Consider the following 287075-nt stretch of genomic DNA (forward strand, 5'->3'; position numbering starts at 1 on the left):
CCCACATCATCTCATTTGCATCTAAATCTCCCCCCACCAAGTTAAAATCTGCCTCCTGGCTGCCGGTCAAGTGGCGCATTTAATATATAATTCTTATTCTGTCCTTCGGAGCCTTGCATTCTTCTGCTTTTCACTATATACTGCAGTGATCCCCAACCAGTGGCACGGGAGCAACATGTTGCTCCCCAACCCCTTGGATGTTGCTCTCCGTGGCTTCAAAGCAAGTGATTATTTTTAAATTCCTGGCTTGGTGGCAAGTTGCATACAACCAGATGCAGTGCCAAACAGAACCACCTATAGACTGTCAACCCACATATGGGGCTACCAAATATCTAATTGTAGCTCTTGTTTGTTACCCCCAGGAACTTTTTTCATCCTTGTGTTGCTCCCTAACTCTTTTTAAAACTGAATGTTGCTCATCGGTAAAAAAGGTTGGGGACCCCTGATATACTGTATCAGCTCCCATATCCCCATACCATACACTCCCTTCCAGGACTTCCTCTGGAATGCTCTACTGTCTTGCATCAAGAAAGCCACCACACTAACACTTTTCTAAGCTCCTTAAAATCATCTTCTATTGCACTTTGCTAATATTTCCTTGCAGCAGCACACTCAACTTATGCACCTCCTTTTTATTTCTGTTAGTTTCCTTTTTCTAATAGATTGTAAGCTTTTCGGTTCAGGGACCTAATTTCAAACGTGTTTTGAAACACCTAAGCACTTAAGCATAGATCTGTTTATTTTTGCTGTACAATTGTTAATAAATATACTCCTGCTTGTGTTTATGCCTGTGTACATTGGTGGTGCTACATACATAAATACATTCTTATATATACAGATTTTAACAGCTACACAGGTAATACAATGATTATTAAGGTCATTAAGGGCAGTGATCGAAATACAGTTACGTGCACAAGCAGCATGTTTTGTTTCCACTATGCAGGGTTTTTCTCCAGAAATCCAGCATCATTGCAGTCGCAAGGCGTGTTGTGTCAAAATTAATGCACTGCACAATCATCTCATATAAAAAATAGGATGCAACTGTGCAGAAGTCCATCTGGTTTTCAGCGTAGGAGTGACATTTGGGCCTGATTCTTTAGGAGCAAGTGTGCTGTGCCTATTGCACTTTGGGAGAACACACAGGAGTTGAACCTATAATTGGGCAATGAACCCAAATACTGAGCGTCATCCTTTTTTTAAATTGGTGCCAAAGTGTAATGTGATTACATCATGCATTCATGTGTGCCGGTGTTCCATCACTAAAAAACCACATGGCACCTACAGCCATCTTGCATGACATGCAGCCAGGAAGATGTGCGCCTACCAGTGCTCGTCACAGTACCCAGTCCCACATAGGGGCCACAGGACTACCATTGCCAGGCTTGTGAGGAAACTGTTTATAAAAGTCACAAATGAGATGAGAAGCATGGACTTTACTGTGCTTTACCCAAGAAAACTCCTCTGGACCAAAGCCTTTCCAAAGTATTAGAATTGTAGTGTGTAGAGTAAAGAATTATTTCCACCTCATACTCTTGTTTTCCATCCACAATAATAGGAGCAGGTGGTTGGTGTCCAAAGGAAAATTGGTTGGAATACATCAGGAATCTGCATCCCAGGGGGCAGTTGAAGGCAAATGGCCAAAGGATTTATAATCTTGATAATAGGGAAGGGGCCAATGAATTTAGGTCCCAGTATGGGAGCGAGAATCCTGAGATGAGAAGTTGAACTATTGGATGATGGACATGCCAAATAAATCAGGTATCCCAAAGAGAGGGTGTCCAATTACGAAGCATATACCATTGAACCTCAATTTAAATGGAACTTAACCCCTGCTTTGATCACGCAAAAACCTTTATTTCCCCACAGCCAACACATGAAAATTCTTTTAAAATGTACATACCCCATAAAAACAAAGCGGCAATGGTAGAAGGAGGGGCCCCTCCATGTTGTATTAATCACCTCAAAAGGACATGTAAACCCCACACACACAAAAATTTAATCAGTGAACAGCCTCTTTGAAATCTTTCAATACCTGCTACACTGGTTGTCCAGAGGTTAATGGTAAGGCGGCAACATCTCCTTATATTCCTTCTCCTCCTATAACCCACTCAGCCCCCTCCCTCGGGAATTTGCTTTGACTTCTGGCTTGTGGGCATGCTCAGTTGTTCTAAGCTCAGATTACTAAACACGCCCCCAGTCTAGCAGCCAGTAAAGAGATGGCATTGCTGGTTCCCATAGAAGCTCAGCTCTAGCTGTCTGCTTCATTTTTTTTCTCCTGAGCTCAGCTTTACCTACAGTGCTCAAACAAAGCAGAATCAGAGACAGTTGTGCCTGTATTCTTGATGAAATATATGCTGAATAAGGGTCTGTGTGTGTGCTGTTTGCATATTTAAATGTAACTGATTTTGTATCAGAGGAAAAATGGCCACCGGGTGAAAGCTGCTATTTGCTTTAGGAAAATGTGATGGTGCTAGCAAGTGGAGGGGATATATGCAGTACTAATGGTGACATTTGGGTGGGGGAGACGTGCCCAACTTATATTATCAGGAATCACGGTAGTCTGATGATATTAGCCTCTCCTGCGCTTCCCACTGGACCAGAACACTGAAAGTGATAACAGGAACAGGCCCAGTTTAAGAATAGCAGTAGTGCCGTATAGATGTAGAGGATGAGGTCTTGTCTCTAGTGGAAACTGCAACAAGGCACTTAGCTGCAAGAATTGTCATGGAACAGGCCGAGGTCAACCAGAAATCAGAGTCCGAGAGTCAAAGCAAGGGATAATCGAAGAGAAAACCAGGAGCAAGCCGAATCAGAAACCAGAAGATTAATCAGGAGAATGCAGAAAACGCTCGGTGACAAATTGCAAGCAAAAAGATCACTTCGCACTGTTTGCAGGCCTCAATGCCCTTAAATACGGACCGCGCATGCGCGCAGCGTCAGTCGCGACGCGCGCACGGTGTACGCATAGTTGCGCGTCCGCGCGCGCCTGTTCCGCCGTGAGCCCGTGTGCGCCACCTCCACGGTCGCGCATCTGATCTGGCACATACCCTGCGCCGTGACAGATGCGCCCCTGTGTGGGACGCCACAGCACGGGAGTGCTGACATATATACATTGAAGGCAAATGTACATGGCTTTACATGTCCTTTAATAAGCGATGGAATACCCAAATGGATCATTGTGCTGCATACGGCACCAGCAAAATGTCAACAGACAGACCAGGACCAGAAAAGCCAGTGTCTTCAAAGGAAGGGGCCCCCAACCTTCAGGACTTCCACCAAACTCCTCGACCACCGTTTCGCTCTTGAGAAAGCTATAGTTATAGCGAAATGGTCGTTGAGGTGTTTTGCGGCAAGTCCTGAAGGTTGGGGGCCCCTTCTTTCCCTTTTCTAGTCCATCTGTTGGTATTTTGCTGGCGCCATGTGCAGCACAATGATCTATTTGGATATTCTGTATCAGTTCCAAACAAACCCACATGTGGGACTGCATGGTGGCTACCTAAGTCCCATTTAAATTCAGGTTCAATAATCCTGAGATGAATTTTCTTAGTAGAGAGCCAAACCTTGTCACCCAGAGAGTATGGAGGAGCTGATTTGCGTTTCCCATCAACATTGGTTTTCTGTACAAGGGTGCAAATTTGCCTTGGTAGCACTCCAAATAGCAGATATGTGGCCTACTATATCAGCAGCAGCGAGGACCTCAGGCAGAAGAACATCCTGGGGAAAAGGTAAGGCATGTTGACCATGAAAACAAAGAAAAAGAAACTTTCCTGTAGACGCATGGGTGGCATTGTTATAGGCAAATTCAGCCCAAGGAAGTAGATCAGATCAGTCATCTTGACAGAGGGAAACATGGCATCTCATAAATTGTTCCAAAGCTTGATTAACTCTTTCGGCAGCATCATTAGACTGAGGATGGTATGCATAAGGAAATTGATGGCTAACCCTAAGAGACTTACAGAGAGAGTGCCAGAATTTAGGAACAAATTGAGAACCTGTCAGAGACAGTTTACACTGGAAAGCGATGGAGATGTAATATATGTTGAACAAATAGCTAGGAAAGTTCCATAGCAGATGGAAAATTGTGTAAAGGGACAAAGTGCCATCTTGCTGAAGCGGTCAGTAACCACCCAAATTACAGTACTGCCACGAGAGGGATGTAATTCAATGATAAAGTCCATAGCTAAATGCGTCCAGGGTCGAGAGGGAACTGGTAAGGGTTGCAGAAGACCACAAGGTAAAGAGTGACTAGACTTAGAGATGGTACAAATGGTATAGGAAGCAACAAAGTCTTTGACGTCTTTCTATTTGGATGGCCACCATACAAGACGATTTAACAAATCTATGGTCTTCTTTACTTCAGGATGACTGGCTTGTTTAGAACAGTGTGTCAGTTGTAGAACAGAGAGATCGAGATCAGAAGGAACATAAGGCATGCCAATGGGAGTATCTGAAGAAGCAGTAGACTAAGCAGACTAAGGCGAACTGTGGAAACAGAGAAGCGATAATCCGACTAGATGGAATAATCGGGCAGACTAAGGCGAACTGTGGAAGCAGAGAAGAAATAATCCGAATAGGAAAAATTATCGCGTTGTGGAGATGGTCTTTAGGGAGGAAACTTCTAGAGAAAGAGTCTGCTTTTCTATTCTTGGAACCAGGACAATAAGTGATAAAATTAAAGGATATAAAGAAGAGTGCCCACCAAGTCTGCCCAGGATTCAATCTGGCTCAAAAAGCTTGGCTATACTTCTTATTGTCAGTATAAATGACACCACTCTTCCAAGGCTAACTTCTCAGCAAGTAACTCTCAGTTCCCAATAGCATAATTTTGTTCTGAAGAGGAGAATTTCTCAGAGAATTAAGCACAAGGATGTAGTTTCCCATCTAGCACCTGTCTTTGGGACAAAATTGCTCATGCGCCAATATCAGATGCATTTACTTCAATAAAGAAGGATTGATGAGGTCAGGATGTCTGAGGACTGGGGCCAAAGCAAAAGAGTCTTGCAATTCTTTAAAGACTTCCAAAGCCTGTGGGGAACAGACATTTGGTTTTCCACCTTTATAGATAGGAGCCAGGATAGGTGCTATGCGAGAAGAGATCCCTTTGAATTATCTGTAGTAATTGGCAAAGCCCATAAGTCTCTGTATGGCCTTGTTGCTGGTAGGGAGAGGCCAATCTTATATTGCAGAGATTTTGGCAAATTCATCTCAAACCCTTCCTCAGAGATGATATAACTGAGGAAGGGAAGCTTGGGGACTTCTAAAACACATTTCTCCAGCTTGGCATAAAGATAATTTTTGAGAGAGAACTTCTCCCACCTGGACTCTATGGCTGATTAAATCCATGGAAAACATGAGAATATTGTCCAGATAGACAACCACATATTGACCCAGAAGATCCTTGAAGATGTCATTAACGAACACTTGGAAGACAGCCGGGCATTGCAGAGCCTAAAGGGCATAACCAGATATGCCCATCTGTGCTGTTAAAGGCTGTCTTCCACTCCCTCTCGTATACCGATAAAGTTTTAGGCCCCATGGAGATCCAATATGGTGAAGACCGTAGTCCAGTGATCCCCAACCAGTGGCTCATGAGCAACATGTTGCTCTCAGTGCCCCCAAAGCAGGTAGTTGATTTTGAATTCCTGACTTGGTGGCAAGTTTTGGTTCAATAAAAACAAGATTTAGTACCAAATAAAGCTTCCAGTAAACTGATCGTGTGCATTGGGGCTACCTAATAGCCAATATAACCAATTTCCTTTTTCCTCTTCTTAGTAACATAGTAAGTTGGGTTGTAAAAAGACATATGTCCATCACGTTCAACCATAATGCCTATATATAACCTGCCTAACTACTAGTTGATCCAGAGGAAGGCAAAAAACCCCATCTGAAGCCTCTCTAATTTGCCGCAGAGGGGAAAAAAATCCTTCCTGACTCCAAGATGGCAATCGGACCAGTCCCTGGATCAACTTGTACTAAGAGCTATCTCCCATAACCCTGTATTCCCTCACTTGCTAAGAATCCATCCAGCCCCTTCTTAAAGCTATATAGTGTATCAGCCAGCACAACAGATTCGGGGAGGGAATTCCACAACTTCACAGCTCTCACAGTAAAAAATCCTTTCCGAATATTTAAATGGAACCTCCCTTCTTCTAAACGGAGTGGGTGCCCTCGTGTCCATTGGAAGGACCTACTGGTAAATAAAACATTAGAAAGTTTATTATATGATCCCCTTATATATTTATACATAGTTATCATGTCACCTCTTAAGCGCCTCTTCTCCAGTGTACAGACCCAACTTGGCCAGTCTTTCTTCATAACTGAGACTTTCCATACCCTTTACTAACTTAGTTGCCCTTGTCTGGACCCTCTCTAACTCAATAATGTCACATTTGAGCCCTGGAGACCAAAACTGGACAGCATATTCTAGATGGGGCCTTACCAGCGCTCTGTAAAGGGGAAGAATAACGCCCTCCTCCCGTGAATCTATACCCCTTTTAATACAGCTCAAAACCTTGTTTGCCCTTGCAGCTGCTGCTTGGCATTGCTTGCTACAGCCAAGTTTATTATCTACAAGGACTCCAAGGTCCTTCTCCATTATGGATTTGCCTAGTGCAGTCCCATTAAGGGTATAAGTGGCTTGCATATTTTTACATCCCAGGTGCATGACCTTACATTTATCCACATTAAATCTCATCTGCCACTTAGCCGCCCAGATTGCCAGTTGGCCAAGATCCTGCTGTAAGGATGCCACATCCTGGATAGAATTGACTGGTCTGCAGAGTTTTGTGTCATCTGCAAACACTGATACATTACTTATAATACCCTCTCCCAAGTCATTTATGAACAAATTAAACAAAAGTGGACCCAGTACAGAACCCTGAGGGACCCCACTGAGAACCTTATTCCAAGTAGAGAATGTACCATTAACAACCACCCTCTGTACCCGATCCTGTAGCCAGTTTTCAATCCATGTGCAAATGACTTCACTAAGACCAATAGACCTTAGTTTAGAAAGCAGTCGTTTGTGGGGAACGGTATCAAATGCTTTGGCAAAATCCAAATAGATTATATCTACTGCATCCCCACTGTCCCACTTGATAAGGTGAATAACGTTTCAGCCATGTTTGCAGCATTACTCTGATTGGTAAGAGTTCTGGCTGTTACTGCACCTCCAGATTACTCTGCTAACAAGGATACCATTTTGCCCAAGTTTGAGGTGTACCTAGTTTTAGATTCTTAAGTGAACACAGCTACTGTATCTCTAAGTTAGCTGTCCTGCATGTTGAAGATTTGATCCTTTTAAGGAAGTCTTAAGAAAAGATTTATAGCAGTAGCTGCACAATTCTGACTAGTAGTTGCTAACTAACATAGAATGTGCCAGCAAGACTGATCTATCATTGTAGCAACTCTTGCAGAAGTCAAGCTCGCAGGGGAGTTCTTTTTAGCAACTGCTATAGATCTGGTGAGGCTAACAGCTAGATCTACTGTCAGTTCTGATCAGTCAATGCAGCTTCAAAAGTTGTTTGATACAAGGTGTCCTTATGGCTTAGCATATGTTAGAGAGACAACACAAAAAAGTAAAGGATTGCATAAAACAACGCAAATTGAATATTCCTTGTGACTATACACATTTGCCTATCCCTGCATATTTTGCAGAAGCCACAGATACTGTCACTCAATTAAGCTATCAGGTAATAGGCAGTATAAAACTTTTGAGATGGGGTAGAGATCGGGTATTCCAATTAAAGCAAATAGAAATGAAATGAATACAACAACTTGGTACACTTTTTTTTGAGGATTCAACTGGCAATATACTCCTATGTTTAAATATGATTGATCTGCTATATGTGCTTATTGTGTAATTTAACAATTATTTTTCTTGTTTCTTTTTAGAATACTATAGCTCCTGCGCTGGGAATTTAATGGTGTTCTAAATAAACAGACATTTTGGCCCAGGGTTGAACATATACAGTATCTTGTAAGTATTACAGAATGTAAAATATAATCGGCAAAATTATACGCACTAAAGATCTTTTATTTACATGGGCATTTGTTTTTTATTCACATGGATCCTATTTCAAATGTGATATTCTTTATTTAAACACTATAGACACTATAGCGTGAAATGTATTTATATAAAATCGGATGCTTCACTTCAACAGGGGTTTTCTGGGATTTGTGCCTCAATTTGGCAGGTGGGATCTTGCATTTGTACCCCTCCCTTTAATGGTGTTTTTAGATGGTGTGCCAGCTTGAAAAGGGCTGGTTAAGCCTGAAATTAGGGATGCACCGAACCCAGTTTTTCTGATTCGGCCGGACAGTGGATTCAGGCGAATCCGAACCCTGCCGAAAAAGGCCAAATCCTGGGCAAAAAATGATTAACTTTAACCATTTCAGAGTGCTACTAGAGTGTTCTTCTATTTAAGACAGAGTTCCTCACATGGGGGGCAGAGCATACAGATGTCAGAGAGGCTTCTGTTATTGTGCCCTTCCAGGTTCTGGTAGTGGAACAAAGGTTAAAATTCTTCTTCAGAACCTGGGCAGTCAGGTGCAGCAACAATTGGATTATACAGACTGGAATTCAAGAGAAGACTACCACAAAGATATTTCCGATTCTGAATTTCTACAGATATTACCAGATATTAGGGTAATATAAAGTATGTAAACACTATTTCAACAGTATCATTGGTCCCAGCACCAAGAACAGAGAGATTCAGCAAAATATCAGGGAGGTTTTTGTATTTATCACTAGAGATGATGATCAAGAGTCATCAAGAGCGGGACCTCTTACAAAACCTCACAGAACCAACAGTGCAACAGGTCATGAAGATTTTAGGGTTTTTGAAGTCATATATCAGTCTAGTTCATTGGCACTATAGACCCTTAGAGATGTGGTTCTTAATCAAGTAGGGCAGAGTTTCAGTCTTCACCAGAAATTCAAACTTCCATTCTTTATTTATCAGAAGTTGCTTTGGTGGAAAGGTCCGAATGTCTAGTTCAGGTGTTGTCGAATGAGGAGACCTCAGAGGAAAAATGAAACCGTTTCATCTCAAGATTGGGATGCTCATTTTCTTTTACGCTGAGCTGAAGGTTTCTGTAGCCACCTGGATCTATCATCAAACATTATGGACATGACAGCTTTCTGGCAGGCTATCCAGAAGTTTGACAATTTCTTTAGGGGTCATTCTCTGTTATACAGGCTGGACAATAGCACAGTAATTTAGTTCATAAAGAACCAAGGAGGGACCAAATGTAAGTGTCTGCTAGAGGAAATGCAGCCACCTATGTGGACAAAATTTTGTCATTTGTTTACCCTCCTGCAAAGTAAAACATCTACGCAGATTTTCTGTGCCGGGCCTATTTAGACCCAGGAAAATGGGAATTGAGCTCTGCAAATGTCCAGCTGGTACCTCATTTCTGGGGAATCCAGTAGATAATTCTGTCTGCCACCATTTGTAACCAGAAAGTGAGCAGATTCAGACTGATATATCAGATGAAGGAAGCAAGTAGTGGATGCCCTACCAGCACCTTGAAATTTCAGACTGGCCTGTGCCTTTCCCCAGATACCTCTATGACAGTAAGTATGAAAGAATTTCAATCAATCCTTCTTTGAACATCATAGTATCATTTGCAAAACTGCAGTGAAACAGGTTTTTGAATACTTTTTGTAAAATCCAGATCCATTTTTCAAGGGCTGAAACTTAATTTCTCAGGGAAATGAGTTGCCCACTCATCTACAACCATGATTAGTTCTGTACTGCATAGCAGTATACAAAAGTTGTAAGATTATTTGGTGGGAAAAACTTTATTCGCTAAAATATTGCAAGTGCATAAAAGATCAGCCCAATGCCCTTAGGGGCTGAATTTTCACATTTTGTTAATATAATAAATAAGCCTTCTTGTGTCTGCAGCCTCGATTTTACTGTTCTTTTAAAATCCCCCATTGATATGACTTGCCTCAACCTTGCAACCCTAAAGCTTAAAAAACTAAAGCTTAACTACAGAAGTATGGCAGAAATGTTGTACTTTATGTTTTGGGCTTCTGTATCAGCCAATCATTATTGGGGTGCAGCCAATCCCTGGCAAAGAGCCTGTAACTAATGGAAAAAGACCAGTTTTCCAAAAACCCAAATCCCTCCTCCCTACAGCAATTTCAATTTACAAAAATATCTACCTAAGATCCCACTTACTACCTTGTGTTGCTCACCTATTTTATTTTTAATTGTTTTAAAGGAATTCCCCTGTTCCTTTAACTTTGTCATTGGTACCAATGTGTTCTATGGCTCCTGGGTCCTCACTAACCCCTTCCAGTAATCTGCCACCCACTTTACTACATGCTGAACCTTAGCACTGGGTAAGTGCACCTTCCTGATAACTGAATCCCATATATATATACAACCTCCCTTTCCTTTCAATCACTCATTTCCCCTCCTGTTCTAGAGTAGATGCCCACCAGGGTGCTCTGACAGTCAGCTAGTTCCATGCAGGCTACACCACAGCTGGCCTCCCCAAGCATCTTCACCCAAACTGCTTGTGGACAAGCTGTGGTCTATCCACGCTGGCCTTCCAACCTCTACTTCATTGTTTAACCGTAACAAATCTGTCTCTCTCATTTACCTTAACATCCCCATCTTCTTGATTTAAACTTTTTAAAATACATTCATTATTTTTGAGAAGACATAAAAAAACTCTTTGTATAAGTAGTTTACCTTTAAACACTACAGTGTTAAATGTGCCCTAATTGCTTGATAACCAGAGGAATTTAATTTTTGTTTAATAACATCCACTAATGTTTTTTTTAATTTTTCACTGCAGTTATATTTGCACAAAGGCTTGTTTTTGGTGACTCCTGGCAAAAATCTGCAAAACTGATTATCCTATTTATAAGCATTTTTTAGCTTGAAATTTAAAATACAGTTAATAATATTTAAAATAGAGCAAGCAACCAGATAGCAAAATTCATTATAAATTTGTTTACATTTTGCATCTATCCATAGCTAAAATTATAGCTTCCATCAGGGTTTAAAGCGGCCACAAAATGCAAAACATGTCACTTATATTGATCTGCTTCATCTGTTTTATTCTTATAAGAATAATGATGTTATAATAATAATGATGTTTGCCTATTGTTCTTTTTCGCCATCCACTGTCGAGATCTGAACAGTGACTGAACAGTCAGGTATCTGCACTACTCATTATGTTTGCTGATTTCTCTTAGGACAATGGCTCATGTGCCACCTTCATTTTCCGAAATAGCCAGAAGTTGTGTTTACATGTGGCTTTGTGACCTCGAGTTATACAGGCATGGGATCCATTATCCAGAAACTCATTATCCTTAAAGCTCTGAATTACAGGAAGGTCATGTCCTACAGACATAATTTTAATCAAAAATATTTTAAAATATTTACCTTTTCATTGTAATAATAAAACAGAACCTTTTACTTGAACCCAACTAAGATATAATTAATCCTTATTGGTGGCAAAACAATTCTATTGGGTTTGTTTAATGTTTACTAGACTTTAGTATGGAGATCCAAAGTATAGAAGGATCCCTTATTCAAAAACAACAGGTCCTGAGTATTCTGGAAAACAGATCGCATACATGAACAAAAATATTCTTATTTCTTTAGGTAAAAATAAACTTGGAATAAGGATGTACTGTACTTTGCCATTAGAAAAATACTAAGGGGCGTATTTATTATGCTGTGTAAAACGAATTCGCCGAAAAAATGGAGTAAAAAGCTGTGTAAAATAAATGGAAAAGATCGCAGTCTGAACGCCAGATATTACGCCGTTATTTTCCATAAGTTCCGGTGGAAGAAAAAACACTTAAAAGGTTGCGCCAATTTTACGCCGTTTTTACACGGCGAAGCCTGGCGATGTGTGGCGAATTTTCTTGGCACAGCAAAATAAATATGCCCCTAAATGTGTCTTGCTTTGTACTTGAGCAGAACAGAAAATTGCATGAAATCAATATCTATATATGCGTATATAAATTCATATATATATATATATAAATCTCTTCACACTTTAAAGCAGGATAAGCTATTGATTGGTTGAAAAAACTTGATGATAATATCAAAAAGCATAGAGAGGCACTAATTACCTTCAAGAAAAACAAACTCAGCACTGTAAGGAGGGATTAGCAGGACCGACGGGTATATGGGTGATTATTGGGCTTGTCGGACTACAAACAAAAACCTTGACCTAGAACCAGGTTTTCTAGGAAGCTTTCCTCTTTGAGCACCATTGACAGCTCTGGACAGTCCTCTGACTCTGACTTGACTACCTCTATTGAAACTAGCACCCCCTCTTTTTTAGGGGTGGCCACAAGATCTCAGGGAACAAGACGAGACACAGAAACAGACGGCCGAGGAGGGGGGGCACTATTCCCAGACAAAACCCCCCCAGACCACCGCACAGCCAGGTGACAAGGAAACGGTAATTTTTAATCTGTCCAAGCATAATCTGACCAAACAAAAGATGTCTGTATTAACCAAGGGAAGGCCCTTTGTTCCAACGCACCATGCTGATCCTTACCCAGGATGTCTTTAAGTTTACACGTATTTTAAAACTCAAGGATCACTTTAAACATGCTGATAACGCACCGGTCAGTTTATTTAAACTATCCCGTAAATTGCGTGGTCGTAAGATAGCAGGGGTGGTACTTTAAACTCGGGAATGTCAGGGTACGTCCTTTGCAAAAGGGGCCAGTGTTTGTAAATGATCTAGTGTATTTTATGCATACCTGGGTGGTAGGTATGTACAAATGGTATTCTAGTGAATTTCCTACCACCATGGGCTTTTTCTTGAATAATAGTTTTACGGTCCAAATCCCTCCCATAAGACCCCTCCTTGTTTAGTAACTCGGATGGGTATCCTCTTTGTGCAAACTTGGATGTCATCTCATCCAATCGTGTAGTCACTTTCTCTCCATCTGACACTATACGTTTAACCCAAAGAAATTGGGACCTGGGAAAAGAGGAAACATTAGCCCTAGGGTGTGCGCTATCAAATCTCAGTAGATTATTACGGTCCGTTGATTTTACAAACAGATCCATGAGTAATTGCCCTTCCTGGTTATATACAGTGGTATCTAAGAAGGTAACCAATTCAGTGCTTTATGTGAGGGTAAACCCAATAGATGGAACACAGGTATCTAAAAAATCTTTAAACAGCAGGAGTGAGCCAACGTCACCCCCCCATATTACCAACAAATCATCAATATAGCGCCACCATTTCACACAGTGGCACTGGAACAAACATAAATAAATGTTGGCATAGGAGGGGGCAACGTTTGACCTCATCACGGTCCCCTGCAACTGGAGGAAAAAAGTGTCCTGGAATAAAAAATAGTTTTTACTTAAGACCACAGAAAGTAATTCCATAAAGAAATCAGTTTGCATTGGACTGTAATCGAAGTGTTCCAAAACATCCTGAACTGCCCTCATCCCTAAATCATGTGGGATGGAGGTATACAAACTGTTAACATCGAAGGCTGCCAGCACAATCTCACCTGCACCTAACTCCAGCTGATGTATATTATGTAAAAAATGAGAGGTACCCTTAATGTATGATTCCCCACAGGACACAAAAGGTGCCAATACCTTATCCAAAAAGGTTGCTAAAGGGGCAAAAATAAAATTCACCCCTGCCACAATGGGACGCCCTGGAGGAGATTGTAAATTTTTATGCACTTTGGGTAATGTGTAGAATACTGGTACACTGGGAAACTCCTGTATTAAATAATCCTTCAGATCCTCACTCACTACACCTCTTGCCTGATATTGAGACAAAATGCCTAAAATACAATCCATATATTCTTTACTGGGGTCCCTATCTAATCGCCTGTAGGTATTACCATCACCAAGTTGACCAAGGATCTCCTACACATATTACTCATTGTCTAGAATAACTAAAGCACCCCCCATGTCTGCAGGTTCATAAACCACAGATTTATCCTGCATCAGGGAATCCTAAGGCTTTACGTTCCACATTGCACATGTTATTAGTGTATCGCATTGCCCTCAAACCTGCTGGGTCCTGCACTAAATTTTGAATATCCCTGGGCACTAAACAGATAGAAAGATGTAGGGGGCAAATACCGGCTCCTTTTGGATAAGCCAAATTGTTTTAAAGACAATGCACCCAGTTGTGCCATTTCTTTAGTATCTTTATCTTTCAAAGTCAGAAAGTACCTTCCGTGATATATTAATCACTAACGATGTTGGGGCTTATGCTTCCGTCTGTTGGGAGCCTGTGCCTGGCATGCTCTCACTGCTGCTGCGATGTTTACCTCGGCGTGTCCTTGCTCCCTGCTGTCCGTGTGAGCGTGCTCCTCCCCTAAAAAAGAGGAACTCGAGGAAGCTGTAAGGGGCTTGAGAAAGGTCCTAATGAGGACCGAAACGTCGGTTTTTAAAAACAATATGTTTTCAATAAATTTTTGACAAAGTATTGAAGGGTGTGCCGGCTACGGACGATTATTTTTTATATATACAGGTATATATATATATATATATATATATATATATATATATACACACAGTATATATACATTTCAACCACATAAATAGATAACCACAGGAAACTGGAAGGGAGTGTCTAACAAGTCATGACAATTAATGTAGGAGTTTCCTTTATGCACGAGCATGAAAACAACCTGTGCATAAAACAATTTATAGGAGCAAACTGCAAGCATGAAATCACATGATTAAACAGCATGAAAGAGGTTCTCTACTCAAGAAATGCATAAGCCAACTAGCACATTTACATTCCACAAAATGTGTCCAAGCAAATAAAATGCTGAATTGAAAGGTTATTTTCTTTAAAGTTCCTCATGTTTTGTAACTGTGGATCTATGAGTCAAAAATGATGGGTATCTTATTTCTCTTCAAACACTCAATTAAGGTTTCAGTGTGGTTGTAATATAAAATCAAATGTTAAATAAAATACTCTACCGGATAACATGATTTCCTGATTGGCATAATGTCAGCACATTAAAGCATGCCAACAGGTTTCTTTCATTCTGTATATAAATATGAAAGAAAAAGCTGTTCTTTAGCTACCATATAAAAACAGGGCTAGAATCCAGTTTTCGTTAAAGTAAGCCATGCAAATAGAAAACACAAAAATTTGCTGTGTTTATGTATTTGTGAAATACAAATTTAATGTTAAAAACTTTAACTAATAAACCTATTAATGCAACTGTTCTAAATGCAGATATGGATATATGATTTTATGTAATATTGTTGATTGCTTCACAACAATACATAACTTAATGTACAGGTATGGGACCCGTTATCCAGAATGCTTGGGACTTGGGGTTTTCCGGATAAGGGGTCTTCCCTTAATTCGGATCTCCTACCTTAAGTCTGCTAATAAAATTATTTAAGCAGTAATTTAACCCAATATAATTCCAGAGAAAAAGGAAATTATTTTTAAAGATGTGAATTATTTGATTAAAATGGAGTCTCTCGGAGATGGCCTTTCCGTAATTTGGAACTTTCTGGATAATGGACCCTTGCACCCTTTTTAATTTATCCTTGTCTTATTCAGCATCGCTGTATTCATAAGTGATGGTTGGGGGTGAATTGGGAGCAAATTAAACTGGCCTGGCACAGATCACAAGGCTATCCTGTGTCCTTTAGTGCTGTGCTCTGCCCCTAATGTCAGAGCTTCAATCCAGCGCTAGGTACAGAGCATAGTCAGAGCCTTGACATGATTGTTTAAAAATTAAGCATTAAGGAGCATGCTTTTGCAGTTGCATCCAGGCTCTCTGTAAAATGGCCCTGCTAGGGTCCAGAAGAAGTATTCCTCATTGCATTATATACCACTAGAAATACAAAGAATGTGCCTTTAAAAGCTTTTGTTCTGTTTTACAGAAAATTTTCCCAAAAACCTTGGTAGAAACATCATCCATCCTATTTTCTGATATGGCAATTCATTTATGGAGGAGGCAGGGCTGACAGAATATAATGGGTATTACATGGCTGAGTACAACTGGTACCTTTAGATGTGGCAGTAATTAGGTGTATGTGCTATAAGACTATAAGTGCTATAAGTATATTCTCTCTAATATCACTGAAGAGAGTTATGCCTTTTAGGCCTTTACTTGCAATACTAGATCAGTTGTTTATTTATTACATTGTGGGGGTTGCCACATACAGCGCACTCTACAAATATTAAAGGATCGCATAAGGGAACATCATTCAACTATTGAGAAACAAGATCATAAATCACCAGTTAGTAGACATTTTGCATATTGTAACATGGGGAATACAGACTATTTGAAGGTGCAAGGTTATTGAACCAATCAGACAAGGCAACACAATGAATCTTAAAAATCATAGAGAAGCTTTTTGGATTTTCAAACTGGAAACTAAGATTCCTTAGAGTTTAAATAAGAGAAGGGACATTAATTGTCTCATATAATTGATATGTATTGCTGCTCTGTTTGAGTGTTGCTCTATACCTCTATGGGTCAGTGTAATGAATAATTGCTCATTTGTTTAAATTTAGGGGGTATGCAATATACTAGTAACTTTTATTTGCTAAATTATGCCATAGGGATTTCCTAAATGAATAGCTCTAATGTTTTAAACATATGTGATAGTATTAGAAGATAGCATGTTAAGATTGTTGGTAAGACATTTACACAATTTTGCTGTAAAAGCTGAAGACATGATGTAATATATTGATGTTTAGGGGTCATCCATTATTCTTAGTGCGGTATGCCCATTCTCAGAAATTATACACTCTCTGTTTATTGGTTTTGATTTATTGGTTTAACTTGTCACGGGTTTGTACATTTTTGTATTTATTACTATGTCATTGGTTTTGAATTATTCTTATGAGCAAGGACCAGGATGATCTGAAACATGTCAACTGATGTTTACCTGACCTTTGCATACATTTTAATAGCCAAAATAAAGCATGAAGTTTTACAAGACTTTCTGGAGATGCAACTCGTTATTTGCTTTCTTGACATGAATCTAAAGAACCAGCATTCCAATACTGAGACGCCACAGGAAGTGTATGGGAGCGAGGTTTGTATAGACGGCGTGGCTTGATTGGATTTTGCTATAAAGATCGGATAAAACTGTCAAATTATTGCAAGGTTCGTGTACACCCGATGATCATACATCTAGCAATCTTTCATCCAAAAGGAATCATCAAAAAATTCACCATCAGATTCCTATCTTCTTTACTTTCAATTAAACACTATCACTTGAAATGGTTGTTTCTATTGATAGACAAATCATACTTTTAAATGATCGTTTCACGATAAGCTTTTAAAAATCTACACATGTATGGCCACCTTAACTATGCAACTATGTAACTGCAGGCATCAGTACACCAAAAAGGATACAATTCATGTACACACTGACTAAAAAGAACAGCTCTGCAAACTTTCAAATGTTTTATCAACTGAGATGCTATTTTAACTATCTCTTTGCTCTTGTTGGTCATCCCTTTTTCAGTAGTGAAAACAGTTCTTATTGGCCCTATTTCAAATAGTTGTTTGGTGTCAGCTCAATTTGGAGATTGATTTCTCAAGGTGACATATATGGCTATATTTTGTTTGTCTCCAGAAAAGGAAAGGAAATAAATTAATTAAAGGGATTCCATCAGGAAAAATCTTTTTTTTTTTAAACACATCAGTTAATAGCTGTCCTCTTTCTTAATCCTGTACTTAAATCTATTTTTCAAAAGAGCAAACTGATATTTTTCTTTTCTTTACTTTACTTTATTCTCTTTACCAGGCACCCTCAGCCTTGTAACTTCTGCACTCATAAACTTCAGTCTCTCTTTACTGCTGCACTGCAAGTTTGAGTAATGTCTCCCCCTACTCAGGGTCAGACTGGGAGGTGCAGGGCCCACGGGGGCTTCCACCCAGGGGCCAACCACCACCCAAGGTGCCTCTGCTGTGTACCCGCACCCCCCACAGGAGCTCCTGCCGCACCACCCTAACCCCCCACAGGGGCCCCCGCCCAAAGTCCTCCCCTGAAAACTTACTTTTAACGCATATGGGGAGAGGCATTGCCAGAAGGGGGAGCAGTGAAGGGATCGTTCCAGTCTGACCCTGCCCCTACTCCTTTCCCCCCCTCCCACCTATGCGCGCACACAGGGGGGATGGGGGGGTTGTTGTATAAGAACCAGAAGGTTTATTAGTCAGGTCCCTTCTCTGATTAGAGTAGTTTAGAGCCCCAGGTTCCAGTGCCCGTTAGAGTCAGTCACCCCTGCTTAGTTGGTGGCCCACTTCTACCCAAGAGGAAAACCAGGACTTAATACTGGACACTGTAATCCCTGGGAACACTGGATAGATTTCCATCAATGGATTATAAATCTAATGTACTGGATTTAATGGATATCACACCTTGGATTACAGACAACTGTGCACCAACATAAAGTGTACACAACAAGCAGGCCTGAACTCTTAGGTAAATGAGGTGCACTCAGGGAGGAAAATAGGAGTAAAAAACTGAAAAGATAAAAAACTATTATCGAGATGCCTTTTTGAGCTTACACATTTATTAAAAATAAGCTATTCATATGGCTTTGTTAACTTTAAAAATCATGTAATTTTGTTGACAAGTATAATTCAATAATTAATAATAATTATTCTTATATCATTCTGGAAAAAAAATAATTTACTCATTCAGACCATGGTACAACTCATACTGACTGCCAGAGTTGCTAGGTAACTAAAACTCTAGTCTTTTCTAAAAATCAGGTTCTGCAGAAACACTACTTCTTTATTATTTTTCTTAATGAGAAACATTAAGCATTGGGTGCAATATTTTTATGTACCTCATCAGAATGAAACAAACGTATTATTATTATTATTATTATTATTAATGACCACCAATTAAATGGACTTCTACATGGACATATTTTTTTTTGGAATTGGCATTGACAGCAACTGTAACATATGGCTAGAGAGCTAAAATGCTAATGTGTAATAGCCTATTGCTAATCACATGGCACACAAGCCCTTACTTATTCTGACACCAGGTTCAAAATGAAAATTTGTAGACCAGGGGTAATCCTGGCCCCTGTGACACCTAAGATGGCTTTCCAATGCCGCCCCACTCGCCCCCCATTGCTAGTGCAGAAAGTGCAATTGTGGCTTTTTGCCATCCCTGGTAAGCAAATGGACACTGATGCCTAAGGCAAAAATCTCAACTTGCCTTTTGGCAGCAGCACCCCTGCTAAAGACCCAGGGACCAAGAAATGTTACAGTCTTCTCTGTATAATTTTACAATAATTATTTAATATTATTTGGCACCCAAGCATTTAGTATCTAAGATTTTTTATCTAAACACTAAAGTATGTGGATTTATGTATTATGGAAAGAGATATGCAGGCATATTCCTTCTTGCTTATATACCTGATATACAGTAGATCTGCTAAAGGTGAATTTCTGGAGCATTTTACTAAGTATGGTAACCTAGCAACTTAAATTGCAGGCTGGATTTTATACTACAGCTTCCAGAGTAACCCTTTAAATGCTATAAATCTTTGACCCACATATCAAAGATTTAAATATTAATTCATATTTATATTAATTAATATTTAATTATATAGCTTTCAAAGGTGTTTTTGGAAATTGTGTCCATGCCCTCAGAGGCATGTGATTTCCAGCAGACAGTTAGGTGTCCTTATCTGTTCTTACTTTAAGAAATGTAATGGAAGTCAGTTCTCCTGTAGGTTTTTTGACCAGCTGACTTGCAACAGAGCCCAGGGGTTTTAAGAATGTAAACAGCCATATACTGCTTTTAATTGCAATGAAATTTACAAATGTATAAAAAATGTCAAATAAAAAAAATATATAAAAAAGTGTATAAAAAATGCTACATAAAAAAAACAAAACAGTTAGTAATATTTACACAGAAACATACTAGGGGTCATTTGCAAATGCAAGTGCAGTATGAAAAGTGCAATTTCAGATACAAAATATCACCCATAATCCAGTGTTTTCCTACAGTTCCAGCTAAATTGCAGGCACATACCAAGTTGCCTTCACAACAGTTGCTCAGAATGCATCAAAATAAAAGCAGCTGAGCTTCCATTTTGACAGAAATCAGGTGCAAGTTGCTTGTAGCATGTTGTGATCGGGGGGTTGCATTACTTTCAGAACATGCATTCAACACAGGGTTGGTATTTGCTGGGGTCAGGCCAATGTCTGGTGTGCCCTTTGACAAAATATGCTATGGAAAAACCTGAAGATACCGCCAGGCCTAGGTTGGTGGTAGTTCCAGGGTTAGCCAGTGTCAACAGGCGCAGTTGTGCACCATTCACAAGAAGACGCAGAATGGATACATTGGCAGAAGTGTGTTTGGACCTTAAAGAATTGCATTAATAAGCACTCTTTTTTCATCCATTTAAAGGCACTCGCCCTTGGTGACCCCTGCTTAAAGGAGAAGGAAAGGTAAAAACTCAGTAAGCTTTATGAGAAAGGCCTATGTAAATACAGCCATAAGCACTCACAGAAACGCTGCACTGACTTTGACTCTGTCAAAAGAAACAGGATTTGTTGTCTTGGTTGTCGCCAGAGACAAGCAGCTCACTCCTGCTCCCCCCTCCCTCAAGAATGCTAAGAACTCCCTCCCCCCCTTAGGAATGTGTGATCTGAGCCAATCAGCAGGAAGCTTCCTCATAGTCTTACAAACTGAACATGTACACCGGTCTTGGTCTTGATGCAGGAGCATGGCATTATGGGACCTTTCTGTACAGAGCTCAGTATTTTCTTTTCCTATGAGGCTTCTGATCATCTGAAGGGGAGCAATATGGGGAGACTTAAGGGCACTATTGAGAGAACTAAAGGTATGCCTGCAGCTTGAGATTAACTCTTTATTAGCATTTCCTTCTCCTTTAATAAAAATGTTATATAAGATTTTGTGGGCTTAAAGGAGAATGCAAGTCAAAATTTAAAAAGCATACTGCCCAATAGTCCTCCTATTGTTTAGTAAAAACGCTCACCTAATCAAATATTTACTCAGTCACACTTACTTCACATTTTCTAGAATAGGCAGCCATCTCTAAAAAGGTATTCTCCCTTCCTTTCCTCTCCTTCTTCATACTGCACGTGTGTTTCATTCCCCCCCCCCCTCTGGCAGATCCGCTTCTGATTGGCTGGTGGGCATGTGTAGCTCAGAACAGGAGACAGGATCAAGTTACACACATGCTCAGAGAATAGGAAGGCTGCCGCTGGCAGCCTACAGGAAGGACAGAGAGATTTCAGTGATGTCACTGTAGTCTTCACACTGCTGTAGGCTGCCAGCACCATATCTCAGAGAAACAAGCAGGGATCTGGGAATTTAGATATGCAGTAAGTACTTAAAAAGAATGCCTTTAGACTTACTTTTAATTTATATTAACCTTTCATTGTCCTTTAAGCTCTCAGAGATAGAAAGCACTCTAGACTATAACTAACCTAATTACCTGCTACCACTCACCCCTTAGTTCATAACATGCATGTAGAAATATATTGCAAATATAAATCCAAGAGTCTGACCACACTACCATGTTAATTAATGGCACTTAAAGGAAAAGTAACACTAAAAATTTTTAAGTAAAAAATCTATTCTACCCTGCCACAATAATTGCCCTATCCTGCAAACCATTTATTATTTTGAATGCTTTATTAGAAAATACCTGTTAAAACTTAGCTTACGGTCATTTGAAAAAAGGAGATAAGGCGATGCATGGGAAGCATCCACTATGCGACGATCGATTGATCGATCCTAGCCTTCCTTCTGTATAGAAAGGAGTCAGGCTAGGCTCCATCAATCGACTGCCGCATAGTGGATGCTTCCCCTGCATCGCTGTATCACCTTTTTTCAAATGACCGGAAGCCAAGTTTTAACAAGTATTTTCTAATAAAGCATTCAAATTAATAAATAGTTTGCAGGATAGGGCAATTATTGGGGCAGGGTAGAATAGATTTTTTACTTAAAAATTTTTAGTGCTATTTTTCCTTTAAGAAGAAAAGTATAGTTCAGTGTTTGACATAAAAAATGATGCTACAGTTTAATAAATGTTTGTTTAGCCTGGGAGGACAGCACTGCACACCACAAAGCAGGTCTTACTCACAGAATACAGTGAGATTTACATTACCAATTCTGTCTTACTAGCTTTTTTCACTGCAGCAAATGCAACAGTGATTATTCTACTGCTGCCTTTTCCTGTAATATTTAGGACTTACATGATAAAGTGCTTTACAGGAGAGACAAACACAAGCAATCCCCATTGCAATGCAGCTTGCAGTAATTAACCTCTCTGTGTTCTGCCCTGAATTTCATTGCCATTTCATTACCAGACTTTATTACCAGACTTCACTGACCCAGTTTGAAGCTTTCAAAATATCTGTAACTGAAATGCAAACTCCTACAGATGAAATAGCCACCTTCTACACCTAGCCACTATGGCCAAACAAAACTGTTCATCAAGCAACTAAATTTATTCAGTCAGTTTATTGTATTTATTGTAGTTGTATTTATTGTAGTTGTATTTATTGTAGTCGGCGCGTAGGAAATGTTGCAGAAATGATTATATTCTTTATTTTGCCCAAATACCTTGTAAGGAAGTTAATCTAAAATAACTTGTTACAATGCCATTAATAAGTAAGTATTTGATAAAAAGTTTGATAAAGATCCCTATAAATTGACCAATGACCATATCTCACTTGTGGAGGCCATATTTTTTGGCCCCAATAAACTGCTGGCTTGTTCAAAAGTGGGATAGATGACGTGATGCAGAATGGTATGAGAATATAAGCAATTGTAGTACAGGTATAGAACCCATTATCCAGAATGCTCGGGACCAAGGGTATTCCGGATAAGGGGTCTTTCCGTAATTTGGATCTCAACACCTTAAGTCTACTAAAAAATCAATAAAACATTAATTAAACCCAATAGGATTGTTTTGCATCCAATAAGGATTATTTATATCTTAGTTGGAATCAATTCCAAGGTACCGTTTTATTTCTACATAGAAAAAGGAAATCAGTTTTACAATTCTGAATTATTTGATTATAATGGAGTCTATGGGAGACGGGCTTTCCGTAATTCGGAGCTTTCTGGATAATGGGTTTCCGGATAAGGGGTCTGATACCTGTAGTATGTATAGTTATTGATTCCCTAGATATTGTTGGTTCTACAGAAGGATGAATGACATCAATGTTTACATATCTCTCTAAACCTGTTATGATGTATAGGGTTCTCACTCCAAATGCATTAAAATCAATGGACATTTTCTCATTCCAAATTGAAGTCAATGGGCAAAAAACTGAATTTTTGCCGCCAAAATTTAGACATGGGAAAATTTTGGTGCAAATTCACTAACATTTTTGCAGCTCGCAAAAATGCAAATTTCTCTGCCAGGCAAAAAAATTCCCTCATCCCTATACATTTTTCAGAGGCATGTATATACATATAGATGATGAAAAAAGGTAAATGCATACATATTTGTGCAGATTAAAAATCTTACAATCAATGTATTTCTACTACATATTGCAAAACATATTGTAAAAAAAAAAAAAAAATCAGTATACTGTAATAAATAATTTTTAGTCTACTTTTAATATTATCTGGGCTGGAACTAGGGGTAGGCAGAAGAGGCAGCTGCCTAGGGCCCAATGATTGGGGGCCAAAATGCGGAATTTCGCAGCTAGTCCATGCCTAGTGACAAAATTTGGTCATCACTAAAAATAGGAAGCAGTTTACTTTTATATATTATTTTATGCAGTTATTATTATAATATATCCATATGTTGAAGGAAAAGCGTACTCGCATGTGTTAGTTTGCTAAAATAGATTATTTATTGCAATGTCAACATTTGGGCTGTTACACCAGCCATTCTTATGGTCAAATAAAAATACAAACACATCCCAAAGCAACACCTAGTGGAGGGAAAAACAATGATGATGTTAGTGTGACACCACAATGCTTTCATGCATTAGCTCATGTCAATTCCAGTGGCATGTGAATGATGTCTGTGCCTAGTCTTTAGGCGCAGGGCACTTAGGGAACCCTGGAGCTACTGCCTGGTCAGGAGGTGATGGTAGTTCCAAGGTTCACACAACACAGTGCATCAATATGCAGCAGTATTCAATTTGAAATGGAAGGCAAGAAGGACTGATCACCACTGAGCACAACTATACGGAACCACATAGAGTGCATTTAGATGAAGCTTTAATGAAAGTGGTTTTAGATGCAACTCACCTTTTTTAAGAAAGTCTAGTATCACAACCAAAATATGGTATTGCATGAAATTAGTCTTTTTAACCAAAATAAGACCTGGGAACACAACTAATCTGTGTATTACACATCTGTAAAGAGGAAATTGCATAGCTCCTACTATAGTCATGTCATAAAGGCCCCCTTTGCCCAAATGTTTTTCCAAACAATTTCTAAAAAAAAAAAAATTTTAAGGGCATAGTTTTCTTTGAAAAAGTTTTTTGTAGTTAGTCATATTGCAGTCTGGATGCTCTAAAAATAATTTTATCAAAAATGCATAATGTAAATGTTCAATAAGAGAATTTTAGAAATAAGCTTCCACTGAAAATGCTGAATTTATTGTGAAACATCTGCTTAATTACTTTTTCTGTCACAGCATAAACTACAGCCATTTCAGGAAAATTGGTGCTCTATTGCTTATTACTGAATATATTTTTAATCCTCAGATTCTAGCCTAACCTACATCTGTACAAGTAGACATAATAATAATATTTTGCATGTGCCATGAGGTTGAGCCCTTCATAGCTAATGATGCTGTTTGTAGATACTCAGACAGGTCAGGAGAAGTGTATTTGATGCAAATGATGGGAAAGTTCCTGGAGCTCTGCTAGCTATAAGCATATCCCTGTTTAAACAGCCACACACATTCCTCTAAAGTCGAATGCACAGAAGGAGCTCCCAAGGGAGCCAGCCCCAAGTTGTCAAATAAGTCTTCTACGTAGTTCCCAGCTTAAGAATTTCCTGCCAGGATGTGGGATCCTCCTTCCTTCCATGCATTTCCCTTGCTCTTTCCTCTCCTTTTTCTTTATTGTCTTTTCCTCTTTTGTCTGGTCAGGGCCATGGTATGATCTTTTAGAAAAAATAACAAATTGCAGTTCCTTTAGCATTTTTCAGGCATGGGAATTTAGCTCACAAATTCTGCCTTAAATAGCACAAGCAGAATCTGATGAAATTCATACCAGGATGCCACAAATCCTAACTGCCATGTCCAGAATACAAAAGTATACCTCTATTATCTGCTCTTTGCATTAAACATGCCCTGAGGAAAATGTGGTTACTGTAGTTACAGCAAACATGGAAAAAATAGGCCTAATAACATTAGTATAATGTTATTCTGCACTGAATTCTTCCAAAGCAAATAGTAATTTACAAACCCAAGGAACGGTTAAAAAACGGTTAAAACAACTAACGTCAAATTATTGGTATTTTTTAGTGTGCCCCGTCTACATACAGAGGATGTATGTAGTGACAACACATAGGTGACCCCTGGAAACTCCACAACTTTTGTGCCATTCAGAATGTACAATCTAGGGAGCAAAAAAAAAGAGGGAAAAAAAGGTGGGGGCCAGTTTTTTTGCAGGCCTAATTTCACTCTCATTAAAGTCACTACCTGATGAAAACTAGAGGATGCCTCACTCTAGGGCCAACACATTACCAAACAAGTCCAGTTGCTTTAGATTTATTTATACTAGATATGCTATGTAAACCAGTGGCGTAGCGTGGGCTTTCGTCGCCTGGGGCCGACCGGAAATTTGCCGCCCCTCTATTTAGTTATTCTTAAAAAAAATAGACAAAATAAAAAAAGCAGCATTAAATTTTTTTTTTTTTGATTGAATTTGAAATGCGGTGCGCATGTCATAATTGGCAAAAGTGGATTCAGCTGTGCGTCCGTGGCTGCCCATGGTGGCAGGGCCGCCATCAGAAATCACGGGGCCCCTCCCATCAGTACAGGACACACAGACATAAAAAGTATTAGGGTCACCCTACCACAGTGCCCCCTAACGCTATTCTGGCCACGGTCCCCCCATATAACTGCCCCATAGACAGTACCCCCATACACAGTGCCCCCAATTGCCCCATACACAGTGCCCCCCACACACATTGCCTCCAATTGCCCATAGAAAGTGCCCCAATTTCCCCATAGACAGTGCCTCCAATTGCCCCATACACAGTGTCCCCATAGACAGCCCCCTCCACACAGTGCCCCCAATTGCCCTTAGACAGTGCCCCCAATAGGAAGTGCCCCCATACACAGTGCCCCAATTTCCCCATACACAGTTCCCCCATAGACAGTACCCCCCAAAGACCTTGCCCCCCCACAGAAAGTGCCCCCATACACAGTGCCCCAATTGCCCCATACACAGTTCCCCCAATAGAAAGTGCCCCCATACACAGTGCCCCCATAAACAGTGCCCCCAATTGCCCCATACAAAGTGCCCCCAATAGGAAGTGCCCCCATACACAGTGCCCCAATTGCCCCATACACAGTGTCCCCATAGACAATACCCCCCAAAGACCTTGCCCCCCAATAGAAAGTGCCCTCATACACAGAGCCCCAATTGCCCCATACACAGTGCCCCCAATAGGAAGTGCCCCCATACACAATACCCCACAAAGACCTGGCCCCCCCCATGGAAAGTGCCCCAATTTCCCCATAGACAGTAGCCCCCACACAGTGCCCCCAATTTCCCCCATAGTACATACCCCCAACAGACCATCGGCGGCGGCTCCTTCTCTCTTACAGGCAACAGGTGCTTCTATAAGGTTGCGCCTCGTCGCTGACGTGTGACGTCATACGCAGGGGCGCAACCTTATAAAAGCGCCTGTCGCCTGTAAGAGAGAAGGAGCCGCCGCCGCCCCTTCTGATACGCCGCCCGGGGCCATGGCCCCCTCGGCACCCCCCTCGCTACGCCACTGATGTAAACTGTGCCTTTTATCTCTTTTCCAGCTTGAATGGCTGCCCCATGGCTACAGAGCTGCTTATTTATATAAACTATACTGGCCATTCTGAAGCAAACACACAACTTTTACCAGTGCAGGGCTATAGTACATTATCTTTTAAATACAGTACTTTAAAATTACTTTCTCATAGTTTACTTGTTCCATTCCCATTATGAGGTTAGTGTACATCTCTGCACTCTTTGCAGCTCATTAATATAGTAATGTAAAGTGTGAAACAGATGGTTAGTTAAGTATAATATGCATCTTCTACATATTATCTAGCTTTATACAACACGTGTTGTTTAAAGTGTCCTCTCCACAGCATCTGCAAGGTGTGCAGGCTGCTGGCAAGTGTTACTACCAAAACAATACTTGATTTTAGTTCTGTAAAGACTGTGTTTCGACCTTCTGTTACACCAATCCATTTTCTGGAAGTATCTGTATTGTAAGGGACTAAGAATAACACTCCAGCAGCATTTTTTGGTGCTGCTGGAGTGTTCTTCTTACAATGTTCTTAAAGCCTGCACCCAATGCTTTAAAAATGGTATTGTGTGTAAGTGTAGCATAGTCACCTATTATTGTATTGTGAGGGAATGGAAGGTCAGATCTTAGCTGGGTAGTTAGAAGTTATTATAGAGCAACTGACACAATTCTGTCTGAAACAGAAGAAACCATGCGTCTTACACCAGCTGTTTTAGACATGCTGTAATGTTTCAGGGACATGCAGGAGAGTAACTTATCCTCCTCAGTTCCTCAGAAAAATTATTTCTGCACCAGCCCCATTGTGTATGGGACCCACAGTTTCCCATGCCTATGCAACTGATGGTGTGGGTGAGGACTGGGGAATGTGAAATGAATATGGTTCCTTACTGGGCACAGGCATGGGGTATGCATCACGTTTGCTATGTCATTGGTTCCACAAGCAATGAAAAGCAGGGCGGGATTTGTCTTCAGGGCGCCCCTAGGCTGCCCCCGTTGATCGCGAACGAGCGAACAACCAACCCCCCCGCGAGCGCGCATGTGTATACATTTAAAGTCCCATATGGAGCAGTGGGGAGAAGTTCCCACTGCTCCGTATGGATGAAAACTTTAAAAATTCCGTTGCGGCGGGGCGGCATGCCGCCCCTACATTTCTGCCGCCCTAGGCCCGGGGCTTTGTGGCCTCTCCACAAATCCGGGTCTGATGAAAAGTGTAGAGGCAATTTACTTTAAGTCAAAATGTCTTTATTACATCAGCTGTGTTTTTACCCAATGGCATGACTTATATATATATATATATATATATATATATGGTTTGTCCCAGAAGAAGAACACATTTAGGGGCAGATTTACTAATCCACGAATCCGAATCCCGAAAGGGAAAAAATCGTATTGGAAATGAAAATTTTGCGACTTTTTCATTGCCGTCGGCACTTTATCGTATTTTGCTCGACTTTTTCATCGCCGTCGCAATTTTTTTGTATTGAGCCATATTAAACGGCGGAAAAACCAATCCGATTTTTTCGCGATGGCAACAAAAAAGTCGCAGAAAATATACGAAAAAGTCGCGTCGGCAACGAAAAAGTCACGACGCCGACAAAAAAGTTGCAAAAATACCAATCATTACGAAAAAACGCGTTCGGACACTTTCGGTCCGTTCGTGGATTAGTAAATCTGCCCCTTAGTGTTTGAAACGTTGGATTAATAAAGATTGTTTGCTCTTTTTTAAGTCCCTGTGCGTGTGGCACTCTGTTCTTCATTTATATATAAATGTACTAAGTTTTTGAGCAGTCATGATATTATATTAATTGGTTGATGCAATACAAATGTTCCTGCAATATAATAAAATACAGTCTATATTAGCTATGAAATATTTAGCAAGAGCCACAACCTTTACTCATTATTTGATCTGACAGCCTATTAACTAGATTGGTATTCTTATATAGCACACAAGTGTAGCCTCCTTGGGGCCTTAGACTCCATTATCACATTATATGCATTTACTGTGGATAATGTGTTCAGGGACCAGGTGCTTGCTATGCCACCCCTGCTACATGTTCAAGTAATTATCTTGTATTTTCCTGGAATGATACAAAGGACTTCACCAGAAATACACACCAGCATGATCAGAATGACAAAGTCTGCATTGTGACTGGAAAGGATGGCTTTTCCACCAGTATCATTCAAATAAGATATTTTATGCCTCAATACATGCAATACAGAGTAACTCTTAACACAAATTATATGGTAACATCAAGCAGTTGGTGGAAATTTCAAGTTTTACAAATAAGCTAGAAATATACAGTATAGAGCTCTTAAAACTCACACAATTAATGCTATGGCAATCTTTTACTATTACTGTTTCTTAGCAGGCAAGTGCTACAGCTCATAGTTTTTAAACCTAGGGGTAGATTTACTAAGACACGAACGCTCCGAGCGTATTTTCGCCAAATTTTTCGTCACTTGTGCAACTTTTTCGTGAGCTTGCGCGAAAAAATCTGAAAGGTTTTCCCGCTGTTTAGAATCGTTATGTACTAAAATTTTGTGACTTTCGAATCGACAATACAATATTATCGTGACTAATACGATTTTTTCGTAAGCATTATCATGATATTTGCGATCTTCAAAAATTTTCAGATCCAATCTGAATTTATCCCATATGGGATTCGGACTTGTGATTTCATGAATCTGCCACCTAGTGTAGTTTCCAAATGTTAAGTACCAGAGGTTCTTATGGTAAAATGTAAGCAATTAAAAGTTGCTGGGGGGTGCCTAACATTTGACCCCCCCCCCCCAATGATTTTTACCTTTCCTTCCTTAAATACCTCCCATGGGCCAATGATTGGGGGATAAGCCAATAAGCCAAGTGATAGGTCCTTCACCTCCCTCTCACTTCCCTTCAGTTGTTGAAAAGTGTACCTTACTTAATGTACTTTATATTCTATACAGTACACAATTTCAGTTCCTTTATGGATCTCACCAGTTAGCATTGTTCAGGAGTAGCGTCCTACTTTTTAATAACTTTGTGGTATTACTAACAGATACTACTTTTTCTACCCCAGCAAATTTGCTACTTACATTGATTACATTAATTCTGGTTGTTCTCTCTATCTATATTATTATTTTGCTTCTGGAGCATCTGATAAATATGCTAGCCTCCTCACGGTTGCATTCCTAAGCATATTATTTAAACATTAAAGAAACCCAGTCGGATTGTTTTGCCTCCGATAAAGATTAATGATATCTTAGTTGGTATCAAGTACAAGGTACTGTTTTATTATTACAGAGAAAAAGGAAATCAATATTAAAAATTTGAATTGTTGATTAAAATGGACATGGCCTTCCCATAATGCAGAGCTTTCTAGATAACAGATTTCTGGGTAATGTATCCTATACCTCTAAATACAAGCCATAGGCAGCATATATTACAGGAAACTAAAGTTTTAGTCTGTGCGTACATAAGGGAATTGTTTTGATAAAACAATCTGAATTCACAGCTTGAAATGTAAAATGTCTTCACATTATACGATACATTGTCTCCGAAAATGTTTAAGCAAATGGTTGTTTAAGCAAATGGCTCAGGACCAGAACTAGGGGTAGGCAGAGCAGGCACCTGCCTAGGGTGCAACGATGGGGGGGCCCAAGACAGGTACCTCTCCTGCCTACTCCTTGGCATTGCCCCCGCCACCTGTCATTACATTGGCTCCCCAGAGACAGAACTGTGTGAGCATGCGCACATGCAAGGTGGGGGGAGGTGCAGTGGCAAAGGGGGCCAACCAGGTTGCCTAGGGCGCCCAGTTGGCTTGGCCCGCCCCTGCTCCAGTTTTGCTTGTGATATGCAGGGCCACCATCGGAAATCACGGGGCCTTTCACAACAAAATTTTCTGGGCCCCCCTCCACCCACGCCCTGCCCCCCAATGGCCCCTCCCATTAGTAAAAAGGACACACAGAAATTGGTAGCCAGGGCCCCCTAAAACAGTGATAGCCCGGGCCCCCTTAAAACATTAGTAGCCAGCATCTCCCCAGCATTCTTCAGTTAACCCCCCTCCATTCTCCTCCCCCTCAGCATCCTCCAGCTCCCCCCAGTGTCCTTCCCACTATCCTCCAGCTCCCACCCCCCCAAGCATCCTCCGGCTCCCCCCCTGGTCCCACCAGCATTCTCCAGCTCCCACCCAGTGACTTCCTGCAGTTCCCCCCCCTTGATATGTGCCCCAGCTCCCCCCAGCATCTGCACAGCTCCCCCAGCATCCTCCAGCTCCAGCCCCACCCACCAGCGACTTCCTCCAGCTCCCCCCCACCAGCAACTTCCTCCAGCTCCCTCCCCACCAGCGACTTCCTCCAGCTCCCTCTCCACCACCGACTTCCTCCAGCCCCCCCCAGCAACTTCCTCCAGCTCCCCCCCAACAGAAGCCGACTCCCTGCGGCTTCCTCCAGCTCCCCAACCAGCGACTTCCTCTGGCCCCGTCCTCTTGATCTGTGCCTGGCTCCCCGCTGCATCTGCACCTTTTATATGGTTGCGCTTCATGCGTGCGGACGCACAGGGCGCAACCAATCAAATTTCCGCTGGCCACCAATGACAGGGCCCATAGTTCTTTAAAGGGGGCCCAAGCTAAAAAAAAAAAACTGTATCATGGCCGGGCCCCCTTTAAAGCGAAGATATCGTCCGGGCCCGGGACAACATTCCCCCCCTGATGGCGGCCCTGGTGATATGTTATTAGTTTCTCTATCAGCAAGGCTTCACATACACAGATTAGAATTGCTCTCATGATAAACTATAACAAAAACAAAACCAATCTGTAATTTGCAAAAAGTACATCTGGAACAAAATCTGGAAATGAGGTCTGTAAAATGTGAAGATAAACTTTTCTCCTCAAATTGAATTGGGCTGAAATCTAACTGTTTATCACATGAAAACTGTATTAAAGTCTATGAGAAAAAACTGGACCTTAAATCAGGGGAAAGTTTTCTCTCCTCAAATTGAATCTCACCTATAAGTTTTCAAGTGTTAAACCATAAGATGTTTTCTCATTGATTTTATTCATAAAACATAAAATACTTTAAGGTTTTCACGTATGGGCACAGGAAAAAAAAATCTGCTGCTGCTGCTGCTGCTGCACATTGGCTCCTGCCTCTCTGTGCGTTCCCAGAAAGCTTCTTCTCTGTCAGGCATGCACAAAAGGCTCTCCTTTTCAACTACCTGTAGTCGAAGAGATGAGGAGAGCTAAACAGGAAGCAGGAGGGGGCTTTACACTGTACCAGGAAGAAGACGAAAGGAGCTGGTGATTTCAAATCAATTTCAAGTCAGAAACCAGATCAGACTGAATGCAGGGGACTAAGGTATGTTATTCTGGGGGTTGCTTAGAGTCATTTTAAAGATAGAAAAATAATGGTTTACTTCTTCTTTAAGGGCAGGCCCTGGACAGGCAATCTGTGTTTTTTGGCAAATGTCAAAGGCACTGCTGTAAGATGCCACAGTCACTATTTTTGGACTGGTGGGGGCTATGTCAGCCTCTGTGTACTAAAAATTCCAGGGCTTAGTTTGAATCCAAAACCAGACCTGGTTAAGGGCTCTGCTTGTCAAACACAATATAACCATAAACCATCTACACAAAATAAATAAAGACACACCACTCCAAAAAACTTAAAAAAATAACATCATGGCCTTTATTGTAACTGAAAAATGTGGGACCCACTACAATGCATATAAATATTAACATCATCACAGCCCTTTAAAAACCTTTCACCTGTTAGACCCATGTTTTTCTTGACCTGGGGATTGCTCACACAGTGCCCATAATTACAGGGGCCCTCCAGTGGTTGCCCCACAGATGAGCTTCACCTATCTTGTTTTCACTGGCCTTATGGAAGAAAATCATGGGCAAGTGTACTTCCAGTGGTTGCCCTTAATGACCCTATGGGCCTGCTAATTCCAGTGTAAACAAACACTTCCAACCCAAAACAGAATGGAGGGAACACTCAGGCAATGTCCCCACTCAAGCCATTACCTCTGAAAGAAATAATTTACCATATTAGACAAGTGCACTAAATGCCTCTTTTAGAAGTTCAGGAAGTCTGAGACCTTGTTTACACAGTGTTGTGCTCCAGTAAAAGACCAAGTTGTTTGCTAACTAAAGGTGGCCCTAAACAGGCAGATTTAAGCTATGCATAAAGTATCAGTCTGGTGGTTGAGGTAACTTTTTTCTTATCTGCTAAGGGAACTCCTAGCTTGTGTTGATCCCCAAGCTTTTTTACTTGTGAGCCACTCTCAGAAAAAGGTTGGACTAGGCCACCGGGAAAAAACCTGGTGGGCATCGGCGGCCCAGACCTGACTACTGTTGGTATTCCCCGGCCACCGGTGTCCCTTCCCTGATGTGTTTCACTTACGTGCACTCAGGGGAGTACATTGGGCGGGTATCAGTGGGGAGGTTAGGGGGCGCGCAGTGGCCCTGCACCCCCCAGTCTGACCCTGGTAAAAAGTGTTGGTGAGCCACACAAGCATGAAAAAAGGGAATTTTCTGAATGAAGTTTCCAAGTATTACCCATGTTTCTACAGCAGCACTCCAGTTTCTTCCCAATTCCCATGACCAATCAGCAGGTTGTTTGATCCTGTTGAGTCTGACCCTAATGTCTAAAGGTGGCCATGAACCTTAGGCTGATGGTCATTGGAGCAAGTTAGTCACCCGCGATATAACTCTGCTACCATGGGCGACTAACCGCTTCAAAATGCCTGTATTTTCCTCCTGCAGGCAACTTCACGCTACTTCAGAAAGCTGAAACAATGTGTAGGCCTTTCCACCTATGACTCCTACTGTTGCTGGTGGACAGGAATTTTGGAGCAGTTGGTTGCCTGTGGTAGCAGAGATCTATCCCGGATGACTAACTTGCTCCATGGGCCAGCGGCCTAAAGTGCATGGCCACATTTAGACATTAGGGTCAGTTTCATAAGGATCAAATAACATGCTGGAAATAAACTGGAGTGCTGTAGAAATATGAGTACTACATGGAAACTCCAGATCTATTGCAGACGACTAACTTGCTCTGTGGGCCACCACAAATCTGCTTGTTTGGCAAGGTCGCCAAATTAATGGGTCTTTGCTTGATATGGTCATCTTGTGCTGGACTATATTAGGCTGATCCGATTGTTTAGCCCTCAGGCCTAACAACTGGATCATAAAAGGTGGCAATTCAAGCTAGATCAGAGAGAGAGGATCACATTAACAAGCCAATACCTGTTCCTGCCCAGCTTTGGCCAGGTATCTATCGGATAGCTCAACTGACAGGAGGGCCCATACATCCTGTCTGAAAGAGCTTAAAGGAGAAGGAAAGGTAAAAACTAAGTAAGCTTTATCAGAAAGGTCTACGTAAATACAGCCATAAGCACTGACAGAAATGCTGCACTAAGTTCTCTGTCAAAAGAAACAGGATTTCTTGTCTCTTTGGTTTCCTGTGCCAGAGTCTGCGCAGCTCTCCCCTCTCTCCTGCTCCCCCCTCCCTCAAGAATGCTAATAACCCCCCCCCCCTTTAGGAACGTGTGATCTAAGACAATCAGCAGGAAGCTTCCACATAGCCTTACTAACTGAGCATGTACACTGGTCTTGGTGCAGGAGCGTGGCATTATGGGAATTTTCTTTACAGAGCTCAGCGTTTTTTTCCTATGAAGCTTCTGATCATCTGAACGGGAGAAATATGGGGAGACTTAAGGGCACTATTGAGAAAACTGAAGGTATGCCTGCAGCTTGAGCTTTATTAGTCTTTCCTTTAACTGTGCATAGTCCCCTTTACGATGTGACCTTAATAGGAAGAGTCAGTAACATAACTAACCTTTGCTCCCCACCCCCTCCAGATGCAATTTATTTTACCAGTGTGCAAAGAAAGCTGCTTTATTTATCCTTTTAGTTGTGTTTTTTTAATTATTTGTCTCACTAGTTTCTCTTTTCCCATGTTTTAAATGTTTTCTTTGTATTGTTTTTGTTAGTTTTTAGGGTTTATCTACTTTTAAAGCAACCCCATTCCAGGAAAGCCAACCTCCTCCTTCAAAAAAGAAAAAAAGCCAAAGGGATAGTAGAAAGGCCTGCCACTGATATTAGTAGTTGATGAGGATAAGTGGGACCCTAGCAACCCTAGCTGTAGAAACTCTTGATTATATAAAAAGACAAAAGTAGTTGAAACCCCATATTAGAAAATAACATTCCATTTCATGCTAAATGGTGAATTTTGCCATCTCCCCTGCCATTCCCCCCTGACATCCTCCCCTAAACGCATCAGGGGAGGACACCAGCAACCGGGGGAGCAGTAACAGGGATCGGGTCTGGGCTGCCAGGGCCCACAGGGTTTTTTCCCGGTATCCCGGCGGCCCAGTCTGACCATGAAGGTAGTGCCCCCCCCCCAAACTTTGGGTTTGTGTGGTTCACTGGCAGAATAAAAGGGGTAAGCTCCCCAGCCAAAAATGTTAGTGTGTGCAGTCTTCATTTCCTAGTTTATGTAAAATACTTATGTTGCCACCTGGCTGCTATTTCACCAGCTTAGAACCAAATATGATACTTAAAGGACATGGAAAGGCAAAGTCACTTGGGGGTGCCGAAATGTTAGGCACCCCCAAGTGACTTTAATCGCCTACCTTTTACCCCGGGCTGGTGCCCCTGTTGGGAGAGAACAGCACCAGCCCGGGGTAGCTGCCAGCGCTTCCTCATTCCTGTCTCGCTGCGTGCGCAGTAGAGTGAAAAGCCGAACTTTAACAGAGAAGTCGGCTTTTCACTCTACTGCGCATGTGCCTACCACATAATCACAGCTAAACCAAGCAGGATGGAGGAATCGCATCGCCCCAGGTAACCCAGGCTGGTGCTGTTTTGTCCTAACAGGGGCACCAGCCCGGGGTACAAGGTAGGCGATTAAAGTCACTTGGGGGTGCCTAACATTTCGGCACCCCCAAGTGACTTTGCCTTTCCACGTCCTTTAAGTATCATATTTGGTTCTAAGCTGGTGAAATAGCAGCCAGGTGGCAACATAAGTATTTTACATAAACTAGGAAATGAAGACTGCACACACTAACATTTTTGGCTGGGGAGCTTACCCCTTTTATTCTGCCAGTGAACCACACAAACCCAAAGTTTGGGGGGGGGGGCACTAACTTCATGGTCAGACTGGGCCGCCGGGATACCGGGAAAAACCCCCCAAGTGACTTTGCCTTTCCTTGTCCTTTAAGGGTTGATTCACTAAAGTGCGATAACGCTTATCGCATGGTTTTTTGCATTAAAATTGAAGCGCAAAAAAAACCTGCGTGATTCTCTAAAGTATTATCGAATGCGTTAAGTTGCATATCACGTGCGTTAAATAGTGTGCAACCGAATTCGTTCATTTTAACGCATTGTGTTAATTTGTGCGCAGAATTAATACTAACGCATGATTCACAAACACTTAGACGCGCTAAATATTGCATTAGTCTGTGTGAAAATTAACACCTACTTGGGGCAGGCTGTAATTATAGAAAAGTACAGTTCATGAGCTTTTGGCAACACAATAAGGACTTTGCAGTGTGATTTATGCAAGTATGTGTTGGCCCTAGAGTGATGCAGCCTCCAGTTTGCAGGGAAATGGTCATTTTCATTAAAGTAGTTTTACGAACGTAATGACGTGTATGGCTAATATGGCGTGTGTTTTTTCGCACACAGTGACAATTTGTGCGTGCTGCACTAATTAGCGCGTGTTGCGTCAAATACCGCACAAAAATATTCGCGACTTAACGCAAACAGCATCGCGTCTAAATTACCGCAAGTATCTTTTTAGAGAATCATGCGTTAAGATGAGAAATATTAGAGACAATAAAATTTTTAGCGCATGCTATAAATAGCACTCGTTTTAACGCACCTTAGTGAATTAGTCCTTTAATACCAATGCTATTAATATGGAAGATAGATTAATAGTAAGATCAGTTTTTCCAGTCACTATGCGTTTCCAGAAGAGGTGGCAACCCTGTGACCATTTCCATTAATTAGTCTGTGGTGTAGTCATATACACAGAGTACAGAGTACTAGTCGTCTGTAATAACAGCTGACTGAAGTGGGCAATATCAGGCAAAGAATATGATTAGTATGTTATCAGTTAGCCCCAGACACACGCTGCATTATTCTGCTCACATACACGGTGTTGCTATGTGCCTGCAGCGCCAGTTCCCTCCTCTCACACGGACGCGCTGGGGGATCCGATGACGTCACTGGCTGAGCACTCCTCTCCTCTCTTCCTCCTTGTAAGTTGGCTTCTGGGAAGCGGTGCCAGGAATAACCCTGTGTGTGCAGAGAACAGGAAGACTTCCTCGCTAAAGACAGGCCTTTTATTTACTTACTCAGAGTGAGAGAGAGGTGCCTCCAGCTGCTCGTCATACCTTCTCATAACACCTTGCTGTTTTGCGGAGGTCGGCAGTCTCACAAGGATCCACCTTGGAAAATGATTCATACATCAAAATGGTGAAAGGGAAATAAAAATATATGCTGACCCTGGCAAAGCGTTACACCAAGCGGCATTTGGAAGGACGCCTCTAAATTATACTGACAGCTCGAAGGGTCTCCGGGGGCTTCCCAGCTGGTCGTCTGCAGCACAAGGGCACAGGGCAGGACGGTCTGATGAGCCCCGCATACCAGGAATCCTGCGTTCGCTGGCATTGAGTTTCATCTAACGCCTGCACCTGCTACCAGTCCCACCTTATCTCCCTGTTTCCGTAGGAAGCTGCTTGGTGAGCACAGGAATACCCCCTGCCCAAACTGCTGCCCCCTCTCTGCATCTTCCTAGTGTACTCGTAAAGCCTCTGGCACCAAAGGTTTCGTAATCCCTGTTGTAGGATTAATCAGGTGCACTGTCTCCAATACTGTTTTGAACAGTCCTGACCAGGATTATCCTCTCAGCCACCCTCATTTCCCGCATTTTATCGCATTTCTGTTGTAATGCCAGCAGCCCTACCCTCTTCCATAGAATCGCATCACTGCTGGAATCAGTGAACGTGTGTGTGTGTGCTTTCCTTTGCACTCTCCTATCTACAGTCTGCACCCGGGATCCCCTCAGAACACCGCCCCTTTTCATCAGAGCCAGCTGCCTCCTCCTCCTCCTCCTGTGAACTCTCCCTTACCCTCTCCCCGTGTGCCTGCCCAAGCGCACTCATACACCATGCACTCTTATAGATCATGCACAGCAGCACGCTGACAGCCTTCACTTTCCTGCTCCCCACCTTCACTGCACCCATGCCTGCCCAGAGATCGGATGCCCTCTGAGTTGGATCCCCCCCTCTCCCTTTCTCCCCTGACACTGTCAGTTTCAGCAGATCTAATACTGGCAGCAAGCGAAAAAGAGCAACTTGTTACACTTGTATCGGTTTGTATTGGCGTTGTTGCCGTTTTGGAGAGACTGACAGAAAAGCAGAGGAAGAGGCTCTTTCAGGAAGGAAAGTGGAAAGGATCTGCTTGTTTTACATGTAATTGGTGTTACAGTTATTATCGGATTGATTTTTGTGTTGGACTGAGAGCTTCGGATCCGGTGAGTCACTGCAGTCTTCTTTCTCATCCATTTGCATGTAAAATTCGAGTCTGATTGAACTTCTTGTGTTTGGAATCTATTTCAAACTTGCACCCCCTTCTCTAGCCTCCTAAATTGGGGGAGGGAGGGCGGTGGTAAGATTTCCCAATCAATCTCACGACTTGCGTGAAAGGTGAACTATACTCAACGACACCCTGCAAACAACCACCCTCTACTGGCAGGGGAACATCATATGCTTTCCAGAAGCCACTACCTTCTATGACAGGAACATGACCTAGTAATTATAGGGGTGACAGACAATTAAGTGTGGCCGCAGTTCTGCTATAAGGCATACTAGTGGTTTCATTTGCTCAAACACCGTTTTGTTAGCCCACTGCTAGAATTATAATGTACATTTCTTTCCCAACCACTGATGCATATTTGACAGAATGTCATTCTTGTCATTAAAATTTGGTACAAGGCATGGATTCACCACCATCTGCCCTTTAATCCAAATTTTTTAAATCCCCAGGGAACAATTTGCCTCCCTAGATTACACATAGTAATCTAATGAGGACTGTTATTATCATGGGTGTTATTATATGGTTCTGGTAGGATGTTTAGTTTTGGGCCTCTACACTACCACAGTGAAAATGTTGTTTATTTTCACCCTGGGCTTGTAAACAATGGGTTAAAGCAGCTGTTCATGAACCCAAATGACAGGCATTTTCTGTATGAGTCAGGTTCTCATTTACATGAGCTAATGTGGCTATCATAATGTAACTGAGGCTCTCCAATTGTGACTTATGTCTCTATGCCATTATGACCTCCAACCACCTGTGAAAATGTTAAGGTTATAGACCCTTCTATTTCTGCCTGCCCAAATATCACTAACTAAGCTATACAGTATGATATGAAGTATCATATTTTATATTCATATTAATCATATTTAATTTATGTTGAGGTAAGCCATGTTATTATATTTCACAGCACAGCATGATCATTTCATTAAACACTATGACAATTGTTTAGTCACACACAAAAATCTTTCTTACTCCTTCCACTGCTTACCATACAAATTGAAGGAGGTGTTTTATTTAGCTTCTGTTGGTTGGGAAATGTGGGGAATACCCAGCTTGTAAATGTATGCAGATTAGGGGGAGGTTTGCGTAATATCCAAAGGAATTTACATGACTGCTAATGACAGGCAGTAAGGGAGAGGGGGGCAAAGATCAGCAACTGCCTAAGCTGAGTCTATTTAAGGTTTTTTTTAGTCTGTCCATTGGCAGGGAATGAATATTATATCTTGCCTTTGAGATGTGTTTGTAGTCTTCTCCTGGACACAGGAATACTCATGTATTTATTATGTTTATTTATTTCATAAGGGACAGGGTTATAGCCAGTCTGATTTGCACTGTTGACATACCCTGCTTTTTTCTTGAGTGCCTGGGTCTGTGAAAGTTCCATTCGCTATGTGAACAACATGGCTGGATGAGCATTTTAACTAGGCCTTTTGGTTAAAAATGCTATTGGCACTGCACATTCATATGTTTATTTTGTATGTGGGCACGTTTTTTCTCTCAGCCTGACATTGCATTTCTTACTAATGCATAGTTAGCTAAAAGTATATTCTGTTTACCTATATGTGACATTATTTTATTTAATGTACTTAATGTTGCTTTACTTTATTTCATTCATAAATTAGTAATCCACCTTAAATTGTTGATTGGATCTGCGAACAGTAATTATATATAGTGTAATAAGGCTATTTGCAGTGATAAAAATATTTTCAGTACATTTTAGAATACAGATAAGAGAGTTCCTCATAACAAGTAACATAAATGCATTTTTGTGATTATTTCAGGCATATAGAGATTAAAAACTGTACCTTCCATGAAGAGCTTGTAGTCAGTTCTCTATTATGTACTTTGCATACATTTTAACATGCATATCTCACAGTACATTTCATTACCACATATTTGTTGTGAACATGTTGTAAAAACAAAATAAGGGTCACTTTGCATTGTAATCGATGGATTTAAGACAGCAGAAAACTGGCTTTTTTACAATTTCCTATTTAATCAGCTACATGTTAGTTAGAAACATCATAACTTCAATCAACTTCGCACAATAATACATTATTTTAATTAGACTATATCCATAACTGAATTGTGCTTATTAACTAAAAGGCATTTGTAGAAATCTACTGCTTGTCTGTGTTACTGTGTGTGCCTGTATCTTCAGATGCTTGTGTGTTCGCTGGAGTGGGTGGAACGTTGGCCCGTTCCGGGAATGTTCCATGACGTGTAATAGTCAGAGGAAGGGGGTTAAGAAGGGGCTCTGCCTGCCATCAAACCAGATGTTCTCCCTCTCCTTCTGCCTCTTCTGTATTTGCAAAACATTGCCCTGCAGGGAGGGAATAACAATCTCTTTATTTTCTCTCTTATAATTATACAGCTCTAATATTATCAGTTATAGCTGTCCACTAAGCTGTAATACGGGCTTTCTCCCATGACAGGCTAGAAAGCCGAGCACAGAGTTTGTTATGCTTTGTCCCAGAGGGATTTCCTATCTGCTGCTAGGAGAGAAGTGCTGTCCTTGCTTGCTCAGGGGATCCTCCTCCAATTTGATGAATAAGTGGAAAATACCAGACTGTTTGGCTTGTTTTTTTTCCACATTTTTTCAACTTTTTCTGGACTAAGGAATACATACGCTAAAAGTAACAGTTCTCTGTTTCATGAAAGGTTTTTTGGCAGTCAAGACATAATTTCTAAAAGTATTTTTACTTAATTTATTATATGTGATGTATATATATATATATATATATATATGTGTGTGTGTGTGTGTGTAAACATTTATGTTTTAAACAAATATGGGGTTCCTGAGAGGCTTAAATATTTTTCTTATTTATTTAGTATTTTAGCGTTCGGTTTTCAATTTCTGGACCCATTATTTTGGTTTATACTAGTATTAATTTTGTGTTTTGTTTCTTCAAAATTCAATAGTTTTCTTAATGTTCAGAATCAAGCTGAGTTCACGTGGCAAGACAGGGAATAGAGTAGGTTCCTCTCTACAATTAGAAAACCAAAACACAATCTTTCTAATTTACTAGCAGATGTAAAGGCTGTTGGGCAGTTCTGTAGATGGCGGTCACTGCTTCAACTTTCCTCTACATGTTGTTATTTGTGGGTTTTGACATTGTTGCCAACGCATGCTGCTATTTTGTGCATGAGCCTAAGAACTCAACAGTGCCTTCCGATGAAGCAGATCAGATCCCTCTACAGAGGGTTACTATGAATGCTTGCCCAGAACTGTGCGTTGTGCACATTCATAAATTATTATATTAAAGGTCCTGCTGCACCTTTTTGAACTCTGCTGGAAAGGGGGTAAGTACAGGGATCAAATGCACCTTTGGTCTGGACGGTCTCCCTACCTTGCACATCATGGATAGGTAGGGGTGGGAGGTGAACCCCCTCCTATGTACCTCTTCCCACCTGCTCATCATGAATACAGTTCTGTTAAACTATGTTCATAGGGTGACCTTAGGTCGTGCATCCGCAAATGGAGTGCATATTTGATGCATTTAAACATGGAAATAAAACCCATTGTCTTGCAGCTAGTCCTGAACTATAACATGCAGTCAGAAACATGTGTAGGTTGTGGTTTATTGCCGATAAACCAAAGTTATTTTTAAGAATTAGTAGGTGATTCCTAACTCATCACCTTTGTCCCTGGCACCTACTAATATTTAGATAATCACTGATACTGCTGTCCGTGCAATTTGGAGGAAATTGCAGATGATCTCTAACATTACACATCTGTCCACCTCTACTTCCTGTAAGTAATGGAGATTTTGTTTTAATGTCTTTATTTGCACCAAAAAGATACAGACAAATTAGAATGAAACATGCCAATAAGAAATGTTATTTTTGCAGATTCAGTTTGCGATGCAAGGATCTAGCAATTTATACATGTTATTTAAGGCCCAAATAAATTGTGAACAATAGATAAATGAATTTTATATCCAACATTATTCAGGGAAAGCTAAAGGGCACTGGCATCCTATGTTATATGAATTAGAGAGAGTCCAAAGTAGGGCAACAAAAATACTAGTAGTATTTTTACAGTGAGAGCTATGAAGTTGTGGAATTCTCTCCCGGAATCAGTTTTACCGACAGATGTATTATATAGTTTCAAGAAGGAGTTAGATGGCTTTTTAGGAAATACAGGGTTACTCAAAATATCCCTCAGTACATATTCCATCCAAGGACTGGCCCCTTTGCCATCTTGGAGTCAAGAAGGAATTTTTCCCCCCTGAGGAAAATTGGAGAAGCTTCAGTTTTTGCCTTCCTCTGGAACAGCTAGCAGTTAGGCAGGTTTTAAAATAGACTTTAAACCCTATGGACGTCTCTTTTTCAACCTATGTTACTATGTTAAGGTGAAGACAAGTAGGTACTGGAATTCTAAGAACATCTTATACATTTAACAGAAATGGTTACTGGCGCCCCAGTCACCCACATGTGCCGCCTTCTTCTCCTAACCGTTATAACTCTCTAAAGGCCATTTGCTCCTTTACTCCCCTTTTACCTGCTGTTGACACCCTCTACAAACTTCAAATTTTCCCTACCCTCTTGGTTCCTATGTTTCATTATGGCGCTTGCTTTTCTGCTGGCCCCTGCCTTAAAGACGTAAATCTGTATTCCCTCACTTGCTAAAAAGCCATCCAACCTCTTCTTGAAGCTATCTAATGTATCAGCCAGTACGACTGATTCAGGGAGGGAATTCCACAACTTCAAAGCTCTCACAGTAAAAAATCCTTTCCAAATATTTAAACAGAATCTCCTTTCTACTAAACGGAGTGGGTGCCATTGTGTCAGTTGGAAGGTCCTACTGGTAAATAAAGCATTAGAGAGGTTATTATATGATCCCCTTATATATTTATACATAGTTATCATATCACCTATATATTTATACATAGTTATCAAGCACCTCTTCTCCACTATAAACAAACCTAACTTGGCCAGTCTTCCTCATAACTGAGACTTTCCATACCCTGTACCAGCTAAGCTGCCCTTCTCTGGACCTCTCTAATTCAATAATGTCCCATTTGAGCACTGGAGATCAAAACTGAACAGCATATTCTAGATGGGGTCTTAAACAGCACTCTGTAAAGGGGAAGAATAACACCCTCCTCTTGTGAATCTATGCCCCTTTTAATACAACTCAAAACAGTGTTTACCCCTGCAGCTGCTGCCTGGCATTACTTGCTGCAGCCGAGTTTATTATCTACAAGGACTCCAAGGTCCTTCTCCATTATGAATTTGCCTAGTGCAGTCCCATTAAAGGTACAAGTAGCTTGCATATTTTTACATCCCTGGTGCATGACCTTACATTTATCCACATTAAATCTCATCTGCCACTTAGCTGCCCAGATTGCCAGTTGGTCAAGATCCTGCTGCAAGGATGCTATAAGGAAATGACTGGGCTGCAGAGTTTTGTGTCATCTGCAAACACTGATACATTACTTATAATACCCTCCCCTTATTTTATAACAAGTTAAACAAAAGTGGACCCAGTACAGAACCCTGAGGGACCCCACTAAGAACCTTACTCCAAGTAGAGAATGTACCATTAACAACCACCCTCTGTACTCGTAGCCAGTTTCCTATCCATGTTCAAATGACTTCACTAAGACCAATAGACCTAAGTTTAGAATGCAGTCATTTGTGGGGAACAGTACCAAATGGTTTGGCAAATCCAATAAGGATCACATCAACTGCACCCCCTGTCCAGCTTCTTACTAACCTCATCATAAATAGCAATTAAATTTGTCTGCCATGACCTGTCCTTCATAAATCAGCCATGCTGATTACTGCTCATAATGCCATTCTCCAGAACATGGAAGGCCCATCAAGCAGTTAAGGCCCCTTGGACTGACTCGGCAGCTTACGAAACGAGCGGGCTGGCCGACCGATATCTGGCCTGAAATTGGGCAGAGATCGATCGGCCAGGTTAAAAGATTGTCGGATCGGGGGCCGCATCGGCTCGTTGATGCGGTCCCCGAACCGACTTCCCCATTGCCGCCTACATAATCCGGTCGTTTGGCCCCAGGGCCAAACGATCAGATTATTATTTTTTTTTAACTTCAAGCTTCCAGATATCCCCCACCCGTAGGTAATCTTATATCTCATTTGTGTTGAAAAAATGACTAGTTCTTAACAGAATATAAAAAGTTTCTCTAACTTACCAAGTACCTGTATATGATTAGATAAAATAATTTCTTTATGCCTGATATAAAAATGAATTTACTGGATATTTTAGGATTCTGTGAGAAGTAATTTTAACAACTATTCTTGATGAGGCTCTACTCTTCTTATAGATTCACAGTGAAATCATGCAACTACTGCATCATACTTTTTGACAGTTTGGCTACAGGGGTTTGTGTCCTGTTAAAATCTTTGGTATTCCTTCTAAGCAAAGAGCTGACCATACATGCATTGATGTAATTGTACGAAACTACGTTTTGTATAATTTTCAAGCCATGTGGGGCTCTGTTATCGCCTCTATAATTTTCGTACCATCAGTTGTTTAGTCTGGCAGGTTAAAAAATTAATGTCAGCTAAAGATAAAATCTGTGCATGTATTGCGTTACTGACAATATCCTTGGGTGACCTGCAATGCAGTTCCAGGACATCACCTTAGTACATTTGTTGTCTGGCAATTATTTTATGTTCAGAACATCCTCCAATTTGTTACTTTAGGACTTTATCCTACAATTCCAAAATCAATGATATTTTGAGATATGTAATGCTATCTTTGCAGAATAAACCTGTGGCATTGTTTTAATGAGTATGTATAGAAGTGCACTGAACATAAAATTGGTTATATTGTAACCTTTGTGATCATGGTTTTTTCCCCTCTAACGCTAAAAGTATATTTCCACATCTTATATTTTCTAAAAGGGCTGCTTTAGAAAATTCATTGCCATTTAGCATGATGTTGTAATGGGCATCAGCAGGAAATTTTCCAGCAGGGACAAAGCTGATAACCAAAAGAATTACTTTAGCATGTAATTGTTTTCTTGGACTAAGTATATGCTAAGTCTATTAGCTGTTAATTTCATATATGAGGAGTTTTGAAGGAATTTCATTTTTTTGGCAAAGAATCTGGTAAATAGTGGTACTGTCAGAGTGTCTAAATAATAAAATACTGCCTAACACGTTAATTCATGAGATTTTTAACCTGCCTAACTGCTAGTTGATCCAGAGGAAGGCAAAAAAAAACATCTGAAGCCTCTCTAAGTTGCTACAAAGGGGAAAAAATTCCTTCCTGACCTTACATTTATTCACATTAAATCTCATCTGCCATTTAGCCACCCAGATTGCTAGTTTGTCAAGATCCTGATGCAAAGATTTTATTGGTCTGCAGAGTTTTGTGTCATCTGCAAACACTGAAACATTCCTTATAATACACTTCCCTAAGTCATTAATAAACAAATTAAACAAAAGTGGACCCAGTACAGAACCCTGAGGGACCCCACTAAGAACCCTACTCCAAGTAAAGAATGTACTATTAACAACCACCCTCTGTACCTGATCCTGTAGCCAGTTTCCTATCCATGTGCAAATTACTTCACTAAGACCAATAGACCTTAGTTTAGAAAGCAGTTGTACAAATAATAGTTTAGAATAGAAACAGACAGCAGAACTTGCTATAAAGACTTTCAGTTAGCAGGAAAACATTCTACAGATTCAAAGCTTAAAAACCAAAATAATCCAAACTGACAGTATAGAACATTGGATAAGTAAAGAGAAGTAGGGCAATAAAAGTTATTCTTACTGCACCACCAATGATTACCAAACATGTAAATCACTGAAGCAACAGACTTAAATGTGCAACATTAAACAGGTAAGGTCCTCATTAAGTACAGGTATGGGATCCCTTATCCGGAAACCCATTATCCAGAAAGCTCCGAATTACGGAAAGCCCGTCTCCCATAGACTTAATTTTATTTAAATAATTTAGAATTTTAAAACTGATTTCCTTTTTCCCTGTAGTAATAAAACCTTGTAATTGATCCCAACTAAGATATAAATAATCCTTATTGGATGCAAAACAATCCTATTGGGTTTAATTGATGTTTTATTTATTTTTTAGTAGACTTTAGGTATGGAGATCCAAATTACGGAAAGACCCCTTATCCGGAATACCCTTGGTCCCGAGTATTCTGGATAATGGGTCCTATACCTGTACTAAAAAATATATATGTATTTATAAATAAATATATGTACAAGTCCAAAGTACAGCACTCAGCAGGTCTTGATAAAAGGCCTAATGGCATATTTTTCTTCACAACATGTGACAAGGGAGAGGTCACTGGTTTGCTATATCATCTATCTATCTATCTATCTATCATCAATCTATCTAGAAGTCTATAGCAGATATATAGTTAGTTATAGATATATAGTGATTGGCCATTCTATGTATTACATATAGTCATACCACATTTAAAAATGTTGGAGTACATAGAGAACATCAGTACAACATATACATCAAGAAGTTATTTAAATTTCAACACCCTGTATATACAGTAAACCTTTATTAAGTGCACAGTCTCATAAGCAAAATGTGATTTATCCAAATTGGAACCAATATGAGGTCCAGAAATCTACAATATGGGTTATATGAAAAAAAGGCAATAATAGCAACTGTTGGGCCTGATTTGGACCATTTTGGTGAGGGCCTCCTATATCCTGGCCTATATCTGGCCTCCATGCATTTTGTAAAAATGGACCCACAAGAGAGCATTGGCAAGAATTTCATGACTCAAGCCATGCACAGACTTTATTATTAGTGATTCCCTGGTGTAGGTTTTTTTTTTTATTTTGTTCAAATAATTCAAAAAACTTGCTTATATTTTTCGTAGGACAAACTTCATTGACTTCTTCATTAGCTCACATTTGCAGCAACAATTTGAATTTAAACACTGATAAATCAGCCCCTGTGTGTCAGTTTTCTATCGCTGTAGTTGGCTGTTGGGAATAGTATGTGTGTGTGTGTGTGTATATATAATATATATATATATATATACTGTATATAAACACTCCAGGGTCTTTGCTTAAAAATTTGACTTTCATTTTTTGGCGTTACTGTTCCTTTAAACTATTGACTATCCATTCCCTTCACATATACAAGTATTTCTAGTCCTGCAATTTTTTTTTACTTAATTAGTTATCAGTGAGAGTTAGGCTAGGTTCACAGTGGGCATTGTGTTCCCTGTAACAGAGGAACACGACGCAGTGGAACTGCCGCACCTTAACTGTGCGTTACAAATCCCTTAAAAGGATACTGCCATGGGAAAACATATTTTTTTCAAAACACATCAGTTTATAGAGCTTCTCCAGCAGAATCCTGCATTGAAGTCCAAACAGATTTTGTAATATTAAATTTTGAAATTTGGCTACATGTGGCTAGCCATATTCTTCATTTCCCAGGGTTCTACAGCCTGTGCTCTGATATAAGCTTCAGTCACACTTTACTGCTGAGCTGCAAGTTGTTCCACACCTCAAGAAGGATATTAATGAGCTAAGAGAGTACAGAGACATGCAACTAAACTGGTAAAGGGGATGTAAGAGTTAAACTATGAGGTTAGACTATCATGATTGGGTTGTTTTCTCTGAAAAAAAAAAAAAAGGCGCTTGCGAGGGGACATACTCTTTACAAGTATGTTAGAGGGATTATGACAAATAGGAGATAGGCCACCCCTTTATATTAGAGTAACAGAACTTTCATTTGAAGCAGCGTAAACAACTCAAATTTTTAAAGATTTCCATACCTTATATGAAAGTTTACGGAGCATCACACTCTGTTCACAGGTAGCCATGCTCCACACATATTTCATGCAGTCCCAGATACAACAACAAAAGCAGATTGCATTTCATTTTTTATTCTCAAACAAATACACACAGACAGGACAGAGTTACAAAATCAGTTGCAAGGTCACAGTTTCCTAAAGTTGACTGCAGATTCATGCTCTAAAATGTGTTTAATTGTTGAAGAATTCCAGGAGTTGTAGTACAGAAACATCTTGGGACCTCTTAAGAAACAGAGCTTTACTCAAACATGAAGCAGTTCCTTCACAGATAGTTAAGTGGCATACTATTGTTTTAAAGTGACAAGTCATGTGGCTGTTTTTAGGGTTAAGGCATTCATAGCTAAAGGTGGCCATACACGAGGCGATTTCGCTCGTTGTGCGATGAACGATTATATCGACAAACGATCGTATGGCGATCGAGTTCCCATACGATATGCCATCCACGGGCAACGATAATTCCGGAAAGATTTCGTCGCATCATTATCGTAAAATACGTACGATCGTACATCTACGTACGATCGAATGTCTTTGACTTCCGCTGCTGGCAATCGTGACATGCGCAGAGAACAATCGTTGAAAGACAAATGTCTGACACTCACACCAACTGGCAGATTTTATCGTTAAACTACCAAAATTTTTAAACCTGGCCGATCGATTTTGGGGACGATAATGTCGGCTCGTTTAGTGGGCCGACGATCGTTCGTTCACCACCAACTATACGATAACTTAACGATTCCATCGGATCGTTCGGGAATCGGTCGTTTGTAAGTAAAAAATCGGTCCGTGTATGGCCACCTTAAGACTTGACTGGTTTGTATAACTATTTAAACAGTATTACATTGTTAGTAGAACGTAAGCTGGGATATTATTTGTGGCATGAGCTGTATGAGTAAATCACCAAAGAACCATTGTGGCTAATTTATAAAATAGGTGGTGAACCATCTTTATGCTTGTGGCTCAGACAAAGACCTTAAATCAGAATTGTTGTACAAAAGTAAATCTCTTTGTATGTGTGTGTTTTGTTTTTTTTTTATTTCTATTCAAAAGTCATCCGTAGGGAATTTCATGCTGGGCTGTTGAATATAACACACTGTTGTGGCTGATTTGGACTTGACTGAAATTCTTAAAGGAGGGCTATAGCTTAAATAAAGAAGTAAAACAGAAATGTTGTACATTATGTTTTGGCTACTGTAGCAGCCCAAGGCAACCACAGCCATTTAGCAGTGTTGATCTGTGCCTCTAAAGGCTTCCCGGTAAATCCTCATCTTGTTTCCTGCTGATTCATTGCACATGCTCTGTACTGCTGTCGGTTACTGAGCTTAGGGCCCAATGCACAATATAATATGCAGTTAGCATCAGAATTTAATAATATGTGTTTATATGATTGACAAACCTCATTTTTTGCTTGAAAGCTTAGCTTCTCAAGTACTGTTTAAAGATGGTGAGCTCCTATGACAACTTTGAATGACAGAAACATTACTACTACAAGGATGCTAAACCTCTAGGCTGGTGAAATAAGTTCATTATATAAATTATGGTATTTCTAGCCATATTATTTTTTTAGTTTTCCTTTAAGGGCAAAATATTTTCAAAATCTATATACGGTAGCTTTCAAATGGGGGTCACTGCTCCCAGCAGCCAAAAACTGTTTGTATTGTTATTCCTAGTTTTTATACCTTATTTTTCAACTTTGGTCCTCTCCTGTTCATATACAGTATCAGTCCCTCTTTCAAACCACTACCTGGTAATTTGGTTACTAGCAACCAGATAACTTATTGAACTCCAAACTGGAGTGATGCTGAACAAAAAGTAAAAGTACAAAAAATAAAAAACAAAGACCAACTGCAAATTGTCTCAGAATATTACTCTCTACATTATACTAAAAGCTAACTAAAAGGTGGAAAACCTCTTAAATGGAGACAAAACAATCTTTTTTTTGTTTTTTTGTTAGTAGACTTAAGGTATGGTGATCTAAATTATAGCACAATCTGTTATTAGGAAAACCCTAGCATTATGGATAACAGGTCCCATACATGTATAATAAAGCAGAGCATAGAGACCTAACCAACCATGTTGGGTCAAAGGATAGGAAATCCCACTTTAAATGCTTATATCCATATACAGGTATAGGCATATGTCCTCCAGAAAGCTCTGAATTATGGGTAGACCCATCATTTTCCCCTAGACTCCATTTTAAGCAAATAATTACATTTTTTTAAATCCCAACTATAATATAATGTATCTATATTTAAGGCAAAAAAAATCCTGTTGGGTTTATTTAATGTTTAAGTGTTTTTAAAGGCAGACTTAAGGTATGGAAATCCAAATTACAGGTCCCATACCTTTATAATTAATAGGGGTCGCAAAGCCTGTTCCACCTGTTTTCAGAAAATGGTTTTAAAACACCCCAGTGCTCAATTTACTTGCTTAAACTTTTGGAAGTTTTTTCAGCAGATTTTATTTAAATGTTATTTTACTATTATAAATATGCCACTGAGTAACATGAATAAAGTTGTGAGTAAGTGGAAACATGATTTAGTTTAGTTTTTGAGAATACACAGTCATTTTTACAGATGCATCAAAAGCTTTTTTCCCGTTTGATGTGACTCCGTGTACTTTCTTGTCATAAACATTCTGTCTGTGCATTAACTAGATAGCATTATAGCAGAGCATAGCTAATAAAATTGTCACTTGCAAAAGAGAGATGCCATAACAGAGTAGAGTAGCAGAGAAAGAGAATTTGCAATTATTATTATTATTATTTTTTTTTTTAAGAAACTAAACCGTAGTGGTGCTTTTTATTTTGAAAGCTAAATGTAACTTATGAAAATATTCCCTTATGACATTATAACACACAGAGATTATTATACATTAAAGGCATTCACACCATTATAATGTCCATAAATAATGGGAGTTATGCTTTTCCCATCTAACTAGGATGTCACCTGAGCTTCTAATGACCAAAAGCTATTCAGTGACTTTCTAGGGCATTGCAGTTTATAATAGGGTAAGCATCATCTATGATTCTCTTAGGACAGATAAATGGTTCCTATATAATAACCAGTGTTTTATGAGGGAAAATATTCATTGTTTACTTCTTGTTTTACCCTTAACTGAAAAGTATTTCCTTCTGTGACATATGAAGTAAAAATAATATCAAAGAAAAAAAGTATTTCAGGAATCCTTGGTTTAAGCTAACATAATACTGTTGTTTAGCTTTGCCAATGATCTGAAATAAACAAAGTAAAGTAAAAGATAAAGATAATGAAAAGAATTTTTAGCTATGGATACAGAAGTTTGCTGTTTTTTCCCCTGGTTTTCTTAGACATTACATACCAACACTACCTATTATAAAGTGACGCACATACCGTAAAAACCCCAAGTTGTCCAACCAGTTCAGCCTGAAGGCACTCTTTAAAGCCAGGGCCTTAAAAATGAATAGAAAATTTTAAAACAAAGCTAGTTTTGTAAACCTTTCACCAATCTTTAACATAACTTAAGAAGTACTTCGTAAAACAAAAACCTGGTACACACTAATTTTTATCCACTCTTCATATTATCTTCCAACTGCCACTCCACGTAGAGGTGGAGCATATGGCATAAGAATTAACTGTACCTCTGAGAAGGTGTTAAACAAAAGTGCAGGTTAGTTTCCACTTATTGTCAAGGAAGTGATAGAAGTGGATATTGGTAGGCTTTTGTAACCTGGAAGAGTCTGTGATCACAAAAGGACCTTTTTTTCACTTGTGAAATATGAAGTTGGGAGATTTTCTATCTATTATTTTATTGTTTGCTATCGGGGTTTCTTTGCGTCAATGATATAGCTGTGCAGATATTAAATAACTGGCAGCAAAGATAAATAGAATGTGTTACAACATTTCTGCCTATAATATCACACTATTTCCCTTGTCATTATTTTATTACCATGTACATACAGTGGCTTGCAAAAGTATTCGGCCCCCTTGAACTTTTCCACATTTTGTCACATTACAGCCACAAACATGAATCAATTTTATTGGAATTCACGTGAAAGACCAATACAAAGTGGTGTACACGTGAGAAGTGGAAAGAAAACCATACATGATTCCAAACATTTTTTACAAATAAATAACTGCAAAGTGGGGTGTATGTAATTATTCAGCCCCCTGAGTCAATACTTTGTAGAACCACCTTTTGCTGCAATTACAGCTGCCAGTCTTTTAGGGTATGTCTCTACCAGCTTTGCACATCTAGAGACTGAAATCCTTGCCGATTCTTCTTTGCAAAACAGCTCCAGCTCAGTCAGATTAGATGGACAGCGTTTGTGAACAGCAGTTTTCAGATCTTGCCACAAATTCTCGATTGGATTTAGATCTGGACTTTGACTGGGCCATTCTAACAGATGGAGATGTTTTGTTTTAAACCATTCCATTGTTGCCCTGGCTTTATGTTTAGGGTCGTTGTCCTGCTGGGAGGTGAACCTCCGCCCCAGTCTCAAGTCTTTTGCAGACTCCAAGAGGTTTTCTTCCAAGATTGCCCTGTATTTGGCTTCATCCATCTTCCCATCAACTCTGACCAGCTTCCCTGTCCCTGCTGAAGAGAAGCACCCCCAGAGCATGATGCTGCCACCACCATATTTGACAGTGGGGATGGTGTGTTCAGAGTGATTTGCAGTGTTAGTTTTCCGCCACACATAGCGTTTTGCATTTTGGCCAAAAAGTTCCATTTTGGTCTCATCTGACCAGAGCACCTTCTTCCACATGTTTGCTGTGTCCCCCACATGGCTTGTGGCAAACTGCAAACAGGACTTCTTATGGTTTTCTGTTAACAATGGCTTTCTTCTTGCCACTCTTCCATAAAAGCCAACTTTGTGCAGTGCACGACTAATAGTTGTCCTATGGACAGATTCCCCCACCTGTAGATCTCTGCAGCTCGTTCAGAGTCACCATGGGCCTCTTGGCTGCATTTCTGATCAGCGCTCTCCTTGTTCGGCCTGTGAGTTTAGGTGGACCGCCTTGTCTTGGTAGGTTTACAGTTGTGCCATACTCCTTCCATTTCTGAATAATCGCTTGAACAGTGCTCCATTGGATGTTCAAGGCTTTGGAAATCTTTTTGTAGCCTAAGCCTTCTTTAAATTTCTCAATAACTTTATCCCTGACCTGTCTGATGTGTTCTTTGGACTTCATGGTGTTGTTGCTCCCAATATTCTCTTAGACAACCTCTGAGGCCGTCACAGAGCAGCTGTATTTGTACCGACATTAGATTACACACAGGTGCACTCTATTTAGTCATTAGCACTCATCAGGCAATGTCTATGGGCAACTGACTGCACTCAGACCAAAGGGGGCTGAATAATTACGCACACCCCACTTATTTATTTGTAAAAAATGTTTGGAATCATGTATGATTTTCGTTCCACTTCTCACGTGTACACCACTTTGTATTGGTCTTTCACGTGGAATTCCAATAAAATTGATTCATGTTTGTGGCTTTAATGTGACAAAATGTGGAAAAGTTCAAGGGGGCCGAATACTTTTGAAAGCCACTGTATAGCTTACTTAAAGGTTATCTCTAAAGAGGACACAAACTGAAATCCATGATCCCTATTAAAATATATGCCTGTTTCCAATATGCTTTTATTAAAAATTCAGCACCATTTTTAATAAAAAAAAATTGTCTTTATTTACATTGCATTGCTTCTTCTCCCTTATTCCTAATGCAGATATACTAGCAGTTGAAAGCCGCAGAACTGAAAGAATCCGTAGCACTCTGAAATCCCTATCGCAGGAAAGCATCATGCATGTCTGTTACTTGCTTGAAATAGGTAGGAGTCTCAGAAACCGTCACGCATGATGTTTTCTTGTGCTCTGGGACTAGGAGCACCGCTGGTCAGCTGGTGGCTGCTTGTAAATATAACATTTTTAAATAAAGAATATTTTTTAATGGGGAATGCATTGGGGATTTGAGTTTTCATTCTTCGACATGTAAAGGATATCCGTGTTTATAAATGGGAAAATTGTCAATCTAATTTTATTGGCTGCATCATATGTGTCACAAGAAAGGTGTCTGACTAGCCCACCAGGTAAACACCCAGTGGGCCCTCTTGCTTCTAACTATTTAGCCTGTTTTATGGCCATTCCCTATTTCTGTATGGGAACAAGAAAGCTTGATAGATGGAAGAATAGAGTATAGTATGTAGAGAAAAGAGACAAGGATAATAAAGCGTTTGATGGAGGAGGGGAGGAATTAAAGTTTCAAGACTGGACCCATGGTTCAGGGTTTTCTGGTGGGCCCCTGCCATCTCAGTCTGACACTGCACAAGATCCATGATGTTTTTTACTTTACTGGATTGTTTACTGGATTGCTTAGTAAGCCCCAAAAAACCTACACTGTAAATTGTATAAAAGTAGATTAAAGAACTTTTTTAGGGTACATTTACTAAAGAGACTTATTGATCTCAATAACTGAAAAACATGAATGGAATGGCAACATTACAACTGAATAGGGTTGCCACCTAGCCATTACTTTGGCAATCTAGTTGGTAAAACTCTTGCCAAGGCTGTCACGAAAAGCACTCAGTCTCTGTAAAAATGTCAGTTGAAGATCATCCATCAATCCATCGCTGTGCTCCTGTGTCCTATGCATGCCATGTAGCAATGCGTCTATCGCACATTACTTTATAGTCTTTGCGCAAATGCAGTTTGTCCGTACAGGTATAGGATCTCTTATCTGGAAACCTGTTATCCAGAAAGTTCCAAATTACAGAAAGGCCTTCTCCCATAGACTCCATTATAAGCAAATAATTCTAATTTTTAAAAATTATTTCCTTTTTCTTTGTAACAATAAAAGAGTATCTTGTACTTGATCCAAACTAAGATAATTAATCCTTAAAGGGGATTTTAGGCACCCCCAAGTGACTTTAATTGCTTACCTTTTCCCCCGGCTGGTGCCCCTGTTAGGAGAAAACTTCGGCTTCTCACTCTACTGCGCATGCGCGCGAAGAAAGAGGAGATGTTCGCAGCTACCCTGTGCTGGTGTGGTTCTCTCCTAACAGGGGCACCAGCCCGGGGTTAAAAGGTAATGATTAAAGTCACTTGGGGTACCTAACATTTTGGCACACCCAAGTGACTTAGCCTTTCCTTCTCCATTAATGGAGGCAAAACAAGCCTATTGGGTTTATTCAATATTTAAATGATTTTTAGTAGACTTATTTTATGGAGTTATGGAGATCCAAAGTACAGAATGATCCCTTATCTGGAAAACCCCAGGTCCCGAGCATTCTGGATAACAGGTCCCTTACCTGTATTTTAAAATCTATGAATGTGCACATTGTTTTGCGCATGTGTGAAAACCTAATATATATAAGGATAATGGGTTTATTGAAAGTTCTTACCCCAAAAAAAAGATCAATGTCAAAACTTAAAGTCTAAACTTTAAAAAATTTCCAGCTGTATTCCTTAATAGAGAGGCAAGGAAGCAGGAAGTGCTACAGTTGCATTATATAGTCTGCAATTTCAATTATGAAATGCTCAGACATGTTCTTTCAAAATGAATATGGACATTGAATGGAATCCAAGGTTGTGTTTAGCAGACAAGAAAATTTTGGTGTGTAATGATTTTGTGATGATGAAGGATGATGTTGATTTATAGAGCTGTAAAAGAATTATAATATGGTACAAAAAGACCAAGATCAAGAAATTTCTCTGTATGCTCTTTGTGCTTTTTCCCTCTGTAAAATGAGTATTAGGTGATAAGCGAACCTGTCCTTTTTTTTGCCAAAAAATTTGCAAACCAGCAAAAATGATGCACGTCAAAAAAATTTGTTTGTGCAAACTAATTTGTCCACAGTGAATTTTGCGCCTGTTTTGCGAAACAATGCCTGGTAGTTGCACTAGAACTGATTCACATCAATAATCTCTTTTTCTTAACGTTAAATTTTCAGCTATCTTGTATAAAAAATGCAACTATAAACCCCAATACTGTTTCTTGTAAAATCTAAAAATAAAAGGCCATATTGTAATTTCAGTTGACTAAAAACTGCTTTTTACAATGTTCAATATATTCAGTGCTCTTCTTTCTGTGTAGAAGAATAGCCAACAATCTGGTGAGCATAGTCAACATTATGATCATTTTTTTGCACTCCCCTTTGTTTTTTTTGTAAGTTTCTTTTTGGTGTGGCACGGAACATCCTCATACTGAAAGCCTTTTATTTATTTTTTCAGGTTTCAGTGTTACTATGCTGACGTCAGCTTTTCATTAGCCCAAGGCTGAGTCAATTTACACTTCCAAGTACTTTGAGTTACACATAAGTATGGTACATGCCTCCTACAGCACACCTTGGGTGCTTTCACACACCTTGTTTCCAAGTTCTTGCCTGCTGACATCAGCGTGTGAAGCTTTGCCTGTCAAAGGATGAGAGAAACGAGAAAACCTACTAATAGCTTGTTAAAAGTTTATTTTCACTTAACAAGGTGCAGTAGAATTGCAGTGCATTAGTCTCCAATTTCCATTCTAAAACATTCAATCATGGTTAAATTCTTGTGCAATGAATACAGTATATGAACATTGAATTCAGTACTAGGGCTTTATTAGGAAACAAGGATAGACAAGCTGGTGTCCACCGATGATGTGATGAGGAGCAATATTGGATATCCATGGAACTGTAAAAGTGATGTTTACATTTGTCTGTTATGCACTAGTTTTGTTTAAGAAAAGGTAAAAACTAAGTAAGCTTTATCAGAAAGGTCTATGTAAATACAGCCTTAAGCACTCACAGAAAAGCTTCACTGAGTCTTTTATCAAATGAAACACAGGATTTATTGTCTTATTTTTAGTAAACATGTTCTTTCGGTATCTGACTTCCTCTCTCAGAAAAATCCTTCATTCCTTGGGGCCAGAGTCTGCGCAGCTCTCTCCTTTTTCCCTTCTCCTGCTAAGAATTCATAAAACTCACTCCCCCACCCTTATGAATGTGTAATATGAGCTATCAGCCTCTAGATCTACAGCAGGAAGCTATGAACCCAAGCTAAAATGGCAGCTGCAATCTTAAACAAACAGAGAAAGCGTTTAGGGCTCTTTACTCAGGTGTGATAAAGAATTCTGCAGAATAAATATAGTGTTCTAGGTGGCACTAATGGGGCAAATCTATTGGCAGTAAAATGCCAAAATGACTTTCCTTCACATCTAATGTAAAAAGGCTACTTTTGCACCAGGCAGGAGTACAGGAGTAGGTGAATACAATCACTCGGGGATGCCTAACATTTTGGCACCCCCCCAGAGATTTTACCTTTTCTTCTCCTTTAAGCCAAAAGCCTGCCAGGGCCATTGAAGAATGCAGAAATGGAAGACAATGGCTTTGTGGTGCATGCTCAAAAGTACCCAGCACAGTTTTCTGTCAACAGGAGCCTTTTCACCAAATCTCTGTATTTCTTCTGTAAATAAGGCGCCAGGACTAGATGGGTGCATCCTTGGGTACTTAGAGAGCTTCGTTCAGTTTAAGCCAGAGCTTTCTTTCTGATTTTCTCAGACTCAGACGCTTAGAGAAGCTTAGAAAGGGTTGAACTTGATGGACGTGTGTCTAAGCTGCTGTGGCACTATGTAGGCTTATTCCCAACATCTTTAGTGTGCAACAGTTTTGTTTTTATAATACAGGTATGGGATCCCTTATCTGGAAACTCGTTATCCAGAAAGTTTAGAATTACGGAAAGAATCTCCCATAGACTCCATTATAAGCAAATAATTCCAATTTTTAAAAAAGGATATCCTTTTTCTCTGAAATAATTAAACAGTACCTTGTACTTGATCCCAACTAAGATATAATTAATCCTAACTGGAGGCAAAACAATCCTATTGGTTTTATTCAACATTTAAATGAGTTTTAGCAAATTTAAATTATAGAGATCCAAATTACAAAATGATCTCTTATCCAGAAAATCCCAGGTCCTGAGCATTCTGGATAACAGGTCCCATACCTGTACCTGAAACAGGTCTGCATTGTGCTAAGTTGTGAAACATTCTGAAAATGAAATCTCTTGTCCTAAACATTTGTACATAGCAGACAGATACGTGTTATTTATATTTATTATTAAAAGAAAATCTTTGGACATTTCTCTACTTTTCAATTTAAAGGATGCATCGCCATAATTCCTCTTTATAGTTAATATTTCCATCACACCAGTGAAGTAATGTGTTGAAAAGTTGCCCTGACTTGTTTAACATATACATATTAACAGTTTACATATTTCATTCTGGGTTTCTTTCGCCTATTAGAATACAAATATTCAATAAACTGGTTCTCTGACTAATTTCAGTATTTACTAGATGAATTATCAGATATCAAACTGGGTAATCCTGAAGAGTTCCCTTTATGTGTGTGTGTGTAGAAGGCGGTGAACTTGACATCTGAGCGCTGTTTGTCTTTGCACATGGAACCATTTTGTAGTAAAACATTTTTCTGAGCTTTATTGCAGGTGTTTGCGTTCCCAAATAGATGTCACCCTTTTTGGACAAAAATACTGGTCTTGCTATTAATAAGAATATTGGCATTAAGCATTTTCCCCAGTCAGGCCAGTAAAATACCAGCCAGGTGGCAACCCTACTTCCCATGCTGTTTATAGAATTGACACATTTTCCTAGTGCTTTAGAGAAATTATTCATCATTTACATCAGTCCCTGTCCCAGAGGGTCTTACACTCTAAGGTACCTATCGCATTCACAAACACTATGGTCAATTTGGTCAGAAGGCAATTAACTTAGCTGTATGAGAGATTTGCTGATGACTTGCATATGGCTGGTTCGCACTCTTTTGGACCTTCTCATGGCCAGTGGAAAGAAGATGTGTCTTATTCAAATGCCATTCAGCTAAAACATATGCAGCTGAATAACACCTTATTATTATTAATAATAATAATAATAATAAAATATATATATATATATATATATATATCTGATTGTGGGTATTTTGTGGTTCCCTAGAATTGTCTATTCAAGTTAGTAATCTGAGGTGTGTCATGGATAGTTACATAGTTACATAGGGTTGAAAAAAGACCATTGTCCATCAAGTTCAACCCATCCGAGTAAACCCAGCACACAACCTATACTAACCAATCTATACACTCACATACATAAACTATATATATACAACCAGTAATACTAACTGTAGATATTAGTATCACAATAGCCTTGGATATTCTGCTTGTTCAAAAACTCATCCAGGCCCCTCTTAAAGGCATTAACAGAGTCTGCCATTACCACATCACTAGGAAGGGCATTCCACAGCCTCACTGCCCTCACCGTGAAAAACCACCTACGCTGCTTCAAATGGAAGCTCTGTTCCTCTAATCTATAGGGGTGACCTCTGGTGCGCTGATTGTTTTTATGGGAAAAAAGAACATCCCCCAACTGCCTATAATCCCCTCTAATGTACTTGTACAGAGTAATCATGTCCCCTCGCAAGCGCCTCTTTTCCAGAGAAAACAACCCCAACCTCGACAGTCTAACCTCATAGCTTAAATCTTCCATCCCCTTTACCAGTTTAGTTGCACGTCTCTGCACTCTCTCCAGCTCATTAATATCCTTCTTAAGGACTGGAGCCCAAAACTGCACTGCATACTCAAGGTGAGGCCTTACCAGGGACCTATAAAGCGGCAAAAATATGTTCTCATCCCTTGAGTCAATGCCCTTTTTTATACAAGACAGCACTTTATTTGCTGTAGTAGCCACAGAATGACACTGCCTGGAATTAGACAACTTGTGATCTACAAAAACCCCTAGATCCTTCTCCATTAAGGATGCCCCCAACACACTACCATTCAGTAGATAGTTTGCGTTTATATTATTCCTACCAAAGTGCATAACTTTGCACTTGTCAACATTGAACCTCATTTTCCAGTTTGCTGCCCAGTTTTCCAATTTTGTCAAATCGCTCTGCAAAGCGGCAGCATCCTGCATGGAACTTATAGTTTTGCACAATTTAGTGTCATCAGCAAAAATAGAAACAATACTCTCTATGCCCACCTCCAGGTCATTAATAAACAAGTTAAAAAGCAAAGGACCAAGGACTGACCCCTGCGGTACTCCACTAACCACACTGGCCCAATTAGAAAATGTTCCATTTACCACCACTCTTTGTACTCTATCCTTCAGCCAGTTTTCTATCCAATTACAAATATTATGTTCTAGGCCAATATTCCTCAATTTGATCATTAACCTTCTGTGCGGTACTGTATCAAACGCTTTAGCAAAATCTAAGTAGATGACATCAACTGCCATTCCAGCATCAAGGTTCCTGCTCACCTCCTCATAAAAGGCAACTAAATTAGTCTGGCAAGATCTGTTACGCATAAAACCATGCTGGCACAAACTAATAGTATTGTGAACTGCAATGTATTCAACTATCCTATCCCTTATTACCCCTTCCAGAAGCTTTCCTACTACTGATGTCAGACTAACAGGCCTATAGTTTTCAGGCTGAGAACGAGATCCCTTTTTAAATAACGGCACCACATTAGCAATCCGCCAGTCTCTCGGCACCATGCCAAACCTCAACGAATCCTGAAAAATTATGTGAAGAGGCTTGGCAATCACAGCGCTCAGCTCATTTAATACCCTGGGATGAATCCCATCCGGTCCTGGACCTTTGTTTACCTTTACATGTTCAAGTCTCTTTTGAATTTCCTCCTGAGTGACCCATGCGCCAGTAGCTAAATTACTAGCACTGGGTATATTAAAAGGGAAGCCTTCATTATCTGGCTCCTCAGATGTATAGACAGATGAAAAATAAGAGTTCAAAATTTCAGCTTTTTCCCCGTTCTCATCAACCAACGTACCTCCCCGTGATAATAAAGTTCCCACCCCTTCTTGCTTCATTTTTTTACTATTCACATAATTAAAAAATAATTTTGGATTCTTTTTACTCCTAGCTGCAATATCCCTTTCCATCTCTATTTTAGCTTGCCTGATAGCTTTTTTACATGCTTTATTTGCTTCCTTGTACCTGATGAAAGTTTCCGCTGTCCCAGCTAACTTGAATGCTTTAAAAGCACGTTTTTTATTACCAACCTCGACCTTAACTCTTTTATTCAGCCATAAGGGTTTTGCTTTGCGATGCCTCTCCTTGCTTACAAGGGGAATGAATCCGTTTATATGTAATGTTAGAAATAATGTGAGAAAACTTCAATAACTTCAACTGGAAAAACGAAGCACAGCATTTGTTTTTCAGCCAGCGATTTCCATTACTGCTGGTGAGAAAGCATTTGGGGAGATTAATCATCCATGGTAACCCAATGCACAAAAATGCCTACTATTGAAGTCATTTTATCTGTGTATTTGAATAACCTGGTGTGTCTGGCTGTTTTCTCAGTAGAAAGTATGCTGATTTGCTGTGATCATACTATTTTGTTGTTTGTTTGTGACTCATATTGCCCAGAAGTTATACTTTATTAGACTTCACTTTATCACTTCTCTGTTATCTTTTCTTTTGAAAATCTTTTGTTGAAACTTTGGCACACATTTTTACTATATACATTTTTACAAGATTACACACAAAAAAGAGAACAAGGAAACCAGTCATTACTGTAATTGGAGATATCCTTTTAATACCTTTCACTCCTTGTGAAATTGCTGTTTGTCAAACAGTTCAGATGAGTCAGGCTTAGATCATAAACTGGTTTTTCACAGACTTGCACCATTTATAAGATAAAGCTAAATTATTATTTCATCTCCAACAGACAGTAGCAACAGTAAGTCTGGTAATATCTCTCTTCAGAAACATTGTAATTAGCAGCTTGGTTTCTAAATACAAATGCAGCTATTTTTAATATTCTAAGAAAAGAAAAGTGACACATTTGTTTTTGCATACTGTCAGAGGATTCATGGTCACTTCTTTTAGTGTGAAACGGTCTGAAAGCCTCCCACTTGATGACCATTTGACAAGCAATGGGATGTTGTTCACAGATCTAAAAAGCCAAGAGGCAATAGACTTTCTTTTAGACGGCTTTAGTTTTTGTAATTAACAAATATACACCCACATCATGTGTTTGTAAGAATAGTTTTTGTTAACTTTAAAGGGAGTTATGTTAAAGGGTAGTCAAACATTTGCCCCAGTCCTGCAACCCCTGTCAGTTACTTTCTTACAGTTTTGTAACTAAACTGAGTGAAAACATGATGCTATGAGTTAATGGAGCAAAGCAAACTTTACCCATGCTACTGCAAAAGTCTCCGGGCGGTGGGGGAAGAGAAAAGTTTGGCGCAATGTCAAGTACTCCATAGCAGCCAATCAGATGTTTGTTTCCAAACTGGTGACCAAAAATGCTATGCTGATGATTTCGGATTTGGAACCAGATTCAATTCAATATCTCCTTATTCAATTTCAGATATTTTTCCTTAGAGTTAGATGCAATTCAATGAGAAAAACGTATCTTACTGTTTATTACATGAAAACTCTATTAAAGTCTATAACTCTATCTTGCCCATAAATTACAATTTAGTTCCCTCAAACTGGATTTCACCAATAAGTTTTCACATGACAAATTATAAGATAACATTTTCTCATGGAATTTAATTTGTCCCTTTATTTCATATCCATCCTTGGTCCATAGGAAACCATCTAAATTGTGTTTTTGTTATCAGTGACACTGTTCCATTATTACAACTGAAGCACATAACTTTTCTTTGCTCATATAATGAAAATGTTTGTATTAATTTTCCTCTTTAGCCATTCTGGGTTAGTGAACAGTTTCTCTTGTAGAATAATTTGTGGGACCTCTATATGTACAGGTATGGGATCTGTTATCCAGAATTCTCAGACCTGGGGTTTTCTGAATAAGGGATCTTTCCGTAATTTGGATCTCCATACATTGAGTCTGCTAAAAATTATTTAAATAAAACTGTTTTATTATTACAGAGAAAAAGAGAAAATAAATTTTAAAAATTAGAATTATTTGCTTAGAATGGAGTCTATGGGAGATTGCCTTTACGTAATTCGAATCTTTCTGGATAATGGGTTTCCGGATAAGGGATCCCATACCTGTATATGGTTTTGGGACTTTTTACCTGTCTTTGCCTCCTTTATCAGAGTGTTCTTACATGTAAAGCATTGGTATTCTTTAAAACCTTTCTCTTACTCAGTTGTTCACATGCATTTTGTCGTACTCATTACCTGATATCTACAGCCAAGAAAAACAAGGCAATGGAAAGCAATCAAAATCAACAATTAAACTCCACGTGAAACTGCCTTCATGTCTTAACACATATTAAGAAAATTGGAATATTTCATTAAAGAACAGTATTTAGCACACTGGGTAAACTATGTAATTGCTGCTAGTATAGAGTTGGCATGAAAATCTATTGTATGATGTTTTAGTGTACGTTTTGTGTTTCTTGCTAAGTAAACTAAGATTACGACCCTGTGTCAACTAGGGTCTACAAATACACTAATGGGAATCAGAATGACCATGAATTAAAGTCAAAATATGCAAAAATATGTTTTACAGAGGACAAAAGAATAGAATATATTAAAGTGGCAATATACCCCTTGTTCAACATGGGTTCACTAAATATGGCTTTTGCTGATAAATGATTTGTCCTCTTCAGCTCAAAAACAAAACATAGAGTTTTTTTTGCGATTGAAACAATAGATAAAAAGTATGTTCAAGTCTTCATCATCAATGGTACGAGATTAGTGCATAGATCCCACATTGCAGTTATTGACCCCTCTTCATATTATGCATGTCAGTGCTGTCAGAATTTAAGAGGTACATGTGCTTTGTTTTGAAAATGGAGCAGTGTAAGCACTTATATTAGAGGGGTTGTTGCACGCAAGTGCAGAGTTTCACATATGAGCCTTTAACTTCTCTGTAGTCTGTCTAAAGGGAGCATGTTGTGGTGTTTGGGGTGCTCCTCCTACAGTTTCACTTGAATCTTCCTTTTTTTCCTTTATCTTTTTGTTGTTGTTTTATACCAGTTGATTGTACACTGTTTAGTGCATAGTTCTGCAGGATATGTGAACAACAACTTTCTGCAGAGTTGTACTGCTGTGTTCTGTAAAGGTTGGGAGTTCGTTCAAAAAGTCACAGTTAAATACCTTGCCTTTAAATATGTATATATAACTTTATTTATAAAGCGCTACAAGGATATGCAGTGCTGTACAATTTTACAATATACAATATTACACAGAGGGAGGACAAGTATTATAATAAATACAGTAAGTAAGAATAAATACACATAGATTAAGGGGGAGATTTATCAATATTCGAGTTTAGTTTTTTTTCAAGATTCGAGTTAATTTGCGTTAAAAAAAACTCATAGTTACATAGTTACATAGGGTTGAAAAAAGACCATTGTCCATCAAGTTCAACCCATCCGAGTAAACCCAGCACACAACCTATACTAACCAATCTATACACTCACATACATAAACTATATATATACAACCAGTAATACTAACTGTAGATATTAGTATCACAATAGCCTTGGATATTCTGCTTGTTCAAAAACTCATCCAGGCCCCTCTTAAAGGCATTAACAGAGTCTGCCATTACCACATCACTAGGAAGGGCATTCCACAGCCTCACTGCCCTCACCGTGAAAAACCACCTACGCTGCTTCAAATGGAAGCTCTGTTCCTCTAATCTATAGGGGTGACCTCTGGTGCGCTGATTGTTTTTATGGGAAAAAAGAACATCCCCCAACTGCCTATAATCCCCTCTAATGTACTTGTACAGAGTAATCATGTCCCCTCGCAAGCGCCTCTTTTCCAGAGAAAACAACCCCAACCTCGACAGTCTAACCTCATAGCTTAAATCTTCCATCCCCTTTACCAGTTTAGTTGCACGTCTCTGCACTCTCTCCAGCTCATTAATATCCTTCTTAAGGATTGGAGCCCAAAACTGCACTGCATACTCAAGGTGAGGCCTTACCAGGGACCTATAAAGCGGCAAAAATATGTCCTCATCCCTTGAGTCAACTCATTCAAGTTATGGTTCAAAAACGCGAATGTCTGGTATTTATTAATTGCAGAAAACTTGAATGTAGAAATTCAGCATCTATAGAAGTCAGTGGGAGTTGGCCTAGGCAAAGTCAAGCCATATTTTCAAACTCAAATTTTTCAAGTTTGTAAACTTAAAAAAATTTGAGGTATTCAAGTTTTAATTGAAAATATTTTCTTATTAATAAATTAGCGCACATTCGATAATACAACTTTATTCATTTGAGAAAAACAACTCAAATTCACAAACCCGAGAGCTTACAATCTAATTCAGAAGGTGTGGTATGAGACACATTAGGAAGGAGGTCCCTGCCCCGTAGAGCATACAGTCTAAATTTTAAGGCCTATGCCTGATGTATGTACACACGGTGCTGTTAATTGAGTTTATATAATTTAAGCAAGGCAGATATGTTTGAACACACAATGAACATGCGCTTATAATGGTCTGCTGTTTTGTAGATGCAGCCAAATGCAAATGAACATTGCATACACCAATTATTTGTAGTATTTTGACTTGTGTACTATGAATGCCGTTCTCCTTTTCAGACACGTCCTAATTATTGAGTGTCCTAATACCCCACTTATCCTTGGTCTTCCGTGGCTCAGACTACACAATCCTACTATCAATTGGGCCACCGGTGATCTCACTGCTTGGGGTTCCTCCTGCCGTTCTAAGTGTTTGCCAGCTCCCGTCGTGCCACTCCATGTCTCATCCGTCATGCCAGACCCTTCTCCTTTGCCTAAATGCTATGATAGCTTCCGTGATGTCTTCGAGAAAAAGAATGCTGAGACTCTCCCTCCACATAGGCCTTATGATTGCCCTGTTGAACTGATCCCTGGCACTATGCCTCCGAGGGGCAGAACGTATCCATTATCTGTCCCGGAAACTCAGGCCATGAAGGAATATATCCAGGAGAATCTCTCCAGGGGCTTCATCAGGAAATCCAGTTCTCCTGCGGGCGCTGGCTTTTTCTTCGTCCAAAAGAAGGATGGGAGTCTCAGACCATGCATCGACTACCAGGGTCGATCACTGTCAAAAACCGTTATCCACTCCCCTTAATTCCTGAGCTCTTTGACAGATTAAAAGACGCAAAGGTTTTCTCCAAACTTGATCTGCGAGGTGCTTACAACCTGATCCGCATCCGCCAGGGGGATGAGTGGAAAACTGCATTTAATACCTGTGATGGCCACTATGAGTATCTCGTCATGCCCTTTGGCCTATGCAATGCTCCTGCTGTCTTCCAAGACTTCATCAATGACATCTTTCGTGATATGCTGCAATCCTGTGTCGTGGTTTACCTCGATGACATCCTGGTGTTCTCTTCTTCATGGTCGGAACACATTCCTCAAGTCAAATCTGTGCTTCAACGTCTCAGAGAGAATAATCTCTACGCTAAACTGGAAAAGTGCGAGTTCCATAAGTCTAAGATTTCCTTGCTTGGGTATATTGTCTCTTCCTCTGGTTTTGAGATGGATCCTGCCAAGGTTTCTGCAGTGACTGAGTGGCCTACCCCTGTAGGCCTAAAAGCCATTCAACGTTTTTTAGGCTTTGCCAACTTCTACAGAAGGTTTATAAGAAATTTTTCCCAGATCGTTGCTCCCATCACTGCCCTCACTCGTAAGGACTCCAAGTCACTTTGGTCTCCTGTGGCCCAGAAGGCCTTTGCATCTCTAAAGTCGGCTTTTGTCTCTGCTCCGGTTCTGATCCATCCGGATACTTCACTGCCGTTCACCTTGGAGGTTGACGCCTCTGATACTGGGGTAGGTGCTATTTTATCCCAGCGAGTGGGTTTCCAAGGCCCTCTTCACCCCTGTGCCTTTTTTTCCCGGAAGTTATCATCCGCCGTGAGAAATTACGATATTGGCAACCGTGAACTATTGGCCATTAAGCTAGCTTTGGAGGAATGGCGTCATCTCCTAGAAGGTGCTTCTCAGCCAGTCACAATTCTTACTGACCATAAGAACCTAGAATATATTTCCTCCGCTAAGAGACTGAATCCACGACAAGCCAGATGGGCGTTATTCTTTTCGAGGTTTAACTTCTTTATTTCTTACAGACTTGGCTCCAAGAATGTCAAAGCTGATGCTCTTTCCAGATCCCTGTCTCCAGAAGTGTCTCCTTCAGTTCCCCCTTGTTCTATTATTCCCCCTGACCGAGTGGTGGCCCCGGTATCCTTAGCACTGCCGGCTACTGAAGCTACACCAGTGTGCCCACCTGGTAAGACTTTCGTCCCTCAGGCTAAAATTTCTCAAATTCTCTGGTGGGGTCATTCCTCTAAGATTGCAGGCCACCCAGGGGTTAAAAAGACACTTGATCTAATTTCCAGATACTTCTGGTGGCCTTCCCTTGTTAAGGATGTTTACCAGTTTGTTTCCGCATGTTCTGTCTGTGCCCAGCAGAAGATTCCTTGGTGTCTCCCCTGTGGCCTTCTTCATCCACTGCCTGTTCCAAGCCAACCCTGGACAGATATATCAATGGACTTCATTGTAGATTTACCTAGATCGGCAGAGTTTACTACTATCCTGGTAGTTGTAGATCGATTTTCCAAAATGGCCCACTTCATTCCTCTAAGGAAGCTCCCGTCTGCAGTTCTCCTGGCAAGTATCTTTATAAAGGAGATTTTCCGACTCCATGGTTTCCCGTCATCTATTGTATCTGATCGTGGGGTTCAATTTGTCTCCCGCTTTTGGCGGGCCTTTTGCAAATTGTTAGGAATTGGACTAAATTTTTCTTCTGCATACCATCCTCAGAGTAATGGTCAAACTGAAAGAACCAACCAAGTCCTCGAGCAGTTTCTTCGCTGTTTTATTTCGCAAAACCATGACAACTGGGCCGAACTTCTCCCTTGGGCTGAATTCGCTCATAATAATCTCCAGCATGAAGCCTTAGGTTCCTCTCCGTTTGCTTGTGTTTATGGACGGATTCCTCTGTCCCTACCTCCTTCTGTACTCAAGGTGGATGTGCCCGCTGCTGAGGCTGTCGTTCATGACTTCAAGTCCGTTTGGTCATCTGCTCATCAAGCTCTGGTAAAAGCATCTCTCCGTCAAAAGACGGCAGCAGATAAACGTCGTAGACCTGCCCCTTGTTTCGCAGTTGGAGATTCCGTCTGGCTGTCTTCTAAGAATATCAAGCTTCGTGTTCCTTGTCCTAAGTTAGGTCCTCGTTATATTGGTCCTTTCAAAGTCAAGGAGGTCATCAATCCAGTTTGTATCAAGCTCGAGCTCCCTCCCAGTATGAATATTTCGAACTCCTTCCATGTCTCCCTCCTCAAGCCTGTGGTTTGTAATGCCTTTTCTTCTACCTCTCCTTCTCCTACTCCGGTTTTGGTTGATGGGCGTCAAGAATTTGAGGTCCAGGAGATTGTAGATTCCCGCAAGATTAGAGGTAACATTCAATACCTTATTCACTGGAGGGGGTTTGGTCTTGAGGAGAGATGTTGGGTGGCAGCTAAGGATACTCATGCTCCGCGATTGGTAAAGCTGTTCCACAAAAAGTTTCCCGGGAAACCTTGGGAGCCCCCAGTGGGTGCTCCTGAGAGGGGGGGTACTGTGAGGAGTGCCGGGAGACCGGCGCGCGTTCTTACCTTCAGGCGCGCCGGTCCCCGGTCTCCCCCTGTACAGCGCGCTCCTGCGCGCACCTCTCCTCGGCGCGTCCCGACGCGCAATGGCAAGGGGCGCGCATGCGCAATAGCTTTAGGTTCTCTGGGCGCTGCGCGATGACGTCAGCGGACGCGATGACGTCACTATGGCGCCAAATTCAAACCTTAAAAGCGGTTCTTTGCTTGTTTTCCTTACCCAAGCTGGTCCTTATTTCCTGGTGCCTTGCTAAGCTGTATTACATCTGATTCTCTGGTTTTTGACTTCCTGCCTGACTTTTGACTACGATCCTTGCCGCCTGCCACTGACCTTTGCCTGACTTTCTACTACGATCCTTGCCGCCTGCCACTGACCCTTGCCTGACCACGACTCCGATTTCATCTTTACCCTTGGTACCGCGTTGAATAACCTTGGCCGTAAGTAGGATCCCTGCCTCTCCCGCCGCAGAAAGTCCGGGGCCCCAAAAGGGCGTCGGTGAACACCGGGGTCGGCAGGGCTCTCCTGCCTACCTAAGGGGTTATTCTGGGCAGTTACTGGGCTCCTAAGCATACAGACTGTAACATATGGTAATCCAAATTAGGAAAGAACCCTTATCCAGAAAATCCAAGGTCCCAAGCATTCTGGATAATAGACCCTGTACCTGTATAACGGTTATTTGGAAAGGTTTTTTTCTTCTGAATAAAAAGCTATATATAGCATATAGTTACAATTCTCAGTGTCAGTGTGAGTGTAATTTTATAGAAAAATACTTTGATACATAAGTTTAATGAGAATATGTATATATGTGTTGTATCTCTTTTCTACCGTGTTACAGTCTGCATTAGTGTGGAACATTGAAATAGTTATCCTTTTTATTCCAAAAGTATACTTCTCTTCTGCAGCTTCCACTGCTTTTCAGAGACATGTTTGAACCAACACAACCGTTTTTGCAAAAAATAAGCAGTTGTATTTTTTATTAATGTTGATATCTGGGATTGTTAAAATAAATGTACAAACCAGCTTCATATGCTACATATCTGGCATTATGAGCCAGTAATGCCAAGTAAGTGAGAATGCTGTTTTAACCACAGGGTCATTCTTTTCCCTTATATGGCACGCACTATCTTTTGTAAGTTTGTTATGTGAAAGGAAAGCCATGTCGTTTGGCAGTCATAGGAATAATAAAATGCAATATTGGCCTTAGATTCAGTGCACCACATCTTTCACAGTTAATTTCTGTGTGTGGAATGTACTTTTTACGGTATTCCTTGCCAAATATTAATACTTGGGCACAGGGTGAAGTATGTCACATGTCTAAGGCTTTAGTTATTTGCTTTAAGGTACCATCGTACTATAATGGACTCATATTTTTTGTAATTTAGGTTTAATATACAGTCTCTGTAATGCCCATAATATATATATTCAGATAAGTGGCTCATTATAAAGAATGCAAAATGGAGGGTGTCCAGACACTTCCAGTTCAACTCCCAGTGCCCTTAACAGCTGCATTTTGACTTCCTAGATGCACAATACTAAAAGTTATGAGGCATAGTCCATAGTTTAGGTTTTTTGCAGTTTATTATGTGCTATAATCTAAACAAGACGTAAGTTATGGCCTCCAGGAATCATCTCACCATCAGCCTTGCCACTTCGGTTGCCTTCAAGTATACATTAAACTTACTAATCTGTGTTAACTATCAGAGGGAGACGAAGTTGAGCTAAATCTATTGTACAATACAATAGATTGAGAAGAAAAGACCTACAGTTTAAAGGGGGCAATGCAAAACTTTAGATGCAAAGTGTAAGGATTATGGGTGGTGTGTTGATTTGGGACATGGCTTTTAGGGTATAAAAAGGGAGCCAGGCAAATATTTGGGTTTTCGTTTTTGTCATTTGTTGATGGGGCAGTCATAGCTCTGGTCCCAGTTATAATCTAGGATGCATTATATTTAACAAAAGATAAGTTCTGTGATCTTTGTGTAGACCCAAAGGATATTCATGTATGGGGCGATCTTTGCATGAATGGAAGAACACTGTGAAAGGGAAAATAAATATTGTTTAGGGTAATGTCCCACAAAGAGATTAGTTGCCTGCAATATATCTCTGTTACTGCAGATGACTAATCTCTTTAAAATGCCTTTCCACTTGCAATAAAGAGAATCGCCGGTGAAAAGGCATACGCATCACTTTGGTTTTCCAAAGTTGTGCAAAGTTTCTGCCTGCAGGCAACTTTAAGAGTTAATGTGGCACATTTGGACACATAGATCTTCCCTTCTGGAGGGTGACAGTTGCCAGAGGCTGATACAGAACCCCACATCAAAATGTGCTGCATTTCTATCTTACTTCTTTGTTCTCTGTGTATTGCTTTTGGAATTTTTGGGAACATTTGTATATTATTTTTTTTTCTCTTTAATTTATGATATGATGTAGTTTATGATATGATTTTCTCTGGATTCCTGTTTCTACAGTTGTTCAGGTTATAGCAGTACCTGAAAACTTTTTGTATATTTTAAGAGTACAAGAGTACAAAACTACAATGGAGTATGATACAGCCATGAGTATCAGTCATGTGAGCTACACTCAAATGTAAAAAGAGTTGGAGAGGAACACACACATAAATGTTCCTTGGGTGCCATTACCTACAATCTCACTGGATAAACTACAGGTATGGGACCTGTTATCCAGAATGCTTGGGACCTGGGGTTTTCCGGATAAGGGATCTTTCCGTAACTTGTCTGCTAATAAATCATTTAAATATTGAATAAACCCAATAGAATTGTTTTATATAATTATATTGTAATTATATCTTAGTTGGGATTTAGTACAAGGTACAGTTTTATTATTACAGGGAAAAAGGCAATCATTTTTATAAATTAGAATTATTTGCTTATAATGGAGTCTATGGGAGATGGCCTTTCCGTAATTCTGAACTCTCTGAATAACAGGTTACCGCATAAGGGATCCCACACCTGTATGTCACTCTAAAAAGAGGGTCACGTAAAAAGTATAAATACAATGGTGTGAAAAACTATTTGCCCCCTTCCTGATTTCTTATTCTTTTGCATGTTTGTCACACTTAAATGTTTCTGCTCATCAAAAACCGTTAACTATTAGTCAAAGATAACATAATTGAACACAAAATGCAGTTTTTAAATGAAGGTTTACGTTATTAAGGGAGATAAAAAACTCCAAATCTACATGGCCCTGTGTGAAAAAGTGATTGCCCCCCTTGTTAAAAAATAACTTAACTGTGGTTTATCACACCTGAGTTCAATTTCTGTAGTCACCCCCAGGCCTGATTACTGCCACACCTGTTTCAATCAAGAAATCACTTAAATAGGAGCTACCTGACACAGAGAAGTAGGCCAAAAGCACCTCAAAAGCTAGACATCATGCCAAGATCCAAAGAAATTCAGGAACAAATGAGAACAAAAGTAATTGAGATCTATCAGTCTGGTAAAGGTTATAAAGCCATTTCTAAAGCTTTGGGACTCCAGCGAACCACAGTGAGAGCCATTATCCACAAATGGCAAAAACATGGAACAGTGGTGAACCTTCCCAGGAGTTGCCGGCCGACCAAAATTACCCCAAGAGCGCAGAGACAACTCATCCGAGAGGCCACAAAAGACCCCAGGACAACATCTAAAGAACTGCAGGCTTACTTGCCTCAATTAAGGTCAGTGTTCGCGACTCCACCATAAGAAAGAGACTGGGCAAAAACGGCCTGCATGGCAGATTTCCAAGGCGCAAACCACTTTTAAGCAAAAAGAACATTATGGCTCGTCTCAATTTTGCTAAAAAACATCTCAATGATTGCCAAGACTTTTGGGAAAATACCTTGTGGACCGACGAGACAAAAGTTGAACTTTTTGGAAGGTGCGTGTCCCGTTACATCTGGCGTAAAAGTAACACAGCATTTCAGAAAAAGAACATCATACCAACAATAAAATATGGTGGTGGTAGTGTGATGGTCTGGGGTTGTTTTGCTGCTTCAGGACCTGGAAGGCTTGCTGTGATAGATGTAACCATGAATTCTACTGTCTACCAAAAAATCCTGAAGGAGAATGTCTGGCCATCTGTTCGTCAACTCAAGCTGAATCGATCTTGGGTGCTGCAGCAGGACAATGACCCAAAACACACCAGCAAATCCACCTCTGAATGGCTGAAGAAAAACAAAATGAAGACTTTGCAGTGGCCTAGTCAAAGTCCTGACCTGAATCCTATTGAGATGTTGTGGCATGACCTTAAAAAGGCGGTTCATGCTAGAAAACCCTCAAATAAAGCTGAATTACAACAATTCTGCAAAGATGAGTGGGCCAAAATTCCTCCAGAGCGCTGTAAAAGACTCGTTGCAAGTTATCGCAAACGCTTGATTGCAGTTATTGCTGCTAAGGGTGGCCCAACCAGTTATTAGGTTCAGGGGGCAATTACTTTTTCACACAGTGCCATGTAGGTTTGGATTTTTTTTCTCCCTAAATAATAAAAACCCTCATTTAAAAACTGCATTTTGTGTTTACTTGTGTTATCTTTGACTAATAATTAAATGTGTTTGATGATCAGAAACATTTTGTGTGACAAACATGCAAAAGAATAAGAAATCAGGAAGGAGGCAAATAGTTTTTCACACCACTGTACATATTCATATTTAAAGTTAAAGATTAAAGCATCCCAAATTATGTCTCGGCTGCCTATATACAGTTTGTCAGGTTCTGAAAATTATACTGGACATTACAGAAGGTACTATTAAGATTTGTCTATATATTCCGATGTGAAACATCACATAAGGTATTTTTCATTTCATGCTCTTTAATTATAATAAGATATTAAAGAGAACAAATTTTGAGTGAATATTTATATTAATTTTTTTTTTTCTGTTAAAGGAAAAGGAAAGTCATTTTGCCATTTTACTGCCAATAGATTCACCACATTAGTGCCACCTAGAACAATATATTTATTCTGCAGAACGCATTGCCGTACCTGAGTAAACAGCTCTAAATGCTCCCTACATTTGCTTAAGTCAGCAGCTGCCATTTAAATAGCTTCCTGCTGCAGCTCTAGCCTTTATAGTTCAGATCACACATTCCTAAGGGAGGGAGTTTTTAGCATTCTTGTGGGAGGGGGGAGCAGGAGAGAGGAGAGAGCTGCACAGACTCAGGAATTAAGGATGAGGAAGTCAGACACCCAAACAACATGTTTACAAAAAAGGAGACACAAATCCTGTGTTTCTTTTGATCGAGGACTCAGTGCAGCTTTTCTGTGAATGCTTATGCTGTATTTACATAGACCTTTCTTGTAAAGCTTACTTAGTTTTTACCTTTCCTTCTCTTTTAAATGCGGTAACCTGTAGCAAAAACATGATTGCTTTTAAATAGGTGGTTGGCTACTACTGTTTGATTTTCTACCTGCTAATTGGCTACAATGGGTTACTGCACCTTTTGGCTACTATTTGTTACTGCCCCTGGACAAACTTGTCTTTTATAACATAATCCCAATAGTCAGCAAAATAGAGTAAAACCATGTAACCATAAATCCAAAGTCTAATCTTTAGTCCTTTCCAGGTATACAGGAGGGCATGGGCTGTGAATTATGTTGGTGCAAATATTCAATCACTTGCTCCATATCTGCTGCTAAACGTCTGTTCACAGTAGCCTTCAGCTGTATGATTTTGGCAGCAACACAGTTATTATGAGCAGGTATACTTAACAGATGCTTAGAGAGCAAACGAGCACAATTCCACATCAGTTACAATAGATACATAACCACATTATCAAATCTAATGACATTCCTGAATCAGGCATTAATAGAATCTGCCATTACAACATAATAATCCACACCTCCCTGACCTCACTGTTAAGAACCATTTTTGCTGCTTCAAATAAAAGTTCATTTACTCAGGTCTAAAGGGGTGGCCTCTGATATTCTTTTTTGGAGGAAAAAGATCCATTGCTGTCTGTCTGTAATGTCCTCTAATGTAATTAACCTTTGTTCCAGAGAAAACAACCCCAACTTGACAGTCTTTCCTTGTAGTTATTGTTTCATCCCTTGTACCAGTTTAGTTGATACTAGACCTTCCTAAGGACTAGGGCCCAAAACTGCACTGACAGTGGCAGTAGTAAGTATGGTAAAGCTTACGGCATACAGGGTGTATTCTCCAGGAAGCATATAACACTGTGGGCAACTATCAAGCTATAAACCATAGCCGCAAGGGGGCCCACAATTCACACAAAATCATGATTGACCTGATGCGGGTGACACCAATTTGAGGGTGGCGGTGGGCCAGAATATCTTTTTTTTTTTTTTTTTTTGCAGAACAGCCCAGGTGCTCCAGGTTACACCACTGACCTGAAATCTCCACATCCATCTTCTTTTTACTTGACCGTGCTGGTATTGTTTCTCTTTAGCCTGGAAAGCTCAAGTACAAGTCCTATCATGAACTTGGGAGAAATGGGAGGAGGCAGCAACAGTTTTGAACTGAAATACACCATCAGAGTATATACCCCTTGTGTCATAGCACTAACTTTGTCCTAGGCCCAAATAAAACTAGTGCCATTTACTATGCAGTGATACAAACTCTCACAACTAAAGACCATCATAGTAAATCTCTGGTCAACTGACTAAATCTGAATGCAGCATTTAACATTTAGGCAGAGACTGCTGACAGATAGTACATTTGATTTGTCAACCTGAGTCAAACAAAAAGCTTAGGTGGCACACAAAAGATCTTTAATGGGTTTTGCAGTGCTAAACGAAGCCTAGCATTTTTCTGTTCCAGGATCTTCCCTGTCTCGTCAGATATAACAAACAAAAAAGTAAAATATTTTTCCTTACAATAGTCTACTTACTGTTCCCCCTACTAGTAAAAAAAATCTTGCTGAGTTTGGCTATATGTGCCATATCATTGCTTATAGCAAACTGCAAAGCACTGCAAAAATATAGCAACTCAAGCAGTTCATATTCCTCTAATAACTTTTCAGGGTTGTATTTCAATTGATTAACTTTATTGCCAGCTGGGACAATTGCACATTTATTTTTATCTGTGTCTAGCTAACATAAGCAAGTTTTTATGAAAATTGTAGAATGTTTTATGTGTATGGTCTGATTTGTAAGTAGCCTATACCCCATTGCGTCACTTTGCACGGTGCATTTAAGGTTACTATATATCTGTATAGGGTTGCCACCTGTCCGGTTTTGACCTGGACAGCCCTCAGTCAGGCCAGTCACCAATTGCTATATCATAGCTCCATCCCTGTGGTGTCACGGCTCTGCCTCCTCCCCCCTGTAAAGTTATGGCCCCACTTCTTCCCCACCCTTTTCGCATCACCCTCGCCCCCTGCCTGGCTAAGAAAGCCAGCAGAGGTGGCAACCCTAATCTGCAGTATAAATTCACTTGCAGAACTGCAAACATAATGCCTGTCACAGTTTTGGAGAAGGAAAAGGTAACAATCACTGGAGGGTGACATGTTAGGCACCCCCCAGTGACTTTTATTGCTTTATGTTTTACCGCGGGCTGGTACTCCTGTAAGAAGAAAATCACACCAACTGGGGAAAGCTGCAAGCGAGTGTTTCCTCTTCATTCTTCTGCCTTCCAAATCCCGGGGGCCTGTGTATGTGCAGAAGAATGAAAAAGGCAACTTTTTTTTATTAAAGTTTGTTTTTTCACTCTACTACGCATGTGCGAAGACAGAAGGAGGAAGAGGAGACACTCCGGCCTATTTTCAGCATAATTTCAGTGACTTACAGCATTGCAAAATACTTGGCCAACATCTTATCCTCATTGGTAGGCAAAACAGTGCATCATATTCAGAAAGCAAAAGAGTATGTCATCAAGATTCAAAGAGTTAAACTATAGGCAGAAGAAATTATCATATAATATGATGTCACTTCACTGTTCACATGTATACCACCACAGAGGCAACTGAAACTGTAAGAAATCAATTGCAGCAGAATGAAGCTCAGTCCTAACCAAGTATGTATGTTGATACAAGGACCAATTTTACAGACTGGCTCTGCAGTGGTTTCTCCAGTTTCTCCCACTGTAGCCAGCTTGTACATGGAGGTAGTGAAAAGGAGGGCCTTACTTAACATTCAAGGGAACTACACCAAGTCACTGGTTCGTGTATGTAGATGACACTTGGGTTAAAATCAGATCCAATAACGTGGTGGACTTTACGGAACACATTAACTCAGTGGACAGTAACCTCAAGTTCACAAGGGAAGATGTCCATAAGAAAAGACTTGGCCTTTTGGACTGTTTGATATCCATCCAAGAGGGGGGTAACTTGAAAACAGAAGTATACAGGAAACTCACTCATACAGATCAATATCTGTTGTTCGATTCCCACCATTCACTGGAACACAAATTGGGTGTCATTAGAACGCTACACCACAGGGCAGAAAGTGTGACAACTAATACAAGGACAAGGATCACAAACATCTCAGAGGAGCACTGAAAGCTTGTGGCTACCCAGATTGGGTATTTGTCAAAGCAACAGGAACACCAAAAGAAATAACCATCCTGAGACACAGAGTAGGCATCCCATATGTAGCAGGAGTGCCAGAGAAACTGGATTTTCAACAAACACATCTCTGCGTTTTTCAAACCTAGCAACACTCTGAGACAAAAATGATTACACCTGAAAGATCAACCAAAGGAAAAACAAAGCAATGTGGTATACACAGTCTGGTTTAGCGAGGAGTGCACAGACCTATACATTGGGGAGATGAAGCAACTGCTCACCAAGCAAATGTCTCAGCATAGGAGGACAAACTCAACAGGGCAGCTGTTTTTCTACACCTAAAAGACAAGGGACAGTCCTTTGAAGAGAGCAATGTCCAAATTTTGGACAAAGAAGACCACTGGTTGAACAAGGTGTAAAAGAGGCTATTCATGTTAAGGTGGAAAAACCTTACAACACCACCTGTCTGCTACATACAATGCTGTTCTTACATCTGTACCCTACCGGTTTCAGAACACTTCACATATCCATACATGCAACTCTTGCAAGCAACACCTGTTGCATAATACTTTGCTAATCCTAGGACACTAACTCCACAGCATTCACACCCCTGTGAGTTTCAGATGTCACCAGTGATGGCTCAGGGGTTCTAGCCACCTGAGGTGGACAAGTTGATCCCGCTCCACCTGCATTTAACGTTTTTTGCATCAGAAGGGGGAGAGGGGGGCACATTGCTAGTGCAGAGAGCGCTATTGCTCTAGAAGAGCTGAAATTCCAATTTAAAAATCTGTATTTTAGATCAAGTTACCAGGAGCGGCTTTTTGCCACCCTGGTAACTTGCTAGGTGCTGCTGCCTGAGGCGAGTGTCTTAACTCGCATCATGGCAGCAGTGCACCTGGGTGTCACCACTCTGAAGAGTTACAATGTGCCATTGTGATTAGATTAGTGTAAGAGTTTATATGCCAAGGACTTCCCAAACCAGTCATTTGAACTGAAGAAGTCGCTTGGATGAGTAGTGAAATGTCTTGAATGATTCCTTAGCAGGTCCAATTGACCTGGATAAATAAACTTCTTCATAGTCGTAGTGCTTTAGTACATTATCAGTGAAAGCTTCTGATTTGTAAAATTCTAATGTCTTGTTTATGTATGTGCTTGACAAAGTACATGTGTGTGTGTTTTACTTAGCATATCTAAGTCTGGATTTGTGTGTCTGGATTTGACCTGACCCGGATCTCTCTGTGTGCCTGCCTAAAGACTTCTGTAGTATTGTGCTTGCTAAGTGTGTCAGACCATGTGTACCTGTGTATGTAAGTATGTCTGTTAAAATTGCCTTTTTTTGGGAATGCCTTCATAAGCCTCTATAGGGCTGATTCACTAAGGTGCGTTAAAACGAGCGCTATTTATGGCATGTGTTAAAAATTTTATTGTGTCTTTTTTTCTCGCGTTTCAATGCATGATTCACTAAAAGGATACTTGCGCTAATTTAGACGCGATGCTGTTTGCGTTATTTATGTCGCGAAGACTATTTTCATGCGGTATTTGACGCAACGCACTCTAATTAACGCAGCGTGCACAAACTTTTGCCACGTGCGAAAAACCGCACGCCATATTAGCCATACACGCCATGACCATTTCCCTGCAAACTGGATGCTACATCACTCTAGGGCCAACAAATACTTGAATAAATCACACTGCAAAGTCCATATTGTGTTGCCAAAAGCTCATGAATGTACTTTTCTATCATTACCACCTGCCCCAAGTAGGTATTAATTTTCGCGCAGACTAATGCGATATTTAGTGCGTCTAAGTGTTTGTGAATCATGCGTTAGTATTATTTCTGCGTGAGAATTAACGCAATGTGTTAAAATTAACGCATTCGGTTGCACGCTGTTTAACGCACGGGATATGCGACTTAATGCATGCAATAACGCTTTAGTGAATCAACCCTTATGTGTCTGCCTTTGCATGTCTGAGTCTGTTTATATACCTGCCTGAGTATGAGTCCCTCATTGATTACAGCTAATGTATACTGCTGGGACCTGAATTGTATTTATTCTCCTGTGTGTTCTAAGATATAATCATTAGAATTGTCACTGTATCTATCTAGTCATAGTTTCTAATGGAATTATTAATGGAACTAGCACAATTTTTATTTGGGAAGGTATTTATTTGTTTGTGTTTCCTGAAGTATTAAAAAGGAAATGCCACTTTATTATTATTCCATGTGTTATGGTATATTCTTTATTGAATTGGAAAAATGTTTACAGTGCCTTGTATTCTGGGTAATATCACAGACAATTTACATGATATTGGCACTGCATTATAACTATATTCTGTGGCATTATGTATGAGATTGACACTGCAATGTATGTGCTTGGATGAATTATTGCACCATTTGACCTCCCAAAATCAAAAAATCGCCTCTGCCTATGCATGCACCACTTCTGGATCTCTGAGCATTACTCCAGCAAATGATACAGGATTTTTTCTCCAGCAAATAATGCAGATGTGTGCATCTTAAGTTAATGCCAGTCAGTGCCTGTCAGTGCAGAAACATGAGCGAGTGGATGCCAACAGATAGGCTGAAAAACAGCCATGTGTTTTGTCACTAGTGTACATACATGTGTCTGTGCACTACTATTTTGTACAGCATTATTATAAATGCATTTTTGAGGAATTTTTCCAGTGGGAAGTCTAGGTTGTCTATGATAGGGGTTTATGGACCTTTTCTGGATATCAAGTTTGGTTGTATCTTTAAAAGTTTATCTGCATTATTTAAAGTACAGGTATGGGATCTATTATTCAGAAACCCGTTTTTCAGAAAGCTCTGAATAACAGGAATGTCATCTTCTGTAGACTCTCGTTTTAATCTAAAATGTTTATATTGTCTTTTTTTTTTCTCTGTTATATTAAAACGGTACCTTGTAATTGATCCCAAATAAGATATAATCAATCTTCCATAGGCCATCTTCCATAGACTCCCATTTTAATCAAAAATGTTTTAGAATTGTCTTTTTTTTTCTGTGTAATGTTAAAAACATGCATCTACAGTGGCTTGCAAAAGTATTCGGCCCCCTTGAACTTTTCCACATTTTGTCACATTACAGCCACAAACATGAATCAATTTTATTGGAATTCCACGTGAAAGACCAATACAAAGTGGTGTACATGTGAGAAGTGGAACGAAAATCATACATGATTCTAAACATTTTTTACAAATAAATAAGTGGGGTGTGCGTAATTATTCAGCCCCCTTTGGTCTGAGTGCAGTCAGTTGCCCATAGACATTGCCTGATGAGTGCTAATGACTAAATAGAGTGCACCTGTGTGTAATCTAATGTCAGTACAAATACAGTTGCTCTGTGACGGCCTCAGAGGTTGTCTAAGAGAATATTGGGAGCAACAACACCATGAAGTCCAAAGAACACACCAGACAGGTCAGGGATAACGCTATTGAGAAATTTAAAGCAGGCTTAGGCTACAAAAAAATTTCCAAAGCCTTGAACATCCCACGGAGCACTGTTCAAGCGATCATTCAGAAATGGAAGGAGTATGGCACAACTGTAAACCTACCAAGACAAGGCCGTCCACCTAAACTCACAGGCCGAACAAGGAGATCGCTGATCAGAAATGCAGCCAAGAGGCCCATGGTGACTCTGGGGGAGCTGCAGAGATCTACAGCTCAGGTGGGGTAATCTGTCCATAGGACAACTATTAGTCGTGCACTGCACAAAGTTGGCTTTTATGGAAGAGTGGCAAGAAGAAAGCCATTGTTAACAGAAAACCATAAGAAGTTCCGTTTGCAGTTTGCCACAAGCCATGTGGGGGACACAGCAATGGAATGGTTTAAAACCAAACATATCCATGTGTTAGAATGGCCCAGTCAAAGTCCAGATCTAAATCCAATCGAGAATCTGTGGCAAGATCTGAAAACTGCTGTTCACAAACGCTGTCCATCTAATCTGACTGAGCTGGAGCTGTTTTGCAAAGAAGAATGGGCAAGGATTTCAGTCTCTAGATGTGCAAAGCTGGTAGAGACAAACCCTAAAAGCCTGGCAGCAAAAGGTGCTTCTACAAAGTATTGACTCAGGGGGTTGAATAATTACGCACACCCCACTTTGCAGTTATTTATTTGTAAAAAATGTTTGGAATCATGTATGATTTTCATTCCACTTCTCACGTGTACACCACTTTGTATTGGTCTTTCACGTGGAATTCCAATAAAATTGATTCATGTTTGTGGCTGTAATGTGACAAAATGTGGAAAAGTTCAAGGGGACCGAATACTTTTGCAAGCCACTGTATATAATCATCAAGGTAATGCATATGCAATGAAATGAGAACAGTGAAATAACAGTTTTAGTAAATGTCCACTGTCACTTTAAGAACACTGAGTGTGCACACTATGGGTCCTATGATTAAGTGCACTTGCGCACGAAATGCACGAGGTGCATTGTTTTAAAGGAATTAATAAAATTGAGTTTTAACTGACAACTGATGGTTTGGCATGTGATTTGAAGCTGTTTTTTCATGGTTAATTACACCTTCAAGCTACAGGTTCGGAGCTGCTAGCACCCAGACCACCTTTTGACAGTGGTGAGTTTTGTGTCATTTGGGACTTTCTCTGACTTATTTAATTTCGCTTACTGGCTGAAACCAGGGATATACCCAGGGTTTCCTATACACCCGGTTCAACACTACACTTGGGTACGATTCCACTTAATTAATTGTCAGTATGGCTTACATACCGGTGGATTAGCTAGTCATAATTTATTAGTTTGAAACTTGGATTTGGGATGAGCCTAACAAGCTTCCTTATTGTATATTTGGTCCTGTACAGGTTAACTGCTTGTATGAGAGTAGTGTAAGCAGAGTTATGTGTTGCAACACCAAACTGAAGCACCCCAGGGCGTGTCAATGCAAGATCTCACCAACTCCCAGTGACGGTGAAAGGAGAATAAATCCTGTGAGGCAGAGGATGGGAAGCAGTCTGGCAGCTTTAATTCACACAGAGCTTGAAATGCTGAAGTAAAGCAAGGCTTCTTGGTATCCTGAGGAGATCCACTGCAGGTGTTAGGGAGGTTGATGGGTAATCCCAGATCCAGATCCAGTGTACACGCTGTCAGCTCACTACAGGGCTAACTACAGTTTCAATAGCTCAGGCCGGCTGCACTAGTCCCATTCACTATATCGCTAAATGGGAATGGTTATCTAACTACCTGCACTCTGATTACAGGGTTCCCTATATGGGTTATTGTTCTACAGATGGAACCGCTATCTTCCTACTTGTACATATCCACAGGAACTCTCACTGGAAAGATTAAGAAATCCCGGGCTTGCTCTCAGTAGAGTCCATACTTTCCTTTTACTCTTTTTCATATCTTTTTGGCTTCAAAACCTCTATTAGGAGGGTAACAAGGTCAGAAGCAAATCCCTCCTGCTGAGTGGGCTAGGCTGTGACTGAGAACTGGCCCTTTGCAGTATAGTCAACAGCCATGTTTTTGGTTGTCCCAGATTTAAAGTCACAGGGTTATGTATTCGGGGAAAGTGTAAGTTCCTACACAAACAATCCTATTGACTTTATTAAATGTTTGCATGATTTTTTTAGTAGATTTAAAGTAAGGTGATTCAAATTATGGAAACACCCCTTTCCTGGAAATCCACAGGTCCTGAGCATTCTGGTTAACAGGTCCCACACCTGTATCTTTACAGATCAGTTATACATTTGCTATAACTGGTCATTTATAAGGGGTAAGTCACCAAAGAGCTGTTAATGGAGTATCTATTTTTGTTGTCTATATGATACATTACTATGATACATTATTTTATTCAATTCTGCTGTGACATCAAAATAGTTAAGCATGTTAGAAAGGCTTTGATCATCTTCATGTAAAAAGAGAGGCAATTTGTTAATTTGTACTGGGGCTTTTTGCCAAAGATGATTATAAATGATAGACTCTAGTTTTAGTGAAAAAATATTTTGGGGGTTTAATAGATATGGTTTGGAGCAAATACAATATCCAGGGATGTATATTTATATAACATTGGGGCATCAACTATCATGGCTGAGCCAGTAAAACCATACCTCCCAACATTTGAAAAACGAAAAGAGGGACAAAAAGATTTGGCGCATGCAGCACGGCAATATTTGACCACACCCACTTTTGTGACCACACCCCAATTACCACGCCCCATTAAAAAAATACTCCTTTTATATAGTTGAAATGGCGGGATCAGATGCAAATGTGCTATACCCTCATACTGTACTACCTAAGGAAAACAACCTCATACTGTACTATCTAAGGAAAACAATATAGCAACTCCTACATATAAAATACAAATATAGAGAGAAGGCAGTCAGTTATAAGTGAGTTATAACTATGTACGAGTTTTGCCCCTTGTGCAGTGGCGACAGGCCCTTTTATAAGGTTGCGCCCCATGCGTATTGACATCACACGTACGCATGGGGCGCAACCTTATAAAAGGGCCTGTCGCCGCCGTACAAGGAGCAGCATAACAAGCAGAGCAGCAGAAGATGCCAGAGCGCTGGCTCCAGCCAACAACAGTACCTTGTACTGGGTAATAGTGACAATAATATTATTTAATTTTGATGTTTAATGCAAAAAACAAATATACACTGGGGCAAAAAAGACCCTGAATTTTAGAAATTAAATCATTACTGTTTTCAATTTATTCCATTAGGAAGTAAATGTAGAAGTGTTAAGAACAACCCTATGTGGATTAATTCGGAGGTAAAGAAGTTAATAGTGAAAAAAGGAAAGCATTTCAGAATTATAAGTCAGAGGGGACAGAAGCTGCGTTTAATGTATTTAAACAAGTGTTGTAAAACAGCAATCCGGAAGGCAAAGATAGAATATGAGGAGTGCATTGCGGCAGAGGCCAAGACTAACCCCAATAATAATTAATAATATAATATAAAACTTTATTTACCTGTAGGCCCCTCCAACTGACACAAGGGCACCCACTCCGATTAAAAGGAAGGAGGTTTTGTTTAAATAGTCAGAAAGGATTTTTTACTGTCAGAGCTGTGAAGTTGTGGAATTCCCTCCCTGAACCAGCCATACTGGCTGATTTATTAGTTAGCTTCAAGAAGGGGATGGATGGCTTTTTAGCAAGTGTGGGAATACAGGGTTGTGGGCAATAGCTCTTAGTACAAGTTGATCCAGGGACTGGTCCGCTTGCCATCTTGGAGGGAGGAAGGAATTTTTTCCCCTCTGCGGCAAATTAGAGAGGCTTCAGATGGGTTTTTTTGCCTTCCTCTGGATCAACTAGCAGTTAGGTAGGTTATATATGGGCTTTAAGGTTGAACATATGTATTTTTTTCAACCTAACTTACTATGTTACTATGTTGTACCTTGATTACCTTAAACCTTATTAGTGGCAAAACAATCCTATTGGGTTTATTTAATGTTTAAAGGATTTTTAGTATTAAAGGAGACATTTTATATAAAGTTCATATTCAGTTATAATATTCATCCTCCCTCAAAATGTGAAATGATGCAGAAAGAAAGATGTTTTGAAAGCATTTTACCTCCTAAAACTGCCATTATATGAGAGCTGCAGAGACAACCACTCAAGTCTGAAGCCAGAGCCAAATGAGACTTGGGAGTGTCCTTCAGTCTCCCACAGGAACTGGTCACAGCACTGACTGACAGGCTTTACTCAGCAGAAGCAGGGAAAACCCCTCCCTCCTTCTGTGTCTCTCTGCTTGTGCTGCTGTGACATCGCTAAGCCCCGCCCACTCTATGAATATTCACTTCACTTTAAGTAGGTGAGGTGGTGTCATTGAAGTCTATCTGGGCTGGCAGCTCTGAGCCTATACTGAGGAGTCTAAACCGGAAGCTGGCATAAGGTCTGGGTAGAGCACAGGTTTCAAGCAGTTATGGACATATTTGAACCCAAAGGTATTAAAATAAAAGCACTTCCTTCTATTTTACAGTTTTTTACATGGTTTAGTGCATTGTAAAAATTTATGCTATATATCCCCTTTAAGGTATTGAGATCCAAATTATGGAAAAATCCTTTATCTGGAAAACCCCAAGTACCAAGCATTCTGAATAGTGAGCTGTTTAACTCTTTGCACTGCATTTGATGATGGTCATAGTAGTACATTTCATAACATAGATTTGAGATTGGTTGTTGTTTTTTAGGCTTAATCTCTAGTGCTCAGCTTTCCTATGTGGCCAAATGACTGCCACAGAGGAAGACTTTTCTTCATCATATGAAGTAGCTCCATTTAGGTTGAATGGATTTAAAATCTATAGATACTTATTTGAGGCCACTGACATCACAGTAAATAAATTAGTGTTCTTCTACCTAACATATGATGCAATGGTATTGCTAAAAAAGGGTTTACAAACTGGTAAACCCAAGGTACAGGGCCTTTAACTGTTATCTAGAAGGACTGACACGAATCAATGATATCAAGCAATTGTTAGTTTAGTTAACCACCACAAAGCTTCAATAAGTGCCCCAGGTGTACAGTAAGATATATATATATATATATATATATATATATATATATATATATATATACACTGTAGAGAAGACCAGCACAACTGCGATCATGCTCAAACAAATACACAATTTTTTCAATTGCATAAACAACCAGTGTGACATTTCCATCCCAGTTGGGACCTTTCTCAACAAGACCAGATATATAAATACCTAAGAAAAACATCACAGTAGGAAATTGAGACAACAGGATATTGTGATGTCTTTCATGGGTATATATATCTGGTCTTCTTACAGGCATGGTTGCCTTGAAAAAGGTCCCAGTTGTCATGTTGGCTGTTCATGCTATAATAATAATACATAATTTTATAACTTCATTAGCGCTTTATTTGAGCCTCAAAATCAAACTTTCCATTTAGAGATACTTTGGCACTTACCATGCTAAGCAAACTCACGTCACACCATTACTGGACTGAAACTATCTTTCACTGTAGTAAAACAGAGGAGCTTTTGTGTGTTATGCTGTTTGAAAAAAATGACATAAGGGTCTTGAATCTTGAATCTGACCACATATGTTTTTCACTGCTCAGAAGACCACAAACTTGTTATTTCATTATTTTACTTGTTAAAATACATTATGACTTCTAAGAGGACACAAACACACTGCAGCCTATACAAGAAAGTCTTTACTGTGCCACAAAATACATTATGACTTCTAAGAGGACATAAACACACTGCAGCCTATACAAGGAAGTCGTTCTGCGCTACACTCTTGATGTGCTTGTAGTGCACATATTTAAAGTTTTAAACCTTCCATGGCAAACCAGTGCTGAGATTGTGGTTGAAAAATTGAACTTTTGTCTTTTGTTTACCTTTATGTTTTTCTTTCAGACTCCCATACCAACATCACTTTTTTCAGGGTTTATCTTAAAATACAGGTATGGGATGCTTTATCCGGAAACCCGGTATCCAGAAAGTTCCGAATTACGGAAAGGCTGTAGACTCCATTATAAGCAAATAATTCTAATTTTAAAAAATTATTTCCTTTTCTCTGTAATAATAAAACAGTACTTTGTACTTGATCACAACTAAGATATAATTAATCCTTATTGGAGGCAAAACAATCCTATTGGGTTTATTCAATATTAAATCTCCAGATTTAAGTTATGGAGATCCCTAATCCGGAAATCCCCAGGTCCCGAGCATTCTAGATAACAGGTTCCATACCTGTACTGGCAAGTCAAGCAATATTAATCACTGCAGCTCTTGCCAAATAAGCTCCAACAATCAGCCCTCCTTTAAAATAATAACACTTTTTAGTCATGTTATCCAAATCTTTAGGGAATAATTTTGGCCAGCATTTTTGTCCCTAAGTGGAATATGATATTATTTGCTTAATTATCTCAAGAATTTGACCAATAAATAAGCATTTTTTAAAATAATTTGTGTCCCTAGTTCTTTAACTTTAGTTTCTCATTTGCATAAACATTGATTCTTATGCTGAGTATCTGGTTTTCAAAAGATGGTGGCAAAATGAAAAATATGTTTTTATTAAATTACATTTTTATGTATAAAAAGAGTTTTATATTTTAGAGTTTTACAATAGTGGTTATAATTCTTGCTGTTTAAGAACATGTTAAAATCTTTGGGGGAAAATGAATAGCCTATTGATATATAGGGGCACATTTAGGAATACGCGAGCCTTGGTTCCCAAACTCACACGTGGGAGTTGTGTTTTTTTTTCTTCTCCAACCAAAAAATAAAAAGCTTGACAGGTTTTTGGTGCCGAGCTTTTTATTTTTTGGTCGGGGAAAGGAAAAACCCTGCGATGAGAACTACCACATGGTTTTGGGATATGAATGCTCGAGCCCGAAGGCTCCTTCATACATGTTTCCCATAAAGTGTGGTAGAGCATGCTACTCAGATTTAATGACTGTAATGCAAGGACTGTAATATAAAATGTCCTGTATAAAGCAGCAAATACTAAACCAGAGTAAACAAGGAGGGTTGTGCAAAGAGCATATTTTTCCCTTTTGTATTATTATAAGGCCTGTTTATGTGTGTATTTTGTTCTATTGCTTCTTATACTGTGATCAAAAAGCACAAGGTGCATTTACATAGATTGCACTGTTGCAGTCATTGTCAGGGCCATGTTTGCATTATGGGATTAAGCTGTGTTGACTTTTCCCTCCCTCTGAATTCATATTTGCTTTCTGCCAAGCAAACCCTTGCTTGCAATAGTCAAATGAAAGATTAAAAAAGAATGTAGAACAGGTAAATCATTTAAAATATTATGTTAAAGCCAAGGGGCTACAAGCAAATATAAGCAAATTTCTGCAAATATTTGAATAATTTAAAAAAAAAAAACTGTCACCTTTAGTTGCCCAATGTTTTTAAATGAAAGTGTTCAATTTGTGGTATGTTTGGGATCCAAAACTAAGTCCCATTATGTTTTTAGAGTGCTTGTCAATAGTACAGTTCCAGAAAAAATGGAAGTATTCTGTGATGGAATTTGTGTGAAATTACATGTTACATCAGAAGGTTCAGGTCATTTTAGCAAATAAAAATGCCCAATTTTTATTAAATGATAAGATATAACATAACAGTTTATTTTATGGATAAACAAAAACTCACGCAAACTAAAAATAAACAAATCAGCATCAGTATGGGACATTGTTAAAGCAAAAATCACAAATCACAAGTAGTGATGACCAAAAATTTTTGGCCAGGTTTCGCCATGAAAAACAGTTGTGTGGCTTGGAAAAAAATTATTGTTAATAAAAAAAACCCATTGACATCAATGCATTTCACAAAGTTTTGCCGTTTTGCAAGTTTTTTGGCAGAGCAAAACAGAACAGATTCACTCCTTTTCTACAAAACAGAAAAATTCACAACAAGGAATTGAAGTCAATGGGGGACAATTTATTTTTACCATGCATCATTTTTATCTTTAACCAAACAACTCTGGGTGTTTTTGGGGCAAAACCTGCTCATCACTAATTACAAGGAATAAACACATTCAGAGCCAGGCAATATAGCACTTTAAACTTCTGCAGTGTTCTCAGCGCTTCAAAAGCATTTTTTAATCGCAAATTAACAATTGTGTTTGACACTATTATCCGTCAGTTATAATGTGCTAATGTGTTTGACATCTCTCTGCATAGATTTTTCATCAAAGATATTCGTTCCTGATTCAGTGGAGCTTACAACTTGAATTACCTATTACTTTAACATAAACATGCTAAGGTCAGTTTCAGGAGGAGCCCATTAACCTAATCAGAGCTCCCAGATAAAACCTATGCAGCTAGTGTCCTTGACAATATAAAACCCAGAATCTGAGGCCAGCAAAGCAATAATACTGAGGGTCATTTGTAAACAATGGGAAAATTTGCACCTGAGCATTAACCCATTGCAACCAATCAATGTTTTGCTTTCATTGTTCTACCTGTGGGTTCAAGCTTTTCGTCTAAATGAAAACTTTTCCCGACCATGCATTTTTTGGTCTGAGAAAAAGTTATTTAGCTTTCTTTCTAAACCCTAGTCTGCTGATCAGCTGATTAATGCTTTGTGAGTGATGCAAGATAAGATTTACAGAAATAGGTTTCCTCTTTTTCTGGGAACATGTGTAAAGATGTTGATGAGATTTTTATATATATATATATATATATATATACACATATATACAAACTCTTAAAGGAAAACAATACCCTCCTGAATGAATACTTAAAAAATGCATAGTTGATATTTTATTATATAGAATCTTACCAAACTGGAATATATATATCCCTTAAATAAATATTGCCCTTTTACATCTTTTACCTTGAGTCACCATATTGTGATGCTCTGTGTGCACCCTCAGTGGTCACCTGACCAGAAATAATACAGCTATAACTGTAACAGTAAAAAGGTTTGAGAGTGAAAGATAGAACATTGTCCATTAACTGGCTTATGTGGCCTAGCATGTGTGCCCTTGGTTTGTTTGTGTGCACCGTAAATGGTATGATACCAGAGGGCGGCTCTTAAAGGAGAAGGAAAGGCTAATAAAGAGTGCATCTCAAGCTGCAGGCATACCTTCAGTTCTCTCAATAGTGCCTTAAGTCTCCCCATATTTCTCCCATTCAGATGATCAGCCTCATAGGAAATAAAAACCGCTGAGCTCTGTAAAGAGTACCTATAATGCCTCGTTTCTGTACCAAGACCAGTGTACATGCTCAGTTTGTAAGACTATGAGGAGGCTTCCTGCTGATTGGCTTAGATCACACATTCCTATGGGGGGGGGGGTTGGAGCAGGAGAGAGGAGAGAACTGCACAGGAAAACAAAGAGACAACAAATCCTGTTTCTTTTGACAGCATTACTGTAAGTGCTTATGGCTGTATTTACATAGACTGTTCTGACAAAGCTTATTTAGTTTTTACCTATCCTTCTCCTTTAATACTTAAAATTACAGTTTTCTATTGTCATGATGTGGGGGGTGGTTTAAAACAGACTGAATGCATAGCTTAAAAAAACTCCATGGAGGAGCAGGTTAAAAATTGTTTTACTTGATGTCATAGGCTGGTAGACAGTTTTAAAAAAATGCCTACTTAAGGGTTGTTTCTATCAAAATGACCAGTAGTAGATATTAGAGTCAAGAGTGTACTGTTTTTTGTTTTATACATTATTAAAAAGTACTTTACAATTGTTTTGATTTTTAATTACATCACTGTTTTGTCTATGTACTATATAAATTAATCTAAAATATTGATAGGTCCACATATGTTAAAAATTTTTAAAAAAAACAACTTTACATGGCATGTACCCCTATAAATAGTTCTTTAGTAGAATACATATTCTTTTTTGGTTAATGCATTTTTTGTTGTATGTGCATATGCAGTGAAAATTAAACATGGTTTTATTTACACATAAACAGGTCATTTTACTCTTTATAGTCAGTGTGGGAAGGTTGAGTGAGAATCATTAACCTATATAAGCAAACTTTGTTTGTCCTTCCTGGATCACAGAGGGGAGAGACATAGGGATATGTAGGAGTAGGGGTAGAGGTTTAAACTGACGTTTCATTACTCGTCCGAGCAGCTTCTTCAGTTCAACTGGCTGGTATGGGAAGTCCTCAGCATATAAACTCTTCCACTAATCCAATTACAATGGCACGTTGTACTGTAACTCTTCAGAGAGGTGACACAGAAACTCACAGAGGTGGGAATGCTGTGGAGTTACTTTGATAGGATTACCATTGTATCATGCAACTGCAGATGTCAGAACAGCAATTGTATGTAGCAAATAGATGGTGTTAAAGGCCTCTGCCTCTGTTTAGGGATGGTTTCTCTACTTAAACATGAATAGCCTCTTTTACACCTGGTTCAAACCAGTGGCCTTCTGTGTCCAAAATTTAGACATTGCTATTTTCAAAGGAGTGTCCCTTGTCTTTTTAGTTGTAGAAATACAGCTAAGTCTTGCCCTGTAGAGTTTGCCCTCCTATGCTGAGCCATTCGTTTGGAGAGGTGTTGCTTTGTCTCCCCATTGTATAGGTCTGTGCACTCTTTGCTACACTGGACTACGTATACCATCCATCTGTCTGCTTACTTGTAAAATATTTAAGTTTTTTAAAATTCAGCAGTATTCAGAGCACATTTGTTTCAGACCATAATTATATTGATATTGCCTCATGGAATGCAATACTATCCATTCTGTTTCAGTATCTAGTTATGGATTTTAAAACTCCATAAAAAGAAATATGTGAAACAGGTTTGTAAAACTGCAAAAATACTGATCACTTCTTCCAAACTTTCTGTTTTATTTGACTAAGAGCGGGTGACTACTAGGGAATGTCTTTTTATTGAGAACAATACTGACATTATCTGTGGGATTGTTATTGCTTCCTACATGGTGCAATGACTGGAAAATACCTAACCTGTTACATAACTTAATGTAAACAGATGGGAAATCACACAGCTAATTTTAAATGTAAGCTTTGTATCACTCCAGTAAAGATTAGCTGTAAGACCTGGGGGCTGATTTACTAACCCACGAATCCGACCCGAATTGGAAAAGTTCCGACTTGAAAACGAACATTTTGCGACTTTTTCGTATGTTTTGCGATTTTTTCGGATGCTGTACGAATTTTTCGTTACCAATACGATTTTTGCGTAAAAACGCAAGTTTTTCGTATCCATTACGAAAGTTGCGTAAAAAGTTGCGCATTTTTCGTAGCGTTAAAACTTACGCGAAAAATGCGCAACTTTTCGCGTAAGTTTTAACGCTACGAAAAATGCGCAACTTTTCGCGTAAGTTTTAACGCTACGAAAAATGCGCAACTTTTTACGCAACTTTCGTAATGGATAGGAAAACTCGCGTTTTTACGCAAAAATCGTATTGGTAACGAAAAATTCGTAAAGAATCCGAAAAAATCGCAAAACATACGAAAAAATCGCAAAATACCGATCATTACGAAAAAAACGCAATCGGACTCCATTCGACCCGTTCGTGGGTAAGTAAATCAGCCCCCTAGTGTTTATACATGATGTCAGCCATTTTTTATGATCAGTTTCAGCAATTGTTATCAATTCTCATTAATCATTGTCTTTTGGCATTATGCTAACTAACATATTATTTTAAAACTATTTTTAGGCAGTTTTTCCCTTTCATCTCAAACATATAAATTTGAGTGGTGGTGGAATCAGATTTGAAATTGGTGGTGCTTTTGAGTGAAGTCGTTAATAAATACAAATGCTTTCTACGTATATATACAGGGGCTAAAACTGAGCTTCTCACTTTGGAGTGTTAGGGTGTGCGAGGAAGGTCTCCAAGTTGTCTAGAACTGAGGTTACACATTCTAGGTAATTCTGTCAGTAATATGCTCTACTAGGTTTTGCACAGGCTCCACCCACCTCAGCTGTAAGGGCCAGGAAATATTTCTTGTAGATTGTAAGCTCTTGCAAGCCGGGCCCTCTGATCCTATTGTTACTCTGTATACCCTTATTTGTTAAACTTTTTAAAGTGATACTGACACTAAAAACGGCCCTTCACAATATCAATGCACATACAAAGTTACATATAGGTCATGTTGATAATTTTTTTCTGATAGGGCTGCTTTTGTAAGTAATTGTTACTTGAAGTTCCTAAACCTGACTGTTTTGCCAACCTGACTGTCCCTTCCCAACCTCTCAGTTATAGTTTCTAATGCTAACAAACTACTGAAGCACAAATATGGCAACCCCCACATAGTTAAACTTTGGGGATAAGTTAGGTAATGTAAAAGCATCAGGCAGGCTTTTATGGCAAATCTATAAATAGCATGCAAAGACAATGTTATGTTTGATGTAAAACAAGGGTTAATTTCTGATGTTAGTATCTCTTTAAGATGCCTGTTTGTTTAAATTTATTGTGAAGCACTGCGTAATTTACTGGCGCTACATAAATAAATGATGATGAAGAAGACAATACTTTAATTTTTCACTTTGTGTAGTGACTTTTGTGAAAAAGAAAACAGGCTTACATAATATCTGTACTAATATCTATCCTCCTTCCATATATGTAAGAAACAAAATGTACATTTCAGAGGTCATAAGAACAGATATTTGCTGTTAACTGAAAAGTTATTTATAAGGCAAGAACAAAGTGCAAGGTCTAACTTAACTGCTTATAATAAAACATGCTACATTTGTGAGCATGCTTGAAAATGTGTTGTGTATAAGGACATAAAATGTATTTCTTGTCTTTAAAATGTGTAATTTTCCATCCAGTCCACAGACTCCCCCTATGCCCCTTCTGGCTATATTAGCAAAAAATGGTGCTAATAAGCATTACATTGTTTATCCATGGGGTGCACCTTATGAGTAAAACAAGGGTGCCAGGTCCAAAATCTGTTGTCACAAGGTTCAGTATTTTTTTACATGGAAACTATAGCTTATTACATTCATCTATAAGAGAAACTACATTGCTTAAATGAACAGCAAACATTACTCAAGTTGTTTTCTGTGAAAAATCTAAATGCCATAAGCAATCAGGAGTATAATTTAATGGAGCTATTTGAGGTCTACTGGTTATCAGCTTAAGGTCTTCTGGTAGATAACAAGCAACTTTATTTGACACTCCTGTAAATAGGACCCATTAGCCAGAATGCTCAGGACCAAGGCTATTCCGGATAAGGGGTCTTTCCGTAATTTGGATCCCCATACCTTAAGTCTACTAAAAAATCAATAAAACATTAATTAAACCTAATAGGATTGTTTTGCATCCAATAAGGATTATTTATATCTTAGTTGGGATCAATTACAAGGTATTGTTTTATTAGTAGAGAGAAAAAGGAAATCAGTTTTAAAATTCTGAATTATCTGATTAAAATGGAGTCTATGGGAGACGGGCTTTCCGTAATTCGAAGCTTTGTGGGTAATGAGTTTCCGTATAAGGGATCCCATACCTGTAGAAGCTTGAGACTAAATTTTGAACTATTAGATGTTAATGTTACTGGGCGATAACTTTTTGACTATGCATCTCACAGTCTAAGAGCACTAAGGGTATTTTTAATTCAGTATATTTTAACAGGTTTTTTTTTTTTTTTTTTTAAATCTGTATTTTTAGCTGAATCCAAAAAATCATGTATATAGTCTATTCATTAGTCACAACAGGCCCAGAAAAGTAAATGCTGACATGGTCCACTATGGCCAGAAAATTCTCAAGTGTGCTAGGGCTTTTCTGGTGAGAAAACACCTCATGACTTATCTTTAAGCTAAATGGATCCTGCTAAAAAATGAATATTAATACTATTAATTAATACTAATTAATACTAATATTAATACTATATTAATATTATGATTAATCGAAAGAGGAAAAAGTGACTTCTAGGCGTGTCCAGATTTTAATGCTGTGATAAGAACAAAGAGTATGTCTCCTTTATCTGTAATACTGGATAAGAAAATTCTCAGAATGCTGAGCTGATAGCAATTCTTGGAACCCTGCACATGCAACACCTGTTCACCTATTTTAAATTCTCATGTAATTTTAGTAAATCTGCCTCATGGTCACATAAGTCTGAGGGCAGTCTCTCTAATACATATGCTAAATTGCAATTATGATTTGGAATGCAAACTAGAATTGTGTTTTCTGCTCAAATTAATGCTTTAAAAAAATGAGATTCGGCTTCTAAAGTTACCAGGGGTGGGTTTTTGCCCCTCTGGTAAATTGTTGATTGAGGCAAGGTTTTCACATTGCCTAACTGGCTGAAGTGCCCATTTTTAGAATGCATTAGAAGCTGCAGTTGAATGCTGCAAATAACATTAGGATTTGATTCAACCCTGCCATTTACCTATAGCAAACAATAATATCTTTTTCAGTTTATAGTAAATTGTAGTAGTCTTAGTAAAGCTGAGTGCTGATTTGTTGCTAAAGTGAACTGCAATATATAGCATCTGTGTTGCTCATGTGCTCAGCTACGTAGGGTCTACTTTTAGCTAAGTTATGATTTTACTGTCTATCACCTCGTCTTTTACACTGCCATGGAAACTATAACTTCATTCCATTTCTCAGAAAAAGAGCCCATAATGATGATCTAATAGAGCTGTTTATGGACAATCATGAGCTGCTAGAATTTATTGGTCAACATTTCCTGGTAGATCATGATTTATGACTGATTTATCATTGATTGATAACTCTTTTTTGTCGCCTCATTTTAAAAAGTTTCCTCACATGTCTTTTAATGAATGCAAGAAGGTGAGATACACCAACAGCATGGGTTAAGACAGAAACATATATAAAGTGAGAACAAATATATACAGCGGCCCGATGGGGACAACCTTTTATACTGGGATGAAACTGCAAAGACGGATTGCTTGAGTAGCCACACTCAAAAGCTCCAGTATGCTGGGGGGAAAAATAGTGGCGGGATGTCATCCCACTGCATTCTACCTCGAGGTCTACCAGAAACTTTAAAGTGATCTACTGGTAGACCGCAATCTACCTTTTGGGCACCCCTGCCTTAGTCTGATAACGGTTGGGCACATTTACTTTTGTTAGCTTGTTAAAACAACAAAAGCATCAATTTTCTGCTAAGCACCAAGTTTTGGTACCATAATGTTGTTAAATTATCATGGTGACTAAAGGTTTAATAGCTAGAAAGGATTGGCTAGATAATTATGTTATCAGTGAGAAAAATTTATGATCACATCCATGGAACTGGGCAAAGTGAAGAAACCCAGTAAATAACAAGGCATACTGGAAACATTGTAACTGAGGCTGGTAAAAGGCTTTTCCCTAGGCTCACTCCATGTCAGTACTTACATGCTCCCATCAGAAGGACCCTCCTGAAACCTTTAGACCCCACCCACCTACCGGCATCTTTTTGGTCCTTCTGCTTTTGCTCCCACTGGAAGCAAAACATTTTTTTTAACCTTAGTAAAGCATTGGGACTGCCCATAAGGTGTCCAAAGAACAGGGTTTCTGGTCCATGGGACATTTTTTGTTCCCTAGCACATTACTTCATATCATGGAGTCTTTTGGATTTCGGCTCCTGGATCAAGTAGGGCACTGCTTTTTTTAGTGGCTTTTCTGTGTTGCCATCATAGCATTTGGTGGCAAGTGCTTGTTGCATCCATGTGCCCTCCTTACCTACCCAAAAGGCATCCAGTGATATTGGTGTATATGGACCCTATACTCTTTTACTTTTATGGATGGGAGAGGAAGGTGGCAGTTAGCTTATGGTCAGACAGTAAGGAGGCATAACTAGTTAGGGGCCTGAACATTACTGCCCCCTGTTGCTTTTTCTCTGTTCCCAATGCAGGGAATATATGTTTCTGTCATTTGAGGAAAGGTTCATGGCTAGCTACCTCCCTCAAAAGACTTACTTTCCCAAGGCTAATGTATTAGAAAAATATTTTTCTATAAGCCTTTCAACTAGAAACGGCTGCAGACTTGGGCTCTTGCAGGAGGCACACCAATTATCCAGTTTGCCTCTGGGTGACCTCAGCAGTTGCTTTTGGTTACCTATCTGTGTGGACATCAGCTAAATATGATCAGGTGATTCTCCTGACTGTGCTGGATGATTCTGCCCACTATCTAACTCATCAGCCCAGAATGTTTCAGAAGCCTTCGGTAAGTGCAGAGCTGTCAGCCTAACTAGTGGGGGACTCTAAGGGAGTGAAGTCACGTGCATGAGCAAAATCACAGCTAAAGACACAAATGATTCGAATGACATCAGCAAACACTTATTGCACATGTGTGCCCGGAATTCTGCACAGAACTTCAGGAGGTTTCAGAAAAATCGGGAGAATGCTGCGAGGGAACGGGAGACCGGGGAAAAGCCTCCGAAATCTGGTAATTCCCAAACAAATAAGGTGGGGTTGACAGCTCTGTAAATGCTGCTGTTAATAGTATGCTCGGCCTGTCTTTCTGGGATATGAACATGGTGTCCTGCAATATGATGACTTTTCAAGGGCTGGATTACAACTTGAATGAATAAGCAGCAGATAGGGTATGTGTTCCTATTCAGTTCTGCAGCGTGCTGAGCTCTAGCTAATTAGTTGCTCACCTAAAGCCAGTAGTCCTAATGGATATAAGAAACTGGACTTGCAGGCAATGTGTACCTATGCTGACCTGCAGTTTGCTGAGTTCTGGTTAATTGGTTGCTCACCTGAAACCAGTAGCCCTATCAGAATGTCTAAGGCTAATGCTACACGTAGTGTGTGGAGCGTATTTTCAGCATGCCAAAAAACACTTGTCGAGAATACACTCCATGCGCTCAAAAATGCCCCTACCTGTGCCTGCACCCGAATGAATGAAAATACGCTCGGGTGCAGGCACATGTAGCTGATATCCACCGAAAATATAAAGTCTCTCGTTTTTTTTGGCGGATATCGCCTACATGTCTCTCCACCCGAGTGTATTCCATTCATTCGGGTGCAGACACAAGGTAGGCTGAATTTACAGTAGCGGGGCGTGTTCTCGGCAAGTGTTTTTTGGCTTGCCGAGAATACGCCCACATGGCATTAGCCTAACTACATATTTCCACCAAATGCCATGCCCCTAGGTTAAAGTATTGCTTATTCAATTAAGTAAACAAATATTTTTCATATGGCAGTATTTCTTCCGGCAGCAGGTATATTTCATCAAGGCTCACACTTGCCTGGTATACACAGCAGCCTGTAGGTTGGATTGATGGTGTTTATTATATACCATGTGTGGGGACCTAGATGGTAAAATTATTCAGGCCCAGCAGCCTCATATTTACAAGTTGCTGTTTACTCCAATAAATGGCTTCTCAGGGCCCTGAGATAGCATAATAATCTGCTATAATATAGAGCACATACAATCTCCCATCTACAGGGCAGGGACTTTTTATCCTCTTGTCTCTTTGACTCTTAACTTATTGCAACTGTACCTTGTATTTATTGTTATACTTTGTATTTATCTGTTATTATTTTAATAACCCCCTGTTTGTTTTACTCTATTCTACTGTACAGCGCTGTGTACATAAGTAGTGCTCAATATATAAAGATATACATACATACATACATACATATTGTTTAGCACATACTAGAATTGTGGCTCCACCTCCTGTATGTGGGTTCAAAAGGATCTTTTTCTTTGTTGCTCTAAAATGGTTAGGAGTTTACAGTCATCTGAAGAATGCACAAGTATTCCTATAGTTATCCTCAGGAAGAATATTGCATACCTTCAGAATGAATGCTTAACCACTGGTTAACTGTGACATGTGTAAAGTGTCCTATCAAAGATCCTTACCAAACTGGAATTTACATGTACTGTATGTGTAAATGCATGGATATGTTTATTTATATGCGTATATGGATTTTACACTTCTTCTCAAAGCACCATATTGGGATATTATGTGTATTTTCTCACTGTTAACATTTGAAGTGTTGCAGGTTTTAATTGAGAAAGGACACTGCTCTATTAATTCTTGGCTGAGATAACCCTACATTTTGGTGTGCCCTTTTTTTTTTTTACAGGGTTATCTATTACGCAATCTACTATTAAGCTTATTTTTATGATACAGTGTATGGACCATTTTTATCTGGTTTGAGTTCTGCTGTATCTGGGGGGTATAGTTCCAATTTTGGGTTTGGTTCAGGGTGAAGACACACAGGGTGACTAATCCGCACAATGGAAATTTGCACGTGATTTGTCGCAGCGACACGATTATACTCTTATGAGTGAAAAGTCGCGACTGGGTTAATTAAATGTCGCAGCAACTAATTGCCCCGTGTGTCTTCGCCCTAAGGCATTTTTTTTTTGCTGGAGAGTCTACATTTCCCTATTTTTACTAATGGGTAAGTGTCAGGTAGATATGTTTTTGTGATATTGAGGACTTTCTTATGGTTTGGGGCCAATGCCCATACAGAAATCAGGTCACTCTGGAAGTTTTAAGGGTTGTCCTAGATAAGGCCCAATTGCATGCCCAGTATGGTAGTCTGTTTATTTGTCTGTTGTATGCCCAATTTTCTGGTTATTGGGTATCCAGGATACAGGGCTGCTTGTTTGTGCATACCAGATAGGTAGTGGGTGGTGACTTTTGCCTCCTCTTACAGTATATGTCAGTGCTCTCCTGAGCCACCAGCAATAGTGAAATCTGCTTCCTTTGCTGCTACACACCTGCGCGTTTTTTGTTTTTTACCTTTTTTTATTGCCTCTGGCTATTATGGCTTCAAGCTTAGTCACTTGAGGGCTGATTCACTAAAGTGCGTTAAAACGTGCGCTATTTATAGCGTGCAATAAAAATTTTATTGCGTCTAAATTTTCGCCACTTAACGCACAATTCACTATAAGCATATGTGCGCTAATAGTCGCCGCATATAAATAGTAGCATATAAATAGTAGCCACATGTAAATAGTAGCATATAAATAGTAGCCACATATAAATAGTGCATATAAATAGTAGCATATAAATAGTAGCCACATAAATAGTAGCATATAAATAGTAGCCGCATATAAATAGTAGCATATAAATATTTATATGCGGCTACTATTTATATGCACTATTTATATGTGGCTACTATTTATATGTGGCTACTATTTATATGCACTATTTATATGCTACTATTTATATGCGGCTACTATTTATATGCATTATTTCTATGTGGCTACTATTTATATGTGGCTACTATTTATATGCTACTATTTATATGCACTATTTATATGTGGCTACTATTTATATGCTACTATTTATATGTGGCTACTATTTATATGCTACTATTTATATGCACTATTTATATGTGGCTACTATTTATATGCTACTATTTATATGCTACTATTTATATGCACTATTTATATGTGGCTACTATTTATATGCGGCAAACTGGAGGCTACATCACTCTAGGGCCAACACAGACATGAATAAATAACACTGCAAAGTCCATATTGTATTGCCAAAAGCTCATTAACTGTACTTTTCTATAATTACCGCCTGCCTCAAGTAGGTGTTAATTTTCGCATAGTCTAATGCGATATTTAGTGCGTCTAAGTGTTTGTGAATCATGCGTTCGTATTCTTTTCTGCGCGCTAATTAACACATGCGTTAACATTACTGCATGTGGTTGCGCGCAAATTAACGCATGCGATAATACTGTAGTGAATCGCGCGCTAATTGTTCCCTACATTGTGTGTTGTTTCACTTACTCTAGCTGTCCATGTTGTTTCTGTTACATGGTCACAGGGCTCTCCATCTAGGTAACTTCCTAGATAGTGCACTCATGTGTTCCCCCTTAGCTTGTAGAGTTTTATATTATGTTGTTGATCTGTAGAGTTAGGGATTTCTCTTGTGAAGCTCAGCCACTCCTAGACTGGGGTTAAGGATACATTCTGATTTCAAGTATACTTGGGGGCTGATTTACTAAGACACGAATTCCGACCGAATTGGAAAAATTCCGATTGGAAAACGAGCATTTTGCGACTTTTTCGTATTTTTTGCGATTTTTTCGGCGCCTTTACGACTTTTCGGAAATTATTGCGACTTTTTCGTTACCAATACGATTTGCGCAAAAAAACGCGAGTTTTTCGTAGCCATTCCGAAAGTTGCGATTTTTTCGTAGCGTTAAAACTTGCGCGAAAAGTTGCGCTTTTTTCGTAGCGTTAAAACTTAAAAGGCGCGACGTTTTGCGCAAGTTTTAACGCTACGAAAAAATCGCAACTTTCGGAATGGCTACGAAAAACTTGTGTTTTTCCGCAAAAATCGTATTGGTAACGAAAAAGTCGCGATAATTTTCCGAAAAAAATCGCAAAATACTGATCATTACGAAAAAAACGCAATCGGACGCATTCGGCCCATTCGTGAGTAAGTAAATGGGCCCCTTAGTCTTCTGACCCAATAAAGAAAGGCCATTCTGGCATTTACTGGAGTATCCAGGTCCAGTCCTAGAACCAGCCTGCAGGGCGCCTGATTTCTCTACATGCAAATATGTTATAATATGCTGTATGATGACATTTCGTGTATAACTCTGAGCATCTGCCTAGGTGCTACAGCCTGGCCCCATGGCTCATGTAATTACCTTTTGAGCATCATTGGTGTTATTTTATTTTGGATCTAGAAACCTGTATGGGTAACCAGGAATACCTTTCTGATAAGGTGACTATGTTCTGTTATCCAACAATGTCATCCAACAATTCTTGTTCCATCATTTGTGGCTCTGGGTTCTACTAGGCTTATCTTTTCTGAATATGAAGCTGGTACTGGTGTTTTCCATTGTTTGTTGGTTCCCCTTGCACAGGATCCTACACCATGTAAGTGCTTCTCACCCCAGGTGCCCTGTTCCTAGGGACCAAGGGACCATTGTTGATGCCTCATGTGTACCGCACAGTGCCCTGTGGAAATAACCAAAGGGTCATATACCTATACAAAGCCTTTTTTGGGGTTCTTACTCCTTCTAAGTGTTTCTTACAAGTGTCTCGCAATCTTTATGTAAAGGATTTATAGCTGATCACTTTTGTAGTCCTAAGAGTGGAAGGGAGGGTGACACGGAGAATGTTGTACATATACACACAGCATCAGAGGGTGCAGGTTTGTTTTTTACCTGCAAAAGTTAATTGTAGATAAAACTCTTTGGCTTCTTGATACATGTGGCGGATTGAAAATAATTGCACATATAATGCTGATTATATAGCCAAATTTAGTTGTGAAGAGAGAAAGTATATTTTAAATAATGTATATTAAAAAAATGTACTTCTTCTTGTTTATTTTTAGTAATCAAGCATTTCTCCTCTTCCAGCTGGCTGGATACTACCTGTATATCTGAAGATGGCTACAGGAGATTTTTGTTAAATAACTGCAAGAAAAAGACTCCAAATATACTGAAAATCAAATCGGTATTTAGAACTGTAAGTACATAATTTTTAAAGTCATTTGTAGACACAGTTTAAAATAAAACATAAAAATATTGTAAGTTGCCCGCGAATTGCCCAGAGAATTGTGTGTATATATATATGTATATACAGGTATGGGATCTGTGATCCGGAAACACATTATCCAGAAAGCTCCGAATTACGAAATTTTCTCTGTAATAATAAAACTTGTACTTGATTCCAACTAAGAAAAAATTCATCCTTATAGGAAGCAAAACAAGCCTATTGGGTTTATTTAATCTTTAAGTAATATTTTAGTAGACTTAAGGCTGATAGCAAGCACATGTAGCAAAGTCTTGCGTTTTTATGCGTAATTCGGCTACATATGCCTGCACCCAAGCGTATCTCATTCATCTGGGCGCAGTGACATGTAGGAAGTGCTTTTTCGCTTGCTGAAAATCTCCGCCCTATGGCTCTTCTGTCATCAGCCTAAGGTATGGAGATCCAAATGATGGAAAGATCCCTTATGCGGAAAACTATAATAATGGGTTCCATACCTGTATGTGTATATGTGTGTATGTATATGTATATATATATATATATATACTGTCATGTGAAAAATTAGGACCCTATGAAAGCCTGTGTGTTTTTGTAACATTCTTGTACATGATCAGCACATCATTACTCCGCATTTTGACTATTTTGCTATTAGGCTTGCCCTATTTAAACCTCAGACATTTAGTTTGGTGTGCTCCCGACTATTGAGGTGAGAAGGAACAACGTGGTGAGATCAAAAATGCTGTAGAAGAACAAGATTGTAGCAGCTTATAAATCTGGTAAGGGATTTAAAAAGATCTCAAAAGAATTTTAAATCAGCCATTCCACTGTCCAGAAAATAGTCTACTATACTAGAATTTTTTTTACCAGACATGGATCTTCGGCAAATTCCTGTGTTTCGCCATCTGCAGATTTTTTCGTGAAATGGCCGCAAAAAATCACTGCAGACAAAATTTGCAATGCATCAAAAAATATAGTTTTATTTATTTTTATAATACAGGAATATATATCAGAAACATATGTAGTTTTACACACAAAAATACAACTGATTTGAAAAGCCCTATGTGTCCCGACACCAGTATCAATTACTGCCCTACCAAATGATCAAAGCACCACTACAGAAATCAGCATACTTTAGATCAGTGCTGTCCAACTTCTGCGGTGCCAAGGGCCGGAATTTCTCTCGCATACATGGTGGAGGGCCACTAATGGAAGCCAGTTTTGACCACTCCCCCTTTAAACCACACCCACTTCAAACCACACCCATTTCATCACTATGGTGGTAGTGCAGCAAAAACCCAAATGCTTCATCCTCACTCACACCATCATTCATATGTGAAAGAATTATATTATGTCATATTAAGACGTACCCTTAAATCCATATGCCTCCTCCTCCCCTGTGGATAGCACAGCAACCCCTGCATATAATTACACACCTTAGGGACCATTTCATTGCTATTTCCACCTGATAACAAACTCCCAAAACAAACCCCTGCCAGGTTCACCTCCTACAGGCAGCATAGGGTAGGCAGAGTATGGCACACACAGGCCATATGCTGCCTGTGTGTGCCATACTCTGCCTGCCCTATGCTGCCTGTGTGTGCCATACTCTGCCTGCCCTATGCTTCCTGTGTGTGCCATACTCTGCCTGCCCTATGCTTCCTGTGTATGCCATACTCTGCCTGCCCTATGCTTCCTGTGTATGCCATACTCTACCTGCCCTATGCTGCCTGTGTGTGCCATACTCTGCCTGCCCTATGCTTCCTGTGTGTGCCATACTCTGCCTGCCCTATGCTGCCTGTGTGTGCCATACTCTGCCTGCCCTATGATGCCTGTGTGTGCCATACTCTGCCCTATGCTGCCTGTGAGTGCCATACTCAGCCCTACCCTGCCTGTGTGTGCCATGCTCTGCCTGCCCTACCCTGCCTGTGTGTGCCATATCCTCCCTGACCTATGCTGCCTGTGTGTGCCATACCCTCCCTGCCCTGTCCTGCCTATGTGCCATACTCTGCCTACCCTATGCTGCCTACACACAGGCAGCATAGACCAGGCTGTACATAAAATGTCTGAGGTGTGAACAGGAGAACAATATGGGTGATTACAGCCTGAGGTGTGAACACTGCAGGGGGTGAACAATGCAGAGATTAGAAGGTGTGAACAGTACAGGGATTACATTTTTAAACAATACAGAGGGATTACAGCCTGAATCTGAGGTGAGAACCATGCAGGGAGCCAGTTAAGATCAGTACTGATACCATTTAAAGCTTACACAAAGGTAAGCCATCAAAGCAGCCAGACAGGTGGGGGGCCACACAGAGGGGGGCCGCGGGCCACCAGTTGGACAGCACTGCATTAGATTATCCAAGAAAGTTTTCTAACAATAGGTTTACCCCAGGAAATAATTTATTTTTTTTAAAAGTAGTACACATTCTGACAAATGTGTATTGCAGCTATTGCAAAATCAAAACACTTACTGCATTTTATGTAGGGCAAAGCCATAATAAAGTAGGACAAATTAAAAAATGCATTAGTGTGACTTTCTACACCAATATACCAGCCATAAAGCTTTGCTAAATTTAGCATTTTTCATGAAGTATGTGAAAATTACTGCAAAGCTTGCATTTTGCAGCATCATATTGTCCACGTATTATTGGGTCCAACACTTAAGCATTACAAATATAAATGCCAGGGGTCCACTGAGGAGTTTAATGCCTTGTATTCATTAGCTTACCAAAGTAACTGTCATGTAGAGACACAAAAATCAAACCAATACATAGATTTTGTCATGAAATTCACTTTAGCTACTACAAAATCCCTACATTTACTGCATTTTATGTGTAAAAAAAAGCCATATATTTCACAAAAGTACACATCCTGCCAAATTACCAAGCCGCAAAGCTTTGCTAAAAAACTTTTTTTTACAGCATTGTATCTCCCACTTGTTAATCATAAATTTGAACACCAATATGCATAGCATTAAGCTAGTACTATGTAAAGATCACAAATGGAAATAGTGCATATGAAGTTTTGTGGCTGACACTCTGGCTGCTGTAAAATAAGTACTCTTTATGCATATTACCGGTATGTATTTAAAGACCTCCAAACTGTATGAATACCCCACCTAGAAAACCATATATAGTTTTGAACAGTACACAATGTCAAATCCAAAATTGGTTAACATGTGTTCTATTTTAAACTGTAAAACTGCAAAGCTGCACTAAACATTATACTGTATGCCCTATGTATTCCAATATACCTATGTGGACCCAGGCAATATCAAGTAAAAACAATGCAGAATGAATAACATCACACAAAATCCAATAAAATCACATAAAACAAAATTCTCCCAGGCAAAAAACCAATCATTCCCCTGAGGGCAACAATGAAAATCATGAAATCATGCCTGCTACAGGAAAGCATTGGATGGGATAAGCATTTTCTCCATCAACATTTTTTAGCTGCTGGAGAAAATGTGTGACATTAGCCTTAACTTGCTGACAGAAATGCTTTTTATTAGAGCTTGTATTTATAAAGCTGTTTTGTATGAAGTAAATTATCCTGTGTGTCATTTGTGCATGGAACAATGCTTCACATCAATTAAATGATAGAGGATATTATTATATACCTATATATGTAACCTTCAGTTTTAATGCTCCAAAATATTAACTGCCAATGTAGGCCAGAATACACTGCTTGCATAAAGACTTACTTAAGTGGATGATTTATTAAATACTGAACTAGGGAATCCTGTAGGTTTCCTGGCAGTTAAATATTTATCCATTTATCAAAATCTTTATGATTACAAACATTTTCCTGAAAGTCAGGAAAGCATTTTTATCAAAATTGTTTCTTGTGTCAATGCAGCATAATGGGCCCGATTCACTAAAGTCCAAATAAGGAGTGCTATTTATAGCATGCGTTAAAAATCTTATCACTTCTTATTTTTCGCTCGATTCACTAAAAGGACACTTGTCATAATTAAGAAGCGATGTTCTTGGCGTTATTTATCTTACGATGACATATTTTAATGAAAAAAACTATGCGATAAGCGTTATAGGGGGCGATTCACTAAAGGTCAATAACGCTTATCGCATTGTTTTTTTCATTAAAAAGCATGCGATAATTAAGTACTGATTCATCAAAGTCATTTCGCATGTGTTAATCCGCATATCGCATGCACAAAAAAAACGCATTGCGTTAATTAGCGAATAGAAATAGTACTAACGCATGATTCACAAACACATATGAAGCGTTAAACATGCAAAATATCGCTTTAATCTGTGTGAATATTAACCCTACTTGGGGCAGGCGGTACTTAAAGAAAATTGCGGTTCGTGAGCTATTGGCAACACAACATGGAGTTTGCAGTCGTATTTTTTCAAGTATATGTTGGCCCTAGAGTGATGCATCCTCCAGTTTTCAGGGAAATTGTGGTTTTCAGAAAGTAATGGTTACGTGCGTAATATATTGCGCTCTGCATAAAATATTGCGCGCTGCGTAATATCTTGTGCGCTGCGCAATATATTGCTTGAAAATATGTCATCGTAAGATAAATAACGCCAAGAACATCGCTTCTTAATTATGACAAGTGTCCTTTTAGTGAATCGAGTGAAAAATAAGAAGTGATAAGATTTTTAACGCATGCTATAAATAGCACTCCTTATTTCGGACTTTAGTGAATCGGGCCCAATGTGTTTATCAACTTTGCTGAACACCATTCTTCTCTATAGGGGTATAGTGCTGATTGTGTTACCCCCTTCTGAATCCTGCCTTGTTTTCTGCACTGGAATAATTCTGATAAATTCTGATAGTCAGAGAAAAAAAAGTTCATTTTCACTCAAATATTTCTTCAAATAGCAATATTGTCACTATTTCTTCAATTAATAATAGAGCTCAATAGGTCTAAATGAACTTTGCCTTAGTTTGCATCTGTTGTAACAGGGAGCAACCCATTATATATAGGGTTTATTTGGGAATTGGTATTTTGGTATATCAGCTTTTCCTCTGTTTGGTTGAACCAGGAAGTGGAAATCAGAAACTAAAAATGATTTTATTTTCTTCTTCGATGAAAGGAATAGCAAAAACCATATATTTCTTATTTAGCTAAAAGCATTTTCAGCACATTTTCATTTAGTTCATGTTTAAAATAGTGTATACTGCCCCTCAACAAAAATCATTGTCATGATTTAGTCATATTTGTATTTTTAACAGTTATCAGACTTAAATTGTGGCTATCAACACACCTGTGTATTGAAAAAATGTCTTATACAGAATAGAACTACTACTGCCAAGTGAAATAAATTTTGATAGGACAATATAAATCAATAGATTATAACAAAAATGTTTTTTTTTTGGTGCCTCAACTATCTTAAAATTAAACTAACTGTTTAAACTAACTTGTAGTTAGGTAGGTTATATATAGGCATTATGGTTGAACGTGATGGACGTACGTCTTTTTTCAACCCAACTTACTATGTTACTATGTCACTAAATCCTTTTTCTTCTCACACCCCTTCATAAGGATTCCCATTGCTTTTTTCTCTTTCTCATTCTGCTACAATAATTGGAATACAGTAATACTGTGGGCTGTCTGTATAATTTTGCTTTTCCGTGAGGTAAATCATTTAAATACTCCATACATTTCGAATGTGGGGCTGTGACATATGATGCTAATAAAGTTGCACATAGATCCTTCATATATATTTTCAAAAAATGTGGTGGCAACCCTGAAATATGCTTGTTCTTCTTGCAGAGCCTTGCAAATTATTGAGCCAGGTTGGACACACTTGGAGGTCATTTAGAAAGATTGGGCAAATTTGCACCTGGGCCTGGGCAGTAACCTACTTTTTCATCCAGCTGCCGTTAGACAAATGAAAGCAAATATCTAATAGGTTGCCATGGGTTACTGGCCGAGTGCAAATTTGCCCAGTCTTTATAAATTGCCCACACTATATTTAAATATAATTCTTTTAAGGTATGTTTAACTAAACAGAAAGGATTTATTTTTATTTCACATTTTGTAAGACTTACCTCCATATGTAATAAAAGGCATTAAGTTTGCCCAGGAGCAGTAACCCATAGCAAGCAATATGATGTTTGCTATTAAACAGGTGACTAGTAAATGCTACCAGCTAATTGGTTGCTATGGGCTTCTGCTCTTGGACAAACTTAGCACCTTTTATTACAGAACCCATTTAATATATATTCTGCTTAGTAAAACATTTTAAGCATTTCAGGTTTAAACATTTTTTTCAATGCTAGAGCATTCGATTTAGTGCAGAAAACAAGGTTGGAAACCTTAATCATTACTTTTAACTGGATTGGGAATTAATTCAGAGGGGTGCACTGCAGTTTAGTTCTAACCCCATATCCGCATTGATAGTCCTAACTCCCATATCTGCATGTCAAGAAAGTTTTGTAAATCTGCTAGAGTTCAAATTCTTGAAATCCTTTAGGATTCTCCAGTTCAAATTTTAGTAAAATAACCCTATATGGCCCATTTTAGACACATGCAGACTAATACTTAACAGTTAAATTACAGGAGTGTCATGGAAACAAAATAAGTTTGTACAGTGTGCTTCTGCATGACTATTTATAAACATTTGTTCTCTTCAATGCTTGGTTAACTGCCACCTATGCTACAATAGACTCAAAAGAAGCATTGTTTTTAAGCCCTTTCCAGAAATCTTGCTGTTCTTTGCCATTAACAAAAACATTAGGAACACTCCCTCAGGTCCTCTAGATAATACTGAAATTTTGGAGGTCACTAAAGCTGGCGTTACATGGTAAGGTCAGCTTCTTTGGCAAGGTCCCCAAGTGAGTTGATGATCTGATTTCTGAATGATTCATACTGCAGTGGATTAATGTATATTTTCATATATATTTAACCTTATTAAGAACTGGAAGGACCTGACCAAACTTTGGACCTCACAGAGAGGGCTTAAACCGAAAGAAGTGGTGTTCTACTTGATTGACTTGCCTATCAATGTGATTATATGTAGTATTTTAGTAAAAGAAAATCTTCATACAAATGATTTTTTGACTCATTAAACTGGATTGCTTAACAGTTTCTCAGGAACAGTAAACCTATGTATCATAAACTACACTGTCTGATCTCATTCTGCACGTACTCTGTTCACCCCCCAACCCCAGCTTTATGCATGTATATTAGCATGATCTCTAACGGCTCTCTAAGGGCAGTGACACATGCAGAGATTAGTCGCCGTGTGACAAATCTTCGTTGTCGCGGGCGACTGATCTCCCCACAACTCCATCACACCAGCTAGAATGTAAATCGACGGTGGGATGGCATACGCGGCGCCGCAAGTTGCCTTGAGCAGAAACTTCAGACATTCTAGCCGGTGGGATGGCATTGCGGGGAGATTAGTCGCCCGCGACAACGAAGATTTGTCGCACAACGACTAATCTCCTCGTGTGCCACTGCCCTAAAGCAATCCAGTGGTGAATTATTTCATCATACTATGTGGTTTGCAAACTTGTAATTTGAAACCCTCTTTTGGCTGGATCTTATAACTTCATGTTACAAGGAATACATGGGAAAAACCCACTCAGCTGCTCTTTATTGATGTTCTGTTTAAAGGAGAATGCAAGTCAAAATTTAAAAAGCATACTGCCCAATAGTCCTCCTATTGTTTAGTAAAAACGCCACACTTTTGGCTCACCTAATCAAATATTTACTCAGTCACACTTACTTCACATTTTCTAGAATAGGCAGCCATCTCTATAAAGGTATTCTCCCTTCCTTTCCCTCCTTGCTTCATACTGCACATGTGTTTCATTCCCTCCCCACTCCCCTCTGGCAGATCCGCTTCTGATTGGCTGGTGGGCATGTGTAGCTCAGAACAGGAGACAGGATCAAGTTACACACATGCTCAGAGAATAGGAAGGCTGCCGCTGGCAGCCTACAGGAAGGGAAGAGAGATTTCAGTGATGTCACTGTAGTCTTCACACTGCTGTAGGCTGCCAGCACCATATCTTAGAGAAGCAAGCAGGGATCTGGTAATTTAGATATGCAGTTAGTACTTAAAAAGAATGCCTTTAGACTTAAGGAATAGAGATTTGACAATTTAAAGGGGCAGTATGCCCCATTGTTCAACATGAGTTCTATGCATAAGGCTTGTACAGAACATATTTTTGCCTATTTTGATCACAAATATGTATAGTTTTTGTTATTTCTTGAGCTCAAGATGACAATCTGGGAAATTAAAGCTACTCCATGTTTAGTCCTTGCAAGGTAGATAATTAGATTACCATTATACAATTTCCTCCTTGTGACTGCGGAGAGTGGGATGAAAAACAATGTTTATTAGTTTCCTAATAATCACGTGGGCTCTCAAATATTACTATTTTTAGGGTGCTCTGCTCAGAGTAATCGTGCAAAGCCTGTTTGATCATTATGGGTTGGGTTGATTTTAGAGTCTATGTTAAATTCTGCAGACAAAGCACCCAGTTTCTCCGCATGCGCATTTTATAAACATACGAAAACTGTGTAGTGCATGGCTATAACATGTATTTTTTTTATTAAATGATTTTTGTTATGTGAATGGCAGTTTGCTGTTCCTGACTGATATCTATCTGCCATGGATTTTACTTTGTTTAGGATTGGGCATGTTGTAAAATATTATCTGTCAGTGTACCACATGTGGAATTGTATAGTGCACCAGCACTTCAGGAAGTGAAGGGGAGCCGATCTGTTCTGAAGGCTAAACACTTGTCTGAACCGTTGGAACACTAGATGGTCATGTGCTGTATTGCCCCTTGTATGGTATCTGTTTGACATAGGGCCAAGTACAAAGATCCATATATGACCTTAGGTTAAGATATTTCCCTTAAATGTATTGTCTGGTTTCAGAAATTAAAACACTAACGTATAAACCTACATAGAATATGCAGACCACTGTTCAAGCTGCCCTCAGCCTCTAATAGTTAATAGGAAAAATGCAATTTCAGCTGTTTTTTCTTCTAAGATTTTCTTATTGTCATCATATTGAAAGCATTTTTCTGATTTGCTTAACACAGCGTTCATTGTAAACCTGGACAGAGAGGAAAGCTGCCCTGTGGTAGATATTTTATTAACATATTTATCTTGGACAACAGGGGAATACTGTGAAACCCCTGCAGATTAAATTATCTCTTAAATCCACAGATGGTACGGAAAGGGAGTGCACGCGTAAACCACTTGTGACAAATAAACAAATACATTTTAGACTCATGGGTGGTAATCAAGTAAAGATGGAATTTTAAGATCACTCTTCTGCTGGTCACTTGAGTTCTATTTATTGCTTTGGGGAATCTAACATATTATCGTTCATGCAAAACAACAGGGAGGAAATTACTTGTTCGGAAAATACATAGTCAGAAATAATAGGCTGCTGCATGCTTTGAAATGTAGACTCCTCCTGTGACTGTATCTAGAATTAGAATTATTTTGCTTTTTTTCAATTAAAAATATAAATGTAAAATGTTTTGAACTATAGATGTAACATACCTAATTGCAGCACCTACTGGTAAAAGGCACCATGTCGTTTGCAGAATTTGCTCAAATCCAAATTATGCTACTAAATTTTATGTTAGCCTACTGAGTTACCATCTGGCTGGTGTTTCCCATGTCTTGCTAGTAATACCAGCCCAAGCTTAAGCTGGTATTACAAACATATTAGTTATTGTGTAGCTTATACATTCAACATTGTTCTGCCCAGGTCTGCACCCTATTTGCCCTAATCCCCACTCCCAGCCATCCCAGTATTTTAAACCTGTCCCTTACCCAATTTTGCTACTTGCATTACCCCCCCCCCCCCACCACCACTTATGTCAATACCCTATCCCATCCCCTTATGCTCAGACTGGAATTTTAATTTTCAGAAGATGGCAAATATATGTTGTACATCATCTGTAGTACATACTATGCATACTTCCCAACTATTTTCGCGGGACTGTCCCTCTGACCAACCTGCTTTCTTACTGAAAAGTCCCTTATTTCCCTTTGATCTCCTGCATTGCTGCAAAAAAAGATACAAACTGAATTAAAAGTAGCTTTTGGCAGAGTACCCAGAAATCTTAACAAGCTCACCTGCACTTAGAAACATTGTTTCTCGCTTTTAATTAAATAAGTGGGCTTTTGGCAGAGAGCACAGAAAGGTAAAAAGCACCCCCCTGCACTGACATACAATTGTAACTAATAAGCTAAACAGGGGTAACTGAGACTTGCAGCTTAAAGGGCAATTTCACCTTTTTAGCAAAACTGTAATAACACATAAAACAGGACCCCAAACCCCCCGCCCCCCCAGAAATGTGTTCAAACTTTAAATAACCTGCCAAATGTAGTCAATTGGGAGTGGCATTTTGGGGTGTGGTCACAAATACGGACATGGTCAAAAAATTTGTCCCTCTCTCTATTTTCAAAATGTTGGGAGGGTATGTACTATGTTTGTGTGCTCACTTTTAAAACTTTTGTTGTTGACTAAAGATGTTTATAGACTTTTTTAGCTTTACACTTACAATGGAGCTTTTGCAAGACTTCATAGAATTGTTAGGGTTCTGTCTTCACTGCCTGGTGGGAAATCTCCTCTCCCATGGAGGATGAAGCGCTGACAATATCTGCCCCTTCATATTAGCTGGAATTGCCAAATGTAAAACACATTATATGGTGGTCCTGGGTAATTTCCTGAAAATGCAGGGGGGAAAGTGATTTCCAACCGGAGTGATAAAGCACCCAGAGCCATTACTGTAGCAATGCTTAAGAGCAATACATTCTACACAAAAATTAGTGGATCTTAAAAAGATACTGACACCAGAAATTATACTTTTTTTTTTAAAAACTGCCATAACACTGTCTTTGCATGTTTTTTATAACTTTGACATAAAAGTATTTGTTCAATGATTTTACATTACCTATCTGGTCCCCCATGTTCCTCTATGAGGGGGCTGCCATATTTGTGCAGCAGGAGTCGGTTAGCATTAGAAGCTGAGGAGGCTGAAAAGGGACAGTCAGGTTGGCAAAACTGTCAAGTATAGGGAACTTCAAAAAACAATTACTTACAAAAGCAGCAGTATCAGCAAAAAATGATCAACATGACCTATAGGTAACATTTTAGGTGTCAGCATCACTGTAATCTATAAAAAAGTCAAAGCACATTGGCATTTACATATCATTAAATATTGCCTTTTTTACATCTTTTGTTTGCAACATTATTATCGATCTTCTACTTTGTCAGTAAATGCCTGACAGGAAAAAATACAGGTTCTAACTGTAACAGAAGTAAGTTTGGCTTTCATCATTGGCTGATGTGACCTAGCATGTATGCATGCCCTTGATTTTTATTTGATCACAGTGGCTATTATGAGCCAGAGGAATGAACATTAGGGTTTAAAGGAGAAGGAAAGGTAAAAAATAAGTAAGCTTTATCGGAAAGGTCTATGTAAAGAAACACAGGATTTCTTGTCTCTTTTTTTTTGTAAACATGATGTTCCAGTGTCTGACCTTCTCTCTCAGAAACATCCTTAATTCCCGTGACCAGAGTCTGCGCAGTTCTCTTTTCTCTCCCCTCTCCTGCTCCCCTTCCAACTAGAATGCTAAGGATTCCCTCCCCCCTCCCTTAGGAATGTGTGATCTGAGCTATAACAGCTAGACTGCAGGAAGGAAGCTACTTAAAATGGCAGCTGTTATCTTAAGGAAATGGAGAAAGCTTCTAAAGCTGTTAACTCAGGTATAGTAATTGTTTCTGCAAAATAAATATTGTATTCTAGGTGCCATTAATGTGGCAAATCTATTGGCAGTAAAATGCCAAAATGACTTTCCTTCTCCTTTAAAATTGCCGTTTTCAATATGGGATTATCCAAGACATATATAATTAGAAAAATATACTTTTCATGAAAAATGTTTTTTTAGTATGAAACTGTTTTAATTATGGGTGTGTTCTGTTATTTATTTATAAAGAAACATGTATTGTTCAGTGGTATATTTCCCTTATAAAGAAAAAGTACATTCTGCTTTACCACAAATCAAAAAGGCAGCTGTCCTGGGTGCTGAACAGTAGACTTTGATGACTTTTGTAGTAGGAATACTACATAGAATAGAATAGAGCAGCACTTGAATCTAATGTTTTACAGGTTGACTTTCAGTGTTGTGGTCATTTGCTAAGTAATGTAATCATTACCCAAGTAAGTGGAGTTTTCATTTTAACTGCTACATACTATTTAGTGCACAAATAATAAGAAACAAAATGCTTTTCCAACACAAAGTCCTATTCTTATTGCTTAAGCTTTAGTTGAACACATCAATATATGTTAATATTTATGTATTACTACTTTACCGTGTTCCAAATTATTATGCAAATGATATTTTTCTCATTTACCAAAATAATTGATGTAAATAACAGCATAATTCTCATGTTATCAACTATTAACGAAAAACTTACAATGCACTGTTCCAAATTATTACGCACAGTAAGTTTCAAAACACTTTATAGGTTATAAAGAACTGAAAATTTGTTGTCATTTGTTGTGTTTGCAGCATATTTACTGAAATCAAAAGCTATTTCAATCAAACTTTTAACAACATTTAAAAGGAGAAGGAAAGGCTAAGTCACTTGGGGGTGCCAAATGTTAGGCACCCCCAAGTGACTTTAATCGCTTACCTTGTACCCCGGGCTGGTGCCCCTGTTAGGAGAAAACAGCACCAGCCTGGGGTACCTGCGAGCGAGCGCTTCCTCCTTCCTGCTTCGTTTTGCCGGGACGCCACGACCGGCGCATGCGCAGTAGAGTGAAAAGCCGACTTCTCTGTTAAAGTTCGGCTTTTTCACTCTACTGCGCATGCACGCGGACACGAAAAGGAAGAAGGAACTGCTGCAGCTACCCCGGGCTGGTGCTGTTCTGCGAACAGGGGCACCAGCCCGGGGTAAAAGGTAGGCAATTTAAGTCACTTGGGGGTGCCTAACATTTTGGCACCCCCAAGTGACTTTGCCTTTCCTTCTCCTTTAACTTTTTAAACATTTTAACAGGTCACGTTACATTTTAACATAGGACCCCTTATTTGATAGCAGTTTCACAAGTCTTGCATCCATTGAACTTGTGAGTTTTTTTAAAGTTTCTGCTTGAATTTGTTTGCAAGATGTCATAATAGCCTCCCAGAGCTGCTGTTTGGATGTAAACTGCCTCCCACCCTCAAAGATCTTTTGCTTGAGGATGCTCCAAAGGTTCTCAATAGGATTGAGGTCAGGGGAGGAAGGAGGCCACACCATGACTTTCTCTCCTTTTATCCCCATAGCAGCCATTGATACAGAGGTATTCTTTGCAGCATGAGATGATGCATTGTCATGCATGAAGATGGTTTTATTACAGAAAGCATAGTTCTTCCTTCTGTACCAGGGAAGAAAGTGGTCACTCAGAAACTTCACATACTTTGCAGAGGTCATCTTTACACCTTCGGGGACCCTAAAGGGGCCGACCAGCTCTCTTCCCATGATTCCGGCCCAAAACATGACTCCACCACTTCCTTTCTGACGTTGCAGCCTTGTTTGAAGACGGTGGCCTTCCACCAACCAGCCACTACTCCATCCATCTGAACCATCCAGGGTTGCACAGCACTCATAAGTGGACAGGACTGTTTGAAAATTAGTCTTCATGTATTTCTCTGCCCAATGCAGCCATTTCTGCTTGTGAGCATTGGTTAGTGGTGGCCAGATAGAATATTTATTCACAGTTGCAAGACTCTGGAGGACTCTACACCTAATTTGGAACAGGGCGTAGATTATCAGGCACCAGGTGTAATTTCAAGTGTAATTTTAGTTGGTATAACCCACTCTGCAAACAGATCCTAAGCTATAACATATATGAATGTAACAACTCCTTACACGTACAGAAATAATTTCATATTGTACATTCATTCTAAGCCTTTGATAAACATGTTTAGACAGAAAATAAGTATCATTATCAGACTTTACTCCTAAATTCTGAAAATGGACAGACTGTTGTTTTTTTTATCTGAGATAAGGGATTTTTTTTTTTTTTTTTACTAGCATTCCTTTTGGCATCGAGCACTGTTTAGCTCCATGGCAACTAGAAGGACATTTGCCTTGACAAGCACTAGTGAAGGTATATGAAAGGGTAGTGTACAGTGTCCTTCTCAGCAAAGAACAATACACGTCAGAATACTGCCCACACTTACTTTACTGCTATTAAAAATGCATTTCCTGCAGTACATATAAATGTGACAAGAAGTCTCTTCAGGAGCATTAAGAATAATTTTAATTTTGTCTTGCACCCAAATAGCATACAGTGCTTATTTTAGGGTCAATAAATGCCACTGTTGCAATGGTATTCTATCTTACTGAGTTAATCTATAATTAATTGAGTTTCTTTATTAACCCAATAGGAAGGATCCTATTGTTATGTGGGTTTGTGGGCAGCTTTATTGAAGGGCTATATATGGGAACGTGAAAAGAAATAAGGTTTAGGGTTGATCTTTTCATTATATTTTGTTGTAACACAATTAAGCTTTTCAACAAAAAAATTATTAAACTTGCCTTTATGTTAAGAGAAGGAAAACTACTTGGGCATTTTATTGCCAACAGAATAGTCACAATAGTGCAACCTAGAATGCTATATTTATTTGCAGAATGCTTTATCATTCCTGAGCAGCCCTAGAAACACCCTCTGTTTGATATAGCAGCAGCCATTTAACTTGGTCTGACTTCACTTCCAGGCAGCAGAGTGTAGGCAGGGAACAGCTCTCAGCTCAGATTATACCAGAAGGGGGAGGGGGAGAGAGGAGAAAGGAATAAACTGAGCAGACTTGTGCCGTGCCCTGAAGAATTTTTCTGAAGGATGTCTGACGCAGAAGATCATGTATACAAAATAGAAGGAAAGAAATGTGTTTCTTTTCACTGAGAGCAGCAGTTCTATAAGTGTTTATGGCTGTATTTACATAGACCTTCCACAACATAAAACAGATCTGGGACCTAAATAGCATTTCATGGGAATTTATCTGTAAAGACCCATGTAACTGAGTTTAGGTAACCATTTTCCACACTGCAAAAGGAAATAAATGGCATGTAAGGAGAAATTATATGATCGATTTGGCCAGTTACTTAGGCCTGTGACTACATCAGAAAGTCCAGGTTCTGATGCTCCAGAAATTAGTGGTAAACAAACATTTAAATATCAGTATAACAGGCTTCATTCTTTAGGGTGTTTTGTAATACTATCTTTGATCTTAATCCTTTAGCGTGTAGGTGCTACTGATACAATACAATTCCCTGAATGACTGCTAGCTGAAGTAGATGTTTGACTTATAATCTTATGTTTGCCAAAACTACCTTATAAAGAGGTTGTTTCCTTCCTGAAGGGAAAAACCAGGCATTTGCTAGTTTTTCATTCAGAACTTTATACACATACGGGATCAGTTATCTGAAAACCTGTTATCGAGAAATTATGTGAAGTTCATCTCCCACAAATTATATTTTATTCTGTTAATTCAACATTTTTAAACATATTGGCTTTTTCTCCATAAAAATAAAGCAGTGCCTTATAGTTGCTTCCAACTTGATTGTATTTATTGAATGCTTAAATGATTTTTTTTTTATAAGACTTAAAGTATAGAGATATATATGGCGAAAAGACCCCTTATCTGAAAACCCCAGTACCTGAGCATTCTGGATAAAAAAATCCCATACTTGTACTACTAAACTACAAATACCCTTAGAGGACCTACACTTATACTTAGGCCATATGCAACGCCCTACGTTGTCAGAGCAGGTCTCTTAGCACTCAGCAGTGTAAGACATCACAATGACAGAGGTAGAATCAGCTATTGGGTTTTTTCCCTGGGTAAAACACCAGGCATAGATGGCTTAGTGATAGTACTGCAAACAACACATAAAGAAACTAGCACCTGTCTAAGCTCAGCAACACAATGGGGTTATACAAAGGATGTAATATCCCCAGATCAGATGGCATTTACCTAACACCTCTATTGCACATGATAACTATGGGAACCGAGTTGTTCTTATCCTTAATAATCAAAGGATCCACTTCAAGACACTTGAAATAATAAGCAGGACCAAACCAATTTCCAGCCACTCCTTCCTCCAGACATAATACTCATTTGTCCAGGTTAACCTAATTGTGACTTATCACTAGATAAGTTATACTTCTGAGTATAAGGGCATGGTCATGTGGGGAGGGTTGTCAGCCTGCGGATGAGCACAGTCTGACAATCTTCCCCTACACTTAAAATACTTCTAGCATTGAATCCACTTAGGTGCAGGCACACGCAGCCGATATCCACCAACAAATGCCAAGTCTCCAATTTGTTGGCAAATAACGGCTGCATGTGCCTGAGAGATCTGTGCTGATCACAAGCTTTATTTATATCTTCCTACTGGAGAAAATTTTCATGGTTTAATACATCACCTAGGGAATCAAGTGGCCAGGGAAAGGGTAGAATATAGTTAACATCTATTAAAAGCCACATCTATAGTGATGCCATCTGTTCTTTCCATTCCCCTCTATATTAAGCTCTTTTTCTTTGCAATCCCCACATTGTAGGCAAAACTGCTCACTTTTAGAGAAATTCCCATAATTCACCATAGTTTCACCAAGACTGAATGACATGCACAAAATGCAATTTACTAAACTTTGTTAGTGCACCTTCAAGTTCTCTAGAAGGAGTACTCACCACTGTGATTGTACAGCATAAATACGCACCACTCAGGGCAAGTTCTTATTACTGAACACTGCTGTGAGCTGATCGGTGTGTGTTTCACTCCTGCCAATGCCTACTTCTTGTGTCCTGCTGCCTCCTGCCAGCACACGAGAGTCTTGAACAGGCTCGCGTCTAGGGGGAGGTGGATGCTGAATGTGCATTTCCCTTTGCAGAACCATTTTTATGATGTCACTATAACTGAAATGGCGACCGTGGCGGAGAGGGAATAGCACCAACTTTGAAAGTGGCGACATTTTAAAAAGTAAATTCGGCAAACAGGTACAGGCAAAGGCCCTCTATAATATACTATTTAATGCAGTTGAAGCCTTTCCTTGTCCTCTTAAGATTGCATGATAAGGCAGTGAACTTTAACTTATGGGCCTTGACCACTGTTCTGTCAGTCTCCATTTTTTAGTACAGTAAAAGTTATTACAATAAATGAAATAGTTGATTGTACCCCAATTTGCCGTGAGGCTTAATCCCACTCTAGGGTCTCAAAGAAAAAAAGTTTAAAAACACTGCGGTATACTTATAACACCTTTAACTGTGAAATTTCTCTTACTAAACTAAACTTATAATTATAACAAAAAGAGTTAGCGCTCAATATCCACCCAGTGAGATAAAAAATACATTTATATTTATTAAAAGAAAATTCTTTTATGTTACAATTCAGTAGTGATACAATTGAGTAATAAATAGTTCGCACACACTATACAAAAACGTCAAGTTTCATTAGTGACACAGTTAAACATAATTAAATCACCCACACTCTTAGAAATGTCTAGTAAATTCTATATGTAGGAGATACATACACCAAACATAAATTTATTAGTTGCCAGGGATACCCCACGTATTACCTACGAACAATATACCTTAGATAAAATTCCTATGGACAATAATCAATCTAATACATTTTAAAAAACAAAATTCCATTCACCTAGTACAAATATCTAGTATAGAAAATTCAAAATTGAAAAAATTAAAAACACAAAGGAGAGGGAACCAGATTTTCAGACCTCAGTTTACAGCTTGAGGGGAAAAATATGGTAGGGAAAAAATTCTAAGGTTCCCAAATATCCCCTAATTACCACCTCGGTTTGTAATATACAAGCAACCAAGCCTCAGGTGGTCGGAACAGGGGAAATTAAACTGAATTAGTACATAGTAAACACCATGTACCCCCGTATTCAGATAAAATTTATAATACCCAACAGGCATAAACTGAGAGAACTAGCCCCGGAGGCTTAATACAGTGACAACCCAATTTAGTTAAAAGTAAAAGTACAAGCGTCCCGGCCGGGAACTTCCTTTACACATAGAGAGGTACTCACGCTGACAGTAACGGCTAGTGTGCTGTTCGTTTCCCTCTAGTGACGTCACCAACAGGCGCCAATTCAGTCACTATGGGTCCTCTCTAGGTACAAGTCGACGCGTTTCGCGCTCCGCGCTTCCTCATGGACTAACAACCCTCCATGGGCTGGTCTCTCTCTTTATACCCGACTGTGCTAACCAGCAATGTTAATTTAACCCATTAGGATCACCCCAAATTCTAACTTCTTAATCATAATAAGGATTATTACTACTTGATGTCCTAATTATTTTATATCAATCTGTTTTAACCCTACAGACTAATTAAATTAAATCAAAAACAAAACATAAATTAAAAAAAAAAAGGGGGGAAAGGGAGGGAAAAATTTGGTCATAAAACCAATTCCCTACGTCCTATTCCTGCTAAATAAGGTTACTAGACCTATCCTTATATTGAGACCTACAATACACTGCAGTGTATTGTAGGTCTCAATATAAGGATTAGATTATAAGGGATTAGTTTATGGAGGAAGGCAGCTAATAATAATCACTTCTGATAAGTTTTCACTATAGAGTATTTGTAACTCACTCAGTACACTTTTTTTTTCTTCTCCTTTTCTCCTGGGTCCAAGTGTAGACCTTTTAACATATCAACCTTTCGAGCGCGGATAAGGTTTAATTGTGTAAACTAAACTTCTACCAGTTTGTTGTGATCAGTACCAGCAATACTCATTTTAAAAGAAGTAAAGTTGTTGCAAGGTTTCACTTTGGACAAGTTTATAATTTGTTTTGCTCCACTCAAAAGGCTGACACTAATACAGACCATATTGCATACAAATATAGTAGGACAACAGCAGTTTTGCTATCATTTTTAGTTCTAGTATATTGGAGAGAGCAGTACATACATAAAAGCATTCCTGGGTATATTTTGCTGGGATGTAGAGGCTTAGTTTGTATGCACTTGTGTGCTCTTACTTACATGTAATACTGTAATAATAATAATAATGCCAATATACATGGATATACATAGTGATTACTTTAGTACAGTTCTGTCCAACTGGCGGCTCGTGGCTCCCCTCTGTGTGCCCCCCCATCTGTGTGACTGCTTACTTTTTTGTAAGCTATAAATGGTATCAGTATAAATAATGTATTGTTAAAACCTCAGACTCAAGCTGTAAGCCCTGTATTGTTCACACCTCAGATCTATGCTGCCTATGTGTGGCATGCTCTGCCTTCTCTGTTCCCCCTGTGTGTTTCATACTCTGCCTGCCCTATGTCCCCTGTGTGTGCCATATTCTGCCTGCCCTGCTCTACCCTGCTAGTATGTGCCATACTCTGCCTGCCCTATGCTGCTTGTGGGAGGTGAACCTGGAGGGGAATTGTTTGTTAACTTTTGGAAACAGTTATTAGGGGGTCCCTAAGGTGTATAATTATGTGCTGGGACTTACTGTGCTATCCACATGGGACAAGAGGCATATGGATTTAAGAGTCTGGTGTAATATAACTTAATAAACACACATGAGTGATGTGTGATATCCCTGCACTGAGCACCAACCTTTAGTCTTTTTGGTGTGCTACGACCATTAATGGAAATGTGGTCTTAAAAATGTTTGTGTTAATATAGGTGTGAATTGGATATGGTTTAAAAAAAAGGGTGTGGCCAAAACAGACTTTCACTATCGGCCCTCCACCACGTAGGCCAGAAAAATTCCAGCCCTCAGTACCACAGAAGTTGGACAGCATTGCTTTAGCACAAAATCATGGCAAAAATAAACTTTAAACAACATGAGATATATATGTACAGTATATACATACATACAGGTATGGGATTCGTTATCCAGAATGCTTGGGACCCGGAGTTTTCTGATAAGGGGTCTTTCCGTAATTTGGATCTCCTACCTTAACCCTTTTACTGCCAGCCATTTTGGTCAAAGCGGAACTTGTATTGCCAGACAGTTTTTGAACATTTTGCACTGTTTCACTTTAGGGCCTTTCCTCGGGGGGACTTATAGTTTACCCAGAAAAACAATATATCGTTTTTTTCAGAACAACCTAAGCTTTCACAATATGGTAGAATTTTTGTGTAATTCCAATTCTGTAACAAGATATAGGCTTCTAAATGTCTAAAAATGCAAAAAAAATCAAATTTTCCATAATATAATCACACATACTAGAAACAAAAATTATTTTATGCACGAATATACAACTGATTTGGAAAGTCCCATGTCTCCTGAACGTGCCAATACCAAATATATATAGTTTTATGGAGATTTCTCACTTGTATAGGTCAAAAACTCCCAGCAGTACACTACCACATTTCCAAAGCACTGCTCCAGAAAGCTGCATACTTTAGATTTCAAGGCCAAAAATTCCACTAACAGACGGTTTATCCCATAAAATTGTACATTTTTGGAAAGAACAGATTCTGGGGAATACAGAATAGGCACAACTGTCTGTCTACTCCAAACTATCAAGTCGCAATGCTTTCCTAAATTTATTGGTTTTTATCAAAATTTGTGATTTTTTTTAAAAATTGCTTCAAAGCTTCCAGTCTATAGTATCTTATCTCCTACAGGTCATAAAGTAACCAAATAAAACACCCTAAATATGAATGCCAGGGGTCCACTGAACAGTTTGATGCCCAATATGTATAGGTTTACTTAAGTATTTGGCATGTAGGGGCCCCAATGTGAACAAAGTTAGTAAAAAGTACACTCACCCCAGAAAGTCATATATTTTTGGAAAGTACACATTCCCCCGAATCTAAAATGGGTACCTGTGTCTTGCTACTCCAAAGTACCAAGCCGCACAGCTTTTCTAAAGTTAGCAATTTTGATGACATTTCCAAAAATCCCCTCAAAGCTTCCACTTTGCAGCATCTTATCTCCCACATAGCATTAGGTACCAAGATAAAACACCCTAAATATGAACGCCAGGGGTCCACTGAACAGTTTGAGGCCCAATATGTATAGGTTTACCTAAGTATTTGGCATGTAGGGGCCCCAATGGGAACATACCCCCATATGATCTATCATTTCAGCTCCTGCAAAATCAACACATTTACATTCTTTATGTGGGATAATGCTACAAAAAAAAGTACACTTACCCCAGAAAGCCATATATTTTTGGAAAGTACACATTCTGACAAATCCAACAAGGGTAAACATTTCTTCTTGCTTCAAAGTACCTTGGTAAAGCTTTCCTAAGTTTGCAGATTTATATGACATTTCGAAAATCGCATAAAAATGTTGCAATTTGCCGCATTTATCTCTCACAATTTCTTGATAAAGATCAGATAAAGACAAATCACCCCAAATAGGAACACCTATGGTCTACTGAACAGTTTGCTGCCCAATATGCATAGATATACCAAAGTCTGCGGTATGTACTGAACCCAAAATGAAAATAGCGCAAGGGTAAAGCGTTCTTTCTACACCAAAGTACCAATCTGCAGAGCTTTCCTAAAGTTATTGGTTTTTATGACATTTCAGAAAATCGCCTAAAAATGTTGCAATTTGCCGCATTTATCTCACACAATTTCTTGTGTACAAAGACAAATCACCCCAAATAGGAACACCTATGGCCTACTGAACAGTTTGATGCCCAATATGCATAGATATACCAAAGTCTGCGGTATGTACTGACCCCAAAACGAAAATAGCGCATACGGATTTCTCGCCTGCCAACTCAGCTTTTGCACACAGAAACCCCTGACAGCGTATTATGTGCAGTAACCCCCCCCTAACTATACAGAGACCCCCAGAAAACCATATATTTTTGGAAAGTACACACTCTGATGAATTCAAAATAGGCAAAGTTATTTTTGTACACCAAAGTAACACCTGGCAAAGCTACGCTAAAAACAGATTAGGAACACTTATACAGGGATAAAATGCGATAAAACCACAAAAATTGTGCAAATCAGTGAAACAACAAAATAAGTCACACAACAGCGTAATTAGTGGTCAGAATATCTGATCCAATAGTCACGCTGTCAAAATAAACAGTTTTTAGGTAAAAGAAACTAAAAACAAAGTGGTAAAATGAAAAACAAAAAAAACCCCAAAGTGTTTGTGTATACATGTGTGATAGTGTGTATATGAGTGTAAATAAGTGTATAAAAGTGTGAAAAATGAAAAAAAAAACAAAAAAAATGCTAAAATGTATGCTGTAAGTGTGTGTAAATGTATGTAAGTGTGTGTGTATAAGTGTGTAAATGCAAGAATAAAAAAAAAGTCCTTACCTGTCCTGAAGACCCGATCGCTCTTCTTCAGTTGGGCCGGCGCTGGGGGGGGAAGGAGGAAGCAGCAGACGCGATGCGATCGTGTCTGCTGCTTCCTGGAGGGTCCTGTGACCCGATCGATCGCAGGACCCTCATGACAGCCCCCCTGGCACATTGCCCAGGGGGGCTGTCATTGTTAGAAGCTCTCTGCAGCGGCAGCACATGCCGCCGCTGCAGAGAGCAGCGCTTAAATGCCAACGACGTATGGGACACGTCGTTGGCATTTAAGCCCTTTTACTGCCACGACTTATCCCATACGTCGTTGGCTGAAAAAGAGTTAAGGGGCGTGAAAAACTTTCTGACTTTAAACCTTCTGTGCATGTTTTTGGAAGATTCCCATAGGACTCAATGGTACTCTGCAGCTCCAACCTGACCCAAAGAAAGTCACGATACCGAAGACTGAATGAATTCCCGAAACTTTCATAATCGTTTCGATTTTGTTGCACAAATTGTCTAAAGTACAAAAAAGTTGTGCAAATTAAGGGAAAAATTGCAGAAAATACACACAATTCTAAAATGTGGAAAAAAAATACAAATTTTTAGTATTTTTTTTAGTATTTTTTATACATTGATAAATGGACTCCTAAGTCTACCAAAAAAATTATTTAAACAGTAATTAAATTAAATTGGTTTTAGGAGGCGAGGTGCCCATCCAGGGCATCCATTTTTTTTTTCGTTTTGCATAAAATAGAAGTATGCAATAGCCAATTGTGCATGGTCTCATGGTATCAGTGCATCTAAGACCCTAAGGAGACAAGTAGTGGGTCATAGCACCATAGGAAAATATGATATTTTTTTAAACATCATTTTTTACTATAATGTTCCTTTTAACCAAAAGCTACTTTTTTGTTTGAAATGATTACTCTTTTTACACTTAACACATTACAATATCAGGATATATTTTTAATTTTGTCAGGATATGTGCACATAATATGCACTTATTATAAAAAGCATAAAAATGGAGTGTGCTAGTGGCCTAAAGATTAAATAATGTAAAAGCCTTCCAAGCTGTAACACTGTAGCGCAAATCCTGATCCACATCCTAAAGAGTCAGATGAACAGTTCAAGTTTGTTCACTAAAACAAGTAACTCACTGTTCTTTGGAGTTTGATGTTCTGCTACTGGATGTCACCTGGATCTCTGACAAAAACCAGAAGTTGCCGCCAGTGCTAGAAAACTCCCTGTGATGGAATCATTTCTGATACTGAGTTTAAACAGAATGGTCTCTTTAAAACTGGAAACAATATAATTTCATTTCTCTGTCTATCTGTTATTTATGACAAATATAGGGTAATAATGTCATTCCTATATTTAAAAAGGGAGTAAGATCACAGCCTGGCAATTATAGGCCAGTAAGTTTTACACCTGTGGCCGGCAAGTTATTTGAAGGCTTGTTAAGGGATCACATTCAAAATTATGTTCTGGAGAATGGCATTATGAGCAGGAATCAGCATGGCTTTATGAAGGACAGGTCATGACAGACCAATTTTATTGCTTTTTATGATGAGGTAAGTAAGAAGCTGGACAATGGGGGTGCAGTAGATGTGATCTACTGTGGATTTTGTCAAAGCATTTGATGCCGTTCCCCATAAACGACTGCACATGGATGGAAAACTGGCAACAGGATCTGGTACAGAGGGTGGTGGTTAGTGGTGCATTCTCTACTTGTCGTAAGGTTCTCAATGGGGTCCCTCAGGGTTCTGTACAGGATCCACATTTGTTTAACTTGTTCATAAATGACTTAGGGGAGGGTATTATAAGCAATGCATCAGTGTTTGCAGATGACACAAAACTCTGTAGACCAGTCAATTCTATCCAGGATGTGGCATCCTTGCAGCAAGATCTTGACAAACTGGTAATCTGGGCGGGCTAAGTGGCAGATGAGATTTAATGTGGATAAATGTAAGGTCATGCACCTGCGATGTAAAAATATACAAGCCACTTATACCCTTAATGGGACTGCACTAGGCAAATCCGTAATGGAGAAAGACCTTGGAGTCCTTGTAGATAATAAACTTGGCTGTAGCAATCAATGCCAGGCAGCAGCTGCAAGGGAAAACAAGGTTTTGAGTTGTATTAAAAGGGGCATAGATTCACGGGAGAAGGGTGTTATTCTTCCCCTTCACAGAGTGCTGGTAAGACCCCATCTAGAATATGCTGTTCAGTTTGGGTCTCCAGTGCTCAAATGGGACATTATTGAATTAGAGAGATTCCGGAGAAGGGCAACTAAGCTGGTAAAGGGTATGGAAAGTCTCAATTATAAAGAAAGACTGGCCAAGTTAGGGTTGTTTACACTGGAGAAGAGGGCCTTAAGAGGTAACATGATAACTATGTATAAATATACAGTTGTGTTCAAAATTATTCAACCCCCACTGAAATTGAGTGTTTTGGCCAGTTTGACATTGATTTTGATCATTTCAGTCATCTTGTTTACAATTAAATCAAAGAGGCACTTGTAACTCAGACAAATATAACATAATATTTATAATGAAATAACCACAAATGTCTTTTCTGTGCTCACATAATTATCAGTTTTATTCAACCCCCAACTGACAATCATTCTTAGTACTTAGTACAACATCCTTTTCCAGTTATAACAGCTTTTAAACATGAAGCATAGCTTGACACAAGTGTCTTGCAGCGATCTACGGGTATCTTAGCCCATTCTTCATGGGCAAAAGCCTCCAGTTCAGTCACATTCTTAGGCTTGCGCGCTGCAACTGCTTTCTTTAAGTCCCACCAGAGGTTCTCAATCGGATTTAAGTCTGGTGACTGCGATGGCCACTCCAAAATGTTCCAGCCTTTAATCTGCAACCATGCTCTAGTGGACTTGGAGGTGTGCTTGGGATCATTGTCCTGTTGAAAGGTCCAACGTCTCCCAAGCCTCAGGTTTGTGACGGACTGCATCACATTTTCTTCCAATATCTCCTGGTACTGAAGAGAATTCATGGTACCTTGCACTCGCTGAAGCTTCCCTGTACCTGCAGAAGCAAAACAGCCCCAAAGCATGATTGACCCCCCGCCATGCTTCACAGCAGGCAAGGGGTTCTTTTCTTCATAGGCCTTGTTCTTCCTCCTCCAAACATAGCGTTGATCCATGGGCCCAAACAGTTCTAATTTTGTTTCATCAGTCCACAGAACACTATCCCAAAACTTTTGTGGTTTGTCCACATGACTTTTGGCATACTGCAGTCGACTCTTCTTATTCTTTGGAGACAGCAAGGGGGTGCGCCTGGGAGTTCTGGCATGGAGGCCTTCATTACGCAGTGTGCACCTTATTGTCTGAGCTGAAACTTCAGTACCCGCATCTGACAAATCTTTTTTCAGTTCCTCAACAGTCACAGGGGGACTTCTCTCCACTTTGCGCTTCAGGTAGCGCACAGCAGTCGAAGTCAGCATCTTCTTTCTGCCACGACCAGGTAGCGTTTCAACAGTGCCCTTTGCCTTGAATTTGCGAATGATGCTTCCTATGGTGTCTCTTGGTATGTTTAACATCTTTGCAATCTTCCTGTGAAGAGAAATCACCTCTTCTCTTGTCTTCCTGGACCATTCTCTTGACTTCACCATGTTTGTAAACACACCAGTAAATGTCTAGAAGGAGCTGAGTATCACAGTCATTTTAAATCTGCCTAATTGGTGCTTATTATGCTTGATTGCTGCTCGTTGACATCCACAGGTGTTTTCAATACCTGATCGAAAACACTTGAATGAACCTCTGTTCTTAAGAGTGGTAGTCTTTAAGGGGTTGAATAATTGTGTCAATGAAGAAATCACACAAAAAAACATTTAATACTGTATTACAAAAACAATTGATGTCATTTTAGTTGCATTTGGTTCTTTAAAAAGTCCTTGTAAGATTTCATTCTGAACACAATTACAAATGTACACTGAATTCCCTAAAACCCTTTACAGCATTGGGGGTTGAATAATTTTGAAAACAACTGTATAAGGGGATCATATATTAACCTCTCTAATCCTTTATTTTCCAGTAGGTCCTTCCAACTGACACAAGGGCACCCACTCAGTTTAAAAGAAGGGAGGTTCCGTTTAAATATTCAGAAAGGATTTTTAACTGTGAGCGCTGTGAAGTTGTGGAATTCCCTCCCTAAACCAGTCATACTGGCTGATTTATTAGTTAGCTTCAAGAAGGGATTGGATGGCTTTTTGGGAGATAGCTCTTAGTACAAGTTGATCCAGGAACTGGTCTGATTGCCATCTTGGAGTCAGGAAGGAATTTTTTCCCCCTCTGCGGCAAATTAGAGATGCTTCAGTTGGGGTTTTTTTTGCCTTCCTCTGGATCAACTGGCAGTTAGGCAGGTTATAAAGGCAGGCATTATGGTTGAACTTAATGGACGTATGTCTTTTTTCAACCTAACTTAATATGTTACCATGCAGTCTATACTCCTTTTATCAGATTGATGTCTCCATGGCACCCAGATATTTGCACCATTGTATCTGACTTCAATCAGATTGTAAGATGGGTAATCTTTTAAATATATGTAAATATAAATTTTAAACAAATGTGATTTTATAAAAATTGCAGTGGTTTTTTATTTGTTAATGTAAGATAAGCTAATGTAAGCTATGTAAACTAGCATGTATTAGTTCTCTTTGTTCTGACCAATGTAGCAAAAGTTGACAGTCCTGCAGATAAACAGGTCTTGGCATCTGCTACATTGTTTCACTAGTTAATACCAGAAGGGAAATAGGGGAGCACACACCAGGATAGCCCACTAAAGTAAGTTAATTCGTGCTACTACGCTGAGCTGCCCCCGATTGGGCCAAAAATCCAGCAAAAATTGATAGAGAAGCGGAGCACAGAAAAACTTGGGAATAAAAACATAAATTTATTTCATCATTTAAAAACAGGTCAGAGCATATTCACCCCTTTAGCTTAACGCGTTTCGTGGTAACACCACTTCCTCAGAAGCCCAAATTGTGGCACCCTCCATTAGAGTTTAAATAGATAGAACACACACCCATTCTTAATTGGCAACTCACTGTTAACCCTGAAGTGTGAAAAGCAAGCACATATATGTCCATAGACGTGATGAAAACCTTATATATATAAAAACATATGAAGAGCACCCAGCCGGGGTGCTTATCAATTATAAAAAACTGTACCCTCCAAAACACACATCATTTAGGTAAGCTTAGGTGTTATATAAATAATGATAATAGTAGTAATAATAATAGTAACAATAGATCATAAAAGTCACATGTATTAAATATTGTTACAAGTTGTTTCTAAGTTGTATGTATATGATTATATGTCCAATTGTCAGACCACAATACTAAATTAAAAGTATACATATAAACATATTGCTTCCAAAAATATTAATCAATTGAATAGCGGTGTAGTCACATGATTATCAGTAGAAACAGGATAATTCCCATTCTCTATTGAGGCCCCCATATTGCTCTGTTGTTTTCAACCGATATATCCAAAAGACCTCTCTCTCTGAAAGTTTCTTATCTACATCACCTCCCCTAACACTTATACTAGGTCTATCAATAATCTGAAAGGTCACATGATTACTACTTTCATGTTTCTCTATTAGATGTTTTGCTATCGCTGATCTTGTGTCCTTTCTCTCTACGGCTGATAAGTGTTCCAGAATCCTAGTTCCAACCTTACGAATGGTTTTCCCCACATATTGAGCACCACACTCACATGTGGCTAGGTAAATGACCCCTTTGGATTGGCAGTTGAAATATTGGGGAATGGTGAAAGTATGTCCTGTATATGTACAACTGAATTGCTTGGAGATTCTCACTACCCCACACGCCTTACATTTTTTCCTGCCACATTTGTAAGTGCCCTTATGGCGTAACCATGCAGCTTCCGAGTCATTATCTCTCGTGGAATATAAACTCCTAGATACCCAGGAGGCCACATTCCTAGCTCTCCTGAATGTAAATCTAGGGGTTTTATCCAGAGCTTTCTGCAACACCGGATCCTGCATTAATATGCCCCAATATTTAGTAATACTCCTTTGGATATCGTGGGCCCCGCGGCCAAATGTAGTACAAAACCTGAGTTTCCCATGGGATCCCCCTTTACGCGCCCCATCAGTAACAGTGGGGTGTAATAAACTCATCCTATCCGTGGCCACAGCTCTATCGTAGGCTAATTTGATCACCTCCGTACTATATCCCCGTTGGGCAAACCTATCCCATAATTGCATGGCCTGTTGCTGAAAGGCATCCCAAGAGGAACAGATGCGTTAAATCTATGTGCCAAGTCCGTGGCACCAAATAACCAAAAGACATCCAGACATTTTCCACACTTCATCCATTTTATCCTCACCCTGAATCAGAAACTTTGTACAGAAGATAAGTAACAATAAGTTCTTCAATCAGTATTTTAAGTATATCCAAAAATGAAACACAGCACACCAGCCACCCAAGAAAAGATAATAAACTATGACGTACCATACATAGTTGTGGCTGCTCAAGTTATTATTAAAAAAAAATGTTTGATTTTCATGAGTAACCTGGATCCTGTGGACATGGGTTAAAATAGCTTCTTTAGGAATGGAACAATTTGACCTGTGATAAATAAACCCATACATCCTACCATCTTTCCTTAATGAATACAGTTGTGACTACTGCTTGTGTTTCTGTAAACTGGTCAGCAAGGCTGCACATATGACACAAACCTAAAGGAATGCAGGTGAGTACCAGTGTACCTGTATTAATGCAATCAATTGTAACTAAAGGTATCAGCTTTCTTGAAGGCTCCAAAGAGAACAAGGTGTGAACAGCATTGCACAGGTTGAATATGACACTGATGTTGAGTATGCTTTTCCTGTTTACAGTAACTAATCCTACAGAACCAGTTCAGTAAGTTGATTTCAAATTTCTTACCAGGAAGTAGCATAACACAGTATTCTCACCCTTTGTGTGCCAGAAAGGACAGTACAAAATATTTCTAGAGCCAAAGCTTAAATAAAAGCCAGCAATTCAATGGCCTTTATGTGGTTTTCCACAATTTATGCTGCATTTACTTTGTGTAAATGTGTGTTTATAATGTGCGACCCTTTTAGACAGAAATCTGTGCTTTTCACATTTTTGAATATAATATTAATGTTCCACGATGAACAGCATAGTAACACAGGTTAAAAAAGACACTTGTCCATCGAGTTAAAGCCTTTATGTCTATATAAAATGTGCCTAGCTAATAGTTGATCAAAAAAGCACAAAGCCTCTGAAACCTCTCCATTTTGACTCATAGGAGAAAAATTTCTTCCTGACTCCAAGATGACAGTGGAACCAGTCCCTGGTTGTACTAAGGCCTATTTTTTAGTAGCCCTGTTTCCTCACTTGCTAAAAAGGGCATCTAACCCTTTTTTTAGGCTATCTAGTTAAAAGATAGAGTAATAGATTAAGGGAGACAATTATACAACTTTACAGCTCTCACTGTAAAAAATATGTTTCCATAATATTAAGATGGAACCTCCTAATTTTCTGTTCTTATATCTTTTGTACAGTTTGTATCTACTGCAGATAGGGCTTAGACAGTACCAGTGACAACTGGTCTGAAGAAGAATTTTTTTTGCTCGTAGTTTTAACAATTTCCATACAGCAATATACATTCAAATATTTACATCAGGTCAAGTAATCCATAACAAATAAAGCTAGCAAAAAAAAAAAAAAAAACAGTTACCATTTACTAGTAACCTTTGTTTGAAAGCAAAGTTGGCTGTTGTCGATTACCAGGCCTGGTACAAAATTTGGGCCTTTTTACAGCTTGGATTTCTCCCCATTCATTAAGGCAGTGACTTTGAAAATTACATGGGGCTCATATGTGGGCCTTGCAGACACAAATGATTTCATGTTGGTAAGAAAGCAAATTTTAATTAAAGAAACATACCCACATTTTCCTTTGTGGCTTCAGCTAACCAAAGAATGACAATCTGCAGCACCCCAGCTGTCTCTCCATCACTGCACTTTAACGAGAATGACTGAGGAACTGCTGTATGTGATTATCAGTGCCTATGTTTTGCAGATATAAGTGCCTGCAGTAACAAGATGTGATTCCTGTTGTATTGATAGTTTTGTCTTCATAAAACATCACAGCAGGACAGTTGGTCAGTAATTGTTCTTGTGGCTTTACCTCTGTCTACTATTAGTTGGCTAGCAGGTTTGAATTGACTTTATATGCAAAAAATTATATTTACCATAAAGTATTTAAAATTAGTTTTTGATTGTCTGGCCCAGGGTGTAACCAACATGCTTTCAAAATTAAGCAAATGTTTAGTGTTTAACAGCTATTCTTTTGTTCTGTCTTGGTCATTCTGTTTAATCATTGGAATCATGCTGGGTTTTGTATCAGTATTTCTTGTTGCATTAGAACATATCATATACATATAAATGTAATTCTTCAGAAATTTGCTTTTGAACAGACACCTGTTTGTGTCTGATGAGTTTTTTCTGTTTTATAAATGTTTGAATGATTGAAGACATTTTTAAGCCATTGATTTTTGTTTTGATTACAGTACATTTACAATATGTATGCATAGCATCATTCACTAAACTGTTTTTAGTAACAATATTTGTATGTAAATTTGGGAAATTGCATTTCTGCCTTCTCTTTTTAACATTCACATAAGTCAGTATAACTGTCTGCAGACTGCTTGCCACTTGATTGCAGTAGGGGTGTCTGAGGACAGGTTTGATAAGCGCCACTGCAGACTGACAGAGCATGTGCAGAACACAGAATAGGAATGCATTTCAAAATTGCTGGGCTATAAAAAACTACTGGTTTTATTTTTAGCTAGACAAGAGAGGCAAAAAGAGCATTTGTTTGTAGCTTCATAGGCACAGACTTTACTGCATGCATTACAAGAAGGATTTATGGATATATTTGTTTTATCCTCAGATCTTGTGCAGTCATTTTCTCACAAATAAATCGCAACCAGTAGGTACAGAGTATTAGGTGTGGCAATAAAGCTGTTGCACTCTGCAGTGCATGACACTGGTATTTTCTGGACATCTGTTATATAATAAGAGATTATACAGAGCTTCAAAATAAACCCCCAAAGCTATGGGTATAATATTGAATACAGACGTTTAGGGCCAGAGCAAGCAAAAGTAAAAATGCGAGAGAATGCACCTAAAAATCCACCTAAAAAAGGGAGAGAATGCAAAGTCTCGCATTTTTATGCCGGTTTCGGCTACATGTGCCTGCACCCGAGCATATTCAATTCAATTGGGTGCAGGCACAGGTAGGAGCGTATGGCATATTTTTTCGGCAAGCGTTTTTCGGCATACCGAAAATATACGCCTTACGCATGGTGTGGCATTAGCCAGTCCAGTCCTTTTTCTATATGACAAGAAGGACTATTATTTTAGTCTGTATGAGATGAGGAGATATAGAAGAGCTATTCAACCTACATAAACAGAGAATATGTTAAAATAAATTTGTCTGGTAGCTGCATAACATACCTAAATATGATCATTCTAATTATTGGTTGATTGTGGACTAATAGCACAACCAGGTAGTAAATGGTTTTGAAAAACTTTGCAAATTATTCACCTTTTTAACTTAACTGTTTGGTATATGTATGTAATGTCTGTTATGCATTTACATTAAAATAGCTTTACAGGGGTCTGAAATACCATTGGTTTATGTCTAAATCGCAGAATCATAACCTAGATTTTAATTCAGGAAGCCTTGGGTTCAATTCCTGTGTCAGTAACCTGTAATCTTGATCAAGTTACTTTCTGCCTCAAGCACCAGTTAGCTCCAATCTGACAGAGTGATGTTTAAGATTTCTAATCATGGGGATTAGAATATAAAATGCTTTGCAATCTGGAAGCTGTACTGTGTCTGGGAAAACTTATTAGGGAACCCTTTCCACACCTTTTAATGTATCGATGAAAAAAATGGATCCCAAACCTGTAAAATAATACTGGGGGAAGTGTAACCTGCTGCTGCCAATGCATAAATGTTCTTTGTTTGCCCCTTAAAGCATTTCTATACATAGGCCGAGAAAAACTGCGATTAGTGATGAGCGAATCTGTCCTGTTTTACTTTGCCGAAAATTCACGAAATGAGAAAAATCCAAGAAATGCGAATTTCTTGTTGCGTGCGTCTTTCCTTTGCCACGACCATGACTTTTTTTTGACGTGCCGATTTTTTGCTGAAGTTTCGCGAAACAATGTATCAATGGCGAAATGCGGAAATTCCCTGTTGGCAGTTTATCAGCCTATGTATGGAGTGCTTATATGGGCCTGCCTGACTAATTTCTGTCTGAAAATCCAGTCGGGATGAGGAATGCATTGGTGCGTTGATGTGGCCTTTGTCCTGGATTGCCTATATCCCCATGCCCAGATTTGTGGAGCTGCTACAAAGGCCCTGGTGCCCAGCAGCCCGTCAAATTTGCTCACATACAGAGCGTCCCGCACAGAAAACCACAGCATGTCCCATTCCCAGTGCGCGAAAAGGAGTAATGTGATGCACATGCACTCAATCCTAAGAAATGGGGGGGCGGAGAATGAGGGCGCCCTCTGTGCACTCTGAACAGAAATCCGGCACTGTAAATGCCGGTTTAGCCCGGGCCAAAACTGTCAATTCAATTCCATATCCGCTACCTCAAAGATCTGCTCATTTGGCGACAGATTAACACTTGCAAAATAGACACCTGTGATAATTTCATGTGTTTTTCACCTGTTGTACACTTGTTGTATGCTCTGTTACTAAATGTCATATAAACAGTTTATTATACAGGTATGGGACTTGTTATCCAGAATGCTCAGGACCTGGGGTTTTCCGGATAAGGGGTCTTTCCATAATTCGGATCTCCTACCTTAAGTCTACTTAAAAAATTATTTAAACAGTAATTAAACCCAATAGGATTGTTTTGCCTCCAATAAGGATTAATTATATCTTAGTTGGGATCAAGTACAAGGTACAGTTTTATTATTACAGAGAAAAAGAAAACCATTTTTAAAAATGTAAATTATTTGATTATAATGGAGTCTATGGGAGATGGGCTTTTTCTGGATAACAGGTTTCTGGATAAGGGATCCCTTAGCTGTATGTCACTCTAAAAAGAGGGTTGCGTAAAAAGCCAAAACAGACAGCAGTTTAAACGTTTTCTAGGTTTATAAAATTTAAAGTTCATAGACTTTATAAAGTGACATTTGTTAAAATCATATACAGTTGTTTCTAGTTGTTAAGCCTATACCTGCACATACTAGAAAAGAATGTTGAAGTCTAGAAGGAATTAAGAAAATTACTGAATTTGGCATGAGTATTTTCTCAACTTCGTTTACTATGTACTGTAACACTCTGTTTTCTACCTTCTGAACAACTGTGACAGGCTCCTGTTTAATTCCTGCTCTGCAATATTTGTGTAAATAATATTGGTGTAAAAGCAGGTGCCTGCACTAAACAGCAAAATACTGTTGTGTGTGCATTGCCATAAGACAGCTCCAGTGCTATAGTAAGGAGATCTAAATGTGTCTGTTGAAGAATCCCTTTGGGGGCCCTGTAGCTATTTTTAAGCCTGGATATGCGTCATCAGTGGGTATTTTCTCTAGTGACTCTAGCTGACATCAGTAGGTCTCCTCCTGCACCCTGTATCAGTGAGTGACTTGTGATTGATGGAAGTCACGGCTGCTGTTTAGATTTTTTTTTATTGTTGCATGGGAAAGAATAACAGGAATTTCTAGTCTGTTGCATTTTTTGAATGGCTGGAGACACAAGGTTGCTGTGCAGAAAAATGCAGGTAGTACTGATTCACTGTTATGCGAGGGTGGTTTTGGGGATAGGCAGAGGGAGAGACCAAATGAAAGAAGGGGATATCCGCTGCCTGGTTTGTTTGAAAACCTTTTTTTATCTCTACCCTTCTGATTAGTGGTGAAAGGAAAACAAACCTTGTGCTTGCTTCCCTTGTCACTAATGCAGGAGGCTTGGGAGCACAGCAACTGCCAGTGTGACCTTGGGTAAGTCACTTTCTCTGCTTTCTCTGTATTTTAGAGATTAACTGTTTAATTGTAAGCTCTTTGGGGTATCTCATATAATATCTGTGTCAAATTATATTTATTTTAGACTTGTGTGACAGTGTGTAAAAATAACTCTGATTTAGACTTTTTTAAATTTATAGTGGATTTTGATTTAAACATAAACATTGGTATACCTGCCTTTATGCACTGTACTAGTCCTGCAACACCTTGCTTGCTGGTCCCTAATAATCAGGCAGTTAATATATGGTAAGAGGGTGTAAAACACTCAGTGAATTCATTGTAACTTGTGTAATGTTGTTACTGAAAGGGCAAAGGTAGAGAAATTCTCACTGGGCTTAGCTGACTCTGCCCTTTATTATACTGTAATGCCTTGCACACCTCTCTCACATGGCACTGTGTGTTGAACAGAAGTTATACTTTGTACTGTGATTCATAGCTCTCCTGAGAGATGACACACACAGTTTTACCAGTAATTGCAAACTGAAAGACTTTTTGAGAAATCCTTGTACATTAATGAACCTGGTACATTGGAACCTGGTTTGTCTTTGTGTATGGGTAGGTAGTACTATATAAGGGATGTCTAACTGCAACTCTCTAGCAGATGATGAACTATAACTCCCATCATTCTGTGGTTCAGCTAAGAGAGTGACAGATTTAACGTTATGATGTATTATATGAAACATGATTACTAGTTTGCTGCTGTTCAATATTTGTTGTACTACTGCATCAAACATTCTCTGTGGGGTAAAATATATTTTTGCCACTATGCCTGAATGTTATCAGAGCATTATCATGCTATAGCAATACTGTAGCATATTTATCTATATAAAATGTAAATTACAACATAATTCTGATACCACAGAAATACTAGAGCATTGTTCTACCATCACTTTTTGTATAATATGACAATTGGTAACATTGTTATTACTCAAAGGAGTTTCATATTTCCTATTTTTGCATAGAGAAAAAATTTAATTCTAAGAGGGTTCTAAACATTGCTGCACTGCACTGCTCAACCACACTTTACTCTGTGCTGCAGTTGCACGAATATAAATCACAAAATAATTTAACACATTATCAGGGTTAAGTCATGCTGGAAGCTGTAGTCCAACAACATTGGGGTTGTAGTCTTAGAGCAATATCGCAGAAAACATTTCCCCAGTTCTGCACAGCCAGAAACTGCATTATATACAGTACAAAGTAATCCTTCAATGAGAATCGCTCTGATCTGTGTAAATTTTGGGACATGTTTTTGTTCCTGCAATTGGAGTAAGAAGCAATAAACAAGTTTATATCCCAGTACTGGGACAAATGTGTTCTTTTATCCCCATGTTTAATTACAGTGTAGAACAGGGGTGGACAAACTACGGCCCGCTGGCCTTTTTAATCCGGCCCACCAACACGGGCCCCTTGATTGGTTGCGCCCGTGCGTGCGCATGACATCACTGCGCACAGGGCGCAACCATATAAAAGGAAGCCGAGGGGGGGGGGGACAGAAGTCAGGTGATGGAGGAGCTTGAGGATGCTGGGAAATGGTGCTTGAGGATGCTGGGAAATGGAGCTTGAGGATGCTGGGGGGAGCTGGAGGATGCTGTGGGGGAGCTGCAGGAAGCTGGGGTGTGGAGCTGGAGGATGCTGGGGAGTGGAGCTGGAGGATGCTGGGGGAGAGCTGAGAGGCCCCAGGATTTCTGATGGCAGCCCTGGGCGTAATGCTGGCCTGGCCCAGCTGTAAGTGAATGTGACCCCTGAGCCAAAAAGTTTGCCCACCCCTGGTGTAGAATAATAATAAAAATGACGCAAGGTGCATTAAAACAAGCGCTATTTATAGCATGCAAAATTTTATTGCGTCTAATTTTTCGCGTCTGAACGCACAATTCACTGAAAGGATACTTGCGTTAATTTAGACGCAATGCTGTTTGCAATATCTAAGTCGCGAAGACTATTTTTGTGCGATATTTGATGCAACGCACGGTAATTAAAGCAGCGCGCACAAATTGTCACCACGTGCGAAAATACACACACCATATTAGCCATACATGCCATTACTTTTCTGAAAATGCCCATTTCCCTGCAAACTGGAGGCTACATCACTCTAGCGCCAACGCATACTTGCATAAATCACACTGCAAAGTCCATATTGTGTTGCCAAAAGCTCATGAACTGTACTTTTCTATAATTACCGCCTGCCCCAAGTAGGTGTTAATTTTAGCGAAAATTTTTAGCGTCAGTTTTAACGCAAAAATCCATCCGATAACGCTTAGCGCACTTTAGTGAATCAACCCTTTAATCTCTTTATCTAAGAAAGCAGCAAAATCACTGACATTGTGCTGGTAATTAGCATCCTCATTGGTAGAATTTCCATTGGTGAATTTTCTTGCATGCGCAATTACTTATTTTGTCAACTTCTACAGAAAACTAGGGGATGCAGTGGGACAACCTTATGGTTGGGTTTAAGAACCCCTTTAATTGCAGATTTTAATTACTGCTAACAAATTCTCTTCCCCAGTTCCGCTTAGTATAAGGGGTACTCCAGCCCTCTGGCGTTCTCCCTGTATATTCATTCTTTAGGAGACCTCACTTGTTTGATTTTAAATATCACTTATTCACAGATGACATCCAGATATACTTTGACACCCCATTCACTAACCACTGACGTTCAGACCTCGATAGCTTAGGCTGCGGGCACACAAGTAGATTGTGATTCTCCTCTCCCCATTGGCAATAATAGAAACATATGCAGCAATTCATTTTTATGGAGTCACCTGAAGTTTTCTCGCTAGGCAACATTGGGTGGCTTTAGGGAAAAATTAAGCAGCTCAAATGCTTTCCCACCAGCGATTTAGATTATTGCAGGTGGAAGGAGATTAGTCCAAACCAAATCTCCAAACCTTGTGCAACTTTTTCCCTTTAATTTATGCCTGTATGTTACTCACCCACTCACTTAGACTGTAAGGGGTGTATTCTGTAAGGGGCCAATCAGATGCTGTGCTTTGGTTTTCTAACTGTTAAAATCTAATTGCTGATTGGTTGCCTAGGGCAACATCACTGGTAATGCTTCACTCTACACTCTTCACTTTACACAGCATGGATAAATATACTGTACCCCTAAGCTTTAGGGGCAGGGATCTTCTTTCTGCTGTTTTTCTGTGTGGCACTTAAACTCGGTGTATTTATTATTATTTGATGAATTTATTATAATACTTGTCCTTCCTGTGTGTACTTTTGTTCTCTGTAAAATTGTACAGTGTTGCATATCTTTGTAGCACTTTATAAATAAAGTTATAATTACATACAAATAACTTTAATGTATACTGAAAAGTTGCTTACAAATATATTTTATTGTATGAAAAGAACATTTTATGGGTGCAGACCCCTTTAATCCTGACAAATGTAGTAACCGATAAGATAAAAAAAAAACAAATGAATCTGGTCTGTGTACTGAGCATAGCTTTGTTAAAGAATAATTCAATATTTCTTATAAAAAAAATGCAGCAGTTTAAGATCTTCCAATATATGACTACACTATCTTTTAAAAAACATTAATTCATTACAAGTTATATTATTTTATTTCACCAACCAATTGAACTGGCACACTGGGTAACATGTGGCATTTGTCAAACAAAAACTACAAATCTTCCTCCCTTTAAAGTGAATAGGAATCACAGCAATCTCATCTGAACCTATTTAGCCAGCTCTGCATTTTTACGCAAAATGAGCCTGTCACTAGACAGAATTCTCTGAATTCCCATTCAGTTTAAGTGAAGGAAAAGGAGTGTTTTGCCTCCTCTCTTGGAGCTGTAAATTATTTGGTAAGGACAGGGCAACAGATCTTCTTGTGGGTCACTGTGATGATTTTATGAATTGTGGGTGAGACTGCTCTGATCAAAGCAAATTTGCAACATTACTCTATGTTTTTATTTTTACCCAGACAAAAAGATCAGCACACCAGAGGGCCAGAGGGCCATCCCTTTAGATTAGAGAAAAAGAATTTTCATTTGAAGCAGCGTAGGTGGGATTTTACAGCAAGGGCAGTGAGGTTGTGGAATACCCTTGCGATGTTGTAATTCTTTTAATGCATTTAACAATGCATTGGATGATGTCTTAAAGAAGCATAATATCCAAGGCTATTGTGATACTAAAATCTACAATTAGTATTGATGTTGGTATATTATAGTTTATGTATATAAGTGTATAGGTAGGTCGGTATGGGTCTATGTGTTTGCTTGGAAGGGTTTAACTTGCTGGACTTTGTTTTTTTTTCCAACCATTAACTATGTAACTATGAGGCAACTACTGACACAAGGGCTAATTTTTTTCAGTAGTATCTTCCATTGGATTATCTATATAGACTCCTCTCTCGTAGAAAGAGAATACTTTAATATACAGAAAACTCTTGACTGAAAACCCATGAAGTTCGAAATCTGCAACATACAGCATAATCATGGACCTGATTGTGTGAGATTGCACTTGTACCTTAAGTATTGGATACAATTTTGCTAATTTTTTTTCCAGCTATTGGTGCTTGTTTCTTAAGGGGCTGCACTTATTAATGCTGGCCACTCTGCAAATCCTATAACTGCCACCACTGTGAGGTGAAGGTAGCTCCAGGGTTTCCCAGTGTCAGTTGGTGCATTTGCGTAAAAATCACAACAGAAGGCAGGATGGACAGAGCAGCGCGAAGTACTATGCTATGCAGATGGTCAAGGAGTGGCTTTGGACACAAGTGCAGCTAATGATTGGTGTTGATTTCCGCAATAACTGTGTTTTCGCTAACCGCAACTATGCGTTATGACTGAGCCTTTTTTTTCCCAAAGGGGCTAGCTTAGAGCTGCAAAAAGAATAGATTGGAATAGTTCCCGAGTATTCACTATTGCACTGATTTTACAAACGTAATTAGTGTCATTTCGGCCACCCCCCTCCTTTGTTTTCAGTATTAGAAATAAAATGTCTAGGTGTTGGTATTCAACTGAATATAACATCTGAATATATCTTGGTGTCTGGGTTCAGAAATTACAGTAAGCTACTCCAGGGGAGCTCTGTATGAGCATGTGCCGTTTGTAGTCAGTTCGGCACACTGTATATAAAGTTACATAGTTACAAAGGGTTGAAAAAAGACCAGAGTCCATCAAGTTCAACCCCAGCACACACAAACCTACACTGACCTATCTATAAAATCACATACATAAATCATATATGCCAACATCAATACTAACTGTAGATTTTAGTATCCTAATAGCCTATGCTTGCGCTGATTCTTTATATGGGAAAAAAGAACACACCTATTTGTAATCCCCTTTAATGTACTTGTATAGAGTTTACCTGCATGTCTCTGCACTCTCTCTAGCTCATTAATATCCTTTTTATGGACTGGAACCCAAAACTGCACTGCATACTCAAGGTGAGGCCTTACCAGGGACCTATAAAGAGGCAAAATTATGTTTTCATCCCTTAAGTCAATGCCCCCACTTTTTTTTTTTTTTTATATACAAGACAGCACTTTATTTGCTTTAGTAGCCACTGAATGACACTGTCTGGAATTAGACAAAAATCCCCAGAACACTACCATTTAGGGGCCAATTCACTAAGGTACGAATCCGAAACAAGAAATCTGATCATTTCTGATGATTGAAAATGTCCCGAAAAATTATTTTCATTTCAATACGAACATTTCATACTTATGATCCGAAAGTTCCGAAATGTTCTTACTGAAACAATTGTAAATGGTGCAAAACCCGTTCTGACTTCGAAACTTCAATGCGTGATTTGGGAAGCTTTACATACGACTCAATGTTACTCTGCAGCTCCTACCTGGTCAAAAGGAAGTCACAATACTGAAGCTTAAATAAATTCTGAAACCTTTGTACAAATTGTTGCACATTTTGTCGCAAAGTATGAAAAAGCCACGGAAATTAACGAAAAAGTAGCGTAAAATATGTACAGTTCTAAATGTTAGAAAAATATAAATTATTTCTATTCGTAATCAATTGTACATTGATAAATGGGCCCCTTGGTGTATAACTTGCATTTATATTATTTCTACCACAGTGCATAACATTTTCCATTTTTCTGCCCAGTTTTCCAATTTTGTGAAATCGCTTTGCAAAGTGGCAGTATCCTGCATGGATCGTATAGTTTTGCACAATTTAGTATCATCTGCAAAAATAGAAACAGTACTTTCTATATTCACCTCCAGGTCATTAATAAACAAGGTAAAAAGCAAAGGACCAAGGACAGACCCCTGCAGTATTCCACTATCAACACTGACCCAATTGGAAAATGTTGCATTTACCTCCACTTTTTGTAATCTATCCTTCAGCCAGTTTTATCAGTACTATCCCAACTAAGAAATAACAACTGATTTTTTGTAGACTTAAAGGAGAAATAAACGCTAAAAATTAATATGACTAAAATGCTATATTTTATATACTGTACTTACTGCACCAGCCTAAAGTGTCAGCATCTAAATAGCATTAATGATCCAGGCCTATAAAAGTGTCACAGGAGTTCCCTATAGTGGAAAGTGTCTACGACACTCACATGCTCAGTGTGCTCTGAGCAGCTGTTGAGAAGCTAAATGTAGGTGTTGTTGCAAATGATCAAGCAGAAAATGAGGCAGGCCTGTAATACAAGCTGATGCTACAGGGCTGATTAAAAAAAATCAGGCATTTATATTTTCTATATACAGTATATTGTACATCAGTCCCTAAGATAGGTAAAAAAGCATGTGCAGTGAATCAGCAGAAAAGAGAATGGGGAACTACTGAGGGGCACCTTTGGAGGCACAGATCTTCACTGCTAAAGGGCTGTGGTTGCTTTGGGCTGGTATAGAAGCCCAGAACATAATGTACAGTACAACATTTCTACCCTACTAGTTTGGCTTAAGTTCTCCTTTAAGGTATGGAGATCCAAATTACGGAAAGACCCTGTATTTGGCAAACCCCACGTACCAAGCATTCTGGATAACCGGTCCTATGCCTGTATTACACTAAAGAAATATGTATTTAGTTTTGACTAGTTCTTTGTTGCATTTCCTTAATATATCTTTACCCGTAGGAAGATATTTTCAACTGTGACACAATAACGAACAATATGCCATACAGTATATGCTGAATTATAATACATTTGTTTTTACTAACTCAGAGGCCATTATTTAGAAAACATTACATCAGAAACATGAGTAGTACAACATTGTCAGCATAGGAGGTGGAATAAGTAAGATTTATGAAGGTTAGCCACGCCAAAGTGAGATCAACTAATATATATCCCTTTATAATTCTTTCTATTTAGGAACTGCAGGTAGCCACCCCAATCGAACCTGTCACCGTCCTCCTCTGATTGTCATTAAGAGTGATTAATTCCAGTCAAGAATGATCATTTACAAACACAAGTTCAAAATGTTAAAACTGAGTGCATGCTGATCCTATTCAGTCAGTGGGAAGTCCCGTTCCCAATAGCATTAATGTAAATTCCCAGTGGGAAAATCACCTTGTGAGCCATGCCTTACGAAACAACTTCAAGCTGCGTCATAAAGCACATGCAACACATATGTATTCCCGTCGGCGATTTACATAATTACTGGTGGGAAGGGAACTTCAAAAGTTTGGTCACTCGTTTGAGAGAAGACCAAGCTAGGCGTCAAAAGGACCCCTGTGTCATTACTTTATTGACTTGATGACCCCTGCTTTAGGGAGACATGAGAAGGAGAAAAGAGAAATGGTCAAAAATGAAAACTGAAAAAGCTTGTATTTATTGTGTTTGGAACATAACAACCTCTTCATAGCAAATGACTTTTCAATTTCTATTCATTAAAAATAAAAACAATGAGATGTAACTAAAGCAAAATGTTTTAATAAATGCCCTATTGCAAAACATTACACTATGTGGTTAGTATCGAAAGAATATTTTTAAGGTAAGAGAAAATAGTAACAGAAAGCAAAGTGTTTTTTAGTGTGTTTCCTGCAGATCTCTCTTAGTATGGTGTTTCAGACCTTAACTCCAAAACTGCAACTGATTCACAGTATATGTCTCTTTACTGTCCATAATACCCTTACTGACATTCCCAGTTTTAAATACCAGCAATATACAGGAACACTCACCCCACTACCCCATCAGCTAATGAGGACCAAATTACAAGCAAACTGTATAAATAATGCCCTTTGGCAAAAAGCATGACATAAGCAATCCTGTAAGAATTTACAAATTCATACAGTTACTTTAAGCATCAATTCTCAGAATTCTGGAATGGCTTCAGGTACAGTAGCTTAGTCTGCGGTCTAAGTATTTTGGCACAACATTCTCAATGATAATGAGAGAACAGATTTGCTATAATACATTTTAGCATTTAACCCTTCTTTTTGGACACATTGATGATAATGTTTATTAGCTGTGATATGTGTCTTTCCAAAGTCTAAGTGACTTGTATAGTAGCATGGAATTATATTTAGTTAGAATAATTTTGCAGCCAAGCAGGGGCATTTAAAGGCCTGCTCTTGCCTGAGACAGGAAGAGAGTTCATTTATGTGTTTCACACTAAAAAAGATGTATTTCTAGTTACACAAATGAAAATTTGGGTACTGCCACTAGGGGTGGATTCTCGGCCTATGGATAAATGTGGACGAGAATCCACCCCTACACTCTAAAAGTCTTACTGATGTGCCTGCACCCGGAGACACTGCATCAGCTTGGGTGCATACGTAAGCAGTTCGCACTGAAATTTGCCTTATGTGCTTGCACCTGGGCTGAAGCAATGGTTCCAAGTTCGGACACATCAGTAAGATTTTTAGGGGCCAATTCACTAAAGGTCGATAACGCTTATTGCATACTTTTTTGCGTTAAAAAGCATGCAATAAATAAGTACCGATTCGTCAACGTAATATCGCATGCGTTAAAAAGCTCATTATCACAAAGCGTTATTTTTATCGCATTGCGGTAATTATCACATAGAAATAATACAAACGCATGATTCACAAACACATATGAAACGTTAAACACGTAAAATGTGGCGATAATTACTGTGAAACTTAACACCTCCCAGGAGTAGGCGTTACTGAACAAAATTGCAGCTGGTGATTGTCTGTGGTGACAAGATGGAGTTTGCAGTCGGATTTTTTTTAAGTATGTGTTGGCCCTAGAGTGATGCATGCTTGTGTTTTCAGGGAAAGAGTAATTTTCAGAACAGTAGTTTTCAAAAATTAAATGCTACGTAGATAATAGCGTGTGCTAATATAAGTGCGGCGGAAATTATCGTGCATGCGTTAAAATATTGCTTAAAATCGCTCATCGCCATATAAATAATGCCAAGAACACCGCTTCTTAATTCAGACAAATGTCTTTTTAGAGAATCAATCATTAACTTGCAAAAAATTAGAAGTGGTAATATTTTTAACCCATGCTATAAATAGCACTCGTTTTTTAGTGAATCAGCCCTTTACTGAATCAGCCCCCTAGAGTGTAGGGGCAGATTCTTCCCGTGTAGCAAATGTGGCAATGGTGGCATCTATAAATGTAATGTGGATGCTGCAAATGTGTTTACTTTTGTCGAAAACAGTTTGTAATGAAAGTATTGTAGTCTTGAAAACAGTGTGTTTCTTTAATGCTTGTATGGGTCACAGTGCAAATGTATGGGATTGGACTCACGATTGTTCCACTCTGCGTTCCACCGCAGGGAAGCGCAGGCCGGAATGCATTCCTTTCTAACCTATGTGCCTATACACACACAGGCGCAAGTTAGCGCTTAACACAGATGGAATGCAACATGCTGTGTCCGACCTGTGTTCAGCGCCTACATGTGCCTGTGTGAGTACAGACACATAGGGTAAAACAGAATCCGTTCCTTACTGCGCTTCCCTGCAGAGGAACGCACTTCAGGGAAACACAGAAAAGAATGCTTATGAGTGTGAGCCCTTCGAGCAATAATTTCCCCCATAATTGCAACATAATTGTGCCCACTTTCTGTTTTTGCGCCTGTAGTAGTTGCACACAATACTTTAAAACTGCAGCAATTACACTTATGTTTTTACACAAAATACGTGTAAGTTTGATCTAACATTTTCAGAGTATTGCATCACTTGCAATTGCATCAGAGCATTCGTTAAAAACTGGATTTGCACCAAATTATATGGCTACATGGAGGTATACCTGTACATGGAGGTATACCTGGGAGCCGGCACCTCTAATACAGGTGGGGGGAATAGTGCTAGGAAGGGAAGGCAGGCTATAGTTGTAGGGGATTCAATTATTAGAAAGGTGGATAGGGTAATTTGTCGCAAAGACCCTACATGCCGAACTGTGTGTTGCTTGCCTGGTGCTAGGGTTCGGCATGTGGTGGAACGAGTGGACAGATTGTTGGGAGGGGCTGGGGAAGACCCGGCGGTCTTGGTACACATAGGTACCAATGACAAAGTTAGAGGAGGGGGGGAAGTCCTCAAGAACGATTTTAAAAAGCTAGGTGCGAAGTTGAGGGCGAGGACTTCCAAGGTAATTTTCTCAGAGATATTACCTGTGCCACGAGCAACATTAAGAAGGCAGCGGGAGCTTAGGGAGATTAATGCGTGGCTGAGAGATTGGTGCAGGGAGGAGGGCTTTGGGTTTCTCCAGAACTGGGCTGATTTCTCAATCGGCTACAAGCTCTTTGCCAGGGATGGGCTGCACCTCAATGATGATGGGGCAGCTGCTTTGGGGGAAAAGATGGCTAGAGGGTTGGAGGAGATTTTAAACTAGGAGTGGGGGGGGAGGGTGCAGCGGGAAATTCTGTGGTAGACAGGATAGATGAGGTAGTGGGCATAGTAAGGGAAATTGGGGAGGAGACTTGCTTCGGGATACTGATAATGGCAGGGAGGCCCATAAGTTGTTTACACGTCATTCTCACGCCGGAACCAGTATTAAATGTATGTTTACCAATGCAGGGAGTCTGACTAGTAAAATGGGAGAGCTGGAGTTACTGGCGTTGGAGCGGAAATATGATGTGATTGGTGTTGCTGAAACTTGGTTGAATGAGTCTCATGACTGGGCAGTTAATATTGGGGGGTATACATTGTTTCGGAGGGACAGGGGCAATAGAAAAGGAGGAGGAGTGTGTCTGTTCATTAAGCACGACTTAAAAGCAAATATTAAGGAGGAAGTGATGGGGTTAACAGAGGGAGCTGAATCCTTATGGGTTGAGCTTCTCACAGATAGTAAAGAATCTACCAAACTAATTGTAGGGGTATGCTATAGACCCCCTAATGTAAGCGAAGAGGAGGAGGCCCAGCTCCTGTTGCAAATAGAAAAGGCTGCTAGTTTGGGGCAAGTGATAATAATGGGGGATTTTAATTACCCTGATATTGACTGGGGCAATAGTACTGCCAGGACAGTAAATGGGAACAAGTTTATAAACTTGCTGCACGACAACTTTATGTCACAGGTTGTTGAGGAGCCAACCAGGAACCATGCTATACTAGATCTAGTGATCTCTAATGACCCAGAACGTATAGCAAATGTGCAAGTGGTTGAACCCCTGGGTAATAGTGACCATAATGTTATTTCATTTGATGTTTGGTGCAGGAAACAAATTTACACGGGGGCAACAAAGACACTGAATTTTAGGAAGGCAAATTTTAGCTCCTTAAGGGCAGCGCTTCAGGGCATAGATTGGGGCATTATGTTTTCTGATAAAAATACAGAGCAGAAATGGTTGTCATTTAAAATGATATTAAATCATTACTGTTCTCAATTCATTCCATTAATAAGAAAAAGTAGAAGTGTTAAGAATCACCCTATGTGGCTTAACTCTGAGGTAAAGAAGTTAATAGGGAAAAAAGGAAAGCTTTTAAGAAATATAAGTCAGAGGGGACAGTAGCTGCGTTTAATGATTATAAACACTATAACAAGTGTTGTAAAACAGCAATCCGGAAGGCAAAGATAGAAAATGAGGAGCGCATCGCGGCCGAGGCCAAGACTAACCCCAAAAAGTTTTTTAAGTATATTAACAGTAAAAAGATGCAGGTTGAGGGTGTGGCCCCATTGAGTTATAATAACAATATGGTTACAGCGGATACAGAAAAGGCAGATGTGCTTAACCAGTTCTTTTCTTCTGTGTATACAGTAGAGGAGCCAGTGGGCCAAGTCCCACCCAATAGCTTCACTGTTGCCTCAGCTCCAACTACACAGTGGTTGGCACAGGATATGGTGCTTAAAGGGTTACACACGATAAATGTAAACAAGGCACCGGGTCCAGATGGAATACACCCTCGGGTACTGAGAGAGCTAGGGGCAGAATTGCAGTGGCCCTTGTTTCTGATATTCTCAGACTCACTCTCATCAGGTATGGTACCTAGGGATTGGAAGAAGGCGAATGTCACTCCCATATTTAAAAAGGGAGTAAGATCTCAGCCTGGCAATTATAGGCCTGTAAGTTTGACATCCGTGGTGGGCAAGTTATTTGAAGGCTTGTTAAGGGATCACATTCAAAATTATGTAGTGGAGAATGGCATTATGAGCAGTAATCAGCATGGCTTTATGAAGGACAGGTCATGTCAGACCAATTTAATTGCTTTTTATGATGAGGTAAGTAAGAAGCTGGACAGTGGGGATGCAGTAGATATAATCTATTTGGATTTTGCCAAAGCATTTGATACCGTTCCCCACAAACGACTGCTTTCTAAGCTAAGGTCTATTGGTCTTAGTGAAGTCGTTTGCACATGGATAGAAAACTGGCTACAGGATCGGGTACAGAGGGTGGTTGTTAATGGTACATTCTCTACTTGGAGTAAGGTTCTCAGTGGGGTCCCTCAGGGTTCTGTACTGGGTCCACTTTTGTTTAATTTGTTCATAAATGACTTAGGGGAGGGTATTATGAGTAATGTATCAGTGTTTGCAGATGACACAAAACTCTGCAGACCAGTCAATTCTATCCAGGATGTGACATCCCTGCAGCAGGATCTTGACCAACTGGCAATCTGGGCAGCTAAGTGGCAGATGAGATTTAATGTGGATAAATGTAAGGTCATGCACCTGGGATGTAAAAATATGCAAGCCCCGTATACCCTTAATGGGACTGCACTAGGCAAATCCATAATGGAGAAGGACCTTGGAGTCCTTGTAGATAATAAACTTGGCTGTAGCAAGCAATGCCAGGCAGCAGCTGCAAGGGCAAACAAGGTTTTGAGCTGTATTAAAAGGGGTATAGATTCACGGGAGGAGGGGGTTATCCTTCCCCTTTACAGAGCGCTGGTAAGGCCCCATCTAGAATATGCTGTTCAGTTTTGGTCTCCAGTGCTCAAACGGGACATTATTGAGTTAGAGAGGGTCCAGAGAAGGGCAACTAAGCTGGTAAAGGGTATGGAAAGTCTCAGTTATGAAGAAAGACTGGCCAAGTTGGGTCTGTTTACACTGGAGAAGAGGCGCTTAAGAGGTGACATGATAACTATGTATAAATATATAAAGGGATCATATAATAACCTCTCTAATGTTTTATTTACCAGTAGGTCCTTCCAACGGACACGAGGGCACCCACTCCGTTTAGAAGAAGGGAGGTTCCATTTAAACATTCGGAAAGGATTTTTTACAGTGAGAGCTGTGAGGTTCTGGAATTCCCTCCCCGAATCAGTCGTGCTGGCTGATACATTATATAGCTTTAAGAAGGGGCTGGATGGATTCTTAGCAAGTGAGGGAATACACGGTTATGGGAGATAGCTCTTAGTACAAGTTGATCCAGGGACTGGTCCGATTGCCATCTTGGAGTCAGGAAGGAATTTTTTCCCCTCTGAGGCAAATTAGAGAGGTTTCAGATGGGGTTTTTTGCCTTCCTCTGGATCAACTTGTAGTTAGGCAGGTTAGGTATAGGCATTATGGTTGAACTTGATGGACGTATGTCTTTTTTCAACCCAACTTACTATGTTACTATGTTACTATGTTTTACTTTTCCTGTTTCCTTTATAGCATAAGCTCTATCTTGCTTTATGGAAGGTGGTATAGATTAATACTCTGGATCAGAGCCCTATCCCACAAGAGAAACTATGAATTAACCTTTATCTTAAGGGTGATGAAACACAGGGTGTATTGTCATTCCTGGGAAAATCTCTCCCACGGGTGACAAAGCACCTGAAAATACCTTGTTGTTAGGAACTGCTGTAGGTAAAACTTATCAATCATCTTATTGAAATTTTGCGACTCCACTCCATGTGTGTGTGCATATAGGCCAACTCTGCACCTCTCAGTGTACTTACACCACAGGATGGATGCAAAAGGAAACAGCCTGATGTGGCATTAAGCTAGCCATACACGTACCGATAATATCGTACAAAACCTTGTTTCGTATGATATTCGGTGCGTGTATGGCAAGTCGGCGAGTCGACCGATATCGCAGGAAGCTGCTGATATCGGTCGACTCGCCGATCGGGCCAGTTAAAAGATTTTGATCAGGCACCATAGAAGGCGCCTGACCAAAATCTGCCTTCATCGCTGAATCGGCAGAAGGAGGTAGAAATCCTATTGTTTCTACCTCCTTATCTGCCTGTTTCAGCCCTGAAGGTCACTGGCGGATCTGACGATCTTTCGTGCTGCGATGGTTGCACGAAAGATCGCAGATCGCCACGTGTGTGGCCACCTTTAGCCTAACTGTCCACAGCCTGGACATTTTGCCTCATAAAGAGCACCAAACTGCTCTCTGCAGCTCAGCCATTCATTTTTAGGGAATGATCAGGCTGGAAAGGGCCTGTACCAAAGATTTCAGGCATTCTTTATTCAAATGAATGGTCAATGCAGGAGGCAGCTTGTGGAAATTTTCAGTGCTATATAAACATCTGGAAGCTTTAAAAAAAAAAAAAAAAAAAAAAAAAAAGATTTATAGGTTTATTATTTATATATGCAGTTTCAAAGATATTTCAGTGTTCAATTCAATGCAGATCATTTAGCTCTGCTGCAGGCTTTAGTCCCACAGTCCCAAGGATGTGAATATATTTTTTCAAAAAACTCAATGCATCAGCTGTATAAATGATGCCAAATGCCTCTGACAATGGTAGATGGTTTTAGGAATCTCTTCCTTTCATATAAATTAATAAAGGGATGTGCGCACAGCAGGACTGGAAAATCCAAGGTATATTGCTTACAAGAGTTCCACATTCCTTGCAAGCATGCTTTGACCCACACTGCATATCTTCAGCATCTGCTTTAAACTGCAGGCCTTTCAGATCCAGCAGAAAGAATTGCTGTTTGTGTGAATGGTGGCAAAAGATATTATGTGTTTCCAGGCTTGTTTTGTTTATAGTGCGTCATTTTTTTGTCCAAGGAAAGTTTTTTTTTGTTTTTTTTTTGCAGTATGTATTTAGATATGTGGAAAGGGATCTATGCTTTCTTTACACAGTGACTAAAAATTAATTTTCTCACATTTTCCACAAGTAGTCAGTAGGTCACGTTAAATTTTAGGGGGTGATTTATCAATGCTCAATTTTTTTTGACAATTCCAGTTTTTTAGAACTAAAAATTGCACAATTTGAGTTGTGGTTAAAAAAAACGTGAATGTCTGGTATTTATTAAGTGCCGAAAACTTGTATATAAAACTTTGCCACCTAAAAGCTTGAGAGTTTAACAGAAGTCAATGGGAGTTGTCCTAGGCAAAGTAAAGCTATATTTTCAAGTTTATTGACTTTGTAAACGTAAAAAATTTGAGGTGTTCAAGTTTTTTTTTAATTTGGACGTGTTTTCCTTAATAATAAATAAGCAAGCATTTGATAAATGAGTTTATTCGATTTAGAAAAACAAACTTGAATTCAACTTGAAAATTGATAACTAAGCCCATTAGTGTGATGTAGAGAATGGCATTATGAGGCAGTTTGAAGTTCATATATGCCAAAACCTGCTGCTTTTTCTTCCGCAATATTGCCAAGATATGCCCCTTCCTTTCACAAGTAACAGCTAAAACACTAATCCATACCCTTATCCTTTCCCGCTTAGATTACTACAGTCTCCTACTAACCGGCCCCCCAGACTCCCACCTCTCTCCCCTGCAATCAATCTTAAACTCTGCTGCCAGGATCCTCCTACTCTCTCCTAAGAGAGAACCTGCTCAGCCTCACTTAAGCTCTCTGGCATCGCTGCCTGTTAAGCAAAGGATTGTTTACAAAATCCTTCTGCTAACATTAAAAGCCCTTCACTCCTCTGCTCCTCACTACATTTCTTCACTGGTCTCCCTGCATGTTCCTGGTCATCTTCTCCGCTCCTCTCAGAGCCTCCGTCTTTTTACACCATCCACACCCACTGCGCTTTCTCGTCTTAAACCTTTCCACCTCGCTGCTCCTTACCTCTGGAACTCTATCCCTGAATCTCTCCATAGGGAACACTCACCCACTATCTTTAAGATTAAACTCAGATGCTACCTTCTCGAGCACTAAAACATTATTTTGCCCAGTCCTGCACTTAAGGGCAAATGCCCATACCTTGTGCACTCTTACCTTCCAATTTGTGCCTGTATGTTAACCAACAACTTAGTCTGTAAGTTCTAAGGGGCAGGGACCTCCTTCCTACTGTGTCTCTTACCACATGGCACTTATTCCCTGTGTATTTATACTTATGTATTGTATTTCTTATAACACTTGTCCCCCCTGTGTGTAATTCTGTATATTGTAAGATTGTACAGCGCTGGGTACCCTTGTGGCGCTTTATAAATAAAATTATACATACATACATATTACATAGTAAGTTAGGTTAAAAAAAGACACACGTCTATGAAGTTCAACCTATTATGTCTATATAAAACCTGCCTAACTACTAGTTGATCCAGAGGAAGACAAAAAACCCTTTCCAGTTTGTTTCAGAGGGGAAAAAATACTTCCTTACGTCATGATGGCAATAGGACCAGTCCCTGGATCAACTTGTACTAAGAGCTGTTTTCATTAACCCTATATTTCCTCACTTGCTAAAAAAACATCCAACCCCTTTTTGAAGCTATATAATGTATGTGTCAGTACATCTGATTCAGGGAGAGAAATCTACAGAACAACTTCACAGCTCTCACTGTATCTGAATTTAGAAATACACATTATATTACACAGTGTAGCATAGAGTTAATGTGGTAATGTGTTGTGTATTCTAACTCCACTTACTCTACAGCCCCCAGTGTAACAAAGTTATTTAAGAAATGGTATTTAGATTTGCTGGGAACTTGAGTGCTTTATTTATAATATAGGGAATAATGTACCTGTTGTAATTTAGAGGATATCATAAGATGAGTTCCATGACCATATAAAAGCACTAGACCGAAGGCCAAGTGCTTTTAAACAGGTCATAGAACTACAAGGTAAATTGTAATATTCTCATGTTTTTCAACAGAGGGGTACTTTATTTATTATAATACACAAATTTCAGTCATGTGGCAGAAATTACATCACTAAGATTATAGCAGATGACATCACTAATCAATGTTTATAAGGATATAATTAACAGGATATTCATGTCTTTTGGGCATTATAATTTTATGAATACTTGCCTTATCTTCGACTCTTTCTTTTTCTTTTTCTCTCTCCCTTTCTCTATGTATATAGAACAGATCTAATAAGTAGGTACAGTAGATTATGGAAATATTGCAAGTGATTGAAGGAGAAGGAAAGGTAAAAACTAAGTAAGTTTTATCAGAAAGGTCTATGTAAATACAGCCATAAGCGCTCACAGAAATGCTGCTATATCAAAAGAAACACAAGATTTCTTGTCTCCTTTTCTCCTGTGCCAGAGTCTGCACTGCTCTCTTCCCTCTCCTGCTCCCCCATCAAGATTGCTAAGAACCCTCCCCCCACCTTAGGAATGTGTGATCTGAGCCATACAGCAGTAAGTTTCCTCATAGTCTTACAAAGTGTGCATATACAGGGGTCTTGGTGCAGGAGCGTGGCATTATGGCAATTTTGTTTACAGAGCTCAGCATTTTTTTTTCGCTATGAGGCATCTGATCATCTGAACAGGTGAAATATGGGGAGACTGAAGGGCACTATTGAGAGAACTGAAGGTATGCCTGTAGCTTGAGATTAACACTTTATTACCCTTTCCTTCTCCTTAAAACTTTTGTACTGCTTGCCAAGTTATTCACAAAGAAGAATGATTACTCTATATCAGATATAGTGGAGAGGCTTCTGTCAGCCTCTACAAAGTTTGTATTGTTACAGGACTGTTTATTTGAATGGCATTTTTGAATAAGGGCACACTGTATGTCCATGTGTAAGATGAATAAATAGTTTTGCATGCCTCATCATGTTTCTAATGTGCACCAACTTCCTGGGTTTTTTAAGGTAATAACGATTCCAAACTTTGCATATACCAGTGTGAAGTGCCATATTAGAATGGTGCTTTAAAATACTAGCTCGTTAGATATCCTGAGAATATAGTGTTTGTCTAGTTTGAAAGTAAGGGTGTTCCATGAAAATTAAAAAATATATTCTTGTTTTTTGAAGTCAAATAACACAAAGAAAGAAATGTACTGATTGGGCAGCTATGCGGCCAGAAGGATTTTAGCTACAGCCACTCACTAGTTAGGTAGCAAATGTAGTAATATAAATGCAGCAGTCTCCCAACTTCCTATGTGCCTGTATAATACTTCATAATTTATATTTTCCACCAGTAAAAATCTTTAAAAGCTTTGTGTTTAGGGATATACTGTATATATATTAAGTGTTTTATTGTACCAAGCAATTTTCCCCCTAACAGTACCTCTTGCAAGCTTAAAAATGCATGTTAAAAGTAGAAGAGGATATCCGATACCTTACAGTTTTTAAAGCCAATAGTGGTTTGCTGTTATTCCCCACTATATTTTCACATATAAGAAAGCAACAGGAATGTCAAGAATTGCTCTGCCTCTAGCGAACTAAATCCACCATTGTACAAATGTGAATATTTGTTATATACCAATTCAGGACACTTTAATAAATTAAGAAAATGAAAAAATTTACATTTTCCCAATTACCACCAAAAGGTTAAAGCCAACATTAGCCTTTTCACCTGCAATAAAGTTTTGATGAAAAGTTTCTTCCAAATTGCTGACCCCTTATTTTAATCAACTCAAAAATACTTCATCATAACCATTTTTCTTGTTTTCATATTTGCTTCAAGAAAAAACACGTCACTGTTGTGTTTTATTAATTGCTTTCTCTCACATAATTAGAAAGCCCTCATCCCAACACCACATGAAGTGCTTTCTTTGATACATGCAGGACAGTCAGGCTTCATACTACCTTAAGAGTTAAAAAATTTGTAGTTAAATATATCTATTTGTTTATATACAATACACAAGAACTATGGATATCCTGTATATTATATCCTTATAAATGGTAGTTAGTTATAATTAGTACTTAGTGATGTAATTTGTATTACGTGGCTCATTGAAATGTGTGTATTGTAAAAAAAAAAAAAAATGTACCTCTGTTGTTAAATGTTATCTTAAAGTTCCATGACCTGTATAAAAGCCCTTTGCCTTGTGTCCGTATATAGCCATAGAATGCCTCAGTGACTTCTCATTTACTCATATTGTTCAGTTGAACACAACAACTGAAAGCATTAAGTTCAACACACAGAGGTGTAATATTGATCTGTTTAAATATATAAATATGCAACATCTGGACAAATATCTAGATAAAGTTTGGGTATTGTACCGTTAATATAGTCCATATCTGAAAATCAGGACTGTGATGGACCTATGTACTCATGTGAAAAGAAGATATTTAGCATTCAGTATTAATTGTTCTAAAGAGGATAATAAATTTACTTGAATCAAGTCACATTAATGGAGGCAAGAGCCATGTATATTGATTGGTTCAACATTGAAATGCTGCAGTTATCAGTGCTACATTTCACAGGGGAAAATTGAGGGTAAGACAGGGTTTAGAGCAGGGGTGCCCAGACTTTGTCACCGAGTGATCTACTCTTACCGCCTGGCCACCATGATAAGATCTACTGTAATAAAAATAGCACGTCATCTATTGTGCGGCGCATGCCGCAAAAAAAAGTATCACTCTGCTGTCAGAAAAAAAGTAAAATAAGTTCAGCATGTAATAAACCCAGTCATGATTACAATGTTAGAAGCAGATCCCACCACTGAACAGGCCAACACCTTCCACTGCCTTCATCCTCATGCACTGAGCAGCAAAATTTGTACAGACAGCTTGCCAATGAGAAATGCCATGTTCTGCTATGCACTGAAGTGACTGGTACCCTTGAACAAAAGTGTATAGTTCAGCTGGATCCATGTATGAACCTGCATAGGTGCAACTTTCAATAAAAAAACAAACAAACTGGCATCCGACTTACAAGGCAGAAAAACTGCTCAAAAAGTGCTTTTATTGCATTTATTCTTGCTTCTTCATTTTTTTTCATTGTATTGTAGTGATGTGCAGTAGTGAAAGCTTGTACTCCAATGCTCCACAACCATACACACACACTTACAAGCCTACTTGCTGGGTAGATGAGATACTGACAGCGCTATTGCCTGTGCTGTGCATGCATGCTGTGCTAGCACTAGCAGCTGTCAGTATCTCATCTACCCGCCAAGTAGGCTTATAAGTGTGTGTGTATGGTTGTGGAGCATTGAAGTACAAGCTTCTCACTTCTAATTAGCATGCAGTGCAACAAGCCAGTGTTAGCCTGTTCAGTGTTTGTGGGTCAACTAGCATTATAAACAAGACTGGGTTTATCAAAAGCTGAATTCATTTTACATCAGGGCATGGGTAGGCCGTGAAGGTTGCACTGTTACTTACTGTGTATAGCGCACTTTCCCTCTCTGCTCACTTTCCCTCTCTGCTCACTTTCCCTCTCTGCTCACTTTCTTTCTAGACGCGCTTTCCTCTTGGCGTGACATACGCATTCCCCAGATGCGATGAAGTAAGTGCGCATTCCCTTCAGATGTGCCGTACGTATGTATTCTCCTCTGCACGTCCTCAAGGATAAAGGAGAACGCGCTCTTAAAGGAGCATGTGAAAAAATATTATGCAGCTCGCGATCTACCAGAACTTTAACTGGGATCGACTGGTAGACCGTGATCAATGTATTGGCTACCCCTGTATTGGCTAAATAGTGGTGGATCGCCCATGTTTTTACACTTTAAACTCTATATAGTACCACAAACTGGTTCAGCTGCCAAACTCCTCCTCTCTCTGTACCTACTCTTTGTGCAAGCCAGGATATCCCTTTTTTCAGGTCCTTCTTTGTGGCCTCAATACAGGAGGCACACAAATTTATGACATCAGTGGGCCATGGGGCACTGTAGAAAAAAAAAGTGTTTTACAAACTTTTCCTCACTTTCATAAAAAAAAGCCCTTTAATTAATGTGAATAATTTTCTTAAGTACAGAAAGACGTTTGTTCAGAGTATCTTGTGGAACTTATAAAAGCTTTGTACTTTATACAGAATTGTTTGTTGGTCCAGTAAAATTTCACCCTCTTTGACCAAAGAGTAAGGAAATTACTACTCTGAGCTAAACGGCTTTGTTCCATTCCTTCTCCTCGCCTTAAATGAGCAATTCAAATGGACAATGATCAGTCACAATTTATAAATATTAGTACCATCTTAAAATCCTAGCAGCTCTATAAATAAATATATAGATGAAGGTTTCTATGTGAGACCGAAACGTTGAGTAATAAACCTTTCTATTTTTGCATTTACATTTTGCTCACAATTCTTTAAATCCTAGGAGTGCTGTCCTTGGTTCCAGTGCATTTTTTTGTACTAGCACCCAGGTTTTGTTGCTGCAAATGGTGTGCACCCTATGGACTATTTTATATATACTGTATGTATATATATATATATATATATACGTGACATGCTCGTTGAAAATGACCCTGTAAAATCAGAAGGTAACCAGGTCTTGGATGCCCAATGATAAACCAAGCTGTTTCCGCTGCCCAAATTGCAAATCATGTAGATTTATGACCTCAGGGGATATATCGTTTTTTACACCCCCACAAAGGAAAAAGGTTTTCTATTAAACATCATATCACATGTTCTACCATTCATGTGATTTATTTAATTACATGCCCATGCGGTCTTTCGTATGTCGGTAAAACCGATTTAACCCTTAGGATCAGGATGGATGGGCCCCGCTCAGCTATAAGCACTGCATTTAGGGATGGGAAAACTTCCAAGCCAGTTGCTAAACATTTCCTTGAGCTAGGGCATAGGCTACCTATTTTTAAATACACAGCCATTGACCATATCCCCCCCACTTAAACGTGGGACTGTGCTAAAATACTACTCCAGAGAGAAGTCTTCTGGATTAAAAAATTAAATACATTGTCACCATATGGTCTGAATGAACAATGTTCATTTTCATGTTTTTTAAACCAGAGAAAAAAAGAATGTTTACATAAGGATGTTTTCTTAGCAACGTGGTCATACTTGGTGGAAGATTGGCTATAATGTGTTTTGCCTCTTTCCCTTTTAAGTTAACATTTATTCCACACCTGTGGTGGCAGGCCTTTCCTCTGTTGATCAGGTGGGTGGGTCTCTACTTATTTTATTTAGATCAACCTTTCTGTCCTCACCCGGGACCTTTATCAAGATACAAAATGAGCAAACAAACAGTGTTTAAAAAGACTCATCCACCAATTAACCATCACCAAACCACCCCCTCTCTTTACAACTGAGACTGGATTTGTATTTACTGTGCCTGCGGGCTCTGTTTAAAGAACCCGTTAATGTTGACTGCTGGTAACCCCTCTGCCTAAAATGATCGAAAGTCTCCTGTAGTTGAACTTCACAAGCTAGGAGGATGAAAACTAGTAGAGTATAACAGTGTATTTCTGTGTGTGGATTTTCTAAACAGTTTAAATCCCAGAGAATTATTTTTTTTTTTAAATTTCCTCATCCAAAAACTGGATACATTGCTCGTTGTGGGAAATCGTGAATTTCACTGGGCTATCCAAACTGTTAAGATCATCCACCATATTAAGCAACCCTGTTTCATTACCTCTCCAAACAATCAGTACATCATCGATGTAGTGGAGGTATAAAAACAGTGAGTCTTTGTATTTGGGGATAATGTGTTACTGTTCGGAATGGGCCATGTAACAATTGGCATACGAAGGAGCCATTGATGCCCCCATTGACATGCCTTCCTTCTGTAAATAAAATAGTTAATGCAAACCGCCTTCAAAAAGGACCAGGACCTATAGGGCCAATTGGAAAGGCACTCTAGGGATATTCATAAGAGCAGTAAGGACCCACAAAGTGAGCCCAAAGGAATTTCACATGTCGCTCAAGTATGCCGAACCAGATGTACTGTATGTAAAACGGTAACATCACCAGCCCCCGCTCCTACATAGATTTGTAGCCCATATTCAGATAGTGACAGTTGGCATGTCCCCATGTCCCCTGGTTTACTCCATTAGAATATATATTACAAACACTGATGTATATGGTTCAGCAGAAGTGGATAGTTCAATAGCCACCTGGTGCGAGCCTGTCATGTAATATGGTCCTAGATTAGGGGTTACAGGTAGACTTGTCAATACCCATTAACTGTGTGTCTCCAAAAAAAATAGAATAAAGAAAAATCAAAATGAAAAATCAAAATGGAAAGTAAAAGTAGAAATGACATGCAACTAAGTCTCATAAAATAAATCATGCAAGCACAACCCGTCCAAGCACAGCAGCCATGTATAGAACGACTGGTAACATGAATTTGTTAAATATAACAATAGGTTTTTTAGGGTTGAGCCAAAACCTCACAAGGTGAGGTGACAGAAGACCTTATGTACAGCATCCATGTAAGAATAAAAAGAATTCAAATCATACTAGCAGAGGGTATATATATTATGTGCCCACCGTATAGGCGGTTTGCATTAACTAGAACTGGACACGTAAGAGTTGTAGTTGCAGCCGAACGTGCTCTCCACCACTCCGTGTAGCCCGTTGGCATCACTTGTTGCACTTCATCTCCCGCAGATCGCCAGGGACCGATGCAGGACCCTTGCACTCCTCACTGTCTGCCAGCCGAACCTAGATACTTGTGTTGGTTGCCTATTGGGCACATCTAACTTGCACTCCTGGTGCCAGCCGGGGTGCATTGTATACATGGTAACTAGGCAAAAGTGCGCCCTACGCTCCCTACAACTCGGCACGGCAATTGAACACGCCCGACGAGCTTCCGCAACATTTGACTGGGCATTGCCTCCGTGGGCGATATGTTCTGCTCCACATGATGATCATATTTACACACTGTAGTTCATCACTTAGCACAGTGAAATGCTTGCTATCTGACTGTGAACATTCTCTGTATAGTTTTTTTGCAACATTTTTTGTAACAGTTTTGCAACATATGTCTTTTGCAACATGTATCAATTTGCCTACTAGCTACATGATTTTAAACTTAACCTTGTTTTCTAGCACTGCACTCCATTCTGTTTGCCTGTATGTGTTGACATTTGAATTTACCTTGCTCTGGTGGGTGTGGGGCTTGTTTACACTGGTTGCCATGGTAACCAGGGCCGTTTTTTTTTTTTTTTGTGCCATTTTGTGTGGTGGGGGTATTTACTGTGGGTGTTGGGATATGGTCTGTTGGTTTGTCCCTGAGGAAGAGCACAGATTGTGCTCGAAACGTTGGAATTTTTTCAATAAAACCACTTTTTCTTTTGTATCAAGTCCCTATGTGTGCGGCACTCTTTCAGCCAAGGCTGTTCAGGCTGTTCATGCATTTTTAATACACAATTGATTGTTTTTGGAATATAACTCGGTGTTGCTGGTCTTTTTTGGATATTTAAATTATTTACCTTGCACCCGAGCTAAGAGCTGAAGCAGAGTGCCACCCTGGGTTCGCTATATATATATATATATATATATATATATATATAAATTTAAAGCTCTTACTTTCTAGGTAGAGAACTATTCAGATACATGTCTTCATGATAACATGAACCTCCATCTTTAAGAGGACTTTTACAAATTTTAGAGCTTACTGTGTGTAGGAGTCAAAGAACAAGTTGTTCCTTTTCATTCTGCTGTGGCTGTTTGGTATATTTCTGGCTCTTCCAGTGGGATTTCATTGCACATTAATGGACTTTTTTTTTCACCGAAATGTATGTTTATTCCCTACTCATAAAACTTTTATCCAACCTCACACTACGTTGTGTTTTTTACCTTACCACATATGTGGTTGTTTAATGTATATAATGAAGCCGTCTTATATTGTTTAAGTACACCCTCGTCAGAAAACATTTGTGGTTGTCATTCTGCCAAGCAAATTCCATTTGGTTGCTTAAGCTACTAAAGGAATGAGCCTTTTTAACTTCAGATGTAAAAGCTATTACATTTCCATTCAACTGATGGACTGACAGAGACTTTAAAAAAATTAAGACTTGCTGAGCCGCTGTTTAGGAATGAAAATTATGTAGTGATTTTAGATCAGTGTTAGAAATTTCTCGCCCCTGAGAAGACATTTATTTATGTCAGTGACTGAGCAACATCCTGTCTGCCCCACAGTTCATACATCACTGTTTGCCCTTACAAGTGTGCTTGTGTTTAGAGATTACACCCCCTCCTTTTTTTTTTTTTTTAAATCCTTAAACATCCTTTTTTTAATATGACATTGTCATTGCTTCATACCATTGCTGTTGATTTCATTAAATGTTTGTAGGATCCAGATATGTTGTAATTGATTTTGCATAAATCATTTATGTTATGGATTGATTAGCACCTTACAATTACATTCATGCCACAAATCCAGGGAACCAGGGCCACAAATGTTTTTATAATGCACTTAATCACATGTTTAATGTGCGTTGACCAACAATATACAAAATCAACGGATGCTCATTACTATTATTATCATTTATAGGTCAGACTCATTTCTAAAATGATTTTACGGAGATTATTCATCATTCACTCCAGTCCTTGCCCCAGTGGAGCTAACAATCTAAGGTCCCTATCATACATAGTAAGGGTCAGTTTTGCAGACTTTCCTGACCCCAGTGCTGCTGCCTACTGAGCCTCCATGGCTTTTTTTTTGTAATGAAAGCTTTTATAAAATATCCTTATCCAAGTAAAAAGAAAAAACAAATTTAAACAAGATACAAGTTTAAAGAAAAATCTATAGTCTGTACTAAGCCTGTACTATTTCTTCTGTAAATGAACAGGATGCAGAAACTTTGCAGCATGCTTGCTGACCTTCATCTGCACTGCTAAATTATGCAACACATTACTCTGACTGCTTGGCATCTGGCCACACATGTTATATTAGGTAGAATGCACATAACAAACTTTCCTAATTCTTAACTCTCCCAGAGCTTGCATTTCTATTCAGCATGCCGATTAGTTGATTAGTGAAAGTAGAACAAGGTCCAGGGAACGATAATCGAGTTCACAGATTTGAAACTGATGCTAATGAGCAGATTAGTATCTCACTGACAAGTTTCATCTTTCTCAGGAAGTCACTTGAGGACGTTGCTCACATCATGAATTATCGAAATATTTGCATAAATGTCTTTAAATAGTTAAGGCAGCAGGCAATTTAGTCAAACTTGGCAGCTTACTCTTTCTGTTTACACAAACATTTTCTAGTATTTGGGACTTATGGTGCATTGGCAGATAATATTTTCTAACCTGCCTGATTCTCAAAAAAACTGTTATCCATAGTACGTGGATATCAGTAAGGTTCAGCAGGTCACCACACCCCTACCAATAATTGTACAAAGTTTTGTTCAATATTGTTGGCACATGTATGGCTAGTTTACAGATTGCTTAAACTGTAAACATTATACTTGATACTTGATCCTCATAGATCACTGATACTGGTTTAAGACATCCAAAAATATGCATTCGTTATCTCATTAAAGGTTGTTTTTCTGGACCTTTGTGATATACTTAGTTAGGATCATTTATCAACACTGGGCATTGCTCATGGGCAGTAACTTATAGCAACCAATCAGTGATTGTTTTTTTCAGTCTGCTGCTGGTAGAACAATGAATGCAACTGCCCATGGGAAGATTTGCTCTGTGTTAATAAACGACCCCCATTTTTTGCCTATGATGGGTTGTATTTCCTTTTGGAGCTGTAAATTGACTACTTTTATTTGATCCAACGCAATTTTAATAATTATTTACAAAAAAGGGACAAAGAAAGTGGATTAACTCTCAATCTTCCACCTTTTAGTTTTAAGCAAGATCCTAAAATTAAGCAAACAATGTAGGAGACCAGATTAACAACATAAATGTAAATTATGCAGATAAATGTACTGTTTTGTACACATGTGAAATAAAAACTTTGGTCACCCAGCTCTCTGGGAAATATAATATAGACCCTTTACAGAAAATACATTTTACAAGTAACTTGTTGTAAAAGAGTTGTTGGTCTTTACTCCTTCATCTGAAACACTATATTGTATTTTATCCTTGCATAAATGTAGACCAGCACTCACCTCTCAAAGTTGTTCCAAATCACACAAGTTAGTGGGTGCTGTCTTATAATAGCCATGATGTCATGTCCTCCTTCTGGCTTTGCTGAATGTGCTTGCACATCTCTAACACATTCCTCTTCATCAGAGTGATGAAACTTATCTGGTGTTCACAATAATCTGGTTTGCAACCATAGCAAAGACTTAGTAAGGACATCACATCTTGATGGAAATGAGAAGCAATATCCTTGCTAAATTGTCATCATGTTCGCAAACCAGATTATTGTGGAATGTAATAGTAATATCTGTGCACCCCGTTATTGTTTCCTATTGGAGGGGTTAGAAAAGGCAAGAAAGGGGGCAAAAGGGGTCAGTAATAATACTTGTGTCATGTGACCCAGGCATCACTAGAAGGAAAAATCAATAGAACAGAGATAGCATGTTAAGTGCTTAGGAGCTTAAAAAATGCTTGCACTCACCCTGTATGATTTACAAAATCAGTGGAAATGGGTTGCTATCTTACAAGGCAGCATTTCACAGATAGGCTTTCTGCAGCAAGAGCTGCATACTTTAGATAATGATATCTGTATAACACATCCATTACATTGGAGAAATATAAATTTTTAGCTTTCATTGTCCCTTAATAATCTTAGGTTGTGTGCCATATAATCTAGAGGAATACACCTTCTGTAAGTGTCTGTCTATCTACATTTCAGAGTGAATGCATTTTTAATGTTATAGTAGCATTGTTCACTGGCTAAAGGGCTCTCTGCAGTCATAAAATATTTCAGTTCCTTTTGTTCTGTGCCCAGTGTAGTCTAAAGACGCCTTATTGAAAACAACTAAATCCTTGTTATACAAGATAAAAATGAGTTAAAATTTCTTCAGATTTATCTTTTCTTCTTGTTAATTAGCACTTTCTGTGTTCCAGTATAAAAAAGTAAACTAAATACTATTGCTGGTAATGCTCAACGGTACTAATTAGACGTTATGAGCCAGTTGACAGAAGGAATCCACCTGCTGCGGAGCACAAGGAAGTATTGCGTTGTTACTGTATGTGGCCTTTTGCCATCTTTGCAGTGTTGTGCACCCAAAGTCTGCTGGACTGCTGACCTGTCATCGACTCTGCGAGTGAGGTCAGGTAAACCAGGAACTCAACATAACGCCTATTGTGTTTGTGCCACTGTTAGCTGATTGTACATCAGAAAATGTAAATGAAGGACAAACATGCAACCCAATGGCAGATAAAATTATTGTTTCCCCTTTTTTTCTACAGGCAAATAAGTATCTAGCACCTACTTTTAATTTCTTTCTTAGCAACCAACTTTTCAAACCTAGGTTTATCTTAGAGATTATCTTTAATAATTTATTTTGCCCGTTCTTCACAGATGCAAAGTACAGACGCGCTCTTCATGAGAAAATAAATATTGTTATTGCAGATTAAAATACAGGGTGTCAGAAAAAATTAAATCCTTAACTGTTTGAACAAATATTAAGACTGTGGGAGCCGTGAATGCAAGTTGTGATGCAAGGGAGCAGCATGGCAACACTTACTTCATTATGAATTAATATTTCCCTCATGTCCCATCAGGCAGCATGTAAGTCATCTCATATGTAATATGAGATGATGCCTCCTTCTATAGGTAGGAAAAAACACAGCCCCATACTTTAACCACACCCTATGAAACCTCCTCCACCAGGAAGCCAGCAGTGTTTTTCCTACTTACAGGTCAGGAAGGCATTGCCTGGTTGTTATTAGCTGCCTGTTAGAGTAGGTTTATTGCAGGAGCCTCTCCATAGTAGGGGAATCATACATATTTACTCCTGTGCCCTTAGGATTATTTTGTGTTTGCATACTCAGCCAGGGTATAAAATTAGACATGAAGACTATGGATACTTGTCTATGAAGATTTTCATTCACCCAGGTCATGATATATACAGTGTCTAGTAGAATTAAGTTTAAAACAACTGGACTTTTCTTGGAGTTTTCTTAAAAAACTTTTCACCCCTCAACCGAGTGGCTTCTTCAGTCCAAATGAGCAGTAGGGAATTCCCAACATTTAAACCCTTGAGGTAGAACAATCACAGACTTCCAATCACAATGGATTCAGTTTGGAGTTGGCTGAAACTCACAGGTGTGAGGAAAGTATGGGGGGAAGTATACGTTATTTAAATGATGAAAAATTTATGATTTTTTTTTTTTTTGGGTCACGTTTCTAAATAATAAAGTTGACATTTGTGAGTTTAGTCATGCTAGAAAAATCCTCTAAAATTATTAGGGATGAACCGAATCCTAATACTAATAGCCTATGCTAATTAGGTTTTTGAAGGGTTAAATGCTGGCGAAAAACGTTCAATTTCCGTATTTACTTGACAAAAAGTCACATGATTTTTTTTTCTGCCAAAAAAGGCAGAATCTTGGCCAAATACCGAACAGAATCCTGGATTCAGTGCATCCCTTAAAATGATACAAAATTCAAATTTTGATAAATGGAACTCCAAAAGTTCCATCCAGGATGCTGCCAATTTGCAGATATATTTTACTAAACTTTGAGTACTGGGTAGCAAATTTGCAAATGAGGTTCATTGTAAATAAATGCAACATTATGCACAGGCCATGTGACTTAACCCATTCTTCCACAGAACACTAGCAAACCATAAATAGCAAATTTTGTTATTCTTTTCCAAAGTGGCCATGAAATTACTATGGAAACTCTGATCTTCAGCCTTTAATAGGATATATTGCAAGTTCTCAGTGAAATTATAAAACCAGCTATATATAATCAATGTACTTTGCATTCAGCATTTTTCTGATTTTATCTTTGGATTTACAGTTTCAGTATAAACCTCACCTGCTGTAGCAATTATCCAACTGTTTAAAGGACAAGGAAAGGCTAAGTCACTTGGGGGTGCCAAAATGTTAGGCACCCCCATGCGACTTTAATCGCTTACCTCGTACCCCGGGCTGGTGCCCCTGTTAGGAGCAAACAGCACCAGCCCGGGGTACCTGTAGCGAGTGCTTCCTGCTTCATTTTGCCGGGACCCCACAACCGGCGCATACGCAGTAGAGTGAAAAGCCGACTTCTCTGTTAAAGTTCGGCTTTTTCACTCTACTGCAAATGCGCACGCACGTGATGCAGGAAGGAGGAAGCGCTGCAGCTACCCCGGGCTGGTGCTCTTCTCTCAGGGGCACCAGCCCGGGGTAAAAGGTAGGCGATTTAAGTCACTTGGGGGTGCCTAACATTTTGGCATCCCCAAGTGACTTTGCCTTTCCTTGTCCTTTAAGAACATTTTTGCATGGGGGTTGTAATTGTAAATACAAATATAACATAAAATCAAATATAATACTAAGCAGTATATGTTAGTTTGACATTTTTGATATTAAAGGGGATGTAAAGTCAAAATAGAAGAGATGTTGTTTGTAAAAAAATCAGATGGATCTGTATTCCTCTGTGCCTGCAGCTGAATAAGGAGTGGGCATGTTTCACTCTCTGCTCGTGTTTCACTTCCTTATCTGTGCCTGTCTTTTTTCCAAGTCTGGTATAAGACAGTCCCTGCTTTTGTTTTTTTTAAGTCTGGTACAAAGCAGTCCCCTGTTTTTTTCACATCAGGGTAGCCACTGGCCCTGTAGGTTTCCAGGACCTGTGATCAGAGCTCATTTCTGTGGGAATAGCATAAGACGCAAAATACAATGACTTCTAATTAAAAAAACAGTAGAGAATTTTTAATGGGTTTTTATTGCAAATTTATTTCATCTAATCTAAATAACACACACAAGATTATTATTTTTGACTTTACATCCCCTTTAAATTTTTTGGCAAATCCAATTGCTATTGAGAGCTTTTTCTGTCTGCTATTCTATGGTACTGCTGGTTCTGACTACATGTACATGTACATAGGCAACTTTGTCCAGCCTAGACTCTATGTACTACAATTCCTTGCACACTAAGGGGCCCATTCATTAAAGTACGAATGAGATAAATTCATGTTTTTTTCAAATTTTTAGAACTTTGAGTTATTTCCACGATATTTTCGTTAAATTCCGCAACTTTTTTGTGGTTTGCGTTAATTTCCGCGAAAAAATCATATTTGTATTGTGACTTTCTTTTGGGCAGGTTGGAGCTGCAGAGTGCCATTGAGTCCTATGGAGGGCTTCCAAAATCATGCATTGAAGTTTCAAAGTCAGAAAGGTTTTCACGCTGTTTCCGATCATTCGGATACGAAAATTGCGTAACTTTCACAACCACAATATTTTCGGACGACCACAACACACACAAATTTTTGCGCAATTTACGCACATCAGAAATCGTGGTTGCTCCGAATTTTTTCTAAACTTACTTTTAACAATCCCAAATTCGTGCTTTGATAAATCTGCCCCTAAGTGATATTCTTTCTTTTTATTCTACAGATCTTTTAGTTGCAGAAGTTGCCTTAGAACACACACACGCATATAAATGTAGACCTTGAGATTACTGTAGTCTTGAATATTTTGCTTATCCAAGAAGTCTTCCAAGCCCCTATGATGTGAAGTGTATTTATTAATGAGTGAAAGTTAGAATTCACCATTTGATAAATACGCCTCTAAAAATCCCATAGGAATGAATAGAGAGTGGTTGATTTTTTTCTGTGGTGAGTTACAAACTTTGATAAATATGCCCCTAAGTACCATGTCAAGTCATTAAAACAATAGAATGTCAAACTCTGTATTCTGGATCCCTGAGGTACTTTATATTTTGTCTAAATAATAAAATAAAAAGGAGTATATTCGATATACACAGAGGAGAACGGATACTTAAATTATGCTGCAGATGTTTCCCCTGTATATTCAGAGGGTATACTTTTTAAAAGAATAGATGGAAGGTTTCTTTCGGTCAATAGAAATGTATGTTATGAGACATTACAATATTGTAAATTGAATTCTAAAAATTCTGTATTCAGTCTGGCAGTTTCACCCTCGCTAAAGAGTGAGATTAAGTGAGCAGAGCACAAATGAGAAGATAGAAACAGGCCTTAATAAATCTTTACCAACAAGCTTGCAACGCAGACGGCAACTTACTTGTAAATGGAAACGGAAAGATCGTAATTGGCTGAATAAATGCATTTGAAGATATCAGTCATTTCCTTTTGCATGTTAATAACAACAGAAAAAAGATATTAAGTCAAGCTCATGATATGCAATATTTTGTTAAAGGAGACATTGTATATAAAGTTCATATTCGGTTATAATATTTATCCTCCCTCAAAATGTGAAATGATGCAGAAAGAAAGATGTTTTGAAAGCATTTTACCTCCTAAAACTGTCATTATATGAGAGCTGCATAGACAACTTCTCAAGTCAGAAGCCAGAGTGAAAGAAAAGATGGGAGTGTTGCTTCAGTCTCCCACAGGAAGTGGCCACAGCACTGACTGACAGGCTTTACTTAACAGTAGCAGGGAAAAACCCCTCCCAGTTTCCTCCTTCTGTGTCTCTCTGCTTGTGCTGCTGTGGGGGTGGGGGTGGGAGGAGCGAGCAGAGCAGGAACAGCCTGCCTGTTACATTGCAAAGCCCCACCCACTCTATGCATATTCACTGCACTTTAAGTAGCTGCTGCTCTGTTACAGAAGTCTTTATTTTATTTTACTGAAGTCTATCAGGGCTGGCCCCAGCCACATACTGAAGAGTCTAAACCGGAAGCTGGCATAAGGTCTGGGTAGAGCACAGTTTTCAAGCAGTTATGGACATATTTGCTTATTTACTTCTATTTTAAATTATTTTACATGGTTTAGTGCATTGTAAAAATGTATGTTATATGTCCCCTTTAAACATTATTTTTAGTGATCACAATCAATCTATTTGAAGTTGCCAGGTACTTCAGCAAGGTCTGGGATGTCAACTAATGTTTGTGTTTCTGGCTTTTAACATTTAAAAAGTGGCAGAACCAGCACTCAACAGTTTAGGTGACATTCACAAATTTTAGATTTAGAAAGGCTCACCAAAAAACAAGCGTGTTGTGGTAAAATCTTTTCTGTACCACAAATGAATCCTAATCTACTTCCTTATTAATCTCAAAGCAATAATTTTATATGAAAAGAAATCAACCCTCGTTAATACATGCATATTTTAACAAATTGTTATAGAGACTGCACAGTTAATAAGATTCATCCATTAATATGAACCCAAAACAGGTTTGCCAATTGTATTCAGTAGACTTCTCTGAGCAGAAGTGGCATCTTTAATTTTCAGAGTTCATTAACACTTTTGTGCTGTGACAGCAGTTTGGTGTTTCATGTTATTTTAAGTGAAAAATGATTAACACTTCAGGAGAGAAGTGTATTGCTCCACACTGCCGCCAAGGGTGTATTAACGCTTTTAAGCAAATGCGTAGGTGCAAGAGTAACACCATTGAGAACACATTTTGAATACAAAGAAACTTGGAAAGAAAAATGCAAAGCAACAGATAAAAATAAGATTCCAAACAAGGTCATCTTTAGTATTATGTTACCAAAGAACAAAATATATTTCTGTTTTTTAATACTGTGAATACTAAGGGTGATTACTTATTATAAATTTATGAGTTTGTCTAGTCTGGGTTTAAGAAAAAAATATGTGGTATTTTCAGCTATTAGATTTAGTCCAAGAGCGATCTACATATAAATTGCAAGTCGAATGATGTCATCGTCACAGGCAGTGAGTATTCAGAAATTGCTGCCAATTAAAGAAAAAAAAAACTTGTATTATTTTACTCCTGTTACATTGTTTGAGATTTAACCAATAGCTTGAAGTCTTAACAAAACTCACAATGAGATGCATGAAGTTTAAACTAATGTTTATTAAATGCATCAAACATTTTCTTCCCTGGCGGCACCAAAGCAATTCAAAAGGCAAGCCACATTCAGATGCAGATGCAGGCAGAGCAAAACCAAATGTAGTGGTCAGAATTGTGTTTACTTCACATCGTCCAGCTCTGTTCATCTGACCTTCTGGTATATTAAGTATGGTTTAACGTGTAGATGGCCAAATGCTCTTCAGAAATAGTTGTTGCCACTGTTATTTCCAGATGTACTGGTAAGCACCTACCTGTGCAAGGCATTAACTGATTACATTTTCCCAGACAGTCCATCCAAGATCTGATCTTACAGAAAGGCCCACATGTTTTGCAATAGAGATCAAACACTTAAACATGGCTATACACGGACAGTACTGGCAGTAATATTTATGGTACACTTTGCATGGCAACATGTAGAGTGGAAACATCAGTCCTAAAAATTGTGTAGATAGAGATGATCTATAGAATAAATCCCACTTTCACAGTGTACCAAACACTACCTTTATACATAAGATTAAGAATAGTGTATTTATGAATCTGTGGCACTGTAAAGTGAACTCACCCTTGCTTTTTGGTGTTTTATTTGAATTACTCTGATTAAATTAAGAATTATTGTCCTAGAAAGTACTATTTGAAGAGAGAAAATGGTTAGTTTTGTAGTTGGATCACAATGGCCCCTGAGATCTTTTAAAGGGCAGTACACCCAATTGTTCAATGTGACTTCAATGAATACGGTTTATGCTCACTATACTTTTCATCTGTTATTTTAATAATGAAAAAAAAAATCAATGATTAGAGTTATTTCCTGAGATAAACATGGAAAAAAGGATATTGAAACACATTTATGTTTGGTTATTGCAAGAAATTTTCCCAAATTGGAGTTTCACCAAAATTTAGGTGAGATTTACATGGGATTTATGTTCTGTCTTTTATGGTTGACTTTATTTAATTGTCAGAAATGTCTGATCAACTAAGAGTGATGACCTAGTGTGTTAGAAACAATATTATTAATATTAGAAATTCGAATATTAACCAACGTTGTAGTTACCTTCACCCTATCATGGCCATTTTTCGTGTACTCGGGTACTAACTAACTAAGATGTCTCTCTCTCTCGCTCTATCACAGAATCCACTATTTTAGGATCTGACTGAACCCCGAATCCTTTATGTCACAAAAAGTCAGCCAAATCCTGTTGAAAAAGGCCACATCTTGGCTAAATCCCCAACTGAATCCTGGATTCGGTGCACACCTACTTTCTCTCTACCTTGCAAGTACCAAACACAAAGTGCCTTAGCATTGATTTTTTTCAAATAATTGTATTTTTTTTTCATAATAGGCAAAAAGTATGCTTAGCACAAGCCCTATTAATTTGTTAAACAAAGGTATGTACACAAATTAGTGGGGCTTTATTTAAAACCACAGACAAAATAGGGCTGAATATGTCAGAGCTATACAGCAGAGTTTTTTTTTATATGTACAGTTTAGCATTATATTATATCTCTGGTCAAACTACTATTTTTTCATTTGTATTGATCCTTTAAAAATCAAAGCGTAAATAATGTTTAATAAAAACTGTATTGTAAAAGGTGAGACACAAACAGCTATTACCCTGTGAAAAATTATCTTTTCCCAAGCAGACTCAAGTTCTAATAATTTTGTTTGGTTTATGTAATCTTGGTGTATCATTGACAGTTTTTAAATTTATATATATTATTAATATATTAATATATATTATTTTGATTAGGGCTGGCTTTCCAGTTGGAGAAAATACATACTGAAGTAAGATCGACATTGAACCCATCCTTGCCATCAAAAATTGATATGTCAAGTAAGTGATCAGTTTTATGTTGTGCCCCCTTTTTTTAAAGCCTAAAAAAGGAGTATGGCTAGAAATGTTGCCATTTATATATTGACCTTACTGTAATTGTCAAAAGGCTTAGTAGCCCTATATAAATAATGACGTTTATAGAAACTCCGTATTTTACATTTTGTGAGGCTGTATTTTGCTTTCTAGTGACAGAGTGGCTGTTAAGAAACTAAGATCAGGAGTAAAGAAAAGGAAGTTACATCTGTCAACTCCAAGGCTGATTATTATTGAGTATAATGTTACTTCAATTTTAAATCAGTATTTTATAATAAATCTTATATTGGATACATACAGTACTATATATTGTTTGTAATTTACACCAGCCCAGTGTATGTGCTCTATTTTAGCACAAAAGAAAGCTGCTGGTACAGATCTTCAATGCTAAAAGGCAGTGTTGGCCTTATGCTGGTATAGAAGCCTCACCCACGTGGTGCAAAATGTCTACATAGTAACATAGTAAGTTGGGTTGAAAAAAAGACATACGTCCATCACGTTAAACCCTAATGCCTATATATAACCTGCCTAACTACTAGTTGATCCAGAGGAAGGCAAAAAACCCCATCTGAAGCCTCTCTAATTTGCCGCAGAGGGGAAAAAATTCCTTCCTGACTCCAAGATGGCAATCGGACCAGTCCCTGGAACAACTTGTACTAGGAGCTATCTCCCATAACCCTGTATTCCCACACTTGCTAAGAATCCATCCAGCCCCTTCTTAAAGCTATATAATGTATCAGCCAGCACGACTGATTCGGGGAGGGAATTCCACAACTTCACAGCTCTCACAGTAAAAAAAACCTTTCCGAATACTTAAATGGAACCTCCCTTCTTCTAAACGGAGTGGGTGCCATTGTGTCCATTGGAAGGACCTACTGGTAAATAAAACATTAGAGAGGTTATTATATGATCCCCTTATATATTTCTACATAGTTATCATGTCACCTCTTAAGCACCTTTTCTCCAGTGTAAACAGACCCAACTTGGCCAGTCTTTCTTCATAACTGAGACTTTCCATACCCTTTACCAGCTTAGTTGCCCTTCTCTGGACCCTTTCTAACTCAATAATGTCCCAGCATATTCTAGATGGAGCCTTACCAGCGCTCTGTAAAGGGGAAGAATAACCCCCTCCTCCCGTGAATCTATACCCATTTTAATACAGCTCAAAACCTTGTTTGCCCTTGCAGCTGCTGCCTGGCAATGCTTGCTACAGCCAAGTTTATTATCTACAAGGACTCCAAGGTCCTTCTCCATTATGGATTTGCCTAGTGCAGTCCCATTAAGGATATAAGTGGCTTGCATATTTTTACATCCCAGGTGCATGACCTTACATTTATCCACATTAAATCTCATCTGCCACTTAGCCGCCCAGATTGCCAGTTTGTCAAGATCCTGCTGCAAGGATGCCCCATCCTGGATAGAATTGACTGGTCTGCAGAGTTTTGTATCATCTGCAAACACTGATACATTGCTTGTAATAGCCTCCCCTAAGTCATTTATGAACAAGTTAAACAAAAGTGGATCCAGTACAGAACCCTGAGGGACCCCACTAAGAACCTTATTCCAAGTAGAAAATGTACCATTAACAAGCACCCTCTGTACCCGATCCAGTAGCCAGTTTTCTATCCATGTGTAAACGACTTCAAAAAGACCAATAGACCTTAGTTTAGAAAGTAGTCGCTTGTGGGGAACGGTATCAAATGCTTTGGCAAAATCCTGTCCTTCATAAAGCCATGCTGATTACTGCTCATAATGCCATTCTCCAGTACATAATTTTGTAATAACTTGGGGAAGTATGTTTTACTGACATGTAGTACTGTTTGGTATTGTTCCATTATCTAACATTGTTACACGCAAAAACACCAGAATGCACATAGTTACTGTGATGCTTCAGACATTTGACATTTTGAGTTTACCTATACCAAATTAACATGCGTGTTGGGGGTGTGAAAAGGGATGGGTCTGTATACATAATATATATGCAAAGTCTACTTGCGGGTTCTTTCTGAACAAGTGCTTTTTAGGCATAAAGTCTTTAAATGCTTGTTTCTGGCTTTATTTCTTTTTATTTCATGCCTGTTATCTCTGAGCAGCATTTGTGATCCCCAAAATCAGTGCTTTGGTTTATTTTTTAACATTTTTATGAAAACAACAATTCTCCTAGAATTTTACGATGTGGCATCTTTTGCCTGGAACCGGTTCCCATCCACCTATGTGGTTTATTTTGACATTACAGTAATGCCTAGCGTTACCAAAAATATCGAATTTTCTAGTTTCTCTAACATTAGCTTGATGGTCACCTAAGAGCTGTGGTTTGGCATCTAAGGGTCTATCGAATACCACAAAAATGGTCTTTTCTAAATATGGAAGCTCTCTTATAAACACTGCTCTGCAAATTGCATTAGATTCAAGCACTAAGTATAGCTAAAAGCACTATAGATGCATGCTTTTATAATGTGGTTTATCTTCTCTGTCCCATCCTGTAGCAGATATTGTAGCGAGAACTTAAAATATCAATAAGTTCTAAATGTAATGTTTTTTTGGTTTTTTTTAAATCTGGTTCCTCTTAAAATAACTTTATTTATGGCCAGCTTCTCTTTTAATGCATTCTTGTGGGCATATATACCTTATTTAAAATTGGTAATTTTCTTCCATTTAGATTCCCTTAGACCAGCAGGGAAATGCTAAATTATTCTGTTTCCATATATTTGTACTGTATGTGTATTGTGTTTGTGTTATTAAAATTGTACTTGGTTGTAAACTACTATATTGCTTACTGCCTATCAAATACTGACAGAGAACAACACATTTAAAACACTTCAGCAATATAAATTGCAGATATACAGGGAAGCAACAAGCACGCTTACTATTTTTTTCATTGATGATTTACTATTAAGAATGTTTTAGATACTTACTCAAAAATAACATAATACATCCATGGCTACAAAGTTGAGCGGCTGCAAAGCAAAGGAAGGCAAGGGACAGATCCACTTTATCAAATTAATTTTTTTCCATGTTATTCTTTTAACCTTGCAAGATGTACCTTTAAGTACATTTTCGTTTACCATGCAATGCTGTTAAATGAATTAGGCAGTTTATTGTTTTTTCTCCTGGGATGATGCTCCTCTTAAGAAAAAAAATTCACTGGACTGGGGAACATTTTTACTTTCCCACAGCAGATTTGCATCTACGTATAACAATAAAATAGGCACAACTTGGATGCTGAGTTATTAATTCAAGCGCATTGATAATTTCAGAATATATGAGCTTTTCCCCAATGCTTGTTTAAGACCTGGAGAGCATTTTATTTTTTTGAAAAATCCTGCATGAGGGAAAAAAACCTACAGATGTTTGAAAATATTAATGTGTCTTACACTGATGCTACTGCACCTGGCCATCAGTTGATAATAACTGAAAAAAAGATAATGGTGTTGCTTAAGAAAGTTCTATTTCTTCTAAACTAGTTATTTCTGAGCTGGTTCTTCTCACAGTTTCTTGTAAATTCACTTGCCTCTTCTCATACACTACTGCACCAATACCTCAACTTTATTTCCACAGTTTCCATAATAAAATCAAACTACTCTTACAACAGTTAATCTTTTTTTTTTTTTTAATTCTTTTATTTTCCTTTTTCCAAACAAGCAAAACAAGTATAAGAAGAGGGGGAAAAAGAGGGGGAAGAAAAGAGAGGGAAAGAGAAGTTGGTAAGGGGTTTATATATTTGCTCGCATTGGGATTAATGAGACATGGGGGCTCAGTATGATGGGTCCGACGTGTCTACTGTTCTAGGCAGGGGGTCCCCTTCCTCATCCAGCCATGGTTTCCATATTTTATCGAACTTTGCTGGGCATCCTCTGGCAAGGTATGTCAATTTAATGGAGGGTAAGGCTCCATTGATGAGCTTTATACATTGTTTTTTCCGGGGAGGTTTGCGTCCCATCCAGCGGAGTATAATACATTTCTGAGCATAATAGAGTAGGGATCGGGTAAACAGTCTAGAGGCAGATCTAGATCTCCATTTGAGGTAAGTTCTGTGGAAGGGGGCCTGCGAGGCTGAGTTCAGTAGGGAGTAGAGCCGAGACACCAGCTTGGAGGGGCATTCCTGAGCCAACAAATTTTCTATGGGGTAGTTCTCATAGACTAAGGATGTTTCCCGGAATTGGTCTACAAATGCCTCCCTCAGCTGTAAATATTGATAGAGTTTAACATCAGTCAGTAAAGGTCTGCTTCTAAGGTCAGTGTATGTGGGGAACAAGTTCTCCTCATGTATATCCTTGAGCCTTTTTATACCTGCTATGGGCCAAATTTGGAATTGGGGCAGTTGCGTAAGGTGAATTAAATTATTATTGTTCCAGAGGGGGAGCCTGGGTGAGAGCAGTGGTGGGTCTATACTTGGTTTGCGCAGTGCCATGAGCCACAGTATGTGTGTAAGTTTTATAATAGGGATAGTATGGTATATGTCTCCTTGTGTTCGGTATGGGGCGTTTTCCATGGCTACAACAGTTAATCTTGCCACGTTATGGATTTCTGGTACTGTGTGCAAATAATGTCCTAATATGGTTGGTCTCCAACTTTTGATGATCAATATTTCTGCTTTCTGTCATTCTGTTGTGCAGTACTTCCTCAGAACAACACCCTGGTTAATCTCATCTCTGTATTCTTGAATCTGAGCATTTACAAATAAGGCTTTTTGACCATGGGTTTCTATGTGTTTCTCTTTGTTGCATGAGTTGTATTACTCCCTTGAGTATTCTGTACAAAATATTTAAAATAATAATAATACATTAAGGTAAGATTTTTTAAAAAAAAACAAAACAATTTTTGCTTACTGATATTTTTATTACCGATATATATACTGGTATATACATCCCAGTTGTTATCCCAAGGTTAAAAATCCATCACCTTAATCACTGCCAAGCATTGAAGGGGGGCATTCATCTAGGTTAGGGTTTTTTCTATCACAATTCGAGTTTTTGTGCACTAAGAAAACTTGAATTTGAATTATGTTTCAAAAACTCGAATGTCTGGTATTTATTAAGTGCCATCTAAAAGCTTGCGAGTCCTATAGAAGTCAATGGGAGTTGTCCTAGGCAAAGTCAAGCCATGTTTATATTTTAAATTTAAACAAGTTTTGCTTATGAATAAATAAGCAAGCATTCGATATGTGAGTTTATTCAATTTAGAGAAACAAACTCTAATTCACAAACTCAAAAATTGATAAATAAGCCCGTACAAGATCTTTGTTGTTGTTTTTTTTTTTTTTTTCATACAGTGATAAAAATAATGCAAGTTTCCCAAGAGAATATACTGGCTTTACTTAAATCCCGTACCTGGGGTTGCTGTATCAACCAGTATCTGTTTACTCATGAGTGTAATATTGGTAAACTGTACTAATGACATACATAGTGTTTTATTTAACCCAGAGGCAGGGAACGAGTGGCCTCTGGGGTGCAATCGCCCAGGGGCCCCATAGGAAACATCAGGCATGTGGAAACAATGTGCCTGCTGTTTCCTGCTCTTCTTCCTCCCCCCAGCTCAACCCCCCCCCCAACCCAGATCTTACTCCTGCCTGTTTTCTTTGGTGTCTTCCAGCCTCTCTGAAGACGGATCTGACAGCCTGCTACCCCAGTTTTGTGTAACACACAGACACAAAATACACAATTACACACTTTTGACCCTAATACACACTTACATTAATACACTCATACATTTTTGCGGGAGTGTAACACATTCACATTTATTTTGTGTACACACACTCTTACACACACAATTTAGTGGCCTTTGCAAAAAAAATGTTTTATTGCCATTGTGAATAGCATATTCCTAACCATACCATGCCATTTTATTGCATTTTCAGTTCTGCACAGGTAGTGTTCGCTTGATTCTGTACTTAAAACGAATTTGGGCGAGCTAAAATATTCAAACTGTGATTCTTTCTGCTGATTACACTAGGCGAAAAAAAAAGCATTCATTTTGGACGTTTTATTGGATTTTAGTGATTTTATTGCATTTCACATTGTTCTTTGCCCATAGAAATTTTGTCTTGCTATATATCCATTTGTGTGCCTCTGTACACCGCATTCGTAAATCTATGCTTATTGGACATCAAACTGTTCAGTAGACCCCTGGAGTTCATATTTAGAATGTTTTATGTTGGTATGTTACAAAATGTGGGACATATAATGGGGTAGAATGCAAGTTTTGTGACGATTTTCAGAAATTTTATAAAAATCATTACATTTAATTTAGCTTGCAGTTTGGTAGTTTGCAGTAGAAAGATTTAATCAAAACTGCCAATTTTGGAAAAGCATTGTGATTCAGTAGTTTGAAATAGAAGGACATTGTTTTAATTTCACCCAAATATGTACTCTCCAAAAATATATGGTTTCGGGGGGGGTGGGTCAATTAAATTTTTTATTTTAACCCACAAAAAATGCAAACTTCATTTTGGTGTCTCTAAATGCTAGATACATTGGTAATCCTATGCACAATGGCATCAAACTGTTCAGTGGACCCTTGGCATTCATATTTAGGGTGCGTTTTTTTGTACACAGTAGTATATGGGAGTTGCTAGGTGAAGTGAAAAAGTTCTGAGATACATTTTAGAATTTTCATAGATTCAGCAGAACCTATTGTTTCAGGATTTTGGGCTTTGGAATCTTAAGTATGCTGTATTCAGCTGTAATGCTTTATAAATTCTGTAATTTACTGCTTTGAGTTTTTGATCCATAGAAGTCAGAAATCTCCATAAAACTATACATATCTGGTATTGGCAAGATCAAGAGACATGAGGCCCATCAGTTGAATTTTTGTGCATAAAATAACATATTTTTCTGGTATAGATGCCTATATCATGAAAAAATAACAAGTTTTCATTTTTCTGTTTTGGTATCTATAGCTCTAAATACACAGCCCCTTAAGTCAGTGCCGCCTCAGGGGTCCTGGCCGTCTGAGACAGCCAAGTTGATGCGGCTCCCCTGCGTCTCTGAACTCTCCTTATGGCAGCAGCACCCCTGCCTAAAGTGAGAAAGAACAAAATGTTCAAAAAACATCTGGCATTTCATGTAACTGAAATGTGAAATTCTGCTGGCACTTAAAGGGTTAATTAGCACAAAGCTTTAACATTAATGGAAATGGAAATGTAATTAGAAACATGTAAATGATTCAGAGCTTTTTTTGTTATTTGCATTCATTTTCTATTTTTAGTGGTTTCCGAACTATTACCAGATATTAACTGCAAAAAACAAGGCTTTCTTTTAAAGTCAGTGTTAGGAATCCTAACTAATGATGTGCCTCTTATACTGTAAACTGTTAGGTTGCTGACATTATAGGGCTCATTTACAACATACAACCTAAGTGGCGATTGCACAAAAATGTATGCAATTGTTTGGCAAATTAAAGCCATTATTAAAGGTATTTGTGTCCAAAGCCACTGCTTGAACTTCTGCATAGTTGCATTCGGAGCCACAAATTGTGCGCAAGTGTGCCTAGTGAAGCTGGGGAAACGCTGTAACTTCTCTGGGGTTTCTATAGTAGGAAGTGTAAATAGTCAGAGCATACTTGCTGCAATTCTAGAAACAAATTATGCATTATCGCTTAAAAAAAAACATGGCTGTAATCATTGTTCACCACTCAGATGAGTCCATAATTGCTGCACACAAAAGAAAACAACATCCCCTGAAAAATCTAAAAGCTATTATTGACTGTTTGCAATGGTAATAATTCTTCTCACACTGATATTTATATAATATGCTTTCAAAAATTCTTTTAAATAGTGCATGTCACACACTATGCCACCTTGACTGAGGCTCTAACATATTCCACTGAGGTGTACTGTAGGGGAATAAATATTGAAGATAATGTTTATAGTTGCTATGAAGGAGCTAAATGTCTCTGCTTGCTATACCTCACAGTCAAAGGAGGTTTTGACGTTAAACATATCTACTTGGTAGAGCTAGAAAGTTGGACACTACTGTACTAGGTAAACATTGTCATACCCCCATGTGTAATAAAAGGCACAATCTTTGCCCAGGCGCAGTACAAGTGGCAACCAATTAAATGTTTGCCCTAGTAATTTATACCTGCTGATTGGTTGCTGTAGGTGACTAGACCTCTAAGTGAAAAGACCAAATTTTTAGTTACAGAACACAATGTTTATGATTACTAGGTGAATTACCTAAAGTGGACCCATCAGCATAACTACACATAGTACTTGCATCCAGTTTATCTGTGGTGTCTTGTATTAAAATACTTTTCCCAATTGTGTGAGCAGTCTGCAGACAACATGTAGTATAGAGATGGGTGGGGTCACTTTAGTATGATTGGATTACTAATCATACTATATTGGGTATACATATTGGGGTACAAGAAGCATATGCAGGTCTATCAGGAATCTGGTAGTTGGGTCCGGTTTGAGGGTTTCCCACCTCAACGTGTTGCAGGCTTTAACTGTAGAAGGGATAATCTGCTGCAATGCAAAAAATAATTTGGACAATTTAGGCATAATGGATATTTGTTTGCTTTGCTAAATTGTAAATTCCTAGATTAAACGAAAATTTCTGTTGCTTAGCTCCTATTGAATATATTTTCTAAAACTCGAAAGAACATCACAAGATTTCAAAAAGTTCTCACTGAACAATTACACTGTTCCCAGTCAATTAGTTATAAGTAAGTTAAAAGTAATTTTTTTTTGTAAAAAGTAGTAAACAACTTCAGCAATCAGTGTATAAAAAACACAGCATATTTGCAAATGAAGCTATATACATACCATGCAAAATGCTTCCAGCTTGCAATTTCCACAACCTGTAAAGTCAGACAGTTAAAGGGTTGTTAACCTTTAGGTTCATTTTTAGTAGCTTTTCAGTTGGTCTTTATATGTTTTTTTATTTTTTTTTATAGTTTTTAATTTATTTATCTTTTTTCTCTGCCTCATCCATCTGTTAGATTGGGGTCAATGACCCTAGTAGCCAAAAATCTATTGCTCTGTGAGGCTAGAATTTTATTGCTACTTTTTATTACTTCTCTTCCTATTTATCTAAACTGGATTAAAGGTAAACTGGACCCCAGCAACCAGATAGCTGCTGAAAATCCAATCTGGAGAGATGATGCACAAACAGCTAAATAATTAAAAAGCCATTCGAAATAAACATGACAACCAATCGCAAATAGCATATTGTCTTAAGGTGGCCATACACGTGGCGATCCGACGATGTTTCGTACGACCATCGGTCGCACGAAACATCGTAAGATCCGCCACACACCATTCAGGGCTGAATCGGCAGGTAAGGAGGTAGAAACAATAGGATTTCTACCTCCTTCTTCCGATTCAGCTCTGAAGGGAGAATTTTGGTCAGGCGCCTTCTATGGCGCCCGGTCAAAATTTTCAAACTTGTCCGATCGGCGAGTCGTCTGATATCGGCAGCTTCCTGCGATATCGGTCGACTCGCCGACATGCCATACACGCACCGATTATCGTACGAAACGAGGTTTCGTACGATAATATCGGTGCGTGTATGGCCACCTTTAGAATTAATTTAAAGGTGGACCATCCCATTGAACCGTAGTGAAGGTAAGATAAAGAAACAAGAGAACTGCTGGTATGCTTGATAGAGAGACAAACACTAACTTGAGTACAAAGGATCAACAGAAAGGTTGTCTGACATGGAAGTGGTGATGCGTTGGTTTCATGGTGCAGCATTGACTGTATAATTATGATATGCATGGAAGAGTCACCAGGAGGAGGCCTTACCTAGAACCATAAACATCATTAAAGTCTGAGGTTATCAAACAGTATCTAGACAAGTCATAGGCCTTTTGTAAACAAGTGCTGTAGACTGATGAATTAAAAATAAACTCTTTGGCCACCAAAGGTTTGTTTGGGGGGAAAAAAAGAAGCAGCATTTTGAAGAAAAAAAACCACATTGCCAACTGTTAATCACAGGGGTAGTTCCATTATGCTTTTGAGTTGTTTGTCAGTCAGTGGCACAGGACACGTTTTATGTGTAGAGGAAAGAATGGATTACACTTAATTCTGGATGTCAATGGGAAATATTTTAAAGCCTTTCACATGGGCCAGCAGTCATAATTTTAGGGTTGTGTCAGAATCTGTGTACTGTTTGTTTAGCTGAAGCTGTGCTGTGCAGATTAAACCATGTGCAAAATGTGAACATATATTTAAGGTCTAAGAAATAACTAGACAATGTGAATGCTGCGCACTTTAATCAGATCATCTTTTTCCCATCTTGTGGTACAGTTTAGTTGCTATTCTAGTAAATGTTTTCCAAAGCCTTGAACTCAGTTGAATTTAGTCCAAAAAGGACAGCTGAGCAATCTACAGGAAGAAATCTTTTCCTAGAAGTATGCAGTTCCAAATCTTTACAAAGTCTTGCACTGCCGAGACATCAGAGCTGGGCATGCAGATACCCTGAAAAAAAAGCCTCCAGTCACTGTGTGCACAAGACATGAAGAGAGGAGAATGAATAATTTCATTATAACTTTAGAAAGCAAAGTGTGCTGCTTCTGAGAACCACGGCAGCAATGCTTGGTCCAATTCGTCAGTTCAGAGGCAGCTGTTTCCTGACATTTCTGTAAAATGTTGTGGAAAAATTAATGAAGGTGGTACAGTAATGGTTTCAAGCTTAGCTTGTGGAAAATATGACAGTGTTTCCATCAGCAATTAAGAATGAACAGGGCTTTTTTTTTCCTGGAGTGGGAGAAGTATGTAGTTGAAACACACAGGAAGGAAAGGAGACAGCAAAGCTATGGGGTTGCCTTAGGTCAACAAGTATTATGAGTAAGTGACATTGTGTGGGTGATCCCAAAAAATAAAACTGTGTTCCCTTTAAGGGAATGGGACATTTAGGAATAAAATTTCTAATTGAATTGAAAGGGACCCACTGTAATTTCTCGGCTTACAATATATTTTTTTTACAATAAGGAGACCTCAGCGGCTTAGTCTGTGGCTTCTCATGTTGGTTTCCTGTAAATTCATCTCAGTATAAAATCATTGCAATGAATCACTGAAATAGACATCTATGCAAGGGCTAGGTGTAGTGCACATTTACACAGAGCATGGATATGGAAGTCACTTAAGCGAACAGTTTCTCTGTGGCACCCCCCGCCCACAGTGGTGCATCTCTTACACCAGTGATCCCCAACCAGTGCTCACCAACCACTTGGATGTTGCTCCCCATGGCCCCAAAACAGGTGCTCATTTTTGAATTTCTAGTAAGGAAGCAAGTTTTGGTTGCATAAAAACCAAGTATAATGCCTAACAAAGCCTTCTGTAGGCTGCCAGTCCACATAGGGCATATTAAATAGCCAATTATAGCTCTTATTGCTACCCCAAGGATTTTTTTTCATGCTTGTGTTGCTCCCCAACACTTTTTTAATTTAAATGTGGCTCATGGGTATAAAAGGTTGGGTATCCTTGTCCTACACCATGAGGCATATTTATTATAGCATGTAAGCCAACATCACTGGTGATGTTGCCCGAAGCAACCAATCCGCAATTAAATTTGAACGGTCACCAACAAGTTGGAAAACTATAGCAAAGATCTGATTCGTTGCTATGGGCAACATCACCAGTGATGGTAGCTTACATGCATCACAATTTTAATCGTATTGGTGCAGACCTGAAGGAAAGGTAACAACTAAGTAAGCTTTATTTGAAAGGTCTATATAAATAAAGCCATAAGCACTCACCAAAAAAGCTGCACTCAGTCCTCTATCAAAAGAAAAACAGGATTTCTTGTCTTCTTTTGTGTATACATGTTCTTTGGTATCAGACTTCCTGTTCTCTGAAAAATCCTTCAGGTGCAGGGGCACAAGTCTGCTCAGTTTGCTCTTCTCTCCCTCTCCCCCTCTCTTTTCATCCTACCCCTCCCATCTCTGTGTAATCTTAAGCAAACACAGGGAGATTGGCTGTTTACTCAGTTATGGTAAAGCTTTCTGCAGAATAAATCAATAATTGTAAGCTCTATGGGGCATGGACCTCTTTCCTGCTGTCTCAAACCACATGGCACTTAATCTCTCTGTATTTATACTTGTATATTGTATTTATTATGACACTTGTCCTCCCTGTGTGTAATTGTGTATATTGTACAGCACTGCTACAAGTGTCCTTGTAGCGTATAAGTTAAGTTATACATACATACATAAATATAGCATTCTAGCTTGCACTATTGTGATTAATTTATTTACAATAAAATGCAAAATGCCTTTCCTTCTCGTTTAATGAAGTAAAGGGATTCTGTCATAATTTTTGTGGTATACTTTTTATTTCTAAATTACATTGTTTACATAGCAAATAATTACACTGTTTACATAGCAAATGTTATTCTTGAACCAACAAATGTATTTTTTTTTAGTTGCAATATTGGTGTGTAGGCAGCCATCTCAGTGCATTGAGTCTAAGCTTTCAGAAAGAGCCAACACTACACATTAGAACTGCTTTCAGGCAACCTATTATTTCTCCTACTCCCATCTAACTGGAGGAGTCGCAAGCCGGACTTGAATTTCTTACTAATGAGTGCTATTATGATATCTGGGATACTGGGAGCTGCTATCTTGCTCCCTTCTCATTTTTCTGCTGATCAGCTGCTGGGAGGAAGGCAATATCACTCCAACTTTTTGTACTGACAGACAATTTTTAAACATTGTGTTCTTTTACTTTAGGGATATTTTCTGGGGAGCCTTTAAAATATGCAAAAAAAATTGTGTAGTTCCACTTCTGTAAAAAAATGGTGGCTTTTATATACCTAAATAAAAAACATAGAATTGGAAAATGCAAATTGATATGAAAAGTCCAATGGCACCCAAACAATACCATACATTCATGGGTTTTATAGAGTGGCAAAAATTTCACTAACCTAATTTTTAGGTTTGACCTAAGAAACCATACATTCTGAAAACTTCAAAATGGGCAAATATCTTTCTACACAATTTTTTATTACATTTTTATAAAAATGTCTAAAAAATTTTAAAAATCCCCCTCGCAGCTTCCACGGTTTGTCCGATACCAAAATAAAACTCCCTAAACACGGGCAGATTTAGCAAAATGTGAGCTTATTATATAAAATCTTACCCACCTTCTATTCATTTCTATGAATTTATGTATGAAGCTCTAAACTCACGTTTTGATAAATCTACCCCATAATGTCAGGGCCTATTGAACAGTTTGGTACACCTATACATATTGGGCATAAAAGCATGTGGTATGTAGGGGCCCCATCATGAAAATAGTGCATATGAACTATCATGTCTGTTATTCCAGCTACTTAAACACCTTTACTGCATCTTATGTAGGGAAAAAAAAGTTTCTAAAAAGTCTAACACTTGCTCAGTGGGTGGCATTTATTTCAAACAATAAAACAACGATAAAACACCCTAAATATGAATGCCAGAGGTGTAGTGAATAGTGTTATGCCCCATATGCATAGGTTTACCAAATAAAAATTGGGCAAATGAGTATGCCCAAAGACCACACATAAGGCTAACTGTTTTGTATTTTTTCAATTTTCTGTGTAAAACTATAGTAAGTATACATTTACATTTGCATTTTGTATTGTTAACAGATTGGTGCAACAGTGAATGTATTTGTCAAATATACAGGACACAAGGTCATAGTGTGGTCTATATAAGATTTTTATTTGACTCTCTTGATTTTAAATCACAAAAATAGGACTCGTTATCCAGACTGCTTGGGACCTGGGGTTTTCCAGATAAGATGTCCTTTCATGATCTTGGATCTCCATACCTAAAGTCTACTAATAAAATAATTAAATTGCCAATAAAAAATTATACATAATAAAATGCTACAGCTCTAAAATGGGCTGAAGTTGCAAGGCTGTTGGGCTTGTTACACAGGTGTTAAGTCTAATTTGGGTGCTGAGATCATCCAAGTATAGAGTATGTAGGCAGAAAGGAAGCAGCCCGACTTCTGCTCCTTGCCGCACTGCAATGCCAAGACCAATTAGTGATGAAATGCTCTCATCTGTGGAGGAGAAAAAGACACTGAAACTATGATTACACAGGAAGGAGAAGCAGATGAGAATAATCTAAATACGCAGTGTGCAAATCTGGTCTAGCCGATGGTCAACCGCGGGCATTTGGTGTTTGGGGGCCCTCATGCTTTTTAGGGTATTTTGTCCTGTGTTACCCTGCAGTGGCGTTTTTTAATGTGTTTCATCACAAAAGAGCACGATTTTATGCAGCCCATTGTTTCTTATAGTCACTTCACCAGGTGGAACCGCCTACACTGCTTGTCTAAACTCTGTAAGCCTGCCTGCCTGCTTATATGTATAGATTTAAATATACAAAGAAAATTGTTCCTTCCACACAATAAGCCTGCAACCATATTCTACTAACAAAATAACATTATAACATTACAGGTATGTGATCCCTTATCCGGAAAGCCATAATCCAAAAATCTTTAAATTATAGGAAGGCCATCTCCCATAAAGTTCATTTTCCGATAATCTAACTTTTAAAAATGATTTCCTTTTTTCTCTGTAATAATTGAACAGTGCCTTGTACTAGATGGTAACTAAGCTGCATGACTCCATATTGGTGACAAAACAGTCAAGGGTTTATGTAAATTGAAATGATTTTTAGTGATCCACAAAAACTCCAGGTCTCAAACATTACCTATAATTGTCTGCTCAGGTCCCAAACATTACCAATAATTATGTCTAACTTTTTTTAAATTATACATAAAACTGTTTCCACTCTTGCGAGAATGCATACTTTAGTATTTTCATTTGATGTGTTCAGCAATTACTAACGCTATAATAATCTTTTACAACAAAAGAGACATGTTAATGTATTCAACAACAACTCAGAGCTAACACCTTTTATGTGAATTTCACCAGATTCAGTTGTCAGCTGCTTCATCCCAATAGATAGATATGCAGAGCAATGAAGAATGACCTGGGAAAAATGAGTGATGGTACACTGCAAATGTTTAGGAATCATTTTTATTGTTTCCGTACTCAGATGGTACATATGTTTCTACGGGCTATGATGTGGTCTAAAGTGTTCTTTACTGTGAAACATTTATTTAGTGTTGCAAATACATTAAACTTATAATGTTTCTATCATATAAATAGAGGGTTTGTGTAGAGGGGTGACTGTGATCACACAACTAGTGAATTCTGAGTGTGTAGGTTGTGATTCCTCCCACTGTGCAAATTAGACAAAACACCTTGCTTGTGATTGAGTGTTACTAAGATATTTTTGTATACCAATGAAGATTATAGCAGACTCTTTCTTATGGGTTCTGAGAAAATATGCATCCCATTGAATTGCCATTTTGTATGCTGAAAGGATGCACCGATGAATAAAGGAGCAAAGATTTTTTTGGATATATATTTCCACATAGTTATTATAATTCCCATTTAAGCACCTCTTTTCCAGCATAAACAATCCCTTCTTGGCCAGCCAACTGCTGAGTTACTCTTTAGATAAACCCTTAACTTGTAATCATTGACTTCCATCTAAGTTTGGCCTTAGGGGAAAGTGCAGGCTTCTCTCAGCTGAGAGAAAGAGTGGAAGCATCTTCAGGAAATATAAAATCATTGTTAGTATCTGTGCAAGAATTCCCCATGATTACTTCAAGGGGTGCCAGACAAACCCAGCATTAATATTTAAAACAGCTTCTGGAGAAGTATGGGAATTAAAGCTGGAGTACTACAAAGCTAAAGCAAATGAGACATTCCTCATGGGTACAAATTAATGGTGATACCTACATCTTCTGTGGCTGTGCAGTGTTTCGTAAGTTAATATTACTGAAAACTGTTAACATATTTAGTGCAGCCAAACTGTCAGATTTTCTGTTCACCAAGAAGTCTGAAAAGACTGCAGAAGTTATGATTGTAGCATATTCACTGTTATTCACGCCCAACAAAGTAGTACTGGCTCAGAATGGTTTACAACTGAAGTCACTGTAATTGGAAGATCTTGAAATCTTTCTGTCTAGGAGTCAAATTCTTGAACTCAAACTGTGAATATGAATACTAGGATGAATGCTAGTCAATCGTTACAATGTATAGCCTTTTGTAAACATCCCAGAACATGTTTTCCCCATAAATTTTCCTTTGCTGAAAAACCAGCAGGTTATAGCTGTAATAAATATATATTCTGGCTTGTTAAATCCTTACACATATCAAAGACTAGATCTTCTACACCCCCCATGAAAACAACAAAACTACAGTTGCTGCTTTGCTAAATATTCATGGCTATGGTGAAGAGATTTAATTGTGCTTTTGTGTGTGTGGCAACAGGTTTATTAAGCACTTTACAGAGATTGCTCTTCAAATTTAAATGAGGCCCTCCCATAGTGGAGGTTACAGTCTATGTTCCTATCACATTTGCACAATTCACAAGGAGGAAACTTACTAAAACAAACTCATTATAGATAGTGCTAGGGTTGTTCCAATGTTATACAAAAGCATAATCAAAACACTGATATTGCCAGGTCCATCACAGTTTGAGAGACCAATGGTAGTGGGACACTCGTGTAGAGTTTGCATTGATGGTCATATAAACTATAATGTGCAGTATTCTGTAGTGTCAGTGAGGCTGCCTTCTTTTTATATTGTTATAGTTATTAGATCTCTTTTAGAGTGTCCCTTGCCAGAGTAGATAGGATACGGCTTGTGGAAATCTAAGTGCTGCTAATGGGGAAACCTGAGATCACAGAACAATAAATTGTGCTCATTAGCTGCATCATCCCCAAGATTCTGTTTCCCTCATGTAAAAGCCAGAGCTTACAAAGCCATTATCTTGCTTCAGATACACGGCATAACATAAAGTTGTCCTGTCTGTCTTGGCTTCCATATATTTATGTATATATTTAGTAGATTAGATTCTATTTCTTGTATACTCTTGATGGCTCATTTACAAGCTCCTGTAAATGAAAGTAAAACTGTTGTTTAAAATGTTGTTTATTTGTGCAGTTGCTCAATTCAGCATCCTAATTGAAAACCCCATGTGCAGCAAAAACTCACATCAAATATTAAAAACTATGTAACTTGTGTTATCCCACTTAGAATTATGGTACACAATATAACATGGTGTTTAGTACTGTTACAATGAACACTAGAAGGACCTATGACCCAATGACAAAACATAAATATGACAAAACATAAATATGACCCCCCCTTTAGTCCATTTTTACATCAATATAATTGCACTGTAAATAGCTCATATGCTCAACATATCCTGGAGCTCTTAATTATCTCTGAAGCCTCATAAAAGGTCATATATGTCCAAAAAACAATGCAAGGCCACTTCCTGAACAATACACATTTATAGTCCAAATAAACAAGCATTATGATGTCCTGCGCCTCAAATTCCATGCATATTACTCCCAGCCAGAGTGCAGCACATACTGTAAGTGTATATTGTGTCCCTCACCAGTGGCGTTCACCATCAAACATGCCTTATATTCGCACCATAGATGCACAGTTTCCTATATAAAATATAAGTTTCCTTTGGCAATCAGGTGTTCCACACATCCACTGGTGCTATCACAAGACAACCATGCCATCTCAACTGCCTCAGCTGTATTCCAATATACACTCTCTTGCAAACATAGTCACTAGAATTAGCAAGTACATGTCCCAAAGCTCCTGGCAATAGTTTTTTTCATCAGGGCTCCTTTGCTGTCCTTCTCCCGTGTTCTTGCTTCTTTAGGGTACTGTTTCCATGCATCACTTAGGCCTACGGGGGTTTCACTGACGTATAAATGGGGTTCTTATCTGCATCACCCACCCAGAGAGCTTTGTGAATCTTAAGTGACCACTCTTACAGCACAATCTTATGATATAGGGTAAACAAGGTTTTGAGCTGTATTAAAAGGGGCATATATCTGTGGGAGATGGAGGTCCTTTTTGACATAAAAATGGACTAAAGAACACTTTGTCTTTTTATATAAGATTGGGGTGTCCTAAGTCTCCTTTAATTCTACAGTTAATATGCCCTTGTGTCTGTTGGAAGAACCTACTGGTAAATAAAGCTTTATAATAAGCTCCTCTTCTCTGGTGTTAACTAACCAAACTTGGCTAGTCTTTCTTCATAATTTTCCATACCTTTTACCAGCACAGTTGCCCTTCTTTAGACTCAATTCAATAATATCTTTTTTGAGCACTGGAGACCAAAACTGCATGGCATATTCTAGGTGGGGCCTTACCATCGCTCTGTAAAGTGGGAGAATTACCCCCTCCTCCCACACATCTGTGCCCCTTTTAATACAGATCAAAACCTTGTTTGCCCTTGCAGTAGCTGACTGGCATTGCTTGCTTTATCACTTCCTTTAAAAACTTGTCGTTATTACCTAAATCATGATGATGTAAGGCTTTTCTTCATTTATTACTTAAAATTTTATTCCGCCGCCACTATTTTAACGAAGAACGGAGAATTAAGGGCTTAATTTTTTTTTGGAGAAGAAGGTGAGAAACGTATAAACAAAGTACAGGTATCTTTATTTTTACCCTGACCCCAAGTAAGGTATGCGCAGGTACTGTATTGTGTTGAATTTTTATTTATTACTGGATTTGAAAGGATAGTCTGAATCGGGCACAGTATTTACTGAATCATAATCCTATTAATTATCAATATATATTTGTATACTTGTTTACAAGTCAGTGTGCCTTTATTACCATTTTGGAGGAAGAGGTGCAATTGTGAGTAATCCCACTACAATCTTTCCCCAGAGTTCCTTTTTTTTAATTTCCAAGCTTTTTATGTTTGTATAACCTTATTTGTAAAGCACTGCTAGGATATACAACTCTGTACAATTTTACAATATAGAAAAGAACGCACAGGCAAAAATGATAAATAACAGTAAATAAATATCTATATATATTAATATACTGCTGTTTACACTGCCCACTAATAGAATAGGATGGGGGAGTATCATGCTAGATTGGCTTTATTTAAGGAAGCTGTAAATGTTACTTAAAAACAAAATATTGTTTTTTGTGCTCCTGTGTGATGTTAACAAAAATACTTACAGACCTGTGCAAAATGCTGTGTGCTTTGCAAAAACAAAATGCATTTTATCAGGTTAATGAAAAAAAAATTCCTTTCTTTGGAATCATTCTCCTTAATAAATCTGATGCTTTTCCCTGCCAGCAGTTTTAGTTCTGTTATAGGATAAGCAGATGCACATTTCCATATTTTATGATAGATGTAATAGCTGGTTAATGCACATACATCTTCTTTGAAATATTGTGTTTCATGACTGTAGTATGGATTAGACATTATTTTGTCAAAACCAATATATAAAAAGTATTAAAAACCCCACTGGCAGAACCTGCGCTTTTCATCAGATTCCAGGTTGCAATACAGAATGTCCCCTTTTTCTATGACTTATTTGGAAGGATTCCCTTGGGATACCGTTGTGGAATGTTAGTGAGCCTGGCTGAAGCAATAGAACAAAATAGAAGCAATGCTCTGACCATCCCTATGGGTTTGTGCTTACTGCAGGCAATGTAACCACACATGTCCTATTATTCTAGGTAAATGAGTATTACAGAAGCAGTGGAAACATTTGACTTTGATTTTTCCGTCTGGGTACCCTCCCCCTCAACTCAGGTCGTGCTGTCTCTGGGTATATTTAACAACAGGAAGCTGTTGGGTAGCAGATAGTTAAATCAGATAACTTTTTTTTTTTTTTTTTAACAGAAAAAAGTTTACCAGAGCTAAATATATACCCAGCAGTTACTATAAATAGCATGCACTTTTAGAAACCAGAGCTGCATTGAGTTTCTAGCTCGCCACGGTTTCCTTGGTTCTCATGAGACTGCAATTACTGCGTGGGTGGAGGAAGGCTGTCAGGTGTCACTTATCTTATCATGTGCTGTGGTGGTTGAGCACAGGCAGGAAGAACAAGTCTTAAAAAAAAAAACACTAGTCTTCTTTTAATAATTTGCCCTTTGCAGCAACTGAGTCTTATCTGACCACCCACGTTCATATGGTTGCTGACGTTGTGCTCACTTCATTTGCACAGGATATTTTTATATCTTTTGTATTCTTTTGAGGAACCGACAGAAAAGGCTGCCACGTAATGATTTATATCTCCCTCCGAATAGGCTACCCTGAAATGTTATTTCCATACAGCTGAAAGGGAGAAAGCTGCTCACAAAGATAGGGTAGAACTGCAAAGCTTGGGCACCTGCTTAACACCGATATGCCCCTCTTGAAGCAATTCATCATTCTTATTGTTCTACACAACAATATCAAAATATAAAATATAAATTACCAGTCATGAACCACTCTTACTTACAATGTTTTTTTTAATTACAAATGGCTTTCGACCTATGCTTCAACATGAACATTACTCTACTAACAAATCCATTAAAATCCTTAAATTCTGAAAGATTATTATTTGGTTTGTTACTATAACATAATATAGTGTCTCGGATTTAATTTCTAGAACAGTTTATGTTGGTTTATTCTATTGTAAACCCAGACCGTCAGTGACACAAGTTTTGCCCATCTCAATGACTCTGGTGCATTCTTGCACTTTTTGGGCCATACTAATCATATCCCACAGCTCTGCTGTACTAGAGCTCTGGGTGTGTTTTGGCCCTGCAGAGTGAAACAATACAGGTATGGGACCTGTTATCAAGAATGCTCGGGACCTGGGGTTTTCTGGATAAGGGATCTTTCCATAATTTGGATCTCCATAACTTAAAGGAACAGTAACACCAAAAAATGAAAGAGCTTTAAAGTAATAAAAATATAATGCACTGTTGCCCTGCACTGGAAAAACTGGTGTGTTTGCTACAGTAACACTATTATAATTTATATAATAAGCTGCTGTGTAGCCACGGGGGCAGCCATTTAAGATGGAAAAAAGGAGAAAAGGCACAGGTTACATAGCAGATAACAGATAAGTTCTGTAGAATACAATAGTGTTTTATCTGTTATCTGTTATGTGCCTGTGCCTTTTCTCCTTTGAATGGCTGCCTCCATGGCTACATAGCAGCTTATTTATATAAATTATAGTAGACTTTCTGAAGTAAACACACAACTTTTACCAGTGCAGGGCAGCAGCACATTATATTTTAGTTACTTTTATACACTTTCATTTTTTGGTGTTACTGTTCCTTTAAGTCTACTAAAAATTTTGAATAAACCCATTAGGATTGTTTTGCCACCGATAAGGATTACTTATATCTTAGTTGGGATTAAATACAAGGTACTGTTTTAGAATTGCAGAGAAGAAGGAAATCTTTTTTAAAATTAGAAATCTCTTAAAAATTAGGATTATTTGCTTATAATGGAGTCTATGAGAGATAGCCTTTCCGTAATTTGGAAATATCTGGATAACTGGTTTCCGGATAAGGCATCCTGTACCTGTACTAACTTGCCAAAATGTCCCATATTTGTGAATTTATTTTTTAATCCAGAACAATAAATTAACTGAACAGACGGGGTCATTTACAATAAATACAAATAAATGCAAAGTACAGTTACATTAAATATTAAGATTATTATTTTTGCAGCATTTAAATTTTCTCTTTACAGGTATAGAATGCAATATATGGAAACCCATTATCCAGAAAACTTCAAATTGGAAAAGGGGACTCCTCAACTGACCCTTTGTCTTGAGCCATTGCACCGAACCCCCATTGTTTCATACCAAATAATGGTATAAAATGGCCACAGCATTTATTCACATATTTATCAAATAAATATGCCCTTGCCAGCCTCACCCCAAGGCGGTATTCTAAAGCCTGAATTCCATAAGAGATCCCTAATATCCTCTGTCGTTCCTCACTAAAGACTTGACTTTCACTTTCATAGATGCCATTTGAGATCAACACTATGTCATTATATCCACAACTGAGTATTAGGCTGACTCTACCTACAGAGAGGATGGCCCCAACTCTGCTACCAGCAGGGGCTGCATGAGACAAGTTCAGCAAAACTGCTGTTGGTCCTGAATCTGCAGTGTCTCGATGTTAGGAAATCCAAGCAGTCTGTCACCTAGCACAAGTAGTAGTAGCGTCTGTATCTATAAATCCACCATGCAGAAGAGAACCTCTTTTCTCCCTCTATTAAAATTACCTGTGCAGTACTCTGCACGGTCTTACCGCTGCTGTGACAAATAAAACTTAAAAACAGTGGATATATAATAATGTATTTTAACAAGAGGAAGGCAAAAAACCTAGCCTGAATCCAGTGCCAATTATGCCTCAAGAGGGAACAAAATTCCTTCCTGACCCCAGTGCCGATTGGAAAAATTCACTGGATCAAGCATTTGTAAATAACATGAATGAATACAATAATGACTCTCACATTCGCATTTAGGTATTAATAGATAATATGAGAACATATAGAAGAAAACTCCTGACATTTTTGCAAAATATGCAAAAAAGGGGGGAGTGTGGGTGATAGAGTGAAGTTCTTCTTCCCCTGCATCATATCCCCCCTCTTTCTCCACCCCCAGCCCAGCTTTCTCCTGCCTTAACTCATTCCTTCTCACCTAATCAGCCCAGTTCTAATAATGACGCATGGGTCACTCAGGAGGAAATTCAAAAGAGACTTGAACATGTAAAGCTAAACAAAGGTCCATGACCAGATGACATTCATCCCAAGGTATTAAAGGAGCTTAGCGCTGTGATTGCCAAGCCTCTTCACTTAATATTTCAGGATTCATTGAGGTCTGGCATGGTGCCAAGAGACTGGCGAATTGCTAATGTGGTGCCGTTATTTAAAAAGGGATCGCGTTCTCAGCCTGAAAACTATAGGCCTGTTAGTCTGACATCAGTAGTAGAAAAGCTTTTGGAAGGGGTAATAAGGGATAAGGTACTTAAATACATTGCAGTTCACAATACTGTAAGTTTGTGCCAGCATGGTTTTATGCGTAACAGATCTTGCCAGACTAATTTAGTTCCTTGATGCTGGAATGGCAGTTGATGCCATCTACTTGGACTTTTCTAAAGCATTTGATACAGTACCTCACAAAAGGTAATTGATCAAATTGAGGAATATTGGCCTAGAACATAATATTTGTAATTGGATAGAGAACTGGCTGAAGGATAGATTACAAAGAGTTGTGGTTAATAGGAACATTTTCTAATTGGGCCAGTGTTATTAGTGGAGTACTGAAGGGTCAGTCCTTGGTCCTTTGGTCCTTTGCTTTTTAAATTGTTTATTAACGACCTGGACGTGGGCATAAAGTTTCTATTTTTGCTGACGACACTAAATTACCTTGAGTATGCAGTGTAGATTTGGGCTCCAGTCCTTAAGAAAGATGAGCTGAAGAGAATGCAGAGACGTGCAACTAAACTGGTAAAGGGGATGGAAGATTTAAGCTATGAGGTTCCCATACCTGTACTACATTTTCCCCCTTGTCTTTATCGAATGAAAGGCTGTGGAAAGTACCATAACCCCAAGCCTGACCAAGGGCTCAATAGTTTTCTTTGTATGGCTGCTGTGACAAGAGGCACATATAGGCTGTGCACCACTGTGATATCAAATACATTCACACTCCCATCATCAACAGAAATATCACAGACTCCCTCACTTTTATGTGAAAATGAAAGTGTATTAGAATCACTTATGTCAAAATGTTCTCAGAGATGCACAGCTGCAATTAGTTATTACCTTAGTGTTCCCTCTCAGCACCCAAAGAGTCACACAAATGGTATGTCAGTAACAAGTCACCTTCCTTCCTTTCTTTACTTTTGTTAACTGAGGTGGAAGAAAGTTTTGCATTTTCTGTTACTGAGTTACTAACTAAAATCAATCAACCTTACAACATCCTCTTTGCCAAATTTAGGGCATGTTTCGTGATTCAAGATAAGTAATGACAATGTTCAAAAATAGAAAACAAAATATGAAACTGTGTATAAATGTAAAAGTAACAAGGTTTCTTTTTTTATTATTGTCACTTTAGTGGGTAAAGTATGTACAGAAAATGTAACAATGGTATTAAATCAATCCATTAAATATTTTTGTCCCATGTTTTTAATAATACCACAGCATAATAATTTTTATTAATTACCAAGCCTATTGCAGTGTTGACTGTTTACCATCACAGAAGCCCCAGAATAATGAGAGAGAGTAGCTCTACTTAGCATGTAAACTCCTGTTCTTCTTGGTATGTTATTGCCGCAGACAGCTTGAATTATGGAGCTCACTCTAAAGCATTAACTCACAAGAAATCTCATACTGTACTTTGAAATAGAATCTCAATCTGAATCTATCAGTGGACCACTTTTGTGGCTTTCTGTGTCTGCTGAGCAACAAACAGTTCATCATGCTTAACTCACACTTCATATTAGCTGGAATGTTACTAATCCACCTAGACATACCATAACCCATTTACTCTTGTGACGGATATGAAGCAAAATTCTCAGAAATCAGTGGTAAGAGTTTTGATTGTGGCTCTAAATATTTGCACAATTATAGTGAAATTTAAAAAATACAACTACAGACTTGACTGTTTAAAATATAAAGTTACACACAACTAGATTGGCTATGCTGTATTCAATATATTGTAGCAGAAAACTTACATTGTAAACTGCTCTTCAAAAGGATTAGTCAAGACATTAATGCTACTTTCATTTTTATGGCAATTTAACTTATTTTCAATATACACCTTACTAAAACTAAATGGAATGTTCATTCTATTCTTTGATATTATAAGAATTATAACAATAGCATTACATTTTTCTCTAGGCCCTCTCTAGATAAAATATATAAAATAATCAGGTATGGCAGTAAGACGAATATAAATCATGCTATTTTGTGTATAAGACGAATATGACATTTATAATTTTAGGAGGTTGGCCTACTGCATTTCTTAGTAGCCTTGGAGCCACCACTACAGCATCTTAGTTTAGCCCTACCCTGTTGCCCCTTATATGAATCTCATGAGTGCACATAAACAAATTGGCATTTTGGCACCTTGTACTTAGGCTACAAATAATGTGGTAAGCACTGACATTATTATATTACATTATATTATATTTTTATTTTATTCTTGCCTTCAAACATGATGTTTATCAAATATGTGGGCTGCTACATGAAAAAGGTGGTACAGCACAGGTTAAAATGTACATGTTACCTTGTTTAGTGTAGAGTCCTACCTCTTCATACATAACTCTTCAAACCCAGTTAACATCCTAAGTGATTGCAATGTTACTTGTTTGGTTACTTGAATGGTTGCTTGTTACATCTCAGGGTGCAATGCAAAAATGTATACAACTGTATTGTTTGCAAACACCAGACCTATTTTTTTTTTTTAATCATGTGAGGCTTGGGTGAAAATAAGGTGAGAACAACAGCAGTAGGACAAGCTGAAACAGAATAGTTTCTTCTTGCTTAAGAAAATAAAAGAGTAATAGAATAACTGTTTTTTTTTTTTTAATCGTAGCCTCCTACACACTTTCAGACTATGTGCTCAGTAAGACAAAAGCCAATGTTGTTCCAGTAATGTCAGCCAACAAAGTAGGTGTTCAAAGAGATAGATTTAGCTACTTGTAACTGTCTTTTTACTATCCTATGGAAATAAGTCTGTTTGAGCTTGGAACTTGCCTTGCTTTTAGGGAAAATATTTTCCATTCCTTCTGATGATGTTTGCACTTAATGTGTGTGATTATGAAGCACGGAATGTCTGGATATCAGAACAATATTCGTCAGGTTTATATTTGCCGTGTCAAATTATATTTGTTCTTAAGATTTTTTATGAGACTGCTTCTGCTTCTTACATTGTATTTTCAGTGAACTTATATGATATACTGCTAAAGAGTTTTTGTTGGCAACCAGATGTATATACAAGCAGATGTTTCAGATGTATAAACAGTTAAAGGGATTCTGTCTTAAAGTAAGCTTTATCAGAAAGGTCTATGTAAATACAGCCATAAGCACTAAGTCCTCTTTAAAAAGAAACACAGGATTTCTTGTCTTCTTTTTTCCTGTGCCAGAGTCTGTGCAGCTCTCTCCTCTCTCCTGCTCCCCCCTCCCATAAGAATGCTAAGAACTCCCCCCCTTCCCTCTTAGGAATGTGTGATCTGAGCTATACAGCAGCAAGCTTCCTGATAGTCTTACAAACTGCGCATGTACAGGGGGCTTTGGTCTTGGTGCAGGAGCGTGGCATTTTGGGAATTTTGTTTTGTTTTTTTCCCTATGACACTTCAGATCATCTAAACAGTCGAAATATGGGGAGACTTAAGGGCACTATTGAGAGAACTGAAGGTATGCCTGTAGCGTGAAAGTACCACTTTATTAGCCTTTCCTTGTCCATTAAATTTTATTCTTGAACCAACAAATTTATTTTTTTAGCTGTAATATTGGTGTGTAGGCAGCCATCTCAGTGCATTGTGCCTGATTCTGAGCTTTCAGAAGGTGCCAGCATTGTACATCAGAACTGCTTTCAGATAACCTATTGTTTCTCCTACTCCCATGTAATCTATTATTGCTCTAACTGCCATGTAACCGGAGGAGTCCAGATTTCAGTGCAGAAGTAGCCCTTAGGCATAGAGGTGGGACAGAGAGTTACTTTCACTTTCAATTCAGACCTTCTAAGATGTTGCTGCACTCCTCTTATTAGCCTTTCCTCCTCACGATCTAATTGTGTAACCAGTGCATGGACATGGGTATCAGGTCCCCCATACTGGCAAAGAAACAAGATTATGGCAGGATGTAAGGCTTGCCTTAATAACAGTGTCCACAAAATGGTGCCTGCTTGCTATAGAAGTAAATTCCAAGGCTGAAGAAAATAAAAATTAAAATAATTTTTATAGTGTAAGGGAAGTTTATTTTGATTGACAAATTTGACAAAATAGAAAACAATTTGGAATTATTTCCCCTTTAATGTATTCCAAAAAATGATATGTTAAAGAGGTACCTTTTACCTAAAAATTTTCACCTACCTCAAATAAATGCACTCACTCCTGAGTGTGGGGGCTATAGGCTTTTTTTTTTTTTCCCAAAAATACTTTTTTTCCCTTGCAGTGTTGGCCCTCACCTCCAGTAAAGGAAACAATTTTAAGGTGCCATTTAAGGATGTTTTTCAAATATAAAGATTGTTACAGACTCACTATTGTGGGCGCCTAATCTCCCCAATTTGCCATCCCACCTGCAAGAATTTAAATCGATGGTGGGATGGCATACACGTCACTTCGATGTTTCCTTGCAAGGCAACTTCAGAAAACCAATGCGATGCTTATACTATCCCACCGGTGATGAGCAGCTTTCTGAGCTCCAACCAGGAGAGATTAGCTAAGAGTATTCTCCTTTACAGGCTCTGCTGCCTTAGTGAAGGGACTGCAGTACTGACGCAGGTATCGGGCATAGTCTTCTCACTGATCCATGTCTGCTGTAAGGGATCCGGACCATTAAGGGGGAAACCCTAAGGACTTCATTACTACCCAGACTACTCTTCACAGTGGTGCCTTGCTGTTATATTTGTCTCACCCTGCCTAGGGGCGCTGTTACCCTTACCCCACCGAGGGGTGGGTGGGCTCTCGAGCAGGCCAGGGACCAAAAACGCCCCTGGCCCTGCCCATAAGATGCTGCGCTGGAATAAACCAGCGGACACTAGTAAATTCTGCTTGCTCTGCCCTGAACCTGCCTAATCCATTGCTACATCTGTATTGTGAGTATACTGTATAATCCTGTTGTTTATTAATCTTGGACAATAAAACCAGTTTTCTTTGAGTTTGCTGCAAAACAACTCCTGGAGTCCTCATCATTATTAAATCTGGCAGTAGGAGCTGTAGTTCAACACCCTCCATAACAGTCCTTCCACATAGCGAAGGCCCATCCTGTTTGTTAAAGTCCAGTGTACCCCATACTCTAACCTATAACTAGCTGGACTTGTCTGTATTACAGCCAAAAAGGGGTTACAAAAACAGTCTATTTTACATGTATATAATATATCGCTAGATATATAGATAGATAGATTTTGATTGCATTTATTATTTTCTAATAGGATAGAGTTTATTTTGTGCCAGTATAGGCAATTAGTTTTTCAGTTAAATGATAAGTATGCAGCAGGTAAATTCTGTAAATTCTTCAAAGCTGTTAATTACAAGCTAAAAAAAAGGTGTTCAGAAGTGTCATAGAGTTAATTTTCGTAGTTAATTTACACAGCAGAATATGCATTTTTTTCCTTGAAACTGTTTGAAAAGATTCAAGCAGAAGTTTAATTAACAATAATAAAAAACTAAGAAGTTGGTAAACAGGGAAAAAGTAAAATAAAATTGGCATATAACATAACTCCCAAAATTTTTAAAATGTAAAGAGGGACAAAAGAAATGGCGTGCGCAATGTGGTGAAATTTGTTTGACCACGCCCATTTTTGCTACCATGCCTCTAATATCACTCCCATTTTACAAAATTTGACAGGCTATTTAAAGTTTGAACACATTTCTGGGGGTTTTGTTTTATGTGTTATTACAGTTTTGCTAAAAAAAAAGGTGAAATTGCTGCAAGTCTCATTTCCTCCAAGAGACCTGTTTAGCTTGTTACAATTGTATCTAAGTGCAGGTGTAGCTTGTTAACTTTTCTGGGCTCTCTGCCAAAAGCTACTTTTTAAATTAAGTTTGAGAAACATTGTATCTTTTTTAGCGATCAGTGCAGAAGATCAAAGGGAAATGAGAGACTTTTCAGAAAGAATCTGGGACTGCAGGCTGACCTATCAAAATTGGGACTGTCCCACGAAAATCAGGATAGTTGGGAGATATGATATAATACACAAGAGTTAGCAATGATTCTCACCCTGAGGCTACCCTGATGCAGCTCCTATGATGCCGCCCCCTGTTCCCCCAGTGCTTACCTTACCTGCGCCAAAGGGGACCAAGGGGGGGCGCATCTCGCTGATGAATTTCCAGTTTAAAAAATGGAAATTCAGCTCTTTAGGTTACCAGAAGCATCTTTTTTTTGCCCCTGGTATCCGTGGGGGCGCTGCTGCCTTAGGTGAGTTTCTCAACCTAGAAAGCCCTAAATTACGGCAAGGCCATCTCCTATAAACTCCATTTTAATGGCGTCAAATATTTATAAAATATTTCCTTTATATAAACATATATAGGGAAGGAAATGTAGCATGCTGTTGCCACCATAGGGGTTGATTCTCAGCCTGCATTTTTTTTGCAGTCTGGGGATGAGCCCCATGTGACACTAGCCTTACTGAGGAACCTTTTTGTTGTGCTGCCGTAGGCTGCAGGGCACCGGTGTCTGTTCACATGTACCAGTCTGAACGTCTTCTGGAGACAAAATGTAAAGAAGAAAGTTGTTAAGGCTATTGTTACACTATGTTGCTCATTTCTCAACATCACAGCAGGGTCTAAAGTACCAAATGTGTGAGCAGCTATATTTTTGGCACTTAACATGCTGCCACAATATTGACATCAGTCCTTAAAGAAATAATACTGTACATCAGTTAATAGAGCTTATCCAGCAGAATCCTGCATTGAAATTCATTTTTTAAAAACACAAACAGATTTTTTTTATATTCAGTTTTGTTCTTCATTTCTCAGGGTATCACAGCCAGAAATATAAACGTAAAGGTAGCAAGATAACAGCTCCTAGTTGATATCAGAAATCCAAGTCTGGCTTGGGACTCCTCCAGTTACATGGGATTAGGAAACAAAAGTTTATCTGAAAGCAGTTATAATGTGTAGCGCTGGCAAAATGTACTGAGATGGCTGCCTACACACCAATATTTAAATGTTTTTAAAAATACATTTGTTGGTTTAAGAACAGAATTATAAATGGTAGAGTGAATTATTTGCTATTTAATGAGTGTAATTTAGAAAAGTACACTATAAAAATCATGAAAGAATACCTTTAAGATATTTCTTTAAAACTTGCATTGGCATGCAACTAGTTTTTCAGCAAACCTGAGGGCAGAGCTAGAACTAATAGTAGGCAGAAGAGGTACATGCTTAGGGCGCAAATGTGGAGGGTGCTAAGCACATACCTCTTCTGACACCTACCCCTAGTCTAAGCCATTTTTCCGACACTGCTGGCAAATCATTTACCTCACCAACCCTTCCCCTGTCATCAACACATGCAGGCATATGCCTGGGGGGGCAAGGTGACAAGAGTGCCACCCACCTCTGCTTAAGGAGGGTCTCAGTGTTCCTGGACCTCTTGATCTTTCGATATAAAATTATTTTATAAGATCAGTTGGTTATTAGACCTACTTAACTGGTTTAGTAATAAGCTGGAATATTGTTCAAGTTGTTTTTGAAGTTATATTTTCCACATTTAAATTTGGAAGTTAAGTAACCTAAGAGCATTTTTTTATGTACATGGTCTTGGATAACACTGAAATCACCAATAAAATGTTCATACTTTCCTTCTTAAAGCAGAGCCAGTAAAAATATAGACAAAATGTGTCTGCAATAATAATATGATTAAATTAGGTTGTTCATCCTGTCTAATGCAATAATTTATTGACAATAAAATGACCACAGAACAGACATGTGAAAAGTTTATATTACAAGATTTTTTATTCTAAAAACTTATATCCTTACCTTTTAATCTCTGCAATCAAAAGACTGTATTTTTGTTCTGACTACTTAAGTTTAATTTTCCTGTTAAGCTGTTTATACATTCCAGCATTTGGTTGGGCTGCATGGTCAATCCTGGTGGATTGAGCATTATTTGTCCTGACAGAAATTTTCTGTTGGTTGGACAAGAGGAAGTGAAGAGGAGCCACAGTTTCCACTTCCTGCTGTTCTGATTGTTCTGGTAGGCAGCTCAAGAGAATGAAACAATACAAAGGTGGTCAGCTTCAATATGGCCACCTTAAGTTTTTGAAGGCTTTGGGCTAAAAGGTATTATTTTGTATAAGTTTTTTGCAATTGAGACATTTAAGTGTTTAGGTACTAAACAAGATCTGAATGATGAAGTATGAAATCAAAATGTTCTGTGCACTTGGCAATAAGTTATCAAGGCATGAAAAAGGCCCGTCTTCTTCTGCACTGTTGGCTTCTGTGATTTCGTTATTTGTTTAGTAAAATTATGCTGGAACATTTTTCTTAAAGCAGAAGGACAGGTAAAAACTAAGTAAGCATTATCAGAAAGGTCTATGTAAATACAGCCATAAACACTCACAGAAAAGCTGCACTGAGTCATCTATCAAAAGAAACAGGATTTCTTGTCTCCTTTTTTGTAAACATGATGTTCGGGTGTCTGACTTCCTCTCTCAGAAAAATCCTTAATTCCCTGGGCCAGAGTCTGCACACCTCTCTCCCCTCTCCTGCTTCCCCTCCCACAAGCTAAGAACTCACTCCCCCCTCCCTTAGGAATGTGTGATCTGAGCTATAAGGGCTAGAGCTGTCGTCGTAAGCAAATGGAGAAACCTTATAGAGCTGTCTACTCAGATATGATAAAGCTTTTTGCAGAATACATATATTGTTCTAGATGTGGCAAATGTGGCAAATCTATTGGCAGTAATGCCAAAATGACTTCTTCTCTTTTAAATGCTTTGCTAAAGCAAAAGAAACTGTTTTAATGAAATTAGTTCCTTATACAAAAGGGATTATTCTCCATAATGTTTAAATTTTAGTATACGTAGAGAGTAATACTCTTAGACAGTGTGCAATTTATTCATTATTTATGTATTATTTATGTTTTTGGTCAGTGTCTCCTCAGTTTCTAAATTACAGTAGCAACCGGGCAGTAATTTGAAGTAAGACTGGATGATAATTAGAAGAGCAGTTTATTACACTGTAAATGTTATTTCTGTGTTGCGATCTTTTAAAACCAGATGGTGTCATTTTTATTGTGCATAAAGTAACTGATTTTTCATTAAAATATTATTTTACATTTACCTTACACTGTTGCAAACTTCAAATCAGAAAGATATGAAATACAAAGAAATAATAACAATAATATTCTGGCCTTTACAAAGTAATCTTTTTTGTCTGTCAGGGTCAGTGACTGACATTTGAAACTGAAAAGAGTCAGAAGAGAAAGGCAAATTCAAAAACCATGTTTAAAATAATGTATACAAATGAAAAAGTTAACCCAAAGTTGAACTACACTCTTTAATGCCTTCCTTACCTTTTATCCTCAGTTTTAGGGGCAATGACATAGGGTACTTTGTCATCTGCAGGAAATTGCTGCCCCTACAGGCTACAAGGGTCCTGGTTTGCCTTGCATTGAATTAGAAAAAAAACCTTACACACAGGGGCCCAGCATAAATGTGCACCTTCACACAATTATGTTTTAAAGTCACACCGAGGGGAAGGTATTTTCAGGAACTTTGTTACATGTGGCAGAGGCAATTTCCTGGGGCCCCCTCTCACCTCATGTGTCATTGTCATTAACGTTACTTTGCTAATTGTTTCAGAACAGGTGTAATTTATGGTTAACGGGTCTCCGTTCATATGAAACAAAGCAACTGCTCCATGGAGCATGGGTGTGCTTTTGGAGATGGGTTGGATGGGCAGAAAACATAAATGCAACATGCAGTAGATGTTATTGATTCTTGATATTGCATATGATTCTTATATGTATATAAAAAAGTATATTTTAGGTTAAAGGACAGGGAAAGGCTAAGTCACTTGGGGGTGCCAAAATGTTAGGCACCCCCAAGTGACTTTAATCGCCTACCTTTTACCCCGGGCTGGTGCCCCTGTTCTGAGAGAACCGCACCAGCCCAGGGTAGCTGCAGCGCTTCCTCCTTCCTGCTTCGCTCACGCGCACATGCGCAGTGGAGTGAAAAAGCCAAACTTTAACAGAGAAGTCGGCTTTTCAGCCCGGGGTACCTGTAGCGGAGCGATTTCTGCTTCCTTTTGTAAGGACTACATGACAGGCGCATGGGCAGTAGAGTGAAAAGCCGACTGAGTTCAGACTGGTTTAAATGTTTACTTTTCTTTTTATTAGCTATTTAATGATGTGAGTACACTATATTTATGGTTTAAATTAAGGAAATAGTTTATATAATATGCAGGTTTTGCTAATACAGTTTTATCCAAAGATCAAAGTATTTTTAAACTGTGCTACTGTGCTAGTCAGGGTATTTTTTAACTTAAAGTGGCAGTAGAAAATGTGTATGTGTGTGCCCAGAGATAAATAACAAAATTGGATGAGTACTCAACAATACAGACAGGTAGGTATTGCAATCTTTGGGTCCTATGTAAATCTTGATAATTAGTGCTATAAGAAGGCTAGTAGCACATATAGCACATTGGCAAAAACTTTTTGTTCCTCCTTCTGTTAATCCTAACTGTAATCTGCCTGTTAATGCACACTTGGACTTTCCTGACTGTTATCCACACCATGTGCACACTTATAGGCAGATTACCGTCCTGTCGGTACGCACAAAAAAGTGAAGGGGGGACAAATTGGAGTTTTCTCTGCCAGTGTAAAAATTGACATCTGCCACTACAATAACAATGGCTATTATATATGATAAGGCAAGGATAAATCTAAAAGTCATGGCATGTTACCATTCAGTGTATGGGGTCCATCAGAAGGGCCTGCCTGACCAACATCTCGCTGATGTCAATTGGGCAGGTTTCAAATTTTCTGTCGGAGCAAGGAGTGCATCAGCTTGTTGATGTGGTCCCCTACCCAACGGCCTACATCCTGTCAATGTGATCCAATTGTATTGAATCAATCCAGTATCGCCCACCTCAAGGAGGGCATATTGGGAAAGGTCCACTCATTTGGCTACCTCACCAAACAAGTGGATCTTTCAGTGTATGGCCAGCTTAAGGCCTCCTACACTTCTCATTTTGGCATAATCACAGGTATGCATGAGGCCTCAGGCTAAATGTAAATGTAAGTTTTACTGGCACCTATGCCTGATTATATAAGGTGCTTTATATGTATAATTTAGGTTTGTTGGATGTAGCTGATTTTTTTTTTTTTTTTTTTTAAAGCTTTGTGCTAAAAGTTATAATATTGTTATATATTTAAATGCAATGTGCTTTTTCGATTAAGGCTGTGTACAAACGTTAACATAAAGTTGCAGCTTGGCTAAGAATGGGCAAAGCTATGCAGAGTGCCTTGCAGAGAACAAATAACTCACTTTCACTATTCATTTCCTGTGTGTGTTATTCTTAGCAGCTGTGTAAATTTTCACTATGCAAACATAAGTTCTGCCCAAAAATGTACGTATGGGAATTCAAACGTTTTGTATATTGTCCCTTCCCTTTTTTGCGCTAAGGGCTTCTTTCCTGTTAAGAGAAACAAATCTGATTAACATGCTTTTATCTTTGTTTCATTCCACAGAAAACAACAGCACAGCCATGCATGTGAGATTTCTATGGGACACAGGTAAATAAATTAAAAAAAAAGCTTATACACATAAGAATTGTATTAGTGGGGGTTCTGTGCTATCCTTAGTAGTAAGGGGCAATGCTGCATTAGTTTGTCTCTTGTGGATTTTGAGTTCTCTTATCCTACTGTTATTGTACAGTATCTGTATTGTAATATCCTTTTTAGGACCAAATCATTAAAATGTCTTTGGTATAAAACGCATATTCTTCCAATTGTTATAAACTAATAGCATGCTGAAAGTTGTGGTTAACAGCTGCTAGGATGTAATTTTTTTTCACATCTCATACCTATGCCCATAACTATAAATTAATCTAAAAGTACTTTTTTATAATGACACATGACATGGAATTGAATTTACATCTTGTTATATCCTACTTCTCTCTTTCCTAGTTCTGTATGGTGCTTTTTAGCAATTTTGGCAATTTATGGTGCTTTTTACAATTGGATTTAGTTTTAGGCAAGTATGGTGAGCAATAATGGCTCTGCCATCAAAGTGTTTGTTTTTATCTTGTTTTTTTTACTTATATGCAAATACGGGATTTTGGGAAACTAGTTAAACAGAAGGCTTCGAAATACAGGAAGGCCATCCTCATAAAGTCCATTTTAAGCAAATAATTCTAATTTTAAAAATGATTTGGATTTTTCCCTATAATAAGAAAACAGTACTTTATATATGACGTTTAACTACATAAATCCATATTGCCGGAAAAACAATCCTACTAGATTTATTTAAAGGAGAACTATACCCCCCGGGCCTTAACTAGCACTGCCTTGACCCCCCCTCAGCTCTCCTTTATCCAGGCCCTGATTTGTGGTGAGGCCACAAAGGCCCAGGCCTTGGGCGGCACAAACATAGGGGCGGCATGCCGCCCCGTCGCAGGCAAATTTTAAATTTTTGCTCCAATACGGAGCAATGGGGACCTCTCCCCACTACTCCGTACGGGAGTTTTAACTTTTGACGCTTGTGCATGCATGCAGTGGCGGGGGGGATGGGGGGGTGTTCACGCATGCGTGTTCGCACGGCGGGGGGGGCGACCTCGGGCACCCCCATTAGAAATCCGGCGCTGCCCTTATCGCATAGTTTATAACTTTTAAAACTGTCCCTATCGCTAACCCCAAGCTAAAAGAGCAGAGTAGCGCAGTTGTGTACCTGGCCGACATCTTCCCTGCAAGTGAAACAGTCTTCAGGTCTCACAGCCGACATGGACCCCGCTTGCGCATGCGTAGTTTAAGTATATTTCCTGCTACCACCAATTGCGCATGCGCAAGCAGGGTTCGTATCAGCGATGAGACCCGAAGACTGTTCACTTGAGCCAGCTGCTGGTAGAACAATAAATGCAACAATTTGATTGGTTGCTATGGGTTACCGCCCATGAGCAAATTTGCCCAGTTTTGATAAGTGACCCCCACTAAGTTTGCCCAGGAGCAGTAACCCATAGCAACCAATCAGCAGGTATAATTTACTGGTCATCTGCAGAAAAAATCTTCTTGGTTGCTGTTGTCAGTGATACTGGGCAAATATATTGCCTTTTATTATATATAGAGTTAAACATTTCTTTTTTTATGTGCTTTAATCAGAATTTACACAAAAAAAAACCTACCTGGCCCACCCATATGTTCCACTTTATTCTACCCACCTCCAACTGTACTTCTGGCAAGGACTACTAGGAAATATATACCACTCAACTTAACCACAGACAGGGAGGATCTATGGGGAGCTCTAAAAAAGAGGCCATTTTCAGCTAAGTTCAGAATTAATCACCATAGAGTTAATCACCATATATTATTCATCATTGCCTAAATGATTAGGGGGATTTTAAGTTATGCTTCATGTCTTCTTGAAGAATCAGTAACACCATAAAGTGATTATTTCTTTTTTTCCATTTATTTATACAATTAATGTTACAGGTATGGTACTTGTTATTCAGAATGCTTGGGACCTGGGCTTTATGGATAAGGAGTCTTTACGTAATTCAGATTTATTCCTTAAGTCTACTAAAAAAATTATTTAAATATTAAATGAACCCAGTAGGATTGTTTTGCCTCAAATAAGGATTAATTCTGAGTTGGGATCAAGTACAGATATGGGATCCCTTATCCAGAAACCCATTATCCACAAATTACGGAAAGGCCATCTCCCATAGACTCCATTATAAGCAAATAATTCTAATTTTTAAAAATGATTTCCCTTTTCTCTGTAATAATAAAACAGAGCATTGTACAGTGCTTACGGAAAGATCCCTTATCTGGAAAACCTTAGGTCCCGAGCATTCTGGGTAACAGGTCCCGAGCTTTCTGGGTAACAGGTCCCATACCTGTATAAGGTATTGTTTTATTATTACAGAAATCAGGAAATCATTTTTTAAAAAGTTAATTATTTTATTAAAGGAACAGTAACACCAAAAAATGAAAGTGTATAAAAGTAATTACAATATAATGCACTGTTGCCCCGCATTTCTACAACTGGTGTGTTTGCCTCAGAAAGACTACTATAGTTTATATAAGTAAGCTGCTGTGTAGCCATGGGGGCAGCCATTCAAAGGAGAAAAGGCACAGGTTACTTAGCAGATAACAGATAAACCCCCATTATATGGGGCTTATCTACTGGTTATCTGCTACGTAACCTGTGCCTTTTCTCCTTTTTTCCAGCTTGAATGGCTGCCCCCATGGCTACACAGCAGCTTATTTATATAGTAGCTTTTCTGTAGCAAAAACACCATTTTTTTGCAGAGCAACAGCACATTATATTTTAATTACTTTAAAACACTTTAATTTTTTGATGTTACTGTTCCTTTAATATGAAGACTATGGGATAATGTTCCCGTAATTCAGAGCTTTCTTTGTAAGGGATTTCCAGATAACTGACAGGGCCTGCTTTGGCACCTGCCGGGGTTGAAGTAAGGACCAAGGAGGAAGCCAGGGTACAGACAGTACACAGAAAGTCCTAAGTGTGGTATTCAAAGGGTTAACTAGTCAATGTACAGGCAAAGGTCAATTCAGGTGGCAGCAAGTGGAATCAGAATCCTGAGGGCAATTAATAGCGCACCCAAGGGCACTAGATGAAGTCCTATATTCAGGCATTGAACCCTGGTTTAACTGGTGCTCATTACAATAACAGATCCTGTACTTCTACCAATATATGGCTTTAATACATGATGCTTAAATATATACAAAGCCCTTTAATTTTTCTTGTTACTGTTTAAAATTGGCAATTTTTCTTGTTTCTGCAACTTTAAAAAGTGCTGTAACTGTTGCAAGCAAATGTAATAAGAAAAAAATAGGATTCATTTAATAAGAGATTTTATTCAGAAAAAAATAATGGATGACTTTTGTGGTTGTATTTTGTTAGAAATAAAAGTTAATTGCGGATTTCAGTAATGTAGAATGAACATTATAGCCATGAACTAATAGTTCTCTTTTTATGTCTTCCTAGGTTGCCTGACATTGCTGATAAGACCTGCACTTTAGTGAAACAGCAAACAACTGTTTTTTTTTTTTTTAAAGTTATCAGCAAACACATCGCACCCTTAAAATACCTGTAAAGTCTGTCCATTAATGTTCTTTAACACTTATATATGAATATATATATATGATATTCAAATGCTTTGGAAAAGAAACATGGATACATTACCACTTTGAAAAGAAGAACTGGTCACACTCCATGTGTCTGTATAACATTGTTAGAAGCTAGCACTTAAGATTTTTTTGGAATCATGGAATCTGGAGACAGCATTTTAGGACAAGAGGCTACCTCAAGGTCCAGAGATCCTGACAGAATACGAAGTAGATGGACACAAGACAGCTCCCCTCTTGTAACAAGGAACACTTATAGCAGTCAAGAAAGAGAGATACAACCACAAATTCATTCAGAACGTATTGGAAACCCACAGCATTTTAGTTCTCTGAAAGTTACTTCACAAATTGATACTGCACATATCCCAGAAAAGCAATACACTCAGAAGCGCCATGGTTCCTATACACCTCGCCATTCACATTCTTTTCCTCAGCATACGCTGCATCAACAAAGATTAGTGCACAGTGCAAAGAGTTTAGAAGTACCAGTCTACCAGTTTCATAGTCATTTGCAGCCTGTTCCTTCAGAGGATTTATTTTTCCAAATGCATGGTGGGCAAAGTGCATCATTCTCCAGGAAAAAAATTTCAGGACTTTCTTCCACTTATAGCCAATATTCACAAAAATCTCTTGAGTCATCAGAAGATTCTCATAAAAAGGAACAAAAACCTAAGAAACCCGGAAAATATATATGTCCCTATTGTACCCGAGCTTGTGCCAAACCTAGTGTGTTGAAAAAACATATTAGATCTCATACTGGAGAACGCCCATATCCATGTGTGCCCTGTGGCTTTTCTTTTAAAACAAAAAGCAATTTGTACAAACACAGGAAGTCACATGCCCATGCAATTAAAGCTGGCTTAGTTCCTTTCACAGACTCTGCTGTGTCTAGGTTAGATTTAGATGCTGCTTGCATTGATGTTGAAACAGAAATACATTCTGATGGAGAACAGAGCACTGACACGGATGATGACTTGCTTTTGGGCCCAGAAAAAAGTAGCCCAATTCAACTTGATTTGACTTCCAGAAGTGGAGAAATATTGGACTCTGGTTTCCATACATCTTCAGAAGAATCATCGGGAGGCCCCATAAAAGTGCCAATATTAATAATCCCCAAACCTGGAAGTCAGGTATCCAGTGAAAACTCTACATTTATATCATCTGATTTATTGGCTAACCATGTAACTAGTAAAGCTGATGAATCCCACACAGTGAGGCAAAAACTTGCACTGAAATTGACTGAAAATAAAGGGCAAAATTCTGAAAAATCCTCAAATCTTTTAAGCCCACATAGTAAAGGAAGCACTGATTCAGGTTATTTTTCACGATCAGAAAGTGCAGAACAGCCAATAAGTCCTCCAAACACTAATGCAACATCTTATGAGGAAATAATGTTTGGCAAATTCTGTAGGCCTAGATCTTCTTTAACAAGTCAAGAAGCCAACTTATCAGTTGTAAATCCTAGCATGACTGAAGAAAACATTTCTCAACTCATTACAAAAAGACAAAATGTATCTGATCCTAGCAAGTTCCGAAGTCTAAAATCTAGCAGATTTACTGGATTTCACACTTCTGAGTTTTCCAAGAACCAGTTGATTGCAGATTCTGCTGAAAGTGAAAACAAATTATACTCAGAAATACAGGCCCAACCTTCTGGTCTTTTAGCTGCTGGTGATGCATCAACACTTACAAGAAGCAATTCAATGCCAACATGTTCTGGAACAAATTTAAGCATTCCTCCTAATAAAAGAGGAAGTCATTCATTCGATGAACGCATTACAGGTTCTGATGATGTATTTTACCCTGGGACTGGTGGTAATCCCCATCAGCGATTTCTAAGACGTCAGGGGGCATTTGAGTTAGCTGGAGAGGGTCATTCTGAATTTGATCCATATGCCAGGGTGCCCAAAAATGCAGTTTTTTCATACCACAGGAAAACAGCACATGAAAAAAACCTGTTACCTCAAGAAAAGAAAATGGCTCCAGGAGAGAGAGGCATATATGATTTAAGTATTTCAGCAGTGCAGCAAAAAAGATGGGATGACTTTGAGGCTTACAAACAGGGATACCGAGAGTCACAATTTATAAGTGGAATTAAATCTGGTGAATTCTTTATTGATGTTACAGCACCTCCACTCTCTAGATTTGGCATAACAGTTGAAAACAGAAAGCGCAGGAAAGAAAAAAGTGTGGGTGATGAAGAAGATATTCCTATGGGATGTTCACTAGGCAGCCCAATGCACTCAGACCTTGATATAAAATCTCAGCTTCAGGAGATTGCAAGAGGTGGCCTTGTTGTTTCAGGGCAAGAATATCCTTACAGTGGGTCACAAGAACCCTTTGATATTGCTTCTAGATTTCATCATCAGTCAGGTAGTCCCATTTCAATATTAGATGAATCTTCTTTAGATCCAGACAAAAATGCCGAACTGGTCAGTAAAAAGCCTCCGGGTAATGTAATTTCTGTAATCCAGCATACAAACTCCTTGAGCAGGCCTAATTCATTTGAAAGGTCTGAATCTACAGAGCTTCTAGCCTGTCAGCAAGATAAGCCTTCCTCACCTTCTGAAGCATGTGACAGTGGAAACACAATGTCTTCAATAAGTCCAGAATGGACACAATCTGGAGAAATCGCTGATACTTCAGGAAGGCCATCTCCATCTCAGCAATCGCAACAATCAGCATATCACATGCCACCTAGATTAGTACGCCAGCACAACATTACAGTACCTGAGATTCGTGTAACAGAGGAGCCAGACAAACCCGAAAAGGAGCCAGAAATTCCAGTAAAAGAACCAGAAAAACCACCTGAAGAATTCCAGTGGCCCCAAAGAAGTGAAACTCTTTCACAGCTACCTGCTGAAAAACTGCCCCCCAAAAAGAAACGTCTCCGGCTAGCTGATATGGATAACTCATCTGGGGAATCCAGTTTTGATTCAACAGGTACAAGTCTCTCTCGTAGTCCAAGTCAAGAGAGTAATTTATCCCACAGCTCAAGCTTTTCAATGTCATTTGATAGAGAAGAGATACTGAAAGTTTCAACATTTACTAAGCAAGATGAAATAAAGCAGGCAGAATTTTTGACTGTTCCTCCTGGTTCATATTCCCTTTCTGTACCAGGGCAACCTCATCACAAAGAAATGAGGCGCTCATCATCAGAACAGATACCATGTCCCAGCCTAACTGAAATTCCTGAAATTCGAAGCAAGTCTTTTGACTATGGAAACTTAACTCATGCTTCAGCTTCTGGGGCCACCACTACTACCCTTTCTCCAAATCGTGAGAGAAAAAAATGCTTTCTTGTGCGACAGGCTTCTTTTAGTGGGTTCCCAGAAAATACCCAAACTGAGCAAGAAACTGCTGGAAATCAAGAACCCTCAGAGCAAACTCATATATGTCGAAGGTCTTCACAGATTCCGTGGCATCATTCACCACCTTCTTCTTTACCAGGTTCTACAAGTGTTCTGTCTGAGGATACTGGGAATGTTCTTATTGGTACTTCTGCACAACCTACTACTAGTACCTCATCACACTATTTACAGTCTGCTGGTTCTCATGATCCTTTACTGCATCAAACTCCTTATATTCCCAAAAGACATTTACAAGATCAGCAGAGTACATTTATCCATCCGGAGAAAACTGTATATCCACCAGTGCATAATGCATTTCAGTTACCTTACAGTTCTGTTTGTATGGCTCAGTTGCCTATTCATCACCCTTTCATGTGGCCTACATGTGTGGATCCTTTGCAAAGGCATTTTGAGCACCATTTACAGCAATTACAAAAGACTTACTTCAAGCAGCCTAGTCAGTCTACCATACACTCCTATTATCTTGATCCTGCCCAAGAGCTTACTGGAGGTAAACCTGTCAGTTACCTGCATGGTGGAGAAAAAGGCTATCACGCATATTTAGAAACATCTGCACATAGATCTAAAAATACAGTTTCAAAATTACAGAGAGACCACAGTGGTGGGTCAAGTGACTCTACTGATCAAAGCCTTCAGATAGTTTCTGTTTCTCAGAGTACTGGTTCACTGCAAACAGGAACAGTTGTTCCAGTCAGAATTCATACACATGTGCCATCATATGGAAGTGTCATGTATACCAGTATTTCTCAAATCCTTGTTACTCATGCACAGACCAGCAACCCTCCGATTGTAATTTGCAAAGTGGATGGCAGTACATCACAAAGAACACTGGCAACAAATGCATCCATGAAAGGTTTCGGATTTAGCATTGCTCAGATGCTAGGCCCTTGTGGAGCTATTGAACATCCCATATGGAAAGTGCCGCCAACATTTGATTTAGACTCTGCAATCCCATTGTGTCTGGCTTCTAATTCAGATAGTGTAGCTACTTTTGGAGGAGGAAAACGTATGCTTTCTCCAGCCAGCAGTTTGGAGCTTTTTATGGAGACCAAACAGCAAAAACGAGTCAAAGAAGAAAGAATGTACGGACAAATTGTTAAAGAATTAAGTGCAGTAGAACTAACTAATTCTGACATTAAAAAGGATCTGACACGTACCTCAAAACCTCAGTTGGTAAGGCAAGGCCGTACAACAGAGCAGAAGGATAATCTGCCTTCTATCGGAACATCGTCACCACCCTTATCCTCAGACTCACCACAGAGCATATTACTAGATGTGGCTGAGTCAAAGTCAAGTGATAGTCCTGAAGGCAGAATGTCACCTGATGAATTGTATGATGAAGAAACAGCATCAAATATGAGCCTGAGCCCACAGAGTACACCAAGTGAATTTTTTGAAGAAGACCCACTGAAGAGTCACAAGCCATCAGTTAGTATTTTGGATCTCAGTTTAGTAGATGGAGCTACTATTGGTCCTATAAAAGACGGCACAGAGTTACATAATATTCTTCAATTCCCAAGCTTACGTACACTTACAACTGTCAGCTGGTGCTTTCTAAACTATGCTAAACCCAGCCATGTGGAACAGGCAACGCTAAAGTCATCTGTTTATGCTTCATGGTGTATTAGCTCCTGCAATCCCAACCCTTCAGGACTTAATACCAGAACTTCTTTAGCTCTTCTTAGATCCAAGCAAAAAAACACAGTAGAAATATATACCGTTGCTGCCATGAATAGATTTGGAGCTGGCAAATTAACATCATCAAATGTCTGGAAGCATCAATTTGCACAGGTAATAACATAATCATTTTCATGAAATTAAATAGTTGAATAGGAAATGGATACACCTAATCTAGATACATAATAGTAAAGTGGACTTTAAACATTTATGAATTTATCAGAGGTATGGAAAGTTTAATACAGTTGAATATAGGTTTCTTTGCATTTTTAGCTGATTTGCTTGACATATATGTGGTTGCAATTAAGAGGGTTGTCCACCTTTGAGTTAACTTTTACTATGATGTAGAGTTAGATATTCTGAGACAATTTGCAATTGGCCTTCATTTTTTATTATTTGTAGTTTTTTTTAATTATTTCAGTTTTTGTGCGGCAGCTCTCCAGCTTGGAGTTTCAGCAGCTATTTGGTTGCTAATCCAAATTACCTTAGCAACCAGTGTGTGGTTTGAATGAAAGACTGGTATATAAATAGGAGAGGACCTGAATTTAAAATAAGTAATATAAATTAACAATAATAATAAAACGGTAGCCTCACAGAGCAATTATTTTTTGGCTGCCGGGGTCAGTTACCACCAGTTGAAAGAGTCGGCATAAAAACTATGAAAAACAAATAATGAAGACCAGTTGAAATGTTGCTTAGAATTGGCCTTCCTATAACACACTAAAAGTTAACTTAAAGGTGAACCATTTATTAAGGAAATGCATTTTTTGCATATTCACTTGTATCTCTGCACAGATCTATTAATATAAGAGACAAACGTCACCATTGATGTTGCCTATAGCAACCAATCATAAATTAGATTTAAACAGTCACAAGTAAGAAAACAAAAGCAAACACCTGATTGATCTGGTTGCTATGAGCAACATCACCGGTGAAGTTTGTCTCCAGTGTTAATAAAAACACCCCACAGTGTACATGGCCCCAGTGCAGGCTGCGCCTCCTTCAGCTTCCTAATTTTCATGTGCAAGTGATGCTCAAGTTAAGGGCTGGTAGTAAGAAGGAAGGGGGGACACCTACATACCTTCCCCCTAAAATTTAGCATGGCCAAACATAGGCCTTACTATAATTCAAGGAGCAGTATGAAACAAAGCACAGAGGCATGCAGTTATTTGCACAATGCCCCGCACAGTGGGCAAAGAGCTAAAAAATGTCTGATTGTGGCCTTTGTTTGCACTTGGTTAAGGGTAATCCCTTTGTTGCAAGGACTGTGATCTTTGCTGATGACTGACTGGCAGGCATATGTTCCTGTCTGTCAAGTTGACAGCCTGTATAACACAAGGGCAGTAACCCATAACAACAAATTGATTAACATTTTTTCAGCTTGCTGCAGACAGAACATTGAAAAAAAAAATTGATTGGTTACCATGGGATACTGCCCAGAAACAAATTTTACAGTATTCATAAATGAGCAGTTTGGGAATTTTGTCTTGTTTTTTTTGCCGGGAAGAGGCTTGATCCCATGTAGTAACCAATCAGGAAGAAACAGGGCTAATAAATTCACAAAGTTAACTAAATAAAAATATACTGCTGCTTGTTGCAATAGGTGATTGACCTGTAGCAAACCTTGCACCTTTTATTACATAACACCTGTTCATAATGTGTCGTATAAAGTTCCTGCAGTTTTGCAAAGCACTGACTAACGTCCAGATTGAGACAACAGGGTATCGCAGAGCATATTATAAACAAATCTGTTATTTGTTCTTAGATGAAACTTGAAGCATCCTTACTGGTTAGCAGCAAATTGGAAAAGAAGGTTGCTGGAATAAGCAAAGAAAGGACAAAAGGAGAGTCCCATGGAGAGAAAGACATTTCTGCTAAACAAACAGAGCCAATGCGCATTAAAATCTTTGAAGGAGGGTAAGACAACAATCGATTACATAATTAAAGGAATAGTACCACAAAGCACAACATATTATATATTGTTATTTTTTTTTACTCAGCAGTAGCAATGTTTACCACACCTTAAAAATGGTTTCTGCTGGATCTACTTTTTCATTGCTTTATTGGTTTGCTTTAGAATTGAATAGCCATTTATTTCTTAATTTTGAGGGTTTAACAACATAGTAACATAGTCAGGTTGAAAAAACACACATCCATCAAGTTTAATCTTTTTTTTTTAACTTCTATTGAAAAACTATCTGACTTCTAGTTGATCCAAAGCAAGGCAAAAAGAACCGTTAAGAACCTTTAAGCCTTTCCAATTTGCCTTAGAGAGGGAAAACAAATCTTCCTTACTCCAATTGCAATCGGACCAGTCCCTAGATCAGCTTTGGTTTGTACTAACCTTGTATTTAATCACTCACTAACAGCCATCCAGACCCTTCGTAAAGCTGTCTAATTCCAGCATGACTGATTCTGCCAGAAAGGATATCCTTGTGTATGCTGGAAAGACCTACTGATAAAGCATAAAGAGAGTTTATTATATGATCCTCATATACAGTATATGAATACATAGTTATTATATCTCCCCTTCTCCAGAGTAAAAACCCCCAACTTGGCTAGTCCTTCTCATAACTCAAGTTGCCCTTCTCTGCACCCTCTCTAACTAAATAATATCTCTTTGGAACACGGGAGACCAAAACTTCACAGCATATTCTAGAATGGGTCTTTTAGCCTTGCTCTTAAAGTAATAAGGCAGGTGTTGATTCCAGGGCTTCCTTCTATCTATCTATAACACAAAACTGTTGTAACATGTAAAGGCCATTGGTTTGCATTTGATACATGCATAAAATCCAGTCTGGCAATGCCACCCTTTTGCCCATGCATGTCAGTAGAATGCCACTCTCTGTCTTATCTAGGTTTGATTGTGCCTTCCATTCTGTAAAGCTGTCTGGGCACCGTAGTCCAAAATAAATCAATGTTTTGTTAAGCTTTTAAAAAAAAAATTTTTAATTGTTTATGCCTGTATATAGTCAGGTGATCTTTAACTCTGTGCCATGTACCTCATGAGAAAAAATCTAAAAATGGTAACATTTGATTTGAGTCTTGGAATTGAGTCTTGGAATTGAGTCTTGGAATTTCTCAACAATAGTTTCAAATCAAACGAAGATTATGTATATGTGAGAGGACGAGGACGGGGCAAGTACATTTGTGAAGAATGTGGTATACGCTGCAAGAAGCCAAGCATGCTGAAGAAACACATCCGCACTCACACAGATGTAAGACCTTACGTGTGCAAACTCTGCAACTTTGCCTTCAAAACAAAAGGTATGTCCTGAAAATCATGTGGCCCATTCATGATGCACATTTTTTCTGTGGGTAGACCATTAATAAGTTAATGGGTTGGGAGTTTCAGTTCATTACTGCAGCTGCAGGATTATCAGTATTTAGTGGATGAACATAAATCATATTTATAATTATAATGTCAATTATCTGTTTTAATATAAAGCATGGCTTCATGTTGCTTTTAAGAGATTTAGAGTATAATTATACTTTGTTCTACTATATTTCGATTGTTCTTCCATGCCCCTTCCAATCAGATCTTATGAGATGCCAATGTAGCTACACCTACAGCACAGGGAACTAAAAAAAGAATAATTAAAAAACATAGGGGCCGATTCACTAAAGGTCAATAACGCTTATCGCATGCTTTTTTGCGTTAAAAAGCATGCGATAAATAAGTACCGATTCATCAAAGTCACTTTGCATGCGTTAATCCACATTCGCAAAAAAAAATGCATCATCGCAAAGCGTTATTTCTAACGCTAATGCATGATTCACAAACACATATGAAGCATTAAACGCGCAAAATATCACTTTAATCTGAGCAAATATTAACACCTACTTGGTGTATGTGATCGTCCTAGAGTGATGCATCCTCCAGTTTTCAGGGAAATGGTAATTTTCAGAGAGTAATGGTTACGTGCGTAATATCGTGCACTAATATCGCACGCGGTGGGAAATAACCCACACAGCGGAAAATAACACAAGAAAATCAATCATCGCAAGTTAAATAACCCAAAGAACATCGCTTCTTAATTATGACAAGTGTCCTTTTAGTGAATTTAGTGAAGCCTTAAGTCGCAAAAAACAAGAAATGATAACATTTTTAACACATGCTATAAATAGCGCTCTTTTTATCGACATTAAGTGAATCGGCCCCATAATCTCTGTATCTGTCAAATGTCCTGAGCATTCTGGATAACAGGTCCAATACCTTTTCAGCTTAAGATAAATTATTCTCCAATCTTTTCAGTTAATTCTACTTTAGTTTCAGGTCTATACTATTCTCAGATTTAGTCCTGCTAGTGTCTGTCTTTTTATGCATCAACTGCAATAGACAACTTAAATGAGAGTTACTTGATAGACAACAGTGCACCCAGTTAATGTGCTGTCATGTAAGACAACTGCAGTCTTATCCTGTAGTAGTTGCTGTGCTGAGCTGTTGTCATTAATGCTCTCTACCTTAGTAGTGCAATAACAGGTTTTTTTTTTTTTTTTAATAATAAAGGGCTACTGTTGTGCATTCCTTTGAGATATATCAGGTTCCAGTCTAGAGTTACTGGAAACAGTCTAATTGGTTTTAATTGAACTACCATGTGAATAGATTCTGAGGCATAGCTACCTTAAAAAGATGAAGGGAGGGATGGTACAATTTGCGCCTACATGCTGCTTATGGTCTAATTTACTGGAAGCAATGGTTTGGTACATCTCAAATATTGAACTGAGATGTGAGTGAGCCACAACACAGAAACTGCACATTTAAGCAGGGCCCAAAATGAATTTTAATTTCCATGCAAAGTGGCTTTGTATTCCTTTGTCCTTTCTGGTTCAAGGTCAAACAAATATAACAAAGCTCTGACAGACAGACAAGTAAGGAGTAAATGTTGTGGCTCATACCTTTGATGCTAAGGCACTTTCATTTTTAGAGTACCCTCAGTATGTTAATTTCCCTTAATTTGTTAATTTATATATCAGGCAAAGCATTTTTAAAAAATATTTTCCATTTAAGATATTGTTTCATGCCGACCTGCTACATAGTATGTGTTTCACTTAGCAGAAGAAAGCTCGATTTGCTCTATAGCAGTATAAATTATGTAGAGCATTGGTACAAAACACTATATCTGCTCATGTGCGAACTAGCACTCCTTGGATATGTACATGAGACTTGCAGACTCCTCATGTAACCTAATTATGAGCTATAGGCTGTTTGGAATGCCAATCTGTCTGCAGCAAGACAGCAGCACAGTCATAAGACTACATAACAGTAGATTCTGATGTTGCAGCTTTCACTTTGGCCATGACAGTAAATGCACAGTTATGGGCAGTGCTACAGGGAGATGACACATGGAGGATAATAGAGAGATGTTCAGAGAAAAGCTTGCTTTTATGGTCCTTTCAGTGGGTCAGTTTCAAGTTTATGAATAATGTAAAGGCCCACAGACTCCCTGGTGGCCCACTCCATCCGTACATGCATTAATTATGAATAGAGTCATGATAGCTAGTGTTCACATATATTCATCTGCAGAGAAAACCACTTCCATTTGATGCCACTAGTTCAGGGACACTTTTATTAATTGAAGCTTGGATTTGCATTGAAAATGTTGAAATCAATATTGCCTGTAATATGATTCTTGCTAGATGTAAGCTTGGCCTTGTATGTAATCTATTAAAAGTTCGATAAAACATGAAATTGTGTTCCTTTAATGAACTATAAAGTAGACAATTCAGTAAGAGGCACCAGATACTAGAAAAGAGTGCTTGTTTCAGTGTCTTTGGTTTAACTGTATATCCACTTGTACATAGGTATAGGACCTGTTATCTGGAATGCTTGGAATCTGTGGTTTTCTGTAAAAGGGGTATTTCTGTAATTTAGAGTGCTGTGCCTTAAGGATACTAAAAAATCATTTGAACATTAAAATAATGCAATAGCTTTATGCTACAGTACAAGGACACTGTGAAAAACTGAATTTCAGAGCTTTCTGGGTTTGCATAAAATTGATCCCATACCTGTACTTGCATTTTTAACATTATGAACTGAATTTTTCTGAAAATCATAGTGGGTTTTCGTGTTTGTGCATAGCCACAGAAGGGCAAGTGAAACTGTTAATATCTGAACCTGGTTCAAATTCTTCTGTATGTGCTTCATTTGGGCTTTTTCATGTCATGATCTTGACGCAATTATGGAAACACTATCACAAATATTTGCTTTTTTATGTAAGATAAACAACAGCGGCGTGACTAGATGTTACAGAGCCCCAAAGTATTAGTAAATTGACCTATTCTTCTTAATATTGAAAATATTACTGGGCCCCCTGTAACCGCAGGGTATGCGTCCTCAGTAGTTACGCCCCTGCATCTTTAGATTCCATTTCAGATTTTTTGTTTTGTTAATAAAGCCTGCTTTGGTATTTAGTGTAATATTAGAAAGATGGTAAAACAGTACCTTAGCAACAGGAATTCATCATATTTTATTAGCAGCATTCAACATGGTTACCTATTACATGAACTGTTATTAAAAGAGAAAACCAAGAGAATCAGGCTTATATTTGAACAGAAACATAGTGAGATAAACATAAATGACCTGAAACAGCCTCCATAATGCAGCAATCTTATTGGGTTTTTTTTTCTCCTCTCTTGTTGCAGGAAATCTAACAAAACATATGAAGTCGAAAGCACATATGAAGAAATGCCTGGAGCTTGGAGTAGCAATGACATCTGTAGATGATGCTGATGCGGAGGAATCAGGTACGTCACCAGAGTTAATTTAGCTTCTCAGGAGCCTGTGTAAGACGATGAATCGCCCACACTACTGCCTAACAGTGGAGGATAAATTTAGAATAGGACAAATCTCCATGTGTATTCATTTAAAGGAGCTTTACAAATGTACAGCTTTAAAAAAAAATCTTATTAAAAAGGACCAGAAATCAGCAAATAGATATACAATGTAGATTCTATGATGCATGACCATCTGCACTATAAAGGGTTAAATAAGCAGTGAATACCAGTTATTATCACACATTGTAACCTGGATGGGAATCCATGTTTCACGGGGTACAGTAAGTGGGCTAGAAAAAAGTACAGTATATCACTGTGATTAGTTCTAAATAGGTTTCTGAGGAAAAATATTCAGCTGTGCACCCATCTGTAATCATCTCTATCCCTACAAAAGTTAAGTTAAAACATACATTACTTACAGAATAAATATTCAGAATTACTACAAAGGTCAGTGTTTGCAAGGGGCACATTTATGTTGCTTTCATACAGTTTATATAATATCTGTATTTGAGGACCTTTTCACTTGTAATGGCTTTTGTCCTGTAATGGGGGTAATGTAATAAGTGGTCTTACATTTAAAACTTTTTGATTGGTTGCTATGGGTTTCTAGATTTGTCTACTTTTTTAAAGCATAATTCCAAAAGTTCCATTTGTAACTGGGCCTGAAGAATACCTTTTACTTTGACTTATGGGGTTGTTATTTGTTATTTTAGGAAGCATTGAAGATACACAGAAAGACTCTGAAAAGAGCAGTCCTGCCATAGATCATCAGTTCTCCGATGCTGAGGAATCAGACGTGGATGACGGTGATGATAATGAGGATGAAGATGATGATGATGAAGATTTTGATGACAATCAGGGAGATATAACACCAAAGACTAGGTCAAGAAGCACTAGCCCACAGCCACCCAGATTTTCCACCTTGCCAGTAACTGCAACTTTGGCATCCCAAAGGGCATCACCTGAAACCTCTATAGGGCATTCATCTTTAATGAGTTACCTATCCACAATGCCCAGTATTCAAATTACACATCTCATGACAAAAAATGCTATGTGTGGAGATTCGCAAATGATGGAGTATCAAAGGCTTTTTCTTCCAGATTTGGAGCATGACCGTGGTAAAATGGATGTACCTGTTGGTATGGATGAGGACTTCATGCTTACTTCTGAACCTAGCTCCTCTCCCAAGGACTTCTCATCTTGTAGCCGCCATTCCTCACCGGGCTATGATTCTTCTCCTTGCCGAGATAATTCACCTAAAAGATATTTGTCATTAAGGGGTGATATGTCTCCGAGAAGGCACTTGTCACCAAGGAGAGATGCATCACCCTTGAGGCACTTGTCACCCAGAAAAGAAGCTGCAATAAGGAGGGAATTATCTCCAAGAAGGGACGTATCACCACGGAGACATCTCTCACCATTGAGGCCAGTGTCTCCAGGAAAAGATCTGTCATCAGGACGGGATATTTCTCCACGACGAGAGAGAAAATATATGGCCACATTTAGAGCACTTTCACCAAGAAGACGTTTACATCATAATTCAAGTTTGCCAATAACTCATTATTTGCACTCAGATTCAGGATTTCTGGGGCAAGGAGTAAGTTATGCATGCAGTATTTTTTTCCTTTTTCTATTTTCTTTCAATGTTGATTCAGTGTTCAGCAAGATCTTTAGTTGGTGTTGTCCAGCAATTGCAGGATTATAGCATGATATACAACTATCATGAATCTATCATCATGAATCTATACATGTCAGTTATGTCAACAACTTGTTGTTAAAATGTGATAATCCCACAGTGCAAAGATGTGAAAAACCATTAGAAATAAAGGTACAACAATGTAATGTTCAGTCCACAAAAATTCTTACAAGCCTTTATATGCCAAACTGCTAATTTGGAAGCATTTAGGGGTGTATTTATTATTGTTTGAGCCTCTGGGATGGTACAAATGATTATAGAAATTGTCAGTTGCTGTTGGCATTGGCTCCTTGATACAGCCCTCACCCTGATGGCCTGCATTTACTATTATGATCTTATCATTTGGCCTCAAACTGGGCATATTGTTTAAAGATCTGCTTGTTTGGCAGGTCTTTCAATGGACTCACTCACAGATTCTATAATAAAGCTTGAAGGCTCAAGCAATAAGCATCTGGCCCTTAGTGTCACCCATGAAGCTGCACATTTAAAGAAACCCACTAGGGAAGCAATGGCTCCTACGAATCTAGTGGCAATGTTGCAAAACAGTACACATACCATATTTCATTGAAACAAAAGAAGAACACATCTGCACAACGGCAGTGTCTAAAAGATTAGCCTTATAAGTAGTGTCCATATTGTGCATTATAAAATAATTTTTATCTCTGTTACTACTTACTCATTTCTGAAAAAGGACTTCCCTATGCCCCATTCTTTACCTAAAATAAAAAATGTCCAAAAAAAACAGGACTGTACAACAGGGAGACCCAAACTCTCTGCAAGGGGCTCCCTTTACAATCACTAATAGGGATGAGCGAATCTGCCTCATTTCGCAAAGAATTTGCAAATGGCAAAATGCAGAATTTTGCAGCTAATCCATGTCTGGCAAAAACATTTGCTCTTCACTAATCACTAACCATCTATGTGGATCATTATAACCGTTAGTTAAGAATATATACACCCATCCTGTATGTTTGTGATTCTGGATCTGTTTGACAGATGTTCTCTTAGCCACAATTGATGTTTCCTCACTTTACACAGTTAAGGGCTTAGTAGCTCAGCATTTATCAAATCTTATGATTCTAAATGACTTATTTAATGCCTTTTTGTAAACAGACTAACATACTTCCAGCTTATGGCACACATATATTTTCTGTACCGATTTATTTATGATCTGTTCCTCATTTGGAAAAGGAACAAGGGACAAAAACGTGGCAACATGATTGGCATACTGATTTTGCCTTGACGTGACATAAAGCTTACTAAAATTAGGAATGACAACTACATCACAGAGAAAACACATATACAGATATGGGACCCATTATCCAGAATGCTCAGGACCTGGGGTTTTCCAGATCAGGGGTCTTTCCATAATTCTGATCTCCTACCTTAAGTCTGCGAAAAAAAATATTTAAACAGTAATTAAACCAAATAGGATTATTTTGGCTCCAATAAGCATTAATAAATCTTAGTTGGGATCAAGTACAAGGTACTGTTTTATAATTACAGTGACATTTTTAAAAATGTGAATTATTTAATTAAAATGAAGTCTATGGGAGATGACCTTTCTGTAATTCGGAACTTTCTGGATAAGGGGTTTCTGGATAAGGGGGTTTGATACCTGTATAGAAATACATTGCTACATAGGACCAGTTGCCATCTGCCACACCTGTTGACACTATTGACAAGTATTTCATGCTCACAGATGGTACTATTGGTCCATACCATCTTCATGTGGACATAGGCAATACCATCACCGTTTTACAAATTTAAATAGCATACTATAGATACATAGATCCATATGATCTATAGATCAAATCAGCACTATTTTTTGCAAAAGTTGACACTCCACTGCACATTTTTTCTGGCACTGGATATTGACCACCTCCCCCATACTTTTAGATGGTATTTACAGTAAATACATGCAGGCTTAACAAAATGGTGTCAGATTTTCTGTTCTACTAAAAACTTTGCACTTTTTTCAGTCTGATGGATTCTAGTATTATAGCATACATTTTTACAATGCACTAAACCATGTAAAAAACTGTAAAATAGAAGGAAGTGCTTTTATTTTAATACCTTTGGGTTCAAATATGTCCATAACTGCTTGAAAACTGTGCTCTACCCAGACCTTATGCCAGCTTCCGGTTTAGACTCTTCAGTATATCGGCTCAGAGCCGCCAGCCCTGATAGACTTCTATGACACCCTCACCTACAGTGAAGTGAATATTCATAGAGTGGGCGGGGCTTAGCGAGCTCACAGACAGTCTGTTCCTGCTCTACTTGCTCCTCTCCCCCCCCCCTCCCCTCCCCTGGCAGCAGCACAAGCAGAGAGACACAGAAGGAGGGAGGGGTTTTCCCTGCTGCTGCTGAGTAAAGCCTGTCAGTCAGTGCTGTGACCAGTTCCTGTAGGAGACTGAAGGACACTCCCATGTCTCATTTTGCTCTGGCTTCAGACTTGAGTGGTTGTCTCTGCAGCTCTCATATAATGGCAGTTTTAGGAGGTAAAATGCTTTCAAAACATCTTTCTTTCTGCATCATTTCACATTTTGTGGGAGGATGAATATTATAACTGAATATGAACTTTATATAAAATGTCTCCTTTAATGCTTTAAAGGGGACCTGTCACCCTAAGAAAAAACTCCAAATTCTTTTCTATCATGCTAGTCGAGCAAAATAAACCTTATTTACACTATACAGATAGTATAAATCTTGTTGCCTTCAGTCTTGGAACTATTCAATAACAGCAAGAAGGCAGCTGCCATTTTGTGGACACTGTTAGTAAGGCAAGCTTTACATCACACCTAATCTTGTTAAAGGACCAGATGCCCATACCCATGCACTGGCTACATAATTAGGTGATGCGGAGAGAGGGGAAAAGTGTGAAGTGCAGTGACACCTAGGAAGTGCTGAATAGAAAGCTAAAGGTATTGTCTGCCCCGCCTCTATGCCTAAGGCATAGAGGCGGGGCAGGAAATATATGATTGACAGCTGGGATTTTTAAATGTCTTTATAAAGGGTATGGATGTGTTCTTTAAAAAAGGAATTTGGGTTTCATGTTTAACTTGAAAAGGACTTTTATTATTCAGCTTTTTATGTCTGGGTGACAGGTCCACTTTAAGGTGGAAAGTGAGAAATACTACAGATAATAAGTATCTGTTACTAAGAACTTAAGAACAATATAAGCTTTATTGACTGGGTTTAGGTGACTGACGTAATGACAAGTAGCTCATATAATATAAACTGCTGTCATGTCTGGATTTACTGACAACGTAATTCACATTTTTATTCCAATTGGCGTTGTGAACTGTTTATATTTGTGGGGATATTTTCATTGCTGAGTATTTAGGGACCACACACACACACAAAATATATTTCTCTATATTTTTTGGTAAACCAGCTCTTGGCCAGTTTAGACCTGAGGGTAGGGTCAGGGCCTACAGTTTTGTGGGGAGGGGCGGCCCTTCAGTTGCCTATATAATCAATAAAGGGGTGTCTGGTTTCCCTAGTCTATAAAAGGGAAGCGCCATGTGCTAATTTTCTTTGAATACCCTCTTTTAAATGGGGTGGTTGGTGATGGAGAGCCTGAGGTGGAGGAAGGCCATAGTAGGGGAAGGCAGTGTGAGGAAAGATCTGTAATAGTTCACTCTAGGAGTGAAAGTTATAATAAAGTAGTTAGCAGAGCAACCAGAAACTCCAATAAGGAGACCATCTTTTCACTCTACATTAGGCCTGCGGAACACATGTTTTATTACCACTACTTTTACTTTAAAAAACAAGTCAACAAGATGGCCAGAATTGTCACTTATCAAGCAGTATTAATGCTTTTAAAAATTAAAGTGCACATTGGAATAGTTATTGCCCCAAACTTTTTTAATGTGCCATAAGCATCATATTTATGACAACTCCTGACATTTTCATGTCTAGTTTTCTCTCTGAAATAATTGACATGGTGATAAATATGTTTCTTTCATTTAACCACTGCATGCATGTATTTCAGCATTTAAATAGCTATAAAATATCTTTCTTTTTTTTTTTCTTGCAGAGACGGAACTGGCCACAGGTACCTTATACAAGTCCTCATCCAGAAACTATTCTTGGACATCAAAGCCCTGGCCAAACTCTTGAGGCTCATAGAGATTATGTATTCAGCCACCTCCCGTTACACTCACAGCAACAAGTACGAGCACCTTTACCAATGATCCCTATAGGTGGTATTCAAATGATCCACTCAAATTCTACAATTCAGTCCAGTTCTCATTCTTCTGCCACACACTTGCACGAGAGGAGCTCAGATGAAAAGAGAAGTATGTCTTTGGAGTCATGTCCGAGTATCCCACTGCACCTTGATGAACATTCTTCTAATATCTCCCTAAAAGATTCTTCATCTGAGTCTGACTCCACTTGCTTACCTTCTCTTGGACAAAGTCCTACAGATGAAAGCTCCCAACCCACAGAACGGGAACAGGAGGAAAATATACGCACTTGTACAAAAGCCATTGCTTGCCTGAGGATTGCCACAGAGGATGGTTTACCGCAAAAGCGGGACCTACTGTCTCGTCCTCCTGAGCCGAATCAAAAAACTTCAGAATGTTCACAGCTCGGCATTAGGCACTTTAGTGGACTTGAGGCAGGCACTGCACTTGCAAGCGCCTCAACCACCCATGTTGACTTGCACGGAGATAAAGACAGTTTTGGTACATCACAATCTACAGCAGCCCATTCCAAATTCTACAGTAAAACTATGGACATGAAAAAGTTAGGTTTTCATGGTAGGAAAGATGAGCCATCAAGCATGCAAGAGGTAAAAGACACAGCAGAATCAAGTAAACCACATTGAATTGGATGGGCATGTAGACTTTATGATCTTTTTATTCTTGTAGACAACACATTCAAAGCATGTCTGATACTAAACATGAATTTGTCCTTAAAAGAATTACTAGGATATTGGATACACGTACCTACATGGGTGTGTGTGTGTGTATATATGCACACACAAACACACACAGTATATTATTTTAAGCCTGACCAAAATGAAAATTGAAACTCTTGTATTGGGTCTGGTACTTTTAAATGTACAGATGTTTGTGCCTTTTTCTTTACTTTGCTTATATTCTTATAAGCATTTTAGCAGTACCCTGTATATATTTTAGAATTTGTGTAACTGCTTTGTAATAATTGTAATTTTCTTTCTTTTTTTGGACACTTGGGTCTAAATGTAAAGAAAATATAGCATCAATATATATATGTGAGGTTGCACTAAAACATATTTTTATATGATTGAAACTGAACAGCTTTTATGTACAGCTCTGATCCTGTAATACTAATATTTATTTACTTTGTTTCATAAAATGTAAATTTTTTCTTAATGTTGTGAATTACTTTTTCTATGTGAAGCATGGGGTTTACTGTTGCGTAATTAGAACAAAAATATGTATAGTGTAAGCAAGGTATTTAAAATGAAATATCATCTTATTATGCACTTACGCATTGGTTAAACAAAAACGATTAAGGGTGTATCAGTTCTTAACTCTTGTAATTTCTTCGTCCCTTGTTTGCTAAATTGACAATAACTTAAGTGCTGGTTGTGATTTGAAAATAATAGTAATGTAAAGCATTAAAAGTACAACTATGTGCTATTGTGAGGTTCTCTCCCAAGGCTGTATAAAAGTTATAAATATATCACAAGTATTTGGTCTTACGTGAACATGTGGCTCTGCATTCGCAAATCATACATATGGGCAAACATTCCACCCCATGTATATGTACAAGTGTATCACTGGTACAATTATATGTAACTCTCAGTTGGACACATTGTCACCATATAATTTGAATAGAGTGTCTATATAAGGTGGCAAAGCACATCTAACTGTATGGAACTTGGGTTATCCTTTGTGCTATTTAGTGGATTATAATTCTGTGAAACCAAGTTTGTATATGGAATTACAAATCATTAAGGAGTGTTCTTTAAAAAAAAGAAATAAATATACAAGTAAATGTAAATGCTGAGTGGTAAATTTGTTATGTATATGTTTTGAAAATGAGCTGAAAGAAATGAAGTTATCTAGGTTATCAGTTCTCATTATTGTTGTATGGGGCACAGATGTGTATCTCTCTTAAAGCTGATAGCAAGATTTTGGGATGTACACTGTCTAATTTCTTGAAACATCAGCACTGATAAAGTCTCAATACACTAAAGCTGGCCATACACGTAGCGATCTGACGATGTTTCGTGCGACCATCGGTCGCACGAAACATCGTCAGATGTGCCACACACCATTCAGGGCTGAATCGGCAGGTAAGGAGGTAGAAACAATAGGATTTCTACCTCCTTCTGCCGATTCAGCTCTGAAGGGAGATTTTGATCAGGCGCCTTCAAAATTTTCCAACTGGTCCGATCGGCAAGTCGGCCGATATCAGCAGCTTCCTGCGATATCGGTCGACTCGCCGACATACCATACACGCACCGAATATCGTACGAAACGAGGTTTTCGTACGATATTATCGGTGCGTGTATGGCCACCATAACACTTTCCTTTCACTCAAGAAGATTGTACTGGCTGCCAGAAAAGTGTTGTTAATTGGGAAAAAAGATCAAATTGCTGGAAATGCTTATAGGTTCCCAGCAGGTGAAATTTTATTACAGTTGTTAACAGTCTTTAAGCCTCAAATGTTAATGAACAATGTGTTAAAATGAACACTAATACATTAATGGGGGGGGGGGGGACTGTCCTAGTATTAGGTCTCCTGAGGCCTGTCTTCTAGGCCTAGTTAAAAAAATGGTTTCAGACACCAAAGTACAGTATGGGGCACATTTACTAATCCATGAACGTCCGAATGCGTTTTTTTCGTAATGATCGGTATTTTGCGATTTTTTCGTAAATTGTCGCGACTTTTTCGTAGCCATTACGACTTGCTCGTAAATTGTCGCGACTTTTTCGTAGCCGTCGTGCCGAGTACGAAAGAGAGAAAATTGGTAAACTCTGACCATGACCATGAACCGAACTAAGATCTGGGTGTATGTATTTAACTACACTGAGATGTAAATTACAGATAACACAATGGTTTTTCCACAATCCCTACCCTCTTTTTCCTCTTCTCTTTTCTTTAACCCTTTCGAGGATAACAGACTGTCAATGGCAACAATAAATACAGACCTTAAAAAATAACTACAACAACTTAATGTTGTTTTCCAGAACATAGCCTTAAATGTGATCTCCTGACAAACTTTCAAATAATTTACAACTTGAAAGAGACCTAAATACAGGAATTGCAAGAGCTTTCCTCCAAGCAATTTTATATATATATATATATATATATAAGAATAGAGATCACTGGCACTCACGTGTAAAGCACAAATTCTGCCTGGGTGCAGCATCCAAAATCCGGAAACAAAATAGAAAATAAAGAAGCCGCTCTCACAGGACTTATGTGAAAAAATAAAGGTTCCTTTAATGAATGGTGGACTGACGTTTCGGCTGAACACTTTGAGAAAGGCTGAGGTGTTCAGCCGAAACGTCAGTCCACCATTCATTAAAGGAACCTTTATTTTTTCACATAAGTCCTGTGAGAGCGGCTTCTTTATTTTCTATGTTATATATATATATATATATATATATATATATATATATATATATATATATAATACATAAACCTAGGGGTTTTGTTTGCTTAAAACTCATGACCTGTAGGTGTATATAATAGTGATAAATGAACTGAAAAATGTTTTACTGTCACTGGTGCGAGGAACCTGGCTTTCCCTAAAAGATCATTTTCTGAGAGGCTGATGTTGATAAATATACTGATAAAGGTGATATAACTATACCAACATTTTCATAATAATGTTTTGCATGTAATATTAATGCCATAGGTGACAGTTTGACATTATTTATCCCTGCAGTTTTTCTCAGTTAGTGTATAATAGTCATAAATCGTTATTGTTAAAGATATTGTTGTGTCCAGACTCAGGAATCTGTCACCATAAATGTTAATGATCACTTGAAAAATGTGAAATGCCTTCTTATAATGGAAAATAGCAATAATTATAATAACGTACTTTACTTCTAGGTCATTTTTTTATTTCCCAACTTAAAGAACTAAACCCTAAAAATAACCAAGGCTAGAAATTCCATATTTTATATACTGAACTTTTTGCACCAACCTAAAGGTTTATCACCCGTAGATATGAGATCCATTATCCGGAAGCCCATTATCCAAAACGTTCTTTTATTTTAATTACAGGTAGGCCATTTCCCATAGTCTCCCTTTTAATCTAATAATTTAGAATTTTTAAAAAGGATTTTATTTTTTTTCTGTAATTATAAAACATTAGCTTGTACTTCATCTCAGCTAAGATATAATACATCCTTATTGATGGCAAAACAATTTTGTTTGGTTAAATTAATGTTTAATGAGTTTTTAGTAGACTTAAGCTATGGAGATCCATATTACAGAAAGATCCCTTGTCCAGAAAACCCCAGGTCCCAAGCATTCAGGATAAGGGGTCCCATACCCATAGTGGTAATGATCCAGGCCTTCATAGTTGTTACAGGTGCCCCTCGTCTTGGATTTTGTTAGAAGTATCAGTGATATTTACATGTGCAGTAAGCTTTGAGAAGCTGCTAAGAATAAAATGTTAGGGGTTGTCACAAATTATACAAGTAGAAAATGAGGCTCGCTTGTCAAATAAGTTGATTCTACAGGGCTGATTGTTATATTATGATGCTAATTGTACTGGTTCCAGAGCTACCATGTACTATTATTGTGTATATTCTATATAAACAATATAGTGTGTGTCAGTCCCTAAGCTCAGTAACTGACAGCAGCACAGAGCATGAAAAGAAGATGGGGATCTACTGGGGGCATCTTAAGAGGCACAGATCTTCTCTGCAGCAGGGTTGTGGTTGCCCTGAGCTGGTACAGAAGCCCAAAACATAAGGTACAACATTTCGGCGCTACTTGTTTAACTAAACAAGAAGGGCAGAAATGTTGTACAGGTACAGGACCTGTTATCTGGAAACCCATTTTCCAGAAAATTCCGAATTACAGAAAGGCCATCTCCCATAGACTCCATTTTAATCAAATAATTAAAATTTAAAAAAATGATTTCCTCATTCTATGTAATAATAAAACAGTATTTTGTACGTGATCCCAACTAAGATATAATGAATCCTACTGGGTTTAAATAATGTTTACAGTGAGGTTGTGGAATGCCCTTCCTAGAGATGTGGTAATGGCAGATTCTGTTAATGCCTTTAAGAGGGGCCTGGATGAGTTCTTGAACAATCATAGTAACATAGTAAGTTGGGTTGAAAAAAGACATACGTCCATCAAGTTCAACCATAATGCCTATATATAACCTGCCTAACTGCTAGTTGATCCAGAGGAAGGCAATATCCAAGAATATCCAGAATATCCAAGGCTATTGTGATACTAATATCTACAGTTAGTATTAGTGGTTGTATATATAGTTTATGTATGTGAGTGTATAGATTGGTAGATGTGGGTTGTGTGTGCTGGGTTTACTTGGATTGGTTGAACTTGATGGACTCTGGTCTTTTTTCAACCCTATGTAAGATTCAAATTACGGAAGGACCCCTTATCTGGAAATCTCCAATCCCTGAGTATTCTGGATAACAGGTCCCATACATGTACCATATGTACCTAACTAGGCTTTAGTTCTTCTGAGAAAAAGGTAACAAATCTGCCATCAGTTTGTACTCCACTGGCACTTATCTCCTATACTCCAAAACATGATGAAATTGATCCTAGTCTCTTGTGTGAATGTAATATGGACCTTAGATTGTAAGCTTCACTGGAACAGGAACTGTTATTAATGATGAACACTTTAAAGTGAAGTGTTGAATAAATGTGTCAGCATTATATAAAAATGACAAATTATCAATTTAATGCCATAATTATAAACTGGAAATTCTCTCACCTGCATTTCCAGGGCATAGCGAGAGTGTGCCTTACTTTAATGTGTTTTCTTAATCGTTGGTAACCATCCTTGATACTTGATAACCCAGTTCTGCACTTAGATTGAGTTTTTGTCCAAATCAGAAATGGATGGAACCTCCCTATCAGTAATTACTCTGACTAAATAGAATGTCCCTGTGTATGGACAGCTTAAGTTTTTCATTCTAAAGGGCCCTTTATCGTCCCCATAAAACAGTAGTTTTACTCTAGCAGCCGGTAACTACACTATACGGCCAAATGTTTTCAGACAACTGGCTGACCAGCATCTCATTCCCAACCCAAGGGTATTAAAATGAAGTTAATTGTTCTTTTGCTCTACTCCTCTGAGGCTTTCCACAAGATTTTGAAAGATTGGTGGAATCAGGCCTGGCTCACAGTTACCATTCTAATTCCTTTAAAATGTGCAATCTTTTTTTCACAGGTGTATGGGGCCCCTAAATACAATCAGGTTTGCAAAAGCTGTATTAAATTCGCACAAAGGAAAAATGTATTGTTTTCATATTGCGCATATTTTTTTCTGTTAACTTTTATTGTATTTCCCTAATGAATTTTATGATGATGAGCAAACTCTTATCTTAGAAATCTTTCGCTATTATTTTTGGTTATTGGGGATTTTTCCAGTGTCTTTGATGCAGTGCCCCACCAACAGCTTCTTTCTAAACTAATACTGTTTCTACACAGATAGGAAACTGGCTACAGGATCATATAAAGTGGTTATTAATGGTACATTTTTTACTTGAAATAGGGTTATTACTGGGGTCTCACAGGATTCTGTATTGGGTCCACTTTTATTTAATTTGTATATTAATGTCTTAGGGGAGGGTACTTCAGAACTTCAGCTATTGACAAACTAAGTTGCCACCTGGCTGGTAGAATGAGGCTTGATGCTTTGAAATATAAAATAGATGAAGTGCAATTCATACCCTGTGTTTGGTGCTTGCGTTCACCTGAATGAGTATTTCACCCTGTGGTGGAACACAGGATTGATCTACCACAGGGGAACAGAGGGTGAAAAATCTGTGTGTAAGAGCCTTAAACACAGAAAAAACTTCAAATAGTTTTCACTCCAACTGAGGTAACTCCCATATATTTCATTGTTTACTGTCTTAGCATGTTGCTAATGTGTTCATAAACATCCCTGCTTATAAATGAAGGTCTGTTTATGGAGGGTATTAAGGGCATTAATCTCCCTACTGCCTATAATCCTGTAGTACAGTAACCTACAGCAAGTCACGGTTTTTATAATTGAGCAGGGAGATATACAGAGTTGTACCATATAAGCAGGAATATTTATGAACACATTAGCAACATGCTATAACAGTAAACACTGAAATATGTGGGTGTTACCCCATCCACCTGTGAAAAAAACTATTTGCGGTGGGCATGTTTTTTCTGTGTTTAAGGCTCTTACACAAGGACTTTTCACCCTGTGGTACACCCTTCAGGTGCATACAAGCACCAAACACAGGTGGAACGCGACTTGCTAATCACATATTTAGCTAATTATATAAGTGGAAGACAAGTGGAAAAGGAGAAAACAACAACTGCAGGGATGACTGTATTAAAGCAATTTATTGCAAATATTTATGCACAGTTACATTTTATTTCACCAACTGTAAAACACAAGCACAAAGTAATAAAGAAAACTGCAATTGTTCCATGCACAAAAGTAATCACTTGACAAGTGATTAAACACAGTTTTTTAAGGTCCCTAACCTAATTACTTCATTAGGCTTTTAGGGGACACCCCAAACTTTGGGCTGTTACTCAACAAACCTGGGCTCCTTGGAGCAACTGAGTGATGCCTACAAAGCAATATTAACACTTACAGGCACTAGGGGAGGTTTCAGATGATAAGCACGTTGTGATTTACTGACATCACAGGCACATGCATACAATAGTAATATTGCTATTTTAGGAGCATCTTGCGTATCTTCTTTAGATGTTTCATGATTCTCAGCTAAGGAACAAAGAACTTACTATTTATCATGTGACTAAACTGTCAATAATAACTCTTATAAACATCCAGAACATGTTGTTTCTACCTTAAAGACAACCTGCATGCCCCTCACTGTGTCCCTCCACCCCATTCACAGTCTTTACAGTCAAAGAGAGAAGGAGAGCTTAGAAAAGCAAAGATGGCGGCGCTTCATGCTAGACTAAGAAGTAGCTGAAAGAGCTGCACTTGAGTTGCTTGTAATTTAGAAATCACATGAGACTAAATGCAGGGAGAAAGGTAATTTTAAAAATAGAAAAAAGGTTCACTTATTCTTCAGAAGTAGGCTATGGTTGTAAATTGCTAAGGAAAATGTTTCTTGTGTTTTCTTTAATAATTAGTCATTCCCTAAAAAAGTAGCCTCAAGCTTCTCCGCTGTCAGTCACTGGCCTTCTTTATAATTTCAGGGTAACTGGATTAAAGGATGAACCAAGGTGTGAAACAAATATTTGGGATAAACAAAGGAAATTGGGGAAAAATTTGTATCACAATTGTGCCCTCTATTTTCCTATACAGGATAAAACTGAAAAGATATGGCGCACACTTTTCATCTATCCTGCACTGCCCTCTGCTGTTAGAATGTGAAGGTCTCATCTGAAGCTATTTGAGTACCAGTAATTTAAATGTCAAATTGTTTTTTTATTCTAGGGTAGTTATACATATACAATATATAAGGGGGTCATACAATAACCTCTCTCATGCTTTATTTACCAGTAGGTCCTTCCAACGGATACGAGGGCACCCACTTCGTTTAGAAGAAGGGAGGTTCCATCTAAATATTTGGAAAGGATTTTTTACAGTGAGAGCTGTGAAGTTGTGGAATTCCCTCCCCGAATCAGTCGTGCTGGCTGATACATTATATAGCTTTAAGAAGGGGCTGGATGGATGTGAGGGAATACAGGGTTATGGGAGATAGCTCTTACATAGTTACATAGTTACATAGGGTTGAAAAAAGACCAGTGTCCATCAAGTTCAACCCATCCAAGTAAACCCAGCACACCTAACCCACACCTACCAATCTATACACTCACATACATAAACTATAAATACAACCACTAATACTAACTGTAGATATTAGTATTACAAAGGGGTGACCTCTGGTGCGTTGATTGTTTTTATGGGAAAAAAGAACATCCCCCAACTGCCTATAATCCCCTCTAATATACTTGTACAGAGTAATCATGTCCCCTCGCAAGCGCCTCTTTTCCAGAGAAAACAACCTCAACCTCGACAGTCTCACTTCATAGTTTAAATCTTCCATCCCCTTAACCAGTTTAGTTGCACGTCTCTGCACTTTCTCCAGCTCATTAATATCCCTCTTAAGGACTGGAGCCCAAAACTGCACTGCATACTCAAGGTGAGGCCTTACCAGGGACCTATAAAGGGGCAAAATTATGTTCTCATCCCTTGAGTCAATGCCCTTTTTTATACAAGACAGCACTTTATTTGCTTTAGTAGCCACAGAATGACACTGCCTGGAATTAGACAACTTGTTATCAACAAAAACCCCTAGATCCTTCTCCATTAAGGATACCCCCAACACACTACCATTCAGTAGATAGTTTGCGTTTATATTATTTCTACCAAAGTGCATAACTTTGCACTTATCAACATTGAACCTCATTTTCCAGTTTGCTGCCCAGTTATCTAATTTTGTCAAATCGCTCTGCAAAGCGGCAGCATCCTGCATGGAACTTATAGTTTTGCACAATTTTGTGTCATCAGCAAAAATAGAAACAGTACTGTCTATGCCCACCTCCAGGTCATTAATAAACAAGTTAAAAAGCAAAGGACCAAGGACTGACCCCTGCGGTACTCCACTAACCACACTGGTCCAATTAGAAAATGTTCCATTTACAACCACTCTTTGTACTCTATCCTTCAGCCAGTTCTCTATCCAATTACAAATATTATGTTCTAGGCCAATATTCCTTAATTTGATCATTAACCGTCTGTGAGGTACTGTATCAAACGCTTTAGCAAAGTCCAAGTAGATGACATCAACTGCCATTCCAGCATCAAGGTTCCTGCTCACCTCCTCATAAAAGGCGACTAAATTAGTCTGGCAAGATCTGTTACGCATAAAACCATGCTGGCACAAACTAATAGTATTGTGAACTGCAATGTATTCAAGTACCCTATCCCTTATTACCCCTTCCAAAAGTTTTCCTAATACTGATGTCAGACTAACAGGCCTATAGTTTTCAGGCTGAGAACGGGATCCCTTTTTAAATAATGGCACCACATTAGCAATCCGCCAGTCTCTCGGCACCATGCCAGACCTCAATGAATCCTGAAAAATTAAGTGAAGAGGTTTGGCAATCACAGCACTCAGCTCATTTAATACCCTGAGATGAATCCCATCCGGCCCTGGACCTTTGTTTACCTTTACATGTTCAAGTCTCTTTTGAATTTCCTCCCGAGTGACCCAAGCGCCAGTAGCTAAATTACTAGAACTGGGCATATTACAAGGGAAGCCTTCATTATCTGGCTCCTCAGATGTATAGACAGATGAAAAATAAGAGTTCACAATTTCAGCTTTTTCCCCGTTCTCATCAACCAACTTACCCCCCCGTGATAATAAAGTTCCCACCCCTTCTTGCTTCATTTTTTTACTATTCACATAATTAAAAAATAATTTTGGATTCTTTTTACTCCTAGCTACAATATCCCTTTCCATTTCTATTTTAGCTTGCTTGATAGCTTTTTTGCATGCTTTATTTGCTTCCTTGTACCTGATGAAAGTTTCTGCTGTCCCAGCTAACTTGAATGCCCTAAAAGCAAGTTTTTTCTTACCAACCTCGACAATAACACTTTTATTCAGCCATAAAGGTTTTGCTTTGCGATGCCTCTCCTTGCTTACAAGGGGGATATACTGTTGTGTATACCTACAAAGCAATGTTTTAAAGATGTTCCATTTTCCTTCTGTGTCTAACCCCATGAAAAGCCTTTCCCAGTTGACACATTGCAGAGATGCCCTTATACTGGCAAAGTCTGCACGTCTAAAATTGAGCATTTTAGTTACTCCCTTATAGCGCTGTCTCTGCAGCATTATCTCAAAGGAGACCATGTTGTGATCACTGTTCCCCAAATGCTCACCCACACAAATGTTAGAGATGAGTTCATTATTATTAGATATCACCAGGTCCAAAATAGAGTCATTCCTAGTGGGTTCTTGAACCGCCTGAAATAAAAAGTTGTCATTTAGCATATTTACAAACCTACTAGCTTTTTCTGACTTAGCCACCCCATTACTCCAGTCAATGTCCGGATAATTAAAGTCCCCCATAATAACAACTTGACCCAGTTTTGAAGCCTCCTCCATTTGCAACAATAGCTGGGCCTCATCCCCCTCATCTATACGGGGCGGTTTATAGCATACACCAATGATCATTTTCTTTGTGACCTTCAGCCCTACTGAAATTTCTACCCAAAGAGATTCGACGTTTTCATTGGTAATGTCTTTATTACATGGCTTTAAATCTGACTTTACATAAAGACAAACCCCTCCACCCTTTTTAATCTCTCTGTCCCTCCTAAAAAGTGTATAACCATTTAAATTCGCAGCCCAGTCGCATTTATCATCCCACCAGGTCTCAGTGATACCTATTAAATCATAATTTTCAATACATGCAATAGCTTGCAGCTCCCCTAATTTACCCGACAAGCTACGCGCATTAGCCAGCATGCAGCAGAGATTACTACTTCTCCCTCTGATGTTTACATTAGCTAAGGGAGAATTAGAGCTAAGGCAATTATGAGACTGCTTTCCTTGTAACGGAAGCTCCTTATCTGATAAACTATATGCCCCCCTCACTCCTCCCCCACAACCCTTTGCTAGTCCCCCTACCCCGTCTACACTAATTTTCCCATAGAATTCTAGCTCACCCACCCCCCCCTTGTCTAGTTTAAACACTCCTCCAACCTCTTAACCATTCTCTCCCCTAGCACAGCAGACTCCCTTCCATTGAGGTGCAATCCGTCAGGGCTGTATAGATTGTACCCCAAGGAAAAGTCAGCCCAGTGCTCTAGGAACCCAAACCCTTCCTTCCTACACCAAGACTTTAGCCACGCATTTAGCATTTCCGAAAAAATGACATTGGAGGACCTTTGCCTAATCTTAGAGCCTAGATCCCTGAACTCACTCTTTAAAGTCCCCCACCTACCGTTCATTTTGTCGTTAGTACCGATATGTACCAAGACAGCCGGGTCATGCCCAGCCCCTCCCAATAATGTGTCAACCACATGCCGAACCCTGGCACCAGGAAGACAGCAAGTTAGTACAAGTTGATCCAGGGACTGGTCCGATTGCCATCTTGGAGTCAGGAAGGAATTTTTTTCCCCTCTGCGGCAAATTAGAGAGGCTTCAGATGGAGTTTTTTGCCTTCCTCTGGATCAACTAGCAGTTAGGCGGGTATATATAGGCATTATGGTTGAACGTGATGGACGTATGTCAACCTAACTTACTATGTTACTATGTTTTACACAGATACATAAATGGTCAGGTGATGTAACTATGTTACTATGTAGTTATACATATATACTTTCCTGGCAAACTGGAAAATGTTACACATAATATACTGAAGGAAATGCTGCCATGTTAGCCATATTTGAATACTGCCACTACTAACTTGCATATCTTCTAAACAGTTTCAGTGAAAGTATAGTAGGCCTTCCTATTTAATTTATATGTTCTCTGAAAAATTTAAATTCATCCAAATGCTGCAAATACTTATTTAACTAAGGATACTATACTGCATCAGTCTTTTATGCTAACAATTGTAAAGAGATGTATATTGAGTCTGACTCTGTTAAGGAATAAGTATAGTTTGGTTAAAATGGACTCCACTCTCAAATAGCCCATTCAGTAAACCCAGCTGATACAGGATATGTTCCTTATATTTATTAGGACATTTGAATATGTGGCAGAGATAATAACAGCTTTTTTTTGCCCTAATAAAATATTGCAAGTTATCCAACGTTGAGTATAACTTTAATTTTGAGGATTTGTGTGCAGTTATATATTTACACTTTCTTTAATTGCATTGAATGGTTAGCAACTGCCAGAGGGCACCCCTTCTGAAATCATGGGAAGTGGTGCTGTGAATAACCGCATCAGTATGTATTGTGGTGCTGTTATTACCAAAAACTTTAATGTCTGGGGTTGATCATACGCCAGCAGTGTGCATGTGCAAAGGTTTCTTATGTTAACAAATTGAACTTTGTTAACATAGTAACACAGTGAGACACACGTCCATCAGGTTTAACCTTATAGTCTATATACCCTGCCTAACTGTTAAGTTAGTTGATCCAGAGGAAGGCATAAAACCCCTTTTGAAGCCTCTCCAAATTGGTACACAGGGGAAAATTCCTTTCCTAACTCCAAGATGGCAATGGGACCAGTCCCTGGTACTACAATCTCATCTGCCACTTAGCCTCCCAGATTGCCAGTTTGTCAAGATCCTGGTGCAAGGATGCCACATGGCATGGGAATCTTAAGAGTGTCAGGTAGTCTGCCCCCGTCATTAATGTGTCTATAGGGACAGTTGCTTAGGCCTTCCATAGAGTTAAGGAGAGTGGCATGCAAAGCAGTGCTTGGATTATATGGGTTAGGGTAAAAATATCAGTGGAGGTAAGAAATTTGGGAGGCCTAATAATGAAATGAAAAGTGTGGGAGGGCTAGTCCCCCTTGTTGCGACGGTGCTGCAAGTCATTGCCACGCAATGCATGGTGTTTTGTTTCCCCAAATAAAAGGTATGACTAACGTATTGAGCTTGCGACAAAAAGGCGCGTGGAAACAAAAAATGGTGTAGCGTGAAATATGTCTAAAATTTGTGGAGAAAAATCATTTTCAGGAGATTAATGCTCCCCTAAAGTGTAAGTGGCAATTTTGCCCAAACTTTTAGTGTTGGGTCAGTTGGTCCACCAGTGGGTCAAGGTTGAGCTTAATAAATTGTGCAGGATCAGAGTGGACCCCTATCGTTTTTTTTTCCTTTAAATAAAACAAATATGTTTTAACTGCACCACTATTTTTTGGTCCAGTTTTCTTTAGTGTCAGCCTTGTTCTCTCATTTTGGAGATATTTTGGTTTAAAGTTTTCCTGTGAGCTGAGGGTTTTTTCAGGTTTGTGCACCTGGGCCATATATACTAATTGGTATATATACTAGCTTGTCCAGTTGGAAAAAAAAATTGTATTTGGATCTGATTAGCTGATACATTATAATTGCCAGACTTGGATCGTAATCCCTTTTTTTCAGCAGAAAATATAATGCCCTTAAGGTGTTAAAATTTGCTTTTCTGAATTTCACGGTCTTTGTTGCCCCAGTGTATATTTGTTTTTTGCACCAAACATCTAATAAAATAACATTATGGTCACTATTACCCAGGGGTTCAACCACTTGCACATTTGCTATACGTTCTGGGGCTCCCTGTCATCGGTACTCTGAAGTATTCTCAAGCAAGTCTCCTCCCCCAGTTTCCCTTACTATGCCCACCACCATATTTAACCTGTCTACCACAGAATTACTTGCTGCACCCTCTCCCTATGCCTAGTTTAAAATCTCCTCAAGGTGCAGCCCACAAGAGGACACCAAAAAAATAGGCACATTCTGCACAATAGGATTTTCAGTTAGACTTTACAAAGCCTTGTTGTGGCTTAACCTATTGGTTAATCATTTATTAGCAGCTCTTTAAATTTAGAGTAAAAGCAGACTAATAGTGCATGCCTTTCACCCAGCATCTGTAAAATATCCAATATTAAAAGATCTAGATTTTACTGTCAGCTGGGAAGCTAGTAAAAAAAACAAACAACTATTAATTGCAAAATGAAGTCGCGGCTTATGAGACTCCACAACTGAGTGAAGATGGCAAAACATTCATATTTGAAGTCTCATGCAATGATACACAAGGGGCCTGGAAAAAGAAGCCTAAAAGGGAAAACAAGGTCTTATATTGTCAGCACATGAAGACTGTTAATCATAGCTTAATGCAAAAGGGATTTCTGTAGAAAAAATCCTCACATGGAAAAAATGGCTTTATTACATTGAACTGGCTGTCAGTTGTTTACACAATGTTAAGAGTCCGGCAGTATTTAAGGCTTGTACCCCGGCATATGGATTCTTTGGGAAGTATGAGTCATAAACAGAACCATCTGCAAAACTATTTTGCTAGAAAGTATCCCAGGGCAGATATCATTTTTGTTTTTGCTTCTGTATCAACCTTGCTTTGGAGAAAATTATATGTAAATTGTACTTTAAACACTCAGAATGACATTTTCTTGTCAGACATCTGACAATGGCATTTTTACACACCTCAAAATACCCTACACAAAATCACACTACATATACCTGTGTGTATATATATATATATATACATACACACAAGTATAGGACCTGTTATCCAGAATGCTTGGGACCTGGGGTTTTCTGGATAAGGAGTCTTTCAATAATCTGGATCTCCATACCTTAAGTCTACTAAAAAATATTATTTAAAATATTAATTAAACCAAATAGGATTGTTTTGCCTACAAAATATCTTAGTTGGGATCAGGTACAAGATACTGTTTTATTATTACAGAGAAAAAGGAAATAACTAAAAAAAAAAAAAAATGTAATTATTTGCTTAAAATGGACTCTGGTTTCCCAAAAACGGGTTCCATACCTTTATATAAAAGAAAATATTTATTATTTATGTGTCAATATATCAGTGAAATATTCCTTAGGTTAATGGCCCAATGACCCTAATAGCAGTTATGCTAGGGCAAATTATCTTTATCAAAGCTACCTTATATAGTTTTGCTGCTGAGATGTGGCTGCCTTGTAACTTATAGTACAGATATGGGACCTGTTATATATAATGCTTGGGACCTGGGGCTTTTTTTTTTTATAAGGGATCTTTCTGTAATTTGGATCTCCATACCTTAAACTACAAACTAAGAAATGGTAGTAACCTAAACTTGGAAATGGCTCAATTAATTTAACCTAAATGTCTCAAATGTCAGGAAATCAAGTAAATAAAACGTACCAAATACAAAAGAGAGATCCGGGTGTATAAACCCCGGATCTGTCTCACAGTTGATCTAGGTCAAATTCCCAACACCATCATATCAGCTCTCACAATGTGAAATCCTAAATGCAAAGAACTCACCGTTGTTCAGAAGTGGTTCAGGTGCTCAGAGCCCCGAACCTGTAGCTGGGGAAGGCAAAATCACGCATATGCAAAACGGCTCCAAATGCACCGGACACAGCCTATGATTAAGTGTATATTTACACGAAACGCGTCAGGCGTATTGTTTTTAAATGGAGTAATAAAAATCGAGTTTTAAGCAAGCCGCTGTGTCCGGTGCATTTGGAGCCCTTTTGCATATGCGTGATTTTGCCTTCTCCATACCTTAAAGGAACAGTAAAACCAAAATATTTTATTTAAAAAAATGCATACTAAACCCCTTCAGTAATAAGTCTTTCCGGCTCTAACATATTTTTTTTGTAAAGCTTTATCAGAAAATACCATTATAAGATGCATCTTCTGGCTCTGTACTTCCTGTAAAAAAAAAAAAAGGCGATAGGGCAACAGTCTCTCTGAAGAGTTTAAACCAGAAGTCAGATTCTTCTCTGTGTGAAAGATTTATAGCACATAGGGCCGGAAGTGAAGGAGGGAACGTGCACGCAAAGATTTAGTGACAACATAAAGGAGCCAATGAAAACCGGTATCCTTCCACTACCAAAATGCTGCTAATCACCATGCAGCGACATTTATTGACTCTGCTTTGGTATATTAATAATATGGGAATGAGGGTTAGGAAAGGTGTTACTGGTCCTTTAATCTAGTAAAATATAATTTACAAAATAAATTAAAAAAAAACCCAATAGGATTGGTTTGCATCCAATACGCATTAATAATATCTTAGTTGGGAACAAGTACAAGGTACTGTTTTATTATTACAAAGAAAAAGGAAATCATTTTTTACATATTTAATTATTTGATTAAAATGGAGTCTATGGGAGATGGCCTTTCCATATTTTGGAGCTTTCTGAATAAGGGGTTTTTGGATAATGGATCCCATAACTGTAGCGAGTTTTCACTATAAAAGCATCTAGAGATTCTATAGAAGTCAGTGGGGGTGTATCTGAAACATTCAAGCAAGCTGATGTTAAATAGATTTTACAGACCCATTAAACAATTAATTTTTCCGGCATTAAAATTAGATCTCGGTTAAACTAGTTCACCATTTTCCTAAATATCCTAGTGATAAAAAAAAAAGTTACTAGTGCTAGTGGTCATTCATTTTTTTTTTTATGTTCATGTTTGTTAAAATACATATATTGTCACCCTGCATTTATTGTACAGCTCTGCAGAATATGTTGGGATTTTATAAATACATAATAATCATTGCTGTGGTCCTGTTAGGAAAACCCAGAAACAATTATCCTCTGACAGGCTCTATAGATTATTTTAAATAAAAATATGCTGCTTGTGACAAATGCTTCTACTGTAAAGCAGGTTTTGCTCAGGAACAAATGGGGTTGATTCAATGAGTCAAAAAATCATTTACACATTAAGTAAACCCAATAGGATTGTTTTGCCTCTAGTAAGAATAAGTATATCTCAGGATAATGTACAAGGTTCTGTTTTATTAATGCAGAGAAAATGGAGACATGGCCACCCATAACTGAGACCTTTCTGGATAACAGGTTTCTAGGTACTATACCTATATTCAATAAAAAGGTTCCTGCAAGTAACACAAAATTGGTTATCAACCACCGGTTTATTTTACAATACTTTGCTGTAAAACAATTTTTCGTAACAAACTTATATCTCTGTACAACTGTGAAATTATCAATAAAAGTTTTAAAAATGAAGAAAAAAAAAAAAAAAGGATACTTCAATTACATTTTAAACCAGTTACTTTTTTAAATAATATATAATGGAAAGTTGCTTAGAAATACATTTTTATGCAAATATATGTTTGGGTGGAGATCCCCTTTAACAGTGTTTTATATATATATATAATATACTTACACTTTTTATAAAACCAATCCCTATACATTTTCAATATCTCAGCATGTAAAGAAATATTCAGACCGTACTCCCACATATTTTAAGCAAATAGGATAATATATCATTTTATTTAATATAATTTCAAGCATTGCAGTTCCACAGCACAGCTACTAAAATACATAAATATTTTAATCACACTTAACAACAGATCCTTTCCATTACCTACCAGTGAAACATTTTACATCGATCTTTGACCAATAAACAAAGTAAAGGTCAAAATAATAAGAATGTATCAATGAGAATCATGGTACTATTGTGACTGGATCATACCTGTCTGTTTGAGCCAGCACCTAATTGAATAAGTTCTATGGAACCATTGTGATTGGATGTCTGTGACTGTACTACCCTCAAGGGTTTAAATGCAGGGGGAATTCCCTACCAGTCATTTGAGCTGAAGAAGCCACTCGGATGAGCGGTGAAACGTTTTCAAGAAAATCTCAGAAAAGTCCAGTTGTTTTAGACTTAATTCTGCTAGATACTGTATATCATTATTGAGAATCTTCATAGACATATGTTAAAATAAAGTTACAATTAAAAATTAATTTATTAGAACAAGGATTAAATAGGCTAATGGACACACCCTGTACATAACTGTTATAGGGGTTGCGGCCAATTAGATAAGAGTAAACAACAGCCTATCTTAAGGTCCCCATACACGGGCCGACTATAGCTGCCGATATCGGTCCCTTGGACCGATTCGGCAGCTAATCGGCCCGTGTATGGGGAGAGCAGAGCGGCCTGGCCGACCGATATCTGGCCTGAAATTGGCCAGATCTCGATCGGCCAGGTTAGAAAATCCGGTCGGATCGGGGACCGCATCGGCTCGTTGATGCGGTCCCCGATCCGACTGCCCCATTGCCGCCCACATAATCCGATCGTTTGGCCCCAGGGCCAAACGATCGGATTATTTTTTTTTTTACCTAAATGCTCCCCGATATCGCCCACCCGTAGCGACATCGCCAAGCGAGCGGATCTGCTCGTGTATGGCCACCTTTACTTGTGGAACAAGATTGAATCACAACTAAATGAAACACAATTAGTGAGGAACAACCAATACAATACAATGGAATACATCTGTGATGGGTAAGGTTAAAGGTATATGCAAACTGTGCCAAAAAAAAAAAATGTTGAAACACTACTTTGCTGTTTCTAGTTATTCAATCACTTTAAAGAGTCAAAAGCTCAGTTGGGTAGATCCAAGTTCACCTTGCTACTGATCCACAGAAAAGCAAACAATTGGTTTTTGAATAAAGGTGATTGAAGGCAAGGGTACAGTAAGTCAGAGCTGACTCATATAGCCTTTCAGGAGTTAAAACTTCTCAGGTTCCTCCAGCACTTACAGAATCCCTGTGCAAGAAGCCCCTCTTGCTAAGTACCTAGCATTGAAGGATTAATATGTAACATATATAGAAATAAACAGATACTTAACTTATTTTTTTTAATTAGGATAATCTACCAGAATATTAAAATAATATTACCATTAAATGCAACAACCATGCTAATTAAAGCAACGCAGTAAAAAAGTCACAAATCAGTTTAATTCAATGTGTGGAGTCACCAGACAGTGATAAAGTGGATCAAAAAAGAAAGACTGGTAATTATGTACATTTTTTTAACTTATTGTTTTCACTTATAAGTAGGTATTTTGGCTATGTTATCTTTTAGGTGTGTCTCAGCTTGTTTTCATACAGTGGATAAATCCATTACAGTGGGTGTTACAGATTCCTGGTACATGATTTATTAGGCACAAAAGTGATGAGCGCTGAGTCAAATATCCGTAGGGTTGCAAGACTGTATACCAAGTGAATGGTTTATCTATAGAGGCCACATTCCCCTTTAACAAGTTCCTAAAGTTTTTTTGTTACATATGCCTCAAGCCTTCTTTTAAATACAATGAACACAGTATATTCTTGGAATTCAGTTACTGTATGAGTTAGATTCCTGATGTATTAATGATCGCTACTTGTGTTGGAAACAAAGCATGGAGATAAAAGTCTGGAACTGCCTAAGCTTTCCTATTTCATTCATTTTCACTTATATAAATAAAAAATAATGGTATACTGAAAAACATGCATTAATAAATAGGATTACTGTAAAGGGGTCTAATTTTAGCTAAAATACAGCATTCTAGAATTTAGCTTATGGACTCTCTAGAAATCAAATTAGACAAAAAAACAGCACCTAGAAGTCTGGATAGAAACTCACGTAATGATTAATTTCGGGGAAAAAAACAAATGTGTTTTTCCATGACAATATTCCTTTAAAGGGTAGTCCATGAATGCAAAAACAATATATATATGTATGTACATGTAGATGCAGTAATTAACTATCATATCTTGTTGTTCCTTGCAAAATTTTGTCCACAACTGCATAGCAAATAAATTTTATTCTAGCAATAATGTGAAATATTTGCCCTTATATGTAGTGGAAAGTTTAAAAATGAAAGAAAACACTATTACTGGTTCCAGTAATAGACTAAAGTGTAAAGTGATCTGACCACCATAACTGCAGCTCATTTACAAATAGTACTTTTACACTCACACAGAGTAAAGAATGGTAAAGAGTTTTGGAGGGATGGTTGGAGCTGAGCCTGCCTAATATGCAACAGTTGTTCATTCTTCCATTTAACAACTACCACAAGATTTCCAGGAATTGTTTTGGTTTCTTTTTGTTGCTTCATGTGCCAGCTAAAAGAAGAAAAAAATTAAACTTATAGCCACCACAGGCATAATATAATTATCTACTTACTTAAAAAAGTTAAGTACTGGTTAATAATAGCTTCAATACTAGAAATACCCCTAACAGACTGGGCATCGAATTGGTGGGAAAATCAACACAGCAATGCACAGATACAGTAAATATAATCTTTAAATTCATACCTTATTTCCCTCTTGTCCCTACAGGCAGCACTTAGGGAGAGAAGCTCTCCTCGCCCATAGGTAGCATATCCTCACCAATCAAAAGAGGCCCCTCCCTATAAAGCATACCTCAGAGAGACACACATCAGTGTTTTTCCTACCTTGGCAGGATCCAGCACCTGTGGATTACAAAGTCAGTCTCCAGGGCGCCAGACAGCTGTATGTTCCCCCTGGAGTGAGATGACATGACTCAATTCAGAAAGTGGGGCGCTGGCAAAAGGGTAAAGGACCCTTACCGATTAAGAGCACCGGCCCAATCGAGGGTGACGTGCCACCCGCTGTTTCCCCTCACTGAGTTTCTCACAGTGGGCTTGGGAGCCCTCCGGATGCTTGGCTGAAGCAGGGCTAAAGTGGATGGAGCAAGGAGATGACCAGGAGCAGTTGCGGAATTTGGAGCTGGTTACTTTCGGCTTCGAGAGACGAAGGACACGTGATGTCAGACATAAGCGTGTTGATGCCATGATGCGTGTAAATTTTCAGCACGTCAGTAAGCCACGGTACATGCCATGTCTTTTCTGCATGGTCGTTAGGCATTAATTTTTGCGTGTATTTGCTGCTCCTGGGCGCATCGACTGTGGGTCTGCTTGTTTAATCGGTAAGACACAAGGTTGCTTCTCTGGCAGATACTTTTGGGGCATATATATGCTATTTCAGGGATGGCTGACCAGACGTCCGAAAGACCTGAGACAAAGAAGCTAAAAAGCAAAAAAAAAAAGATCCTCAGAAGGATTCTAAGAAACAGATGCCCTTAAGTTGTGTGGGCTGTAATGAAGCTTTTATGCCTACAGAGGGAGAAAAATGTATGTAAAACTTGCACAGATAAATTAAAAAGGGACTCCTGGCTCCTCTATGCAGGATTTTTTTCTATTGAATGAAAGGTGCAATACTTTTGTCTGTAAATAACCCAGGGATATCATCCTTAACAGAATCTATTTTTGAGGATGTTTTTTCTGATGAACCTTTGGAAGCTCCTACTAAAAAAAAAATTCTTCTGATTCAGAAGAAGGTAAATATGTTAAGTCTGAAGAATTATTTTCCCTAGAGGAAATTGATCAATTTTTGTTAGCAGTTAGAGACACCATGGGGCTTGAAGAAGCTTAGGAGTCTCTTAAAAATTTTTTTCTGGCATTAACAAGAAGAAAGTTTTTTAACTTTGCTATATCTGACTTTACTTTGCTATATCTGAAAGAATCAAAAATCAGTGGCCTGTACTTGACAGAGAATCATTTTTTTCCAAGAGATTTGAATCTTTATTTCCCTTCAACAGGAAGAATTCTAAAACCTGGGAAACGACACCCAGATTGAATACTCCAGTGGCTCAGATGGTGAAGAGAACACTTTTGCCTTTAGAAGACAGTTTGGGCCTTAAAATCCAATGGACAGGAAGGTGGATTCAGCACTCAGGAAGACCTATGTGGTTGCTGATTCGTCCTTTAAACCTGCTATTGCAGTAGCCTCGGTCGCTAGGTCCCTAAAAGTCTGCATTGACTAGTACAGAAAGGGTTAAAGAAAGGAACTACCTGAGATCGTCTGCTTGCTGATTTACTGATTCAATCTCTGGCCACTGATTTTTTAACAGAGGCTTCCTTAACTAACATTGCATCTCTTTTAGCAAAGACCATTGTTATGCTACTTTAGAGCTCGTAGAGCTTTATGGCTAAAGCCCTGGGCGGCAGACATTGCCCCAAAGAATCACCTTCTTAATATGCCATTTGATGGGGAGAAACTTTTTGATGTACCTGTGGTCGGATGACAAAGTCAGGAGTCTTCCCCAACTTGAGAGGCAAATCCGTTTTTTTCGTACACAAAGCTCATCGTACAAGATACGCCAACAGCAAGTCTAAAGGAGAAAGATTTGCTTCAGGTAGGGGCAAACAGTCCAGAGGCAGGGGCCATCCTGGCTATAATCTGAAACCTTTTTTTTTTTCTTCCTGATGCCTCCAGTGGGTGGCAGGCTATTAAAATTTGCACCTGTCTGGAAAGAATAACAAAAGACAGGTGGGTTCCTTTAAACCATTCAAAAAGATTACTCCATAGAATTCATAGCCATGCCACCAAACAAGTTGGTTCTAACTCCAAAGTTAGCATCCATTCGTCAAGTCAAGCTCTTCAAAAAGCCATTCAGGATTTCAAGGATCAAAGAATGCTGATCCCTGTTCCTCCAGAGGGAAAATATTTCTCATTCCCAAGCCGTTTGAGGATATTGAATTACTGTAGACCTGAGATTCCTCAACCAATTCATACAAAAACTATGTCCAAGCGATTTTGTGGTGACTCTGGATTTACAAAATGCCTATCTTCATGTTCCAATAAGACTGTGTCATCAAAAGTATTTGAGTCATGTGGAAGAACATCTCCAATTTACAGCACTTCCTTTTGGCGTTTCAAGCGCCCCCTGGATTTTTACAAAAATGATTGTGGTAGTGTTTTTAAGGGAGAACTCAGTCCCATTATCCTTTATCTCGAGGATTTTTTAATAAAAGCAGACTCTTCTTGTCGTCTAAAAGAACATCTGTCGTTTGTTCTACTAACCTTGCAGTCCCTAGGTTTGTACATAAACTGGGAAAAATCTTCTCTATGTCCAACTCATAAGACAAAATTCTTTGGAATGTGGCTGGACACGCAGTCATGGAAAATTCTTTTACCAAAAGAAAAGAGAGAATTTTTTTTTCAGAAGCTGTTTTTTCTTTTCCAGAGATAAAGATCTTCAATAGACAAATTCTAGAGACCCTAGGTCTTTTTTTCTTTGTCCATAGACGCAGTGCCATGGGCCAAAAGCCACATGAAACCAATGCAAAATTTATTGTTGCAGGTATGGAACCAGCAGAAGGATTCACTAAATCTTTGGGTCATTTTTTCTTGTCAAGTAAAACAATCCCTACATTGGTGGCTCGCACCCCAGAATTTGCAGAGGGGATCAAATCTTTTCCCAGGCGATCCAAAAATATTAACTATGGATGGAGGCAGATGGGGTTGGGGAGCTCATCTAGATGGTCATTACAAACAAGACCGTTGGGATTCACGTTTTTTTCTTCCCTCAAATGCTCTAGAATTAGTTCCTTGCCTTCAGAGACGCCATAAAAGGTTATTCGGTAAGGATTCACATAAACAATATCACAACAGCGTATTATCTGAAACACCAAGGTGGGTCAAAAAGTCAGACTCTCATCAGGCTAATGGGCCAAAAGAAATCTGGAAGACCTGTCGGCCAAACATATGCGCTGTGTCATATACTATAATAACGAAAGTAATTAGTGGGGGAGAATGAATACAAGGCTGCCGCATTTGCGGATGATCTATTACTGTTTATAATGAAACCACATATTTCTATGCCCAATATTGTGAAAGAGTTACAACTATATGGAGAATTATCTAATTACAAGGTCAATATGTCTAAGTCAGAGGCTCTACCCATCTTCCTACCCAAGCATCTTGAATCGTTACTGAAATTGAATTTTCCATTCAAATGGCAAAGAGATAAACTTTGTTATCTAGGGATATCTGTACCTCGAAACCTTAACAAAATCTTCCAGTTTAACTATAAACCCCTATTGACCACAATTGACAAACTACTCAGTGACTGGGACCTCAAGCATTTTACCTGGACTGGTAGGATTAGTATAATTAAAATGATGGTGCTCCCAAAAGTCCTATACCTTTTTCAAACCCTTCCAGTTAATGTCCCAGCAAGCTTCTTCAAATCTCTTGACTCTATCATTAGCAGATTTATTTGGTGCAAACAACGTCCTAGATTAAGGGAACATATTTTATATCTCCCCAAAAATTTAGGAGGTCTAAGTTTACCAGACTTTACATCGTATTATCAAGCAAGTTTATTAGCTAAATTAACTGAACATGCTCAGTTTGTTATAAGTAAACAGTGGAAACTACTGGAAGACTCCTGGGTGAAACAACCACTACAAAATATTATCTGGAACAAGGAAAACCTCAAAATACCTAACATAAGTATAACCCCCAGATTCATGCCATCTCCACATTCTGGAAACTGTTTAACTCGAAATATCAAATTGCTCCTTATCCATCTCCACTGTATCCATTAGGTTCCAACTCGGAATATCCTCCTGGAACAACTGATGATGGCCTATCCCATGCTTTTGGATTACAAAATTTACAGCTACGGCACATCCTGGAATCACCCAACCAACCCGCCTTGATAAACACGACCTTGTCAAATTGGACTGGGAGAGATCACTGGAGATCCCTCCAACTAAAACACTATCTACACAAAAACCCAGACCTCCAGAAAGCCAACCGGACTCTCACTGCCTATGAAAAAATATGTGATATTAAAGCACCAGTAAACCACTTGATCTCCACACTGTATAAACTGATACTATCCAAGAAATACCCAAACTTACCTCACTTCACACGAGCCTGGTCTGAGGAACTTCAATTAGATCTGCAGGAAGAAGATTGGGGGAAAATATTCAGGCTTATAGCGAGATGTTCTATCAGCAATAGATATCAAGAAAATTCCTATAAAATACTTTCGAAATGGTATAGAACCCCACTCCAGCTCTTTCGAATGCACCTGTTAGCGAATGATACTTGCTGGAGATGTAACTCTGCACAGGGGTCCCTCTCTCATATTTGGTTCACATGTCCAATATTGTCTCATTTTTGGAATGGTATACAATCTATCTGCCAAGAGATATTGGGTTGCCAAACAACACTAACTCCCCAATTAATACTACTACACCATACAGATATACCTGAATTTACCTTTAAACGTAGTATTTTATTACAAATGCTACTTGCAGCCAAGATTCTTATTCCCAGGCATTGGATCGTAGCTATGAATGATATATATATATATAAAGGAAGAAATTACCTCCTCCATACATGAGAAACAGCAGGAGTTTGTCTTGTGTTGGCAACCTTGGCTCTCTTATCTAAACTCCCATAATAGCCTATGACCACTATAGTAAACACTATCATGCCATACCGAGATATTGTAATACTACCATATTGTTACTTACCTTAAAAATGCCTTGTAGTTCTGGTTCTGCCTCTTTCCTTCTTCCCTCCTTTTTTCCTCCCTTTGGATCCTTCTGAGTATCGCTTCCAGTACGGTTGATCGTTCTTCCCTTATTCCCTCCTCTCCGGTTCCCCTCTTCCCCCCTAGATCATTGTCTATATCTAAAGGTAACATGTTACAAGTATGTACTCAAATCTTATGAGACAGTAATGCTGTAACCAAATTGTGTGTAATTAAATAAAGACTTGTTGAAATACAAAAAAAAAAAAAAAAACGAAAGTAATTAAAAAGGTCAAGTAGTATCAAGCAACTGTAATCTTAATTGCCCCGCATGACCAAGGAGGGCCTGATACACGGATCTAGTACAAATGTCATTTTGTCCACTCTGGCCTTTGCCAGGAGGAAGGATGAGGAAGGATCTTCTGCTCCAAGGTCCAGTGTTACATCAGAATCCCAATGTCTTAAAATGAAAGGGTTGAAAACTGAGAGGGAGATTTCCATCATAAAGTGATTGATACGATCTTACAGAGCAGGAGGAGATCAATAATTCTATTTACCAAAGAATTTGGAACAAAAGCTCTTGGATCCTGGTGTAAAGTTAAAGCTGTCTCTCTGTTGCAGGCATCCCACATAACTACAGAAGAGAGCCTTTGGCAGAGCATTCTCTAAATAAGAGATTTCTGAAAGCTGGCTCAAATTTGAGGTGTATTCCTCCTTGGGATTTCAGTACTCTATTGGGAATTTTGCAAAACAACTCTATTTGAGCCCTTGCGTAAGGCTTCATTGTTTCATTTTACAATTAAAACTGCTTTTTTGTTGGCTATTATTTCTGCAAGACGAGCGGGAGAGCTCCAAGCCCTGTCATCTTAGGAGCCTTCATTTCAGATTATCCTCATGGGGTAGTACATCGTAGTGATGGTTTTTTTCCTCCCAAAAATCACATCTGATTTTCACAAGAGCTTTGAGGTCCATTTACCAACTTTTTGTCAATCTCTCAAAAATCACAAAGAGAAACAGTTACATTTATTGGATGTGAAAGATGCCTGCTGTTTTACCTTCAGAAGGTCAAACCATCCAGAGTGGTGCACAATTTGCTGATACTTTTTGCTGGTCCCAGGAAAGGGAAAGCAGCATCAAAATTGATCATCAGCTGTTGGATCAAAGAGAATATTTCCATAGTTTACCAAAAGACAGGTAAAGTAATTCCCAAGGAATTTAAGGCTCACTCAACAAGAGCAATATCAGCCTCCTGGGTGGAGATAGAGCAGGTATTACTCTAGACCAAATATGCAGGGCCGCTGCACAGTCAAGTGGTAAGACTTTTGCAAAGCATTACAGGCTGAATCTTGATGTATCTGGGGAGTGGCAAATGCAATAGCAATTATTAGTTTAACCCTCCCTTAATTACTGCTACTTAAAATGTGCTGCCTGTAGGGATGTGAGGGAAATACTGAATTTATACTTACCGTAAATTCCTTTTCCCTCTGTCCCATAGGCAGCACAGTAATTCCTTCCTTTCTGTTAAATAAAATTGTGTATAAGCTTATATGTTTACAGTATCTAGTAGAATTAAGTCTAAAACAACTGGACTTTTCTGAGTTTTTTCTTGAAAACGTTTCACCACTCATCCGAGTGGCTTCTTCAGTTCATTTGAACTGAAGAAGCCACTCGGATGAGTGGTGAAACGTTTTCAAGAAAAAACTCAGAAAAGTCCAGTTGTTTTAGACTTAATTCTACTAGATACTGTATATCATGACCTGGATGAATGAGAATCTTCATAGACTTATATGTTTGTTTTACTGCTTGGTATTTCACTGATGTGTGTCTCTCTGAGGTATGCTTTATAGGGAGGGGCCTCTTTTGATTGGTGTGGATATCCTACCTATTTCTTCAATCATATGATGATATATCCAACATTAATATAGTTTTTGATGTATACAGGACAACTTGTTGGGGCTACATTCAACAGAACATGGCTATGTTGTTTTGCCTGTAAAAAGATGTGATATTTATGTAGGAGTCCTGTTACTATGGATAAAGCTATTTATATCCAAGAATTTGTCTGGATCGTCCTGATCCAAAAGTTTCTGAACTTTTATATGACCACAATGCAAAATTTTCGTGCTTTTAATGCACATCAGAAAAAATTGGATTTAATCCGATTTTTTTGAATCGTACTTTTAAATGTCTGAAATTCAGACTTTGATAAATGGGCATCTAAGGGTGTGAGAATAACACATCCTCTAAAAAATTGGGTCAGTAAGTATATCTGCCTCCACTGCTTCTGGTAGAGTAGGGGACATTTAGGATAGTGTTATAGATTAATGTAGAAGTTAAGCCCTGTAAAATGTAAGGCAAGAAATGTTGCATCTTATGCCCTGTACAGGTATAGGACCTGTTATCCAGAATGCTCTGGACCAAGGGTATTCCAGATAAGGGGTCTTCCTGTAATTTGGATCTACATACATAAGTCTACTAAAAAATCAATAAAACATTAATTAAACCCAATAGGATTGTTTTGCATCCAATATATATATCTTATATCTTAGTTGGGATCAATTACAAGGTACTATTGTATTACTACAGAGAAAAAGGAAATCAGTTTTAAAATTCTGAATTATTTGATTAAAATTGAGTCTTTGGGAGACAGGCTTTCCATAATTCAGAGCTTTCTGGATAACAGGTTTCCGGATAAGGGATCCCATACATGTACTTTATTTAGAAATGAAGAGAGGTACAAAAGCCCTTTGGCAGGAACAATCTATTGATCTTAATCTTATAAAAGGTTGAAAGTTTACCTACAACTCATAGCAACCTATCAAATGTATGTTTTCAAGTAGTTAGCCAGTAGATGCCTCATTCTGGTTGGTTATTAGACAAACAGCAAAGTTTAGCCTGTTTATTACATCATTACACATTTTAAAAAGATAACATATATAATTACAAAATGTAAACTGTACTGTAAAAGAAACCTTAATCTCAATCTGAATTAATTACTAATCAGTCCTGCTGCATGTATCTTGACACTTTTGCTACAGTTGATGACAATGGCATGGAAATATTAGTGTGGCAGCAGCACACATTCTACATTTGTGAGCTCCATGTGTTTCTATGCAGTCAACAGTCAACCATCATTCCCTTTATATGCTTCAAGACAGTGTAACCCAAATCTATTGCTGAACAGAGCTTACCAGTGATACCAATAGTACTATTTTAATAGTCTACTACTGGTGAGATGAGAGGGCTGTTAATGCTGTCTTCCTAGCTCCTTTATGTTGTGGTATGTTTGGAATAAATATTCTCCCACAGGTGTGTGATTTCTAACACCATACAGACTACTGATACTAATATTTCCATGATTTAACACACAACAGACAACATTACATGACAGACAGACAACATAAGAACATTTGCAGAAAACGGTACCTTTGATTTTGTAAAACTTATGAGAGTGTTGTGTAGATGTGAGCACAGGTGTCAAAATCACATAGGTAGGGAGATGCGCCATTGTGATTTAGTTTGCTATGGTTACTATAAAGTGCTATTTAGTGGATGTTTATAGGAAAATAATGGTGGTTCTGGAAATATTTTTTTTAGTCAGTCATTTCTGTAAAGTGCATAATGGATTGCTTTGAAAATGTTGTACAGGACTGCTAGATATGCACTACAAGTAACTACAAGAGGTTTCCTTTTTTAGATTATCAACCTGCACTCATCTGACATATCACTCATATTTTAAATTGTTATAAAGGCTGACTTAGGTTGTAACCTTGCTATAATGACAAAGGCTCACACATATACTTTACATCAGTTGCTATGGCAGCTAGAAAGAACACATCATGTTTGAAAAGCTGTTCAAATACATTTTTATAAAAGAAAATATATTATATGAGGTTAAATGCAACCCCAATACATAAGATCACTAAGGGGGTGTTTTATCAACGTTCGAGTTTGATTTCTTTTTTTCACGAGTTTTTTAGCGCTAAAACTTGCATAATTCGAATATGGTTCAATAACTTGAATGTCTGATATTTATTAAGTGCAAAAATAGCAATGTAAAACTTCAGCATCTAAAACCTTGCAACTTTATTTGGAAGTCAATGGAAGTTGTCCTAGGCAACCTCAAGCCATATTTTCAATTTGAGATTTTCAAGTTTTACGATTGATAAATATGCAAGCATTCAAATTTTTTTCAAATGCAAGTTTATTTGAATTAGAAATACACTCTCAAATTCACAAACTCAATAACTGATAAATAAGCCTATAAGTGTTTAACTGTGGGTAAACACTGCGGGGTAACCACAGTTCACCACAATAATGGGCTTATTTAACAATTTTCAAATTTGTGAATTTAGATTTTTTTTTACTTAGAATACACTCTCCATATATGATGCTTATTTATTAAAGAATTAAAATATGAAAAACTCGATTGAATAAAATCGTATAAAAACTCGAATACCTCGAATTTGTGAGTTTACAAGCTCATAAAAAAACTCAAAAAGCTTAATAATCTCGAATTGAAAGAAATGGCTTGAATTTTGCCTAGAACGACACCCATTGACTTCAAAGAATGAAGGTTTCCTGGTCTCATGAAGCTGAATGTCTTTTAGTTCTGCTCCCTAATTCACCCTGAAATCTTGCATCCATTAACTGTAGAAGTATATGCTTTTGATGTGGAAGTAGGAGCCATCCTGTCTAGCGATGAACAAAATTTTTCACTAGACCTGGATTCGTGGCAAATGGTGTTTCGGTATTGGTGGATTGTTTTGTGAAACGTGCTCAAAAATTCACCATAGAAAAATTTGTGTGCGACAAAAAAAATTGTTGCATGTATGTAAAAAATGATGTACATCGAAAAAAATCGTCACGGCCAACAATATTTTGCAAAGCTTCCTGAATTTTGCGTTGAAAGGAAACAGGACAGATTCGCTCATCACTAATCCTGTCCTATAGAGCTGCTTTTCAAGGTCTTCCTCATCCCTGTACTTTCTTCCAAAAATTATCTTTCACCGCAAGAAATTATGATATCTGCAACCAAGAATTATTGGCTGAGAAACTGTATTTGAAATCTGTTAAAAGAGCAGTAGAACCTATTATTATTCTCAGGGACAAGAACTTAGAATATATTTCTTGTATAGTGTGATTATTTTGCATCATGCCATCAGCATGGTTTTTGATGCTTGATGCCATTTTGGTATTTAAAAGGCATCTTTTCTTCCCATACATTGCCCAAGCTGAATCTGAATCTTCAGAGCCTTGTAATGATTACTTTGTGCTTCTTCATACTTAGTGACAATAGTATTTTTTACTTGTTTTCCTCTTAACTACACAGATATTTAATATGTATTTATATCCTCATATACCTGTTGCACTAGTTCAAAGAAATATATGCTGATAAAATGGAACCAAGATGAGGAGGCTGCAAAGGAGATGCAAGACTGGTGAAATACACAACTAATTACTGGCTAAACTATAAAGATATTCCGATAAGAAGGGCTGAACTGATCCCATTAAGAAGGACTTGTGTCTCCAAGGAGATCTTTTAACCTAATCAAAATACACACCTTAATAAATTACACTACATTTTATACTGCTTTTCACTCAAGAATTTAATGGATTAATCCGGCACTGTGGCGATGTAAAATAATAGTGTACATTTCTAAAATAAATAATAAATATCTTTGCAATGGTGATGGATGGTGTTAAATCTTGAATAAAGAGAATAACACAACTTGACTTTTATTTTCTGACATATTTTACGCTTTTTGTGTAAAATATTTTACACAACTTGCTAAATAGGCCCTTAGAACCTACATTTTTTCTATCAGGTGTTCCATGAGAGAGTTCAAGAGGAAAGTTACTTATATATACTGTATACCAATCTGAACAGATTTTTTACTAGGTCACATATGGACATACAACATTGTTGCCCTAGGTACACCCCTTCCCCCCACACGCAGGTGCGGAGGTTAACAAAGAGAAGGCGGTGGGGGTATAAGGGTCCGGAGGAGGGGACAAGAGGTACACGTGCCTAGTGCCTAGCTCTTATGTGCTAAGGATAAGCAAAGATACAGCTGTCCTGAAGTTAAAAAGGGCTTTATTTTGTTTTTTTTTACTGATAGGCAAGGAATTTTATTTTTTAATTTATGTAATAAAAGACATTAAAGGGGTTGTTTACTTACCACAAATGTGTGGTTAAGTGTGCATGCAAAGTGCTACTTTTGATTGGTCTTTGTATGACTTATTTTGATTGGTAATTATCCCTATAAATAGTCAGTATGGGGGTGTATCCATTTGCCTATATAAGTAAGTGCCCCGTAAGGCACAACATGCGTTTTTTTTTGTGCTAATAAATTACTTTTTTAAATTTTACTACTAAAAAGAGTAGTGATACTGCTCTTATTATTGGTGGTTTTTGCAATTACGTTGCTTTGTTCACTTGCCTATGTGCTTTGACAAAAATCAGACACATTTGCACTGAAAGGATTACGGATGGCATCACTTTTGGCCCTCGACATCTAAGGGATGCCTGTGTATGATTAGCAAAAATTAATGCAATGAAGTTGTACAACTGCTAAAATACCCCATAAGTTTGCCAAGGTTCAGTATACTGCAAACATCCGTTTGTCGTTGGTTACTGCACCTGGGCAAACTTATTACATATGGAAGTTACTCCCTCAGTATCAAATATATCCCACCAGGTTATCTTTGAGCTGGCTTGCTTAGGGGCTTTGGGTATACAATGAGCCATCTAAATTTGTGTACATATTCCTTTCACCCCACCAGATGAAAGGAAGGGCTGACCCCCCCCCCCCCCCCCCCAGATGAAATAATCCACTTTAAACCACTCAAAGATAACCTGGTGGGATATATTTGATACTGAGGGAGTAACTTCCATATGTAATAAGTTTGCCCAGGTGCAGTAACCAACGACAAACAGATGTTTGCAGTATACTGAACCTTGGCAAACTTATGGGGTATTTTAGCAGTTGTACAACTTCATTGCATGAATTTTTGCTAATCATACACAGGCATCACTTAGATGTCGAGGGCCAGAAGTGATGCCATCCGTAATCCTTTCAGTGCAAATGTGTCTGATTTTTGTCAAAGCACATAGGCAAGTGAACAAAGCAACGTAATTGCAAAAACCATCAATAATAAGAGCGGTATCACTACTCTTTTAAGTAGTAAAATTAAAAAAAGTAATTTATTAACACAAAAAAAACGCATGTTGTGCCTTACGGGGCACTTACTTATAGGCAAATGGATACAGCCCCATACTGACTATTTATAGGGATAATTACCAATCAAAATAAGTCATACAAAGACCAATCAAAAGTAGCACTTTGCATGCACACTTAACCACACATTTGTGGTAAGTAAACAACCCCTTTAATGGGTTTTTCAAACACACTGAGACAAAAACTTGTACACCCAAAGGATCCAACACCAAAGGAAAAACAAAGCAATGCTGAATACGCAGTCCAGTGTAGCGAGGAGTGCACAGACCTTTACATTGGGGAGACAAAGCAACTGCTCTCCAAGCGAATGGCTCAGCATAGGAGGGCGAACACTACAGACCAGGACTCTGCTGTATTTCTAAACCTAAAAGACAAGGGACACTCCTTTGAAAATAGCAACGTTCAAATTTTGGACAAAGAAGACCAATGGTTTGAAAGAGGTGTAAAAGAGGCCATTCATGTCAAAGTGGAGAAACCATCCCTAAACAGAGGCGGGGGACTTCGACACCATCTGTCTGCTACATACAATGCTGTTCTAAACATCTGTACCCCGGCAGTTTCAGAACTCTTCACACATCCATTCATGCAACTCTAACAAGTAACACCTGTTTGAAGAGTTGCATGATACTTTGGTAATCCTTTCAAAGTAACTCCACAGCATTCACACCTCTGTGAGTTTCAGATGTCACCTTTCTGAAGAGTTACATAGTGTCATTGTGATTGGATTAGTGGAAGAGTATATATGCTGAGAACTTCCCATACCAGTCAGTTGAACTGAAGAAGCTGCTCGGATGAGTAGTGAAACGTCTTCAATGATTACCAAACAAGTCCAGTTGCTTTAAATTTATTTATACTAGATTTACATTTTACAATAATCTCTTTATGCTCTGAATTAAGAACTAACCGCTTCGCCAAGGTAAAGAAATAAAACATTTCAATGCATCTCTGGGATATGCTCTACTAAAACATCTGAATGCATCTCTAAGACATGCTTTTAATTAGTTAACATTTGTTTAAATAAAATGATGACAGAAATCACAATATCTAGACATAGTAGGTAACATTCTGCCAAGAACAGATGTCAGTAACTGAGCTGCTGTTGGAATGATGTATGTATAAAGCTTTATGGCTTGAAACCAATGGTTATAAAAATCATGAATGTCATAATTTCCTTAGCTAACAAGCACAGATATTCTGTTGACATGGGGCATGGGAATATTTGCAACAGTTTTTCCAAATGATTGCATAATTGCCCATGCTATTAATGCTGGAACCAATTATTATCTTGACATATTGTTTCATGCATATCATACAAGAGACTGGTCCAGGGAAGTCAAGCTTGTGCTTCTCCAGCTGTTCGTTTGTTTCATATTCCCCAGAGTCCTGTACACTTGTTGGTTTCCCTTTTGCCTTAGATCATTCGTCTCACCCTTTTCTCTATGCAAGGGACTGATTTCAAGCTTGGGTTACATAACCAAAATTTAAAAGGTGGTTTATGTACAGGTATAGGATCCCTTATCCGGATACCCATTATTCAGAAAGCTACGAATTACAGAAAGCCCGTCTCCCATTGACTCCATCAAATAATTCAGAATTTAAAAACCGATTTCCTTTTTCTCTGTAATAATAAAACAGTACCTTGTATTCGATCCCAACTAAGATATAAATAATCCTTATTGAATGAAAAACAGTCCAAGTACAAGGTACTGTTATATTATTAGAGAGAAAAAGTAAACCATTTTTAAAAATGTGAATTATTTAATTAAAATGGAGTCTATGGGAGATAGCCTTTCCGTAATTTGGAACTTTCTGCAAATGGGTTTCCGGATAAGGGGTCCCATACCTGTACTGCATATTATGCTATTTTAATATGTTTCTGGTAACTGCTCCTAGCGGAAAAACAAGATGAATGAAAACAACTAGAAGAAACCAGTTAGACTGAAAAAATATCTTTACAATTTACTACATTTAAAATGATCTTTTGTCTTGAAAAAGAATTCTGACAAAAAAGATCTGCTCATCAATAGTACAGGAAGCCTGAAATATAAAGATTGTGACCTGAGCAAAGATGAGTAAAGGTTTATTCTGTATATAAGACACAAAAACATAGGGGCATCTGCCCTACATATGAGTACCCTGCTCCCAAGCATGCAAGGAAATATGTACATGCACCTTGTGCTGTACACAAGTCTTTCTGTTTGTAAGTGTTTTGAAGGCATTATAAGCGAGTCATTTCTCTACTAAAAAGAAATAAAAATGCTACAGATTCTTTGTAACATAGTTTTTATAGTAACTTAGGTTGAAAGATCTATCAAGTTTAACCTTTTAGCCTAAATTAAACCTGCCTAACTGCAATTTGATCCAGAGGAAGGTAAAGCCTCTCCAATTTGCCTCAGAGGGAGAAGATATTCCTTTTGACTCCAGAATGGCAATGAGTTGCTGGATCAGATTTGTACTAAGTGCTAATTTCAGTAGCCCTGTATGTTGTCACTTGCTAAAATGTGATCTAGCTTACTGGCAAAATCCAAATCAGTCACATTTACTGCAACCCTTCTGTCCGAGTTCCTACTTACTGCATCATAAAAAGCAGTTAAATTTGTCTGTCATGATGTATGTATGTAGTTACTATATACATCTTGAATGTAATCCCTTAACAAACTTTCAAATAATTTTCCTACTGCAGTTGTAAAACCACGGGCCTACAATTACCCGGCTGAGATCCTTATTCCTTTTAAAATATGGGAATTACATTAGTTCCAATACATAGATACCATACCAGATAAAATGTCTGAAAAAAATTGGAAAAAAGTGGCCTGGCAAGAGTTTTAATACATTTTATAAGTATACAAGGGGTGTATTCCTTCAGGGTCTTGAAACACTGAAAACTGAAGCACATTTAAGTACATTTCTTTTTTCTGAATCTTTTATAACCAAGTTATTCCATTATTAATGGACCAACAGTGTCAACCTGCATCTTTTTCTATAATACATTTTTTTAAAATGTTGAGGTTAGCGTTTTCCTACAGAGTAAGGAGTTCTTCATTTTTATATTACAGGTATAGGACCCGTTATACAGAATGCTCGGGACCAAGGGTATTCCGGATAAGGGGTCTTTCCTTAATTTGGATCTCCACACCTTAAGTCTACTAAAAATCAATAAAACATGAATTAAACCCAATAGGATTGTTTTGCCTTCGGTAAGGATTAATTATATCTGAGTTGGGATCAAGTACAAGGTACTGTTTTATTACTACAGAGAAAAAGGAAATCAGTTTTAAAATTCTGAATTATTTGATTAAAATGGAGTCTATGGGAGACGTAATCTGGAGCTTTCTGGATAACAGGTTTCCGGATAAGGGATCCCATACCTGTATATTTATAATATAAATATATATTTATATTTGCCTTTATAAAACACTGGTGGTATTTATATCCTTTCAAAGCAGCTTTGAAAATATAAAGAGAAAATTTAGAGCTTTAAACCCTCTTTAAATGCATCTCTCCTGTTCCTATTAACTTCGTGAAGTCAGTGAAGTCACATGGGGTAGCTCTTAACATTGTTACATTTCTGTCTATCTAAATATGAAATAAACTACAGAGCCATTCAGCTGGAAGCCCATGGACTGGCTAGCTGTGGCCCCCAATGACTTTTTATGATTTTCATCCTACCCATAACTTTCAACAGTGTCTTGTTATGTCTTCATTCTGGCCCTTACTACATGGAAAAGGTTTGATTATGCTGTCAGTTCCTACCTTAAAAAATGCTCACACAGACACCTTTTAATTCGTTTCTATGGCATCTAGAATGAACATATCATCACAGGAAATCTGCTATAACACATTCTGAGGATATGACAGCTAATTAAAAGAACTTGCTGCTGTGACAGCTGGCTAAATGTAGCAGAGATTAATATTTTAAATACACCAAGTACAGTCTGTTTACATTCTCATAACTACTATTTGGTAACCTTTGATCACCACAATAGGAAACAATTGATGTAACAAGTACCTACAATCTGTGTGGTATGTTTTATAATGTTCCATATATTGTAGAACTATACAGCTCATCTGCATTAGAGTTTGGAAATTGCAGCAATTTCTGCAGCCTGTTAAACCTTCCTTGCTGTGGGTGCCCTCTCTTCTCCTTCTCCCCATATCAGAGTGCCTTTTCATTCCCACCTTCGTTGTACTACTACCCTCACCTCTACCCACTCTTTCCAGCATTTTTGTAATGGTGGAGTGTCCTATGAAAGGCCAAGCAATATATAGACATTCTTTTGCTAGATAGCAAAAAAATGTTTTTAAAGTATAGTCTACAGATTTACTAAACTCAGAAAATGTTCTACAAGATTCATTATCACATCCTGCATCTTGAATAATAGCGGTTTCCCAAAATACTGTTATAATATCATTAGAATCTACCATAGAAATATCAAGATTTGAATACTGGGTGTTAGAGCATCTTAAGATTCTAATTTTGTTCTTATTCCTATTTGCTTTGTAATCATTTAACCAGTTGATCTTGCATTTGGGGTATCTATGATGGATAAAATTATAGTCACACCAAGCTTTTGTTGGAAAAGGTTGTTCTGATAATGGCAGTTATGCCTAGGAGACCCATGGTGACACTCTTTGTATTAATACGGGTATAGGACCCGTTATCCAGAATGCTTGGGACCATGGGTATTCCGGATAAGGAGTCTTTCCGTAATTTGTATCTCCATACCTTGTCTACTAAAAAATCAATAAAACATTAATTAAACCCAATAGGATTGTTTTGCTTCCAGTAAGGATTTATTACTACAGAGAAATAGAAAATCAGTTTTAAAATTCTAAATTATTCTAAATTCTAAATTATTTGAGTCTATGGGAGATGGGCGTAATTCGGAGCTTTCTGGATAACGGGTTTCCCTGTCTGATCTTCAGTAAGATTTATGTAGAGAAACAGGACTTAAGGACTTAAAAAAAACAGTCAACATGACCTGTAGGTAGGTTTGGAAGTAGGTTCATATTTTTATAAGAAATTTTTTGGGGTCAGTATCACTTTAATAAGGTAATCAAACTCTACTCACAGTAGAGTACAATTTAACTAAATTACTCATCATAGTAATATACAGCACTACTGGTGTCCCTCTTTCCCTCCTAATCTTGTTCTTTCAAATCCCTCCTGCTTTCTACATCTTGTCACTTCCTTGGTCCTGTTCAGTTGATCAGTTCCACAGTGTGAGCATACTGACATAGTTCATTTTGAGCTCTCCATAGACTTTAGTCTCCTAGATCCCACAGCAAGGTGATGCTCCATGCACTTTGCATTTAACATCTATGTGAGTTACTTTGATGTATAAAATCATTGCTACAGACAGGCCAAAAAAAAAAAAATGATGAATTTTGTTGCTTTGATGAGCATACTGATATTTATTACAAAGCCAACCAAATTAATTGAAGAAAAATGCCTTGCAGATGATGAGATTACATTCACTGTATGATGCAACAGTGTCACCAAGTGGATAATGTGTGCTATTCTAAAAATATTTAAAACATTTATTTCAACCTAGAAAATGCTAAATGGAAAAGTTAACACAGGGAAAAATATATAGTGTATATTACAATTTAAATACATCAAAGTACTTTATCAAATCTCAAATGATTCTATATTTAAAAAACCTTTGAAACAAAGAGAAAACATAAGACATTGTACAATTTGACAAAAGACATAGGGCCACATTTATTAATGGCTCAGATGCAAGGGCAAGCGCTCACAGGTGGCACTGTATTGAGGGGAAGATAGGTCCACAAGAATGTATTTGAAGCCTTGAGACTAGTGAACTTGTAGTGAATATGATTGTACATGTGGTTTTGTACTTAGGGCTCTGGCACACGGGGAGATTAGTCAGCCGCGACAAATCTCCCTGTTCACGGGCGACTAATCTCCCCGAGTTGCCATCAGTTGCCATCCCACCGGCGACTTACATGTTCGCCGGTGGGATGGCAACTGATGCCAACTTGGGGAGATTAGTCGCCCGCGATCAGGGAGATTTGTCGCGGCGACTAATCTCCCCGTGTGCCAGAGCCCTTATGTGAGAGTTGTAAACTCTCTTTAATGCAATTCGCTTTCCTCTGTAGCACCACACCCATATGCACTTATACCCCGCACCCTCATTTTGTTTCTGATTGTTCTCCGCTTCTAATAGATTGTAAGCTCCTTGGGGCAGGGACCTCATCCAAACTGTGTATTGAAAGCTTATAAACTTTGATTTATATAGATTTATTGTTACTATAACTTGAAGGAATACTGTCGCAGGAAAACATGTTTATTTTAAAACACATCTGTTTTTGGAGCTACTCCAGCATAATTGAAAATCCATTTTTAAAGTGAAAACAGATTTTTTTATATTCAGTTTTTAAATGTCACATTAGGCTAGGCATATTCTTCATTTCTGAGGGTACCACAGCCATGTGACTTGTGCTGTAATAAACTTCAGTCACACTTTACTGCTGCGCTGCAAGTTGGAGTTTTATCGCCCCCCCCCTCCCATTCCCCCTTAGCAGCTGATCAGCAGAACAATGGGAATGTAGCAAGATAGCAGCTCCCTCACACCTAACATAGTAACATAGTAATATAGTAAGTTAGGTTGAAAAAAGACGTACGTCCATCATGTTCAACCATAATGCCTATATATAACCTGCCTAACTTCTAGTTGATCCAGAGGAAGGCAAAAAACCCATCTGAAGCCTCTCTAATTTGCTGCAGAGGGGAAAAAAATTCCTTCCTGACTCCAAGATGGCAATCGGACCAGTCCCTGGATCAACTTGTACTAAGAGCTATCTCCCATAACCCTGTATTCCCTCACTTGCTAAGAAGCCATCCAACCCCTTCTTAAAGCTATATAATGTATCAGCCAGCACGATTCGGGGAGGGAATTCCACAACCTCACAGCTCTCACAGTAAAAAAATTATTTCCGAATATTTAAACGGATCCTCCCTTCTTCTAAACGGAGTGGGTGCCCTCGTGTCTGTTGGAAAGACCTACTGGTAAATAAAGCATTAGAAAGGTTATTATATGATCCCCTTATATCAGTGCTGTCCAACTTCTACGGTGCCGAGGGCCGGAATTTCTCTAGCATACATGGTGGAGGGCCGCTAATGGAAGCCAGTTTTGACCACTCCCCTTTTTGAAACCACACCCACTTCAAACCACACCTATTTTATCACAATGGTGGTAGCACAGCAAAATCCCAAATGCTTGGTCCTTACTGTGGGGATATCAACCATCATTCATATGTGAAAGAATTATGTCATATTAAGATATACCCTTAAATTCCATATGCCTCCTCCTCCCCTGTGGATAGCAGAGCAACCCCCAGTACATAATTACACACCTTAGGGACCATTTAATGGCTATTTCCAACTGCTAACAAACTCCCACAACAAACCCCTGCCAGGTTCACCTCCCACAAGCAGCATAGGGCAAGCAGAGTATGGCACACACAGGAAGCACTCTGCCTGTCCTACCCTTCCTGTGTGTGCCATACCCTCCCTGACCTATGCTGCCTGTGTGTGCCATACTCTACCTGCCCTATGCTGGCTGTATGTGCCATACTCTGCCTACAGTACCTATGTCTTAGGTGTGAAGAAGTGAACAATGGGAGTGATTACAGTCTGAGCCTGAGGTGTGAACACTGCAGGGGGTGAACAATGCAGAGATTAAAAGGTGTGAAAAACACAGGGGATTACATTTTTAAACAATACAGAGGGATTACAGCCTGAATCTGAGGTGAGAACCATGCAGGGGGCCAGTTAATCTCAGTACTGATACCATTTAATGCTTACTCAAAGGTAAGCCATCAAAGCAGCCAGACAGGTGGGGGGCCACACAGAGGGGGGTCGCGGGCCGCATGCGGCCTGCGGGCCGCCAGTTGGACAGCACTGCCTTATATATTTATACATAGTTATCATGTCACCTCTTAAGCGCCTCTTCTCCAGTGTAAACAGACTCAACTTGGCCAGTCTTTCTTCATTAATGAGACTTTCCATACCCTTTACCAGCTTAGTTGCCCTTCTCTGGACCATCTCTAATTCAATAATGTCCCGTTTGAGCACTGGAGACCAAAACTGAACAGCATATTCTAGATGGGGCCTTACCAGCGCTCTGTAAAGGGGAAGAATAACACCCTCCTCCTGTGAATCTATACCCCTTTTAATACAGCTCAAAACCTTGTTTGCTCTTGCAGCTGCTGCCTGGCATTGCTTGCTACACCCAAGTTTATTATCTACAAGGACTCCAAGGACAATCTCCATTATGGATTTGCCTAGTGCAGTCCCATTAAGGGTATAAGTGGCTTGCATATTTTTAAATCCCAGGTGCATGACCTTACATTTATCCACATTAAATCTCATCTGCCATTTAGCTGCCCAGATTGCCAGTTGGTCAAGATTCTGCTGCAAGGATGCCACATCCTGGATAGAATTGACTGGTCTGCAGAGTTTTGTGTCATCTACAAACACTGATACATTACTTATAATACCCTCCCCTAAGTCATTTATGAACAAGTTAAACAAAAGTGGACACAGTACAGAACCTTGAGGGACCCCACTGAGAACCTTATTCCAAGTAGAGAATGTACCATTAACAACCACCCTCTGTAGCCAGTTTTCTATCCATGTGCAAACGACTTCACTAAGACCAATAGACCTTAGTTTAGAAAGCAGTCGTTTGTGGGGAACAGTATCAAATGCTTTGGCAAAATCCAAATAGATTATATCTACTACATCCCTACTGTCCAGCTTCTTACTTACCTCATCATAAAAAGCAATTATATTGGTCTGACATGACCTGTCCTTCATAAACCCATGCTGATTCCTGCTCATAATGACATTCTCCAGTACATAATTTTGTATGTGATCCCTTAACAAGCCTTCAAATAACTGCCCACCACGGATGTCAAACTTACTGGCCTATAATTGCCAGGCTGATATCTTACTCCCTTTTTAAATATAGGAATGACATTCGCCTTCTTCCAATCCCTAGGTACCATACCTGATGAAAGCGAGTCTGAGAATATCAGAAACAAGGGCCACTGTAATTCTGACCCTAGCTCTCTCAGTACCCGGGGGTGTATTCCATCTGGCCCAGGTGCCTTGTTTACATTTATCTTGTGTAACCCTTTAAGCACCATATCCTGTGTCAACCACTGCATAGTTGGAGCTGAGGCAACAGTGCAGCTATTGGGTGGGACTTGGCACTCTGGCTCCTCTACTGTATACACAGAAGAAAAGAACTGGTTAAGCACATCTGCCTTTTCTGTATTTGCTGTAACCATATTGTTACTATAACTCAATGGGGCCACACCTTCAACCTGCATCTTTTTACTATTAATATACTTAAAAAACTTTTTGGGGTTAGTCTTGGCTTCTGCCACGATGCGCTCCTCATTTACTATTTTAGCCTTCCGGATTGCTGTTTTACAACACTTGTTATAGTGTTTATATTCATTAAATGCAGCTACAGTCCCCTCTGACTTATATTTTTTAAAAGCTTTTCTTTTTTTCCCTATTAACTTCTTTACCTCAGGGTTAAGCCACATAGGGTGATTCTTAACATTTCTACTTTTTCTTATTAATGGAATAAATTGAGAACAGTAATGATTTAATATCATTTTAAATGACAACCATTTCTGCTCTGTGTTTTTATCAGAAAACATAATGCCCCAATCTATGCCCTGAAGTGCTGCCCTTATGGGGGTAAAATTTGCCTTTCTAAAATTCAGTGTTTTTGTTGCCCCAGTGTAAATTTGTTTCCTGCACCAAACATCAGATGAAATAACATTATGGTCACTGTTACCCAGGGGTTCAACCGCTTGCACATTTGCTATACGTTCTGGGTCATTAGAGATCACTAGATCCAATATAGCATGGTTCCTGGTTGGCTCCTCAACAACCTGTGACATAAAGTTGTCATGCAGCAAGCTTATAAACATGTTCCCATTTACTGTCCTGGCAGTACTATTGCTCCAGTCAATATCAGGATAATTAAAATCCCCCATTATTATCACTTGCCCCAAACTAGCAGCCTTTTCCCTCTGTTACCCTCTGTACCCTCTGTTACCCCCATCACTTCCTCTTTAATATTTGCTTTTAATTCCTGCTTAGCGACACACTCCTCCTCCTTTTCTATTGCCCCTGTCCCTCCGAAACAATGTATAACCCCCAATATTAACTGCCCAGTCATGCGACTCATTCAACCAAGTTTCAGCAATGCCAATCACATCATATTTCCGCTCCAACGCTAGTACCTCCAGCTCTCCCACTTTACCAGTCAGACTCCTTGCATTGGTAAACATACAATTAATACTGGTACCAGCGTGAGAATGTCGCGTAAACAACTTATGGGACTCCCTGCCATTATCAGTACCCCAAAGCAAGTCTCCTCCCCCATTTTCCCTTACTATGCCCACTACCTCATCTATCCTGTCTACCACAGAATTACCCGCTGCACCCCCCCCACTCCTAGTTTAAAATCTCCTCCAACCCTCTAGCCATCTTCTCCCCCAATACATCTGCACCATCATCATTGAGGTGCAGACCATCCCTGGTAAAGAGCCTGGAGCAGACTGAGAAATAACGTCAAATAATGCACACGCAGGGCGGTATTTTTCGCGTGCACGCTAATTATCGTAAGTGCGATAGCTTTTACGTGCACACTAATTGTCGCAACATTACGCACGCGGCAATTGCCTCTGGTGGCGCTGGGGCCTCGGTGGCTGCAGGAGCCTCGGGTGCCTGGTGTGGCGCTGGAGCCTCGGGTGCCTGGTGCGGCGCTGGAGCCTCGGGGGCCTGGTGTGGCGCTGGAGCCTCAGGAACCTGGGGAGCCTGGGGTTGGTCCTCTGGATGGAGAAGAGGCGCTACGTCCAGCTGAAGTTCTGTGGGATAATATTGCAAGATGTTATTTAAATCTATTATACATATATATATATATATATATATATATATATATATATATACATTCATACACAGAGGGCCACCATCATAAATAACGGGGCCCCTCACAACAAAATTTTTTGGGCCCCCCTCCTCCCACACCCCCACTCGCCCCTCCCCCTGTGAACCCTCACATCAATACAAAGGACACACAGACATTGTTAGCCAGGGCCCCCTAAAACATTCGTGGTCCTTCCCCAAATGAATTATACTATGGGCCGCTCCCTGCTGCTTCCCCCCTGCTTTAAACTTATTTATGCATATGTATTTGAAAATAGATGTGTATATATATATATATATATATACAGAAAAGAGAAGAAATGCCGCACTCACAGGTCTTAGTGCAAAAATAAAGAAAATTTATTCAGGCAGACTAACGTTTCGGCTGGCTCCCCAGCCTTTCTCAAAGCTGGGGAGCCAGCCGAAACGTTAGTCTGCCTGAATAAATCTTCTTTCTTCTTCGTCCCTTCCATGTCAGTACGCATGGGCAGTATTGCCCCCACAGCTAGGAGGTAGGACCTATATACCAAAGCCAATCAAAATTAGCCCTTACCTATAAGACCATGTGACTTCCTCCTCACCACTGTTATTTTTTGTCCTACTGAACAGGAGGTAGGATCTCCCTCCTCACCATTTTGTGATTTCACAGTTTGATTTTTCTTTTGTTTTTGTCATTTTATTTATTTATTTTATTTTTTACCTCTGTGTATACATAGAGGGATGATTCCCAGGTAATGGAGAAGATTTTACCTGATGCCCCAATAAGTAAAGTAATCAAACTTTCACCTATTGGGAAGAAATGCAGGTGTGGGCATACCCATGGTCCTAGCCTTGTGCTAAAATAGCCCCCTGCTCTATTCCCATGTATGCACAGTATGCAAACAGCTGCTTAGTGGGAAAGTATACAGGCGTGGGTATTTCCACTTTCCTGCCTGTGATCAATTGAGTCTCCTTTTTCCTATGGTGTTTTGAGCCTTTGAAGACATTTCGGACTAAAGGGCCATGGGTATGGATATGGGCTAGTGATAACTAAGCCTGAATCTGGTGAGTATGAATCTTCAGTCTCCACTGTGTGTTTGAAATGCTCAGTGCACTGAGAAGCCTGCATACTAATGAGCTAATTATGGCCCTCAGTTGAAGGCTGTCTGGGTTCTTGTGGGAGTTGCCATGCTGCTGACTACTCACTGCTATCTGGTAAGGCTCCTTTAGGGCACTTTGCTATTGATATCTTTAGTGTTTTTACTGTAAGCCTGAGTCCTCTGTGCAGACACAGCAGGTATGGGTGCAGGTATGGGTGCTCGTATGTGTGCTCATTTACACCAGGTGCTTCCAAGACTGTTCTAGGAGTTGCACTGCTGTAGCAGTATGGTATCTCCTTTTCTTACGGGGAGTCTGCACCTTATAACCAGCCTTTCTCCAGGGTTCTGACTGGAGTTTGCATTTTGCCTACAAGCCAATTTTATCCTGTAAGGTGTTTGTATGCTTCTAGGCCTACTTGCTATTGCTGTTTCATATTGTTAGCCTTTCTTGGTGAGTCGAGTCTACCATGCAAACTCTGCAGGTATTGGGGCTCATTATTACACTGGGTACATCCAGACTGGCTGGGAGTTGCACTGCTGTAGCAGTATGGTATCTCCTTTTCTCGCAGGGAGTCTGAACCTTATAACCAACCTTTCTCCACGGTTCTGACTGGAGTTTGCATTTTGCCTACAAGCCAATTTTATCCTGTAAGGTGTTTGTATGCTTCTAGGCCTCCTTGCTATTGCTGTTTCATATTGTTAGCTTTTCTTTGTGAGTCTACCATGCGGACTCTGCAGGTATGGGAGCTCATTATTACACCAGGTGTGCCCAGACTGGCTGGGAGTTGCACTGTTGTAGCAGTATGGTATCTCCTTTTCTCACAGGGAGTCTGCACCTTTTAACCAGTCTTTCTCCAGGGTTCTGACTAGAGTTTGCCTTTACCTACAAGCCAGTGTTATCTTGTTAGGTGCTTGTATGCTTCTTGGGCTCCTTGTTATTGCTATTTCATATATGTAGAATTCCTTGTGAGTCAAATCTACTGGGCAGACACAGCAGGTATAGCAGCTCTTATTTCATCAGGGGCTTCCTGGTTTAACTGGGGTTTCTGCTGTGGCAGTGGTGTACCTTTTCCTGCTTATTTTATTTCTGCAGGCCCTGGTTGGGTCTTTGGCTTAAAAGGCAGTTTTTTCCTACCAGGTATGAACAGAGTTGTAGTTCAACCACTCCTTTTTCTTTCTGGTGTGTTTACAGGTATATTTCTGTCTGCTAGCATGATAGGAGCCAACATTAGTAAATGTTTGATTGCTCTGTGACTGTCATTTTGCATGACTGCCGGCTTGTGCTATGACTTTTGCTTACGTGCCTGTTGGTCGTTGTCCTGGTTATGGCCTTTGGTCAGCGTGACCGCTGTTCTTGGTCCCTGTTAGCCAGTTTTTTGCTATGTCTCTGGCTTGCATGACTGATGTTCCTTGTTTTGGGCTTTGCCTTGTGTGCCTGTTGACCCTGGCCGTGATTATTGTTTTTGGTTTGCTTGGCCGTTGGTTCTGTCTATGGCCTTTGCCTCACTTGGCTGCAGTTCCTGCTTATGGCCTCCGGCTCATCTGTCTACTGCCTCTGACCCCTGGCATCAGACTTTCTGCTATAGCCTTGACTTGCTTGGCTGCTGGTCCTTTTCATGGACTTTGTCTTGTGTGTCTGTTGGCCCTGATTATGGTCTTTGGCTTGCTTGGCTGTTGGTTCTGTCTATGGCCTTTGCCTAACTTGGCTGCAGTTTCTGCTTATGGCCTCGAGCTCATCTGTCTACTGGCTTGCTTGGCCACTTGGCTCTGGTTCTGGCCTTTGGCTTGCTTGGCCGCTTGGCTCTGGCCTTTGGCTTGCTTGGCCGCTTGGCTCTGGCCTTTGGCTTGCTTGGCTCTGGCCTTTGGCTTGCTTGGCCTTTTGGCTCAGGTTTTGACCTTTGGCTTGATTGGCCTTTTGGCTCTGTTTTTGGCCTTCAGCTTGCTTGGCCATTGGCTCCAGTTTTGGCTTGCTTGCCCATTGGTTTTGGCCTTTGGCTTGCTTGGATGGTGGCTCTGTTTCTGGCCTTTGGCTTGCTTGGCCGTTGGCTCTAGTTCTGGCCTTTGGCTTGCTTGGCGTTTGACCAGTTTTGGCCTTTGGTCCTGGTTTGTGGCTCATTTGACCCCGGTTTTAGCCTTGGTTTGCTTGCCAACTTGCCCTGTTTTCTGTCCTTTGGCTCCCAGGGAGACTGGCCCTGGTTAGGAGCTTAGGCTCATAGGATGCTGGCAATTGTTTATGAGGCTGCCAATTTTGGTGTGCTCCTTGGTGCAGGTGGCTGCTGGCCTTGGCTTAGTCCTTGGCGTATATGGTTGCCAGTCATGCTGTGGTCCTTGGTGCAGGCATGTGGTTGGCTGCCTTTGATATGGTCTTTGGTTCATGTCATGGTGTGCCTTGGCGCTTGTGGCTGTCTACCTTAGCTGCTTTCTTTGCATGTGTGGGTGCTTGTTTTTCACCTTGTATTCCACTCCTTACTAGCAGTGGCTAGTTTAGGGAGCGGTTTCTTTGCAGTTACAGTATCTGAACAGTCCATCAGTGGTTGCAGAGTCATGTATTGCAAGCACAGCGCTAGTTTTTTGCTATTGCTTGTGTGTTAGCTATCTTTCACTCTGGGCTCTTGCATGCAGGGATGGCAGCTGGCGTGTTCTCCAGTGCTTTGCTTGACATGTCCACCACTGCTTTCTGGCAGGGTGTTGGTTTGTCCGCTGGTTGTTTAGCATGCATAGTATATGGCACTTCTGACTTTCATGCAGGGTGGCTAGATGGTACATTGAGTATGGGCTGGCTGTGCACCAGTCGTTCCATGCATGTTTTCCAGTTGATTCCAGTCATGTTTTACTGGTTAGCTGATCTTCCATCTGCAGGTCGTGTACAGTTCCTAAACCTGGCCCTAACATTGCTGGTTAGGTAGCCTCTCAAGGTTGGTAGCTACAGTGAGTGGTAGGAAGTTGGGTTTCAGCCTGTCATGCTCTGTTACAGGCTGGAGTCCCTAGCTTGTTTGTGCCATAGGGGGGCTTGATGGCTAGTGTGCCCATCTTTGGCTGATCTCTGGGGGTGTTGAGTTTGACGGCTGTCAACACCAATTTAAGCTGATACCGGTGTGCTTTGGAGCTAGATGCTTGTGTGCCACAATTATTTTTCTAGGGCCCCAGGTTAGTGCTAAGGATTGGGGGCATAGAGACAGCTCTAGTGGATAATGCATCAGAGTTGTGGTTAACTGGTTGGTTGCTGCGGGGCTGGTAACACCAGTGAACTGCCCAGTGTCAGAGTCATGATTGTGACCATTTTCTTCTTGTTGGCAGAGGATCCTCCCGAGCCGGGCTTGGATGTTTATGGCAACCGTAGTGTGGAAATCCCTCTGGTCCCTGAGAGGATTCTTGTAATGGTCCGTTTTTTCTTGTGATGCTTGATTTGTTTTTAGCATCTGTTGATATTATTGTTCCCACCCCTTATATTTTAGGGGCATGGCTTTGTAGATCCCATGCGTACTGACATGGAAGGGACGAAGAAGAAAATGAGAATTTCACTTACCTCTTATCGTAAATTCCATTTCTTCTAGTCCCGACATGTCAGTACGGGGTTTACCATCCCAAATATTTGCTTCTTGTATTGCTTGGCAAATGTATAACAGTGGTGAGGAGGAAGTCACATGGTCTTATAGGTAAGGGCTAATTTTGATTGGCTTTGGTATATAGGTCCTACCTCCTAGCTGTGGGGGCAATACTGCCCATGCGTACTGACATGTCGGGACTAGAAGAAATGGAATTTACGATAAGAGGTAAGTGAAATTCTCATTTTATTTTTGCACTAAGACGGAACTAACGTTTCGGCTGGCTCCCCAGCCTTTCTCAAAGCTGGGGAGCCAGCCGAAACGTTAGTCTGCCTGAATAAATCTTCTTTATTTTTGCACTAAGACCTGTGAGTGCGGCATTTCTTCTCTTTTCTGTATATACTTACCTATATACTGCACCCAGGCACTATTGACTCTTACATGACGTGAGTGCAGGCTTTTCTCTGCATATTATATATATATATATATATGTATTTTTTTTTTTCAAAATGCCACAACATATTTAAAATTCCCTCTTTATTGTGAACTTTATTGTTTCTGAAAAAACATGCATATATACATATATATATAGAATATACATTTCTTACATTTGTACTTTTAGTTCAAATTACTTGCTAAATCTTTTAAGAAACGTATTGTATAAAACCATATTAAAGTACAATAATTACCTTGAACGATTTCCGCTATTTCCTCCATATTCCTGCGCTTCAGGTCTGAACATATCCGCTGGAGCAGGCGGAGGTAATTGTCGCGTCTTATTTAACGTGCGATGAAATTTATCGTACTTTTGTGAATCAACCCTAATATCTCTGAGAAAATTACCTTGGAAGTCCTCTCCCTCAACTTCGCACCTGGTTTTTTAAAATCGTTCTTGAAGACTTCTCCCCTCTCCTCTAACTTTGTCATTGGTACCTATGTGTACCAAGACCACCGGGTCTTCCCCAGCCCCTCCCAACAATTTTCTACTCGTTCCACCACATGCCGAACCCTAGCACCAGGCAAGCTACATACAGTTCGGCATGTAGGGTCTTTGCAACAAATTACCCTATCCGCCTTTCTAATAACTGAATCCCCTACAACTATAGCCTGCCTTCCCTTCCTAGCACTATTCCCCCCACCTGTATTAGAGGTGCCGGCTCCCAGGGTGCTCTGAGAGTCAGCCTGCTCCATACATGCTAGCTCAGAGCTGCCTTCCCCAGCATCTTCACCTAAAGCGGCAAATCTGTTGGTTTGTACAAGCTGTGAACCAGCCCCCTACCCTTCCGTCCCCTACTGCCCCTCTTAAATGTCACAAACCTGTCTCCCTCATTAACCTCCACTGTCCCTTCTCCACCCCCCATTACACTGGCCCCTGCCAGTGGTTGCTCAGTGAGCCTCCTGTTCTCTCCCATGTTTGCAGCTGCCCTCAGTGCTACCAGTTCCCCCCTTTAGATTCTGCACCTCAGATTCCAAGAGGAAAACCCACCTGCATCTCTCACAAGTAAATGCTGCATGGAACTGCTGCTCCAGGATCACATACATGTGACAAGATGCACACTGAGTAACACCGGCAATCATACTGGAACTCATATTGCCACTGGGTACTTACAGTCTCCCGAGTGCAGTCCCTCGTACAGTGCCTTTTTAGATTTAAACACCTTTTTATTTTTAACACCTGCTAACAGTTAATTCACATGCAACACTTAGACCACATGCAATACTCGCTTACACCTGTATTGCTAAAAGTGGTAGATATCAGAATAGCACTCAACTGTAAAAAAAAAAAAAAGTCCAGCTTGGGACCCCTCCAGTAAGTCCAGTAGGAAAAACAATAGCTTATCTGAAAGCAGTTGTAAATTGTAGCACTGGTTCCTTCTGAAGGTTCAGAATCAGGCACAATGCACTGAGATGGTTGCCTACACACCAATATTTAAACTAAAATAAAATACATTTGTTGGTTCAAGAATAAAATTTTTAGTGGCAGAGTGAATTACATGCCATGTTAACCAGTGTAAATTAGAAATAAAAAGTACACCATAAAAATCATGACAGAATTTATTTAATACAACTATACCCCTGTTTCTGTAAGGACAGCATACAATTGTGGTGCTATATAAATAATATATAAATACATACACATACATACAAAGGAACAAGGAGCAACTCCTTTTCTATCGTAAACAAAGGGTCTCTGAGCTGTTAGTCTCATGCTCGAAATGACATGAGCTTCATGAAGAATCTCTCTCATGCTGTGCTTTATGATTTTTAAAATGTTAATATTGCTTTTGATAACAATCATATTTGATATTTTATTTATACTATCTGATAATTACTGTTTTTTTTTTTCATTTTTTGCAGCAACTCAGAAAAATGCCTGTAGAATTGCCTGTAGAATACAGGGCATATGTTGAGTTATGTTGTTAAAAAAGGATCTTAATAGATTCTTGGTAATCTGCTTTACATAACAAGTAGATGTATGTCACCATCATTTTAAGTACCCACGTGTGCAGCACACAGTCACCATAAACTAAATCTATCATTTGTATAACTTAAAATTAGCATTGAGGCTGTGTAGTTACCAGACCAAAAATACCTAGTCCAGCACACCATATGAATTAAAAAATACTCTCTTTATCCAAGTTGCACTAGACCTAAAAACTTGACTGGTATATATTCTGGATGGGGACACATTTGCGCATATTATTAGCTGATTATTCTAGGTCAGTGATCCCCAACCAGTGGCTCGTGAGCAACATGTTGTTCACCTGCCCCTTGGATATTGCTCTCAGTACCTCCAAAGCAGGTAGTTAGTTTTGAATTTATGACTTGGTGGCAAGTTTTGGTTCAATAAAAACAAAATTTACTACCTCTTGTAAGCTAATAGTGTGCATAGAGGCTGCCTACTAGCCAATCTTAGCCCTTACTTGGCACCTCCATGAACTTTTATGATGCCTGTGTTGCTCTCCAAGTCTTTTCACATTTGACTGTGGCTCACAAGTAAGAAAGGTTGGGGAACCCTGTTCTAGTTGGAGGGCTACTCTTTCAGTTTCTTGTTAATGACAAAGGGGAGTAACATATGAGTATTCTGACTATTGCTAAAATAGTTTTCATAGCACAGACAACTCCAAGGACTGACACAGAAATTCTATTTCATTTACATTATTACAAGTTTACAGAATTTGAATTTGTATCTCCTCCAGAAAAAGTTAAATTTTCCCATTATTTATCCATATTAGATTTCCTGGTTTTCCACATAATGGATCTTTCTGTAACTTCGATCACCATACTTTATCTACTAAGAACTAATTTAAACATTAAATTAACCCAATAGGATTTTTTTGCCTTTACTTAGGATTAATTACTGTATATCTTATAACTGTGATGAAGTACAATGTACTTAGAAGGGTGTCCACTAGTGACACTGCAAAAAAGTACCCATAGACCCAATGTATTTTTTTAAATGCACAACAGATTCATCCATCACTAGTGTAGGCATACCTCCATTTTTTTAGCTCATAATACCCTGCTTTTCTTCGGTTCTTCTCAGCTCCTCGAGAAAATATCCAAGGTGGTCATGCATTCCACTGTGGAATGCCCACCATCTTGGATTTAGCTCTCAAACACAGCCAGTGACCCCACCCACAAGCTGCCCTATTGGACAGCTGACAGCCCACTTACCTCTCTTCTGACCCTGTTGGGCTGTGCAGGCTGTTCACTGCCTGAATACTCTCTCTTCTTAGGGTGAAAAAGATGTGGAACGCATGGCCATCTTTAATCATTAAAGGAGTTTCAGCTATGCAGGAGGCAGAGTCTGGCAAGCAGCATGGGAGCACTAAGAAGAAAAGTTTGTGCCATTCTAGCAGGTAATGCTTTTAAAGGATGATGAAGCACCCACAATACTTGGCCCTTCACTTTTATTTGAATATCCACATGTAAAACACATTACATGTTGCGATCCCTGGTAATCGCCAAAAATGCAGAAGATGGCATTTTTGAGTGATTAATTAGGATCACCACATGTAATGTGTTTTACATGTGGCGATTCAACACGAAGTATAGGGTATGGTATTGTAAGCATCGGCCACAGGAACGGTCATTTCTTGCCGGGTGATGAATCAACCCATATGACATGACCCTAAAATCTTCTATATTCTGGCTCTTTCCACTGATTGCCAGCTCTGTTCCTGTTATCAAAGTCCTGCTTCTAAATGATCCCATTATAGGGATGATTCACTAAAGTTCGATAACGCTTTTCGCATGCTTTTTTGCGTTAAAAAAACTTGTGATTCGCTAAAGTACTTGTCGCATGCATTAAGTCGCATATCGCGTGTGTTAAATTAGCGAATAGAAATATTAACGCATGATTCACAAATACATATGAAGCGTTAAACACGCTAAATATCGCATTAGTCTATGCAAAAATTAACACCTATTTGGGGCAGGCGGTAATTATAAAAAAGTACAGTTCATGAGCTTATATGTAAGTATGTGTTGGCCCTAGTGATGTATACTCCAGTTTGCAGGGAAATGGTCATCCAATAAACTTGGGTGTAGCAAGCAATGCCAGGCAGCAGCTGCAAGGGCAAACAAGGTTTTGAGCTGTATTAAAAGGGGTATAGATTCACGGGAGGAGGGGGTTATTCTTCCCCTTTACAGAGCACTGGTAAGGCCCCATCTAGAATATGCTGTTCAGTTTTGGTCTCCAGTGCTCAAACGGGACATTATTGAGTTAGAGAGGGTCCAGAGAAGGGCAACTAAGCTGGTAAAGGGTAGGGAAAGTCTCAGTTATGAAGAAAGACTGGCCAAGTTGGGTCTGTTTACACTGGAGAAGAGGCGCTTAAGAGGTGACATGATAACTATGTATAAATATATAAGGGGATCATATAATAACCTCTCTAATGTTTTATTTACCAGTAGGTCCTTCCAACGGACACGAGGGCACCCACTCCGTTTAGAAGAAGGGAGTTTCCATTTAAATATTCGGAAAGGATTTTTTACAGTGAGAGCTGTGAAGTTGTGGAATTCCCTCCCCGAATCAGTCGTACTGGCTGATACATTATATAGCTTTAAGAAGGGGCTGGATGGATTCTTAGCAAGTGAGGGAATACACGGTTATGGGAGATAGCTCTTAGTACAAGTTGATCCAGGGACTGGTCCGATTGCCATCTTGGAGTCAGGAAGGAATTTTTTCCCCTCTGAGGCAAATTAGAGAGGTTTCAGATGGGGTTTTTTGCCTTCCTCTGGATCAACTTGTAGTTAGGCAGGTTAGGTATAGGCATTATGGTTGAACTTGATGGACGTATGTCTTTTTTCAACCCAACTTACTATGTTACTATGTGTTAAGTCACGAAAAATATATAAATATTTATAAACCATAAAATATATATAATAGTGGCTGGTCAGTTTTCTATGTAAACTTTCTCACATAGCTGATATGGTTGGCTTTTTGGTCTTTATTAATTTGGATAGCCACATTAAAAAACTTTTTGCTTCTGGTCAAATGTTTTTCAAATAAATTTTACCAATTATTGTGTTATTTATAGTGGAGCACATTTTCATGAGTTATACTCTATACTTAAATATTCTCCTTATTTATAAAATTATGTAAGTTGTGAGCAACTTTATGTGCCATTAAACTGATTTTTTACAAACTTGGCAGTTACTATATACAGGCTTAGGGGCTGATTTACTTACCCACGAACGGGTCGAATGGAGTCCGATTGCGTTTTTTTCGTAATGATCGGTACTTTGCGATTTTTTCGTATGTTTTGCGTAAGTTTTAACGCTACGAAAAATGCGCAACTTTTTACGCAACTTTCGTAATGGATACGAAAAACTCGCGTTTTTACGCAAAAATCGTATTGGTAACGAAAAATTCGTACAGAATCCGAAAAAATCGCAAAACATACGAAAAAGTCGCAAAATGTTCGTTTTCAAGTCGGAACTTTTCCAATTCGGGTCGGATTCGTGGGTTAGTAAATCAGCCCCATAGTCTAGCAAAACTGATCGTTTTTGACTGATGACTTTACCCTCCTCTAGAAAATTTTCTGTGGACACCCATGCTATTGTACAATATTATTGTAGAGGAAAAGAAAATTATTTTTTAAAAAAGTTGGGAATTATTTGATAAAATGGACTCTGTAGGGGATAGCTTTCATGTAAATAAGAAGCTTTCTGGATAACGGGTTTCTAACAGATCCTATACCTGTGCAAGGTAAATAAAAAGTCTTAATGTATGAGAATGTCATTCTCGATATGAGAAAAATTAAAGCTGTAATCTTGCTAAAAGCAAGGTCAGTCAGATGTTGTTAAAATGTTCAGATATCACTGGCAGCCTCTTCTGTCAACTCAAAGTGACAACTAAGATAGACCCCCCCCCCCGAGCTTGTACTGGTTCTTTGGACCAGACTTCATCTGCAGCCTTCTGATTTCAGACAGATTAATGCAGCAAAAAAAGTGTAATATGAAGCCTCTTGTAACACATGCACTGTCTATGGTCATGATATATTTAATTTAGCTAATGGGTAAAAACTGTGCTTAGTGGAGCGAGTCATTGTTTGCCTTTTAAAACTGCCTAATCTAAAATTAGATCTGAAAGCATCAGAATATATTATTATCCTTTACTTTAGATAACACAAGAACGCATAACATTACATATTAATGTGTTGATTATGTGTGGGAATGCATGTAGAAAAAAATTACATTGGGCTATATTCTCTACCAAAATAAGCACCAGTTAGCTGTTTTGTTGTCCCAGCTTTAAGTCCACAAGATCACAAAAGAATTTTAGCAAAATTACAGCAACTGCACACGCATTTTGTCTCAAATTTAATGCAATTGTGCTGAAGACCATTTGGCATAATTTACTAGAGGGCTAGTTGTGCAGTTGTGGTTCCTGCAATTTCCCCACAGTCAGGTGCACGTAAAACCACATTAATTTAATGCACTTGCGTAAAAATGCACCCCATGCACTTTCATATATTTGCATTCCATGCCACTCCTTACTTGCATTCCATTCTAAATCATGTCCTGCTGCTTCTATTGATGCAGAGGAAGCCTGTACCTACCACCACCTCCTGACCAAATTATAGCTCTAGGGTTCTCTTCATGCCAAGCATCATGTGTTTTTTGAAAATAAAATGAGCTTTATTTAACCAAATACACAAATACAAATAAGTGTAGCTAAAATCACAAATAACATAGTAACATAGTAAATTGGGTTGAAAAAAGACATACGTCCATCAAGTTCAACCATAATGCCTATATATAACCTGCCTAACTACTAGTTGATCCAGAGGAAGGCAAAAAAAACCCATCTGAAGCCTCTCTAATTTGCCGCAGAGGGGAAAAAATTCCTTCCTGACTCCAAGATGGCAATCGGACCAGTCCCTGGATCAACTAGTACTAAGAGCTATCTCTCATAACCCTGTATTCCCTCACTTGCTAAGAATCCATCCAGCCCCTTCTTAAAGCTATATAATGTATCAGCCAGCACGACTGATTCGGGGAGGGAATTCCACAACTTCACAGCTCTCACAGTAAAAAATCCTTTCCGAATATTTAAATGGAACCTCCCTTCTTCTAAATGGAGTGGGTGCCCTCGTGTCCGTTGGAAGGACCTACTGGTAAATAAAACATTAGAAAGGTTATTATATGATCCCTTTATATATTTATACATAGTTATCATGTCACCTTTTAAGCGCCTCTTCTCCAGTGTAAACAAACCCAACGTGGCCAGTCTTTCTTCATAACTGAGACTTTCCATACCCTTTACCAACTTAGTTGCCCTTCTCTGGACCCTCTCTAACTCAATAATGTCCCGTTTGAGCACTGGAGACCAAAACTGAACAGCATATTCTAGATGGGGCCTTACCAGTGCTCTGTAAAGGGGAAGAATAACCCCCTCCTCCCGTGAATCTATACCCCTTTTAATACAGCTCAAAACCTTGTTTGCCCTTGCAGCTGCTGCCTGGCATTGCTTGCTACACCCAAGTTTATTATCTACAAGGACTCCAAGGTCCTTCTCCATTATGGATTTGCCTAGTGCAGTCCCATTAAGGGTATACGGGGCTTGCATATTTTTACATCCCAGGTGCATGACCTTACATTTATCCACATTAAATCTCATCTGCCACTTAGCCGCCCAGATTGCCAGTTGGTCAAGATCCTGCTGCAGGGGAACAAAAAACAACATTAACTGACTTCTATTCAAGCTAATAAAAATACAGAAATTTTGCCAAAATAAATACTACTCTGTCACCAGCGAATTAAGAAACCACTTTTATTGAACCTTTATGGCAGTTTCTTTTCATCAAATCCCTTTTTAGGTGCTGCACTTAGCAGAAGGTAGCAAAGTCCAAGACTGTAGCTTCTCAACTGATTTAAATTGCATTTAGTAACTGAGGCGCTATATTGTTCTTGAGAAAGAAGGAACTGAAATAATCATGTGATCTGTCAGCCTATCATTATATTATTTTGTCTGGCAATTAGGCAGATTTCAACCTTATTGCCCAACAATTATTGTGTGGATCCCTAAAGAGGAAGTTTTGATTGATGTTCCTGTAAACAAGTCTGTCTAGGTTTATAGATGCGACCAATAGGCAAGTTGAATATTTCTTCTTTTTTAATTATTTAGCTATTTGCTTTGGTTTCAAAATGAGACGGGTATCTGGTTGCCACTGAGGCAATCTGGCAGTGCTGTGGTGGTTCAGGTTCACCAGCCCCAGACCCTCAGCATGGAGTGCATAAAGCAAAAAGCAACAACCACCATGGGCATATAGGAACTCAAGGAATAGAGAAAGTGAGTTAAAACAATAGAGGTGGTAATTTGCCCAAATTAGTTCAGAAATGTGAGTTATTCTGGATCTTTACTTTAAACACCAGGATGCCCACCACTGATGTCTCTTGCTATTATTAGGTCAATATCTGTCTGTAACTCTGGGGTGACCCTCACATAGTAATATAGTAAGTAACATAGTAAGTTAGGTTGAAAAAAGACGTACATCCATCAACCATAATGCCTATATATAACCTGCCTAACTGCTAGTTGATCCAGAGGAAGGCAAAAAAAACCCATCTGAAGCCTCTCTAATTTGCAGCAGAGGGGAAAAAATTCCTTCCTGACTCCAAGATGGCAATCGGACCAGTCCCTGGATCAACTTGTACTAAGAGCTATCTCCCATAACCCTGTATTCCCTCACTTGCTAAAAAGCCATCCAACCCCTTCTTGAAGCTATATAAGGTATCAGCCAGCACGACTGATTCAGGGAGGGAATTCCAGAACCTCACAGCTCTCACTGTAAAAAATCCTTTCCGAATATTTAAACAGAACCTCCTTTCTTCTAAACAGAGTGGGTGCCCTTCTGTCAGTTGGAAGGGCCTACTGGTAAATAAAGCATTAGAGAGGTTATTATATGATCCCCTTTTATATATTTATATATAGTTATCATGCCACCTCTTAAGTGCCTCTTCTCCAGTGTAAACAACCCCAACCTGGCCAGTCTTTCTTCATAACTGAGACTTTCCATACCCTTTACCAGCTTAGTTGCCCTTCTCTGGACCCTCTCTAATTCAGTAATCTCCCGTTTGAGCACTGGAGACCAAAACTGAACAGGATATTCTATAGGGCCTTACCAGCACACTGTAAAGGGAAAGAATAACACCCTCCTTCCATGAATCTATGCCCCTTTTTTTAAAACAGCTCAAAACCTTATTTGCCCTTGCAGCTGCTGCCTGGCATTGTTTGCCACAGCCAAGTTTATTATATACAAGGACTCCTTAATGGGACTGCACTAGGCAAATCCATAATGGAGAAGGCTCCATTATGGATTTGCCTAGTGCAGTCCCATTAAGGTTATAAGTGGCTTGCATATTTTTACATCCCAGGTGCATGACCTTACATTTATCCACATTAAATCTCATCTGCCACTTAGCCAGATTGCCAGTTGGTCAAGATCCTGCTGCAAGGATGCCACATCCCGGATAGACATGACTGGGCTGCAGAGTTTGTGTCAACTGCAAACACTGATATCCTGTATTACTTATAATACCCTCCCCTAAGTCATTTATGAATGTAAACAAAGGTGAACCTGTGTATGGCTCTTCCATGGGGCACAGTGAGTACAAACTCATTGAAAAGAACAGGCTGTGTTTCTTTATGTAGATACACTACAAGAAACCACATGTAAAAAGCTTGTCTGTAAGAGCCGTAACATAAATGCATGTCCATATTTGTCCATGTTCATCTGGAAAAAAAACCCTTAAGTTGACTCATTTGTTGCTGGGTAAATATTTGTTATTAGTGTTCCCAACCAAGAATTTTCACTGACTTTTTCTTTACCATTAACCTTTTCCACATAGCCCCATCTTAGATTATATATGATGAGGTCAGAAGCCAAAGCGGGCGGTAAGTTAGTGTATACTTTTGTCATGGCAGATCACATAGCACTGATTCCTAATTTGAAAGTTTTTTGTTTTTTTAAACAAAATTATTTTTCTTTTCCTATTAACTAATACATTTAC

General features: G+C 38.8%; 1 protein-coding gene across 3 annotated transcripts; it reads left to right on the plus strand.

Moving 5' to 3' along the window:
• Positions 1-37369: 37369 nt before the first annotated feature.
• On the plus strand, positions 37370-229767 carry hivep2 (human immunodeficiency virus type I enhancer binding protein 2). Of its 3 annotated transcripts, none has more exons than XM_012963691.3 (10): positions 37370-38459; positions 101967-102100; positions 172297-172380; positions 206626-206670; positions 210107-215408; positions 217060-217211; positions 218386-218561; positions 221940-222041; positions 222785-223668; positions 227810-229767. In XM_012963691.3, the coding sequence occupies exons 5-10, from the start codon at positions 210387-210389 to the stop codon at positions 228602-228604; spliced, it is 7131 nt and encodes a 2376-aa protein (XP_012819145.1). In that variant the 5' UTR covers positions 37370-38459; positions 101967-102100; positions 172297-172380; positions 206626-206670; positions 210107-210386; the 3' UTR covers positions 228605-229767. The 3 variants fall into 3 exon arrangements, with proteins under 3 accessions (XP_012819145.1, XP_004914662.1, XP_002937260.1); XM_004914605.4 differs by having other exon boundaries at positions 101992-102100; XM_002937214.5 differs by lacking the exons at positions 37370-38459; positions 101967-102100 and adding an exon at positions 136195-136389.
• Positions 229768-287075: the final 57308 nt, after the last annotated feature.

The sequence above is a fragment of the Xenopus tropicalis genome, chromosome 5 (assembly GCF_000004195.4).
Source record: "Xenopus tropicalis strain Nigerian chromosome 5, UCB_Xtro_10.0, whole genome shotgun sequence".
In the NCBI taxonomy this organism is placed as follows: Eukaryota; Metazoa; Chordata; class Amphibia; order Anura; family Pipidae; genus Xenopus; species Xenopus tropicalis.

What these genes read in the sequence shown, in the direction of transcription:
- hivep2 (XM_012963691.3), top strand. Translation starts at nt 210,387, where the DNA reads ATGGAATCTGGAGACAGCATTTTAGGACAAGAGGCTACCTCAAGGTCC. An exon ending in GGAAGCATCAATTTGCACAG is followed by an intron (nt 215,409 to 217,059) that starts GTAATAACATAA and finishes ATTTGTTCTTAG; the next exon opens with ATGAAACTTGAAGCATCCTT. An exon ending in ATTAAAATCTTTGAAGGAGG is followed by an intron (nt 217,212 to 218,385) that starts GTAAGACAACAA and finishes TCTCAACAATAG; the next exon opens with TTTCAAATCAAACGAAGATT.